Source organism: Equus caballus, chromosome 24 (assembly GCF_041296265.1).
Source record: "Equus caballus isolate H_3958 breed thoroughbred chromosome 24, TB-T2T, whole genome shotgun sequence".
NCBI classification, from domain to species: Eukaryota; Metazoa; Chordata; class Mammalia; order Perissodactyla; family Equidae; genus Equus; species Equus caballus.
The window spans coordinates 44,123,972-44,412,329 of NC_091707.1; the positions used below are offsets into that span (position 1 = coordinate 44,123,972).

Below are 288,358 nucleotides of genomic sequence, written 5' to 3' on the forward strand. Positions count from 1 at the left end.
TTCCAGTTGTGATTTTTGAACTAATTAGCTATGCTGCCTTGAGAAAGTGGTTTACCACTTGGGGACAATCAGCATCACCTGGAGAATTATTTTGGTTTTGTTCCTTTGTTTGTTTTCAAAACAGATTCCAAGACACCACGGCAGACCCACTGACTCAAACTCTCTGGGAGTTAATTCCTAGAAATCTTCATGTTTCAAAGCTCCCCGGGAGATTCTGGCTCAGCCAGAAGAGAGTTTCGCAATCACCAAAGTTTGGTTCCTGTAGAGACTTGCTGCATAGTTTGTTCTTACCTTTGAATGAATCTAGTTCCTACTGTTCTCAACCAATCATGGCCTCAGATCCTCATCTGTAAAATGAAGCTCTTCTAGTTGTACAGGACCTTGAGTTTCTCCTCTCTAGGGTAGGGGGCTTCTGTAACCTTGTTAATGCATTCCTAGAAGGAGCAGAATGACTGGGTTTTGCACCGGATATGGATTTTGAGCAATGAGACAGTAGCGTGGGGACAGGAAATACAGGAAAATATATATATATATATATACTTTGTGTGTGTGTGAGGAAGATTAGCCCTTAGCTAACATCTGTTGCCAATCTTCTCCTATTTTATATGGGATGCTGCCACAGTGTGGCTTGATGAGCAATGCTAGGTTCATGCCCAGGATCCAAACCTGCGAACTCCAGCCCGCCGAAGTGGAACGTGCAGATTTAACCACTATGCCAGCAGCTGGCAACCAGGGGAGACATTTTTAATGACTCATTCTACTGCTTCCAAATCTGAACTTTTAAAAATAAATTAACATATGCATCTGTGCCACTTATACTCACACACAGGAATAAGCCAATGGGGCCTCCATTCTGTCAGCTGGCTTGTTTCTCTCATTTATTCACCAGGGGAACCAAAGAGTTAACAGAAAATATCAGTTGCAGTTTATTCTGCCCATACTCCTATCTACAGAAATAACTCAAAGAGTTCTTTGAGACAAAACTTTCTAACAGCAATAAAATGTGTGCTTGAGCACAGTTAGATTTATGACAAATAAAATTACCGCTGATACAGTAGTGGCAGTGACGGATTCAAAGGCAGGATTTTGTTGTGGAAAGAATGAAAGCTGCGGAGTCCGCTAATCAAGAAGCCAGCTGGCATCTCCGAGCCTTCGTTTTCTTCATTTGCAACATGAAAATAGTACCTGCTGGAAGATTGCAAATTGCCTTAAAAAAATAGATGGGTGTTAATATGTATTGTTCTCTATTTTATTTCAGAAGTAAAATCCACAGCCTTCCAAATGACATGATGACAGTCTTCCATGCTCTTCATTCCGTGGCAGTCACCTCCTCTGTGTCTTCATCCTGCCTGTGCTGGAACTGCCCTTTTTGTAAAAATGTGTTCATGGATTTATTTAAGAAATATTTTTTAGCCCAAATAACTGTTCAAGTTTGCCAATTAATGTTTGTTTATAATATCTTTTATGTACTGAACAAAATAATCTCTACAAGTAGACCATGTGTGATGTCTTCCATTCTTTTTGGGATTCTTCTGATCCAACATCAGATACAGTGCTTGTTTATCTCTGTGCGCTTCAAGCTGTCACTTGGTGCTTCTGGTTGTTTTGTTAACACGTTGATCCATCTAATACCAATTTTGTTACATCATGGAAGGTCAGAATATTACCTTTTTTATTGATATCTGATATCTGATCCTGCAAATGTGAATATATATGTATACACACACATACACGCAAACATAGTCACACACACGTTCAGACTGTGCTAACTTGGAGACCCTTTGATATTGTTCTGCCGCCCAGAGTTGGATCTCAGGGTGTCTCAGCAGATTATCTTCCAATTTATTCTTTGAATTTTCGTTGCTCATAAAGGTGTGTAAACACTTTACTTCTTTCTGCGCCCATGTAATAGCTGTGGATTAGGGAGGATCTTAAAGAATATTGCCTGGTTGTTATAGGTAGAGGCATGACTGAAGGTAGTGTTTCTAAAGGAAGAGACAACACAGAAGAAGAAGTGAGAAATGAAGGACCATTGCCCTCCAAGGCCTTACGCTTAATTGAAGAAGAAGAAGCCTAAATTGAGAGAGAGGGGCACGGAAAGGAAGTCTTCAGAAGGGAGCTACAGCTTGAGTGGGCCAGTCTGGGAAGTAGGGTCTGTGTTAAATGTCAATGGTGGCCAGTGCTCTGGAATTTGAACAGAGCAGATTAAAGAATTACATATAAGACACCATTTAAACCCATAGGTAAGAATCTGCTTTAACTAGAGGTTGATCTGTGCCGTTCAAAGAGATGATAAAATGAAGTTTTTCATTGCAAACACTAATATCGTTTTTATTCTTCTGATTAAATTGTGCTTGAAATACGTTGTTTGCATTTTAGAACAATTTTTACTTCCATTAGGCATTTATGCTGCTTTTCTATTCATTTGTACTACCTTTTAGTAGGTATTTTCAGTTGTTGCATTTAAAATAATTTGGACTTGGTGCAATGAACAATACTAGAACATTTGAAATAATCGATAAACTTTTTTACTTTTTCTTTCTTTGAAAATATGTAAAAATCATGTTCTGGGATCATAGTGGCTTGATTTCAGTAAAATAAAATGTATTGTTGGAGTGTGGACTAAAATACACATATTTTTGTGCCTTTTAGGGTGCTAACCCTTCTCCAGCCCTGTGGGAGAATGAAGAAGTGGGAAGGCAGACTTATGGATATCAACAAGCACACAGTCTAAGAGAAGGGAGGCAACACATCTAAAAGAACTAAACTGGGCAAGGATGAGTTTGAATGAGTATCCACGTTAATGATACATAATCTGTATGGTATAGAATGAAAGTTCCATGGATGTTTAGAATTGAGGAGTAAAGTAAAACATTTCAGGAATGGCTTAAGATGTGAAAATCAGCGAGGTGGTGTTAGGCTCACATATGACAACGCCCCAGGGGAGCAGTTCATACGCTGTGAGGCATGACTCTCACATAACCCAGCAACAGCTGCTTATCCCCTGGGACATGAGGAATCAGAAGAACTTCATTTGAGTCCCATCTCTGCTCTTCCCCACTGCACATCCTTGTACAGGTCATTTATTTTTTCTGAAGACCTGTTTTGTCTCCTGCAAAATTGGCGCATTATCACTAATAACTAAAAGTCATTGAAAAATTAATGTATTTCACATTCCTTTTTTACTTGGGGAAAAACCCTCTCTAGATATAGATGTTATCATCAAGCTCATGAGGATATTGAGAAGATTAATGTGACAAATGTGACAAAAAACACAAAACCTTCATAAACTGGAAAGTGCTTTCTTTGTCTATAAACTGGAAATTGATCTCCTTTTTCTCTTCCTTCCTATTTTGGTTCTTTCCTTTGCCAAAATGCTACCTAGGAAAACTGTTGTTACTTCTGAGTTTTCCTCTGGCCTCTATTAATTGAAAAAAGTAGCTGCTAAAAGGCTAGGAAATTAGAAGATGCAATAATTGTGTGCTCATGAGCTTTATGTGGTGGTGATTTGAGGAAGTCTCAAGGATCCCCCAGGATTCTCTTATTAAGAGTATATCTCAAATCAGATCTGAAGCATAAGTGAGAATTAAGATGTGAAAATAATTTAGGCCTGGAATGGACACTCTTATATTCATACATCTCTCCCAGAACCAACCAGTGCATTTGCACTTAAGAATCAGAGGGTGCATTTGGTATCAATCCACTCATTTCTGCCACTCTAAATGAGAAATTGAAATAAATGCCTATGCAATTTTTACTGTTCTCGAAATAGTAGCATTTGGGCAGCAGGTTTCTTGTCATTTTTCTTATTAATGCCAATTTCTGAGATAAACCATCCTATAACATTTTTAACAGGTCAATGGCTAGAGTAATAGAGAAATTTCAACATATCAGTTTTCATTTCCTATTTGGGGCAGTGGGGGAGAGCTGAAAGTCATTCTAGCAATTCAAATTTTCTAACAAAACCCACTGATATGTAAAACTCTCATTTAACAGATCTTCTTTCGAGGGGAAAATACATTAAATGTTTTAATTCCATTTATTTACAATTATAATTTCATGTCCTAAGGAATTACGTTCAATGAACTTTTAAAATTTTTTCTCTGTATTCTATATAACTAGTTTCCAGTTACGGGCTATGCAGTAACGTGCAGCTGTGAAGACAACCAGGTAATTGCAGAGACTTGTGGAGTTGAGGGAGAGATGGAACATGTAGGTTTTTATTTTACAAACACTCCTCTCAGATGAGTGAGGAAAATCTTGGTTGAGGAAATTAACCAACAGTCTGGGACGTGACCTTTTCCAGGTCCTCAGATTAATACAAACTAGTACTTGCAAACTTGGTTTTCCTTCCCTGAAAATAAAATAAAGATGACTTTGATGCTATAAGACCCCAGAAATAAAAATGAGTAAATGGAAAAGAGATTTCATAAGAATTAAATGCAAATTATACTTTTGGTCTCTGGGCCTCCTTGAAAAATATTTTTGGAAGGGTGGAGAGGAGCAAATAGCAGGAAGGAGATGAAAGGTCCTTGGAAGGACTCCTCATAGAGAAGAAAGTGAAATAACAAAGCAATTCCAGGCACACTTTTGAACATAACAGATTAAGGTATTTTGTATAGAACTATGTTTCAACGTCTGAGCTCCGAAATAAGGGGGCCATGAAGTCAAATTGCAACTCTGCTACTTACAAGTAACTTGGGCATGTTTCTTAACTCCACTCAGCTTCAGGCTCCTAAACTGTAAAATAAGGATAATAATGGCAATAATAATAATGTCAACCATGTATAAGATGATAGACACTTCAGTGACCCCAGTAAGTGCTTACGAGTTATTTGTTGGTTGCATTTCCATTCCTCATTCTGCTAACACAACCTCTCTTCCTTTTGGGGCACCTTGCCTCATCAGTAACCCTATGAGTCAGCTGAGAATGAGATCACCTCCTGGGCTCCATGAGTGGATGTTTGAATCAAGCCTAGCCAATCAGCCAACTCCTAGGTCTATTGTTTGAATAATTAGTAAAGAGGCTCTCTCCTTCTGGGTCTTGGGTGCCAAAGACCATTAAGCCTGAAGTTTCCAGAAGCCACTTTGCTATATCATGGAGAAAGCCTCCCAACTCACCCACCCAGAGCAAAGACGAGCAGAGAGACTGCCTTGAGGAAACCAGTAAGCCCACAGATCCAGCTTTACCAGAAGTCGTTTTCACTTGTACTTGCCAGGTACTGGAAACCGTAAGTTCCCTGTTTGGTTTAAGCTAGCCTGCATTTGATTTTTGTCACTAGCAGCCCATACTCAGTCTTCATCTGTTTTTACTATTAGCCTAATGGCAAGAAATTCACATCATTAGGGATTTCAGAATGGAAACAATGAGTCAAATCTCTAAGCTACTATTAATATGTGATAGCAGCCTGGGAGAAGCATGGTTGGCAAGTCATTGGATCTGTGATATACTGGGAATCCAACACTGAAAATGGGTTTTTTCATGTCGTGCAACCCAGGAAGGAGTTTAGCTTAAGAAAACTTTGCAAGTAGAATGATTGTCATAGTTAGAATAGCTCTAGTCTGTGTCCTTATTTCCTTAGACTTGGGCACTCTTAGAGATGAGACCGACTAAGTTACTCCTCATTTTACTCCTTTACTTGCCCCTTCTGGAAAATAATAACACAAGGGCTCTGTCTAGGATACTTGCCATGTTTTCCTTCTTTCTTTTTTTAACTTTATATTATTTTTCAAGAATTCTCCATTTTCTTTAAAGACTGTAAAGTCAGTAGATTCCCCATATATCTGACAAACTTAAGGAACCAACCAAATATTTTTTCCCATATGATAAAAAATTTTACTATCCATTCCCATTTAGTTCTTTGAAAACTTTCACATATTCCTGGTTTAAAATCACAAGTTCTCAAGGGTTATTTAATCATGAAAGGAGGTTTTGCTCACTTTCATAAACTAGATAATTGTGTTTACCGAGATAGTCTTTAAAAAGAATTAAAAGTTATAAGTCCATGAAAATCTGCTTTTTAAAGAACAATGTATAATTTCTATAGTACATTGCTTAATTTTTTAAATAGACTAACAAAGGGGTAAAATGTGACTGCAGACAGAGGTGAACAGATGTTTTTGACCTTAAAATGAATAAAGGATAGTTGAGTTATTATAAAATAGAAAAAGTAAATATGTATGGCGTATTGCAATTTGTGAAATGATATACTACCTAGCACCAACTATTAGATTAGTGTCTAATTTTCATAATTACTATTTCTAAAATGCAAGATTAAAATAGGAACTTTTATGGGTTTTGCTTTGACTTCTTTTCTTTTGCGGGGTGGTGGTGGGGGAATTATGATGGTATTTTGTTTCCATCCTGCCTTTTCAACACTTACGGTTTTTATAATCACAACAAAAGTCTGAAGTATCTACACCTTCAAAAGCTACCATCTCTTCAAGGCCTGACAAGCTCAGTTTTGGGGATTCCATGACCCCACCTGGAGCAGACACTATCTAAAACTTTATGCAAACTGTTCCAAGTTGGAATACAAGTTATTTATGTATTTTCGTGCTACCCTTTTAAAGACAGAGCTTCCGAGAGTAGATAGGAGTTGTTGCTCTTTCCATGTCTGCCATTTTTGAATCAGGGTTGAGGGAAAGTTTGAAGCTTAGAGATTTGCTTACCCTAGGGCTGACACTAAGAATACAGCTGCGGGTGGCATAGTGGATGAAATATACAATTCTTAATTAACCGCTCTAGGCTTTTCTTTCCCAGATAAGCTGATTTTCCTCAATAGTGGCATTCAAGTGCATGGACTCTGGGAAAATGCTGGAGACAAAGCTGACCTTTGCTACTTCAGTGATGTGGTCCTGGCAAAAGAGTGAACTTCTGGGATTGCTTTTCAGTTACGTGAGATGTCTCAGATGTAACTGTGGAAAACCTTTACACCTTTCGAAACTTCTACCTCCCTCTCCATTCCTTTGTTCATATTAGGAGGAAGGGCTTAAATGTGCCCTGTCTGAGACAAGCAGAAGACAAAATCTGTGTTTCAGAATTCCAAGATGATTGTAACTGCAAGCAGCCTTCACCAAAAAAGTCCTCAGCAGAAACAAACTGTCAAGCCAAGACCTCAAGGGGCAAGCCCATGCCATTCTATTATGCAATTTAGAATAATAAGTCTAGAATCTTTAAGAGGTTTTTTGAAATTAATTTTTACCATTTTTTAAAGATCTGGGAAAAATAACAGTTAATGACTTTAGCTTAAACCTAACCTTCCTTTCTGAGAAAATTCCTTCTCCTTTTTTTTTTTGTAGTTAAATCACTGAGATTTGGGGGTTGTTTATTGCAGCAGCTAGTGTTACCTACTCTAACTAGTACAGCTTCAGAGTAAAGAACCAGAAGTCTACAAATAGTATTCAAATACTAGTCCAAATGACTCCAGTGAAATGTTTTATCCACTAGTCAACTCAAGGCTGGATTTATGAACAATCTAATACCTGGTTTATAGGACTCCTTGAGACTGACTATTTTATGCTGGTGACATAAATAAATAGTAGGGTGGGCTGTGTTAAAGCTAAGGGGACAGTTGCTAGAACAAATTCCTCAGTCCCAAGTAGTTAGCACAATAGTTTATTTCTCCCGTGACAGGCAGGGTTTTAATAGTTGGTGAGTGTAGGGCTGTCTCTGTTTACTCCATGCAGTTGTGGGGTTGTTCAGGAACCTAGACTGAAAGAGACTCTGTCATCTTAAACACCTGGCTTCCCAGAACATCCTGGTGTCTGCAATTCATCAGCTAACTCCTTACTCTCCTCATCTGCAAGTGGCACACATCACCTTCACTCACATTCCACTGGCATGAACCACTCATATTGCCCCACCTTGATTGAACAGGGGACTGGGAAATATAGTGTCTGTCTGGTAACAACTCTACCCCGTGTAAGAGAGCATAAATTTTTATTGGATCGCTAGCTTTTTCTGCCACAGGCTAGTAATGCATTTGGAATGTAAAGGAGAAAATAAGTTTCACGCGATCATGCAATTGGCCTGCTCTCATTCTACTGCCAGCTAAAGAAAGGGAGCTGAAGGTGGTCAGAATCTTCTGTGTGAGTTCACAGGAGTCAGCCAGGCAGGGGTAAGTGTTTCCATTTTTGTTAAGGGTCAGTGGAATCTGATGTCCTCCAGCTGACAGCAAGGGAGTGCTGCGTCACAGGCCAGTTAACTGCTGGGTTTATTCCAGAGTGTCTGGTGGGTTTCATGAAACTCACAACAAGGGCCCCAGGAACAAAGATTAGAACAAATTCTCTTACCAGAAGTTTACAGAGCAATGAATAGGCCATGAAGAGATACTCTAGGATGGCTACAAAATTACTTCCAGAAATTGTTTTGCAAGACCTACAAGAGAAAGTGGTGACATTTCATATCTCTTATGGCCAACTCACAGTCATGTGGGACTGCTTAAAATTGTCCCTTAGCCATTCTTTCCAGTAAAACACTGAAACTGACTAGAAAGACTCTCTAAGTTTTGCTCCCTTTCCTGGATGGTGCCATCTTATTTTGTTTTGTTTTAAATTGGTAATTATTCTCTCTGATACGGCAGCCTAAAACATAACCTGCTGGTGGGAAAATCATTGAAGTTAGATAAGTCCATGCATTTGAGAATCTATTTATTCATTCCTCACATATTTACTGAGCATCTACTTAATGCCAGATGCTGCATTAATATTGGGAAAATAAAGATGATAATAACAGGAAAGTAATACTAACATCAATAATGTCTAATGTTTTTGGAGGACCTACTATGTGTCAGGCACGGTGCTAAAAGTATTATAAGCATTACACATTTGATCCTTATACCTATTATGAATCCTTTGCATAACTAAGAAATCCAGATTTTAATGGGGCTAAGAGACAGATAATGACCAGAAGAGCAGGACTTGAAGTCATATCTGCTTGACTCTGAACCTCATTATCTTAACCAATATTCAATAAACCCCCACTGACAAAAGAAAGCTCAAGAAGTTGTGTGGCTTTTATCCAATACTATCTTATAGTCTAGAAGGAAAGGTGGATAAATAAGGAGATAATTAGAATAAATATTAAAAGTGCTCAAATATTACTCCTTATGTTTATCCACAAAAGATTACATTTGGAATTTGATCCCAAACATAATTAGGAAAATTATGTTAAGTTGTTATATATGTCTAGCTCCCCAGATATGCCTGCATATTCTTGATAACATCTTGGGCAGTGACTGGCACACAGTAGGCACTCAATAGATGGTGAATGATTGAATGAAAGAAGGACTGTTGGGACAACAAAGAAGAAAGTTATTCATTCTACTTGGCGGAAATCAGAGAAAGCTTCATAGTGATGACATTTGGACATATTCTTCATGGATAAGAAGTTTGTGAGACAAACTGCATTCGTATTGTTGGGGTAAGGGGGTGGATGTTGGTTAACATTTCAAGCAGAAGACCAACAGCTCACGTAAAGGATGGCACCATGGCAATGCATTGCATGCTGAGGTGACAGGAAGCAGGCCCATGTAGCTGGCTATTAACAGGAGGATCAGGATATGATGTAAGAACCATGTTAAATGCTGATAAGACTGAAATGGGAGAAAGTCATGACATAGGAGAAAGGCAGAAGAATTGCTCTTGAGGAGACTAGAAGAGACAGGATTTAGTGCACAAATACAGGTTTGTATTTGGATAAGTGCACTGCCCGTTAAGTCTAATGCAAAAGAGAAAGCAGAGTGTATACCGTAGAGGCTAGGGGCAGAGAAAGATGGTGAGGGAAGTTTGTGTAAATTGCTTCTATTTCTTCACGTTTTCTTAGTTAAGTGGAAGTAACTTAACTTTAGAAGAGGTCAAAGTGGCCAAAGCATTGGAATGAGACGATTCCTCTGACAGAAATTGTTATTGACAGCTGCTTCTGTCTTCTATTCCTCTGGTTCTTTCACAGAGTCTTAGTTTATTCATTTCCAAGTTTCATCGTCCTTCACTGTGAGCGGGTTTTGCAAGCTGATTTCAGCCACTGACTGGCATCAGGTGTGTTTAGTAACATTTGCAGGATCAGTCTAGAGAGGCTGGCCAATGCAGTGGAATCAAATTCTCAGCGGCTTAAAACAAAGTTACTTTCTCATGGGTGTCACACATCCATTATGTGTTGTCAAGGGATCTCTGCTCCTTGTGGTCAGTGAGGAGCCCAGGCAGACAGAAACACCACCATGTCACCTGCTTCCATGCTGAAGAGGAGGCAAAAAGGAACATGTCGTGTGAATCAGGCACTGGCTCTGAAAGCTTCTGCATGGAAGTGATACATGTCACAGCAAGTCACGTGGCCTTTTATTCTCCATAGCAAGTCATATGGCCTTGCCTGAGTTGAATAGGCAGGACAAGTGTAATTTTCCCACCAGAACAGAAAGCCAAATATTTGACAAATAACACAGCCTTTCACAGCTGGTGTCCTGCAGCATTATAGCAAGGTGAAAACCACATGCCTCATCCTCCAGAACCTAGCTACCAGGTGGTTTATCACGATGAAAGCAAATTTTCAACCAAATTATTCCAAATAACACTTATTAGCAAGCAAGCCCTCAAGGTCTCAAAAAGACTTTTCCTTACGAGTTTGGAAAATTTCCATTCTCTGGCTTTAGACGTTCTGACAAACAAGCACCTGGAATTCAAATTTCACTCCAAGACAGATGCTAGGATGACAAGATGACTAGAGAAATAGTCAACTCGATTGTTGGGTCAGGCTATCAAGGGAGGCTGTTGGAACCATGAAGACCTCTAGACCATAAGTGCTGCTTGAAGGGATGCGGCAGCTGGGCGACCCGATTACTTACCTTTCTTTTTCATACAAGGATGGGTAAACGACGTATAATTGTTCTAGTCAAAGTCATGTCTTTCACATCTCTTATACTTCATGGAGAAAATGATTCTTAAGAACCCATTAGCTAAATATAAGCCTTCTTCTGTAGATTTCTTTAACAATATTTGTGACCCCCACAGCAATGAAGATTCGTAATTAAGGTGCTTCAAATGCTAACTGACCACCTCCAAGAAGGAGAATCAAGTTAACTAAAGTGCACCCACATATATCCTACTCTTCATATTAAAGTATAAAGTAAAGTCCTATAAAGAAAACATAATGTTTCACCTTTAAATATTTATGCATACTTCAGATAAGAAAATATCTTCTTATAGAGGCAAAATAAATGTCCTAACGTAATGAATAATTCCTCAATATATTTCAATAACCAATCCATATTCAAATTTCTCTAACTGTCCCAAGAACGTCTTTTGTCTCGATGCTGTGCAAATCAAGAGACAAATCAAAACTCTATTTTGCATCTCACGTTTCTTCCAATGTTCTACAGTCCCTTTGGTGATGACATTCTGCCTTGATGAAGAAAGCATGATAATTGTTTTGTAGAATGCCCCATCTTCCAAATTTGCCTAAATGCTTCCTCGTGTTGTTATTGGTTTGGGTGATAGTTATCTATTGCTGCATAACAAATTATCCCAAAACTTAGCATCTTAAACAACAAACACTTATTATATCAGTGTCTCAGCTTCTAACTGAGAGTCTTGGGCTGTGGTCATCTCAAGGCTCAACTGGGGAGGATCCTCTTCCAAGGTCACTCACATGTTTGTTGGCAGGATTCAGTGCTTCCTGGGTTGTTGGGCTGAGGGTCTCAGGTTCTGGGTGTGGAAACTAGATTTTTTTTATAACCTAGTCTCAGAAGTGACAGTCCATCACCTTTGTTGAACTCTGTTCATTAGAAGGGAGTCACTAAGTCCAGTCCACTCTCAAAGGGAGGGGATGAAGCAAGAGTCAATACAAGGAGGTGGGGATATTGGGAGCTTGCTTCTGTACCCTCTGTAATTTCTGTAAAATGAAAGTTAAATATAGAAACTTACTTACTTTGATGATAAACATCTTTAATAGAAAAACATGAGAGATGTTGTTTTGTACTACGTCGTATGACACCTGGAATAAATACATAGTCATCCCGCTATTACCAAAACTAAGATTGATTGCTGGATAAAGGTAATGGCAGCTTGCTTCCATGGTAAAATTATGTCTCTCCCCTGCAACCAGAATGTGATTGGTGGACTTTATTTTGGTATAACATAACAGTCTATTCACAAAATGGTTTTAGCAATGTATGTTGGAAATCGCAAAGTACATTTTTGTTTTCCAATTCTGTTATTCATTCTGTCTTTCTATCTGGTCTTCTTATAAATAAAGCTTTCTCTCTTGACAGAGGCTATTCAGCTACCCTGAAACAGCACCTATCAGAAAGACAGGAAAACTGTTCATTTCCTTCAATTACCTCTAAACTTAGTTTTCAGAATTCAGAGTTTACTGAAGTCTAACAGCACATCACCAAGCAATTTTGTCCCATTTAAAATGTCACTGGGTCTGTTTTGTGATAGCTCTCTGGGAAAAATAATTATGTTTTATCACTTCCCTTATTTGTTTCATGTTGTTATTGAAATTCTTCTTAATATCTGTATTTCACAGTAACTTTTCTTACCAAACCCCTTACGGTCCAATATAAGAGTGCACTCAACTCATTTAATGCCGCTCTTCTGCCATGGTATTCCCAAGTTGTGTCTGAAACACTTCAATTATACCATTTATTGCATATTGAATTGATTCCCACCAGTTTATAATATCCTAGTCCTAACATTCAGTTCCAACTTACTCTATCACCCCCAGTGCCATCCTGCACATCTAGACTGGCCAACTCATGCTCTTCTGTATGACCTCAAAAATTATTTAAACAACCAGTGCTCATTAAAAGTCTGAGCACCAAGGATATAGCATACCTGCCAAGAAATCATCCTCATAAAATCTCAGGATGGTCTGTTATAAAACTGTCCTAAAATTGATACTTTCTCTTTGTTATTATGAACTGGTGTCATTTTTTCGGTGTTTGGTTAAAAAACCTAAATAATGTGATGTCCCCTCTCTAGACCACCGTACCACTTGAAATAGACTGTGGTGTGACAGGCAGGATGCGTGTGTAAGAGAATTATTACAGATTCTCCACAAGTTGGTGAATCTCTATTATTGATGCACGGGATAAGAAGGATGGAGCTTCAAAGGGGATTGAGATTTCTGGGGTGTCCTGAGCACATCATGGTCCCACTCTACTGTGCACGTTATGGTGCCATTAAATGACATCTATAAAATATGGGTTAGGTGTCTGGTTAAGTCTCCGATTGTTAGGAGACTCAGAGACCTGTAAATGAAGTGAAAGAGCCAATACCTTGCTCCTGCACTAATATTGTATAACTCCGTGAATCTTCCCTGGAGCAGTCCTATCCACGTAGGTGTTTTAATGCAGAGTGTGGCCTTTATGTCTACTGAGTCCTAAAGCTCGTATATTCTTGAAATAGTCCAGTAAAACTTTTCTCTGATGAATAAACGGTACACCTATGGTTCAATACTTCCTTCTACATTTCAGAATGGCTTTCATATCCATGTTGAGTGCCACCAGAATGATAGTGTTTTACGTTTGTCTTGATTTTTTCTCATTGGAAGTGGCATTGTCAAAGTGGGGAGTGGGGGACAATTGTCTTTCAGTGATCCTAACCTGCTGAGTGCCAGTTAGCCAAACTGCCATCACAGGCATCTTCTTCAACACAATCCCTAGAGGAATTTTCTCTTTATTCCCATTATATATATTCACATGAAATTGCCGTGATCCATTTACTAAGTCAGTCTCTAGATGAAGCATTTCTGCATCTGATGCTGACATTAAAAATGAAAGAAAAAAAAAAACCCAGCACCTTACCTTCTTCACATCTTTGCTCAATTTCATCCTCAGGGAGGCCTTTTTGGACCACTCTATCTCAAATTTCCATCCTGCACTTGTCACTCTCTAGCACTTAACACTTAAGCAGGGGGCCAGCCCTGTGGCTGAGTAGTTAAAGTTCTCATGCTTGACTTCAGTGTCCTGGAGTTCACTGGTTCAGATCCTGGGTGTGGGCCTTCACACCACTCATCAAGCCATGCTGTGGTGGCATCCCACATAGAAGAACTAGAAAGACCTACAACTGGATATACAACTATGTACTGGAACTTTGGGGAGGAAAAAAAAAAGGAGGAAGATTAGCAACAGATGTTAGCTCAGGGCCAATCTTCCTGACCAAAAACATACTTCAAAAAAACAAAAACAACCCACTTAAGCACATAGATTTCACTTGACTGTATGTATGTGTATTGTCTGTCTCTCCTACTTACTAGAATAAAACCCCCATGAGGGCAGACACTTTTGTCTTCTTCTTTTGTCCCTGCTTTGTTCCCAGTGCCTAGGAAAGCATCTGGCACATAGTTCAGCATGCAGTAATATTTGTTAGAGAAATAAAAATGATTGAATAAATAAACATGAGTATGTAATTTTACGTTTTTATCAAGGCTTAAATGGGGGAGGATCTTCTTCAAAGTTTACTCACGTGATTGTCGGCAGGATTCAGTTCCTCCTGGGTTGTTGGGCTGAGGGTCTCAGGTTGTGGGTGGCTGTTGGCAGGAGCTCTCCCTCAGTTCTTTATTGTGTAGGCTTCTTCACAGGGCAACTCACAACATGGCAGCTGTTTCCACTAGAGTGAAAGAGTGAGAGATCAATCCACAGAGGGCAAGCAAGATGGAAGCTAGATTGTTTTCAGAAATCCCCTTAATGCCGACATAGCATGGTTTCCATTTTATTGTCCCATTTATGTAATAAAGGCAGTTTCAAAAACAATACCAGAGTTGCTGAATTTCCTTTAGCATTTCTCTTAAATCATAAGGCAATTTTTACTTTTGATTTGTTAATGGTCCTGGTCATTCCACTTTTAATACAAAACTACCTTTTGATTGTCGGATGTTTTGAAGCAGGGCTAACATCCCAAATAGAACAAACCTTATGATTACAAAATGTATGAAAGTTGACTACAAAATTAATATCAGAAGCAAATGATATTTTACTGAAAAAATGACTGAAAAGCACCACATTATTACATAGGTTCATTGGATGAGATCTTATTTTTTATAAGGAACTAATTGGTAGGGTGTCCTTGGCAATTCTTTGTAACACATGGTCTTTGTCTTTTCTCTCAATGTATAGGATTTTGTCCATGAAGAACAAACAGCAAATCTAGGTGTTGTGCTTGTACAAACATCTGTGTAATTAGATGCTGTAATGTGGCTTGTTTGTGATGAATAGGGAAGGAATTAGGGTGCTGATGTCACTAACATGTGGATCTGGGTCACCACAGTGCACAGGAGATATTTATGTACACATTTTAATAACTGTTATGTAAGCAGCCCCAGTAAGAACAACCAGCCCAAGTACCCACAAACACAGGAATAGCGCCCACACAGTAAGTTTTTGCTTAGACTCATTCTTCACAAATGAAGGAGAATTTCCCAATGGGTCACAAATTGTCAATAAATGTTATTAATATCATAACTATTCTCAAAGTCACCATCCAAATTATTCTAACAAGATAATGTCAGTTTCGTCCATTCCATTCTACCTTGACGCCCATTTGTCCTTGGCTTGTTAATCTTCACCATGTGAAAGTTGTCTGGTTTCAGGTGAACCATTATTCCTGCTTCTGCCTCCACCACTACTCCAATTTCCTTAGCAAGTCTTTTGTGTGTGAGTTAGCACACCACGTGCCAGCAGAGCTAGACAGTGTTTCTGATTAGTCTTGCTCTAATGAACCCTATTTAAAATACTCTAAATAATCCTCCTACCTTTCTGGGTCAGTTAACTTTGTTGTTAGTGGATTAATTCTTCCAAATATTTCATCTTTAGCTGGGAAAAATTCCACTGGGGCATGTCAGCTGAAGACAAAATCACTTTTCTTGGCAACCTCATAGGTCTTCTGGCCATTGGTGAAATTTCATTCTATACATGTCTGGTTAGTGTTCTTTTGACCACTGCTATGGGCATCAGTATTTGTGGCAGCATGTAGTAGTCCCTTAATGGCCTCTCGTTTGAATCTCTAACATAGAGTTGAAGCATGGTGCCTATTTCCTGTTAAATTCAGGGTGCAGGAGTTTTGTTAACTCTCTTTTTAACAGACCATTTCACCTTTCCAACATCAGGGCTACTTCTTAAAGGATGTGAAAAATCCATTGACTGTCTGTGTCATTTGCCCATTCCAACATAATTTTTGTCCTACAATGAGTTCCCATGTCTGAATTCCAATGTCAGAGATTCCATATCTTGCACATGATTTTTCCAACTCTTTGGATTGTATTTTGATCAATCACAGTCAAAACACAAATGCAGCTTCCCCTCCCTCATTATCAGTCAGTGACAGTAAGAAAACATAGATTTGCTGATTTTGACAATGGTCCTGTATAACCTACCCACCACTGCTTCCCCTCTGGGAATTTGACCTTCAGATTTATTCAAAAACTCTGACTCAGTTATCACACTGGACTCTTCACCACTGCATTTTTAAAATTTCACATTCACAAGTGTAATCCCCTTTCTTGACCTCTACTCACTTAAAAAGACAATACCCCCCCAAAACAAATATACCCTTGTCCTCACATGTTTGTGAAAGGGTCTTATGATGGCACTGTCTCCAATTGTGCCAGGCAATTTTGAATAGGTTTTATGCCTCCAGAAAGTGCATTCTTTCCATTTGTTCTTTTGGAAGTGCTACACTATTTGGATGGATCATATGATCAAGTTGGTATTGATAAATTGCTTAGTGCCTTCCTTAGTTCTTTACCCAAAACTGTTTTTCTATTACTTAGAAACTTGTTCCAATTAATTGACCATATAGACAGTCTATTAGCCATCATCCAAAATCTGGAAAACTATGAACTTCTGGGAAATTTAATATCTCTGCTTGACACTGCCATCCAAAGTGCCTGGAATCTGGAATTCAGGGTATTGTACTGACTGGCCTAGTTCTTTCCTTACTTAGAACTTTCTAGTATTAGTTAAAAGCAGGGCCCTTCTGATTAATCTCCTTACTGCTGTAAGGACACTGCTTTCTGTAAGCTAGAGTTTTTGTGTTCTCTTTGTAAATTATCTCAGTGTGAATTAACAAGAATCTTTCCTTTGAGTTTTCCTCTACTAGTGTAAAGTACAGTGCATAAATAGCAGAGGACTCAGGGTTTTACTGGCTGTCTCTTAGTATAATATCAACATTTGGACAGTTTGGCCCCTTCCTGAAGGTACAATTCTATTTCAATTCATTGGGGAAAACTCTGAGCAACCTCATAGACAGTCCAGAGTTTGAACAACCCCATATTGCTACTGGAAGTTCTATTCATATGGACAGAGCACATGTTCTATTAGGCCTTGGAGTCATATGTTGGCTACACTCATCTGAAGACTTGGCTGAGACTGGAAGATTCATTTCTTTTTTTTGAGAAAGATTAGCCCTGAGCTAACATCTGCCAATCCCCCTCTTTTTGCTGAGGAAGACTGGCCCTGAGCTAACATCCGTGCCCATCTTCCTCTACTTTTTATATATGGGACGCCTGCCACAGCATGGCTTGCTGAGCAGTGCCATGTCCATACCCGGGATCTGAACTGGTGAACCCCGGGCTGCCGAAGTGGAACGTGTGCACTTAACCCCTGCACCATCGGCCGGCCCCTGGAGGATTCATTTCTAATGTGCTCACTCACGTGACTGGAACACTGATGTTGGCAAGTCGGTTCCACTTCATATGCACCTCTCCTCAGTGTTCCTTGAGTGTCCTCATGACATGACAGCTGGCTTCTCAGAGTAAGCAATCCTAGAGATCAAGGAGGAAGTTGCAATGCCTTTATGACCTATCTTTGGAAGTCACACGACTGTTCTATTGTGTTGTATTGCTCACACAGGCAAGAACTGATTCTATATGAAAGGAGGCCAGACGACAGCTTGAACGTAAGTAGATGATCATGGGCCATTTTGGAGGCTGACTGCCACATCCTTTCATTCCTTTCCCTTTAAATAGAATGTCATCAATATAAGGGGCTGCATAAAATGTCTGGGAAGATCATAATGGGCTTTACGTCTTATCAACACAATTGGACCATTGATATAACCCAGAATATCCAGGCAAAAGTGTATTGTGTTTCTTGCCAAGTGAAAGCAAATTGTGTCTTAAATTCCTTATCAGTGTTCTGATGAAAAACATAATAAAGGTGGAATTCTTCTTCTGGGAATAGCAGATTATGTAAATTTGACCAACCCATCCATGGAGAACAAGTAGAAAACCTGGAAATAAATAAAAATAAAGTATAAAATCTATAAATATGTAAATTTATATGTACATATAAGTACACACACATATACATATATATCAAGCTAAAATTACATCTATAATGTTTTATATAAAATGCCTCACGGTCAATAAAAATAGGTGGACATACGAGGAAATCAAACAATGTAACAAAGACACAAAAGAAACCACAGAAAATATAAGCAAAAACACTGATGAAAGAGATAATGTTATTTCATTTATGAATTTTATATTCACATCTATTTCTTTTTATACTGAATATTTAAGTTCCTAATTTGCATCAATCTAATAAACAATATTTTCAAAGTAACAATACCATCGTTATCACTAACACCAAGTTTACTGAAGATATTTTAAGCTTTCTTTTCAGCTCTCTTTTCCTTAGACTGTATCCCACCAGGTGTGTATAATCTTTCTATAAAGTCACTTACAATAGTCCTCTCTCTACCATACCTACTGTGAGAACAAAAACAATTCTTAAAAAATATCTAAATGGACATACTGTAAATGGACATACAGTTATTGTGAAGGTCCCTAGAAAACCTGTGGAGAGAATTCAATCACACAGTGGAGAACTAAGTCTCTTTAGAAATAAAAAGATGAAGCTCTGGGTTGACAAATATTGAGGGCAATAAGAACTGGCTACTGTTTCATGATCTGTTGTCATATACAAAACACGATCAAGGGTATTATACTACGCTCTGTTACAAGGTGAGATAGGTGTGTGATCAAGTTCCCATTAATGTCATTATTTTGAAGAGAAAAAAACACTGTAAAAGCCAAAGTATCTTATGTGGAAAATATATCTACAGAGTTCAGAGAAAGCCAGGTATTTCTTTTTCAGTATCTCAATCCCAGAAAATGAGTTAATTCTCTGGAAACAACCATAAATGTGTATCAAATTCACCTTCCTAGATTCAGCAGGTGTGATGGTTAAAAACAAATTCATGATTGTTTCAAAAATTTTCCAGTTGCTAAAGCAGCAAGATGCTGGTTGATACTCAACACCAATTTGTGATATTTTAAAAATCACAATAAACTGCATCTGTTCATGGAAAGAATTCTCTCTTACTGGTTGAACAATCAATTCTATATACAATTAGATTCACTTTTTACTCTGCAATCAATTTTCAGAGGTAGATGTTTTCTACAATTTGTTTTATTTATTTTATAATTATATAAAACACTTGCAATATACTAGTTGGCCTAGTCATTTTCTTGCTTAGGGCTTTCAATCTTATAGTTAAAAGCGTGATCCTCCCAGTGAACCTCCTTACTAGTTGTAAGAACACCACTCTCTGTAAGCCAGAGTTTTTGTGTTCCCTTTACAAATATGTTCTCACACACACACACACACACACATACATTCACAAATAAGTACATATACACACATATACATAAGCTTCGTATCCCCCCATGCTTAATTTTTATAGCTAATATTTTATCCTGGAGATCTTTTTCTATCATATGTAGACGTTGTCCTCATTCTCTTTTCAAATCAACTCTATTGGGGTATAGTTTTCATAGAATAAAATGCACTCATCTTGGGAGCACAGTTTGGTGAATTTTGACAATTAAACACTACCGCAGTAAAACATCGAACATTTTGTCAACCCCCAAAATTATCTTGTTTCCCTTTGCAGTTAATTCATATACTACCACTCGTCTGACTGTCGTCAATATGGATTAGTTTTGTCTCTTCCAGGATTTCATACAAATGGCATCAAACAATAGGAACTATTTTATCTCTGGATTCTTTTGCTCAGCATAACGTTTTTCAGATTCATCCATTTTATTTCTTGTATCAGTAGCGCATTTCCTATTTATCGCCGATGAGCATTCTGTTGTACAGATATGGCCAGTTTGTTTATCCATTCACCTGCTGATGCACATTCAGGTCATTTCTAGTTTTTGGATAGTTTATATGCTATAAAAATTAATGCTCATATATTTATGTAAAAATAAGTTTTCATTTTCCTTGTGTAAGTACTTAGGAATGAAATTGCTGAGCTAGACATCCATTTAACTTTATAAGAAATTTCCAAATTGTTTTAGAAAGAGGTTGTATTATTTTGCATTCCCACCAGCAATTATGCTCCAATCGCTCTGCATTCCTGCCAATATTTGATACTGTTAATCTTTTTAATTTGGCCATGCTACTTTGCATTAAATTTGCATTTCCCTGATGTTTAGCAATGTCAAATACCTTTTCATCTGCTTGTTAGGAATGCTTATATCTCCTTCTATAAAGTGTTTACTCAAATATTTTCCCATTTTTAATACTATTGCTTTAAGGTAAATCTTGAAATCAGAGAGAATAAGCCCTTCAATTTTGCAGATTTTTTAAAAAAAATTTGTTTTGCTAATGGAGATTCTGCACATTTCCATATAAAATTGAAAATAAGTCTGTTAATTTCTATTAAAAGAAAAAATCTGCTGGGATTTTGGTTGATTTACAGACCAATTCGAGGAGAATTGACATTTTAATCATATTCAGTCTTCCAATTCATACCTATGGAATATATCTCCATATATTTAGATCTTTCATTTCTCACAGCAAAGTTTTATAGTTTGCAGTGTAGAAGTAATAAGTTTATTAAAACATTTATCTCTTTCTCCTTTGTTTTAGGAGATTTCCACTTCTATTTATGAGCTGCAGAATGAAGAAAGCAGTTTGACAGATTCCCTTAGCTTCCAGCACGATCATATGGGTAATCAATTTCTTTTTTTTTTTTAATGTTATGATAGATTACAACCTTGTGAGATTTCAGTTGTACATTATTGTTAGTCATGTTGTAGGTACACCTCTTCCCCCTTTGTGCCCTCCCTCCACCCCCCCTTTTCCCTGGTAACCACTGATCAGATCTCTTTGTCAATATGTTGACTTCCACCTATGAGTGGAGTCATATAGAGTTCGTCTTTCTCTGACTGGCTTATTTCGCTTAACATAATACCCTCAGTCCATCCATGTTGCTGCGAATGGGCCAATTTTGTCTTTTTTATGGCTGAGTAGTATTCCATTGTGTATATATACCATATCTTCTTTATCCAATCATCAGTTTCTGGGCATGTAGGTTGGTTCCAAGTCTTGGCTATTGTAAATAATGCTGCGATGAACATAGGGATGCAATGGACTCTTGGGATTTCTGATTTCAGGTTCTTAGGATAGATACCCAGTAATGGGATGGCTGGGTCATAGGGTATTTCTATTTTTAACTTTTTGAGAAATCTCCATACTGTTTTCCATAGTGGCTGTACCAGTTTGCATTCCCACCAACAGTGTATGAGGGTTCTTTTTTCTCCACAACCTCTCCAACATTTGTCGCTCTTGGTTTTGGATGTTTTTGCCAATCTAACGGGGGTAAGGTGATATCTTAGTGTAGTTTTGATTTGTATTTCCCTGATGATTAGCGATGATGAACATCTTTTCATGTGTCTATTGGCCATATTTATATCTTCTTTTGAGAAATGCCTGTTCATGTCCTCTGCCCATTTTTTGATCGGGTTGTTTGTTTTTTTGTTGTTAAGCAGTGTGAGTTCTTTGTATATTATGGAGATTAACCCTTTGTCGGATAAGTGGCTTGTAAATATTTTTTCCCAATTAGTGAGCTATTTTTTTGTTTCAATCCTGTTTTCCCTTGCCTTAAAGAAGCTCTTTAGTCTGATGAAGTCCCATTTGTTTATTCTTTCTATTGTTTCCCTCAACTGAGGATATATAGTGTCCGAAAAGATTCTTTTGAAACTGATGTCAAAGAGTGTACTGCCTATATTCTCTTCTAGAAGACTTATTGTTTCAGGCCTAATCTTTAGGTCTTTGATCCATTTTGAGTTTATTTTGGTGTGTGGTGAAAAAGAATGGTCAATTTTCAATCTTTTGCATGTGTCTGTCCAGTTTTCCCAGCACCATTTGTTGAAGAGACTTTCTTTTCTCCATTGTAGGCCCTCAGCTCCTTTGTCAAAGATTAGCTGTCCATAGATGTGTGGTTTTATCTCTGGGCTTTCAATTCTGTTCCATTGATCTGTGGGCCTGTTTTTGTACCAGTACCATGCTGTTTTGATCACTGTAGCTTTGTAGTATGTTTGAAATCGGGGATTGTGATTCCGCCGGCTTTGTTTTTCTTGCTCAGGATTGCTTTAGCAATTCGCAGTCTTTTGTTGCCCCATATGAATTTTAGGATTCTTTGTTCAATTTCTGTGAAGAATGTTCTTGGGATTCTGATTGGGATAGCATTGAATCTGTAGATTGCTTTAGGTAGTATGGACATTTTAACTATGTTTATTCTTCCAATCCATGTGCATGGAATGTCTTTCCATCTCTTTATGTCGTCGTCAATTTCTTTCAAGAAAGTCTTGTAGTTTTCATTGTATAGATCCTTCACTTCCTTGGTTAAGTTTATCCCAAGGTATTTTATTCTTTTCGTTGCGATTGTGAATGGGATTGAGTTCTTGAGTTCTTTTTCTGATAGTTCATTGTTAGTGTATAGAAATGCTACTGATTTATGTATGTTGATTTTATACCCTGCTACTTTGCTGTAGTTATTGATTATTTCTAATAGTTTTTCTATGGATTCTTTGGGGTTTTCTATATATAAGATTATGTCGTCTGCAAACAGTGAGAGTTTTACTTCTTCATTACCTATTTGGATTCCTTTTATTTCTTTTTCCTGCCAAATTGCTCTGGCCAACACCTCCAGTACTATGTTGAATAGGAGTGGTGAAAGTGGGCACCCTTGTCTTGTTCCTGTCCTCAGAGGGATGGCTTTCAGTTTTTGTCCATTGAGTATGATGTTGGCTATGGGTTTGTCATATACGGCCTTTATTATGTTGAGGTACTTTCCTTCTATACCCATTTTATTGAGGGTTTCTATCATAAATGGGTGTTGGATCTTGTCGAATGCTCTCTCTGCATCTATTGAGATGATCATGTGGTTTTTGTTTTTCATTTTGTTGATGTAGTGTATCACGTTGATTGACTTGTGGATGTTGAACCATCCCTGTGTCCCTGGTATAAATCCCACTTGATCATGGTGTATAATCTTTTTGATGTATTGCTGTATTAGTTTGCCAGAATTTTGTTGAGGATTTTTGCATCTATGTTCATCAGTGATAGCGGCCTGTAGTTCTCCTTCTTTGTGTTGTCCTTGTCCGGTTTGGGGATCAGAGTGATGTTGGCTTCATAGAATGTGTTAGGGAGTACTCCATCTTCCTCAATTTTCTGGAATAGTTTGAGAAGAATAGGTATTAAGTCTTCTTTGAATGTTTGGTAGAATTCTCCAGAGAAGCCGTCTGGTCCTGGACTCTTGTTTTTGGGGAGGTTTTTGATTACTGTTTCTATTTCCTTACTTGTGATTGGCCTATTCAGATTCTCCATTTCTTCCTGATTCAGTTTGGGGAGGTTGTAGGAGTCTAGGAAGTTGTCCATTTCTTCCAGGTTGTTCAATTTGTTGGCATATAGTTTTTCATAGTATTCTCTTATGATCCCTTGTATTTTGTTGGTATCTGTTTTGATTTCTCCTCTCTCATTCCTAATTTTATTTATCTGAGATTTCTCTCTTCTTTTCTTGGTGAGTCTGGCTAAAGGTTTGTTGATTTTGTTAATTTTTTCGAAGAACCAACTCTGTTTCATTGATCCTTTCTACTGTCTTTTTTGTTTCAATATCGTTTATTTCTGCTCTTATTTTTATTATTTCCCTCCTTCTACTGACTCTGGGCTTTATTTTTTCTTCTTTTTCTAGTTCTGTTAAGTGTCGTTTGAGGTTGCTTATGTGAGCTTTTTCTTGTTTAGTGAGGTGAGCCTGTATTGCGATGAATTTCCCTCTTAGGACTGCTTTTGCTGCATCCCAAATGATTTGGTATGTCATGTTCTCATTTTCATTTGTCTCCAGATAATATTTGATTTCTTCTTTAATTTCTTCAATAATCCATTGTTTGTTCAGAGGTGTGTTGTTTAGTCTCCACATTTTTGCACCTTTCTCTGCTTTTTTCTTGTAGTTGATTTCTAGTTTCATAGCATTATGATCAGAAAAGATGCTTGATATTATTTCAACTCTCTTGTATTTATTGATGTTTGCTTTGTTTCCCAAAATATGGTCAATCCTTGAGAATGTTCCATGTGCACTTGAGAAGAATGTGTAACCTGCTGTTTTTGGATGAAGTGTTCTATATATATCTATTAAGTCCATCTGGTCTAATTTTTCATTTAATTCTATTATTTCCTTGTTGATTTTCTGTCTGGATGTTCTGTCCATTGGTGTTAATGGTGTGTTGAGGTCCCCTACTATTATTGTATTGTTCTTGATGTCTTCTTTTAGTTCTATTAAGAGTTGCTTTACAAATTTTGGTGCTCCTGTGTTGGGTGCGTAATCAATTTGTTTTTAATCCCCATTCAAAAAGTGTTTTCTTCCCCAAAATATTTATTCAAATATGCATTCAAGGTTATGGGATACCACCACAAATTCTCTACTTGGCAACCTACCTATTTCCAATTGAACCTTAGTTCTCGCTGTGTGAATATTACTGTTTTACCAACATATCTGATTCGACTTTTTCCACTCCTTTGTACAGCTTTAAAGAACTCTGCACTTACCAGAAAAATCATCCCATAGGTCCCCCTACCACTAAATGCTGATATTCTGAATCTCAGTGAATCTTTATAACCTTGTATGGGCAATTTTCTGGGTATGTCCTGACTAGTTTGAATGGTTTCAGTTCCCTAACTAAAATTCATCAAATCAGTAAGTTCCAGGAGCTTCCATTGTGTCTTGGAGGATCTTGTGTCAATCTTGACTCTGTTTCTCTGATTTGCGTGGGTGAGTGTGGTTTGTGGGCTTAAGCAATAACATTGCTATCTACTGAGGTGTCCTGTTCAAGCAATTTTCTTCCTGAATCCAGGATTATTTTCTGCCTTTCATATTATTTTTCAGGGCCTCATTTTCAAACTAATTCTTCTCAACTTTCTTTCGGTCAACTCATTGCCCCGTTTCTTTTGTTGGATGGCTGAGGCTAACCAAATCTCCCCAAGGATTCTAATTGCATGACTTCTGTTGCAATCATATTGTATATGTACCCCCTAAGATATTCACTGGGGCCTCATTTCAAAGCGAGATACTGCCAGAAGCAATGTGAGTTTAATTTCCTCTACTAGAAGTGATTTTCCCAGGATTCTCCCATTCCTCAAGTTCTAGGAAGGGTTTCCACCTCTTGATAAAGCCCTGCAGTCCTGGCTTGTTTCTTTAACACTTGCCTCACTTCTGCCATGTTTCCCCACCCCCTTGCCTTTAAAGCACTGGTTTTAGCTGTGGGTCAGCCCTTTCGGTCTGCCAGCACATATCCTCTTCAGGAGTGGAAATTTCTCCTTCTTTTGTGAGCTCCGTAAATAAGCTGTAAGTTCTCCTTCTTCTGAAGACTAATTACTGTCCTAATTTACCATCATCTTTGGTGTATATTCTGAGCAAGGAGCTCTTTTCCCTTCTTTTGTTTTTCTGACTATGTTCTTTCCTTGTGGTTTGTATCTCTAGTCTGGTACAAGACTTTTCTTCCTCACTCTGAAGTATCACTTCTCTGTATCGTGTGTCATCTCCTGACTAATTTCTATATTCTCCATGGGGGCATTCTCTTGGACAGTTGACATTGTTAAAAACTCTGAGCAATGGATCAACTGGTTGGGGATTAAAAGAATATCATCCTTCTAGCTGCTTATTACCTAGATTTTAAGGGAAGCTATTTTCTCCTCTTATCTTCTTTCCCTTTAGTCTATATTTGAAAACATGACAGTTCTCTTTTTCTATCCTTTTTGTCTCACATTTTAAACAAAGCCTTACCGTCAGCAGCCAAGATAATCAGTCTAAATGTCAGATCAGCTGGCTGCCTCCCACTATTCTTTTAATTTTCCCACAAAGAAGTACAACAGAACTTGTCTTAAATAACCCAAGATTTCCCCTACACAGCACACAAATCTAGGCAGAGATATAGTGACAAGCCCAGTACCCAGGCCTCCTCTCCAAAAACTCAGCTTTAACTTGTCTAGAGGATGCCTAATCACTAGTATGCTTTAAAAGTCTCATAGGTGGTTCCACCTGGAAGTGTGAAGGGACGACTTCAATAACTGCAGCGTTCAGTGGACACTAGGTCTTTGCGTTGATGCATGTCTGCCGCGAGCTCAGTAACATTTCTAGCCAAGCACAAAACACACTTCTTCTTTCTCATAACTTCTATACTGAAGTACAAACCCTTTGGTGTAAGTTTTAATAACAATATCTAAAGAGTTTAATCAATCTTTGTAGCATTGATATTTGTTTAGGGTTCTCCAAACACTAATGACCTTAAGGCACAGGTTAAGGTGTATATACATGTATACATATTCACCACGCTGTTTATCCTCAATTACAGTCATGTGCTGCATAGCAACGTTTCGGTCAAAGACAGACCATATATACGTAGGTTGTTCCCTAAGATTAGTACCATATAGCCTAGATGTGTGGTAGACTATACCATCTAGATTGGTGTAGATACACTCTATGATGTTCGCACAATGGCACAATCGCCTAACGACACATTTCTCAGAACATATCCCCGTTGTTACGTGACACACGACTGTATTTTTAAAGTAAATGAGTACACAAATGATATGACAAGAGTAAGATGATGAGACAAGCAAAGAAAGTACCTATAATACTCCTCTAATTATTTATCCTTCGTATATAATGATTGAGAAAAAGGTACTTCCATGTCTAGTCCTGACAAAAATCTAATGCTTCTATAACTTTCATATACTACAGGACCGCATAGTTGATTGAACATATTTGTTAAGGCTGTTCTTTTCAAATAACTTTATCTCTACTTTCATACTAATGCCATGTTTTTAAACATCTGTACCAGTGTCTTCTCTTACAATATATCTCTATAATTGCATTTAGCATACACACATCAGAGATTTCTAGTTTGCAAAAGCCTTTACTGAGAGGTCACTCCTGGTGAGAAAAATTTTAAGAAAAAAACCATAGGTACCAGAAATAATGTATAACTTCATACAAAATGTCATTTAGAATGATGACCTCTGCCCTTTATCCAAGGAAATACTTTAAAAAAGTCAGCTTTAACTTCCATAATAAATTTTAAAAATAGTTTAATATTTTGTACTTCTGATCCAAGGGTGTAGGGACACTTAAATGATATCTAATAACAGGAAACCAGGACGATTCTTTTTTCATTCTTTAAAAGAATGAAATGCCTTCAAATGTGTTATAATTGTACATAAATTGCAAAGTCTTTTTTTAATGATAACCTCCCATGCCCCATGGAAACCACTGTCTTAGATCCTTCACTGATTATAAAATATTTTAAGGAAAAAAGAAAATCTGGAGCAATTGAAATCTTGAGGTCTGGTATCAGATAGATAAGAGCAAGACGCGTATGTTAGTATTCACACCCACCAGCCAGAGACCACCAGGAACCCACCTGTGCTACACAGAGCTGGCTTTATTACTTGTTGTAACAAGGGAGATCATATTCCCAGGGACACAATGGGTATGCCATTAAAAAGACGTTAGGAGGGTTTGTTATAGAATTTTGGCTTGGGGTAAGTAGCTTTGGGTGGGAGTGAGGAGGTTCAAAGAAATGCTTTGCTCTAAGTCCTAATGCCTGGAAGCTGTGAATGCTAACTTATATTTATAAAAGGGCCTTTGCAGATGCGATTAAGTTAAGGATCTTGACATGAGGAGAATCTTGACATGAGGAGATTATCCTGGATTATCCGCGTGGGGCCTTAATGCAATCATGAGTGTCCTAGAAAGAGTGAGGCAGAGGGAGATTGGATGAAAGATCTAAAAGAAGAATGCAGTATGAATACGGGGACAGAGACTAGAGTGATGCAGGAATGCCAGAGGTCACCAGAAGCTGGAACAGACAAGCAACAATCCTTCTTTAAAGCCTTCAGGAAGAACATGGCCCTGCCAACACCTTGATTTCAAATGTTTGGCTTTGAGAATTGTGAGAGAATAAATTTCCGTCATTTCAAACCATCCAGTTTGCGGTAATTTGTAACTACAGCATTAGGAAATTCATGATACAGGTATCTTGATAATTTACATGTAGGAGGCAGGAGGACTGGAGTGTAACTGCACCTGCCGTTGTAAGAAGCAGCAGTTACAACTGTTAGCTGAGACAGGAGGTGTTTGGACATTTTTGTGTTTTGCATAGTATTCTTGTTTCGTCTGTGCCTTCACATGATGGAGGGATCTGGTTTTTGTCTCCCTCCATCATGGTCTCAGAGTGCCCTTGTCTGATGCTGCATTCTGTGAAATGGTTTACGTGCCACAGGAGAACACCAAGGCCCAGCTGTTCACTCCAGGCCAGTTCCCAATTGACAGCTGTCAAGACTGTGTTTTTCTTTCTCATTGCTAATTTGAAGAGTGGTTTTCATCATGCTATTCAGCCCTTCGAGACGTCGCTGTTCACTTCAATCACTCATTCGCCAAATACTTACTGATCCTAGGACAGATCCTGGGACAGAATTAGTGTCCTAGGTATTCTTATAGATTCTAGGGACACATCCCTAAGCAAAACGGACAAAAATCCTAACCCTAATTGAAGTTGCAAAGAGGGAAACAAATGAGTAAAATATATAATATGTCAGTTGGTGATAAGGATTATACAGAAAAGTGGAAGAAGAAAAGGGGCCAGAATGTGTTGGAAGGAGTGCTATTTTAGTGAAGACAGCAAGAAAGATGCTCACTGAGAAGGCAGTATTTGAGAATGAACCTGAAATAATTGTTGAAGGAAGCGAGAGGAGAGCATTGCAGGTAGAGGGAACAGCAAGGCATCAGGAGATGCTTCTATCTTCCAGCAAGGAGGCTGGAGTAGTGAATGTAAGGAATAGAGTAGAGGAGGTGAAATCAGAGGGGAAACTGGTTGTTGGGGAGACACAATGGGGGCGGCGTGTCTGGAGACCTCTGAGAGAGAAGTCACTGGGGCGAGTGCTGAGCAGAAGAGTGACATAATCTCCATCAATTTTGAAAAGAATCACTCTTCTCTACAGGAGAAAGAGACAGTACTTTAGAAGAAATAATAGACTTTCACCATTTTATAAGCCCTAATAAAATAATTCATCAGCAGATACAAACCCTCTAGGTGAAAGTCTGATGGAGAACTGGATATGTGGATGGTGTGAAAGGGTCATTACTTCCTGATCAAGAAGGGGCAAACTCAGTTTTACAACTGGATGGATCTGACTGTGCCACCTTAACCCAGGGATGGAAGGCAGTGCTGCTAATGGTGGGAAAGCCAGACGTGATGGGCCTGCTGATATGATGTAATAGGATGTATAAAACAGCACCTTGAGGGGTTCTTGCCCAATGTGTTTACCTGAATCCAAGTAAGCCTAAAGCTCTAGCTTCTAGTTTATAGGAAATGTAGGGAAACAATGTAAATGACATCACGAAGAAACAGACAAATTCAACAGGTGGAACATTTTATAAGACTACTAGTCTGATCATTTCTATAGGTCAATGGCTTTTATAAAATGATAGGGGCTGCCCTCAATTACAAAGGACTTGAGACATTAAAAACACAAAGGGTGGAGCCGGCCCCGTGGCTGAGTGGTTGAGTTCGCGTGCTCCGCTGCAGCAGCCCAGGGTTTTGTTGGTCAGAATCCTGGGTTCGACATTGCACTGCTCATCAGGCCACACTGAGGCGGCATCCCACATGCCACAGCTAGAGGGACCCAAAACTAAGAATATACAACTATGTGCCGGGGGGGCTTTGGGGAGAAAAAGGAAAAAAATAAAATCTTTTAAAAAAAACACAAAGGGTCCCTCTGGCTGTAAGTATATGATCTACGTGAGTGGCTCTCATGTTTTAATGTGTATCAGAATCACTGAGGGAACTTATTAAAAAATGTGATGTTCCAGGCTTTAATCCTAGATACTCTGACTCAGTAACAGTCAGTGGAGTGGATGCTGAAAGAGTGGTCTCCACCTTGAGAAACACTGGAAGGTGTATTTAAATTTGGAACTAATGCCCTTCTGGATATTTCTCACCGAAACTCTCAGGTCCATGTAAAGGGCTTGGTAGGATGCTCACAGCAGGATTGCCACCCTCAGCAGGAGGCCTGATGTCCACTAAGCTCTACATTCATTACCATCTTCCATCCTGGTTTCCCATCAGAACTTACGGGACTTTCAAAACACATTAATCTCTGGGCCTGTCTCAACACCAGTTATATCTGACGCTCTGGAAAGGACAACTGAGCATTTGTGGTAAAAAAAAAGATAAACTCCTCGAGTGATCCTAGTGTGCTGTTTGGGTTGGGAACTAGTTAAAATTTCTTTAAAATGCAGGTTATATATATTCAAATGATAAAAGAGCTGACCCTGAATTTTAATGGGAATTCATAGAGTTACATTAGTTAAACTGTTTCAACAAGTATGGTTCACATTTTAAAATGAATGTCCTATTTGGGGCTGGCCTGGTGGCATAGTAGTTAAGGTCACCTGCTCTGCTTTGGTGGCCCAGGGTTTGCAGGTTTGGATCCGGGGCATGGACCTATGCACTGCTCATCAAGTCATGTTGTGGTGGCATCCCACATATAAAATAGAGGAAGATTGGCACAGATGTTAGCTCAGGGCCAATCTTCCTCAAAAAAAAAGAAAGAAAGAAAGAAAGAAAGTCCTATATGATTTTCAAAGGAAAATCAAAGAGGACTTTTAAAAAGCTGTTATTAGAATAATGAGGAAAGAAAAGGAAAGGATTAAAAGTTAATTTAGTTTTGCTTTTCTGCTGATACAGAGCTAACTTGTACCAACAGTGCCTCTCCTTTTCACAAAAGAAGATGGTTTAGGTTGTCCTAACCCCTTCAGAGCATTGACCTGAGTGCTTCGTAGTGGGGACAATACAAGGCCAGAACCACCCTACTGTCCTTTCCCAGAATTAGTTGTTTTAGAAGAATAGCATATTTGGAAAGGAAAATTCAATAACAAGTGATTTACACTAACAGATGTAGCATCGGGAGTACGGAAGTTCTTGTAAACTAATAAGCTGAAGGAGAAAATCTGAGCTAAGCGTGTCAACCTGGAGCCAGTGATAGGATGGAGAATAGGATCATCAGGGAAGTGGAGTTCAACGCATCTGCCAGAAAGGACAGTGAAAACCAACCCTTTTTATCTTGAAATAACTGCTTTCCTCTATACACCGGCACAATATACAATCCTATTTTCAATAAAACTCTAATGGAGAAGATATAACATGCATTTCTTGATAAGCTCCAGCCTGTGTGGTCTTCTCTAGAAAAATTGCTGGCAATATTGATTTAATGATAATACAGGCTGCTTCATCTTTGGAGAGACAATGTGGCATAGAGCAAAGAGCCCAGCACTTAGAGTCAGACTGCCTGCATTCGAGCCGTGGCTTTGCTCCTGACTCTCCAGTGGCCTGGAACATGTCACTTAATTTTCACCTTTTTAAAAATTTGCCAGATGAAATTAATTAAGTCTATGTCAAGATTTTCTATGGGGATTTAAAAAACACTGTGATTAAAGGAGTTTTGCAAGCTATAAAATTTTAGTAGTAGTTATTATGGCTACCAGCGTATTTCTCCAGCTTTGGAATTGCAGCAAATGGAGAGATAATGGGCAGTGTAGGTGCTCAATAAATATTCACTGACTGCACAAAGCATGAATGTTTGAGCATGAGGAACAAAGAGGAAAGAAGGAAAGGAGGGAGAGAGGAAGGCAAGCAGGAAGGAGGAAGACACTTTAAATCATTTTAAATCTTTTATTTGAACAAAGACTCTTCCATCAAGAGTTACTGAACTCTTCTCTTTGTCGTGCGCAGCGCTTGGTATTATGATTGAAAAGGAGACGTGGAACAAAGAGATTCAAAATGACCATAGCCAGCACCCAGTGAAATCTCAGTTTTATTGGAGAAGGAACTTAGTGACTTAGTTTTCTATTGACATAATATGAGATTATAGGGCCATTAAATGTCTTTCAACAAGGGTAGTGGGATTAAAGTATGCATAGATGGGATGGCAACGCCAGGTCTTGACTCCTCACCACTTCCAAAATAAATCACCTTAGAAAGGCAACAATCCACTTCCCCTTTACACCAGGATCATATGGAGTCATCTATCTCAAAAAGCACAAAATAAATGGTCAGAGTAATTACATGCCATGAATTTCCAAAACCTGGTAAAAAATTCTTAAAATCTCAGGACAAACAAAATTATGTTCATAGAACACCCATTCTGCCAGAAGAAAAGCAAATGTATTATTGCTTCTAGAAAGGAAATATTCAAGCACGTCTCTAAGGTAAGATGCACAAACAATTTAGCAAAGCTGGCAGCACACCCCACTGAGGAATAAGCAGACATACCCTCTGCTTTCATCTGGCATGGAGCCTTTCCTCTCTCCTGGTGTCCTTTCTCTATGAGAGAGCATATCTAACAGCACATCTAGCCTACACTGTTAGATATGTTCCAGGCACACTACTCTGTAACAAGGTCCCATTTGAACTTTAATAACTAGATCCTTTGGATGAGGTGCAATTATATTAAACTCACATTATAGTAAACTCAATTCTATAAGAAATAATGGTGTAATGCAATGGGATTATGGAATATTTAAATTGATTAGTGGATTCCAAAGTCTTGCTTTGGTTGAGCAGGTAGGGCATTAATATATGTTGGAAAGAACAGAGAATATGGAATCAGAACACCTAAATTTAGCTGGTTGTGTCTTCTGCTGGTTTTTTTTGGCTCAAAACAATAAGCATTTATTATCTCACATGGTATCTGTGGGTTCTGAATCTGGGAGCAAATTAGCTGGGTAGTTCTGGCTCAGGAACTCTCATAAGGTTGCATTCAGGTACCAGCCAAGGCTGCAATCATCCAAAGGCTTGATTGGGGCTGGAGGATGGGTTTCCAAAGTGACTTGCTCATACACCTAGTAGGTTAGTGCTGGCTGTCTGCAGGACAGCTTGGTTCCTCTCTAAGTGGACAGAAATCTGTTTGACTGTCCTTACAAGATGGCAGCTGGCTTCCCCCAGAGCAAGTGATTCATGAGACAGTACTATGAAAGCCACAGTGTCTTTTATGAGCCAGTCTCAGAAGTTGTACACCATCATTTTTGCATTATCCCATCCGGTACACAGGTCAGCCTGTGTATTCACAGCAGAGGGAAACAACACAAGGGTGAGAATACCAAGAAAGGGGGATTGTATGAGGCTCTTCTGCTGATTGATGATATAATTAGTCTAAACAACGTCCTCTTCGTTATCTCAACATTCTCACCTGTCAATGGAATATGCCACTACTACCCCCTACTCACATTACAGAGTTGCTGTTATGCTAAATAAGAAAAAGTGTAGGGGCCGCCCCATGGTGGAGTGGTTAAGTTCTTGCGCTCTGCTTCCCGTGGCCAGAGTTTCACTGATTTGGATCTTGGGCGTGGACATGGCACCACTTGTCAGGCCATGTTGAGGCAGTGTCCCATGTGCCACAACTAGAAGGACCTACAACTAAGAATACACAACTATGTGCTGGGGGTATTTGGGGAGGAAAAAAACAAAGAAAAAATGTAAGTAACGGATCTTAAATTAATGTAAGAATAATTAATTCCTTATTACTATATTTATTATGGATTTTACATGTGATCCTTTTTATCAGTTTCCATTTGTCCTTTCAGTCTCTTGAAAATAACAAGATTATTTTGTCGCATTGGGAATCTTGATGCACCTGCACTGACTCTGGTGTTATCCGTCCTACCCATCACTGGTTTAAAGTCATCCATGTGAATTACGCCATGTGGTACCTACAGATTGCATTTCAATTACTGAAGGACTTCTATTTAACTTCACTTTTCTTAAGTCTGTTTCATACATCTTGAAGTTTCTTCTTGAACTGTTAGGATATTTCTAAGTTTTTCTATTTGCTACATTTCAATGGCCTGTCATATTTCAGCATCTTTTTCACTCTTTGCTTCAATTGTCATCTCTGAATGGGACAATTTACAAAGCATCCTCAAAATACAAAAAGAAGGACATACTCAATCACTAACATGGCTCTAACTTGTCAGACACTTGATGGAATTTGGTGGGAATACTTCTGGCTTCCAGAAAGACTTGGGTACTTCCAACTCCTCCTTCTCAGTTTTCCCTTTAAAAGGGTGGGAAAATGAAAATGAAAAGATATTAGAGTTATGTTTATAAAATAGTCAAGCTAATTTTAAAAGAGTTGGGAGAAAATGTTTCAGGAGCCTATAGAGCATTGATTTCCTAAAGAATCCTTTGATCAATACCATGCAGATGCTAAACCAATCTTGTAAATATTATGGGAAAATGTCATTATTAAGTTTTTATGATATTGTTTAGCTCAAAAAATTAGCTTTCCAATTACAAAGTCTTTTGATAACAAGTACACAAACACTTTTTCACAGAATACCAATAATATTCACCCCCTCCCTGGTCTCAAACACTACAGGTGGAATTACAGATTGGTAAAGTCTTTTAGGAGTCCATATCAGTCCATATCACCATTACAACTCTATTTAGCTTCTGCCTTGGCAATTTTACCTTACAGCTGCCTACGATGTGTATATAAAAATGTTCTTTGTATCATTTGTTGAAGTAGCAAAATGTGGGGAAAAAAATACATACTCACTAGTAAATAAGTTACAGCACAACTATTTTATGGCATGCTCCAGAGGCCTAAATATAGCGACATGAAAAGATCTCCAAGACACATGATGAAGTTATCAAAGCAAGTCCCTTAATAATAAGTCTAATGTGATCTTATTTCAGCTGTATATATTTATGTACACACACACATACTGGAAAATTAACAGAATCATTGACAGCGACAGGGGTAGAAGGAATCGGAATACATAAAGGGGAATTTTTCTGTTTTGTCCGAATCACTTCTTTATATTTTGAATCATGTACAATTAGAGAGTCTGCTTATACTACTTATGTAATATAGCACTAACATTTTATTTTATTTTTTGAGTATACTTTTTGGTGAGGAAGACTGGTCCTGAGTTAATATCTGTTGCCAATCTTCCTCTTTTTTTTTTTCTCCCCAAAGCCCCAGTACACAGTTGTGTATGCTAGTTGTAGGTCATTCTAATTCTTCTCTGTGGGATGCCGCCACAGCATGGCTTGGTGAACTTAACTACTATGCCACCAGGCCAGCTACAACACTAATACCTTCAAAATAAATATTTTACCATTCTGGAATAGGACTAGGAAAGAAAAATAAATACTAAGAACATTCTAAATCTTTCTATCTGATTTTCTTTATATGCAGTTTGGTTTCTTTTAGTTCCTGAATACACTATGCAGAACGTTTAACTCTGGTTGTATGTAGAATAATAATGCAAATATCTCAGGTATGGTCATATTTGGTCCATTCAAAAAATATTTTCGAAGTGGATATTCAAATAAGTGAAGGAATGAGTGGATGAAACCCAAGTATCTGTAACTCCAAGTGTCTACCAGCTTGTTAAGAAATCCATATCTGGGGCCAGCCCCTTGGCACAGTGGTTAAATGCGAATGTTCTGCTTCAGTGGCCCAGGGTTTGCAGGTTTGGATCCTGGGTGTGGACTTATGCACTGCTTGTCGGGCCATGCTGTGGCATGCATCCCACATAAAATAGAGGAAGATGGGCACAGATGTTAGCTCAGGGACAGTCTTCCTCAGCAAAATGAGGAGGATTGACAGCAGATGTTAGCTCAGGGCTAATCTTCCTCAAAAAAAAAAAAAAAAAAGAAATCCCTATTCTTGTAAAGATCATCCACTATCACAAATTCCAAAGTTTCTTGGAATCTCTAAGAGAAAGGATATTTTGACAACCTGAATGGCCCCAGGTTACTTTGGTTTGTATATCTTTGATGAAGTCTCATTGAATTTCATTGAGTTTGTCCCACTTCCTGTATTTGTGGCTCTCTGGTAGATCACAAGGGGGCAGATGGGCATTGCCCATGTTAATCAGCACAGTGACCAGCTGTGCCTGTCCAGGTTCTGCTGAGCAGTCACAGCCTGGTGGCTCCTCCACAGTGCCAGGCCCCCTCCTGCCATGGAGATAGAGGCTGACAACCTTCACATAGCTACCCTCTGCCCTGCCCACAGGCCGACTGTGCCCTTGGCTCTGCCAGCTTCCTCTAGATTTATGGTATCTACTGACTTGCAAATTTATTCTGACCTTCTGAAGTCCATGAGAGTGTGACACATCTGTTTTCTCAGCTCCCATTGCTTCAAGTTTCTCTCTACCTACTTCTCTATCTTAGAACTTTCCAGAAACTCAAGAAATTGATTTCCTTCTTCTACCCAGCTTTTAATATAAAATGAACTTGAGCTTCCTTTGAGTTCTCTAGCTAAAGGCTTATTTAACTTGGTATCATATCTTTGAGGTCCTTCTAAACTCCAGAAATCCACAATTGTATTGTGACTATGGCTGATTCAATTCTTGAGTGATCAAGCAAAATGAAGATGAATTTTACAGATTCTAATTAATTTCAAGTATATGGTTGATATCGACCCTGATATCAGTTTCCTCACATTAAACCCAGCATATATGGGGTTAAAACCAAAACACTCATTCCCTGCTTACTCTCTGGCTTCCTGGCTCCAGAATCCACTATCCTCCATGGAGATAGACACTGTCAAGGACAAACACCTGGATCATCTCCTCCCCACAAAGAGATACAGGCTAGTGGGAAAGCTCCTGACCAGCAAGGTCACAAGCTTCCTCCTCTCTGCAAGTGCCTCAAGGCCAAAGACAGGCTGGTGGGAAAGCTCCGACCAGCAAGGCCATATGCTCCCCCTCCCCTACCTAAAACCCCAAATAAAAACCCTTCCTTTTAGCTTTTCGGGGAGTTTGGGATTTGAGCGTTAGCTGCCCTCTCTCCTTGCTCAGCGCTGTGCAAAAATAAAATTCCTACTTTCTTCCACCACACCCAGTGTCAGAGATTGGCTTGTTGCACAACGGGTGAGTGAACTCACTTCAGGTTCGGTAACATGGTTGCTGTCTCTCCAAGCACAAATCTTATTTTCTGTTCCTAAATTATTTGTAACATTGTCAGATGGTGATGATAATAATGATGATGACGATGGTGAAGATGGTCCCTAATATTTATTGAACCCTTCCATAGGCCCATTCTTGTGCTTCCAATAGTACATCTTACTGTTAACTCCATAACAACCTACTCAGGTGGGTATTGTCAATGGCTCCATTTTACTGCCGAGAAACTAAGACTTGGTGAAATTAAACAACTTGAGGAAGCGATCTGATGTCAGAACCTGCACTCAACCACTAGTCTGTACATCTTAAGAAGGTTTTCAACTTAAATGGAAGAACATAAATGAGAATTGATTTTGTGCTTTGACGTTTTTATGAACAAAGCCATCAAATAATAAAAGATGGCATATAATGACTTATTTGTGCATGCCAACATTTGTAAATTACTTGTACTTTAGTTGCAGGAAAGAATGTCCACCTGCCTTCTTTGAATAGAAAGAAGCTATCAAAATATTTTTTCAGAGAAAAGTGGGGCAAACAGAAAACATAATTTAAAAGTCTTCCTGGAGACTGGAACAGGTGGGTAGTGACTCTCTACACCTCTGCAAGAATAAGAAGAGGGGAAATAACCATGCTCCTAGCTGTTGAAAGAGTTGCCATCTTGGAAGCTTGTCACATGCAAGCAGTATACCGTCATCCACCAGGCCTTGGTGAGGGTTTAATTATGTGGCTGCCAAGCATCATTAGTGCTCACCAGGGGGACTTACTGACAGAGAGGCCTAGGCAGTTCACTCCTTCTGCAGATTTCAGATTTTTTTTTTCATTTTTTCTTTCTCATGTTGGGACTACAATGGAACCTTCCCAGGCACTCATCTCTTAGTAACTCTTTGAACTCACAACACCAGAGAGAAATGGCTTTGACTGAACTTTCACAATGGCTAACACTGGCACCAATTAATTGGTTGTCTTGAAAAGAAAATTGGAACGGGTAGAGCCGGAGACTGGCTTACAGAGGCAGGAGTTGGAATCATTATTCTGAAATAATCTCCTCCTGCAGTTACAAACTTGTAAAGATGTTTTTTCTTTCCCAAACAGAATGCTAAGATAATAATGCTTATTTATCTATTTAATGGGGATGTTGAAAGGTTTATTTAGTTGCTGTTTGTAAAGTGTTTGGGAAATGAAAACTGCTGTAGAAGTGCTAAATATGAGTATTATCCAACCTAGCACTTTTATGCGAACATTCTGTTCTGGTTTCTTCCTCTAAGAAGTCTATTTCAGGGCAGCTTAACACCTCCACACAAAGCTCTCAGACAGGCTTCCATGCTGAGTCTGTGGAGAGGCCAAAAAGTCCCTGATCATTGCAGATAAGACACAAATTAAGCCACAGATATAACTCACAGACATTTGAAGGCATCCTCAAAATGCTTCATCATTCATAACAGAGGTCTCATTGATCAGAAAAGTACCAGTGCAAAATCAATGGAGAAGTCAAACAGAAAAATGACTGATGCCATGGCTTTGTCAGAAGAGTCACACGGTCCCGTATTAGCCATGCCATCTAGCCACAGGAGGAAGGTCTCTCCTAGACAGAAACACGAAAAATTAGTCTTCTGGGCACGGAACTCTCCACCCAGAAGTCCTCCCACTACAATTTCTAAGGGACTTCAGAAGGTCTCCATTTTTCTGACTCATACTTATTTCAAAAGTTCAACAAGTCACAAAACCAGTCCAGAGGCTAGAATGCATTTCTAAGCCATGGAAAAGTATAATTCAAGAGAATCTCCTTTGTTTGGAAATCTTTTGTATTGGCTATGCACCTGTCCCACAAATATTGACCTGGAAAATGTAATCATGGGAACAATATGAGACAATTGAAGAGTCCCACTTGGTCTTCCTCGAGTCTAATTCGTATGAGTTAGTTAGGAAGTCTGCAAGTGTTAGGAAGTTAGGAAGCTTGCAGGTGTTTTAGGGATGTTACTGGGGAATTTTTGACATTTCTGTGTAACGTGTGAAACCAGGTCCAGAGTTGCAGGAGATCAAAACGAAACAGAAAGTAAACTCCTAGCAGTTGGCTAATATTGCATCCAACTAAACAAATCGCAGATGTTCACTAGAAACTCTGGGGGTGAGGAGCTATGCGCACATAAAAGAGAATAAAAATAGCCATCAGAATTCTGAAAGAATTTTGAGTCGGTTTGTGTGGGTGGTATGCATGTGTGCTGGTGCATGAGTGGGTGTATGAGTGAGTGCAAGGTTTAACAAGGTTTCTAACAAGACCGTTTAAATTTGTTTTAGAAGAAAATATCATCCCATTGCCATCTGTGTTAAAAGTATCTATGTTTATGGCAGTAGCTTTATTTTCTGCAACTAAATGCACTTGGGCCAGTTTTATTACATAAGAGTAATGAGCATTTTAGCACGGAATTTAAGCTGGCACAGAACTTCCAGAGGGGGTTAATTAGAAACAGCTACAATGGCAAAAGGGAGATGGATGCCAAGGTTATTTGCCCTGGCCGCCTTCCAATCACTCTCCGGAGTTCTCCCTCTAAAAAGATAAGATATTATTGAAGATGAAATTATTCCCACTCCCAGCTCTCCATCCAGCTTTATATGGTGTACAACAAAAATATCCACTTTCTTGATGATATGAACTACAGAGAATAAGCAAAACATTAAATCTGTGGCAACTCAAAATTCCTATTCTCAACAATCAAAAGACATTAGTCATTCTGAGAAAAATATGGCTCTGATTTTCTGCTAGTTGTTCAGTATTAAGAAAAATTATCCGAAACTTGGAAATAGGCAAAAGGATGGCTGCATGCCTCTTAATACTATACTGGAATATGCTTTAAGAGCACACCCAAGGATTATTTCTGTCTCTAAGGGATTCGTTTGTCTGATTTATTTGCTATTAATTAGGGCCTAGAGTCTGTGAAACTGGATGCTAATCTATAGATTTTTTTCTTAGAGATGCAAATAATTTGCTTGGGTGCAGAAGATAATCCCAAATGACATAGTTTATTGCCCTGTAGGACATTAACCAGCTTTGCCTTTAACTTAGAAAATACTTTCAGTACACTTTTTCTGATAGGCTTATATATACCCTGGTTCTCAAAGAATTTTTGAATCAGTTTTCCCACTCTGCTTGCTTACTCACTAATAAGTTAAATATATTTTGGCATATATTTATTTATTATTTAGAGATTCATGTTTCTAATGTTTTGAAAATTACGCATTGACAGTTTTGGAGGATGTCCCACTGACACGCCCAAATGGACTTAACTGCCAGGGTTAGTTAAGGTGCATTTTCTGAGAAGTCCTTCTCATGGGCTGTTTCAACCTAGGAAGAGATTTTCTTGCTTGCAGCAGTGAATCCCAAAGTGGCACCAGGGCTTTATTTTTGCTGATTCTCTCTTTTTTGTTGTTGTTATCGATGCCCTCCTCCACCTTCTAATTCTGTTTGTTGTTTATTCTGGATCTTGGTCATGTCTGTTCGTCCATCCATACCTAAATGAGTTTGTTAGTCATTTTCATTTGTTCATCTATTTGTCTATCTGTGAACTGAAAGAAAATAAATTTTAAAAATACTTCATACTCACTGGAAAGCAGAATTGCCCTTTGAGATCTGGACTGTGGGGGGGTGGGTTAGATGTCTATGATTACCTCTGACCTCTTATGATGTGCAACGGAAGCTGCATGCTTTCCATGTGTCTGTGTGTCTGTAACTCAGAAAATTCCATACCTCTCCTCATATAAAATCTCCTAACCTCTGAAGAATATTAGTAAATTACATTATAAATTCTCTCAAAATAAAGGCGATCTATTCTGTTTAAGTGCTTGCATGAATCTAATACTCACAGAATCCCAAGAAAATAGGGAAACTGAAATTATAATACCTTAAATGTGCCAGAATTTTAAGGAAAAAAAAATCCTTCTTATAGAAAATAAAAGCTCAGAGCATTTTTCATAAGAATTTAAGTTAACTTAATCAAGATAAATTTTTGGACTGGTTTGTAATATTGATTTAAAAAAACTATATGTACTATCCCTTATAGAAGCATGTTTTATGTTTTATAAAATTTTTATGAGATTTTATAAGATTGGGTTTACTTTCCCATGGAAAGATTATAAATGCGAATGTCTCAAAGTTCTCGTATTTATTTAGTGCTCAGAGAAGTTAGTAGTATTTCCATTAAATACTTAAAATTAGGGAAATATAAACTTGGGTGTTTACTTAAAGTATAGTCTTGACAAACATTTTTACATTAATACTACTTAATGCTCTAAAGCGTATCTGATTAAACATTATTCCCAAGATCCTTAATTTAAACTCTTAATCCAATGTTAAATGAGTTAATTACTGGATAATCTTCGGATACCTGGATAACATGCAAGTAAGACAGAACACTGAAGCATTGCCACTATTACAATTGTGTATACAATATTGGGGTGCAGTTTTGTTTTCAAAGGGATAAAGCGAATAGTTTTGTCTTAAAGTATCAGAGTGTTCTAACATGAAATGATCATAAAGACAAGAGTATTTACAGCAAATTGCAGAAAGTTTGAATGTAGTGAATCTTATTTGTCTTGGGCAAATGATCATAAAAAAAGGAATGAAATACGTCAAAATTTTGCAAAGTCGACTCATTTTGATGTGTTTATTTATAGCTTGTTAATCCTTTACCGACAAATATTACCTTAAAGATTAGAATTTTTTCTCTACATGAAAATGACAAATTATCTTGACATATTCCGTCATCTCTAAGACATAGAAAATATTACCTTCTGTACAATGTACCCAGGTAGCAGATGGTCTCTCTCACCAGAGTCACTTTCTGTGCTACGGAAAAACTTTTATGTCCATGATCTGAAAAGAAAAAAGGAAGAAATAACAAAAGTTCCCCACTCCTAAAAGAGCTAAGTTTCCTTCTAATTGTTTCATATTCTATGTTTATTTAAAATAATGCCCTACCACTTTGATGAACTGGTAGTCAAGTTAATATTCTCAGGACCTAGGATCTTATCTTAGTGAAAAGACCAAAGATTTTTTGATAAGTCTGTTGATTTTGCCTTGTCAAGATCAGACTCTGAACTTGTTAAACACATGTGTATTAAATATCTTTTACATGTAGAATTAGATTTCAGCGGGTATGCACACAGATTTCTTCTTTTACTGTATATAAAGAGAGATGCTAAAAGTAACTTAATTTGGTTGAGGTATACATATTTCTTCATTACACCAACTATCATAAGAGTTGTATGGGAAGAGTTTCTCAGATCAAAAGAGAAGCTTAGCTTACCTCAGATTAATTTTATGTAGGTAAAATACAATCATTAGAAAAATTTCAGCAATTATACATTTTACAGATTTGTCAATCCCCTTGCTGTCCTTGGCATGTTTTTCTCCTCAGGGGAAATACTGATTCTTATAACCCAATGAAGAATTTCACTCTCCTCTGTTCTCACACTGTTGCTTACTCTAATAAATTAACCACAGCCATTTGGACCTTTCATCAACAGATGCTTGAAAGTTTTCTTATAAGCTACAGCTTTTACCAAGGAAGGATAGTCTCAATGCCTCAGTAAAAAGGACCTTCCAGGTGCTTTCAACTACTGATATTTCAAGAAATAAACTCATGGGAACAGGCTTTGAAGCTGGAGCAGGTATCACTTAGAAAACTCTCAGATTGTCCACCGGAATTAAGTCAAGATTCCCAGGAGCCTTTTTCATTCAGAAGCAAACAACTTCACGAAAGCCAACTGCTGACCCGAAAACAAAGGATCAAAATATAATTTACACAATACAGAACGAATGGGTAAGGGGAATCTACTATAGCTCTTTGTTTTAGAATATTTTGGCATTCGTTTTATGTTCTATTTTCCTATGGGTAAAAGAAGAAGCTCTTTCTCTTCTTTTGAATCTCTCTCTAATCCTTAATTTGTACATGTTCTCTTGTTCTCCTTGACCCCTAAATTTAAACACACACACACTATTCTGAGTTTCTTTACTTTTCTCAGAAATGTGGTTATTTGCCAGAATCTGACTTCCTTTTTGCCAATATATAATTGAACAAATGGATTCTACAATCAAGATTATACCTGCAGTAACATATTCGAGAATACATCTCCTTGTGATTAGATAGGACAAATCCATCATTAAGACATAGGGATTGTTGTTCACGAGTAGAACCATGCCCGCAAATCTCTCCCAGGAATCTGGAATGATATCTACTCTGTGTCTTACAGAGTCTCATATAGGCAGGCAGAACATAATCAGATTTGGCAGAATTTGAGCAGAGAGCAATTCTCCTCAATTTATAGAAACTGTAGGTACAACCTGTGGATATGAATGTTTCAGGTACGGATTTGCTTTCCTACCCTTGCAATAGAAGAACCTGCAGGAGAAATTGAAAAAAAAAAAGAAGAAGAACAGATGTTATTGAAAATGCAATCTGAGATTCCTTATGAATTGTCCAGTGACAAGTTAATTCTCCGGGCTTAGTGTTTTTTCAACCCTGTGAGCCTCTGGATTTGCTGATTGGCAAGAAAGCCTATATGGTTAATTAGCATCTCTTGCTGCATCTTTGTAAATTAATCCATCAAAACCAGAATGAGATCAGAATTTTTAGGTAATTAAAAATAAAGATATATGCACCCCTATGTTCACTGTGGCACTACTCACAATAGCCAAGACTTGGAAGCAACTCAAGTGCCCATCAGCAGATGAATTAATAAAGAAGATGTGGTGTGTATATATATAATATATATATACACAATGGAATACTACTCAACCATAAAAAAGATGAAATTGTGCCATTTGTGGCAACATGGATGGACCTTGAGGGTACTATGCTAAATGAAATGTCAGACAGAGAAACATAAATACTGTATGATTTCACTCATATGTTGAAGATAAACAAACACATAGTTAAGGAGAACAGGTTGGTGGTTTCCAGAGGGGAAGGGAATGGGGGGAGGGCAAAAATGGTAAAGGGGCACATATGTATGGTGACAGATAAAAACTAGACTATTGGTGGTGAGCACAATGAAGTCTATACAGAAACTGAAATATAATAATGTACACCTGAAATTTACACAATGTTAAAAACCAATGTGACCTCAATAATAATTTTACAAGTAATAATAATGACAGTAATCTTTCAAGATTATTTATGATCACCAGAGGAACTGTCAAAAAACATCATCCCAAACTCTAAAATAGGCAAAATAATAATAATAATGACTGTATGTTCTTTTAACATCACACCACATCATTGTTTAAGTGGCACGTCCAAGGAAAATTGAATTCTCTAGGGGATTTTACTTTTATTTAATTTGCAACTTACTCTTGATTAGGGCCTAGACTCCATCAGTTTACATGTTAACTTGTAATTTTCAATACCTTTAGAATGCAAGTAATGTCAGTCCTGTAGAAAAGATAACTCCAAACACCGTGCCCTGCAAGATTTAACCAGTTTTGTCCCTAACTTAGCCAACAAATCATCACGCCCTCCCTAATTATGATATAAACACCTGCTCTTCAAATACTCTCCAGATTTGCCATTCTTCTGTTTCTCTCATTAATGAGCCAAATTTTTGACATGTGTTCATTCTATACAAAATTCATGAGCATCATTCTATTTGAAAGTCATTCTATATGGACGTAGGCCATGACTTCTAACTTTTGAAAGCCAATCTCTATTTGCTGGGAAAAAAATTGAACAAACTGAGGTAAGCATCACTTCTCAGAACAATTCATTTCAACTTCTCACTTCCTGGAGACATACACAGGGCTTTGTTCCAGTTTAGCCAAAATAACAAATGCAAATAACTCCTAAGAATGACTTTAAATCATAATTTATCTCCAATGTCCTCATTATGTCCCTTAATTCATTACAATATGTGCATGTTTGTTTATTCTGTATAAAAATGAAATCGGGAAGACTATAGAGAAATGAAGGGCAAATCGTTGCCTTAGATGTTATATCATATAATTATTATAGAGTTACCAGTGGGTTTTGGGATTTACTCAATGAAATTTAGCACTTAGCCCAATACTCTTGCCAAGATAAATGTCAAGTCCCCATACCTCCCAGAGGAACAATGATAATTTAAATGGTCCAAATGAGACAAATCCTTGATTTAGATTATATCTTTATGACTTTCTTGACCCGCAATTTCCTTTCCCTCCTACCCATCCCACACGTTTATGTGAAAGGACCTTCAGTTGATATATATCAGGACTATGTTGATCCAGTTCAGGTTTGAAATAAAGCTGCTTCTAATAACAAGAAAAGACAGGACAAAGAGCAAATCCACTCTATTCCCCTGTGGGGGGATAACGCCGTTCAGCAGGAGGCATAAATATAATGGACTGGCTTGGCTAGCACACATTTGGCTTAATAGTGGTTTTTCTAAGTATTCACATATAAATATGATTGAAAGAAAGCCTTGACTTAGAACCAGATGCTATACTAGATGTAGGCTCAGTGATGGATCTATAACTTTTATATATTTACCTTTAAATTTTCAGTTTCAAGTAAATCTCACATCAATTCCTTTAATTATACATTTGAAGAGAACAAAAGCAACAGTAGGTGAAGAAGAGTTCCAGAAAGGGAGGAGTATCTGTGATGGTGGTGAAGGGGCTTTGTTGGCAGGTGCCAATCACTCCAGATTTAGCATAGTGGCCTCCTTGAGTTATTCACATCATTGCAGCAGAATTGGGATCAAAGAGAGGCCAGGTTAGATCTCTAGAGAGCCCCCACTCCTTTCAATTGAAGAACTAAAGCTCCCTCCCGTTCTCTCCTGTAGTGCTCACCATTCCCCTCTACACGTCCAGAGCTTCAGGAACGAGTGACTTCAGGGGCCACGTGACAAACATGCAAAGCATCTATCTACAAGGCAAGCTGGAATGGTGGGGACAGTGACTGTGTGTCAGGCCTGAAAGTTTTAGATTCAAGGACAAAACAATCACTAACTGTCTGTGGGTTATATTTGAATCTCATCCACCTCTTTGTGAGGCCTCAGCTTGCACAGAAGAGCTTAATTTCCTGATTAGTAAAGGAAAATTGTGAATTAGAACCATGTTACCCAGCAGGTCAATGAGACATTCTCATTTCACCAATGCCTGACTGAGTATTTATTGCAAAATGAAGACTGTGTCACAAAGCAGAAAATAATTAACATTTGTCTAGAGCTTAACAAGTTACAGAACAATTTATGCATCATCACATTTAATGTAATATAATCAGATTATTTTACTTTTACTGCCATTGTATTGCTTTTAACTACTTCTACTAATAGTGGAACTGCTACTGTTACTGCTACTATCACTATGATTATGACTACAACTACAGAAAGTTCCCTATGTTCATGTCATAATATAGTCCTAAGACATGTCAGAAAATGGAAGTGGAAGTTATAGGAAGGAAATAAATTTACTCAAAATGTGTGATGAACCTGCTATCATGACTCACTTTGTAGATATAATCATTGATGCTATTTATCCACCATTTATATATCAGTCTTTAATCCTGTCATTTTCCTTCAAACTGAACTTGCATCCATCCATTTTAGTCTGGTATATGTCCCATGGAGGTTAAAGAGTCACCATTTCAACCCAACTAATCCTTCTATCTGTGTCTCAGTTACATTATGTTTGAAACCAATTCTTATTTTCTTGTTATCACTTTCTTATTTAAAAAAAAGTGTTACATGCAAAACACAATAAAATGTTCAGAAAATTTCACAAACCCTACTATACGAAAAGACGGTGAAATACCCCAACTGAACACCTCAATGGCAGGCAGTACCACTGTGGGAGAGCTTGAAATATTGTTTGGTCTTCTAGTATAAGTAAGTCTGATTTGGGTTTTAGGAAAGGAGTTTAGATGTTTCCCTTGTATTATGTATAAAAATGCAAATTATGTGAAAGTCCATTGTATAAAAATCAGAGGCCACCTCATTTCCACATAAGAAATTAGTTTCAAAAAGTAGGGGTCAGTTTTCTAAGCACATGGTTTTCAGATGGTGATTTCCTGGAGTATTTTTAAGAAAATGTGGGAACTGAATTGAATTGCTACCTTTTAATTTTACCAAAAAAAGTAAATATGATACACACACACTCATACACACATACACATACAAATATAACCACCAACTGTCATTTCACCAAGGAAAGGGTGTTTTAACTCCAGAACTGTTAGGAATGGTAACTTTCAGGGGAGAATGTAGCATATAAACAAGAATACATTTGTAGTGGATTGAATTGTGTCTCAAAAAGATGTGTTCAAGTCCTAAACCCCAGAACCTCAGCATGTGACTTTATTTGGAATAAGGGTCTTATCAGATGTAATTAAAGTAAGAATCTTGAAATGAGACCATCCTGGATCAGCATGGGCCCTAAATCCAATGATAGGGTCCTTAGAAGAAACAGGAAAGGAGAAACAACAGGGAAGAAGACCATGTGAAGAAGTGGCAGAGATTGGAGTCATGAAGCCAAAAGGCAAGGAAGGCCACAGATTGTCAGTGACCACCAGAAGCTGGAAAGAGGCAGGAAGGAGACTCTCCTCAAAGCCTTAGGAGACAGCAGAGCCCCACCCACACTTTGCTTTTGGACTTCTGGCAGCTAGAATTCTGAAAGAATAAATTTTTGTTGTTTTCAGTCACCAACTTTGTGGCAATTTGTTGTGGTAGCTCTAGGAAACTAATACCACATTTAACTGTAAAACACACAAAGACACACAGGTGAACGTATACACACACTATTCTCTTCCTTTTTCCAGTTGTGCCAAGGTCAGGATCCTGTCTGGTGTCGAGAATCGCCGTTCTAATTTGTTGATGCCACACCCTGTGACCTTCCATAGTCCGCACTTCAGCATATAGCCCAGCAAAGGAGAAAGAAAAGGCTTGCAAGTTACACAAGCTTTTGTGGACATTTTCCAACTAATTGTATGTGGATAAAGGGGGAAAATCCAAAAACCTCGCCTTGTAAAATGTTTTGGGAGGGCAGGCAGCAGATGAGAACATGAGTCAGTTTACCCCAGGCTGTGCGGGAGCGTGGGAGGAAGAACAGCTTTTCTTTGTTCCCGGAGATGATCTTTCTTGATAACTGTTGTGAATCACTTTATGACTGTTTTAGAACCTTGTTAAGTTAAACGTATTGGTAAAACTTATGCTCAAGTAAACTTTGCGTTATGTAACTTCAAGCCTTTTAACAGAAAGCAGCTGTATCAGGAAGCAGCCATGAATTTGGTCTTGCATGTGTTATGGAAGCTGAGGGACTATTTGATGTAAATTAAGGATAATACAAGACATGGTCTCGAAGGGCATTGAGCCAGGGTTAACAGAGGTGGTGCAGCACCTAGGAAAGCCCCTTCTAATTGGAAGAAGACCACCACTGGGAGATTTCACACTAGCACTTACACAAACTTATTTTGATCTCTCTCTCTCTCTTCTCTACCTCCCCTCACATCCTTTTATCCCTCTCTCTGTCCTTCAAATTTATTTTTGGCTACTTCTTTAATAAAAAGATTTAGGAAGTTGTATTTCTGATGGTAACACAAAGAAAGCAACTAACACTGCTGCATTAATTTCTACACAAATGGAAGGGTGTGCGGTCCAGGGAAGGGTGTCAGCAAAAAATTGGCCAGAGATTCTTAGTTTAGAAGGTATCAGTTCTAAAGCAAAATATTCAAAGTAATTGAGTAAATGCTGGCTGACAGCAGACTCAGGAGTTAAGTTGCCTGGTTTGGAATCATGACTCTGTACTGTCCAGCTGTGTGACCTTTGGCAAGTTACATAAGTCTCCGAGCCTCGCCTGTGAACCGAGCACAATAATGGTAGCCATCTAGAAAACTGATGTGAGCATTAAATCAGTTATTACCAGTAACATACTTAGAACGGTGCCAGGCACATGGTAAGAGCTCAGTAAACGTTAGCTATTTCCAGGATCCAGACAGAACCTCAGGATTTGTCTCAGCAGTGATTATTAATAGTTTAGATTTAGAGAACAAAGCTTCCACTGAACCAGGAGGTTTATACTTTAAAAACCAGATGTGTCTGGGTATGTCACCACAGGAGCAGGAATAGAATTTCCCACCCCAAAATATGCCTCTTTGGCATAAGGACTATTTTGAGTTGATGATTATTAAGAAACAATAAACACAGGAAAAGCTCTGAAAACCTAGTAGAAGTTACTCTTTTGTGAGGGAAATTTGTGTTTATAAGAGAAATCTCCATTTGTCCGGGTGCCTCCCTCTCTGTGCCAGGAAGAGGAGGATGACTTTAAATCTCTAGAAACTCTTATCAATGGAGAAGGCAGTGACTTAAATCTGCATACCAACTTTACCTTTGTACCTTTCCTGGTCTCCTCCCGTATCTGACCCCATCCTAATAGGATGTTAAAGCTATTTTTCAGGGGTTGTGAGCCAGCAAAGAGCATGTGCAGAAGATAAAATTTTGACCTGCCAATCAAAACTCATCCTGCCAGTGCTTCTGCATACCAGCCAGTCTTCCTTAATCCCTTGAACTTTATCCCAAACCTTGGATGGGCAAGACAGATTTGAGAGCTTGCCCTCCTGTCTCCTTGCTGGTCAACCTCACAATAAAGCCTTTCTTCCTTCATAAGCTGGTGTGCCACCTTGTCAGCTTCTGTGCACATCCAGTGGTGAACCCTTAATAGGTGGATTCTTTGATGTAATTAATAGGATTTATTAACCTTATATTTGTTTTTAAAAATAATTATACTTATACAATTAAAACGTGCATAACAGAAAAGAAAGCATAGTATGTAGCCTCCCTTTTCTTCTCTTTTCTGTTAACCCACTCCAATGGAAATCTGATTTTCAGATCATGAAATATTATCAAAACCCTAGTGTGAACAGGTATCTCAGAGAGAATAAATCACTTCTTTGTGTCATTAAAGACCCCAAAACATGAGGGTAAAATTTTAATGATAGATTATGATTTGCCTGTTCAGGTGTGTGGCTAAGAAAAAGGTCAAGGTTGAATTGATAATCCTTCCATGTCCAGCATATAGAGGATTTCCGGCCATCACCTCAAGTGTCTGAGGCTGTTTGCAACCCAGCTTCCTTGGCTTAAAGTTCAATTAAAGCTCTGATTCGAACAGCCTCCCATCCTGGTCCGTGGAATACAGATGGCTTTCTCCAAGCACAGTTATGTCAGAGTGTCTGGCACCGTCTGGAAAGATCCTCTTGGGTCACGGTCATCTTTGTTACAGTTCTGTTAGTTATTTTTACTAGATTATCTCCTCTTTTGTACTTACAATTATCCCATTTCAGCTTCCAATGGACAGTAGTCTTCTTATGGAGGGTGATTCTATTCCAGCTGGTGCATTCTTGTTACAATAAACATAGCCCCAATTGGTAGATGGGGAATCCACCAGGATTACCTTATAAATGACCTTTGCCTGTCACTTGATATTCAGTAGGTGTCCTGGGTGGTAGCGATGAAACCACATGCAGGCTGAAGTGGATATTGATGCATCCAAGTCTGACCTCAATAAAAGGCGTTGAGTGAACACCACTAACTTGTAATACTTTAAGTCTGACAGGGAACTTTACGCAACATTTACAAACTTTGCCAAGTTCTGTTTAAATACATTTCTTCTAATTAAACCCTATTCAACATAGATTCTGGCACAAAGCCTTTTGAAAGAATCAGAATACAACGTGTTTCTAGCTAATAGCAGATGGACTGTAGTTTGTAACAAAAATTAATGCTGGTTTTAAGTTCTGAAGAACTTACGGTGGTTTCTCTAGAAATGTAGGTCTATTATTCCACTTGTTATCAGATGTATTTGCAGTCTATGGCTGTGGTCATTCAGCAAACTAGGGCTTACGGACCAAATTCACCCTATTGCTTTTTTTGGCAGAAAAAGTTTTGTGAAACACGGCCATGCTTATTCGTTTCCATATTATCTGAGGCTGTTTCACATTACAATGCCAGAGTCCAGTTGTTGCAACCGCGACCTGTGGCTCACAAAGCCTAAAATATTTACTAGCTGATCCCTCACAGAAAAAGCTTGCCCAGTCCCTGGGCTACAGCAAAATGCCTCACAATGGAGCAGGCAAAGACTCGCCAAAGTGTACAAGTGCTCTGAAAGTTTTCGGAAAATTGCTTTCCAAATTCTCGTGGACTTTCCTAAAGGCCATCTTTAGAAAGCCTCAGAGTTCACACTAGCCCTTCTCAGGAAGGAAGGAAGGCAGGCAAAGGAAGGCAGGAAGGCAGGAAGGCAGGAGGGATGGTGGGGGGAAGGGGTGGGGAGAAGAAAGCAAAGAAAGAAAGAAGGAAAGAAGGAAAGAAGGAAGGGAGGGAGGGAGGGAAAGCCGAGAGAGAGGGAAAGAGGAAGAAAGCACCACTTTCCTCCAAGGGGACAAAGTGAAAGCTCACTTTAATGATTTATTAAGACATTATAAAATGTCTTCCAGCCTTTTCCTGCCTTATAGCATCACTGTTAGAGGCAAAATTGCTTTCCAAATGGGCATTTTGGACTCAGCATATTCTAAACCGAGATGAATGGATAACAAGTGAGATTGCAGAAGTAATGACAATTTTTATTTTACAACTTTAATTCTTCCTTCTCCATTCCCAACAAAAACAAAACAAAATCAAAACCCATCAAAACCACAATTGTGGACTAATGCATCTCTCTTGAGGGAAACCCCTTGAGAACAAGGCACAAACCATCAATAAGAAATATTGGACTCTAAAATAAATACTCTCATGCATTTAAACATGAATAGATGTTGATTTATCCTGAGGCTACTGAAGTTTGGGTTTCAAGGACCCTCACTGGCATGGGACCCTTCTAAGGCCCTGGGAGAGGCACTAGCAATGTATTCAGAGTCATATGTTTTTGTAAAAATTATGGAAGTGAGCTATTTTAACTGCAATCTGTTCAAAACATTCTTCGTGTCCATACTGACTCGCCTTCAGTTATGCTTCTCCTTACGTGGAGTAGTGTTAGATTGGCTGTGAGCATTTTTAGGATCTATCCAAGGAGAGTTGAGCTGGGGATACATTCAGCGTGGCATTAGGGGCATGTATTTATGTGGCTGCAGTCACATCAGTGTATAGTTACATTTTTACCAGATGTGCGGTGGAGGAACAGCTTCTAAGAAATCTATTCCCAACCTCTGTACTGACTCACCTGTCATCCTGGTCTGTATGTAGGACCATGATGTGAACTTGCCCTATAGGACCTGGAAATATGTGGGTGGTGAAGGAGGAACCAGGCTTAAACTGAAAAATTAGTTTATGGAAACTTCTTCTAATCATCAGACTCGGAAAATGATAAACCAAGGACTCAGTTCTCATCCATGAGTGGCCAACATCCAAGTTCTCTCCTTTCAAGAAAATGCAGTATAAACAATCAAAAATGTAGGATTTTTCTCTTTTTTTCTTGAGAATCTGAGAAGTAGAATTCATCAGAAAGCCCGTAAGTATTAAGCCCAACCCTGAATGGTACTAGATGGGCAGATGTATCTGTTAGTGAACTCACTTGTCTTACACATCCCAACTTTCAATGAAAAAAATAAATTTTGACGAATCACACTAAAGATTGAATTGTCTTTTTATTTTCTTTATAGGAAAAATATTGCAAATTTTATTCTATGAAGAAGCCATCAGATTACAGATAATAGTTCAGAAAAAATAATTATAGAAGTATGTCAGGCAGTTATAGCTTATTAAGAAAAATATCACGGCACATACAGTAGTCCCCCCCTTGTCAACATGGTGTTGCTTTCTGCAGTTTTCGTCACCCACGATCAACCACAGTCTGAAAATACTAAAGGGAAAATTCCAGAAATAAACAATTCATAAGTTTTAAATTGAGCACCATTCTGAATAGTGTGTTGAAATCTCATGCAGTCCTGCTCCATTCTGCCCAGGAAGTGACCCATCCCTTTGTCCAGTGTATCCACGTTGCGTACACTACTTGCTCCTTAGTCGCTTAGTGGCACGCTGGGTTTTCAGATTGACTATGGTGATACCACAGTGCTTGGGTTCAACTAAACCCTTATTTTACTTAATAATGGCCCCAAAGCACAAGAGTAGTGATGCTGGCAGTTCGGATATGCCAAAGAGAAGCCACAAAGAGCTTCTTTTAAGTGAAAAGGTGAAAGTTCTCAACTTAATAAGAAAAAAACAAAATTGTATGCTGAGATTGCTAAAACCTATGGTAACTTTTGTTACAGTACATTGTTACAATTGTTCTATTTTATTATTAGTTATTGTTAATCTTTTACTGTGCCTAATTTATAAATTAAAATTTATCATGGGTATGTCTGTATAAGAAAAAACATAGTATACATAGGATTCAATACTATCTGCAGTTTCAAGCATCCACTGGGGGTCTTGGAATGGGGCCCAAATGGATAAAGGGGGACTACCGTATCTGGATTTTGTGATTTTTGTGCTATTTGTCAGCTTTTTAAAATTTATGGTTTCTTTTCTCATTCTAAATACTCACATTCATCTATAGCTATATTTGTTGTATCCTTTGTCTTTCAAAAGCCACTCACAAAGTTTATATAAACTTTAGGGTCCCTGAAACTAGGATCTACCCTAAACGTAAGCAATTCTTTTCAACGACTTCAATCCTCACCTTAGAACTTGTCATTAGCTACAAAGAAAAGCTTCTTCAAACAACCAGAGTAACACAAGTTAATAATGCTGAGTCCTAAACGTAACCAGAATGCTTTCAAGGACTGCAAAATATTTGAAATATACTATATGAAATCAATGAATAAAGACATCATTATTTCTTTCATATTTGCTGTGAGTTGCTAAAATATTTTTTACAAAACCTATTTTATCAATTGTATCATAAAATATTTATTTCCAACGCAATCTTTATTTCATCTTATAAAATGTTGAATATATATTTACCTCCTGCTAATAAAAATTAAAATTATATGCAAACCTTCAGAACAATTAATTTGACATCTTATAACTTTCATTAAATTCATAGGAAAACATTGATGGCAAGTTCTTAAAAATGTATTTATTCTTATTTTTATGCTTAATTTATATTTAATCATTCTCAGAAACTAAACACAAGTTTTTAATACATGAAGACCAAGAGTAACCAAAAATATATCTTTTTTCCTACTTGTCACTTCCTAAATAATCTTTTAGTTCCCCCCTTATTCCCTTATTATCATTTAACTAATGATAAATAGCATACTAATTTATCTTGTTTTATACCTTATAAAAAGGGATACACAAATTTTATTAAATATCCAGTATTGTATCTTAATTATATTTAATACTGCACTTTATGATTTATTTTATGATTTATTTCTGTACTTTTAAAAAATAATGCTTCTCAACAAACATTTTAATCTGCTTACTTGAAATATAAAATGAAGGCAGACTTTTTCAGACAGAAAGCAAGCCATTCTTTTGTTTTGTTTTTTTTTTACTGATTTAGTTAACAGTTTGGTTAAAAGATAGACATTTTCCATAAATAGAAAGAGCTAAATTTGAAGTCCAAGCTTTTAACAAAATTATAATCAAACTTGCAACAGGTGAGATTGTCCAGAAGCAGATGAAGTCTAGGGTGCAAAATGTTTTAATTGGAATCAATACCCATGGAGGAGAGGTTGAGGAAGTGAGATTGAGCCAAGGAAGAAGCTGACTGTGATGCAGGCCCAACATCGCCTAGGCCAACCCACGTGGGGAGTTCTGGAGCAAGAATTGCCCATCAAAATGGTTGGGCATCACATCAAAATGATGGGGCCTTAATATCCTCGCCTGACTCAGTCACCAGATTGGGCTGCCCTGAAAAGTGCGTGTCACCCAGCAAGGTGGCCCTCTGAAGCTGAGACAGACCCTGAAGGAGCTGGCAGCTGGTGGGGGTGTGCTGAGCACACTGCCACGACCGGGCAGCAAGTCCTCCCTTAAAGGGGTTCTGATCTGTGGGCCCATCTCAAAAGCACAGACAAAATTAATGCATTTTCTCAAACAGAAAAAATTGTCTTAGCAACGATGTAAAGACATAAATAATAAAATTCCACTTTATTCGTTGTGGTATGTTAGGTTAAATGAGGTGCCTCCAAGTGAAAAACTCACAGATATAATTAATAGTCACTTGATAAATCTTAAGAAAGCCTTTTTGATATAATGTAGCAGATTCTTTTAGAAGTCAAAGAGTTTCCAACTTTTTACTTTCAGCAACAGAGAACCTAATTGAGTCATTAGCTGGTAAATCACTGGAAATAAAGTTATACGGTAGAGAAAACTATGTGGCTTTGGCCTTATCACTTGGAAGAAATAAAGATTTGATGGACATTACCTTTTCCTTCCATCTACTTATTAATGGAAAAAGATTACTCAGTGATTTTTATCTGTAAAAACATGAAATAGATTTTTAAAAATGATGTGGAATTCTGTTTCATTTTAGTAGTCAAGCATATGCATCAATGAATACAGAAAATAAATTATTTTAAATTCTCACTTGTTTATTAAAATCTCCTTGTCCAACAGTCTTTTATCATTTAATATTTAAAACTTATTTACAACATTTACCATATTTATGGTATTTGGAGCAAATGTTTATTAACAATAATTGCAATGATACCTAACAGAATGCATCTTTTAAAAAATATTTAGAATCAATGGTCAGAAGAAAATTTTTTTAAGTATCTTCTAAAATGTTGGTTATACATAGTTAAAGGCTTATGTAAACTATTAAGCATGACACTACATAATTTAGAATAAAATTCCAGTGGAGATGGTAATGGAAATATAAATTGAAAGAGAAATAGTTAAGATGTAAAATTAAAGATTAAAATAAAGTTTATTCCCCTATTTTTAAAATAGATTGCTGTGGATATATAGTAATTATGATTAGGTTCCGTTAGATATACTTTAAGAAATAATATAAAAATTTCATTTAAAAATATTAATACTTATGATATGACAGAAGCCATATGATTTCTTAATATTTAAACTGGTAGTGAAAAGTTGTAGAGCTCAACTTACAAATACGAGAGTAAGTACATTAATTTTCAAAATTCTTTCAAGGGGTATTAGGAAGATCACCAGCTGACAGCTGGTGGAGTCTTCACAGCTCAAGCTCCCTCTCCTTAGACCTTCTCTACACAAGCAGATTTGATGTCCAACCATGTCCATCACTTCCTAGGTCAGGGGGGGATCCACAATGGGCAGAAAGATAGTGTGACACCTCCCCTCCCCAACACTTCAGGCTTTTTTGTTGAATCCTCATTCCCAGAGTCACAGTATAGAGGATACCAGCATAAACTCAGTCATTCATCAAGTTTATATAATACACAATAAAGAAAGAACCATCTTCTATGTACATTTAACACAAGAATGAAATTATCTGACTACCCCTATTAAGAGCTTTCAATGAACTTTCTCACTGTGAATGAAATCTGAAGTAGGAAGAATAATGGCTCCTAACCCCTGGCACCTGTGGAATATATGACACAGCAAAGGGGATTTTGCAGATGAGATTAAGATTATAGATTTTAAAACAGAGAGATCGTCCTGGATTATCAGGATGATCCAGTCTGATAACAGGAACCCTTACAAGCAGAGAACTTTCTCCAACTAGAAGCAGAAAGAGATGTGGCAGAAGGGAGAATCAGAGAGATTAAAAGTGTGGTTCTGAGATATGAGCCCATGTGCAAAGACCAGAGAGAGGCCTCTAGAAGCTAAGGGCTTGGCCTGGTTGACAGCTGGCCAGGAAAATGGGACCTCAGCCCATTACCTACAAGCAACTGAATTCTGCCATCAACCTAACAAGCTTAGAAGCGTATTCTTCCCTGAGCCTCCCCTAAGAACACAGCCATTGGACGCTTTGACACTGGTCTTGGGAGACCTGAGGCAGAGGCTTCAGCTGAGACACACTTGTGCCTGGATTTCTGACACACAGATACTGTGAGATAATAAAGGGGTCTTGCTTTAAGCTGCTAAATAGGTGCTAATTTGTTACACAGCAATAGAAAACTAATATGAAAGTCAAATTTTCTGTAGAGCTCTGCCTAACTGGGATCTCACCTACCTCTCTTATTTCACCCCCCTTGTAGCTTTGGGGCGCTCTTGTTTCCTCATTCTGGAAATTACCTTCTACAGTTCCTAGAACTCCCCAAATTCCCACTCCCCTCACCCACACACCAAGAGTGTTTACATTTACTGTTCCCGCTGGCTCTCTGGGATGCCGGCACCAACACACATTCCTATGACTCACTCCTTCTCATACTAAAGACCCCTTCTTCCCCCAGCAGGAGAGCATCCCATTCTGCCCTGTCTAAAGTGGGACAGTTCTTCTCCACTAGATTATAAACTTCTGAGAGACGGGGTTGTGCCTAGTTTGTCATAAGTGCTTAACAGAATAATTGCTATGTTATCAGTAGTCAATAAATATTTGCTCAACAAACAAATGAATAAACTATACCTATCAATGAAATGCACAACAGCTTTATCCTCTTGGGACTTTAGGAAGCATGGCTGAGGAGGGGAGCATGGCACAGCCGAAGGCCCATATTTCAGGGGCACTCTCCCCTCTCCCAGGACCATGCCTAGCCCACTCGCTTCATGTGCCAAATGTTCATCAATTGTGGAAAGCCTCTCCTATGTCACTTACTTTGTCTTCTTTAAGTCCCTCCATTAATTTCTCTCTCCCAATCATGGAATACAAGGATGTCTGTTTGTCATTTATCATTAAAAATAAAAATTCACATTTGCATAGTACTGTATAATTTACAAAGCATTTTAAGAGAAGGCTCTTAAACATTTGACAACCTATCAAAAAGTGGAGTAGAGCAGGTAAAGAACTAACCCTGTCATTCTGATGTCTGTGTTCCTTGGACTCAGCACAGGGCTAAGTACACATTAAGGCTGTATTTACCACCTGCTTCCAGAAGACTCACACATATTTATCTCCCCTCCAAACCTCACTCCAAAGCCTAGATTGTAGTTCCAGATGTTTACTTGACATTGATCTCAAAACAATTTTAACCCACGCCAAATCTGTGGCCCCTCCAGTTTTCCTTAATTGGAAAGTGGCAAGAACAGGACATATGATTTGTCACCACAACAGTCCCATAGGAAGGATGAGGCCTGGAACGTTCTAAGGGTGATACCTCGTTGAGAGTTTTGTAGAAATGAAATATAAGTAAGCACAATGGGCTTATGCATTGTCTTTTCAGAGGCTCAAGCTATGCATTTCTCATCCATCACTCTCCATCTTATTCTACCCCAAGTCCATTCTTGTGGATGTTAGTGTCTAAAATGAACCACTTGAAATCCATTCCTCTGGCTTAGGATTTGTCACCTGTTAAAGAATAAATAATTCAGGAAAAGGTGGTAATTTAGTTTTTGTTAATAATTTACTCCTTAGAATCTACTTGTTAATTATTTGTTCTATAAATTTAAATCGCTTAACTCCAAGCTAGCTCTCCCATTTGGCTATGTGATCATGGTCAAGTCCTGTAGTCATGCTAAGGATCTTAGTTTTCTCAGTTGGAAAATGGAGGTAATATTAGAACCTATAGTTTAGATTGTTGAGAAATTTACAGGAGAAAATATATTTTAAAACACTAAACAGAGGGCCTGGTAAATAGTATGACATGTCCAATTAACTCTATATTGGGCAAAATTTTTGTCTCTTTTATTAACTGTTGTTTCTCAGCAATGAACACAGTACCTGGCACATAGAAGACACTAAGAATAATACAAGAATGGGTAAATGACTGAATTATAGGATTATATAATGTTTAGACCCTGGTTTGGCAAAGAAAAAAACAATAAAGAAAAGAGTGAACATGGTTGCAACCAGAGAGTGTGTAAAAGGAGCAACGAAGAGAATCAAAAGGAGGAGGCCATAATAAACACTACCTATTTCTCGAAGATTCTAAGGACCACCTTGAGGAATGTAGTCAGAAATGCAGCCTATCTTTACTCTGAGTGGGATGTGTTTCTGTCATTTTCTTCGTGCTGGATTCTTTCTTGTTTATTTGTTTTGACATAAACAGGAGCAATTTTGCAAGATAAATATTGTGCCATACAGCCAGAAGGCTGTCAAATAAAAAAAGGCAGCTCTAAAGAATTCAGAGCCACTGATTCCGCAGCTCTGTGGAACAGGCAGCTTGATCAACACGCCCCTCTTGTCACTCTCTGCATGTCTTTCCAGTTTAGTTAAGTTGTTTACCTTAAGGGACAGGAAAAGGAAGACCATATTGTGTATTACAGGGAATGGCTAATATACTAAGCAAACAGTGACAGCCACATAGTGATCTGCTAACCACATTGTCTCAGACAGGGTTACAGGTCAATATTAGGTGTTTGTATATTGGGGAGTAGAGATGATGAAAGCGGCTTTTCACTACCACAGCTTGAAGGCATGGAGATTTTTCATGTACCACACTGGAGTCAACAAGGTTCAATGCTCCCCAAACTTTTATGGGAAACAGGAAAAAATGAGGGAGCAGGGGAAAGTACATCTAAAACTATACAGCTGCTGTTTAATGGTTTAAAACGTCTAGAAAGATCAACAGGTAGAAATTGGTTCTCAGAGTGTAGTACACAGGCTGCTAGTGTCAGAATTACTCCTTTGTTAAAATGCTGATTCCTGAGTCCTATCCCAGAAGTATTATGTTGGTATTAATGGGGGTTGAACCTTGGAAGGTATATTCTAACACCTCCCCGGGGGCTCCTTTTATACTCTAAAATTAGAGAACCACCGGTATAAAATACTTCTGACTTAAGAAAATGGAATAAGGAGAGAAGCACTATAGGATGGAGACTTCCAAATGGTCTCAGTCTACAGCACTTTAAGTGTCCCAAAACATTTGTCATGACCGAAAGAAATGCCTAACAGTTCCGCTTACTACATAGTTAGGTACAAACAACCTAATAAGTATTTACATCCTAAGAACTTAGTAGTTGTTTGATAAAGTAATAGCAAAAATTGTGAAAAAAAAAAAAAAAACCTCCACTATTTTAGACTTACCCACAATTACTAATTACAATTACTAATTACCTATTGGTCACTGCGCAGCTTTCCAACCTTGGAGTCAGAGTCAACACCACCACTCTCATTTCCTGTTACACATTAATTTTCACGCAGCACTTCCTTTTTAATCACAGCATCCACCAAGAACTCAACTTCTCAAAGAAATGATGTCGGTAAAAGGAGTTTAGCGTAGCCAATGTTGGAACTGTAAACTATCTTGAGGTGGTATTTCACACAGCATCTGACAAATGACAAGTATCACTCTTTCCCTCCAATATTTAAACTATCCCAGCAACACTCCTATGAGTTCACTGGCACCCCAGGGGACTTGATGCACAGTTTTAGAACTAACAATAAAGAAATTGATTAAGTTGAGTTTCAGTCAATGAGAAACTTTGTATGGACTTTACAAAGTGTATTGAGTATGATGCTTGACTGGCCATTTTTTAAGTCTAACTTTATAAAACCAGTAATGAGCATCAGTTGGCACGGCTCTCTGATTCCTAACGAGTCACTCTTCTTTGGAAACAGTCTCAGTCCACTGCAGTACTCCAGAGCTGCATGCTACGTGACTCTGCAACTCCAGTCACAGTTAATTGACATCTACTCAAGGTAAAGCAATCAGATTACTGCTCTTGTAAATTTGCAAATGAAAACAGAGATTGATGGCTAATGGAACTGGGTCAGCTGTTTTTCTCATTGTCACAATATGCAGGTGATTCCTTCACAGAATCAAACGATGAAAATAGGAGTGGCACCTCTCGCAGTTACATCTAACAAACCACTTGCAAAGTTCGATTTCTGAATCCTAATGTAAACTATGGACTCTGGGTGATAATGATGTGTCAATACAGGTTCATCAATTGTAACAAATGTATCACTCTGGTGGGGGATGTTGATAATGGGGGGAGGCTATGCCTATGTGAGGGTAGGGGGTATATGGTAAAGCTCTGCACTTTTCCCTCATTTTTGCTGTGAACCTATAAATGCTCAAAAATAAAGTCTATTTTTTAAAAAAAGTTTGCTTTCCATTTTCATAATCTTATTGTTGAGCAGAGAACTGTGTACTGGTTAGCAGTACCAGGGGAGGACTGTGAACACTTCTGCCCATTGCATCTTGGCATCAGAGTCACCAAGGAAGACAACACAGTCAAGCACTGGATGGAACAAGACTTTGCCTACATAGGGAAGAGACAGAAAGATCAGCTTCAGTGGTCTGCAACGGTCCCTCATGACTATTAGGTCCTCCTGGCAGCCAACACGGGGCAATTGGCTTGTGCACGCCCATCTTGTGTCACAGCAGAAGGACCCTGACTCCACCTCCTTGGAGACTGAAATATTGAAACCTGGAGGTGTGCCTGAGAGCCATTGATATAAAAGCTTAAGCAGAACAAAGGAGGACTCATTGCTCCTAAAGGAAGATATTCTGAAATTCTGAATGATATTCCCACACAAGGTACTAAGCTCAGCACAGGTTGTGCAGGCTCTCTGTCTCTTGGAAAGGAAGTGTTCCAGGCCAAAGGCTCATTCTTAAGTGGCTGAGCGGAGGTCAAAGGACTGCACACATAAAATTTCCTTTTCCAAAACTTATCTCTGCTCATTAAGAAGTGTTAGTATATACAGAAGGAATGCTTTTCTCTATGTGGCATGATAAAGATTCCACTACATAGGAAACTGGTTATTGTGTGTCCCTCTAGCCACTGTGAAATGTCAGCTGTCAACACCCCAGGAAGACCACCAAGGAAACCTATTGCGATAATCTGAGAGTTTGTATCCTCCCCAAATTCGCATTTTGGAATGCCCAAGGAGAAGGTGTTAGGAGGTGGGGCCTTTGGGAGGTGAGTATGTCATGAAAGAGGAGCCCACATGAATGGGATTAATGCCCTTATAAAAGAGACCCCATAGAGTGTCCCAACCTCTTCCACCACGTGAGGACACAATGAGAAGTGTGTGACAGAAGACAGCTGTCCCCTGACATGCTGGCACCCTGATCTTGGACTTCCAGCTCCAGTCTGTGAGAAATAAATTTCTGTTGTTTGTGACAGTTTGTTCCCGGTCTGTGGTATTTTGGTACAGCAGCCCAAAGGACTAAGACATCTGCAAATCAAGGAGAGCAAAGTTCTAAACTGACAGTAGCAAGAGAGAAAACCACCTCAACAGTCTCTACAGAGACAGGGAAGGCGGAATTTAGGGAGGGAAGGTACATAAGTTTTTTGGTTTGAGCTAAAGGGGTTTCAGGCAGGTCTCCCAAAGGGGGAAACTGGTTGGAATTCCGCAAAGTCATGACTTAGTAGTTTGAAATTGGTAGACACAGTGAGGTGAAGATTTTGAGTAATTATTGACAAGCAAATTCCTGTCTGATAAGGGAGTTCTTTGACCCAGTGAGCAAGCTATTTACTGAGATAATTTAGCTTGCAAGAATTTCCTGAAGCAATGGAGTTATTTGTTAGCATACAGCTTTATCTTCCTGGGCGAGAATTTCCTGGTAAAACATTTAAGTCTGGTTGGCACAAATATCCTCAATCCTCAGAACCAAGTTTAACAAAAAGTGTTTCACTGTGTTATGGGCTGAATTGTGTCACCTCAAAATTCATTTTGAAGCCCTAACCCCTAATATGACTGTGTGTGTAGATAGGGCTTTTATGGAGGTAATTAAGGTTAAATAAGGTCATAAGGGTGGTGCTGTCATCTGACAGGACTGGCGTTCTTATAAGAAGAGAACGAGACACCAGAGATCTCTTTCTACGAATGCACAGAGAATAGAGCACGTGAGGACATGGTCAGAGGGCCGCCATCTGCAATCCAGGAAGAGATGTCTCACCAGGAGCCAATCCTGATTGTACCTTGATCTTGGACTGTGAGAACTGTGAGAAAATAAATCTTTGTTCTTTAAACCACCCAGTCTGTGGCATTCTGTTTGGCAGCCCAAGGTGCCCATACATCTTGAGTATCAAAGCAGATAAAGAGTATGAACAGAACCCAGCATGAACTCTTATGTTAACAAGCCCTTTGTTGAAGCTGAATGAAAATTACCATTATTCTGACAGGACTACCAGGAACTCAGATTACTTAAAAAGGAACATCTGGGTTTCCTTACTAGCTAAGACTCCCAACCAGCTGAATTGCTCATCAAAAACAAAAGAAAAAAGAAAAAGGTTGAAAACAAAGGAAGCTATTAATAGGCTACAAGAATGAGAATTCTAGCCTATGTTATTTCCTTGCTTGTTATACTTATCTGATCAGACAAGTTGTCTCAAAAACTCACCTTTCCTTTGTGTGATCTTATTGCACTAATATTCTTTAACCACGGATTCCATTTCCATTGCATTAAGGATTCAGATGTGTGGCACAACTCCTTTGGAAATGCCTAGAAGTCTTCAGATGAATGAAAAGTAAGTGTAGAGACTCAAAAATTGCTGAGTATTCCCTTAGGTTTTCTGGAATGTTGTGGCATCTTGTATGACAACTGCTGTGATTTTTCCCCATGACTGGAGACTTGGCTCCAAATGGCTTCCTCTTTCAGCCTCTTCTGAACACATCGCCCAGAGTAGTCAACTCAGAACAAAGCAATAAAAGTAAACTGACTACTCCCTAGGGCACATCTTTGTAGTAGATTCCAGTAATACAGTGACAAGAACATTCTTTAAACTCTAATATCCTGCCTTTTTATGCTTTTATAGGTTCTGTTATTGATTTGTTTATATTCCATTTGCTTGTTAATGGTTTAGATACACACTGTATGGTATCTAACACACCATTATCATACTTAACTCCTTTTTTTTCTTTTATTTGTAGCAATATCCGGGATTTCTTATGAAGAATAAGATGGGAATACAAGTAGTTTATCTTCAGCAGTGATGAAGATGGATATTTATTAGAGTATATAAATGGACAGAGAGGGAAACTAAAATGCTGAGATAAACTGGGAGTTAAGCCATTGCTTCAGACAGGCTATAAAAATGTTACTAGGGATTTGCTACAGAAACAAAAGAGAACTGCTATTTCTAATTCTTTCTTGGCTTAATCATCCAAAAGTCTAATAAGCTAGGTATCTAAATGGGAGATGGATTTTACAATTTTGGAATAACGGTGTGTGTGTGTATATATATATATATATACCTTCTGTACCTCCTTTGCAACTGAAATTATGGATCTGTCATATTAATTAGACTTAGATGGACACACATTCTCACCTTCTTTAGAAACTGATTTTTTTTAAGAAACATTCACCATGGCTCCATGGTATTTTCAATTACTCAAGGATTTATAATATTAAGGGCCTAGACCATGTCTTCTTCATCGTTTTATTCCTTACTGGTCCAACCGTGACAACTTAACCAAAATTGGGGAATTCAATTGAATGCTCAGAGATGATTTCTTCTATTTGCTCAATTCTGAGATACATGTGTTCTCATATTTTAACATTTTTGACTAAATTATCTAGATTTAATTATTATAAGTTTCCCCCCCAAAGTATGTTAATGAATTAATTGCTTTTCCTGATTGATAATAGAATAGGAGAAGTATGGAATCTGGAAAGATAAAAATTCTTTCATTTCATTCTTCCAGCCATCTACTCTACAACCCATCACTTGACAATCTCAGGACCAAGTTGAGACCTTTCTCCTTCACAATCCAATAAAATTAGTATTTATCGAGCCCTTTCCACTTGCCAGACACTGTGCCAGATTTGTTCCTGATTGGAATTTTCTTTTCATCAGTTTAACTGGAATGCTTAGTTGTTTTTTGTGTTTTTTTTAAGGTAAGAAACCACTTCTCATAGGATCAGTTTCTTTTTTTAAAAAAAGAACATTCTCCAGAATTAGCAGACACTAAACTCAATGCTAGATTTCCTTGATCCTTGATTTTTGACAGTTAGTCTGGACTCTTTGATGACTCGGTCCATCCTTTTTAAAACTTGTGGTGGCGTAATGGTTAAGTCTGCACGTTCCACGTCCACTGCCTGGGGTTCACAGATTCGGATCTGGCACAGCCCTAGCATGGCTCACCAAGCCATGCTGTGGTGGCATCCCATAAAATAGAGGAAGATTGGCACAGATGTTAGCTCAACAACAGTCTTCCTCACACAAAAAAACACCCAAAACAAAACAAAACTTATGCAAAGCTCAGCCAGAAAGCACTCTGATGCTGCAGTGTTGTGAGCAGGTCTCACTATACAACGTAGGGTCAGTCACTCCTAGAGCTTGGCAAAAGTGGGAGAGGGCTCCTGCCTTGTAAGTCCAGCAGACTGCTCATCTACATCTCTGAGCTCTGGGCTTTGTGGCATCCTGCACTGCCTCAAATAGGAAGCAACTGATAGCCTTGAATCAGTTGCTCAAAATAATCTGAAACATCTGCAAAGAAACATTTTAGTATTTATGTTCCCTTGCCCACCTCCTTTAGGTTATCTATTCTCTTAGTCTTGTTGCACCTGTATGATACATTATAGGAAAAGGAGTATAAAGAGATCTGTACATCTCAAAGGGGTAGACCTGATTCCCTCACCAAGATGTGATTCCACCATGGTGTTGCACTTGTAAGTTATTGCTCCACAATCAGCCTGCTGGGGTTTGAAGCCCAGCTGCACTACTTACTAACTCTGACCTCGGCAAGCTACTCCATTATTCAACCTCTCCATATCTCAGTTTTAATATTTAGGACATCAACAATAATTCCTTTTTATAGAGTTGTAGTGAAGATTAGATAAGGTGAAGAGAAGATGGTGCAAAGTGTTTCAAAAGATGGATGCATAGCACATGCTCAATTAATGTGGTTGCTATTTTTATTGTTGTTTTAACTAATTGATCTCTTTCTGCTAAATGTCGTTGTCAGTATGTTGCTATCCCAAAGCAGCTTAAACTAAGGACAACTCAGCAAATAGGAAAGTGATTCTTTAGCTGATTGCAAGGATTAAGTTGTCACAAATCTCTTTCTTTCTCCCTCTTTCTCTCTCTCTCTCCACACACACACACACACACACACACACACACACACACACACATGCATGCACACACACACATATGCACACACACAGAAAGATAATGACAGCAACTAAATTAAAATTTCTTTTCATAATTCAATACAATTATCAAAAAGCCAACCTGACATAAATACTAAATGATATTCAAAATTTAGCTTATGACTAAGCCAGCCCTGATGGCCTAGTGGTTAAAGTACAGCACTCTAACTGCTTCGGTAGCCTGGGTTTTGTTCCTGGTCAGAGAACTACACAAATTATCTGTCAGTAGCCATGCTGTGGTGGTGGCTCACATAGAAGAACTGGAATGCATTACAACTAAAATACACAACTATGGACTGGGTCTTTGGGGAGGAAAAAACAAAAAGAGGAAGATTGACAACAGATGTTAGCTCAGGGTGAATCTTTCCCAGCAAAAATAAATAAATAAATAAATTTAGTTTACAGCATTATAATTAGTCATTTTATGAGGAGTTAACCTGCCTTTGATTTTTCCTCTGCCTGAAATTCGCTTGTTTCTACATCTATTCCTTCATCTGTTGTTTTATCCAATCACTCATTCAGATATTATTCATATATTCATTCATTTATTCATTCATTCATTTTTCATTCAAATATGTTTCCTCCATGGAAATGCTTTTACTCTTTTTTTTATTTTTAAAAATTTTATAAACATTTTCCTAGTGTTCTGTTTGTGGTCTAATATTTAGCCTTTATCATTACCAGATTTTTTTGTGCAATATCTGCATTGCAGTTTGATTTGCACACAGGGAAGTTAAAATTGTGTGTATATTTATATGTCCTAAAAGCAATGCTACTCTAACTGATGTTTCTTAACCTCAGCAGGACTGAAGACTAAAATTTTCAGGATTTTCTTTTGTACTAATTATTTTTGCTTATTAAGTGCTTCTCATTTCCCCTCTGCATGAAGTATCCTTTTGAAGATATGCTACTTCCCTCTCCTTGAGTGTGTTAGATAGCAGATTACTTGAGTTATCAGGAAGTCCTACTCAGATGTGAGTGGCTTATCCTTGGATCTACAATATAATTCCTTTCAGAAAATCTCACGAACAAGTTAGAAGGTAATATATTTTGGCTCAGCCTTAGCAAGCCTGTCATAAAATGCTGAATTGCACTAGAATGAACTTTAGGCCTCTGAACTCGTCTGTGAACACTAGGTCACCATGCAACAAGGTTATACAGAATCATTGTCTATCCATGTACTATGCATACGTGTGTTTGTGTGCACATATTTAAATTATTAAACTGAAAAAATTAGGGTGGCAAAGTCCCTCCTAATGAATAGATTTAAGCAGAGTCTGGGATATAAGTTATCATCTTTCTAAGATGTTTTGTTGTTTCAAATACTTTCAGGGATGGAAACCTAGCAGGTAGAAAATACAATAGGAACAATATCTAGATCTCAGATATGTATTAATTGTGATCAGAAAGAAGAAAATATGTTAGGTTGGAGGCAAGAAGGATCTTGACATTTGCTCAAGCTGGCATGCTAGTGGAAGGTGAGGGAGATGACAACCTCAGGCCAAGGTCAGGATGGCTCGAGATGGAGGAAGCCAATGGTATGCTTCTTCTCAGCTGCACCTCACTGTCCTAAGGAACCAGCAGTCCTGCCGAGCTAAGTGCTTTACAAAGAGCTGCCTTAGCGTTTGTTACATCCCTGAAGCACAAGTCAGAGCAAAAGAAAAGGAGTGAAACATTTTGACCTGAAAATGAATGAATCTTTAGTTTTCTTTTTTAAGAGAAGTATTGTGGTTTTCCTCATGTTCACCAAACAATCAGCTTCATTCTTGGCTTCCTGAGTAAAATGTATTTTGAGGTTGTCTTGCGTCCTACCATCACTCTTTTTGGTGAAATGTGATCATTCGTTCATTTGGACAATGTTCATTGATGCCTGACAATGTGCCAAGCATACCTCTAGATGCTGGGGATAAACAGATAAATAGGATATGGTCTCTGACTTCTAGAACCAACCTCTCAGACTTCTGAGAGTCATGTAAAAAAAAGGAAAAAAGAAAAATAAAAATAGCAATACAGCGTGATAAGTGCTGCAATTGAACTAAAGAGAAAAATGGAACTTCTAAGGAATCAATTCTTCACCAACGAGCTACTTCCCAAGAAAAAACGTTACTCTAAAGAGATATTTAAATTGCCTGACTTACTGAACAAGTTCTGGGTCCAGGGAGTATAAAACCATGTTACGTTGCTGGAAGAAACTCAAATTGTTTACTGTTAAGATGGTTTTATATTTTTTGAGATAGAAGCACCTTCCTGTTAAGGTAATGATTTCATTAGACAAAAAGCATCGTACCTACTTAAGGTTAAATTGAGTTTGTTTTCTATAATAATTCATAATTGTTAGTTATTATTTTTTCCAGCTATATGAAACTAACTCTTATGTTATCAGCTACATACAAAGGTTCTTTACCCACCACATAAGAGGGGCCAAATAAAAACTGGAACGCCAGGCTTATGACAAGGAACCATTTTTTATTTCGAGTGCTGTCAGCCAGGAAATGAGAGTTAACCCTCGAATTCATCTCATCTCCCAGAAAGATGGGAGGCAAGGAGTTTTAAAGGTAGCAAGGAATGTGGCTGCTTGTACGGAGGGGGAGCCTGTGGCCTTGCTGGTTGGTGCTTTCCCACCAGTCTGTGTTTGGCCTTGTAAGGCTGCTTGCAGGAAGGAGGATGGTGAGATAAGGCAAGCTGCATGTTGATGTCCTTGGTTGTCTGCCTCCATGGTGGATGGTGGATTCTGGTGTCAGGAAGACAAGGAGTAAGCAGGGAAAGGAGATGAGTGCTTTTGTTTTAACCCCATATATGCTAGGTTTAATGTAGGGGAACAGATATCAGGTCTGGTATCATTATGTGATTGATTCTTAAGTATTCTCTATTGGATTTTTCTCTCTTAATAACTTACTAAAAATACTGTAAAGTTATTTTCAAGTGGAGGTGGCTCTTCTACAATCCAGGGGCTGTAATTTCCAAATTCCTAAAAATGAGGATAGTGAAGAATGAGAAGACAGGTTTGACAGTGTCATCAATGCAATACAAACAGAAAAATTTTGAAATGTAAAGGTAAAAATCAGTTAAGGATATTTTTAGAAACTCATAGATTCAGTAACTTTAAAGGAAAAGCTAACATTTGTTAACATTATGAAAGCAGATTAATAATTGACATCTCAAATACTCAACCTCTGGGTACATGATCCTAGATTTAGCTGACAAAACATTGCTTGGATAGCTAATGAAGACTATGTGTTTCACTGTCCTTTTGGTTCCCTTTGTTAATCCAAAAATTTCAGACTCAGTCTATGACGGTTCTCACTGGACTAGAGTTTTGATATTATAAGTTTGAGTATCCACTTATCTTATGGTAGATTTCAGGAAGAAAGCCTTCTGACTGATGTGGATGTTTCTGCAACTTCTCTGAGTCATTAAAATTCAGAGTAAACACTAGGATGATTTATGCAAATGCAAACAAAAAAAAACATTTTCTTAATGACACCCCAAAACCTTATCCCGTTGAAATTTTGTTTAGGATTAAATAATGGGGGCTTTATTTAGATTAATTAGCAAGAAGATCACAGTAGTCAATAAGTAAACGAAAGATACCATCTGTCCCCTTTTTCCAAGTGTGTCTATGAGCTTCGCGTTGGTGTACCAGGGAACATGAGAGAACTAATTAGGCAGCAAATGCAGTCTTCGCACAGATGGCACCCATTTACTCCCTGCAAATGCGTACTAGCAAATTTACGTGCTTTTGTTTTAATCTTGTTTGCCTCCTTGAAAGTTTGGAAGGACCACTGGAGTCTGACCATCAGTTGCCTATTCAGAAAAAGTACCAAAATGTAGAAAGATAGTGTGGAGGTTAGCTTCAGAAGAAAATGCCTGGTTGGAAATCACATCATGAGAACGTCATAAAGAACTGAAATCTCACTTTGGTAAGAGTTAATCAAGTTGTTTGTTTTTATCCCAAGATTGTTGTTGTTTGTCTATGTAGGTCACAGTAATGAGAAAATTGTTTCCTAGAGCTAAATAGGAAGCTATTAAATGTTTTTAGCAGAGGAATAACATGATCTGATCTGTCTTTTTAGAAATGTGGAGAATGGACCACAGAAGATAAAGGGGGGGGGGGGGGGACAAGTCCAAATATAGTAATATTCATTCATTCAAAAAACATTTATGGAGGACCCATTATATTCTAGCCACTTTTTCCAAACTGGCTTACACCAGAGTGGTGGTGGTTGAGCTGGAGGGAACTGGAAAGATTTAAGATGTATTTTGAGACTTGACAGTCAGAATTGGAGGATGGGTTCTAATGAGAGGAAGTGAAAGAAAGAAAGGAAAAAAATAAATTACTTCTGGGTTCCTGACTTGAACAACTGGATGAATGGTACTGTCATTCTACCTATGAAAGAAATACATGGAGAGGATTAGGTTGGAGGCTGGAGCAAGGAATTAAGGACTCAGTTTTGGATATAACAATTGTGAGATGCATATCCAGCAGCTAAGTTCTGATTTAGGAGTCTAATCCCCAACCAAGAGGTGAGGGCTGGTGAAACAAAATGGGAATCATCAGCATAAAATGGGTTTTTAAAGCCACTGGACTAGAGGATATCACCTAATAACTATGTGCTATTAATTCTACCTCTGGAATGTTTGTCAAATCTCCTTCTTCTACATTTTCCTACCACCTGGTCCTTTGATGAGGGTTGGACCCTCATCAAAGCTTTCCCCTCCTACACTTCTTCCATTACTAACAGACTTTGTTGATCATTTTACTTGCCTTAAAAGCCTGAGCTGGATTGTGGCTGTCTATAGCATGAAAGGAGAACTCATTAAAATAATGTGGTTGTGTATGATTGCTCTTTTCCCTCTGCCGTGAGAATGTCATGTCCCAGACATATCACTTCTTTAGTTCAGATTCCAGAATGAAGGGGACACATGAAGCAGAGCAGTGTCTAACCCACAGCCACCCAACTTCATACAAGAATTAAAACTTCGTTGTGGTAAGACACGAAGAACTGGGGTATTGTTTGTTACTACAGCATAATCCAGCAGAGCTGCCTTTTTCCCTAGACCTTCTTGTTTGGTTGAAGTTGTGAACAAATTTTAATTTAAATTTTAATAAACATTAAAAGCACGCAACAAAAAGTCAAGAATTTGGCAGTATTAAGGGGCATGTTACTTTGATCTTAAGTGAGGAAAAAATGAAGATATCAAAATTAGTTACACAGAAAAATTTAATTTTTTGTTGAGCTCTTATAGAGCTAAATCTCCTGACTTATTTTCCTGAGGTAGGTGGATGTAACTTATGCATCGACCTTTAGCAAGCCACCACTTGAAAGAGTCTATGTGATTGCAGCATGTAAACCAAAGCCCAACAAAGAAGATAATCAAAAATCTAAAATGTTTTCCAACATCTCTGAAGCTAGGGTTTAGCTGACGATTGGATTAGATTTTTTTTGACATTTGTTGAAAAAAAAGGAGATGAGCATTTTTCAAACATCGCAGAATTTCCAGGAAATTTCCATCATTTATGTATGAAATGTGCAAAGCTTATTTATTTCATTTAGTGGAAGCCTTGTGGACATTTTTATGATTTTGAACATTCTATGGGCCTATTGATCGTTCATGTATTCATGCCACTGTTTTTGATCTGGTGAAGGCGTTCATTAAGCCAAGAACCTTCATTATCAAATAGCACTAGCTCAGTTGTTTTTTGTATGTTTATATTTAAAAATTTAGTATCAGATTACGCAAAGCATCATTCTCACAATATTTTTTTATAAGGAAAAGCAGAAATTTTCCACAATCGAGATTATTTAAAAAGATTTTGGAGACTACTACATACCCAGCCTTTTTGCTCACTCTTTTTGTTGTTCTTCGTGCCCTCGGGTAAGACCCTGTGTACAGCAGAACAGATCCCTGCCTGGTCTTTTTGCACCATCCTCTCACCTTCTGGTACTATATCAGACAATGTTCCCCTGTTACTCGTAGGGTTTTCATGGTCAATTTTTTTTCAGAAGTGGGTGACCAGGTCTTTTTTGTCTGTCTTAGTCTTGAAGTTCCACTGAAACCTATCCACCATGGGTGATGCTGATGGTATTTGAAATACCAGTGGCATAGCTTTCAGCATCCCAGCAACACAGAGCCACCACAGTAAGACAGCTTACAGATGGGTGATGTGGTTCCCTGACCAAGAATCAAACCCAGGCCACAGAGGTGAGACCACCAAATCTTAACCACTAGACCACTAAGGCTAGCTATACCCACCCTACATCAAATAAAAATGTCCTTGGTATAATTTGTCTCTATGTTTTCAAAAATTAATTATTCCTTTTAAAAAAATTCTCAAAAGATTTATTTCATTTTTTAAAATGTTGTATCTCTCTTTATCATCTCTTCATCTGTTCAATACCTGAATTCATCAGTCCATCTCAAGGAGGGTCTTTCAGGAGATAAATTCAGGTCTCTCTTCCTTCCAGGGTGGATGAGATGGTCTTGTAACTAGAACCCGAGGAGCCAGCCATGGACCCAAGTCACTATGTCCACTGCCTCAGCTTCCTCCATCACCTGTTCCATTTCCCCAATATTCAAGGGCATTTCAACTTTGATTTTGGTCAGCACTTGGATTTTTTTATTAAGAACATAACACCTCCAAAAACTTTGGCTGTCTTGGCTCAGGTCCTGCCTCACCATTGCCAAAACCCTCTCTCTGGAGCCAAGACTTGCTCTCTTCCAATTGAGTCAGCTACCATGTTCTAAACTCTGCTAATTAGTCTTTTTTGTCCATGCTGACCTCAAGAGACATGAAAAGCCAAAGCAGATTGGAAAATTGATACCACTGGTCATGTTCCTAAAAGATTTTAAAATTTTCCAACAAGCTATCAACAGGCGTCATTGTCTTCTCTTCTCTTCTGTTTCTTGTAAAGTTGTAATTATTATGGGCAGAATATAATGGCTTATAAATAATACTCATATTTCTTGATTACAGGAACTAATTTTTCTGAGATAAGCACCAAAAACAAAATAGTCTTTAATGATCCCATCAAAGAAGGAAATACATCCTTTATAATTTCCTAATGATGTTACTACCCAACATCATTAATACACCCTCAAATGAGGCATAAACGTGTTTTCAACGTCCTTCTGAAATACCATTCCTAAGACACAATGCATTAAAAAAAATCCTAAAATTCCTAGAGTAATGCTTTAAAATGTTATAGATAGTAATGTGTACTATTCAATGAAGGCCATTGACCAGTTGATTATCAAAGACTTTTTCCTTTTGATCTAATGATTGGTCAATATTTTTTCTTATTTCATTACTAGCTTGTCTCATCAGTTAATCCCTGTTATTGGAGTATGAAGAATAAATCCCATTAATTCTAGTTAGGTTTTGCAAACTGAATCATGTGTCAATCCACTTAGTAAATTCACATGAATTCCTTAAAACCCTGAAGCAATTTATAGCCTGCAGTAAAGAATTTATAATAGATTAGAATTTAGTAAGTTGCATAACTGTTTCTCAGGGAAAGTGAAGATTTTCTGAGTATTATGTTTTAAAATAAATGCTTTACACAGAGCAATTGTAATTTTTTGAATATCATAGGTAATACAAAAAAGTCTATGATAGACACTTACAACATAATGCCATTAAAACACGCTCACTAAGATGTCCTCTTGACATCTAGGATCTACTTGTAGACACACTCAGCTCCCTGGGAAAGGGATCTTCGTTGACATCACTTACCTTGGATTATTGCCGAAGTAACCTCTCACATGGCAACCCATTTCTTTGACACATCTCTCTCTATCTTCTCAACTCAAAAATTTAACATATAGCCAAACTGTGTTGTATATTTGTGAGAACTTATAACCAATTGTACTATTTCCTTGTGTTAGTTTTTCTTCAAAATCTTACAGCCAGGGAAAGAATACTAACTTGTTCTTTACTACCAGATTAAATAAGAGTAAAAAATAACCCTGAGAAGTGCGCTTCTGCCATTTTACCTATGATAGCATTTAAAAGCTGATTTATTTATCTGCCTTTTTCATATTCCAGTTTGAAATAGCCTCACATCAAAGCAGACACTGAGTTCTCATATTTAGAAACAAATAAAGAGATTAAAATGTATTCTCTGAACCCACTGAGAATTTTTTCAAAACCGAAAAAGACAATATACAGCTGCTTAAATGGAAGCTCTTCTCTCTTTCTCTACGATGGTAGCATCTATGGTTTTCTAATTTACTATTGCATTAAGCTCAGAATCTGGTACTTAGTAAGAACTCAATAAATATATGTTGCATGGATAATGACTAAATAACTAATTATAATTTGCCAATAGCTTTTTATATTAATGCATTAGCTGTATTGAGATCACGTGAGCTTTTGACTATTGCCCCCTTCACTAGACTGTAAAGAGGGCCCTTGAGTACAGGGACCATATTCTATTCTTATTTGTACTCTAGGTGCTTTGGACATAGGAAATACTCAGTAACTATTTGTTAAATGAATAGTGATTTTCAACAAACATAGCTTACCAAATGATAATAGGTATATATCAACAAATTTCACAGTAGAAAATGAGAAGAAAAGATAGCTTGTGGCATCTCACATCTTTATATGAAATCTTCGGGTGCACTTGTGTGTACGTGTGTGTATTAATCCATTTTGATGGATGAGTACATAGGCCAGCATATCTGCTAGTTTCCTCTTTGGTTCCTTTGCCAAATGAGCAAGTCGAAAGCAGAAATACTTGCCTGAACAGGTGTCATTATGATTCTGAAAATGTTAAATAAATACAACAATTTTGCTATACTATGCCATTGTATACTCTCAGAAAAAGAATCTAATAATATGTTTTCCTTGATTATAAAAGTAAGGTCTGTTTAGTGAAGAGCAAAACCAGAACATGGGTTTGTAAATTGCTATAAACTCTCTGATTCAATCTGCCAGTATCAATTAAAAATCTTAATATTATATATGCTCTTTGAAATATCAATTCTACTTACAGAATTTTCTCTTTAGAATAATCAATGATTTGTGAATGGATTTAGCTACAGACATTCTATGGTAGTATTATTATAATAATAAATATTGTGAGCAACTGAAGTACCCAACATTATTTCATGGTACAAAAAAACTAAGGTGATCCATATAATAAATAAAACTTAATTATATATAATGTTGTAAATGAATATATATTGATATGAGTACATGTTCATACATCTATAAAACTATATGTGTGGCATAATCTTTTCCCTACCAAACATATAGCAATAAAAATATCTATAAGAACATAAACAAAGTTATTAAACAGCAATTACCTCTAAGCCAGCGCTGGTGGTCTAGTGGTTAAAATTTGGCACTCTCACTGCTGAGACTCTGGTCTGTTTCCAGGTCAGGGAACCACACCACCCATCTGTCAGTTATAATACTGTGGTGGCTGAGTGTTGCTGGAATGCTGAAAAGTATGCCACCAGTGCTTCAAATACCAAGAGGGTCACCCATGGTGGACAAGCTTCAGCAGAGCTTCCAGACTCACGGACTAGGAAGAAGGACCTGGCCACCCACTTCTGAAAAACTTGGCCATGAAAACCCTGTGAATAGCAGTGGAGTATTGTCTGATACAGTGCTGGGAGGTGAGAGAATGGCGCAAAAAAATGACGGGGCAGGATTCTGCTCTGCTGGACACAGGGTCACTCGGACTTGGGATCGACTTAACAGCATTAACAACAAAAAAAGTTACCTCTGACTGATTATCTGTATCTTTTAAATATTTCCACAATTGACATTTTATTGAGTAACAAAATGTAATTATTTTAGTGATAAGATACAGTATTTTTTTAGAGCAGATTTGAAGTATCCTGAAAAATACGTAGAAGACAATAAAAAACCGTCCACAATGTAGAGATAAATACCCTAACATTTCATACACATACCTCCAATCTTTCTACTGCTAAATATATATTTTAACATAGTGAAAGTACACTGTGTCCTGGATTGTATCTGCTCTGTAAACGTTATATCTCAAAGAATGTTTGAGAGTGTAAAATGTTGTAAAAACATGATTTTTACTGACTGCATAGTATTTTATATCATTTCATGAATCTTTAAGTAATACCCTAGGGTCAGACATTTTGATTGCTTCCAGGTTTCTATTACCATAAAGAATATTCAAATGAGTTTCTTTATAGATTTTTTTTTTGCTATTTTCTCAAAATAAGTATTCAAAAGAAGTTTTGCCAGTTTAAAAAGAATAAATACAATCTAAGTCTTTAGACACATATTACCAAATCACCCAACAGAAAACTTGCAGTGCACAGCAGGAAAACATGAGTGCTTATTTCTCTACATTAAAAAACTTCCTTAAAAATATTTCTATGTAAATACACATTAGCTTGATTTACAAGAAAATATGAATTTAGTGAGCCTTCCACCAATTTCATAATCCCAGTCTGTAACGGCTGTCAAAAATTTCTCAGGCGTTTATCCAGTAATTTTCCATGTAAATGCATGCATATATTTATGTATACACAGACATGAATGTGTACATGTGTAGGTATGTATGTAAACATGCATATATGTATATACACACACATACATGTACACTATTATGTATGTCTCTGCGCATGTGTGAGAGTTCCTTTTACCAAAGGGAAGTACGTTACCTCCTATTCTGAACTTTTCTTCTGACTTAATAGTATGTGTTAACTATATTTGTAGATCAGCATATAGATCTATTTTACTCTTTTAATTTTTAATGCTACATATTATTTTTATCCTTTCATGCCGTAAAGTATTTCATGCTATGGATATATGTAATTTCTTTAACAGTCTCTTATTTATGAGCATTCCAGATGCTTCTAAAAATCATATTTTTAATATTTATAATACACAAAAAAGGAGGCCATAATTATTTTATTTGACTTGGAACTGGAATGTGTTCAATTTTATTGGTCATTTGACTTCTTTCATGTGTGTGTTAATTGCCGGTTCTTGCATATATGCATTTTTATTAGGTTATTAATCTTTTCCTTGATATTTATGCGTTCCTCCTATATTTAGAATTACTTTCTGACATGTAACTAAAATATATTTTGTCATTCTTCTTTTTGTTTTAATTTTGATACGTTTGAATTTTTATTTTGTCAAAGATAGCAATCTTTTCCACTAAAATTTTTGTCACTTTTCTTATGTATATAAAGACCTTCTCTATCCAAATTAATTTGTTATCTACATTTTCTTAAAGTTCTATTGTAAGTGATTTAAACAATTAATTAAGTTTCTTTGTAAAGCTACCTTTCTGGGCTTCCATGCCGTGATCAGGCAATAACTTGAATTGAAATAAATGGTAGATTTCTCCCTATGAAAGAGGCCGCAGAGACGGTGACATTTCTCTGCTGTGCATTGAGGAGACTTTCTCTAATCTGTTCTTCATTGCTGACGTCAAAAAAAAAAAAAAAAAAAAAGCAGCAACCGGCCCCGTGTCCAAGTGTTTAAGTTTGCACGCTCTGCCTCAGTGACCCAGGGTTCACAGGTTTGGATCCTCAACACGGACCCATGCATCACTCATCAGGCCATGCTGTGATGGCATCCCACATAGAAGAACTAGAATGACCTACAACTAGGATATACAACTACGTACTGGGGCTTTGGGGAAAGAGGAAAAAAAAAAGAGGAAGATTGGCAACAGATGTTAGGTTGGGGCCAATCTTCCTCAAAAAAAAAAAAAAAAGAAGAAGAAGAAGTAAGTTCTATTAACTCTAAAAAAAAAAGCAGATATAGTCATTGAAAGGGTCATGTAATTTTTAATGGGTTAGCCTAGAGTCATGAACAAATGCCAACTGAGGTAATTACATTCTGCTCATAGCAGTTGTGGTGTAATTTCATTTAGAATAGCATCCAATGGACTGATATCAACCTAAGGGTTTGAAACCCTCTTCGGTCACTGGAAGATAAATGAGACATGTGACTGGCGATGTGCTCAGGGGAAAATTAAGTTTTAGGCTGTTTCTGGTGGTCAAAAGTCAACGGCCTGTTTGTAAGACAGACAGATATGGGACAGTTATGAGAAAGAAGCAAAGTGGAGCAGGGAGGAAAAGGAAGTGGCAGAATGTACAAAGTATAACAGCAAGACTTTAAGGGCTATTCCAGGCCAATGTTGTTCTGACTGCTTTACATACTTTAAACCACTGAACGCCTGTAACAGCCCGTGAGTTAAATGCTGTTTTCCCCGTAATACAGATGAAGAAAAGGACTAAGCGATCAGAAAGATGAAATGATCACCCAACTCACACAGTTAGCAGTGGGCAGAGGTGGCATTTGATCCCAGGCATTGGGCTCTAGGGTCTGTCACCCTCTGCTGAGCTCTGTTGCCTCTAAATTCGCATTTTTCTTCACCATTCTGACTACCATCCTCAGAAAGAAGTTCTGGGCAGTCAGTCCATAATCTGCCAAACTGCATTTTGTTTACTATATTTCCCATCAATGATTAAATGAGTTAATATTTATAAAGAGCTTAAAACAATGCTTGGCACATAGTAAACAGCATACAAATTTTATTCATAAATCAAATAAATAAGTGCAATTATAGTTATTGAATGCTTATTATGTTGCAGGCACTCTGCCAGATGCTGGAAATATGAAGTTGAACAAAGGACATAAAATCCCTATTGCCTTCAACCCATAGTCAAGTGGGGAAAAAAACAGATATTTAAAGTAAAATTTCACAATGATTTCGTAACCCTTGTGAAAAGTGCCATATAAAGATGTACGATGTATTTTGAGGGTGTATGGCGGGAGACCTACGCAAGTTAGGATCGAGCTCACACAAGATCCTAAGGTGCTGACGATTGACTGAGAACAAAGGGACAATAAGGAGGTAGGGAAAAAGAAAGCTGAGGTGAGAGCCTTCTAGGAAGACAGAAACTCAGGTGCAAAGGCCGTGAGGCAGAAGGGAGACCAGCAAATTGGAATGTCCTGGAAGAGGGCCATCATATTCAGTTCATATGGAACAAAAACAAGGGGAGCGTCCAGGAAAACTTCAGATGGGACCTCAGCTCTCCCCAGGGCCTGCCTCTGCATGGGCCTCAGCTTTTATTTCAGCTTACGCCTCTGCAATACCCAATACTGTGAACCACTCACTCCCTTTCTCACCAGCTTTCCTTGACACTCCTCTTTCCTGGTGCTCAAGATGGAGTTCTGACCACACCTTCTCTCCCTTTACACGATGGGCAACCCAAGGTTCCAGTCTCAACCCTTTTCTCTTATGTTACATACGTTACCCAGGTGAGCTCATGCACTGGTATACCTTCACTGCCATCTGCTTCCGGAGGCCACCCAAATCTGCACATACAGTTTGATTGTCTGCACTGAATTAAAAAGCTATATATTTATATATTCAGCTCCCTAGTGTATGGTAGCACGTAAGCATCTCTTGAACATCTCCAAATCAATGTATCCAAACCTGAACTCTTTCATTCCCTGCCAGCCTTTCTCCTCTCTCCTTTTAGGTTTTTGGTAAATGGCACTACTGTTTTCCCGGTTGCCCAAGCCAAACACCTGGAAAGCGTCTCTCACTTCTCTCTCTCCTGTAGGTTTAATCAGCCACCAAATATTATTGCGTCGACTCCCTTCATATCCCCTGAATCTCCTAACTTCTTTCTATGTCCCTTACTTCAAGTTCTCCTTATTTTTCACCTTTATTGTGAATTTTCCATCTAAATGTTTTCCCTGTCATTGGCCTTGGCCCTGATTATCGCTCTCATAACACTGCCAGAATGATTTTTCAGGCCTGTAATTTGTTCGTATCCCTCCCTTTTTAAAAATCCTTTTGCGACTCCATTGCCTGTAAAATCAAATCAGAACATAAGGCTTTCACAATGCAACTTCCATGTTTAACGTTCTGTCCACATTTCTGGCCACTCTTCACCTTTATATTAACTCTCCTCTCATTCAAAAATGGTACGTTGCTTCGAGACCCAATCAAGTCTTTTGCAAACATTACCCTCTGCCCTTTCTCTCAGTATTCCCTGGATAACCCCTTCTGTCTCAGTAAAACTGCTGTGATCCAGTCCTGGAGCAGGACTTCCTTCTTCACTTGAGCCATGTACGTGTCTACTCTGACAGGAGTGCTATGATGATGCTCTGAGTCTCCAGGTTTTGATGTCAACTGTGCCCCATGTTCAACAGTCCTAAAGTGACTGTGTGTTCCCCTCTCCACGGTGTACCAACGTTGGTGATAACAGTCATCTTTGCAGAATGAATGGGAAAATCATGACCATGTTTACTTGTCATTGTGTTGCAGGATTGTTTCTCCTGGATCCTGGCTTTTCTTCCAGCCAACGGGTTCTGAATTTCAGCATGTTTTCAAAGTGAAAAATTTCCTTTTGTCTCCTTTCCTTCTGTTCTTTCTTTAGAGAGTCTTGCTATGGCTAGATTTTACTGAATCTGGATGTAAATTCAGGAAGGCCTCATGATTTTCCTCATTATGCATGGTTAATATAACATTCTGTGGTCACTCTAAGTTGCAAGATTTAGAATCTCTAGCGGAATACATAAACCACTTCTTCAAGGTTCATCCAAAGGCAACATTGAAGATTTCCATGAACTCTAAATTTGTCATATACCTACAGGTGCTTGTCACCTGCCTTTAGGGAAGGGATTCTCATTCACTTCTCTTTCTCCACATTCACTTTCTTCCTGATTTGTCACCCAATCTACGTCTAACTGTTATAACTGATCCCTCCCTGTGGGGGAATGTGGTGTAAAATGAGGAAGTGGGAGCAGGATGTTTTATTTGATTCTCATTAGTAAACCAAAATGAAACAAAACAAAACAAAACAATAACAAAATACGCCTGGTAGTTGAGAACTCTCAGGTAGCTGGTCTGGCAACCAGCTTGGGGCTGAACATAAACAATTTCACATAATATCACTATCAAAAAAAGGTGCTCCATGACTATGAGTGAAAGAGACACAAACAAGGACACCAGGCAACCACAAAAAGGATCAAATATCTCTGTTGTCTGGCTAACAGGAGGGACCATTGGTTCTTTATCAATGACAGCTCTATCCCACTTAGTTACTCCTACCTCAGTTATAAAAGCTACTCAGAGGCCATCATCAAACTTCCCCTTGCTTCCTGAAGCTCCCAATCCAGAACAAGCCCTCACTTTCTTAAGCCCTCCCCAAAGTCACCCATACAAACCTAAACCCTATCACAAGCTCGTCCCAAGTCCCTTATGTGATTGGCCCCACAGTTCTTCATGGCATAAGGTTTCCCTTACTGCAGCAAACTAGTAAATCCAGTATGTTTTGACCACAAATACATTCTTTCTTCCCTGGACTTTATTATTTGTGAGATGGTTTTGCACAGTCTGAGCTTGGCAAATATTTAGAGCTGACTCTCTCTCTTGTGAGCATGCCCATGGGTTCCTTGGAGGATTCCAAGTGGGATCTGGTCCCTCCAGCCACAACACTTGTTCCATGGGAGGTGTGTTCTGTTCCTTCATTTCCTCCACACATAGCCCACGTTTGTTCAGAGTTCTGCTTCATATAAACTCTCTCCACTGGACTCCTAGACAATCGGTCCTAGGAAAAACTTGAAAGACTCTAAGATGATGAAAGTCCAATTCACTCACACCCTCAATGCATCTCAACTCTGATCCAAGGGAAAGAGTCATGCATCCTTTCTCATACACTTTGGCAGAGCAGGCCAGTTCCAATGGGACCATAGCTCTTCCTCGCTCTTCCAGCAAGGTTGCTTACCAGCCCAAATATCTTGCAATCTGGATCTCCCTGGTGGGAGTCAGACATCATTCCTTTATGTACCCAACTTCAGGAGACTCAAAGAACAACTGTCTCCAAAGGAAACATCTCTTCCAATATTTCTCACTGTCTCTAAAATCTCTCACTCTTTTGTTGGGTTTAAGACTGTCTGCCAGTTCCTCAGAATCTGGAAATTTCTACTTATTAGTCAGTTGTGACTCTTTGGGATTTTCACATCTAGTGTATATAGTGGCTGGTGCCTTGGTCAATAGTGCCAAAATCCTGACTTTTCCTCTGACCCTCTAATCATTTTAATAGCTTCACTTTTCCACAATTTATAGAACTCAGAAATTTGAAAATTTTACTCTGAACTCCTATTTCCAATGACAGTACAAATTTTAATCTATAGGCTTTCAAGTAAGTTTACTGCCATCGGTGATTACTGTTCAGTCCAACCAAGCTTATTCCAGTCCCAGTCAGGTCCACAGATGCTATTTAAGTTTTCCTTCGCTGTACCCTCTCCCCCGTCAATCTGCTCCCCAAGGCTCTACATACCCTTTGCCCATGAGCCATCCGTGCTGAGTAGGGCGCAATCTGCTGAGAGGATAGACTGCATCTTGCTAGTGTTCTTATTGCACTTTCTTTCAGATTGTTTTCATCATTACTGGTGAACTTACAGGTGTCTTTCACAAGTAAGAAAGGCTATCCAGATGTTTTCTTTTTGTTTTATAGATTAACGTTTGACTTATTAAAGTTACCAGTTCAAATTCTTACTTCCTTATCAAGTTTTTAAGGCCAGTTCGTAAAACCCTATTCTGTTTGTAGTGCTAGCTGGTTTTAGCAATCATTTTAAAAGAAATTTTGAATAAGTTTTGGTTCCATTTGCAAACTTTTAAAATGAAGCACTTTCAAATAGTCTAACTTTTTTACTTTAATATGCTAAATTCCTCTTTAACTATTTTATGTGACTTAACAATTACAAAGCCAATCTAACTACTTAAAAAGCCTTTTGACTACCAGCATTGGTTATAAGAAATGTGTCATTTTACATACTTATTGTTTATAAGAAACAATATATTATTTTATATTGATCCTCATTATTCGTGGATGTAATATTTGCAAATTAACCTATTTATTTGTAGCTCCAAAATCAATATTTTCAGGCTGTTCAGGGTCATTCTCAGGCATGTGAAAGCACAGAGCACAGAAAAATTTTGACCACCTGCCCAGGGAGGTCAAAGAAAGCGATGCTCCTGCTGTAAGCAAGTCTCTTTTCTGCCATCTATTTGGTCCATATTTTTTCATATTTTTGTGTTTTTGTTGGTGATGTTTCATTTAAAATGATTCCCAAGCACAGTGCTGAAGTGCTGGCTAGTGTTTCTAAGTACAGGAAGCCTGTGATCTGTCTTATGGAGAAAATAGTTGTGTTGGATAAGCCTCATTCAGGCTGTTTGTTCACGGCTGTTGGCCATGCGTGAGTTCAATATTAATGAATTAATGATTAATGAATCAACAGTACATGTTAAATAAGATGTCTTTAAACAGACACACATGTTAAACGAGGTTATGTATTGATTTGTTGATGAAAATGTTGTGATCAGAGGCTGACCACCTAACCCTCTATTTCCCCTAGAAATCACAGCTCAGTATGCATGAAGTCAGTGTTCATGGTAACTTATATATAGAACATAACTACTGGGAATGTAGGAATCCACGATACCTCCAAAAAGAAAAAAACTGCCAAATAAACAATGACACGCCATTGGTTGAAAGACACATCTCGATTATAGCAATAAATGTGTCTCAAAGTATGAAAAATGTCTTAGAAGAGATAAAATAATTGATAAATATTTGATAAATAATTGATGAATTGATAAGGAATGCTTATAAATCTGTTGAGTTTAGCCTATAATTAGAGGGACCTTTAATTTTTCTTGAATTTTCCATCAGTGAGCACAAATTTAGGACTGATTTTGACTCAAAATCATAAATCTAAATCAACTTATTTAATTACACAATTTAATTTGGATATATCATACTAGGCCAAATTCTATTAAAATTATAATTACAAAAAATAACCCGTTGTGCAGCTTCTTTCACAATATACATTTTCTTTTTTTTGAGGAAGATTAGCCCTGAGCTAACATCCACTGCCAATCCTCCTCTTTTTGCTGAGGAAGATTGACCCTGAGCTAAGATCTGTTCCCATCTTCTCCCATTTTATATGTGGGACACCTGCCACAGCATGGCTTAATAAGCGGTGTGTAGGTCCATGCCCAGGATCTGAACCAGTGAGCCCCAGGCCACTGAAGCAGAGGACACAAACTCAACCTCTATGCCACTGGGCCAGCCCCAACAATACACATCTTAAAAGTCACATTTTAATTTTAACTGTGTAGCTTACAATAGAATGTGTCTTGGATTTGGTGAAATCCGGTATTGTCCCAAATGCCCGGAAGTGGCCTGTGCACCCTTGCTCGCTGATATGTTTTCACTACTCCCCAAGGGCTCAACGCTCGGTCTTTGTGGTCTTTCCTCATACCATCAGACAGAGTTAAATACTGTCTTCTTTCCCTCATCCCCACAAATCTATAACAGTTGATTCATGTCTTTAAAATCATATTAATATATAATTATTTATTTAGATAGATTTTCTTCCCACTGTGTGGAAGAGATCAATCCTTATTTTTGAACCATGAGTGTCTCACAAAGTACACCTACAAAATAAATGTTTCATACATATTTTTTTCTTCTCTTTTCTTTCCTTTTTTTTATACCTGCCATGTACCAGGCCCTGTGCTAAGCACTGAGGGCAAAATGTCAAGTGAGGTTGGCCGTGACTTCCAAGGCCTTGCCGTTTAGTCAGGTAAGCAGAGGGTGCTATGTGAGAATGTCCGAGAGGGTTCAAGTCAGATTGCGATGGTGAGACGGCGGAGTGCGGGCCAGGAGTACTGTCCAGGAGAACTCAGTTTGAAGTTTGCATGCGAGTTAAGTGGATGAAGAAGATGTCAGTAGAATGAACTCATCAATTGTGGCTGCTTGTCAAGAAAATCCCGAGTTATCAAAAATTCAATCCGACAGTTTTAAATAAAAGAGATCTATAGTCCTAAATTCATTAACAAATGCAAGATTTAATCAAACGCCAAGTCTATATTATTAGAAATATAATTTTTAAAAATTGCTATACTTGTTGAAGAAGTTGTAAAGAATAATGTCTAGGCTTTGGTTTAAATGACTCATGGAAGTAATTAATTTAAGAAAAATTCTAGAAGAGAAGCAGAGTTCCTTCACATTGTTGGTTTGACTTTGGAGGAGTGGGGAGGACGCTAGAGAGGGAAATTGAGAAGCGGGGAGCAAAAAGAGAACATAAAGCAGTTTAGGGAGCGATTCATAACTTCACCTTAAAAGAAAACGCTTTAACTTTCTATTTGGCTAAAACATCCATCAGAGCTGAAGACTGAACAGCCGCCAGGTCCTTGCCTCTGACTCTCACTATACAGGTCAAGTTGGAGGCTAAGACTCCAGAGGAGCATGGCGCGTGGGCAGAATTTGTACGGCAGTGGTACTCCCACCTCAAGAGAAGGTAGAACCTTAGCCACTTGAAATGTTGTAGGATCACCTGTGCCAACCAAGACCTGAAGACTTGTTAGGGCATTTGGGGCCAGATATGGCTCTCTAGAACACACATCCCCTAAAGCGCAATCTGTGAGAGACACACATGCAAACAATTGCAATAATGTCATAGAATCACTTCCAGGGAGCTGTGTCCAGAGTGGAGGTGGGGGAATAAGGAACATTTCACTCAGTCTGTATATGTCTGGTGTCACTTTGAATGTTCATTAGGAGAGATGATTTAGGAAATCGAGCAAGCTGACTAACAAATTTCTATTTCTTTTGTTTTTTTCCTGTAATTTTGGCTTTGTAATTGTTCTTGTTTCCTATAATATTTCTAGAGGGCACTGCTCTTCAAAATATGGTTTGGGGATTTCCGGAAGGTTCCTGAAACCTTCCCAGCAAGCCCACAGAGGGAATATAGAAGGAGTGAGCTGCACTTCAATGAGAGGAGGCCTGTTGTTATAGGTACCGTGTTTATGCTTCATTGTAACATTTCATTTCAACAAATAATGCCACGACCAGAAATATAGGAATCAAAATTTTTACAGTGTAAATTATTATGCTTGTTGATCCTTAATAATAATAAAGGGCTATGTTTTTAATATAGGAAATAACCAAGACAAATTTCATTAGGTTTAGATTTGCTTACAGTTGGTCTGTGGTGACTGCCCAACACATATTCCAAAAACTATGGAAGCCCTATATGGCCCAAGGGATTTCTATGACCAAAATGATTGATATGGACAGGCCTTAGAACGCTAGAAAAAGAGTTGAATTGATAGCAGAAAGATAAAATATATTTCACAGACATGAAAACAGAACAGCTTTGGAAAATTTTTCTCCTTTCATAACTTTTATAACAGAAGAAAAAACAGATTGACAACTTTTGTCTTCAAAGCCCTGATCCATTAATATGACTAGCTAAATATAAACATCAAACAGATAAAGATGGGGGTGGGAAGAACCATGCTACATTTGTAGAGAAATAAAAGGTTTGAGAGTTAGAACATGCCTGAATATTAAAATTTAATTTAAAGGATGGATAGAGTTAAAAAAGTGCTTTAAAAATAGTGGCCAATAAGTTAAGTTGTTAAATTTAACATTGACCCGTACTACCTCGCTCCTTCCCAGAATTGACATCCACTTTCTCTCTTTTGTGCCTCTGATTAATGCAACATTTATAATACATGGAGAAATAGTGGGTGTGCAGCACTATAATGAGCTGAGGTGCCTAAATCTTGTAAAGATTCTATAACCAGCAGCTAGAAACTAAAATTAGGATGAAATCATTTAAGTCCAAATAATGTAACTTCCCCCAACATCTGTCAAAGAGTTGGCTTTTAATCTTATGATTGGAAATGGGTATTGCTGCGTGAACAGAATTTTCCTGGTTAACTCAGTCATTGTCAATGTTAAAGTGAATTTTATGGTGATTTTATGGTAAAAGTTCGGTTAATTCTCTGAAGATTCCACCACCCAGAGGCAGAGAAGGCACCTGAAAAGCAAGATGCTTTGTTTTGCTTTGGGCCGTTTTCTTTCATCTCTGATGAGCTCTCTAAAAGGGGAGAGGCATTTCTGGCTTCTGCATGGAATGATCGAGATCTTTGCTCTGTAGTGGCTGGAGAGAGTCAGGGAGTTCTCTGAGACCCAGAGATGTTCTCATGGGGATCCTTAGCTTAATTCTTCATTGCTTATCTTTCACCTTATCCTTTTCTCTGCATTCTGCATCTCCTAAAAACCTCCTGGAAGATAAGTAGGGCCCAATTAGATGGAGGCACATTACGTTTCTTCCTAAAGTTGTGAGATTAACTACAAGATGCATAGTTAAATATGAATTTCAGGTAAAGAAGGAATAATTTTTAGCCTAAATATGTCACATGCAATATTGGAGACATAAAATTGAGAGGTATTAGTCAGTGTTCTCTAGAGAAAGAGAAGCAATAAGAGATACATATATAGAGAAAGATTTATTATAAGGTATATAGTATATATACAGAGATTTATTCTAAGATATTCTCCTTGTGATTATGGAGGCTGAGGAGTCCCACAATCTGTCGTCTGCAAGCTGGAGAGCCAGGAAACTGAGTGGTGTAGTTCGAAGGCCTGAGTCAGAGAGTTGATGGTGTAGATTCCAGTGCAGGTCCAAAGGCCCAAGAACGAGGAGCTCTAAGGGCAAGATCCGTGTTCCAGCTCAGTGGAGCAGAGAGCGTGAATCTTCCCTTCCTCCAGCTTTTTGTTCTATTCAGTGCCTCAACAGATGGGATGACGATGCCTCCCACACTGAGGAGGTCACACCACTTTACTCAATCTACCAATTCACATGCTAATCTCTAACACCCTCACAGAGAGACCCAGCAATTATTTTTAACCAGATACCTGGCCAGTCCATGATCCAATCAAGTTAACATTAACTATCACTCAGGTTGGCCTGGTGGCACAGTGGTTAAGTTTAGCATGCTCTACTGTGGCAGCCCGGGCTTCACAGGCCCAGATCCCAGGTGTGGACCTACACCACTTGTCAAACCATCCTGTGGCAGTGACAAACGTACAAAACAGAGGAAGATCAGCACAGCTGTTGGCTCAGGGCTAATCTTCCTCAAGCAAAAAAAAAAAAAATTATCATGCTATACTAAAAATTTGTTATTTTTCTGAAACTCGAATTTAACTGTGTATCCTGGGTTCTTTGTTTTGTTTTGTTTCTGTTTTTGTTGCTAAATCTGATAACTTTATGAGCTACATAGATAGTAAAGTATGTTTGTGCATTTGGTGACATGATAGTCTCTGAAGTTCACTTGTAGCATATCTGATTGCATTTCTATGGGAAATATTTTGTTTTCCCTATAAAAACAGAATGAATTCAAAGGCAAACTATAAATGATATATAATTATTGTTCATTTTTCATATTATTCATATAATTTCTCCCTCTATTAATTCAGAAAACAAGCAGTTTAATCTGTTCTGACCTCTTTAGATAATATAACTTGATATTATTGGAAATAAAACACTGGCAATGATTCACTGAAATCATAATTGATATTTGTAAATGCCTTCAAGATTCATAGCTGGAAAATATTTCAAAAACCTCCAGTATTTTCATTATAATTTTTTTATTGCCTTAGAAATATCACCTCACCTTAGCTCAGAGAAAAAGATGATTGTTTCAAGCATGGGGGCTGCAAAACTTTCTTTCTCCAATAAGAAATGCAGTTATAAATCATTCATTAAACTTTAATAAATCTCTTTTCCGAAGGTACACTCTGCTCCACTGGGTATCAAAATCTTGTAACAGCTAATTATGGAATATGAAGGTTACATATTTTTCAGCCCAATAGCTTTAAGATGCTAAACAAAAGATCAAAAGATTAGTTTTAATAAAACTCAGTAAACCAAAAAGTGGAAATAACATGTGTGAAGAGGCTTTGAAATGTCAATATGGTTTCTATATGAGGTTTTACTTCTGTTGTAAGTAAACAAGAAAGAATTTAGGCAAGACCATTTTTTACTGGCATTCACTAAATATTTCTCTTAGATTCAAATAGTAGCATAGACTATGTGTTAGTAACAGAGTTTAAAAAAATAGAACCTATTTAATGTTGCATAATTTTGTAGGTTCTTATATGATTTTCCTTATTTAAAAGTAAAATGTTTCAAGCATATGATGTTAAATATGCAAAATTTTTATTTTCCCCATAAAAACTGATATAGAAAATAAATTAGAATATTTTTGACAATAAGTCATTGTGTAGAGCAGGCAAATTCATTTATAAAAATCCAGCTGAATTTTGCTTTCAAATTATAGAACCAGAACTTAAAGAGAAAAGTGTTTTGGGTTTGAACTTAAATAGACTAGCCGCAAATAACCATAATTCTCTATAAATGGACTAACATGCTGAGTACAGCTTTATGCCATGCTGGTCCTAGCTCCACGAAAGAGGGCTAAGGTACACTTATCCAGTGGCAGGTCACACTTCAGAGCCTACTGGGTTCTTCCTGACACAATACACATGCCTCCAGCTGGGCCAAGAACAATCTGGAAACAGGCAGAATGTACAAATTACGGGGAAGAGCCGCCACTCTCCTAACTATAGCCAATCAATGAAAAATAAACACAGGTAGGAGAAATGAACTCCTTCCTATTACAAGCTGAATTTATCGCCTTGTCTCTGTTGTTTTGTGGAGGAAATCATCACCTCGGAGCCTTCAGCATTGTCTCCTTACCTCAGCTCTTAGAACGTGGCAGTGCAAAAATGTCCACGCCTACTGGAGAAAGTGAACAGAGCGAAGGAGGAGAGGATGCAGGTCTGCTGGTGTGTAGTGTGAGATAGAGACCAGGTTACACGTTCAAAATGGTTCTCACTCTTTTACACTCTCTTCCTCTTAATGGTCCTTTGAGTAATACGCCTTTAAGTAAGTCTACTCTCAGTATCATCCAAAACCAAAACGGTAAGATAGCTGAGAAAACACTTAAGCCACTGAAATCAGTGTTAAAAATTCATTTAAAATGTATCTGATATTTTTAAATGAATACGGTATTACGACATCGCATTGAAATTATATGTTTAATTTTCCAAAACCACAAAATGACTTACCAGAGGTCAATACACTTTTTCTCTTTTAATAAAATTGTGTTGATAAGTTTTTAGGAAAGATGTTGCTTGTTCTCTATTTCTCTTCCTGTAGATTATATAGAAATGAATAATAAAAATAGAATGACTTTGACTTTAGCTAAAATTCCTTTTGCTAATTAAAATGTAAAAATGTACATACATATAATTTAAGGCTTTGTGAAACTGATCCTTCTAAAAGCTAAAAAGGCCACAATAATTCAATGTAAACATGTAGTAACAATAATGTCAAATTCAGCTAACAATACTGTATTGTACACTTAAAATTTGCTAAGAAGGCAGATCTTAACGTTAAGTGTTCTTATGACAAAATAACCCACAGTTTCATACTCTGCTCATCCCCAATGACCGCACACAAATTCTTTCTTTTCCCTGAAGCTTTCCACTTTTTCCTCAGAGCACGTTGCTCATACTATATTTTAACTTATGCTATTGGTGTCCGGGAGAAAGCTTATATTGTACTCATCTTTCTATGACCTGTGGTCCCATTTCACAATACTCTGTGCACAGTACAGGCTAAAATGGTAAACCTTTGGCATCCATCTAATTTAGTCAGATGAGAGATGAAAGGGAGGGGCTTAACACAAAAAAAATATCAAAAAGAAAAAGACAAACTGTGTATGTGCAAAGAAATTATGGCAACAAATTTTTCTCTTCTTTGACCTTGAGAGCAAAAATCCCCGGGATATTCCCAAAGAGAAAATCAATAGAGCTTCCTCTTCAGAGATGCCGTGTGGCTGTGCCCCAAGTGGACACTTCAAGGGCAAACCCACTTTTGTAGCTCAGTGGGGTCTACATCCTAGTACTTAGTTCTAAGTACTCACTGATAACAGATATGGGAATCAGTCCTACTGAGCTTTTATCACAGCAAAGCTGTAGGTGTTTACCAGACAAGTATTCCCATGAAATGAAAGCAACTTATAAAAAATAATGGGTATTGAAGAAGTTTCACAACTCAAAGGACATCACGTTATTAAGTTTCACTTAAACTTCTCTTAAGATCGTTTTACAGTCACTTAGACGTCTCAAGTACCCTAGCCACCATCTGGTAATAAAAATGATTTTTGAAAATTTAAATGTCAAATTGCAATGTCATCTTAAACTGGTTAAGAACAAGCATTGGTGCAAAAATGGCTTTTAAAGTTAGAATGACCTCAATATGTGACTTTAAGTAAATCTGATAACCTCACTGAGACTCTGTTTTATCAACTGCAGAATGGAAAAATTAATACCTACATCCTAGGCTTATGTTTATTATTGAATTATATAGCTTCAATGTAAATATTTAAATTATTAATTATATTTATTATTAAGAAGATATATTTCGAATATACTTTGTATGTTGTATTTTAGGAGATAATCCTAAAGCAATTATTTTACAGGAAAGTGAAAGTATCTTTATTACCACATTCAGAAAATACAAATTGTGCTGCTGTTATAGGTAATCGTTGCAATATATTATCATAAACGTTCAAACAAATGCCTTAAACGCCCTAAATTTCCATTTGTGGTCCATCTCTGGAGAGCTGAGTCTTCATACACTACTGAAGTTGAAAAGAAATTTTCAGATGAAAGAGGTTTTATACTGACTGAGAAAATGGATGGCTGGCTTTTCAAAAACAAACCAAAAACAGATTTTCTGTATTCCAGCCTCTGAGTAAATGGTTTAACTGTTGAGCTGCTCAGTTCAAAGATAATTAAAAGTTATCTCCTTTCTGCCAATTTCCAAATTGGAAAACATACGTGGCAATACTTAGTAATAAGAGCTATGTCGAAGGTTTTAAAAAATAGAATACAGAAAGTCAGCTGGATTTTATGTGTCAGAATAAAGTTTTGATGTCATAAAGTGCACTGATACTTGCCTTTACTTCAGCAGGATGGGAAACTGCTTTTGAGAGAGAGAGCATGAAAGAGAAAGAGAAGCAGATACAACAGGAAATCAGGGTCAGAAAAAAAGAGGTATGAAAAAGAAATTGAAAAAAAATTTACCGTAGTATCAAAATTTGGGAGTTTTTTTTTCAAAGTTGATAGTAACTCAATATAATTCTCAGGAATGAAGTTGAGTAACATCATTCGTTCATCCATCCATTCATTCATTGTTGTCACCAACAAATGCCCAATGTCTTCTTTGTGACAGGCACTCTGCTAGGCCTTGAAGATATAGGGTCTAAGAGAGATGAGATGGATGAGAGCACATTAGACCATATGGCCAAGCACCCCTGCAGATGAATGCACACTGAGTTTATGAGTTCATAGGAGAGAGATATCTGCTTGGGCAAGCCAGATGGTTTTAAGTCAAGTTCATGTAAAAGACCAGGGTAAACATAGGATGCTAATTCCCTTCCATATCCTGTAGCTATTAACCTAACAAGAACATTCAACCATGATTAAAGCTTTTCCACTGGCCACATTTTCTCCTTATGCCCTCTTGCAAAAATTGAGGAGATAGATGACCAATTATATCATCAAATCCACGACCACCATCCCACCTAATCCATGAAAGATGGGGCTCTAGAGTGCTTTCTAATCTGTTTTCATGGAGTCTTAATAGTTCAGAGGATGGGTTTCCACCACTTCCTTTGCATGATAAGTCCAAGGAATAATAAATTTTTAAGTCAGGAAGTTGATCCAGACATAAATCTTCATTAGGCTTTCTTTGCTTTACATGAACTTGTGAACATATGAATAATGCATTTATTTGCCTAGGGATACATATGTCACAAGTCACTATTCTTTTGATTGGAATAATGCTAGTCTACTTTCTTGCCAGGCTTAAGGAGAATCAAATAGCAGATACTGTAGATACTGTTAGTCCCACCTACAGATATTTCACAGTTAAGACCCATTTATCCTGGAGACCATAAATATGCAAATCTGCTAACTCCGTAGGAATCTACCTAGACACATTAGAACAGTATCTGTAAGGCATAGAGCCTGACAACCATAAACCTTCAGATTGAAGAGAATGTGCTCTTGTGAATCATTTCTATGATTATATTACCCTATAATATCTTTTTATTAGCTTCTGAATCTGATATTTTCAAGTAGCATTCATTAATTCTATGGATATGTATTGAATATAAATAGTCTCCTTCCTCATGAAACTTACAATATAGAAAGAGAGAGATGTTAGTCAAAGATTCACATAAATATATGTAAAATTACAACCATAGTGAGTGTTTCAAAAAGAGAGTAAGTGGTGCTAAGAGAGGGTATAGTATAATAGGGAGGAACTCGTTTAGTGCAGGATCTCTCAAGAGGGTTTCTAAGGGAAGTGATGTAAGGGTAAATAGGAGTTAATAAAGGGAATAGAGAAAAGGGATGAGCATGCCAATCAGAGAGATCAGCACATATAAAGGCCTTGTGGGTAGAGAGAGGGAGGCACAATCGTGAAACCTATAGAAAGTCAGTGTGTCTGAGGTGCAGAGAGTATGGTGTTAGATTAGAGATTGTGTAGCCCCCACACCATGTGAGTGTTTTAGAAGGGGAGATGACACGATCAGATTTGCATTTTAAAGAGGTTATCTAGCTGTAGTGCAAAAAAAGATTTTGAGTGGTGAGGTGTGAATTCTAATATGAAAAAGTTTAGGATGTTATTGCAATAGTTCAGGCGAGTGATGACAGTAACTTGGACTAATTTAGTGACCCTGAAAAATAACAATAACAAGAATTACAGCAAACATTTACTGAACGCTTACTTTGTAGTAGGGAGAGAAATGAGATGCTTCAAGAGTTTTTTTAGAAGATAAGATTGACAGATTTACTGATAGATTGCAAATGGGTGTCTAAAGAGAGGAAGGTGTTCAGAACACAGCTAATCATCTGATTTGTAGGCTTGTAGAACGATGGTGTCATTTATTGACCAGGAACTAGTATGATGAGTCTTCTGTCCACGTACATAATAATAATTCTTAACATCAAACAAATTATGTTTTGAAAAATGCCAATAGAATGGTCCAGTGATTTGTCATTACATCAACAGCAAAGCCTCACTCTGTTTGGTGAACTTAAAGAGTGAGTGGCAATAATAGGATGTGGAATTTCTAGGCAGCTGTCATTCAACACTTTCCAAATTTTCATTAGTGTTAATCATATTTTTCATCCTTCTCCAACAGTAATGATTTATATAAGTCACACATCTTTTCTCAGACTTCTCATACGCTATCAACATGGTAAATATTTTTTTAAGTTCTAAGTAAGTGATTTTTCTAGAGTTTATAAATGTAGGAACTTAAAATCTCTCTTTGACTAAGAACAAATAAATCATGATTCTTTCCATGAGTTTTACTCATAAGTATAGTGCCTACATTATTCTAGGTGCTATGCTAGAAGTCCAGGGAAATAAGATATTTGATACACCAAACTGGCATGCTAGACTTTCCCTGTTGGGTAGACAGTGTGCATGGAGTTAAAGAAGAACATAGGTTGTGGAGTCTGACTGTCCTGGGTAGAAATCTGTGTGTCAGTGGGGTAGTTATTTACGTTCATGTCAAAAGTTTCTCATCTGGGAAATGGGAATGGGAGGCACCACTATCAGCAAGTAGAAACCCTACTTCTCAGGAACGCCTGCAATAACAATGCACAATGCTCAAGACAGTGTCCACGCAGAAAATGTAAGTTGCAGTCATTATGATGTAAGTGCCAGAAAGTAAATGATTAAGCAGTAAGAAAGAAGTATGTCAAAGAGAAAAATGAGTGGGGGGATAAATTTGTCACACAGAAGGTTCTGGAAAGGTTGAGAGAGGAAGCATATCTTACTCATAACTCTATTTCCAGAGGGGTAGCAGATACAGAATAACTACTTATTAAATTGAAACCTCATACCTCAATATGCGGCAGACATTCATATTAAAAACTTCAACATGAGCATTGTTTTGTCCCTACAGTTGGACAGTCTGGAAAATATAACCTGTACATAAGCAGCAAAGCAAGGAAAGTTCTTTCATATGCTGTTGGTTAGGCCAGTAAATACAAGCTGCCGTGCTTTCATTTCCATTCACACTTCTGGGGTTTCCAAAGCATCATAAGAAAGTTTACCAGGGTCAATTTAACTGGTACCAACCTCCCCACTTGTAGCCATCTATAGAGAGGAACTGATGACTATTCCAAGAGAAACTGCACATTTCAGGGTATAAATACCAAGAGCAGAAATCAAAAACTGGTGTCCACTTAATCAATTGTCAATTTCATCTGAGGGTCTTCACATTAAAAGTCTGGATTTTTGACTTCTTTTGAAAAAGAAGGATCTAGTAACATTGGGACTGAATTTCATATTTCCCCCATCACCTGGGACTGAAGGCTGGCCACTAACCCTTTTAGAAAGGCATGCACTCTCCAGAGTTCCTCAGATAGTACCTTCCAGTTTCACTTATCCCATCGCCTGATTGATTGCCGTAGGTATTTGAGATGGAGATTGCAGACTCAAACATCACTGATGTGGATCACACATCACGAGAATGAAGACAAGTAACATACACTGGAGTAATGCTTCCTTACAGAGGTCACAAAATGCCAGAAATAAAGATCAACAGTTTGAGATACAAGATATAAGGTTAAGCACTGAAATACAACATGAACTTGATGATCTAAGGTTCCCTCTAGATTTAAAATTCTATAATTTTACACTATGGGGGAAGGAGCAGTGCTTCTATTTAATGAGGTAAGTTTTAAAAATTAGTAAAACATGTTTTCTTAAATATATGCCATCTTCCATTTACTGTGTCACCAACAATTTGTATTGCTTACTCAATATTACGAGACTAATTTACAGATTTGAAATGCAGACAAGTGCACACAATGGTTTTGTGAGATTTTATGCTTCCTTTAGTGGTAAAATAGAATAATATGTGTATCTCCATTTCACTTACCTAAGAGGAAGTTCCTCATAATCATTTCTTTATATACAGAAGGGAAGATACTGCCGATGAATTTGCAAATTGCACTGTTGAGCTCTTGTGGAGAGAGGCATTACGATCTAATGAATACCATTCAGAAAATATTATTCAGAATCTGATGCTTTCCTTACTGAAATCACAGTGTTGGAGAATAACTATTCAAAAACAATTCTTGGCTTGTATTGTGTCAGGTGTAACCTTGACTTTTAAAACCATTGCTCAATCAATGCGATTTTTTAAACCTTTCATGTGACAGCTATGTGGAAAGAGGTTTGATTCTTAACTTTTAAAATGTTGCATTTTAAAATTCAACCCGTAAGAGTAAGTTTTTATGGTAAAACTAAGGCAGTCACAAAAAGGTAAATGCCGTATGATTCCACTTATATAAGGTACTCAGAGTAGTCAAAATCATAGAGACAGAAAGTGGAATTGTGGTTGCCAGGGGCTGGGAGAAGGGTGGAAGGGGGAGCTCTTGTTTAATGGGTTTAATGGGATGTTTTATTTTATAACAGTGGTTCCTCATCCTTTCATCCTTTACTATGCATAGCTCTCATGCCACAAAGCCCAAGACTTTATTTCAAGAATTGTGATAACATAATTTATCTGTTAGCCAATCAGTAATATCAAACTCGGTTTTTATAATGCAAGTGAAAGCAGAAAATAAAAATAAGAAATAAAAATGTTTTAAAAGACTCTATAGCCTAATAAAAAGAAAAGTTGATAATGACATTGTCCCTCTAACACACCACTCTTCCCACCCCAGTCCTAAATCTATCTTAAAAGACTTTTGGGGAGTCTGCAGATCTCTGATGGGGAACCACTTCTTTAGCCAATTACAGAAGTTTCAAATGTGTGGGCAAATACACTTAGGCACACTAGGAATTAGTTTTTAAATTACACTTTGTATATTAGTGTCATCTTTCCGAGGTGTATCAAACTGACCTCAGAGTGACAACCACTAAGAATCAGAAGTGGAGCTTAAATGTTTACAATACTCAACATTTCTGTGAAACTGTTGACTTACTCTGCATCGCTAGATCAAAGATAATCATTTAAACTAATGCCAGTTATATATTCAAGCAAATAGTCTGCCCAGGATAGATAATATGCCTCCATGGACAGTAGGTGAGCTATCAACTTCCAAAGGAAAATAATCTTATGGCTACATTTTCAAGAGAATAATTCAGAAAGGTCCTCCAATGCAACCTTTATGTCCTAAATGGTCTTGGTTTATCCGAAAGTTGTTCTCAGGGCACATTGCTTGCCTTGCTAATTCCTGTGGCAACATTGCCAATGCATATTTGACTTGTAGCGAAAAGATTCAGGGGAAATTCAATTTCTATTGCTTACATTTGGGTAAAATTGTATTTTGACTCTCAGCCTGCAAGAAGCTAAATTAGATGTCCCTTGCAACTAATGTTTGAGCTTCACACATCTGTTTAAAAAATTCAGTGTGGAATACAATTAGAACAAAACAGGCTATATAAAAACAAATAAACACTCTTTGCAGGTGTTAGCCAAGTATCTAAATTCACTCACATATAATTTCTTGGGAGGGATATAAGTTAAACCCCTAAAATTGTTATTCTTTCTGAAATGATTTAAACTCTACACAATAGGCAGGAACACTTTTCTAATGCTTCACCATTTGGGCAAGTGTCTGGTACTAATTTTCAAATGAAGTAGTCCAATTCAGAGCACTTAAACCTGAAATTTATCTATTGTAATGTGGTATATGTTTCACATTTTTGCACAGCTTTCTGCACTAGGTTTCCTTATAGTCCAGAGATAATCTGGAGCTCTCCCATTAGTCATTCTCTAATTCTCCTAGGCTTTGGTGATGACTTCCATCAACTTCCCTGTAAAAATGAGAGCCTGGATCCCTGGACGTGAATCTATGTTGATGTTCTCCTCAAGTGTTGGGTATTCTCACCACACAAGGCTTATGGTGCCACAGAGGACAGAAGAGTCTTTAAGCAGCTTATATTTCCCCTGAGATTCTGGTTAAAAATATCTGCTGAACAGCTGGGTATATTCTAATTCATTTATTGAACCAAGGGGCATTTATCCATTTATGCAGTCATTGATTCTATCACTGAATACGGGCTTATAAGGAATAGATATCAAAGAAGGAAATGGGACCCATGTTCATATTCTTTCTCTATTTAAGATCCTTGCCCGTAACTCATGGCCATTGTAGCCATTTCTAGAAAAATAAAGTAACAGGATGAAGTAGGCTGACAAGACTAGGTGTCCGTATTTTTCCTCCAAGGCAGAACGGAGATAGCTTGAAGCTGCAAAAATGGAGCAATCATATCCTTCTCCCATTTCAGCCTAAATGTGAATTTCAGGAAGATTCATGTTTGAAATGTTTTTCTTTATATCTTTCTGGGCTTGCTCCAGCACTCTGTTTCTGCTGGGGTTAGTGTACCGACGACAAAGGAAGTTGTCATCTATCTCGCCAAACCCTTTGAAACAGGAGAAATGTGTTACAGTCAACAAAACATGAGCACAAGATAACAACCTGCTAAGATTCTTTGTTTTTTAATGTTTTCTCCGGCAACCACAGCATGCAGAATTGCAAATGAAATTTATGTAGAATAAGCTTTTACTCAAGAAATGCACTTCTGGAGAGATAATTGCTCTCCATTGCATAAGCAAATTACACCGTCTGTTTATAGGAAGTTACACCTTCAGCAAGGGATGTACGCATCTTCGTTGGAGCGTTCACTACTGAGTCTTAGAAAAGATATACAATAGTCTTGATGTAATACCTGGAGTGGTGTCGAGCTAGACTACAGTCCTTTTTCAAAACCTTGGGGCCAGTTGTGTTTTAGTTTTTTGCTTGTTTGTATTTTGCCACTGTTGTTTCGGAATTTAAAACGACAACGGTATGTGGCTTGTGCAGCATATTACATAACATTTGCAGCAGGCACTGGGGCAAAACCACATGAATAAACACATTGCTATTTCTGCAGGTTTGGGTACGAATAGTCACACCAAGTAGGACAAGTAAGGTCTCTAAGTAGCTTTATGTGTTTTGTCATAAAATTAGTCAAGAAAAAAGTAAATACTTTTTCTGAGATTGGTGGATTTGGAATGACGGATGAGGAAGGATTTTGGATTTGTGATATTAGCAACAGTATAGTAACTACTAGTCTTATTTTTAAACACTTGCTCCATGCCAGGCAGTTATGGCAAACACTTTGTGTGCACGATCAATAATTCTTATAAAATTTTGCGTGATTGGTATACTGCCCATCTACAAATGAGAAAACTAAGAATCAGACAGGTCGAGTTACTGACCCAAAGTCAGCTGGATCGTGATTCAAATCAAACCTGGTTCCTCATTACAGTGCCTCCCTTTACTACCGTGTTTTATACATCTCCTAGGTGCTACCACGTCCTCCCAGACACAACCATGACATGCACTGAGTGCCAAGGAGTAGGCTGGTAGTAACTCTTTCCAAAAAGTTCCCAAGAACATCACCTGGCACATAATATCACTCAAACTTATTGGATGAATGAATGAATTGGTTAACCTTATTTTAAAATTCAATATTAAATCATGATGCTACCTTTAAGTAGTTTTCATGCATTAATGAGCTTATCACCAATTCTGCCCACCCAAGCAAGCAAAGCCCCTGCCCCAAGTCCCACGTCTCAGGGGACCCCATGCTTCAGACTGCTGCCTCAGAACTTCCCATGTCCCACTCCTGAGCTTGGGAGCCACTGAGGCAACCAGCCACCAATGTTTGAAATTTGTGAACCATTATGGAATGGTTCTAACCATTATGAAATTTTAAGTTATTTTTATTCAAATCGTATTCTATTTGTTTCTATTATGAACTTGGCCAAGGACAAGAAATATGAGGAACTTTCATGTGCAAAAACAAATTAATGGAAACTATTAAAAGAAAATCATTTTGCAAATGTGTTTCAAGATCATCTTCATCATCTCTATATTCAAAAGACTGAAATTCTTATCCAGCAAAGCAAGATGTTTCCAGTACTTGACTAAATTTTTTTAAAAAATTTTCTATATGCCTTCCACTTTCTAGGTTCTGTGGCTATAGCAGTGAACAAAATATATTAAAGCCTTACTTTTATGGAGCTGGGATTCCAGTGTAGGAAGACAACCATAGCAAATAAGTAAGTAGATAAAATTTCAGGTAGTGATTAAGTGTTGGAAAAAAAAAAAAAAAGAAAGGGGATCCTCTTTCATACTCTGTAGTCAGGGAAGGCCTAAAGGATAAGACCTAATAGAGACCTGGAAAAGTAGAAGAGTAAGCTATGCAGATGTCTGAAGAAAGAGTGTTCTTGGCAGAGGAAATAGCATGTGCAAAGGTCCTGAGGTGGGAGTGTACCTGATGGAACATTTGATGCTATCTCTCTTTTAGCTATTGTGTTTTTAATTTCTTTTAGGGGAGGTTATGTTTAAGAAAGGAGAAAGGACAGCATGTTGAATTCAGATTTGAATGGTTCGGTAGAAGGATGACGAAGTAGGAGAGAGAGGACCACAGCAAAGAGAGATGCTTTCAAGGAAACGAGACAGGATCTGATGCACAAATGGAGGGTTAACTTTGGTTGGAGGACTGATCGCTCATTACCTGTAAAAGGAAGGAAGGCAGAATATGTGGATACAGATCAGGGTAAGGTGATAGATTTGGTGATAAGTATATGTGATAGATTGTGTGATAAGTATATGTGAAACTCTCTTCTGATGCATTTTATTCCCTCAGTAAAATAAGAAGCAGGCTTATTAATTGCATGCAATGAAAGGGATTATCAAACTGGAGATTTGTGAGGAATGGTGTGAAATGGTTGTCTGAGAGAATGCAACCGCTAGGTTTGATGTTAGGTCATTGTAATGTATTCATAGGTTATTTAGTATTTATCCTGCTCGAAATGGGAATACTTGCATCGCTCTTCAATTTTGAAAATACACAGTTTTTGTATTATCAAATATTGCTTCTCCTCCATTGTGTCTACCATTCTTATTCTAGAACTCCAATTAGACACAAGTTAGAGCTTCTCAGTTCCTTTCTACTCTTCACACATTTAAGTTTTGTCTGTCTCTTGCCTACATTCTGGATGAATTTTTTAGCAATAGCTGTCAATTCACTAATTCTCCATCTATATGAAAGTGACAGATTATGCGAGTATTGAGATTTTTTAATAATTTCAATGACTCTCTATATTTCAAGTTTTATAAGTTTTTCCTAACTATCTTTCCAGTTTTCTATTTGCTTGAATTAGCTTCATAATTTCTTGTTACTTTTATGACTGTCATTTCTCCATTTGTTTCCTTGAGCATCCCGGCCGTGTTTGCCAAATGGCTACATTAAGTTAATCTCATTAGGAGTAAATTCATATTCTGATTGTGGATCTATTTTTCGTTTTATGTTGCTGTTCTTGGCATTGTTACTTTGCATTGGATTTTCATTGTGCGATTTATTTATTTATTCATTTTTCTCTCCTCCCTCCTAATTAGAAGCTCCCACGTTTGGACCTAGATCTTATGAAGACATGGTAAAGCTCCTACCTCAGAAATATCAGGGTCCCAGGATGCAACAGACAAACCAGGAGTAGCCTGACTCAAGGCCCAGCTACGACTGTGTCTCTGCCTCCCGACATCTTAGTTAGAGCTTCCGCTAGAGCTGTAGCCCTAAGCAATGGGCATCCAGTTCCTCCTTCAGTGTTCTTTCTTGGCAGAGGTGCAAAGTGTCCCACATCATCTTTTAGATTCAGGTGAGAAGCCTGGTTCTGGCCCCAGCCCAAGAAGAACATTTTAAATTATCTTTAATGCACAGGCGCTGATCTCCTGTCACCACCACCTGCATCCAATGGCAGGAAACAGTTGGCCCGGGACTCCTACCACCAGCCTTTCACATTCCTGTTCTTTGCCTGGACCAGAGTGCTTATCATGTTTTCAAGTCTCCCTGTGTGTTTTTCATCTCTCTTTATATTTTCCTTTTGATTCTCCGTACTTAAAGTAGACAGGCATATCAAATTGTGAACTCACTTCGCCAACTTGACCTGAAGTCGATTTTTCTAATATGCTGCACAGTTATCAGAATAGAAAAATGATGAGAAAACAAGCCCTTACCAGAATGTTTCCTCAAAAAACAAAAGAGCTTCAGGAAAACACGTCTGGGCCAATTCCTACACCTTTCACATCTCCCAGTCTTTGCTGATTTTGCCTGTCTGTGCAGTTTGTAAACGATGTTGTTCATTTATCCATTCATTTATTCATGAAAAAAGTAATTACTGAGAACCTATTACCTGTGCTTGGCTAGGTGCTCATGATGAGGCAGTGCACAAAGGAACAGACTTCCTGCCCTCAACTAGAACAGATGCATGGCCACACAGGGGTCAGGTCACAAGGGAACAGCATAATAATTATCACAGTCATGGTATTAAAGTGATAGCTAGCATTTATATTTTAGTTATTATATTCTGGGCTCATTACACACACACACACGCATATACACATTTACACACACGTAACGGTCCATACAACTCCATGATTAAAGTACTCTTATTATCCCCATTTTATGAATTATGAATGCGGGTCAGAGAGGTTAGAGAACTTGTCTAAGGTCATGCAGCTAAAAATGGTAGAGCAGGGACATAATCTGAAGCAGACAGACTTTGGATTTCACGGTGCTAACCCCTCCTCTCTGCCTCTGCATTTTTGAGCATCCTGTTCTAAACATGTCTGTGGATGCACCGTCTGCCCAGAAGTGTGCTGGGTATAAACATTCAGGGTTAATATGATACTGAGCTGGTCCTCAAGGAGCTGTTCATCTTCTGTCTATTCCTCTGAATTAGTTCTCTATTGTTACTGTACAAATTACCACAATTTAGCAGCTTAAAACAACACAAGTGCGTTATTGTACAGTTCCGTAGGTCAGAAGTCCTGTAGGCTTAGCTGGTTTCTAGGCTCCAAGACTCTCAGGATGTCAGAAGGCTGGGATCTTATCAAGAGGCTCTGGGAAGAATCTGCTTCCAAGCACATTTAGGTTCTTGCCAGAATTCAATTCCATGTGGTTGTAGGACTGAGGTCCCCATTTCCCTGCTGACTGTTGGTCAGGGGTCATCCTCAGCATCACCATCAGAGGCTGCCCACATTTCTTCTTCTTTCATTTTTCAAAGTCAGTAACAATGAGCTAACCTTTCTCATTCTTGAAACCTCTCCCCTTTTGCCTCATCTTTCCTCTGCCTCCCTCTTTTGCCACGTCTTAGCTTCTTCTGCCTTCTCTTCCTTGATTACAATGAGACAACCTTGATAATCAAAGATAATCCCCCTATTTTAAGGTCAACTGATTAGTAATTAGTGACCTTAATTCCATCTTCAAAGTCCCTTCAGAGCAACTAGATTAGAATTTGACTGAATAATCAAGGGACAGGCATTTTAGGGGAACATTTTTTAAATTCTGCATACCATACCCTCACTTTGAGAACTGTCAATGTGTACCAATATCTTCTCTAGTGATACCATCCAGCACCCAGCAGAAGCAAACATGGCTACCCTTCCAGAGCATGAAGCACCAAAGACCTAAGGTAGAATTGTGGGCAACTGAATAACAAGGAAGAGTCACAGATGCCCCACGAAACTGTCAAGCAGCATCAATACAACTGAGGCAGAACTGGGGGAGGTGAGAGGATACAGAGACTTTTAAAGCAGAGAGATCAAAGACACAGCTCAATGGAATCCACCATTTTGCCCCAGGCTGATCACAATCAGGGCCTGTCTATCAACCACTCCCAGACTTTCTGAGGAAACTGGGCTGTGTGACTGTTTCTCTTCTGCACCCCATGTAATTGTTCTTCAGAATTTTTAAAGATTGAAGAATGTACATATGATTGTAGTCATTCTTATTCAGTCAGTACTTTAGTGTAGATAAATGATGAAGGGATGAATAGATAATCAGAGAGAGGAAGAGAGAGAGGATGCTCTTACCACCATGCCTTTCCTACTTCCCTGCACCACGTTCCACAACAATTTCTGCTGCCACTATCATAAGACTTTTTTTTAATAACTTGTTCAACAGCCACCTTCCATTCCAGATGACCAGATCTGTGAGATGAGCGTTATCATCCACCTTGCTCACTTCTGTACTTGCTGTTCATTGTCCAACACATTGTAAGCTCTCATCAAATATTTGCCAAATAAAATGAATTTTGGTAGCATGTTTCATAAATCAAAACTCCAACAAGAAGCACTTCAGCTTCCTAAGTCTTCCTCTGGCCTCCACGTCAAGAACACTTGAAGCTATAGGAGTTTGTAGACAGTGTCTGAACCCTCAGGAGTGAATCCCTGGTCCTCTCCAAATCAGACTCGGTTGGTGCTCCTCCTTCTTTTATTTTTCTCATGAGGAGGATTGGCCCCGAGCTAACATCTGTGCCAATCTTCCTGTATTTTGTATATGGGATGCTGCCACAGCTTGGCTTGATGAGCAGTGTGTAAGTCCATGCCCAGGATCCAAAACTGAGAACCTGGGCTGCCAAAGCTGAGCACATGAACTTAACCACTAGGCCACTGGGCAGGCCCTGTGCCTCCCTCTTAGAGTCAGGAAGTGGCAAGTATCTTCTTACTTTGACAGGAGGGGAAGAGTCATGGGAACTTGAATAAAGACTAGTGGTTGCAAAAAGGAGTTCAGGGACCTATGGAAGATGTTTATTTGGCTTGAACAGTTTTGTTTTGTTTTGCTTTGTTTTAAACTGACTAACTTTAGATTCTAATGCATTTTCAAATATGCCCCACTCCCCAGCACTCTCTATTACTTAGAGCAGCCCAATTTCACTTATTTTTGCTACATGCCTGGTCCCTACAGGCATTTATGTTTCTTTCTTCACAGCTGCACACGCCACCGACCCTAGTAGATGTAAACCCACCCACCAAGTTCACATGAGGAAGAGGGGGCCCTATTGCCCCTAGCTTTGGCTTGCCACCCCGCTGGCTGTCCTAACCCTGAGACACCTTTGGGTCAATTAATCGTACCAAGAGGCACGTCCTCAGGTTATCTTTCTCCTGAGTTTTCATTTCCTCTCTGCTCCTGCTCTTGTTCATTCTTTCAAGCACTAGTTTTTGACACCTCGTCTTTGCCTTCTCATCACCATCACAACTTGCTGGGACACAGGTATGACTTGGTCCAACTAGTTGCTTCGCATAAAAAGGAGTCGCGATCTCCTTCCCCTCATTCTGAGAAGGCTGAGGTTTTTGGCTTGATGCCATTAGCATTCATTGTGTTAGAAAAGAAAAGCAGAACGGAACAGATCTGCCATTTGTTTGTTTCTCTGTATTTGTTTGTTTTTGGTTGCTTTTGATCCATACTTCCACGGTCTTGTTCATGTTCCGTATTAACCATCCTCACAATAACCATTCTGGGGTACAGAATACTCTTCCCCATAAGTGGAATGACCAGATGTCCTACTTGCATGGGACCATTCCTGTCCATGCCTGTTGTCCATTTGTAGCATCTTCTTTTACTCTCAAAAGTGTCAGTGTTTGAGCAATAAATTACATGGTTACTACCATCCATTAACCAAGTCAGTGAAATATCCCTGTTAAGAATGCCAAAATGCCAGGCCCCTCCTTGCTCACTGTGATTTTCAGTATTATATTGTGAGAAACAAAAAGAAGCTACACTTTTCTAGATCTTGCCTCCCATCTACCATGACTTATTTCGTTCTTCTTTACAAAACTCTCAAACATAGCTCCTGTCTCTTCTCACCTGCTCCTTCTATGCTATTTGTTCCCCTATAATTTTCTCCATTGTATCTTGATGGCCTGTCCCTTTTCAGACTCTTAAATTCCCCTGCCATATGTATATTGATATTTCATTATTTTCTCTACACATTGGGATTACGGGTTTCTCTTTCATCTCAGTTTCGAATTAATATACCCTTCAGAAGGCTTCAGAGAAGCTGAACTCCTGTGAGCCTCATTTCTGAGTCCATTAGAACTTATTCGCTGACCCCTTGTGTTGGTCAAACTCTGCTTTTCATGGTTATTTTATCCTTTCAGTTCTGGCCCTTCCCTTCTCCATTCCTAGGCTGATAAACTCCATGATTTTGAGATCAATTGCACTTCAATTACCTCAGCTTTTAGTGTCAGACTTTAAATGGTCGTACCCCACACTTCTTGTCTCTCTTCTGTTCAAATTTTGCCTCTGGCTGACTTTGTGCTTATCTCACTTGCTTCTAATTCAGTTCAATTTTATTTCCAAAGGATAGCTAGATAATGCTTTAATTTTGATAAATATACCTATACCCGTGAACGTTCTGTGGAGGTGGGAGAGAAAAATCTATGGATAATTGTGCCTTCAACAGAATTCTGCTATGGGAGCAAGTAATCAGGAGCCCAATCGTAGGTCACTGTGGTAGGCATGACACGTATTCAAAGGGACATCACCCACCAGTTTCCTGGGCACAGAGAACATCCCTCAGCCTCTCCCATTGTTCTCAAGGTAAACAATCCAATGGTCAGTCAGGGAAACCCATTCCTGAGACTGCCCTTATGTTATGTGAGTGGTGTGCAGATCGGCAGTTGTGCTGGCATTATTGCTTCCTGCCCAGTGTAGATCTGCAGACACGTATGTTTAGCTACATGGGTCCCTCCCAGGGACTACAAACCATCAACAGAGAGGCAGCCACCTCTAAAATATACCCTTTCTATCATGCTCAACGCTCAGGGTACCAGCTTTCTTGTCACCCTTTTCTTATAACAGATTAAAATCCAGCAGTGTTCAAAATTACCCTGAATGAGAACCATTGTTCTATAGTAGTTGTTTTCAATTCTCTTTTTGTTTATATTTGTTTAAACAATCAACACCCACCCCTACCCTACTTGGATCTGTCAGGATCCAAATAGGAAACCAAACATCACTACAGGTATTTCAAACAGAAAGGATTAAATATAGGTATTGGTCACAGCTATGGGCTGGAGGAGCAAAACAGGAAAACACCTTATTGAGAGCCCAGGATCCATGTCTGCTGAGGGGCTTTCCATGGGAGGACATGAGCCACCTGAGTAGGATCCCAGGAGCCTGTGTAATCAAACCACTGCTACTGTCACCTTCACCGTGATCCTCTCAGTGATGCTGTCACCTTCACTGCTGCTGGAGACACGGCCAGACCCAGAAAGAAGAGAGTAGCTTCTCTCCCTTGTCTTCTGTGCTCCCTCCATTGAAGAGCGTCCACTGTCAGAGCCCATCCTGAAGCCAGTTGGCAAAGGAGTCTGGATAATTTAATATGTGGAGTCCTGGGGCCTTATAATGTAGAGTAACGTGAGTTCAAATGCAGCTGTAAATGAACAGTCAATGACTTGTACAAACTCTGTCTCTGTCCCCATCCCCATTTTTTCAGTTTTGTTTTGTTTAAGAAATGTGGTGTGGAATCCTGATATATAATAGCAGGGAAAGTAAAGCACCTCTGGCAGAATGAGTTTGGGGGCACCTGGAGCTGAACGCATGCCATCTCACCCTCCCTTTCTGCGATGGTCTGTAGGGTACTATTTGAGCCCCAGGATCAGCAGAACCCAGTTTGAAAATCCATCTCTAAAGGTTTTGTTTTTTTCACGTCGTGAGCAGAGGACTTTGTGGTTGGTTCTCTAAAGGCAAAGAAGACATATGGACAGTTTTCCTTATATAAATGAAGATTTATTATAAGGATATAAGAGATTAAGAGAAACTCCTTGGCTTCTATCACAGTGTGTGGTATGTAGCAGACATTCAACAAATATGTTTGAACAACTGGAGGTCATTCTTTTCTAAGATATGTGGTCACTCTGGTCTCAGATGTTCTAATATTGGAGTGCACCGCTGGCCTCAGAGAGAATGAGAACAACAGCTCAATGCAGTTTCCTGTGCAGGTTGGCAAGAGTCCCTTACTTTCTCAAAAGGAGGTTATAAGGGGTTGGGTTGTTCCCATACTGTGTTGTTCTCTTGTTGCATGGAGAGTGCCAAACCTGAACATCATTCTCTTTCTACTCCAGGCCATTTTTGGTTTCCGCTAACTCAGGCAATGGCCTTAGGGTAAATCAGTACAGCTCAGGATTGCATGACTCAATTTTTCTAACACTGCATAGCAAAAGCTATAGCAACAGGACGCAGAAAGATCCACTTAGGTCAGGGGAGCAGGAGCTTGGCAGACCTTTAGATCATCATGGACTCTTTTCCATGTAAGGACGGGCAGTTGTATAGGTCATTAACCTGGTGACAGGGCACCAGTTTGCTGTCATGATTTCAAGCCACAGCTCAAATACTTCCTTTTTTATGCTTTTCTGGAGCTATAAACCTGGAATAACTGTCCCTCCCCCATGCTCCTGTAGCACCTGGGCCAGACCTTTCTCATGTCACATGTATTGTGTTGAGATTATTTGTCTTGCTGTTTGTCTCTCTAACTAGGCCATCAATTCATTGACAGGAGGAAACATCTTATTCAGTATTGTATCCCTGGGGTGGAGTCCGTGTCTGGCTGGCTCCTCTTGAACCAAAATAAGCCTCTGGCCTTAAATTAGTCACCTCCCAATAGCAATTTTTCTCTACTTCTGTAGTAGTAGAATGTCAGCAGGGCACATTACTGCCCAAAGAAAGATTGAATTTCCCAGCCTTTCGGTCATCTAACTGCAGCCATGAGGCTAAGGTAATGCCCATGCAATATGAGTGCGAGCAGTGTGCTCCATTCTGCGGGTATTGCTTTTAAAAGGATAGAGTGTGAGCTCCATTGGTTGTTTTCCTCACTACTGCTGGCTGGGGGATGGTGAGGCCAGGGCAGTTAACTTGGATCCCCTCACGCAGGGGAAGTCATGTATCAAGGAGGGCAGAGCTGGTACCCGCTCTGCCCTGGCCACTTTCCTCTGATTTCCATGTGAAGGAGACACATACTCCAATATTTTTTTAATCCACTGTATATTGAGTCTCTTTGTTAGTTTACACGCTAGCTAATACAACACTCTAGGTCCAAATTCTGAATATAAGGAGTGTCAACCAGGAGTTCAACAGGAAAGAAATGACGCATACAAAAATTAGGATAACCAAGGAAGGTTTGTTTACAAATGGTTATTATAAAGGTGTGGTTGTAGGGGAAATCAAAGGGATAGTGCAGTACCCCAGATCTAATAGTATCTGAGCTGTTAGCACTTCTAGGTCCTAAGAGCTGAGTTAAGGGAGTAGTTATTCAGCTCTTGATGGACGGAGAGATGGTTATGAAGAGTTGGAATTCTTAAGGGGAGCAGTGTCCTTCAGTCAAGGGACCACCCAGTTCAACACTCTGACCTCACTCTCCTCCCTCACTGCTCTCTCCCCCAAGGCTGACCTTTGAAGAATGGGAATACAATAGGAAGTTGAGCACCCAGGAACCCTACTGATGTCATCCATAAGGCCAGCCTCTTGGGGCACTGAGCAGCCTACAGAGGGATGAAGAATGATTGTGAAGGAGTACACAGAAGATACTCAGCTTAAAGAGTAGGTCTGCTAAAGACATGCAGAAAATATAGGCACAGAAAGAATAGCATTATATTCTGCTTTTATGGCCTTATCTATGTTTATTTATTTATTTAGTTTTGGTGAGGAAGATTGTCTCTGAGCTAACACCTGTAGCCAATCTTCCTCTTTTTGCTTGAGGAAGATTGTTGTTGAGCTAACATCTGTGTCAATATTCCTCTATTTTGTATATGGGATGCCACCACAGCATGGCTTGATGAGTGATGTGTAGGTCCGTGGCCAGAATCTGAACCTGTGAACCCCAGGCCACCAAAGCAGAGTCAGTGAACTTAACCCCTATGCCACCAGGCAGGCCCCAGACCTTACCTATGTTTAAATGTGGATTTTTAAATTAATTTCTAAGAAGCTGCCTAATTAGGAACTCAGTGGGATTTACTTCCTCCCTTATTGCTGATAATGTGATGACAGATTCAATAAACAACTCAACAAACATTCCTTAGACATCAACTGTGTATCAGGCATGGTGCTAGGTGGTGGAGACTAGAGTCTGGGGACTGATCTCTGAGGAGCTGATGGACTAAGCATATTTTTCATTTAATCTTTTCCAGCACTTCAACTCAGGGTATCCTTAGTTTCTTGCACCATCTTTTAAACAATTTTCTTGAGAGTTATGAAGCATGATAATGACAGCTGTCCACATGTTTATTAAACTCATATTTAATAAATACAGGTCTATCAAGAGAAAAGTTAGTGTCTGGCAATGGTACACTGAAAATAATCAGCAAAGAACCATGATTACTGCAGCAGAGGCTTCAGAAACTAAAAGCACTCTGTCACATTATGATGGAAACTGTATCAGCCAGAGTTCTTAGAGGCAAGCAACAGAAACAAAATGTAACTATCTTAACCAAAAAGAGGCCTTACTGGAGAGATATCAGGAGTACAGTTGATGGAGTCTGAAGGGTCATGCATAAACTAAATGGGAAGAATCTAAATACAGTAATTAGAGAGAGACTCAACTGCTATAATAAAGAGATGCCCAAATATTTTGGATGATGTTTGCTGGACTTTACTTTTTTCTTACATAAAAGTCAAGCTAGTCCATAGAGGAGGGTCAGCTCTCTCTACAAAGTCAATCGGGGTCAAGGTCCCTTCTATTTTGTTGGTCTACCATCCCTAAGTTGCCCTTTTTTGCAAGGTCAGAGTTTCATTGATACAATGACCTCATTTAAACCTGCAGAAGTGAAGAAAGAAAGGAGAGTCAGAGCAAGGAAATGATCCAGTGCCTGAAACCATCACTTCTGCTTACATCCCATTATTCAAAACTTAGTCATTTGGCCACACCTAGTTACAAGAAAGGACGGAAATTTGAGTCTGTAATTGTCAGTCATATGCCCAGCTTAAACTTTACCAAAATGTATAAGAGGAGAATGGATACACTGGGACTGTCAGCCGTCTGAGCCATATCAAGGGAATTCCAAAGGATTAGCCAAGTAGTAGCCACAGCAAACATCATTCTGTAGAAATAGTCTGATCTGTGTGCCTCCTTGGCCACTCCAGTGAGACTTACCTCTTACTACCCCTGTACACTTACATCATCCATTAAAGTTTCCGAATCTCAGGAAAAGTGACTTATTGACCTACCAAAATCAGCAAGTGTCCACCCAAAGATACACTGAGGCAGGAAGAAAGGGAATGAATCCCTTTCAAATTCCATAGCAGGATGCAGCCTTAACACCCCTGAAATGAACATGATGAGGAATTCTGCAAATTGGAAGCCTAGAAGAGGGTACTTGATATTAGAAACTGAAATCTGCTATAAAATATATCATTATAAAGAAGTTCTTACCTTTAAAATTATTCTATAAAGATTTTCTTTCATTCACTTCATTTGTCTATTAGTTCTAGTTCCACGTATTATAAACTCTGTGAGTTATGGGTGGCACGGTGCTGAGAATGTCATTATAAATTCTTAATCAAAATTCTTGATCCCTATCAAATGAAAAAAAGTCATGATTTTGGTGAGTTATGGAGTATTCTCATTGATCTAATAGCTTCAAGCTAATGTCACAGAAATAACCCCCAGGTACAGTTCCATAAGAGTGGAAAGAGTATGACTTTGGAGTCAGGCAAACCTGAATTTAATATGTGTAGTGTATTTTGGCCAAATAAGTTTACCTCGTTGAATTTTATTTTCTCATGTATACAACAGGCATAATAGTCTTACCCTATCGGGCTATTTTAAAAGCCAAATTAGAGCATAAATAAGTACTGCTTAGCATGTGGTAGGTACTCAGCAATTATCAGTTTCGTTCCCTACCACTTCCATCCCCCAGATATGCTTCATTTAGTTGCCAAGATAATGCGATGTCTGCTGTAGGGGATACAACATATATTCCAGTTAAAAGGCATCGTTTCTGGCCAGAAAACATGTGGCCCACACACATGAATAACTTGAATTGCATAGGCAGTTTTTCTAATGAGTACTTCTCCCTCATCCGAATTATAGCTTAAGCCTGTCTGGAATTCTAAACAGTTAACAGTGTGAAATCTGACTGATTTAGAGAGGTGGATCAGAGAATGCTGCAAAGATCATCTATCTGATTGGTATCCCAGCATAATTTCAAAAAGATAAAAATATGACTTATGCAAACATAGAATGACCAAGTGCCTGATGTTTTCTTCAGCTCATTAATTAAAGACAGAACCAGTAAAATGATAAATGTAGTTCAAAGCATCTTAGGAATGGTGATGTATATAAGTGAGTCAATCAAAGAAAAACTGAAATTAATTTGGTAATAGATAGAAAATTGATTAATGCCCTACAGAGCAATAAAACTGTAACCTTTGAGATTATCTCTTTTGTTGGAAGACATCCTCAAGTCAACATGTAACTTCTTAGTGTCTGGACCCTAACCAAATAAATAGCAAAGTCAAACAAATATACAGTCTCCTGGATAATTAAATAAACCTTGTATGACCCTGTTAAACAACATCCCAATATAACATTGAAAGAACATGGAATCATCCTTTTGGCTTTATTTTCAAGTTTTAGGTAATATTTTTCTTATCAAATACAAGCTCATTGTTAACTGACTATAGCACCTAAATATAGGTACTGATTAACAGCCTTATTTGGGTTATTCAAAAAGAATCAACTGCACACGTCACCGTTTCCAACTTTGAAGCTAACTGATGCAACAATAGTCAAAACATCACATTCACCACGCAAATCATTTTTCTAAGGGATGCAACAACTCCCTCTTTCTCTTCCACTCCGTTTCTTGACCATAATTTCACAATTCCCTAACAACAAAATGACATATGTGAAACATATTTTTTCAACAGTAACAGAAATTAACTTTCTACAAGTTATTATTATTGAATGACCCCAAGAAGTTATGTGCAAGAAGACTCCCTTTTGCCCTATCTACCTACAGAAACCATTGCGAAAGAAGGTAGATATATTTTAAAGTTCACATTCTCTTTAGTAAACTAGGAATTCTGATTTTAAATGACAATCAAACTGCCTGGTAGCTCCAGGGCTGGCCTGAGGCAAAACTGTAAAATTTGCAAAGTGTGATTTTTGTTTTCTTTCGTCCTCTTCCTGGATCTTCTCTACTTTTTTCTGCCCATCTGTCCATGACAATATTCACTTATCTTGGCTATTCAATCTAATCTCCCATGATACCCTGCTCCAGACTGCCCTTTCTAGCAAATGCCTCAGACGTGGGAATTTTTCCATTTCAGAGAATAAGAAAGTCCTATGCCCCTGTATATTCATTGTACATGCACAAATCCTTCTAGAAATGATTTCTGCTATATGTAAGAAACTGCTTGTTTCTGATATATCAATTTTCTCCTCATCTCATATAATAGTATGTGTGGGTATTTTGTGTAAGTAATTTACCTAGCATCTGATGGTGAAGGGTAATCAATAACATGGCTTTGTGGAGGCAGGCTTCCTCAGGGGTCCTCTAAAACCAAACCTGTAGCAGCATGATTGGGTGGCCTATATTGACCGACCCTGACTGCCCATGTTCAGACTAATGCTGCCTTCACCCTCATTAATGAAGTCTTTATTATGCTATGAGTCTGATGTTAGGTCAAATATCTCTTTTTTCTTTCATCTTCTCAGAAATTGAAGAGTCTGGATATATAGAAAGGTCTTTTTATTAAGAGAAATGACATGAAAAGGTAATTTAAGAATGACCCATATCTTGGGAACTATATAAGGCAAAATTCTCGCTTCATCTCATGAATAATGTACCTAGCACAGACTCATGCATATGTGGGTGTCTGATGTTTGTTGTTTTCTCATTTTGAAATCTTCCGTATTTCTTTTTAAAGATTAGTACCTGAACTAACATCTGTTGCCAATCTTATTTCCTCTTCTTCTTCTTTTTCTTTTCCCCAATGCCCCCCAGTACATAGTTGTATATTCTAGTTTTAGGTCCTTCTGGTTGTGGCATGTGGGACGCTACCTCAGCATGGCTTGATGAGTAGTGCTAGGTCTGCACCCAGGATCTGAACTGGTGAAACCCTGGGCCACTGAAGCAGAGTGAGCGAACTTAACCATTAGGCCACAGGGCTGGCCCCCATATATTTTATTTGTATCAAATAGAAGCAAAATTCTGCTTAAGTAAACTCATTTCTATAGCATGGGCATAAGTTATTTCAAATAAGAAAATATTCATTGAACATCTACTATATAAGGCACTCTAGGTATTGCAAAGAATACAAATATCACATAATATATCAGAGGTTTCTAAACTTTCTTGGTTCACAGCATCCTTAGTGTCTCATTAGGTTTTTTCATAGCACTCACTTAGTGAAAAGAAATATCTAAGTATTTCATTTCTTAAACAATTAGGTCCTATCAACTTACTAACTATTTGTAAGAAGTTGATAGCCATTTGGAAAATAATACACAAAAATTGGAAGAAAACATAATATTTTTTTATTTTACTCTTATTTATTAATGGGATGTATACGCCTGTTGAACACAGCACAAATTCTCAAATGCTGGGATCAGATTGGACATTGCTATTCTCATTTCTTGCCCTACATTAATTTTTTGCATTTGTTATGACAGCAAAATCCAACTTGGCAAAATGTGACATCATGAATGGGAATATAGTATGATCTAATATTGAAACGGTGAACTACCTCAAGCTTGTGGTTTGTGCAGCGACTGACAGATGTCAACTGTCACTGCTTCCCTCGAGAGTCTAAAATAGCCAGCAGCACCCCTGTAAATTCACTGTCGGACCCCAGAGTGCAACAGTGCACAGTTTGGGAACCATATCAACATACATTACTATTACTATTCTCAAAGAATTTACAATTTATTAGGTATTAATATCCTCAATAACTATCATGAAAATAGAAAATACATTTCTAAAGATTAGCACTTGGAAAGATCAAGCCTGGCTTTAAAAAAAAAAAAAGAAAGATGAATTTTAAGAATAACCTCGAGGTTTGGGTAGTATTTTGACATGTAAAGACAGAGACTGGAGGAATCATGATGTCAGAGCTACAGGTCCTTCTGAATATTTTGATGCAGGTTATGAACAAGATGCTGTGGATGAAAAGATAAGTAAAACACAGCCACCATTCTCAGGGTTGTTCACTCATCTTTTAGTAAAGGAGGTATAGCAAATTACCTAATCTCGTGGGAAATAGATGGCGTGAAGGATGGGGAGTGGGAAGGAGTGATCCAATCTAAGATCTGAGATTATGGATCCAGCAAGTGTAATGCCAGTATAAGAAATAATCCAGCTCTCTCACTATCATTACTAACAAACTAGTAGGAAATATCAACTACTTCTCTTGTTACTTATGTGACCGTAAAAAATTATCCAGAGCAGAATTCATTTCCTCTAACGTGGACCTATCAGATTAACGAGCAAAATTTCCAAATCAGATAAGCAAAACATCCTGAAATTGAAGAGACAAATCCTTGCTCCATTTTTATTCATTTCCCAAATGAATCAAATTTCCCAAACTATTGCTCTCTACCTTTTGCCAAACCACAATTAAATTTATAAGTTCTGGCATACTAAAAAATATTAATAATTTTACCTAGACCTTTAAAAGTGCTTGTGTAACACTAGCACAATTTATAATTTAGCAGCTACTGGCTGATATGGTTTTAAACTTAAATAGAAATTATTAAATTCATATGTCTAAACCCACACAGCCTAGAAACATACACTTACTGAGCAAGAAATTAAAGCAGTCCACAAAATATTATAACACTTCATTAAAAATAGTCCCCCTTAAGGTGTTATTATCCATTTATCAACTAAATTGTAATCTACAATAAGTACGACAAATATTTTAGTATGGCTGCCTTAAATTAGGATGAAGTTCTTGATGGATTAAAGACTTCCAAAATAAATGATAGCTCATCAGCTGTGACTTGAGAACCTCTATCATGTTTTCTGGCCAGTAAGTACACTGTTTGTCCTCAGCTGGGTCCCCAAAGGTCTGCCATTGTGGCCATTTTCTCAGGTTAAATCATTAGATATCTTTCAAAATGAAAATGTTAACTTGGTTGGAGGTAATACATGTGAACACTTTTAATACATTTCCTGACATATAGAAAGCATTCAATAAATGCTTGTTATTACTTTTTAATGAATACATTAACACTCAATCTATGAGTAAGGAGTCATTTGTCAAATTAACTGTCACTTAGCAAAGTGGAATCAGAGAGAACAGGACAAGGAGAGAGAAATTTGATTGGGGATGGGGAAAACAGAAAGAGTCTGTTCCAAACTGAACACTGACCCAGAGACACTCACAGACGGCTTACTGCGACTTTAATATTGATGGGTTTTTTTAAAGATTTTTTTTTCCTTTTTCTCCCCAAAGCCCCCCGGTACATAGTTGTATATTCTTTGCTGTGGGTCCTTCTAGTTGTGGCGTGTGGGACGTTGCCTCAGCGTGGTTTGATGAGCAGTGCCGTGTCCGCGCCCAGGATTCGAACCAATGAAACACTGGGTCGCCTGCAGCAGAGCGCGCGAACTTAACCACTCCGCCACGGGGCCAGCCCCTAATATTGATGTTTTTAAAGAGAAGAGAAGGATATTGCAGACATGCTTTACCTTCTTCAGATTTTTTCTTTGGGGCAGCCATAAGGATAATTTTTATCCTTCATGCTCTCTTCTTTGCACCATTCTAGTACTGGTAATCTGCTCTTAGCTGCTGGCTAGGTGTTACAAAGAGTGGCAGTTGGAAGGCATTGTTAAAATTGAAAGAAAACATAAGAATCACGCTACGAAATGGTGAATTCCACTTCTCCACTGGATCGTCGATGGTGGATTTAAGGGTTTCAAAATGTCACCTTGAGAGGCTGGACAGGAAGTCTTGTGTATATTTGTCTCTGTCTTTGTTTTCATTCAATATGGCTGCCTGAACTTCCATTAACTCTTGCTCAGGCAACATTTTCTGGGGGAAGTTCATAATTCCTCTTCAGCTGCGATCTCTTCCATAGCTCGCATTTCCTCACCCCCAACTGTCAGGGCCATCTGTGCTCTCTCTTCCCCAGGAAGGCCCCTTGTGCCAAGTCTTTCTCCCACTCTCATGCCTCCCTCCACGGAAAGAACATACAGATATAACTCTGAATTGGCAGGGAATTTTAAAACACTAGAGTTCGTAATAACGCTAGATAATATGTTCCAAATACGGTTTATTTCAAATTACATAGAGCCAGAAGAATTAGCGATGAGTCATATAATACAGAACCACAAGTTTCACCAGGTCAAATTCCCTGCAGACCCAACACTACAGAGACAAACTTTATAACAACGAATGATGTTGTCACCCCGGGGAATATTACAGTATTCTTCCTATTAAGTTCAAGTAAACAAATCCTTTTCCAAAGGGCTCAGCTCACTGATTTTAGGAATTTTACACTCATAGGAGATATGTCCACCTACCACTGAAAAGATTATCTGCTGGATGTCCAGAACTGTCATGTGTTCTCCTCTTTCTCCCCAAATCCATCCCACTTGGTTTATCACACATACAATGCACATGTGTGTGAGTGGGTATGGGTAACACATTAAGTTTGATAACTTTACTTAGAAACTGAATATCTCACCTAGAAATTTTATTCTTCTCAAGAACTACACAGAGTTACAGAAGTATAAAGGAAAGGGAACAATTCCAAATCAGGGACCTCCTTTAGAGATTCTCAATGGTGACTGCACATTGGAATCATCTGAGAAACTTTAAAAAATGCAAATACTTGGGTCCCTCTCTGAGAGAGTCCAGTATAACTGGATAAGAGTGGGCCCTGATCACATGGACTTTCACAAGCTCCTTGGTGCTTCTGATATGTCACCAAGGTTGAGAGCCACTGCTTCAGAAGGAAGGACTGCTGCCACATGCTTCACTTCCAGAGGTGGACGCTGATACATATCAGGCCACCACTGGCATGTTACATATTATGAACACATATGAGCAGTGAGGACGTATACCTACTATGGGCCAGCAGCCATGCTAAGTATGTTGTATTGCCTCATTTCATTCTCAAGACAACCCTATAAAGACTATATTAAATTACTGTTTTTCAGATAGCGAAACTAATATGTTCCTCTCAAGATGATGAACTAGCAAGAACTGCTGGTTTCTCCCTTCAAAATACGCCTGGAGAAACTACTGAAGCAAGAGAGAAGCGTGAATCTGAAGAATGAACAATAGCAAAACTGTGAGAATCTCTTGGGGAATCTGAAGGTTCTTGCGAGTTGGAGGATACCTGTGAAAGACAAGCTGGGAGGGGCTATGCTGGGGTCTGGAGCAGAGAGCAGACAGAGGGAGCAGAGGAACGAGAGTCTGAAGAAGGTTCAGTTCTGCTCTTTCTCTTCACCAAACCTTCACCCCCTCACCCACACTCAGGAAGGGAAAATCATTGGCTACACCATCACCTCAAGGATTAAGGGACACCAGAGTCCACAGAGCAACAGCAGAGTAGAAGAAAGGCCCTGTTGGGATGGTGTGTTAATAAAATGGATCTTGGTGGCCAGTCACCCTCTCAGCCTTGTGTTTCTTCACCTCCAAACTTCCAGAGTTACAGGAAGGGATACTGTACCTTCCAAAGCCGAATCTCTTTTAGAGTTTAGATGTGCATTCTTGACCCAAGCAGATGGCCAGTGGTCTTACAGCAAATGGGTGTTGTCAAGAGTGGCCAATGATGACCAAGGCTCAGACCACTTTCTTTCCTTAAACCAAGAGTTCTGAACCTGAAATTCAGAGCATTTCCTTCAGTGACATATATGGAAAACCACAGTAGTATCAGCAGTATCTGTGACTTTGTTGCCAATTTAATCTCAGATATTTTCTTATCAAATTACAGTTGTTACAGATATTCTGAAATAGCCTTTATATTCATCATTCCTTCAAAATTATGACAATTATTTATTAGGCGTGATTCTAAATTTTGTTATTTAATATAGTAACAAAAACATGTAGATAATTATAAACACAATATGTTTCACTGTTTTTATAACTTAATTTCTATATGATTGGTTTCCTTTGTAATCACATAAATTTTATTTTATGCATTTAAAAATGACATCCTGACAAGGGTTCTATAGGCTTTCCCAAGCTGCCAACGGGGTCCATGGACCAGGGAGGATTAGGAGTCCTGCCTTAATCTCACCAGAAGGAATCCAGAAGGGGCTTGGGGTCTTCTGTAACGCGCAATAGCCGACTATGGCAGAGTGGTGAACTGACGTTCAGCATTTGTCCATACCTCCTCCTAGTTTGCTTTCCTCTACTGCAGAGGCTGTAATGCTATGAACCTATATTACCAAGACTTCAAGAGAAAACTTGCTAGGTCATAGCATACATGTGTGCATGCATATGTGTATACTTCTATATCCTCTATAATCTGTATCTTTATCCCTCTGCTGATGCATGTGTGGGCATGCATACACACACATACACACTCACACACAAATATATCTATACATGTACACATACTCACACACACATGTACATTACTCTCCAGAGGAGGCATGCCCATCTACCCTCTCACACGTAGTGCATGAGGGTTCTATATCCCTATCACTTGGAGGCAATCTAGATGCCCATTCCTGGAGGAATGGAGGGGTAAAATATAGTGGAGATATGCAATGGAATAAAATGTAGACTTATATATACATAAAAAACATAGAACTTTTAACACATAATGTTGAGTGGAAAAGATAAAAAATAAGATCTATTGTATAATATAATTTATGTAAATTAGAACTATGTGCAAAGAAAGTAACAATACATGTTTTATAAGAACATATACAAATATAAGGATACAATCAAACACATTAAAAGGTTCACCTATGGGAAGCAAGAGTAACAGGACTGAGTAAGAAGGATAAAAATGAAATGAATAAATACAATGAGAGGAAACTTGCATGGACCAATGACAGTAATGTCCTTTGAACTGAAGAGAATGATTAACTCAACTCTCTGTACCTAAGTGTCTATCTCCACAAAAAAGAAATAAACTAACTCAAACAGTAGGTAATTCCCCTAAATTTATACAGATAATCCATGATGGGGATAAGTTTCAAAGACAGACCTTCCTTCTCAAATTATGGCTAGTGAGAGGGCAAGGAAACATACATGGCGCTACATATGTTTATATTTATTCTCTCAATTTGGTCGTTGAATCTATTGCCTGAGATATATGTAAGTGTACCTATTTTCTAGTCGAGAACACTGAGATTCATAGACACCACAGAACAAGTCACAGAGCCGGGAATTCAAGTCAGGTTTTCCCAACTTCAAAGCTCATGGTTTCCGATGCACAGTATGGGCTCAATGAATTCCGTCACTGCCGCATTCGCTGTTTAGTTTCGTTAGCATTTTATATAAGGTGTGACTTTCCAAGTAGCCACACTGATAATTAAGTCTCTGCAGACCCATAGAGTTAACATCAGACAATAGTTCCCTGTTTTCTCCTTCCAAAATGTTCACCAGTAGCAAGCTTTTATTGTACTCCATCTTAGAAGTGAACTGCCAAGTATGGTTGAAGAAACATTCCTTTTAACTGCTCTGGTATGTTCCTACATTTTGTATGGCTGTTAACATCAAAGAGCGGTCAGCTGCTGTTAGGGGAACACTCAGGGAAGAATTTGGGGGCTCTGAGACAGAAGCATTCATTTCTATAAATGTGAAGTAAAAGTCAGTCTTTTCATTACACAAAAAAGTAAAAGATCAGAAGTGATTCAGAGACCTCAGATGGATTGTGAGGGGAGAAACAAGGAACGAGAGAAAATGAGAGGGAAGAAAAAAATTGCTTAGTATTTTTTTTAAAAAAAATTAAAAATTCTCATCTGAGAAATTAAACGATAGAGACCTGATGGCAGAGATTTCAAAAATAATGAGCCATCTTCTGAACTAATTGGTCTGCATAATGCGACTCTCTGAGAGCACAAGTGATTTCATTTGTTTGCAGAACATACATATGCTGTTATTCCTGGAAGGTTTGAGAGACTTCTAGAAAGGGACCAAAAATCACCTGGGAAAGTTAATGTCATCTCTTTTCTGATTAATGTGAATGATGAAAGCAGTTTCCAAATCTTGAAGGAATTAGAATAGCTTCCAGTGAGCCAGAAACAGCTGTCTTCCTCTGACGTTTAAGGAAAATAGATCCAGAAGGACACGATTCTACTGTCACCTTGCAAAGGATCTTCAGGGCAATCAATATTATTGCACTTAGGAGAGAAACCAGAATGACGTGATTTTGCCAGTCTTTTTTGCTTTATCCTTCCTGGCACCTTCTGACTACCACTGCCCCAGCCTTCCTCCTCCAGCCAAGGCTCCAGAGTTTTGTTGTAAGCGCAAAACAGGTTGAATTTGTCCAGTTTTAAAAGGAAGGTTACATTTCCAGTTCCCAAGTGATATTTCTTCCCTTCTTGAAAGAAAAGAAGCTTTGAATTAACACATGGAAAGAGTCAAGTAGCCAAATCTAGGGCATTGCAGGCTTGTTCTCGGCTTCCCCACTGCCTCCCTCAATGATATTCTCACCAATGGTCAATCCCACACTTTGGTTAAACTCCTAGGAGAATTGAAACTAAAGTTATTGAAATAATTAACTCCATAAATACTTAGTGATCAGTTATTACATCTGAGGCATACTGATAGATTCTTGGAATACCAAGAACAATAGCTATAGACATAGTTCTTGTCCTAATTGAGACTGCCGTCTAGCAGAAAAACAAATAATTACACAATTAAATTTTTAATGAAAATTTTAATGTGTCTACTTTGTGCCAGTACTCTATGCTAAGTACTCAAGACTATTTCCTCTACTTTGTGCCAGTACTCTATGCTAAGTACTCAAGACTATTTCCTCTACTGCTCATAACAGCCCTTTGGAATAGATAGTATTTATCCACTTTACAAATATAAAAAACTAAGACTCAGGAATAATGTCATTTTTCCAAGATCATAAAATCGGCAAACAAAGGAGTCTGAATTCCTACAGATCTGCCTGATTCCAAAGCCCTTTTTTTGTTTTTTCAAGCACAGTTGGTCGTCTCCATGGATATGGATCTTCATGCATTCCAGCACCTATATTTTGGTTTGTTGAATTTAAGTCAATAAGGATTTATCCTGTAGAATGCCCCTTTACTTTTACTGGATCCAGACATTCCTAACACTGTCTTAAAACTAATATCTGAAACTGCAAATTCTGATGACAATGGTAATTAATCATCTCTTAGGCTGTCTTTTCATGGTCCACCTCTAGGGGTTTTTAGGGTACCATTTGTGCCTGACATAGAGTAGAAGATTCTCTTCCTTCATCCTAGAGATTAAAACAAGACTGACCAATTGCAGTGTTGCATTATATCCTTGGATATTATTTTATTTCCTAAGGAGAAATGATAATCTACTAAATGAAGATATTTTAAAGAGTTTATTTTGATCTAATAGTTAAAACCTGGTAATATGGTTCATTTATAAATCAACTGTTATTGCTTGCAGAAAACCCAAACATAAGTCTAAGGATGCTCTACCATGATCTCATCTAAGCCATTCCAACAAGTAAAGAAAAAATACTGGTCCTTTTTCATCTGGCATAGGCAATATAAAGTTGAAAAAGAATAATGTTCCAGGGATTCAAATAAACATACTTTCCTGTATCTACCCTACAAATGCAAAGTTCTCTCCAGGCTTTGAACTTAATCCAGCAGTGGGCAGGCCCACCCACTGTTTTCTCTCTTTGTTGACCTAGGTGAGATGATTCATGCATTGATCAAGAAAGAAACAACCATCCATCAAGGTAAGAGCCTTTGGCTGCACCAAACATCAGCAAATCCAGCCAGCATGCTGCCTACATTAAAGTACTCTAGCACATTAATTTCAAACCTGCACCCTGTAGATATATTTGGAGCAGTCTTGAGCTACTGATCTACAGACAAATAAATCACATTTAATAGGTCCTGTGCAACAGCTAATATTATCACCATATATAATCCATGTAAATCATCGTCTTGGAGAAAACGTTTTAAACATCTGAACCTTAGGGGAGAAACACACACACACACACACAAACACACATAATATTAGTGCTAGAAGTAGTATCAATACAGAAAACTGTATAATTGGGAGCATCACTCACATGTTTATTGAAAAAACAATCATAGACTATTAACATTGGAAAAGAACTCAGAGCTTGTTTTTGCTTGCTTCCTACCCAATTCAGGATCCTCCTCTACAGTATTAAAACCCAAAGGTCACTTGGTGTCTGGTTTAACTTTCCAGGAATGGCAATGAACCTGTGTTACAAGGCAGTCCATTTTATTTTTTAATGTCTCATTGTCAGAAATTTCTTCTACCTAATAACCCCAAACTCATGTTTCTCTATTGTCTATTGGCCTTGATTAACCCATTAAGTTTATACAGAGGGAAATCTAACACCTCTCTCATGTGAAACGTGATCACAATCATTACTTCAGCAATTTCTAGGATTTTTTCCAAGGTATTCCTGAAGGTCACTATTGCCGCCAATTCTATTTGCCTTACTCCCAAATCTGCGGTTTCTAACAGACTTCCTATTGCCCCAAAAATGTAGCTTCTCTTTTTTCACATTATCACCCAGTTTACATAGGTTTCAATTTAGCTTTGTTAAGATGCTCACCTTCCACAGCTGCATGAATTCAGATCACTCTGATGAGCAAACTGCTTTTCAACTATTCATTTCAAAAAATTTTTAGACTTACAAAAGAGTTGCACAAATAGTACAAACAATCACACTTTTCATCCAGATTCCTAAAATTTTCACATCTAACGTAACTGCAGTATAATTTTCAAGATCAGGAAATCATCATTGATATCCTATTACTATCTAATCTACAAACCTTTTTTTTTTTCCAATTTCATCTGTCACCCTATTGTCCATTTCTGATTCAGGATCCAATCCAGGATCATCCATCAAATGAAGAATATTAACGTTCACCAAAAGCCCAGAGCAAGTGGAAATAATTTTCTACATCCCTCCCCATAATTTTCCTCTTTACCCTACTCCAAAATGAAAAGAATTCTCCAGCAGAAGTTTCATTTAAGTAAAACATTACTCTGATAATAGGAAAGAGAAATTGGTTCAGAGCAACAGGCAAAGCCAAGGTGGTAACCATGATAAGCAGCTTTTACATAAGAAGAAATCAAAGACTATTTTATGTGAACAAAGTCACTATCCCCCATTGCTCCTGGAACTAATTCACAAAGAGGCTGTGATGTTATCATGGCTGTACAGAAGAGCAAGGGAATTTCAAAGAAACTCAAGGCATTAATTAAAGCAACTAAAACTTCCCTCTTCTACCATAATTAAAGAGGAAAGAGCAGCCTTCTCTCTTAGTGTGTGTCCGTCCTTGGGCAACTCTTTCACCGAAACCTACTAAAGGACCAGTGTTCCTGTCGCTTGGGTAAGTCGTGTGCACAGGTATTTAACTCAGTGCATGTGTTCAGAAAGAAAATGTAGAACGTTGATCTTCATGCAGTTTCCAACCACTTACTATTCCTATTTCCTTCAAAAATATTTCTAATTAAAAATTCATGCACACACACACACACACACACACACACACACACACATGAATTCACACACACTAACATCCTAAAGGTCCCACGTGTACTTTGTGGGCTAAGTTTCACTACACAGAAAGGGGATAATTAGGAAGAGCTGAAAGCAGAAAATGGTAAGTCAACTAGTGATTTCATTGAAGAAATTAGAAACAGCCTTTCACTAGCTGGAGGAAAATAGTTGATTTCCGTTCCATAGCCTACTCTTAATCTTGCAGATGAAAGGAACTATATGCGAGAGATAGAGACATACAAACATAATTACAAGATTTTGTGCTAAATGCAGAGATAGAGGTGAGTCCTTGTTTGTAGAAGATAGAGCCTTGTAAAGGGAGAAGGAGCTATAGAGGAGAGCGGGTAGTAAGCATCCATTATGAGGGACGCAGTTCTGTGGCAGCCCCATTAACTAGAGGAAAGAGTGACTAAGTACAACTTCGCTAATGGATATTAATGACCTATATTCAACTTCTTCTTTGTTTTACTGTGAATGACTCTCTTCTCCTATCAAAGGCCAGTGTTCCCTCTTGTGCAGATTCCGTCCCTCCCACTTCCTCAAGGATACTGCCTCACCAACTATTCCTTCTCTTTCCTGAATCAACAATCTTTCTGTGATACTGGCTCATTCTCATTAGCATCCAATCAAGCTGTTATTTTCCCATCTCAATAATAATAATAATAATAGTAATAACCTCTCCTGATTCTGCAGTTTCTTTCATTTACTTCTCAATATTTTTGTTCTTCTTCCCTGAAAAACTCCTCAAAAGAATCATCCATACTTGCTTTCTTCAATTTTTCTCCTCCTCTTCTTTCTTAATCACACTCCAATCAGGCCACCAGCTGCCAAGATTATCAATGACCTACACGTTGTTCAACCCACTGGTCAATTTTAAGCGATACACCAGTAACTAGAACAATGCCTGGCACGTAGTAGGTGCTCAAGCATATTTGTGAAATACATAAATAAATGAATGTAGCTAACACATAGTCAAGAAGATCTTTTTAAACTGTACAACATAGGGTTGTACACTCAGGGTAAAAATTAAGGAGAATATTTGCAAAAAGTCCGTTCAAAAATGCTTAATGCATGAATCAAAAATTTTACCAACCAATCAACTTTTAGACATGTTGGCATAAAATATGAGTCATGCAACAAGTACTCAATGAAGTGGAAAGAAAACATCTTTTACATTCAAAGAAAATCCATTTAAACAGCATAAAGAAAAACTGCTATTTTGGACACCTAAGTTATTACAAACTCATCTTTGGTATTTTTAGGTCCAGGTCAAAGAACATTCAAGAATCCCAGAGCCATAGAAGAATGCAATTGAGAAATAAAGGACAATTAAAGGGTGAGAAAGGGGGTTCTAAGAAGCTTGGTCAATAACCATAAAAACAACAACAATAAATAATACAACTAATGTCTACTGAGCATTTAACTATTGTCAGGTACTACTGTAAGCAATCATATTCGTGACCTGATTCAGTCCTCTCACAGTCCTTTGAAGCAGTTACAATTATTTTCCCCAATTTTGTGATAAGCAAACTGAAGCCCAGAAGTTGAAGTAACTTGTCCAAGGCCATACAGGACGTATGCAGCTACTATGAGATGGGGCCCGGATTCAATCCCAAAAAGTCTAAGGACAGTCAGGTGAGGGCATTACTATAGAGCTCAGAGTCCACCAAATGCCAGAGCATTCCATATAACTCTCCCAAAGGCAGGTCTCAGGAAAGTCGCTCAGACTTTCTCTTTGATGAGGCCAATTTCCCCCTTGGTCAACTGATTGAGTTAGCATCATGACATATAAGTGGCACTTAAAATAAGATGTGATTCACATTATTTATGGCCCTCATCTAAATCAGGACCTGGTCTCCAAAAATGAGAGGCTATGTCGTTATCCCACACTATAAAAGACTCCTCTAGTAATTCATCCAAAAACAATTAATTAAACAAAACCAGCTAAAGCTTTCAACCTCCGCAAATTAAATTAATTCATAATTAATAAGATAACAGCAATCCACTAGGCTATAATCATTTAAACCAGTAAAGCAGGGTAATAATAAAGTAATCAATTTCATCTCTTATAGCAAAGAGGCTTTAACACATAGTTTATTTATGTGAAAGAAACATGGTCAGTAACCTGTAGGGAGTGAACGTAAGAAATGAACGAATCAAAGGGATGCTGTGGAGAGAAATTTTTTTGTTTTAAAATCAAAAGGAGTCTTTCTTTAGATGGAATTGACATCCCCATTCTTTAATGTGTGAATATAGATAAATGACGAATAACCTACTACTGATAATCACCATCTGTGTTACAGAACACAATTATGGAATTTCTATAGCATAGGATTTAGTGGAGGCATAATCTGTATGGCTATGAAAGTATAATTTTTGGAAGAGCTAATATTCTGCAAATAAATAACTATATAATTATACATGAAACTATTGCACTTAAGATCACAACAGTGATAAGACCCCATTAAAAAGGAATTCATAGAAACAGAGAATAGAATGGTAGTTATCAGAGTCTAGGTGGTGGGGGAAACGAGGGATGTTGGTCAAAAAGCACAAACTTCCATTTAGAAAATGACTAAGTTCTGAGAATCTAATGCACAGCATTGAGGTTATAGATAACAGTACTGTACTATATATTTGAAAGTTGCTTAAAGGGTAGATCTTAAATGTTCTCACCACACACACAAAAATATGGCAAGTATGTGACATGACGGAAGTGTTAGTTAACTCTCTGGTGGTAATCATACAGTAATATGTATGTATCAAATCAACACGTTGGACACCTTAATGTTACAAAATGTTATATGTCAATTATATCTCAATAAAGTTGGAAAAGTAAAAGAGTCCATGAAAGAAGAAATTTCAGAAGTAAAAACTAAATATGCCTTAAGCACAGGAACAGTTGAGCCAGATTTGAGGGAGGTACAGGCCAGTTCAACAGAGAGTCACATACTGCCTCAGGATTCTGGAACTTTTTTCTAGGGGAAGTTGAAAGCAGATGTTGCTACAAGGATAATGCTATCAGAAAGAATTGGCCAAAATAATCCTAGTGAAAGATAATATTTTTGGTCATGGGAAGAAACTGTTTAAGTTGTCAGACCAAGTGTCTACAACCACGTCTCACCACGCATGATCGAATGTTTGGTTAGTGCTATGAACCAGAAAGTCAGAAACATCAATGCCCTCTTTTGCCAAACTATATATTCTTTCCCACTCATATACATATGTGTGGAAGCTGTGGCCTTTCACTGATACTGCCTGAGTATAGGTCTGCTCAGAGAGCATTCAAGGCCATTTTCTTTCTGTTGTTAGAGTTTGTCATCACCAGATGAATGAATTGTTATGTTGGTTGTGTTCTATGGAATAAATACTTAGTATGTTAATAAACTGACTAGCGTGTTTTCAACTCAGTTTATTGAAATTCGGTGTTGCAAATGGTGCCCAGAAAAGTTTCCTCAATGCTCTTCCCCCATTCCCTAGCCCCACATTAAAAAACAAAAAAAACTAATAAAAATTTTTGTTTTATGTTGAAGCAGGAAAAAAATTTTCTTCTTTGTATAATCGCTATCTTAGGTTATGGTTTACATATCATAAATTTCACTTAATGTAAGTAGTTATCTTATTTCTAATAAACTTATACAGTTGTGTAACCATCAATGAAATCCAATTTTAAAATATTTTTACAAGCGCCTAAATTTCCTTGTGTCTATTTTGAGTCAATTCCCCTTCTTTTCCAAGCTCCGGAAACTCACTGATGTGTTTACAGTCTTTATAGATTTACTTCTTCTAGCTGTTTCTTACAAACTAAATCATTACATATGTGATCTTTCATGTTGGCTTATTTCACTTAGCATAACATTTCTGAAATTCCTTCATTCTGTAGCATGTATCAGTAGTTCATTTCTATTATCACCGAATGGTATTCTATTGCATAAATACACTACAGTTTATCCATTGATTGGCATTTAGACTATTTCCGGTGTAAAGCTAGTATGAATACTACTGCTAGGAACATTTGCATACCAGTCTTTGTGAATTCATATGCTTTAGTTTTTTCTGGGTGGATACCAAGGAGTGGAATTCTTGGATTTTATGGCAAATATACATTCAACTTTTTAAGAAACTGCCAAATGTCTATCCCAAGTGGTTGACCCATTTTATTTTCCCCACAGCAATGAATGATGGTTCCAATTTCTCTGAATATGCACCAAAATTTGATTATTTTCAGTCTTTTGAAAGACATCATCATACCCATTGGAGAGAATATGTAGGTAGATCGCATAGTAGTTTTAATTTTCATTTCCCCAATGTCTAATGATGTTCAGCATCTTTTCATGTGCTTATTAATAATTTTTATATCTTTTTATCATCTTTGATGAAGTGTCTATTCAAATATTTTGCCCAATTTTAAATGGCTGTTTGTCTTCCTATCAGCAAGTTGTAAGAATTCTTTATATATTCAAAATACAAATTATTTTTCAGATATGCAATGTTTAAATATTTTCTCCCCATCCATGGCTTGTCTTTTATTTTCTTCATGGTGTTGTTTGAAGAGAAAAGATTTTAATTTTGGTGATGAAGTCAAATTTATCAAATTCTATTTCATGGTGTTCTAAGAATTTGTGCCTAACACAAGATCAGAAATATATTATCCTATGTTTTATTCAAGACATTTCCTAGTTATAGCTCTTATATTTAGATTTGCATTCTATTTTGAGTTCATCTTTAATAGGGTGTGATTTACAGACAGAGCTTCTAGTTTTGCATATGGATATCCAGTTGTTCCGGCACTATTTGCTAAAAAGACTATCATTTATCCATTGAAGTTTCTTTGAGCCTTTGTTGAAAATCAATTGACTGTAGGTTCCACTGATCTACATGCCTATGATTTCTCCAATACCATGGTATTGGAGTGGCTTTATAAAAGGTCTAGAAACCAGGTAACATAAGTCTTTACATTTCCACTGCACATGCACACAAATTTCCCATCAGCCAAGGCTGTGTGAGGAGTTTGTCTAGCTAGACCTTCTATGGCTCTCTCAGCTCCTGGATCTCTGTTAAATTTGTGGTTGGTCCACACCCCTAACTGGGTCTGCAACCTCAGGCTAACAGAGCTGTATGTTTTCCCAATTTGTTTTCTACCAAGTTTGCTGTTTTTTTCCCCAACAATGCCAGTGGGCATGGATTTTTTCATTCTCCACTCCAAATAAACTCTGGCCCCAATGCAGCAAAACTTCTTGTTTCCACAGTCAAACCCATCCTGATAAAACTACTTTGCAAACTGAATCGAAAGGTTGAGGAACCTGACTAGCTCCAGGCAACAAGGCTGTAGACTCCTACACTTCTTACTTTAAGATCTAATAGCAGCTTTTCATAAATAAATACTTCCAAATTTGTTGTTTGACTAAATTGATTTCCAGAGCACTCAAATTGATACTTTTTGTGATTTTTTTTTCTGGTTTTATACTTATTTTTTTTGTAGAGAAGTTTCACTGAACTCTTCACATTGCCACGGCTGGAAGATCCATCCAAAGAAAAATATATTTAAGATGCATTTTTAAAAACTGAGCCCTCTATCTAGAGGGTCTAAGGTAGCTGAACAGGGTTCCTAGGATCCATTCTTGTTTTGTATTCGAGAGACAAGCTTCATTCTCTGCAAGCAAGCTTTGCTCATGCTGTAGCAAAGTTAAGCCTTCTCTATAAAATCAACACAGTTCTTCATTCAAAAATATAAACAGATAACCAAATATCACCAGATACTTGAATTTTGAACAAGCAGCATTATAAATAGAACGGACAAATTTATTTTTAAAAGTAGAAAACCTGAACGACTTGCCTCAGTAGAAAAAAAACATGTTTAGATATGTTCTATTCATATCCCCAGAGAGATCTGAGAAGATATCACATCCATGAAACAGGTTGGTATGAAAAAGGAGCAAATGGGGATAAAAACCTCTTATTGGTGAAATTATAACTAGATGGAACAGAAAAAAATTAGAACATGGAGAAAAGGGATAAAGAGAGGGGTAACATGACAGAAGGGCAAGGGATTTAGAAGACCAATGCCCATCCAGTAAAATTTCAAGAAGAGAGAAGAAAAGAAACGAGGAAGAGACAAATAATCAAAGAAATAATAGAAGACATTTTCCAGAGTTGAAGAAAGAGGTCTACATGTTGAAAAGGTCCACAGGATCTCAATAAAATAAATGAAAAAAGCTCCATGAATTATAGGACATTGATAAAACAGTACAACACCAGAGGAGAAAATATCCTTAAGATTTCCAAAGCTAGGAGAAGGTAAGTTATCTATCTCTACAAGAGGAAGAAGTAGATTAATATCTGCTTTCTCACCAGTAGTAGAAGACCAGATGTTGCCTTTAAATTTCTAATGGAAGTTAACTTAGAATTTTAAACCTAATCGAGCCTCAGAAAGAGTAAAAGCAAAAGAAAGACATTTCTGAACATCCAAGTGCGGAAATTCTCCTTCTGCACGTACACACAGCCTGAGCTAAAAGGTTTGGAGAGATGACTGTTTACACATCCTCGCTGTTTGCACACCTAAAAGATGAAATTAGGAAGGTCAGCACTCAGAAGAAAATACGTATTTGTGTCCAACTTTTCATTTTATGCATCAGGCAAATCAGTCTGTATTTCCCACAGCCAGTTCTTCTCCGATAATAAGAAGGAAAACATGCAAAGATTTCATAAAACTAGTATTTGGGAATACTGATGGGTTTTGTTTTCTTTTAAATTTTGTTTCAGATAGTCAACCAGGAACGCAAATTCTGTTTCCAAGCAGAAACTAAAAAGTCACTTATAAAGTGAATGAATTATAAAGCTACATTTCATTTGGCCACTCTCAAAGCTGTTTGAGATAATCCTAACAGAGACATAAAATATCTATGAAAATAGGAATACAATGCCCCCCCAAATTTCTTTTTTTGAGGAAGATTAGCCCTGAACTAACATCCTCTGCCAATCCTCCTCTTTTTGCTAAATAAGATTGGCCCTGAGTTAAAATCTGTGCCCATCTATCTCTACTTTATATGTGGGATGCCTGCCACAGTATGGTTTGACAAGCGGTGCATAGGTCCTCACCCAGGATTCAAACCGGTGAACCCAGGGCAGCTGAAGCAGAGCACATGATCTTAACTTCTACGCCACTGGGCCAGCGAGCATGCCCCCCACACACACACCCAGTTTTTAAAGCATCCTATTGATAAGCCATAGCCTTTGACTAATTAGGAGATAAATCAATGTTAACTTTATTTTTTCAACTTTAGTTTCTTGAGTACTTCTAAATGTGTACAGAAATATCACCTTCATATCTGAGAGGATTATTTTTTATATCATCTATAAAAGAAATGCATTTGTAAACTTAAGTTGTTTCGCCACTTTTCAGTTACTAGAAACTTATAAAAGGTAATTTTTTTAGAAATTCAAGCACAAAAAGAAAAGGCTATCCATCAGCCTGAAGAAATAGGTTGACCCTTGTCAACCTTGGATCCCCAAGAAACGTGTCACATTCTCATTCTGATAAAAAGTTAACACCTGATTTAAGAACGTTTAAGTCCTGAAGGTGTATAGTCAATTTTTAATAAAAGTTGAATTAAGTTTCGTCCACAAGCATCACTCAGGCTGGCATCCTCCATGAGATATACGTACATAAAATGTTCTTTGTATTCAAGGGGAAAGGAAATGGAAATCCATTAGGATTTACCTAGAGAGAGTATACAAGGACTTGTTTCACGTATCCTTGTTTAATCCCTGTAATAGCTATATGAGCTAAGTGTTACTAGTCTTTGTGTTATTAATCAGGGTTCTCCAGAGAAACAGAACCAATAGGATGTCTATTTCTGTGTATACACAGAAAGTGAGTTATTTTAGGAAATTGGTCCCATAATTGTGGAGGCTTGGTGAGTGCAAAATCTGATGGGGGAGGCCGGCAGGCTGGAGACTCGGGAAAGAGTTGCAGTTCAAGTCCAAAGGCAATCACACTGGAGACCAGGAAAGAGCCAATGTTGCAGTTGAAGTCCAAAGACCGTCTGCTGCCGAGCTCCCTCTTGCTTGGGGGAGATCAGTCTTTTGTCTAATCAGACTTTCAAACTGCTTGGATGAGACCTACCGACATTATGGACAGCAATGTACTTTATTCAAAGTCCACCAACTTAAATGTTAATCTCATTCAAAAAACCCTCACAGAAACATCCACAATCATGTTTGACCACATATCTGGGCACCCTGGCCCAGCCAAGTTGACACATAAAATTAATTATCACAGTTCTATTTTACAGAAAAGGAGATTGAAGATCAGAGACTTTAAATAGTGTTTTAAATAACCATGAGTAACAAGCAGAGAGATCTGTAATTCACAGCACAGCCCTGTTTCACTGTATTGTAAGTCAGTCTTGCCCTCCTTCTCTATTAGGTTACCAGCTATATGAGGACAGGATCCACATCTGTCTTTCTCATCATCATATTACTATGGCCCAATATAGAGGCTGGCTCAGAGTAACCACTAAATAAATGTTTGTACAATGAATGAGTCACTGGGAGACAACTTAAGGTTCAAACTGAGATTCAATGTATGAACCATGTATCTTAAATATCACCTATGTTGGTAGATCAAACACTGTGCAGTGGATTAAATCACTGAATACTTCTAGAATTAATTTGTAAACTGGAAAATTCTGCATAAATTGAATTGCTTTGTTTGTTGGTTTTTTGTCCATCCATCTGTCTTCTTTGGAAAGCTTTTGCTGACTGTTGACTACAAATCAGAAGAACCCTTAAGTGCCCTTCTCTTTATGCTCTCTCTATCCCCACCCAACCATCACCCTGAAGGTAACCACTCTCCTGATTTTAACACCATAATATGGCTTTGTCTGTATTTGAACTTTGTATAAATGGAACCAAAAAGTGTATATGGTTTCTTTCCCTCAACATTATGTTTGTGAAAATTATCTTTGCTGTTTGTAGCAGTAGATTGTGGAAGTATTGTAGTGATTGCTGTGTAGGCTTCCACAACTTGGATATACCACAATTTATTTATCCATTCGACTGCAGATAAACATTTGAGTTATTTCCAGTTTTCTGCTATTGTAAAGAATGTTACTATGAGCCGTCTTGGTCTAACTTTTGTGAACATACGTATGCATTTCTGTTTGTACATTCATATATGTGGAACTTCAGGATCATAGGGTATGCATGTGACCAGCTTCAGTGTATAGAGCTAAAAAGTTATCCAAAGTGATTGGCACTAATTTTTACTCACACCAGCCATGTACAAGAATTTCAGGTGCTCTATGTATTTGTCAACACTCAGTATTGTCAGACTTTTCAATTTAGCTATTTTATTTGGTGCAGAGTGATATCTAATTATGGTTTTGGTTTTTATTTCCTCTATGATAAATGATGTTGAAAACATTTTCATATGTTTATTGGCCATTTGGATATCCCCTTTTGGAGGTTATTTGTCCTTTTTTATTGACTTATTGAAACGCTTTATATAGTCTAACAAATATTTATGTAGTCCTAGGCCATGGATATATTTGCCTATGTTATTTTCTAGAAGGTTTATTGTATTACATTTCATATTTTGATCTATAATCTACTTGGAATTGATTCTGTATATGATTTCCCTTTTATTCATCTTCATGTATATTTATATGAAAGCATCTAGCAGAAAGCCTGGCACAATAAATAAGTCATAATTGTGAAATAAATGTAAGAAACCTATGTTAGTATAACTCAAAGTCTATGAGGGTGGATGGAACAAATATGGAAATAAACCACGAATACGCAAAAGAAAATAATAATCCTCTGCATTTTTCCTTATTATAAGAGGAGAAACATCACTCACCAACTGAACAGTAAAAGGAAAATTAATTTATGATGACAAAAAATTACATTATATAATTTTGATGTGATATCATAATTTATCCAAATCCCAAACCTGTAGGAAGACAATTATTACCTATCAATGTATTCTCAATCAACTTACTTAATCAGTCAACTTAGAGAGTGGACACAATGCCTGGGAATCTGCCTTTTTGCTTTTATCTCTTTTTCTTTGACTACCATTTGTATTTTTCATGACAAAAGTCATACAGAGCATTGCCAATTCTTAATATGTCATAAAAATACAGTTTCTAGGTTCAGTAAAATGTTCCTTCTAGGAAAGTCTCAGTTGCAAATTACCAAAAAAAAGAAGCAATTTAATATTTAACTGCAGTAAAACAAAGGGAGCTTAGCTTTGAAAATATAATCAAACAGCTTTATCATATACAGAGAAGCCTATTTCAAAAATAAACTGGATTCTTAGTAAAAGATGTAATACAAAGAGTAGAACTCTTTTCCTTAAAAAGAAAGAAAGAGAAAAGCTTCCAATTAGCAGACTAAACTGTGAAGCCGGCAAAAGAAAACAAACTCAGCATTTAGCCTTCTGGGAAAAGCAATTTCAAACAAACAAGAAAGTTTAGAAAGAAGATGTATTTAGCCTTTGCCTTCTAAATAATGCCTTGGCATTACACTGCATTTAGTTCTCACTGTAAAAACTTATCTAGCCCAAGTTAATTACATTTCCAATGATAGCTGTGAGAGCAATTGCCAAGATTTACTACATAAATGACATATAAATTTAGTTGCAGAATAATTAAGTCAGAATTTGAGTCCATGCATTAAGCAATGGAAGCCTAATTACATTCCTATGGACGCTTAAAACTTCACTTGCAATTCTTTAAAAATCGGTTCAACACAGTCTGAAAGACTGCATTCACTTTCATTTATAACTTCTTTCTTCTTTCGATTATGATAGGAAAAAAAACCCTATAATTTGGGTAGTGCTTTATAGGCCATATCACATTTTTAAAAATATAGTTAGATGTCTTTGTACATTTCATGCTAATGGTGGTTCCACGGGGTGGCCTTAGAGAATGGGGTGGGAGCAAGAGGCTTTGGCCTCCCAGTGAACTCTATCAGTGGCTCCTCCTCTGCCTTCCCAAAAAGCCTTTTATTTAAAAAATATGTACTTGTCATGATAATGCACCTTGAAGACAGTATCATGAATTTCTAACCAGATTTCTGCTCCTAAATTCTTCCTACATAAACGGATATTCAGGAGCCACCTCTGGAGTTAAGATCCCAATAAAGTCCATGACCTTGTGTTTCCTCACTCATCTACTGATAGGTTTGACCCTATTTATTTATTTTTTTAATTTTACATTTGTTCATGTTATCATTATTATTATTGCTATTTTCCGGATAGCAAGACCTACTTTATATTCATCATTTTGATTCAGGAACTAGTAACTAAACAGGTGACATTCTCTTATCTGTGGTATTCCATCTTTTATAGCTCCCTGGTCCCACAAGATAGAACAAGAAACACAGGTTCCTCATCCAGAGGAGAAAATTTTACAGTGTACATTGATTGCTATCGGTTAGTAACCAATTGTTCTTTCATCCTGGAGAAAAAATCTGCAGCTATTTAATTAGTGTACAACAAGATTGATTAAGCAATGCAGTATCAATTAACACATTTAATGTGGAGGAAGATCATATCTAGCACTTAATTGATATCCTGTTATTCTTAAAAGTTGTATGATGTATAGGAATAAGACTAGGTAATAATTTACTTTTTTATTCTTCTCACTTGACTACCTAATAGCTAAGTTTTCTATCTATTCTCACTGTGAAGTCTCGTTTACTGCTTCTCCTAGCAACCGATTTATATTTAACCAGGTACAAGATCAGACTTATAGAGCGAAAAAATTAATGGTGATATCTGAATCACTAGGTAGGAAGGCAGAAAGCTCAAGATTGTATTTATATGCTTGTTACATATAGAACTGAATGATTGGTTGAGATTAAAATTACTATGCTTTTGCTATTGAGAGTTGAGCTAATCCTTTTATCCGCGCAGGATTCTTGTTATTTTAAGAGTGGTCCTCAATCCAGCAGTATAGAAATTGCCTCAGAGCTTCTTACAACTGTGAACTCTCAGGCCCGGCCCCAGACATACTAAAATATGAACTTTGACAAGATCCCCAGGCAACTCAAATGTCCATTAAATTCTGAGAAGCACTCAACTCTCTGTGTTGTTTTCAATGCCTTACTGATGGGTCTTTCACCATTACCTCAGGAGGCAGAAAAGCAAATTGCTTGCTAGTCACTTCCCTATCAGTACACAGTCCACTCTGTTCTTAGCTTTGAATCCCCAAAATACAATATTATTCCCCCACAATTTAGTCATCAAAATGTGATTTTTTTTCTTTGTTTTGACATTTTCTTTGTATAATTGAAATAATAGACGTTGGAGATATGACTAATTCTGGGACTAAAAGTCAATGTTTGCTCCTTTTCCTTCTATTTTAAAATCTCGACAAAGACACTGGATGATTCATTTCACTTTAATTCCATAAACACTTTGAGGCGCCTACTCTGGACCGGACCCTGCTCTCGGGGCTGGAGATCCTGCCCTGTGGAATTTGTGGTCTACCGTGGAAAGCAGCCTCACCAACAAAGCGTCAGGATTCAACTCGAGTAATTTGCCTGAGAAGGAGCAGAAAGGCCTTGCAGAAAAAGTGCTATCTGAGCTAGAATTCTAGAGATGAGTATGAGTTTGGATAAGTTGAGAGGGCATTTCAGGCAGAAAGCACAGAAGCATGAAACAGCTGGGGATGTTTTGGAAATTTCGCTTGTTATTGGATTAGGGAAAGCTTTAGCAAGAGAGAGAGGCAAGATCATGACCATGAAGTGGAGATCCTGTTGATGAAAGGTTGGATGCTTTTTAGAAATCTCTGTAAAATTTTTAATTTTTTCCAATGTAGAGAAAACTATAGCATAGAATCAAATTCTAAGCTCTTTATAAATGATTCAGAAAGTCTTCTCTTCTTCATTCTCGGAAATATCCACGAACTCTTACCATTATTTGCAACCTTGGAAAAGTAGCTTCTCACGTTTTAACAACCTAGGATTCTTTTTATTATGAAAATGTGCTACATAAGCCTCCTGTTTGTAAAGATTTTTGTCTACCAAAAGTATTGAACTCATTAAGGATAGCCTTCATGATCAAATGACGGATATTTGCTTTGTTTGCATAAGAATTGGAAATATGTAAAATAACAGCCACCTTTAAAGACTTCCAGGGCAGGTCGGAAGCACTGAGCCTATCTAGTGCAGTCCTCATTTGGGTATAGCATGCTCCCTCCAGGCCCCTGAGCAGGGAAGAGCTTCCCTCCTTCCCAGCTCCCTCATCTCTCTTTACTGATGCCTTTATCAGTTCTTCTAAGGTTGCTTGAACCAGAGCATGTCCAGCGGAAGGGGCCCAAGAAGAAAGACTGTAGCCTAATAAAGTGGAAAGAAGTCGTGCAAGCAGAGAGATTCAATGAGCGTATTAGTACCGATAATTTTTTTTTTTTTTCTGGTCATTCTCCTCCCACAATCCTCTAAGCTGCGAGATGGTTTTAACCAGTGTGTGGCCAATAAATGTACTAAGTCCCTCAGGCCCTACATCCTAGGAGAACATAGAGGCTGAGACAGAAGGAGAGCAGTCTTGGGTCTGGAAGAGAGATGAAACAGAGGGATGCCAGAGATGCCTCCCTACGTGTGCGAGGGAATGAGTCTGAGCCATAAACCGGGGGGCCATGGGTACCACACAGCACTGGGCTAAAACAAGAAATGAGCCCTCCTACAGGCTAAAATCATACAGTCCAGTTAAACAATCTTCAGTCTCGCTTGGAGTTTAAGAAGGGGAATTTTAGGACAACTAAAGAGAGGCACTCTTCTTACACAGCAGGAAAGAATTTTTTGGATTGTTAGACCCAAAAGGCAGCCCAGGCTAAGAATATAAATAGGCTCAAGGTTTATGATAAAGCTAGTAGGACTCATCTATTTGCATCTTGCCTCACAATCAAAATGCTTTCGTGTTCTTTGTCTCACTTAGATTCTGACTCACACACTCTCTAGAAGATGGATATTCTTATCTTCATTGTGCAGATGAGGAAACTTAAACTCAAAAAGGGTAAAGAACTTGCCCAAGGTCACATATCTTTTAGGTGACAAAGTCAAATAAAAACTGGAGTTATTGGGGCCAGCCTGGTGGCACAGCAGTTAAGTTCGCACGTTCTGCTTTGGCAGCCTGGGGTTCGCCGGTTCAGATCCTGGGTGGAGACCTACACACCACTTGTCAAGCCATGCTGTGGCAGGTATCCCACATAAAATAGAGGAAGATGGGCACGGATGTTATCTCAGGGCCAGTCTTCCTCAGACAAAAGAGGAGGATTGGCGGCAGATGTTAGCTCAGGGCTAATCTTCCTCAAAAACAAACAAACAAACAAAAAACTCACTACCACTAACCAATTAGGCATGTTGAAAGAAGTGGGCGGGGAGCAGTCCATCACAGATCACAGAGATGGGGAGTGAACAGAGACTTTCTCCTTCCACTTCTATGGTTAGTTTAGGGGAAGATGACCAAGCTTCCAGCTGGCTCAGGGCAGACCACTAGCGTCCTGGGAGATCTTCATAAGGGTTTCATTGAAAAAGAACTCCATATCAATGATAATAATAATTTTAAGAAATTAAAATGATGTATTTATTAAATAACTCCCTGAAACTTTAATGTGCAAAATACATTATCTCCAAGAGGCTGGATTTATCACAATCAGCAGTTTCCAAACATTTTATTTTCATGAAAGGCTATAAATATCTCACCAAAACTATGAAAACAAAGGCATGGTGATCTGGCAGAATAATAAATCTGAGCATATGTGGCATGAGGCTAAAGACAGAAGTGCAACCCTGATTCAGGGACATGGCCTTCTCCGCCAGGGACCGTGCAGGCTTGCAGAAGCAGCACCCGCCAGAATGGCTCTTGGAAACAAACTTCGCCCAGGATCTTATTTCTCTTTCTCTCCAGCCCATGGCCACCAGAGTACTCACCTTGTGTCAGGCATCACACCTTTGCCTTTCAGCCAAATTGCAAATTTTCCAAGGTGAGAGACTGTAGTCCCATCTACTTTTATTCCACACACATACAGTTCATGAAGAAAGAAAGCATTTCACATTTCTTGTACAACTACTACCGTCTGTGCCTCTGTGCAGAGTCCTCCCCTACAAACAGGAATTCCAAAGTCAATGAATGAATGAATGAACGAATGGCATTGTGGTTCCATAAGATGCAAAATGAAATCCTTGATCATTTGTGATCAGTCTAAGAATGCTAAGCTAATTTTTCTTTTTATTTAAAGGGGTGGAAAAGTGGCCAATGATAAGAAAGTCTTCCCAACAATTGCTGGCAATTTCAATTTTTGGATTTAGTCACTACTACTGTATATAGCGTGTCCCTTTACGATTCAACTTCAGTTTAATTTATAGTTACATTTTTTTGTTCATGAACACTGAATAACAACCATAGAGCAAGGACAGTACAGAAAAGCAGCACTTCAAGGCTCTGAAGGAGCTCCACGTTAGTGGTGACAAGTCATTTACCATTAGACCAAATGCTTTAAGAATGGACTGTGGAATGTGCATTACTTGAACTAACAGCAATGAGAACAACAGCAATTATTACTGCAATAGTCACCATTTTTGAGGACCTATCACATCCCAGGCACTATTCTAGGAAATACATAAATTCATTTCATCTTCACATCAACTCTGATGAATTAGCTATTCATCCCTTTATGGAGTGAAGGAAACCAAAGATCATAGTGGTTGGGAAATTTTCCCAAGGTCACACAGCCAGTCAGTGCAGTCCACAGGCTGATGCAGTCAAAAAGCTAAATACTGGAGAACAAAAGGAACCCATTACAGAGTTGGGGAAAATGGGTCTGCCTTGAGTCGATACCAACTGCTCTCAGTTTCTCCATCTGCAACACAAAGAAGTTTACAGCAGAATGAGATCCTTCAAGACCTAAAAATCAAGCAGATCCAGACCAAGGGGTCAGGGCTAAAAGACTGAAGGTGTATGGGCCACCCTAGTGTTGAGAAATTCTGATGGGAAAAATGCAAATTTCCTCTGGGTCTTCATTTTTTTTTTTTTTTTTTTTAAGATTATTGTACTTTGAGGAGGCAGAGTTTTGTTTTCTAAGAGGTTTTTTTTTTTTTTTTTCAAATAAAAACAAATGAAATGTCTATTGTAACAGGTGGTCTTTTGTAGCAAAAGCACCCAAACAGAAGTAGCAACGGCTGTGGAGAAGGGTGTTTCAAGCCACATATTAAAATGAAGCATCATTTGTTTTTATAAAAAGATGTTTATTTTGTGATAATGGATACAATTAATAGCAACATATGCTGCAGGGTGCCTACCCACCAGTAATTAATGTAGCATTAATCTAGACACTTTGAAGAAAATGTAATAAATTTGCAAAAACAACATAGCTTCTGCAGACTCCTCTCAAACATAAACTAGTTCTGTTTAATTAACGGAGTTTCAGTCTGATTTCCGTGTCTCATAGCACATGCAAGTTCTTCAGCCTGAACCTGATCCTAATAACAATGATGAAGAAAAGCTCTTTATGCTTCTAATTGAACATTTTAGGCATTTCAAACAGAGATCTGGGGGGGGTGAGCAATAACTATTTAACTTATGAACAGCTGTGAGCTGACACCATTAATGTTCATCTACCTTCATTTACACTTGCAGCAATATGGCTGTTTTCAGCAAAATTTAAATTAAAGATGACTGGACTTAAATATGAACATAAAGAGTGCATGAAAAATGATACCGTAGCTGGTGACAAAAGGCACATCGCAACTGGACTAATCGGGCTTTAAAAGTGTAACTCTGTAACTCCGAGGCAGTGGGGCAGAGGAGAGCTAAATCGGGGACCAGTGGCAACCCAGTTTCCCTGTCAGAACCCAGGACTGGAACTTGGCCTAATACCTTTTGGTTTTAACACCCAAAGTGATGGACACCTTTCAGAATGGCTAATATTAACAAGACAAGACATAACAAGTGTTGGAGAGGATGTGGAGAAAAGGGACCCTCATACACTGCTGGTGGAAATGCAAACTGGTACAGCCAATATGGAAAACAGTATGGAGATTCCTCAAAAATTAAAAATAGAAATACCATACCATCCAGGTCTTCCACTTCTGGGTATTTATCCAAAGAACATGAAAACACTAATTCAAAAAGATATACGTGCTCCTATATTTATCACAGCATTATTCACGATAGCCAAGACTTAGAAGCAATCCAAATGCCCATCAACAGATGAATGGATAAAGAAGATGCAGTATATGTATACAATGGAATACTACTCAGCCATAAAAAAGACAAAATTGTCCCATTTGCAACAACATGGATGGACCTTGAGGGTATTATGCTAAGCAAAATAAGTCAGGCAGAGAAAGACAAATACAGTATGATTTCACTCATATGTGGAAGATAAACAAATAAATAGATAAGTAGAACAGATTGGTGATTACCAGGGAGGAAGGGGGTGGTGGGAGGGCAAAAGAGGTAAAGGGGCACATATATATGGTGATGGAGAAAAACTAGACTATTGGTGGTGAAATGATGCAGTCTATCCAGAAGCTGAAATGTAGTAATATATGCCTGAAATTCACACAATTTTAAATCAATGTTGCCTCAATAAAATATTTTTTTTAAAAGTGATACCTCTCCTCTCTGTCCTTTTGCATTTGAGTATGTTTATTAATTATACCTGAAACAAACCTTTCCCTCCCCTCACCCCTAAGCCAGGACATTGTTCCCAGATTGGACTCAGCAGGGCAAACTTCAGGATTAAGGAGCCCACATGACTTGGCATTTACCCAAGTCTCTTGGATCCTGTTGAACTCCATATGCCTCGGAATATGCAAAGGGGACAACAAGGTGTGGCAAGCACTGGATTCTGAGCCAGGAAACCAGGGATCCTTTCTTATTCTGACCCAGATGCCAGTTTCTTTGGGTGTGTCAGCTCCCTCTCTGCAAAAAACCATGGCTTTATCATCTGCAAAAGAGTAAGGTCAATCGCAAGTTCTCAAAGTTTTACTTCTAAGATAAGAAACATTCCATCCCTTGAAATTCTAGCAGTAAATGGCTCACCTTGTGTTGCCCACTCTTAGTTTTAGATCTTGACTCAACAAGGCTTAATGAACAGGGTGCTGAACAAGGAGAGAGAAAATCTGTTCTCTAGTCCTTTGATACTCAAAGTGCATCTCAGAGCAGAAGCAGTGACATCACCTGGGAGTATGTTAGAATACAGAGTCCCACCACTGATGTCACCAACTACCACCACCACTGACACCATCACCAACCCTAAATCAGAATCTGCCAGATCCCCAGGCAATTCCAGTGCACATCAAAATCTGAGCAACACTGTGCTCATCCCAGCCCTGCCCCTGGCTAACTAGCAATCTGGAAGTTATACAAACCTTCAAAGTGCCATTCTTATTTTTAGAGATGAACCCTCATCCTCTGCGTTGCCAACCAGACTTTATTTTAATGAAATAATGTATATGAAAGCCCTGGGAAAACTGCGAAGAGCTAGGCTGATGCAGAATATTATTGAATTTTTCAACAGAAAATGAACTATTATATTTGAGGAGATTATTTCTGAGATTCAGGTATGAGTTTACCAGCTGTAAAGAGGTCCCATAACCCTAGAACTGACACCTTCAACTACTCCAAAGTTTGAAAAAACACCTATAAATAAGCTCACTCTCCCCCAATTCTTACACCAGTCTGGATTTCCCCTCTCCTGGGTTCCAGATTGTACATTAGACTGCCTGTTGGGCATCCATCAGGTTTTCCCACAAACTCCTCAAATTCCACACATCTGCCTCGGACCCTGTCCTCGTCAAGCCTAAATCTGCTCCAGCCTCCTGCCTCAAGAAACGGCCCACCTTCTACCCACTTGCTCAAGTCAAAAACCTGAGGTCATCCTTCACCCCTCTCCTTCCGCCCCCCACATGCATCCAATCGTATTTTCTTTTGGTTTACCTCCTAAAATTGCTTGAATCCCTCCACTTGTCTTTGTCCTCCTTGCTACCATCCTAGCCTGCAAGTTACTGTCTTCTCATTGCAAGAGAGCCTGGGATGGCCTGCTCCTCGGGTGTGCCAGCTTTTGGATGGCCCATAAGCTGGCATGATCATTCTCAAGCATGGATCTGACACTGCTACTGCTCTGCTAGAGCCCCATCTATGGCTCCTCGTTACCTGAACAAGACCCAGACTCCTTCACGTGGCATACAAGGACATTTCATACCCTGGCTTGGACCTAACGTTCCCCCTCATGTTTTTTTTACTCCCCCATCCTGCCTTGTATTAGAACAAAACAGAATCACTTGCAGTTTGATGGAACAAACACGGCTCCCTCTTCCCTCCGCGTCCCTCCTAGGCTGCTCCCATGGCTGGCATCCTCTCCTCCCAATCTTCGCCTGGCCCAATACTGCATGCCCTTCAGAATTCAGCTCAAGCTCCCCTCTTATAAGACCCCTCCTCTACCTCATCCAACCTATTTTTGATACATTTTCTTTCTGATCACAGCCCTGCATGCTCACTTTACCCAACATCAGGAGACAGAGAGAAAAGGTCAAAAGCATAGGCTATGGGGCCAGACCGCCTGCCTCCAAGCATTGGCTCCACCCTTCACCCACTATGCGAACTCAAGCAAGTTCTATAACTGCTTGGTGCCTCAGTTTCCCCATCTGTAAATGGAGAGAAATGATAACAGTGTCCTCTTCAGAGAGTGATTGTGAGGATTGAACGAAGTCATACATGTAGCAAGCACTCAATATATTATCCACTTTATTAAACTTTTCTCTCTTTTTTTATTGGTTTTCTTCCTCATGAAAGCGCAAGCTCTTTGAGATCTGGAGTTTGAGTAGAGGGAGAGACCGGAGCCAAATGGCCTGGTTTTCAATTCTACTCTGGAACTACTAGCTCCATGACAGGGACATGTTTCTTAACCTCTCTGAGTCTGTTTCCTTAATGCACATAATGGTGCAGAAATAGCACCTACCCCATGGAGTTGTGAGAATAATTTAAGCAAAGCCCTTAAACCCTCACCTGGACTTTAGTAAGGGCTTCATGGAGAAATATTAGCTGTTAGTATTGCTTTGATTATTCTTGGTAATTTTTTATTGCTTTTTGCTTTATATGCTCAACGCCTAATAAATAACCTAATAAATGCTCGATAAATGCCTACTACGTGGATGTGAAGGAATGAATGAATTAGCCAATCCAAGGATTAAATCTAAAATTGACTCAGCTTTGGGAAATTCAACTTCCTCTCTTCCTCAGTCCAATTTGCAGCAGACAGGAGGCAATTTCTGACTAAAATCATATTCCCTGCTTCGATCCACAGTGAGACTGACAGCATTTGTCCCTCAGGAATCAGACGTGAAGATAAAATAACTGATTCCTGGATCCTTGGACATGGCCAGCTCCTGTGGGGCCAAGGCCGACATGTTATCTCCAATCTCCAGAGAGACTCCATGCCCTACACTATTTTTTTTTTTTTTAAAAAGCATCTGTAAACTAGATTATGTCAAAGTTGCATCCACGAAGCTATACAGTCTGACTTGTGAAAATAAACTCAAGGAAGCCTTGGTAATCTATCCTGGAAAGCTATGAGAATGGATTTCTCTTTACACGGACATAGTGCTCTTTATCCACCTGGTGCAGCATCCAATTCCAAATCGACTCAGTGCTGCGTACCTCCAAAGGTCTGGGAATTTGTGAAAACATTGCTGTGTGTTTGTGTGTGTGTATGTGTGTGTCTGTGCGTGTTGTGAGAATAGGGAGGGAGGACAGTCAATGGACAGCTCTCCTCTCAGTGGGATGTGTGTTTTCTTCTTTATGTTTTCCTGTACTTGATTTGTTTCCTGCAATGTAAATACATCAAATAAGCAGGGAACACTTTCAGTTCCACTAGTGCACCAAGCTCTTTCTCACTTTTTGGCCTCCGTGAATGATACGATGCTGTCTGGAAAATTCTCACCAGCCCCCACTACCTAGGGGCAGCCTCCCCAACCCTTCCTCCTCTGGCTTAACCCTTTTGTGTCTACTACAGTACTGCATCACATCCTCCATTTACCTTCATGAATGGCTCCCAATTTACCTGTAATTGTCATTGTTGTTATTGCTGTGGTTGGATACGAGGTAGCTGTTCTCCTCCTTGGACTATAAGCTCTGAGAAGCCAGGAGCCCCTGTCTGTTCCAGCACGTAGCACAGGCCCTGGCACGCATCACACGTGTGAACGAACAATCACATCCCTGTATCTGCTGCCTGTAACCTAAAGAACACAGAGGCAGGGCACGGACGACTGCTCATCTGCCTGCTACAGACATTGTTGGTATGGCCATCAGGACAGAGGAAGCTCCTAGGCCTGAGTGGAGCCAGACAAATTTTTATGGAGGAGACCCCAGAGAAAGCAGGACTTTAAATGGGCCTAGGGATTCAACTGATTTTAAGCCACCAAAATTGGAGTTTGGTGGGAGTTGACCAGTGAGGGGTAGAGTAGATTTTGCAGTGCCCCACTCACAGTTCATTTGTGTCACTACAGTGCACGCTGCCCAACTTGCACCCGTCCCAGCACCTGCCTGGTTTTGCCTGAGGGCTCTCTCTGGATGCCAGCTCTGCCTATATACACAAGACAGAAGGATGGGGAATTGATTCCCAGCCTTCAACCAGTGGCTGATGGGAGTTGGTGTGGAAATACTCCAGCTCCCTTGACCTTCAGTGGGACAGCGCTGAGAGGTGTGTTTTCTGCTGGCCCTCAGGCTGGCTCAGCAAGGCTAAACAACAGAGTGTTGCTCTGCACCGACACTAAGGAAGGGCCTGTGCCTTCTCTAGGCCAGGCATTGGTGCCAGCTGCTGCAGGTATAGGAAAGTATAAGATGCAGGCATTGCTGCCAAAGAACCCGAAGTCTGTTGACATGACAGACACATCATAAGATCATTATAAATGTAATACAGGGTAGAAAGGGCAATGACAGAGATGTACCCAGAAGGCTTGAACTCCCAGTGGGTCGCAGGAAGAAGAGGATGCTGCATACCTCACCAGCTGGCACACTAGGGTCCCCAAGCTGACAGTGAGCACTTTACACCTGGCATCCTCATTCGTAACTACACAAATTGCTTAGTACCAGTACCCCCTGCACAGAGCCTGGGATCTGGAAAGAGTGAGATGGGGTTGGCATTCTAAGATGCTTGCTGAGGATTTGAAAAATTTCTAGTTGTAAAACCCCACAAAGCTCCCTGGGGCATGAGAAGTTCTTTTCAGGAGCAGAGAACCAGGCAATTTTGTATAATACAATGTAAAATATCCACCGTAGCTCCCTCGTCTGCCCCGTGGAGACAGCTGGCATGATGCTTTCTCAGAATCAAGGCATTTGACTCATCTTGAAATTGCACTTGTATGATCAAAAATCTTGAGAGTATATAAAAGGTTTTTGTGGTTCAAAAATTCAATGACAAAATCTAATTTGAGGTTGAGCGAATTAAATTTCTATTGAGTCATTTTGAAAAAATGAAATGTTATTGTAACTTACAGCTACACACAGCGTAAACTCCATATAAATGTAATCCAAAGGGAGGTTTTTTATGATTCAAACGTCATGAAGTGCTTCCAAAGTTCTCTTGACATGCTGTAATTATTTCAAGATTTCATTAAATGTCTGGGCTCCAATTTGCATTCTCCCTTTATAGCATTTGTCACAAAATTTGAAAGGAGGCTAAGGACATAAACTGGAATGGGGCACGGGAGCTGGATCTGTTTTCTAGGGCTGCTATAACAAAGGACCACAAACTCAGTGGCTTAAACAAGAGAAATGTATTTTCTTACAGCTGGGAGGCTGGAAGTCTGAGACTGTGTCGGCAGAGTTGGCTCCTTCTGAGGGTTATGAGGAAGAATCGGTCCCATGCCTCTCCCTTCATTTCTAGTGTTTTGCTGGAAATCCTTGGCATTTCTTGGTGTGTAGAAGCGTCACCCAGATCTCTGTCTTCATGTTCACGTGGCATTCTCCCTGAGTGTGTGTCTGTCTCCAAATTTCCCGTTTCATAAATTCACCAGTCATACGGACTAGAGCCCACCCTAAGACCTCATTTTAACTTAATTACTTCTGTAAAGCCCCTATCTCCAAGTCAGCTTACTCTCAGGTATTAGAGTTAGGACTTAAACATGTGAATTTTGAGGAGACACAATTCAACCTATGACAGGAGCAAAAGTTTACTGAGAATCTCTTTCATACCAGCCTGGTTGTAGTTACATTACTCACTTTATCTTTGTGACACTCTTTGAAATACATTTCATTATTACCATTTTGCAGTTTGATTCCTTCATTCCTTCAGCAAATATTTTTTGAGTGTCTGTTATATGCCAGAAACGCTGTGGATGAGAAACACGGGTCTTTATGGTTTGCAATAGATTTTCATCTTTGTTCCATATTCCGTAATGTACACTCTTATTAGTTAAAATAAAAAGAAAAAGGTCAAATGCAAATTTAAGAGGAACATAAAACTTTTCTCAAGATTAACATCACCAAATACATAAGTTGCTATATCAAATCAAATATTTATATGGCACCTTTAAGGCTTCTTGTGCTATAAAACACAATGCTAATAGGAGAAGATGTAGCAATTATTAAACCTGATTTGACTTTTCATTTATTAGAAGTAAAAATTATGCTCAAAATATGTTAATTGGAGAAGAATGCTTGCAAAAAGTCATTCTGATATTTTTATTTAGAAATAAAACATGGACATTATCTATATGGTTCTTGAGTTTTTTAGCATGAAATTTAATAATTTCAAAAATCAGTTGATAAAAGTAATTTGGGTCTTTTTTGATGCTGAAAAATATAGCTCTACTTTAACCAATATTTTAACATACATTAATTCCCAACATGAAATAAAATGAATGTCATTTCAAAATTGATTCATTGACAAATCATTTGTCTACAAACTTAATGAGCACTAACAAAAACTGCATATGTTATTTGTTACATGGCAAAATGTGTTCAAGTTTTATAATTTAATATATAATAATTTATAATTTAATAATTATATATAATAAAGGTTTTTTTAATGAACTGTATAATGCTATTAACATACTGAGTCTAAATAATTTTTTTTTTCTTGAAGAAGATTAGCCCTGAGCTAACTGCTGCCAATCCTCTTCTTTTTGCTGAGGAAGACTGGCCCTGAGCTAACATCCATGCCCATCTTCCTCTACTTTATTTATGGGATGCCTACCACAGCATGGCGTGCCAAGCAGTGCCCTGTCTGTACCCCAGATCTGAACCTGCAAACCCTGGGCAGGCAAAGCAGAACATGCACACTTAACCGCTGTGCCACTGGGCTGGCCCTAAATAAATATTTTTAGCTAAAATTCCTTCATGATAAATCATCTGAAAATATAGGGAAAAAACTAGTGGGTAAGGGAGGGATTCAAGGGTTTTTATATTACACTGAAAGGTGTTAGTAAGTCAAAAATAGTCTTGAAAATATAAAGGAATGAAATATCATTTTCTAAATGCTCACTGGACAAGCCAACGTCCCTTTCAAGTCTTCCCAAGCTTTGCATTCCCTACAGGTGAAACGCAACCTCCTTGGCGAGATGAAGGAGCAAGGTATTGGTGATCTTGCTCAGTTTGCTCCATCTCTCACTCGTCTCCCACCACACACACTCACACACAAGTGCACACACACACTGCCCTCCTGTTATCAACCTATTTCTACTCTTTGGACTGAGCACACGGATGTTTTTCACACCTCTGTGTTTCTGGGCAAAGCGCTCCCTCTGTCTGAAAACCCTCAGGTTTCTCATCTGCCTGCGCAATCCCCCAAGCTTGACCCCTTCTGTTAGGCCTTTATACCTTCCCCCTCCCAAACCCTAGGAAGTTAATCCTTTCCTCCTCCTTCTCTGAGCAACTGTGCCCGGGCCTGTAAAGGAGTCTATGGATGCAATTGCCCTCTACGGCGATGGGTCACTGCCTAGCTCTCCCTAAGGTCTGCGACTCCTGGAGGGCAGGAACTAAAGCCATTTTCTAGCAGATGCTTATATGATTGAATGAATGGATGGATGCATAAATAACCAAGTAAGCAAGCCTCAGGTCCCTCAGCTGGAAGTTAGGAATCTCTTCTCTCCAAGAGAGTGTGCTGTGCTGAGGATGGGGGTGGAGTGTATACATAGGAATGAGACATTTCTGTTACAAAAGAGTTCTCATCAAGCAATGATTATCTGATATACCTGACTACTGATGTCTGATCAGAATATTTTTGTAAGAAAATTTTTGTTTGCCCCAGACTTTATTCCAACCAAGAAATGCTTTGAAATTCTCACAGTGTAACTGCTTCCCATGCAATCATCCACAATCGTTTTCTTGAGCAACCGTTATGAGCCCCTCAGTATCTGGGGTGTTGGGGATTCAGTGCTCCCTGCCTCACAGAGATTGTGGTCCAGAATGAGGTAAAAAGAAACAAGTCCTTACTCACAGGTTTGTGTCTTTGACTTCAGTTCCCAAAGTATAGTTTTTCTTTCTTTCTTGGTTTTGTTAAGTTTTCTAATTGGGACCTAATTATCAGTAATGAATTGTGTGGTAGATGATTTGTAGTATATTACGAACATCAGTTGTTGTGTGATAAATCTCAAAAATTTCAGTTTTTACTGACCAAATACATGGTTATGAAATAATCTTTATTCTCATCCACATTTGAGTTTATTTAGAGAATGACACCAACAAAATTCCCAATTAAAAAAATAAAATGGGACATTTAAACAGCTGATAAAGTAAAATATGCTTTTTGAATTTCTTTTCATTGGTTTTTTATTGGTTTGTCCCATAGAAAGGTTAGTAGTATGAAATAGACTATATATTTTTAAAATCTCCTCTATAGGCTATATCACAGATTAGACCAGCCCAGACCCAGTGTCTGTGGTAGCATTTTATGTAGACATTTAATAGAAATGGCTGAATTTCAAGGCTGATGAGTTTTTCATTTTTTTTCTAATGAGCAAGATGTGCTTAACATTTCACTGCACTATGCCCAGAGTTTTATAAAAATCTGATTAAATGATTCAGTTACAGTGACATAGACTAAAGGGTCAGACCAAAATCTTTGGAATCTGCCTCCAACTCACTAATAAGAGACTCGGCAGATTGTTTCGGCTAAATGTAAAGCCATTTGAATTCTCAGCAAGGATTTTAAATCTGTATTTGACGTTATAGACCACATGTCTAATAATTAGACATGTGCTAAAATCCTAGGATTTTGTTTCACCAACTGGAGAGATGATTTTTACATAATAACAGTTTTAGTCTCTCTGAATGAAAGGACTGATCTATTGAATGCCTGGAGGGTAGAGATAAAATGTGCAGGGGAGGGGCAACAAAAATTCCCACATAAATCCATATTTAGATTGGATTTAGAAACAAGCTTCAAATTTTCTATCCTCCTATAACTGTCTATTGTTACATATATTAGAATCAGTGTCTTACCATGTCTTTAAAATGAAAAAAAAAAACAGGGAGCAAGGGTGATATTTCATTTTTCAAAGATTGGCTATTTTTCAATAGCCTTAAATAGTTATCTAATGGGTGAGATTATTTCCAGGGCTAAGGGGTAAGCTATTGACAAAAATAATGAAGAGTTTGTGGTCATTACAGGGGCCTGTGTTAGTATACACTTCTTTTTCCTTCCCCTGAAATATGTTGTGCAATTATTTATACAGAAAGTGAAAGAAATGGTTATTAAGCCTTTATTAAAGAGACTGGGGACAGGTTATTCTCCCACTAAAACGTTTAATGGTTTTTAAACCAAACAACCTTTAAAGTGTGGTGACAAATTGGTAGACTAATGAGACTCAGTAAGATGACTTATAGGCTAGTAACAAATGGTGTGTCCCTCCAGCCTCAAATGAATAGCTCTTTAGATGTAAACACCTTTCATCCTGAGAAATTCATTTTAAGTTGAGACTTCTATGCACACATTCTGTGACTGATTGAGTTCCTATTATACGCCCAGCATGGTTACTAAGCAGGGAAAGAACGAATTATGTACTTGTCTGTATTCTCTAGACCTTGTTTGGGAGATAAAACACCATTTGTGGAATAAGTGAGGGCATGCAAACTGTGTGATAAGACAAGACTTGTCATCAGAGCAGAGGAATTAACAGTGAAGAGGAATTGTTGGTGAGAGCCTAGTGAGAAGAATGATTTTTGAGCCTGAAATGGAAAGATGGGTAAAATCTTGGAGAAAATTAAGTGGATATTCCAGATGGGGAAAGCACTGAAAAAGGCCTGCACTCTGAACAAGTTCAGTGTGTTGGATGGAGCCAAAAAGGAGGAGAAGATAATTCACACAGGGGAGTAGAGTGTGGTACAGCTGAATAGGTTCAACGACATCAAGTTAAAGAGGAATTTGAATGACAAGCTAATTTCTAATTGGGTTTTTCTTTTTTAGCTTATATTATAAAATTTTCTAGGAAATAAAAAGCACACTGATTCCATGATTAATCTATATAACCATGAACAAGTGCTTCAGCATGTCCTTAGTATGCCTCCATGTTTATCATATACACATTGATCTACTGGCCTAAAGGCCTTTCGATATATCTATCTTCTACAAAAGTCTACGAGCCTAAAATTCAAAGAGCCCTATCAATACAACATGATAGTAAAAGGACATACTGAGCCTAATCGATGCAGATGCTCACAGATAAACTTGATCTGGAAGAAGTCACACACCATAAAAAAGGATGGAACTATGGGGGTTATCCATAAGTTTTCTCCCCTTCCGTGGCTCCACGGCTCTCTCTCTCACTGTTCACCAAATACATGCTCATGTTCTATGCCAGGAACCATGCTAGTCACTTGATGTGAATTCAATGCTACGTTCATTTTCAACATAAGTAAACCAAGGCTCAGAGAGAGTAACGCTGAAGTCGTGCAACTAGAGAAGGGTCAACACAGCATTCAAACACAAACCAATTCCATTTGAAAGCCTACTTATTGCATGTCTTTAAAGTTCCTTTAGTGAAGATCAGCAGCAGTAAACCTCTCATTTATTTTTTTAAATCTAAAAATTCCCATATTTGCCCTTGTTCTTGACAGACGTTCCCACAATTCTAGTTTGACAGCTATTTTTCCTTAGAATTGTGAAGCAGTCACATTCTTCTGGTTTTCGTTGTTGCTGTTGAAGAGGTTGTTATCCATGGAATTTTCTGTAGGTCTTTTTCTCATAATAGTCTCTTTCAAGCTTTCTGAAATTTTGCTGCACTGTGTGGACATGGATTTCTTTTTCTTTCTTCTGTGTTTTTAACGTCATGTTTCTGAATCATTAACTCTTCAATCATTACCACTTATGCATAGTTCCAATTTTCACATTCTGGAAATCTGATTTGAAGTATTGTAGACTTTCTCATGACTCTTATCCTCTTTTTCTTACTTTTGCATTTCCTAGTCTTCCTGTGGTGCATTCTGGATAATTTCTTTAAACACTATACCCACTTGATCTGTATCTACACTGCTTCATTCATTCATTGAGTTTTACACTTTAACAATTATATTTGTGATGTCTAAAATTATAATTAATTCTTTTGCAAACTTCCTTTGTAATTTTTGATAGATTTTGGTCACTTGTGTATTTTTTTCTTTCTTTTTTTTTTTTAAAGATTTTATTTTTTCCTTTTTCTCTCCAAAGCCCCCTGGTACATAGTTGTATATTCTTCGTTGTGGGTCCTTCTAGTTGTGGCATGTGGGATGCTTCCTCAGCGTGGTTTAGATGAGCAGTGCCATGTCCACGCCCAGGATTCGAACCAACGAAACACTGGGCCGCCTGCAGCAGAGTGCGTGAACTTAACCATCCAGCCATGGGGCCAGCCCCTGGTCACTTGTGTATTTCTTTAAATGTATTACATTTAAATTCATTTATTTAAATTTTAAAATGTCATGGTTTTACAGATTTCATGCACAGTTATTTCATATATCTGAAGACTTTGGAAGTTGAAACACACTTTTTTTACTTCTGTTGTGTAGCACCCAAGGTGGCTTGTTTCCTTATGTGTTTGGTAAATTTTTTTCTTTTTTTTTAAGATTGGCACCTGAGCTAACAACTGTTGCCAATCTTTTGTTTGTTTGTTTGTTTGGCTTTTTCTCCCCAAATCCCCCCAGTACATAGGTGTATATTTTAGTGGTGGGTTCTTCTAGTTATGGAAAGTAGGATGCCACCTCAACATGGCCTGATGAGTGGTACCATGTCTACCCCCAGGATCGGAACCAGTGAAACCCTGGGCCACCGAAGTGGGGAGTGCGAACTTCACCACTCGGCCACAGGGTCGGCCCCTGTTTGGTAAATTTTTTTTTTTTTTTTTTTTTTTATTAATGTTATGATAGATTACAACCTTGTGAGATTTCAGTTGTACATTTTTGTTAGTCATGTTGTGGGTACACCACTTCCCCCTCCGTACCCTCCCCCCACCCCCTCTTTTCCCTGGTAACCACCAATCAGATCTCCTTCTCAATATACTAATTTCCACCTATGAGTGGAGTCATATAGAGTTCGTCTTTCTCTGACTGACTTATTTCGCTTAACATAATACCCTCGAGGTCCATCCACATTGTTGTGAATGGGCCAATTTCGTCTTTTTTTATGGCTGAGTAGTATTCCATTGTGTATATATACCACATCTTCTTTATCCAATCATTAGTTTCTGGGCATGTAGGCTGGTTCCACGTCTTGGCTATTGTAAATAATGCTGCAATGAACATAGGGGTGCAACGGACTCTTGAGATATCTGATATCAGGTTCTTAGGATAGATACCGAGTAATGGGATGGCTGGGTCATAGGGTATTTCTATTTTTAACTTTTTGAGAAATCTCCATACTGTTTTCCATAGTGGCTGTACCAGTTTGCATTCCCACCAACAGTGTATGAGGGTTCCTCTTTCTCCACAACCTCTCCAACATTTGTCGTTCTTGGTTTTGGATGTTTTTGCCAATCTAACGGGGGTAAGGTGATATCTTAGTGTAGTTTTGATTTGCATTTCCCTGATGATTAGCGATGATGAACATCTTTTCATGTGTCTATTGGCCATATTCATATCTTCTTTTGAGAAATGTCTGTTCATGTCCTCTGCCCATTTTTTGATCGGGTTGTTTGTTTTTTTGTTGTTAAGCAGTGTGAGTTCTTTGTATATTATGGAGATTAACCCTTTGTCGGATAAGTGGCTTGTAAATATTTTTTCCCAATTAGTGAGCTGTTTTTTTGTTTCAATCCTGTTTTCCCTTGCCTTGAAGAAGCTCTTTAGTCTGATGAAGTCCCATTTGTTTATTCTTTCTATTGTTTCCCTCAACTGAGGAGTTGCAGTGTCCGAAAAGATTCTTTTGAAACTGATGTCAAAGAGTGTACTGCCTATATTCTCTTCCAAAAGACTTATTGTCTCAGGCCTAATCTTTAGGTCTTTGATCCATTTTGAGTTTATTTTGGTGTGTGGTGAAAAAGAATGGTCAATTTTCAATCTTTTGCATGTGGCTGTCCAGTTTTCCCAGCACCATTTGTTGAAGAGACTTTCTTTTCTCCATTGTAGGCCCTCTGCTCCTTTGTCGAAGATTAGCTGTCCATAGATGTGTGGTTTTATCTCTGGGCTTTCAATTCTGTTCCATTGATCTGTGGACCTGTTTTTGTACCAGTACCATGCTGTTTTGATCACTGTAGCTTTGTAGTATGTTTTGAAATCGGGGATTGTGATTCCGCCGGCTTTGTTTTTCTTGCTCAGGATTGCTTTAGCAGTTCGCGGTCTTTTGTTGCCCCATATGAATTTTAGGATTGTTTGTTCAATTTCTGTGAAGAATGTTCTTGGGATTCTGATTGGGATAGCATTGAATCTGTATATTGCTTTAGGTAGTATGGACATTTTAACTATGTTTATTCTTCCAATCCATGTGCAAGGGACGTCTTTCCATCTCTTTATGTCATCGCCTATTTCTTTCAAGAGAGTCTTGTAGTTTTCATTGTATAGATCCTTCACTTCCTTGGTTAAGTTTATCCCAAGGTATTTTATTCTTTTCGTTGCGATTGTGAATGGGATAGAGTGCTTGAGTTCTTTTTCTATTAGTTTATTGTTAGTGTATAGAAATGCTACTGATTTATGCACGTTAATTTTATACCCTGCTACTTTGCTGTAGTTGTTGATTATTTCTAATAGTTTTTCTGTGGATTCTTTGGGGTTTTCTATGTATAAGATCATGTCGTCTGCAAACAACGAGAGTTTCACTTCTTCGTTACCTATTTGGATTCCTTTTATTTCTTTTTCCTGCCGAATTGCTCTGGCCAGCACCTCCAGAACTATGTTGAATAGGAGTGGTGAAAGTGGGCACCCTTGTCTTGTTCCTGTCCTCAGAGGGATGGCTTTCAGCTTTTGTCCATTGAGTATGATGTTGGCTGTGGGTCTATCATATATGGCCTTTATTATGTTGAGGTACCTTCCATCTATACCCATTTTACTGAGGGTTTTTATCATAAATGGGTGTTGGATCTTGTCGAATGCTTTCTCTGCATCTATTGAGATGATCATGTGGTTTTTGGTTTTCATTTTGTTAATGTAGTGTATCACGTTGATTGACTTGCGGATGTTGAACCATCCCTGTGTCCCTGGTATAAATCCCACTTGATCATGGTGTATAATCCTTTTGATGTATTGCTGTAATCGGTTTGCCAAAATTTTGTTGAGGATTTTTGCATCTATGTTCATCAGTGATATCGGCCTGTAGTTCTCCTTCTTTGTGTTGTCCTTGTCAGGTTTGGGGATCAGAGTGATGTTGGCTTCATAGAATGTGTTAGGGAGTTCTCCATCTTTCTCAATTTTCTGGAACAGTTTGAGGAGAATAGGTATTAAGTCTTCTTTGAATGTTTGGTAGAATTCTCCGGAGAAGCCGTCTGGTCCTGGACTCTTGTTTTTGGGGAGGTTTTTGATTACCGTTTCTATTTCCTTACTTGTGATTGGTCTATTCAGATTCTCCATTTCTTCCTGATTCAGTTTGGGGAGATTGTAGGAGTCTAGGAATTTGTCCATTTCTTCCAGGTTGTTCAATTTGTTGGCATATAGTTTTTCATAGTATTCTCTTATGATCTCTTGTATTTCATTGGTATCTGTTGTGATTTCTCCTCTGTCATTCCTGATTTTATTAATTTGCGATTTCTCTCTTCTTTTCTTGGTGAGTCTGGCTAGGGGTTTGTCAATTTTGTTAATTCTTTCGAAGAACCAACTCTTTGTTTCATTGATCCTTTCTATTGTCTTTTTTGTTTCAATATCGTTTATTTCTGCTCTTATTTTTATTATTTCCCTCCTTCTACTGACTCTGGGCCTTGTTTGTTCTTCTTTTTCTAGTTCTGTTAGGTGTCGTTTGAGGTTGCTTACGTGAGCTTTTTCTTGTTTAGTGAGGTGAGCCTGTATTGCGATGAATTTCCCTCTTAGGACTGCTTTTGCTGCATCCCAAATGATTTGGTATGTCGTGTTCTCATTTTCATTTGTCTCCAGATAATATTTGATTTCTTCTTTAATTTCTTCAATGATCCATTGTTTGTTGAGAAGCGTGTTGTTTAGTCTCCACATTTTTGCACCTTTCTCTGCTTTTTTCTTGTAGTTGATTTCTAGTTTAATAGCGTTATGATCAGAAAAGATGCTTGATATTATTTCAACTCTCTTGTATTTATTGATGTTTGCTTTGGTTCCCAAAATATGGTCAATCCTTGAGAATGTTCCATGTGCACTTGAGAAGAATGTGTAACCTGCTGTTTTTGGATGAAGTGTTCTATATATATCTATTAAGTCCATCTGGTCTAATTTTTCATTTAATTCTATTATTTCCTTGTTGATTTTCTGTCTGGATGTTCTGTCCCTTGGTGTTAATGGTGTGTTGAAGTCCCCTACTATTATTGTATTGTTGTTGATGTCTTCTTTTAGTTCTATTAAGAGTTGCTTTACAAATTTTGGTGCTCCTGTGTTGGGTGCGTATATATTTATAAGTGTTATGTCTTCTTGGTGGAGAGTCCCTTTTATCATTATATACTGTCCCTCTTTGTCTTTCTTTATCTGTTTTGCTTTGAAATCTACCTTGTCTGATATTAGTATAGCGACACCTGCTTTCTTTTGTTCATTATTAGCTTGGAGTATTGTTCTCCATCCCTTCACTCTGAGTCTGTGTTTGTCTTTGGGGCTGAGGTGTGTTTCCTGGAGGCAGCATATTGTTGGATCTTGTTCTTTGATCCATCCTGCCACTCTGTGTCTTTTGATTGGGGAGTTCAATCCGTTTACATTTAGAGTGATTATTGAGACGTGGGGGCCTACCACTACCATTTTGTGTCTTGTTTTCCGGTTTTCTTCAGTTTCCTTTGTTTCTCGTCCCATGGTTTAATCTGTTCTGATGTAGAGCTGCTACTCTCTGTTGTTGTCCTTCTACTTATCTCCTCTGCTCTTGGTTTTGTAGCCCCTTTCCTTTTTTGGATTTTTCAGGAATGAGGGTTTTCCTGAGGATTTCCTGAAGAGGAGGTTTTGTGGCAATGAACTCCCTTAATTTTTGTTTATCTGGGAAAGTTTTTATTTCTCCATCGTATTTGAAGGATATTTTCGCTGGGTAGAGAATTCTCGGCTGTAGGTTTTTGTCCTTCAGATTTTTGAATATATCATTCCACTCTCTTCTAGCCTGTAAAGTTTCTGCTGAGAAATCTGCTGATAGCCTGATGGGGGTTCCTTTGTAGGTTAGTTTCTTTTGCCTGGCTGTCCTTAATATTTTCTCCTTGTCGTTGACTTTTGCTAGCTTCACTACTATATGCCGTGGAGTTGGTCTTCTTGCATTGATAAAGTTTGGAGATCTATTGGCTTCTGTCACCTGAAGATCCATCTCCCTCACCAGATTTGGGAAGTTCTCAGCCATTATTTCTTTGAATAGGTTTTCTGCCCCTTTCTCCTTCTCTTCTCCCTCTGGTATACCTATAATCCTTACGTTGCATCTCCTAATTGTGTCTGATAATTCTCGGAGAGTTTCTTCATTTCTTTTAAGTCTTGCTTCTCTCTCCTCCTCTGCCTGCAACAATTCTATATTGCCATCTTCCAAATTGCTAATTCTTTCCTCCATATTATCGGCCCTACTGTTCAGAGCATCTAGATTTTTCTTAATCTCCTCTATTGTGTTCTTCATTTCCAGTATTTCTGTTTGGTTCTTCTTTATCGTATCAAACTCTTTTGTGACATAGCTCCTGAACTCGTTGAGTTGTCGGTCAGAATTCTCTCTTAACTCAGTGAGTATTTTAATGATGGCTGTTTTGAAGTCATCATCATTTAGGTTATATATCTCATTTTCTTTGGGATTGATTTCTGTGTATTTGTTACTTTCTTTCTGTTCTGGAGATTTAATGTATTTTTTCATATTGCTTGATGATGTTGATTTGTGCCTCCGCATGGAGATAGAGTTTAGTTGCTCCTTTCACTTGTTTCAGCTGCTGCGGTGGGGGGAGCAGCTGTTTATACTTCACCAACCAGGAACCCTGTCCGTAGTTGCTAACTGGGCCTGGGCCCCTCTTCGTAGCCACAGTGGCCCTTTGGATTCCCTTCTCTGCCGTGGGGGCCGTCACGGGGGGCTTCAGGCTGCAGGTGCCTACTGTTGTTGCCCACCTAGATGCGCTCTCTCCTTGGGGTCTGCAACGGTGTTATGGGCTTTTCCAGCGGCCAGGGGTGGGATCACTTTTATTTGTCGCTCGGTTGCTGTCGGCACCCACCAAATCTCACTTGTCCTCTATGGGTCGCAGGAGAGCTATTGGCATCTTCTACAGTCTGTGGTTAGTACACCTAGCTATGCTGCTTTTGCCCTGGGGTCTTCCAGCCTTGTGGCTGGCGGCTGGGTGCCTTCTACTGATGCTGTGCAGAGGCTTTCCCTAAGGCTTCTGTGAGCCTGTAGGGTTTTCCCCTAGGCTACTAAGCTGGGTCTCTGGAACTCTCTCCAGCCCCAGTCCTCTCCGAGATCTCCGGCAATCCCTAGCCTCACCGGGTGGGCAACGGCAGCTGGGGGTCGCCCCGCCCTCTGGGCTTCTCTCCGGGCCTCTGCCGGGAGCTCTGAATGCTCAGCGTGGCCCCTCTGCTACCGGCAGACAGAGAGTTTTGTCTGCTGCCTGGCGGAGCTCCGGCGCTTCCCCTCCGGGTCGCCGGACCCGCCTTTGAAAGTTCCCCCGCCCCGGTCCTCTCCAAGATCTCCGACAATCCCTAGTCCCACGGGGCGGGCAACGGCAGCTGGGGGTCGCCCCGCCCTCTGGGCTTCTCTCCGGGCCTCTGCCGGGAGCCCTGAGTGCTCAGCGTGGCCCCTCTGCTACCGGGAGACAGAGAGTTTTGTCTGCTGCCTGGGGGAGCTCCGGCACTTCCCCTCCGGGTCGCCGATCCGGCCTTTGAAAGTTCCCCCGCCCCGGTCCTCTCCGAGATCTCCGGCAATCCCTAGTCCCCCGGGGCGGGCAACGGCAGCTGGGGGTCGCCCCGCCCTCTGGGCTTCTCTCCGGGCCTCTGCCGGGAGCCCTGAGTGCTCAGCGTGGCCCCTCTGCTACCGGCAGACAGAGAGTTTTGTCTGCTGCCTGGCGGAGCTCCGGCGCTTCCCCACCGGGTCGCCGGACCCGCCTTTGAAAGTTCCCCCGCCCCGGTCCTCTCCGAGATCTCCGGCAATCCCTAGTCCCCCGGGGCGGGCATCTCTCTGGGACCCTCCGGGCGCCCCGAGCACCAGGCCGGGTCTCCCCGCCAATGGCGGGGAGAGACTCTCCCCGCGGGCTCAGGTGTGCAACTCCAAAGTTTCCCTCTGCGTTTAGGAGTAATTGCGGGGGGTTTAAGTAGGGTTCTGGTCACCTGTTTCCACCGTCGCTCCTCTGTTGTGTTCTCGCTCCTGCCCTAGATGTGTGTGGATCCTCTGGGGGCGTCCGTTGGAAGAAAGCCGCTTGCGGGTACTAGGCTGCCCGTCGGGGTCGGAGAGTTTTCACCTATTTCCACATCCTCCCGGAGGAAAGTCCGTCCGCCTTCCGATGTATAGTCGCGTGGGTGTCTCCCCCTGTTTGGTAAATTTTAATAGTAGGTTCATAATATATTGAACATAACTTATGGAAATATGTAGATTCCAACTGGGGATTCTCACCTCTAGAAATGGTGATATTTTCGTCTGCCAAAGGTCAAATAGTGTTGATTGACCTGGGCCATGTTAGCTTCTTAGATACTCCTAGCTTCATTTAGATATGTCAGATTGAGTTTCTTTACCAGGTCTCAGATCCAAGACTTACTTATTTGATCTTGATTACAGAAGTGATATTCCTCTGTTCCACAGCCCGGTGGTGTTCATTTACTGTCTTTTCCTCTTAGAATTGCCTTCCACCACTTTTCCCCTCTTACACTTACCTTCTTGGAGACATCATTGACTCCCTCATCCTCCACATTTGGTCAGCTGCCAACCATCATCAATATTTCCTTCTTAGTAAGTTTTTCACTCGTCTTTTCCTTCTAGAAGCTGTGCACCTCTTGCCACCCATGTTTTCTTCCATAATACCCTGAGCTTCCTCAATGGAAAAGTTTTCCAGTTGATTTCCTTTATGTCACTTATTCCTCTCTTTATCATCACTAACACAGCACTACCAGATCACACTTCCCCAAGCACCTATTTGTAAATTTATTGCTTAAAAGCTTTGAATTTATCACCATTAACTACAGCAGCCTCAGCAGAGTTTTATTGGAACATAGCCTTAACTATTCACTTACCTATTGTCTATGGCTGCTTTAACACTACAACAGCAGAGCTGAGTGGTTGCAATAGAGATTGCATGGCCTTCAAAATCTAAAATATTTACTCTACTTTAAGGAAAAAGTTTTCTGATCACTGAACAACAGAATGAAATCCAAATTCTTATCTTACTATTCAAGGGTCCCAAGTATTTTTTCAATCATCTTTCCCAAAATTTTCCTAAAAGAAACAACAGCTCAGTCAAATTATTTCTTTAACTAGGCACACACAATTCTAGGTTTTCTATGTGGAATTCTTTCTCATCCATCTTCCATCCTATATATTTATTTAAGATTTGTTGCCTCCTCCAGGACCCTACTTACATTTTCTCCCTCAATGCTTTTTCCCAACCATTTCAGCCCACATTGAAACTCATAAACTATTGTCCGAGAATATTAGTCTATACTGACATTTTCCTTTTGAGGTATATTTCTATTTCTCCAACAAGACTGTAGTCTATAATCTTAAGTCCTTTGAATGTTCAGCACCTAGGACAATGCCTCGAACATGGCAAGGTAGACATGCAGGGGGTGAAGGGAAGAGATAGAGCTGAGTTTAACGCCATTTCTATCACTTGCTGGCTTGAGCAAGGCTCTTAGCCCAACTCAGTCTCAGTTTCTGAACCTGTAAAATACATAAAAAATCATATTGCTTTGGTCCTCAGTTCTTCTTCCCTTCTCATCACACTAGCTTCACTTTACTTATTCAATGCCTGTCAACCACATAAGATAGTAAGCTCAATGAAGGAGGAACCACAACTGACTTGTTCACTGAAGTATCCTCAACTCTTGGCATAGGACATGGAAGCATTTGTTCAGTGAATGAATTAGAGTGTCCATCTTAAAAAGTTTTCAGCCAATACTTGTTCTCTTTCATTTTTCCCTTTTATTTCCTATACGTTATATGATAGGAACTCAATAACCATGGTGATTTCGGGCTTATTAGGATGCACAGAAACAACTGACACACAATTGATTTGTTAGGAAACAAATTAATAAAAATATAAGCTAAAGAGAGTTGAATGCATTACATTTGTGAAGATCACATACTTACTTTGGAGACTACAGAAGACAGAGTAGTCTTATTTATAAAGGTAATTTTTTAAAGTGCTCATACTCAGGATGTCATGAAAAGCTGCATATTTGACCTTAAATAATAACTGGAATTTCATAAATTCTTGATATTTCAGGAGAAAAAATTCACAACTCCAAAGTAATGCCTAGAGCTTTCCAATAAAGTTTCCTTGGGCTATTTTCATGCAGCTATTCTTTTTTGGTGCTTGATTGTTCTACACTAAAAAAAGACATGAGAAGGTTTTCTATACTCACTTTCCTTTTGTACTGTTTCTATCAGATATTTGAGTGGAAAATGCAAATTATAATAGTAGGTAGGAAGGCAGCCATGCTCATCACTATACAACTAAAAATGAACTATCCTAAAAAGAAATTAAGCAAACAATCCAATTCGCAATAGCATCAGAAGAATAAAATACTTAAGAATAAATTTAACCACAGAGGTGGAAGATCTGTACACTGAAAACTGTAAATTTATGAAAGAAATTGAAGAAGACACAAATAAATGGAAATCTCATGCTCATGGACTGGTTAATATTGTTAAAATGCCCATAGTATCCAAAGCAATCTATAAATTCAATGCAACCCCTACCAAATTCCAATGGCATTTTTCACAGAAACACAAAAAACAATCCTAAAATTCATGTGGAGCCAGAAAAGACCCTGAATAGCCAAAGCTTTTTTGAGAAAGAAGAACAAGGTTGGAGGCACCACACTTCCTGATTACAAATTATATTACAAAGCTATAGTAATCAAAACAGTATAATACTGGCATAAAAACAGACTCATAGACCAATGGAACAGAATAGAGAGTCCAGAAATAAACCAGTACGTCTATGGCCAACTAATCTTCAATGTGCCAGGAATACACAATGGGGAAACGATAATCTCAATAAACGGTTTTGGGAAAACTGGATATTCACATGTGAAATAATGAAATTAGACCCTTGTCTTACACCATACACAAATATCAACTCATGATGAATTAAAAACTTAAAAGTAAGCCCTTAAACCATAAAACTTAGAGGAAAACATAGGGAAAAAATTTCCCTATGTTTGGGAGATTTGGTCTTGGCAAAAATGTTTTGGATATGACACCAAAAGCACCAGTAACAAAAGCAAAAATATTCCAATGGGAACTAAAAACTAAAAAGCTTCTGAACAGTGGAACCAACCAACAAAATGAAAAGGTAAACTATAGAATGGTAGAAAATATTTGCAAGCCACATATCTGATAAGAGGTTAATATCAAAAATATATAAGGAACTCATACAACTCAATAGTAAAAAAAAAACAAAACACAATGAGACATCGTCTTACAACTGTTAGGATAGCTATTATTTTTAAAAAAAGATAACAAGCATTGGCAAGGATGTGGAGAATAGTGAGCCCTGGTACACTGTTGGTGAGAATGTAAATCAGTACAACCATTATGGAAAACAGTATTGAGGTTCCTCAAAAATTTAAAAATAAAACTACCGTATAATCCAACAACCCCACTTCTGGTTATCTATCCAAAGGAATCAAAGTCAAGATCTTGAAGAGATATCTGTACTCTCAAATTTACCGCAGCATTTTTCACAATAGCCAAGATATGAAAACAACTCAAATGTCCATCCGCAGATGAATGGATAAAGAAAATGTGGAGGCAGAGCAGTATCAGCAACGTGGCAGAGTGAGCTGGTCCCTTTATCTTTCCCCCTTTGAACTACAACTAAATAGATGTTCATTGTTCAACAGAGGATGCCCACACAACGCAATAGGGTGCCTGAGAGACCCACCCAGCTGTACAGCTGAAGGTGGATGGCCTGGGACCCCAGGAAGTAGTGGAGATAGGTGAGTACTCCCCTACCCACATGCAGCCCTGTGCATACGTGAATGCTTTCCTGGCCTGCAGGAGTGCCCATAGTGCTACTGCAGGCCCACAAGTGGGAACATACCTCAGCACGACTTCAAGAAGAAGCAGCGGCAACCCTAGACCCATGTGTGAAGGCTTTCCCGGCCAGCAGGAGCACCCACTGTACCCTCACAACTTTCAGAAGATGGGGTAGGATCATAAACACAGCTCCTGCTTCCCCCTAGCAGTAGCAGATAGAATGTATGAAATGATACTACCACAAATACTCTGGCAAAAGATACAAACAACAACAAAAACCTAACTGTGTGAGGTGGTGGATTCGTTAATTAGCTTCATTCTAGAGATTATTTCACAATGTATACATATAGCAAATCATCAAGCTATACACCCTAAATATATACAAACAAACAAATCAATAGTAGGCAGGGCTTTAGTAGAAGTGACTGGTTAAGAGGTTCAGTTCAACATTAAAGAAACATCACACCAGAGGTCAAAATTCAGAGGGCTCACGTGCGGCTACAGGATGGTGAGTGAGGCACTTAACCTCTCAGAATTCTTCACCTAACAAAACCAGGTGGATTGTTTTGTACGATCTCGGAGGCTCCATCTAGCGCCAGGCAAATTCATGAGTCTTTACAAACTCCGGAGGCAATTTGGATTCAAGAGTTACGTTAGCCTTATTTTGCCTTCAAAACCACTGTACCTCTTTTTCCTTCCCCAAGAAGTCAGGAAATATTTGTCAGTAGAGAAAATCCAAGAGTACAATGACTTGCTGCCAGACAGTTTATTGAAGATGGAAAATACCGAACACGCAGGGGCATCAAGAAAATCAATGCATGACACTTCTAAGGGTTTTAGGAGCAATCTTTCTCCTATATTTAAGTAAAAGAATTTGTAAAATATCTGTGTGCTAATAATATTGAACAATAAAGCAAATTCCCCTTTAAGTGATATTTTTTCCCTCATTTTCTGTGTGTTTTTATGGTCAATCAATCTCCTATGAACATTTTATCCAATGACAGATTCTTCCCCTGATTCTTTTGTCAGCAACTTATTCCAAATTTCCAGATTTTCAATGCATTGTGGCCGCAGCTGCCTTTTGTGTCTCTTTTCCTCATTCCAAGCTTTGGCATTATTTAAAGTGAACTAAATAATATTACTCATGAATGCCTATAGCTACCCCCGCCCCTCTTCCCCACACTTCACAGGATGATATTGGAGCCGGGATGGGGAAGTCAGGTGGAGCACAAAACAATTTATTATACTTTATAATTCCTCAAAGAGCATTTTATCTCTGCTTTCCTCCCACACGTATTGTATACACACCACTGCCCTGTGGGTCACTTCAGACACCCGAAGCCGAGTCAGACAAAACATATATTCCCCATAAATTATCTCTGTAAACCTGTGAATCAGATAGCACAAAGGCAAAGGGCACATCCAACGAAAAGGCTGAGCCCTGTGATTAATGAATTGGAGAAACCAGAGGCAAATAAAGTAGACAATTTTAATGAGCCTCTGACCCACCTCTAAGATGTGTGAGGAAGGAGCAGGCAGGGTTTGAAGGAAAGCAGGAGCAAGATATAAGGGAAAAGAAGGCATTTTAAGGATCCAGCGCTCAGCAAGGTGTAGATAATCAGAAGTAAAATTGACTTTATCTTTGAAGCCATAGATTATAGAGGTTCTAACCCAAATGTCCACTCATCACCAGATTTAATATGCCATTGTTTCGCCACATCCAATCATGGCCCTCTTGTCTCATCTGCTGGTTACCTCCTCCATCTTTCCTGCCAGTGGCCACCACCACTCCACTAGGTACCACTGCCCAGTGGAGCTCTTCCACGCCACCCAGTAGGACTTGGCATCTTCCTGCCAGTGACTGCCACTGGCACACTGGTCTTGCAACCCCCTGATGGTGGCTGCTGCTATCCACCACTCATTAATTCATCCATTCAACCAATATTTAGTGCCTACTGTGTTCCAGTCACTGTCTTGATACTTAGAATACAGTGAATGAGTCAGATTGCTTTTAACTTCTAATAAGGCAAGAAGAATTTAAAAGCAAACAAAAAGTAAGCAAGGTCATTTCCATAACTGTTAAGTATGAGAACAAAAATAAAACACCATAATGTGATGGCCATACATGACTGAGCAACAACACAGAAAGAGGTTGGATCCTGACACCATGGTACACTGAACCAGCTTACCCACCATGACCTCCTTTCATTGAATTTCAATATGGCTGCTCCCGCTCTAGTCCATGAATCCCATTCTAGTCAGCAGAAAAGAGCTCAGGGAAAGAAAAAACACATGGCCACTACCTTTAAAGACTCATCTCCAAAGGTGCACTTCTCCTTATAGTCTACCATCCAGAACTTAGTCACATGGCCACATGTAACTGCAAGGGAGGCTGAGAAATGTAGTCTCTATTCCAGTAGGTCAAGTACCTAACCAAGAATTTGGAGTTCAATCACTCTAGAGGAAAGGGGTTAGCAGTTTGGAACAAGTAGCCATTTGACCACACTTAAATTTATTATCCTCATTTAACAAATGAGAAAACCACATCAGAGAGAGAGAGAGATGGCTTGCTCAAAGTTACATAGTCACCAGGCAGCAGAGCCAGGATTTGAAACTAAGGAATCTGGATCTCTCCTTGGCATATTGGGATAAATGTGGTTACATAAATGAGGAGAAAAGAAAAAGGGAGGAGGGGAGTGCATTAGGAAAGAAGAGAGGAGAACCAGTGGTGACTTACTTAATTTGTGTATCTTCCATTTAGGAGGAATATGTTAATGTTTAACGAAGAAACGTCTAACTCCTCAGGTTGAAAGTCATGTAACCCTCTTCTTTGAAGAGTTGCCTACCTCAGAAAGACCACACTGGTGGACAAGATTCAGGCTTATAACAGTGATAGAATGCAATCTTGAAAGTCACTTGGGTACAGAAAGAGGATGGAATGTGGGGAGTGGCAATTTAGCACTGCTGATTATCCAATTCTCCTTGGCATTAAAAATGAGAAAACTAACTCCTGGTTGGCCCCTGAGCTATGTGGGTCTCACCTGCTTTCTCAGGGTACTAAGCAGCAAAGAGAAAAGCAGACGGAACCCAGCAGCAAGGATTCTAAATGCTCACAACCACTAATAATCTTCCAAATTACACTTATATTTTGGAGAAAGGAGAAAGCTCAAGAGGCTCCTTATTCAAGAATGTTTATCAGTTTTTACCCTTTGATAAGAGCAAGGCTTGGCATTTTCAAGAACTCAAGTATATCAAGATGTTCAATCAAGGATGTTGGACTGTATCTCCCAAGGGGTCTAGAGAGAGATGGAAGGAGGCAGAAGTGGGGAACTCAGACTCTGAGGTGGTATGAATGTGAAGGTTATGGGAAAGAGGCCCACGGAGAGCAGTCACAATGTAACCTCTCATTTGTCCCTTTACCGCGCAAGGCTCCTACATAGGTACAAAATTAAGGAAGTGCTCTCAGTGATTTCTCCTGGATGCTAGCAAGGGCCTGAGGCAGGAGTTGACAGGACCTAAATAATCCCCAAGAATACAGGGGAGCCACGAGGAGGTGAACTCAGGAATTTGCACAGATTCATGGGAAGTCCTGGTCTTGCAACATTGGCATAGTTTCAAACCAAAGGTTTCTAAACCCCTGAGGGATAGAAAAATACCCAAGTGAATTGTGGGTTTCATCAGAAAGCAAGCACGAGGTCTACACTGATAGTAAACTCAGGTACTTTGGCACTTGGGAATACTATGAGTTAGTTGAGCAAATTAGTGATTGCTAGAAACTATGTTTATTAATGAAGAGAAGGTATAAGAGGAAGAAGTAAGTAGGTGAAGAAGGAAGAAAACGAAAATTGTTTACCACCAATATGCCAAGCTGTGTGTATCCTATATTTTCTCTCATTTAATTCTCACAATAACCCCTCTGAGGTAGTTTTTGTCTCAATGCAGAAATGTTGAAACTGAAACTCAAAGTAGAAAAGTGTCTTGCCAGGTGTCACTTCGTTTGGGATGGAGGAGTGGCTTGAAGAAGAGTAAATTTTGGCCTTTGGCTCAAGGTTCCAAGAGATCCTTGGAAACTCTCGCTCACTTTGCAAAGCCCTTGGCCGTCACCGGAGGTCAGACATTCATCCTACATGACCAAGTCTCCATAATGGCGCCATAAATCAGAGCAAGAGGATCCAGCTAACTCATAAATTGTCCTGCTTCCAGCCAGCTCAAGAAGATTCAATCTTCTGGCACTAAAAAATTGAAGAAGGTGTTCAAACTCAATTGAGACTTACCAGATTGTCTTCACCTGGTTCTTTCTAAAAGAAATCAAATGTCAAGGCAAAGCAAAGCATTTAGAGCAGTGGCAGCATTGAGGCATCAAATCATCCGCGGAGTTCTTTCAGAACACACAAGTTCAGACTTCCCGTCTGGAAATTCTGATTCATTAGGCTTGGGTCGGGCTAGGAAATCTGCATTTCTAAAAAGCTTCACAAGGGAAGTGTCATACACTTCTTTGTTATTCCAATATAGACAACACAGTTGAGCCCTACTGTATTAATACAAACTAAATGGCAGGGAAAGGCATCTGAATTAATGAGGGATCAGTTTAAAATATTTGTAATAAAATTTAGCTCCACTACCAGGGAGATTGGTAAGAATGGGGTCTCTGATGCAAGATTACATCTCTAACTCCAAAAGCCCAGAGGGAGTTTTGAGAGCAATCCCCATGTAAGTAATAACTCCCGGAAACCAGTAGTGCACATTGTAAGACTATCTCAGGAGAGAGAATGTTGGCAAATGTGATTCCCTCCCTTGCTGATGGCTGCCAGGCCCTTTGGTAATTCACAGTCCTGGTGCCTTGGGCCAGTACTCCTTCCATTGTGGCTCTTCACTTGGAGCAGCCTCTGGAGTTCCTGGCGGCACAAAGACAACCTCTCCCCAGATGTGTAGTTAATGATGCTTTTCAGCTGGCTGGTTCTCTACTCCCACTGCCCAGCCCGATTTATGCATCCTCTTAAACTTGCAAGCTAGCGCATCATCAAACACATCTTACATGGTAATTTGATGCCAAACTTTTCCCAAATATATCCCAAAACTCTGTAAAAGCATATAATGGAAACATCAACAGGGTATGTATTATTATTATTATTATTATTATTAATCGAGTGTTTACTGTTCATCAGGCAATTTAAGTGCTTTATGTCTAGTAACTCATTTAATCTTTCCAATAAACCTATGAGGTAAATGTTATTACTAGACGAAACCAAAGCACAGAGAGGTTGAGTAAGATGATCACAAAGCTACAAAGTGTCATAGGTGGGATTTGAACTCAGCCAGTCTGACTCAAGATGGCATACTCATGCTCTTAACCACTACAAGATGCCACCTCACTTTGTTCTTCCTTTACCAGTTTTTCCTTCACTCTGCGTTCCTCATTTTAACCTATCTCTTAAGCTTCTATTCAAATTACTAAAATCCCCCTTGTGTCCCATTTTGCATCGACTACCCCACCTGCCATTGGCAGATCCTTCAGGACCATCTTTCCATTCCTCATAAAGCTGACGATGGGATAACCAACAGTTACCTTAGAAAATGCACAGATACAGATCCAGTGTGAACATATCAGTATATTTACATAAAAGAGCTCCCGTATCCACTCTTGGCCTATCCTTGGTAGTGTGTACATGTCTGTTCGTTTTTCTCTAAATATAACAAACATTTTACTGTAGAATAGTGGTTGAGTAGAAAAATGTGATAGGGTCAAACCAGCTGGGTTTGAACACCAGCTCCAACAATTAATAGCTGTCTGAGACAGCCACTAGCTATGGCAAGTCATTTAACCTCTTGAGATTTCTATTTCCTTCTCTGGAACAACCATAATGAGCACTACTGTGGCTAGGCACCATCCTTAGTACCTTTCAGGAGTTAACTCATTTTACCTGCTGTTATAATTAATTGAGTAGGCACTTTGTAGAGTGTCTGTTACACAGTGAGCACTCAATTGAACACACAATAAGTGTCTCATATGTGTGTGTATGTAAGTGTACACACACACAAGCAGTATATAATTTTAAACTCAATACAATTGTTGAGAGGTATCTGCCTTTCTTTCATGAACCTGGCATTTTCAATTGGAACCTAAGTTTTAACTCTAGCACTGGTAAGAGAAGAGAATGGCCTGAGGGTCTCTCTCAGGCGGAGACATGAAAAAAGGCAAAGAGAGTTAGGAATTCTCTAGTTGTCTTGGATGAACTGGTACCGCTCATTCCCTCTCCAAGAACTGAGTGAATAGAGGTTAGTGGCGGTATTGAAGGCCAGTGCTAATTTAGAAAAAGACAAGAATCAGTAAGACTAAAACTCAAAGCACAAAATTTAAGACAATATTTATGGTTCTTAGAAATGTTCTTTCTGATCAGGTGAGACCACATGCAAAGCGGAGCAGGTACTGGATTTGCCAGGGAGGTAGAGGGACCCAAATCTTGCTCCACAGGGTGGGAGGAGAGCTGTGGCTGTGCCTGCTGGAGAGGATCCCAGCTTCTTTGCCTTCATTCATTGCTTGCACCAACTTCAAGCCAACGCGTCACTTTACATCTGGGGAATTGATCCTTCTCTCCCCATTCATCATTCCATTTCATCTTGCATTTTAGATAAGATATTACTTTTTTAGAGCCAAACTATTGTCCCTTAAAGGATTCCGACACATCGTTAATGTGTAAGCAAATAATCATCCTTCCATCTTGCATCTTGTTTGCTTAGCAAGTTTGGATTAGAGTACAAAGAAAAACTTTCTCAGGTCTTTACCTTGATTATTGCAAACATAAACTATTCATGATAGAGTAAATAATCTTAAATGCATTTAGCACAGCCATGGAAATTACAAATCCATGAGGCACACTCCTAAAGATAACTTTCCTACAGGTTATCAGCAAGCTCTGGGATAGAGCTACTTCACAAGTTCTTTTCTTTCTCATAGAGGAGAAACTGCATGAGGTTCATGATCACATGATCAAAGGGTCAACTGGTTCTTCTTTGAGATAACAGACATATTTCAAATATATTACTCTACTCTGTACAGTCTATCTCATCAGTTTATAATGTGGAGGAAAATCCAACTTGTCATATCAGAGGGGAATCTGGACCATTACTGGCTCACTTGAAGGATGCCCTCCCCATACCAACCTAGACCTGCCCCCACCTTAAGAGAGGTTGCATGCTCAGAATTGGCATCAAGAAAAAAAGAAAGATGAGGAAGAAGAGGGTAGAAAGGAAAAAAGAAGTAGAAGAGGAAAGAGATGAAGCAGAAGACGAAAAAAAAATGAGGAGGAGGAAGAGGAAGAAGGAAAAGAATTTACTTTTACAAATGCTCAGCAGTGAAGACCTGACATCAACTCTCCATTTTGAATTATCATCTTGGAATACACAATTACTTTATCTGCTTAAAAACTGTTGGAGAAACTATAGAAGTAAGCAAATAACTCTCTACTTCATTTAAGTGTTAAGAGAGATGGCCATTGTCGGGGAAGTTGACAGCATTAACAATTTAAAGCATTTTTCTGACAATGCATTTCAGGACCAGTTACTCTATGATATGACACTACTGATTGGAACTTGTCAGTTTGATGGCAAACCATTTTTTCCCTTTGCATTTTTGCTTTCTTGACAGATAGAATCTAGTTCTGGAGCTTCTGTAAACAAGGTAATGCCTGAGCTGAGCACTGTCTCCTTGCCGTTAACACCACGCTTGTTTGACTGTGGGCTTTTCTCTTCTTATTTTAAAGGATGAGCTCTCTGAGACAACATGCTTTAAAAATGACTGACAACATACATTGAAAAGAAACATTAACAACCAGACTCTTTCCTTACAGGGAATGAGATAAAACATAAATATCGCCTAACTAGACTTTCCATGTTTGTTTTCCAAGAACATCTTTCCTGCTTTAACATATGTGAAAGGAGAATAGAAATTTTGGATAATACTGCATTTTTATTATATGTAATAAATACATAAATGTAAATACATATATATGCTTCTATATAGACACATATATTTATATACACATATGTACCTGAATATGTAAGTCTGTGTGTGTTACATGTGTGTGCATATATACACATATATCACTAGAAACATGACCCAAGTTATTCATTATTTAGAGTGTTTTCTAAAGGTGAAATACATCTCTTTACAGAATCAGAATTATTGTCTTCCTTCTCATCTTCATTTGATTTTTAATCTTTATATATATAAAGAGATTTCTATACATAAAGAGGTTTACTATAAGGAGTTGGCTCAGGCAATTGTGCAGGCTGACAAGACCCAAGATCTGCAGGGTGAGTCAGCAAGCTGGAGACGCAGGAGAATCGATGCTGTGGTTCCAGTCTGAACCCGAAGGCCTGAGAGCCAAAGGAGCTGGCGGTGTAGTCCAACCAGCAGGCTGGCAGCTTCAGACTCAGGAAGAGCTGATGTTTCAGCCTTCGTCCAAAGGCAGGAAAAAGTTTATGTCCCAGATTGAAGGCAGTCAGCCAAGAGGAATTCTCCCTAGCTCTAGGGAGGGTCAGTCTTTCATTCTATTCAAGCCTTCAGCTGAGGCCACCTATTTAACTGGTAATCTCATCTGAAAACACCCTTACAGAAACACCCAAAATAACGTTTGACCAAACATCTGGGCACCCAGTCGCCCAGTCAAGTCGACACCTAATATTAACTGTCACATTCCTAAATCAATTCTTAATGTGTAATACAGAAACTAATAAGAATATCCATATCATAAAATTGCTGTGCAGGTTAAATTTTAAAATGAATGTAAAGCAGTCAGCAAAATGCCTGTATCGTGGGAGGATCCCAATAATTGTAGGTTAGAGTCATAGCCAAGAGGAGTGATTTTCACAGTGGGCCTTGAGATCGACCCTCCCGGGAGAGAATCTTGATTCTGTTCCCTGCTGCCTATGTGATTCAGAGTGAGTAACTATATCTATCTACTCCAGACTCAGTTTCCTCAACTGCAATATACAATGATAACACCCTCCTTACAGGGTAGTACCATGAGGATTAACTAAACTGATGCTTCTCCATCAGTTTAGCACAATGCTGCCGCATATCAAACAATCAGATATTGGGTAATCTTGTTATCACAAAAGCAAACATACTTCTACAAAGAGACTTTAATTTCCTCCTTTTTTAAACTTCAAAATAAATCAGGAAGACCAGTACTATTATCATCACTATTTTACGGAAGAGAAAACTGATAATGAGAGCAACTGAATGCCTTCCTGGGGATCATTCAGTGAGTGGAATTTCTCCCACATCTCTCTGAAAGCTATTTTTATTCCCCCAGCACAATGATTTCTTCCCAGGATGATCAGGAATATTCAGAACAGCTACGAGTCCTAAGCATCTCGTTTTGGGAAATCTGGGTATTTACTCAGGGCTATTGACTAAAAAATAATATGCTGTATAACTCTAGATTAGGGGATATATGGTAGAGATGCTGTGGATTATAACACTCTTCCCATCCCTTACATTTCACTGACACACAGATACCTCTTGGCAAAGGGAGCCCTTTTTCATGGCATATTATTTACCACTGACTATGTTAGGCACTCTCCTAAGTCCTTTACGTATATTATCTTGTTTAGTCCTCATAGCATACTGTGATTTAGGAACTGTCATTATTCCCACTTTAAAAATGGGGAAATGAGGCTTAAAAGGTTTGTCTGAGATCACAAGTGGTAAATATAAAAACGGCACCCAGTCATGCTGTCTCCAGAATGCTCTTCCCCAGCAGCCAATTCATTTATTCAATTCATTCAACACATATTTAGTGCGCACTCACTATGTTGCAGCATCCGGCCAGGAGGTGGGCATACAGGGGAGGACGGAAGAAGCAATGTCCTAGCGTGGAGCTTACGCTGTAGTGCATGCTTCTCAACAGGGGTGAGGTTGAAAATTAGTTCTTAGGGGCAAAAAAATTTGCTCCTTTTATGAAAACAGCACAGATATACAGTACATAAACATAAACAGATAGGTAGTATATTCATGGTGGCAAATGATTAGGGGAAAAGTGTCTACAAAGGCTGCTTAGGGGGTGATGATAAAAGGTGAGAAACATTGCTCTAATGTGAGATACATATACAGTCTTCCCTTGACATACTTGGGGATTGGTTCCAGGACCCCCATGGATACCAAATCTGCACATGCTCAATATAAAATAAAACGGTGTGGTATTTGCATATAACCTAGGCACATCCTCCCTTATACTTTAAATAATCTCTTGATTACTTATAATACCTAATAAATGTAAATGTTGTGCAAGTAGTTGTTACCCTGAATTATTTAGGGCATAACAACCAGGAAAAAAAGTCTGTACATGTACAATACAGATGCAATCATCATAGGCCTTTTGGTTCACAGTCGGTTGAAGTGGATGCAGAGCCCCTGGATATGAAGGGCTAACTGTGTTGAACAAATAATTGCACAAAGAAATATATGACTATGAACTGTCACATATACTATGAAGCAGAAGCAAATGGTGTTATAAAAGTAAATTTTTTTTAAAAAAGGAATCTTTTTGCATTCAGAAGGTCAGAGGAAGTGTCGCTGCATAAATGACATTAAGTTGAAACCTGAAAGATGAAAGAGAGTTAGCTAGAAGAGTTTCCTGGGGTGGGAAGAACACATGTGAAGTCTCTGAGGTGTGTATCAGTCAGAGTTCTCCAGAGAAACAGAACTAATAGCATGTGTGTGTTGTATATACATGTGGATGGATGGAAGGATGGATGGGTGGATACATATATACACACATATATGTATATATACATGTATCTCTATAGCAATAGATATAGAAATATATACACATATGTATGTGTACATTTATATATGCATTGAGAGAGAGAGAAATATTAAGGAATTGGCTCACGCAATTGTGGAGGCTTAGTGAGTCTAAAATCTGCAGGGGAGGCCAGCAGGCTGGAAACCCAGGAAAGAGTTAATGTTGCAGCTCAAGTCTGAGGGCAGAGGGCTGGCAGAATTGGCAGAATTCCTTTTTGGTCAGGGCAGGTCAGACTTTGTTCTCTCATGGCCTTTGACTGCTTGGACAAGGCCCACCCACATTATGGAGGGCAATCTGCTTTACTCATTGTCCACCAATTTAAATGTTAATCTCATTCAAAGAAAACCCCCACAGGTCCAGAATAACATTTGACCAAATATCTAGGCACCAAGGCCCAGCCAAGTTGACACATAAAATTAACCTTCACATTTAGTCTCAGCATTTTGAAGGACAGAAAGAAAACAATTTGGTTGGAGAACGAGCGAGGAGGAATGGATGCAGTGTGAGGATGTTAAGGTGGCAGAGGCAGATGGTGCAGGGCTTTGTAGGTTTTGTAGGCACAATGAGGGTTAGGACCATATCCTACGAGTGACGGAAAGCCACTGAAGAATTACATGGAGGGGAGTGGCCTGCTTCACTTTGTTGTCCCTGTAGCTGATTAAGAACTATTGATGGCAGATGGTAAGAGTAGCTGCGGGAGAGTAGTTTGAAAGCTGCCAGAGCAGGATTTGTGATGGCTTGGACGAGAATAGTGGACTTGAGGTGGAGAGAAATGCTTGGATTCCATACACATTTGGGGGAGACACTTGATGGGATCTGTTGATAGATTGGCTTTGTGGATGAGAAAGAAAAAGAATCAAAGTTTATTCCCGTATTACTGGAGTTCCTCAAGAACCCACTCAAAAATCACTCTCCCAGTAAAGCTTTCCTTGACTTTATCAACACTTAATTTGTGCATCTATTGCACTAGTTTGTATTTTTATACTTCTCTCTCATGTCTGTTAACACTGACACAGATTCTCATTAACTAGAAAGCAGACAGAATTAGGAATCCTATTTCCATCTTCAACTTTTTACAGAGACCTACAGCTTTTAGCTTGCCATCACTGAGCTTCAGTGTCTTCTTTCATTGGAAAATTTAGTAAGTGTTCTGTGCACTTTTTGTGGTCGCTATATCACATAAGACAATATGCATGTGAAATATACAAATAAAGGTACCACTGTGTACACGTAATCGATATTTTATCATTTTAAAAATAAACCAACAAGATTAAGGATATATAAGTCTTTCATTTCCACTTATTACACAGATAAGCCATTAATTTCACACTTCACAAAGAGCATCCTTACAGTGTATAAAAGACATTGACGAAATGAGGATCTGAGTCACTTGGGATTTTCAAAGAAATGAAATGCACATAAACATAAAAAGGAAGAAAAGCCAGAAAATATGGTCAAATAGTTCTGTTCATTAGGAACTGTTTCGTTTCTGTCCAAATCAGGAAAAACACTCTAAAAACAGTTAAATAGTAGACATGTCTGTTCCTATATATATTATGTTCTCAACGCATTTTGTCTTGTTTGATCACGATGTGGGTGAAAGTAAACAGATTTCTATTTTAAATTTTGAAAGTTAGAAAGATCAAATAATCTTTCAAAAGAATAGATGCTCACCAGAGTCACAACTCATAATGAACATCACTAATTCTCTATCTTAAAATTTGACAATGACCACTATCCATTAGAAAGTTTGAAAAAATACAATTGCCTCTAGGTTATTTGAAAGTTAGAGTACAAAAATGACTTAGCATGAGAATTGAACGCTGAGGATGAAATGTAAGATCATTCGGTTTCTTCACATCTTTGCTTTTATCGATTAATAAGGATCATCTAAAGTGAGCATTTCTACAAATTCCCATTATGGCCATGAATATGTATTCTGGATTGTGCCTCTATGCATATAGCCGTTGTATGTTTGCATAACCTACTACTGATTTAGCATTTGCTTAGAAGTTAGCAGTAAAGTACTGCACCGTCATAGGCTAAAGAAAATCGATACATAATCCCAAAAGAAAAATATCTATTTTAATCCCTAAAAGTGATATTTTGTCTATAAAATGTATTTATGTTAGGAATCTAAAACTTGAGATGAGTCTGTCTCTTCAATGCTTTCTGAAAATTAAATATATTAAATTCTTACTCATGTTCCTCAACACACACGCATGCACACATACAGATGCACATACAACATACAGATGCACATTCAAACAGTTGACAAATAAAAGGGACAAGTCACCGAAATAATCACATAAGAAAGATCATTTCTAAAGCCCTGAAGATGTGCACTGTCACTATACAGCTTTATGACTTGCTAAAATAATTCTAAATTCACCAAGTAAACAAGGTACACCCATGATCAGTGTTTAGAATAGTTCTTAGAATTCAAAACTTTCCTAGACATAAAATAATTCACAGATCCCTTTGTTGCTCAAATCATTCTGCTGTTGGTCAAATCAGTCATATAATCAATTGGATCATTCCATCAATGGGTGACTTGAATAATATTTTTCACCTGCCTACCATCCAACTGAAGAAAGCAGTTACAGATGTAAGATCAAGTCGAAGAGAAGGTCTTCCTATTCCTGGTGTTCCTCTAAGATACAGCCCATGTTTTTCTGCCATTTTTAAAAATGCATTTAACAAAGCAGGTTACGTAGAAAATAACTCTGTCATCAATAGGAAGCCCAAACTATTTCTAGGCTCTTAAAATAAGGCACTCAGAATCCTACAAGGACCTGGGGCAGGACAGGGTCATGGGGAGTTTGAAACCTGGTTGGAATAAACAATGACCCAACTATATTTTTCTGACAAATCCTAAAATCTCACAATAGACAATTGTGCAATGGCCAAGGGCATATTCTCCTCAAGTTCTAGTTCCCTTGACACTCTCTGTTTCAATCAAAAATGTGCACGTGTGGGAAAGAGCATGTGGTTTACTATCTTTGGGGGAGGTCAAGAACTGTGACCAGGTCATCATGTGCCTTCACAGCTAATCTCAAAACAACAGCCCTGCGGCTTTCCAAACACCCAGTAGAAATTATACCTTGTACCAAGTTAGAGTTATATCCTGTCTGATGATAACAAAAAAAAAAATACATATATACACTTAAAAAAATACCCTGAGCCATCTAGAAGAAAATTTTTAAAAGCTTAAAATGTTTTAGAAATGAGATGTTTGGTCAGTTATTTATCAACGCACTTCATTTCACTTCCAGAAGATCTGTCTTCTCTTTTCATTCTTTGGAACCACCGTGCTGAAAGGTTTGAAGACAGTAATTGATTAGAAATCCTGAATGCCGTTATCAACTCAAGATTTTTCTTCCAATTTTAGCTTTGAAAGCCAGAATCAAACTTGCACTGAGCAGCGAAATTAACTAATCCTTCTATATTCTCCTTAAGTGCAATTATAGCACTAACACGGAAGAAAATCTTTCTGATCATTTCCTGCAGCACAGTTTTAACACTGCCTATAATAGACATTGTGTTTTTTTAAGTTACAGAAGTATCTAGGAAATGAAAATATTTTTGTGTGTTTCTTCTTTGTGGGGAGAGGGGAACCAACATTGCTATCATTTTGTTTGCAAAATACTAATTTTGCGTAGTGATCTGGAAAGTCAGTCAACAACAAAATATATGAAAATTAATTAAAGATGATTGAAATCACATCCAGTGGGAAACAAGACTGGACAGCCATGGTGCAAGGTAAACTTGCCTCTCATTCTCTGTGAACTTTGCAAACAGCTAATTAATCTCAAACCAACTTTTAATGGAGAACTGTGAAAACTAAAACAGAGAAGGGTCTAAATCCATAGGCAGGTGAAAATATAGAGTGTGTATTTTATTATTTTACTTTTATCTGCAAACACATTTGTGTACATATACACAGAAATATTCTGGATATAGTTTTGTTCATTCATTCATTCTGTAAATATCTATTGAATCTTTGTTAAAGGTTAACACTGTAGTGTCAAGGAGCCATTGGAACAAAAGTGCTGCCTAATAAAATACACAAAATGTAGTGATTTAAAACAATATTCATTTACTATTCTACCTCACATGTCTGTAGCTCACTGCGGGGTCTACTGACCTAGGCTGGCCAAGCTGCTCTCAATTGCTTGGCTCATGTGTCCGCAGGCTGGTTTTTCTCACCTGCTCATGTGTAGGTAAGTTGGAGGCTCGTGACAACACAAAGCTACAAAAAGGAAAGTAAAAAGGTGCAAAGGCCTTTGAGGCCTCTACTCAGAACCGGCACGCCATCACCTCTGCCTCAGTCTATTGGCTGCAAATCCCATGATGCAGGAAAATAAATGCTACCCATCTGGTGAGAGGAACAGCAAAAGGTGTGAACACAGAGATGGAGAAGAATTGGGGCCATGGGGGGATCTATCACAACTCCTAATATTCTCTTGGATGTAGAAGTCCTCGCTAGTGACCTAAAAAAGCATAATAAGCTGGAGAGAATAATACTTTCATATATTTATTTAAAAATCCAATTATCAAAAAATGCATTTCTTGATCCAACACATCTGATAAATCCTCTTGTGTTTATGGGTGGAAAGAGATTCCTCCTGGTGCACAATATCAGGAGAGAAAGGGATCATTTCCCCTTCTTATCCTATCCGTGAACAGCAGAGTGGTACAAAACAGGGTGTTCGGAAACAGGCAAAATTTGTGCTCAGGGACACCTCCCCCACCTCTCACTCATCGTTTACATCCATTCAGGCTGATTGACATATTTGCTGAACTTCTGTCACTGTTGTTGCCTCTAAATTTGCAAAAAATTTGATTCCACACAGCGAAGTCCCATGGAGTGACTGCAAAGATTTGTATCCATTTTAAGAACTTGACAGCTGAAATAACAGAATGTAAATCCAAATTTTTCTAGCATGAAACCCATGACACTTTAAGCCCTCATTCCTCTCCTTCTGCTTAAGCTAAACTCCATGAGGGAAAACCCCTGGGGATCACCAGTCCTTGACTTATTTGCCTTAGATCCCAAAGTGCCAGATGCCACCCAGGATACCGCATTCAGCTGCTGCCATAAAGCCTTGCTTTGTGCCGACTCAATTTCAAATGAGCCATGAAGTATTACATTCTCAAGAAGCGGAAGAACTTTGACTGACTCTTGGACGGCACCCCAGCTGAAGTTCTGGAAGAAACAGCAGAAGAGGTCATAATGGATTCAGGGCTGTGTTTATAACTCGGAAAACAAGTGTCACTCTGTGTTTGGAGAATTATTCCAGAATACAAAAGCTGAATGTTAAGGTGTTGAAGAGTGAGAGGTTGTCATAAGAATAGGCAAGTTAGTTGCTGACCAGAATGAAAAGAAGTTGTGATGAATTGATACAAAGCCCCATGCTGCACCATGGGTAGTGTTGTTTAATCGATGATTGAATGTTCAGTTGTGAGGCTACCAAAAATGGGTTTCCTGTTCGGTATTTCTTTACATCTTTCTAGCATTGTGTGTTTGGCGTGTGTTTAATATCTAAATTTAAAGAAGCACATGACTCAATTCACAGTGGAAAATGCTTACCAGCTGGCTCTAGCAATCAAATGCAAATATGAAAATTCAGCTCAGCACACTTCTGATATTATAATTGGCGTGTGTGGAAAATGATTTCTAATGTGAAGTTATCATCTGCAGCTCCAACAGAAACTACTTAATAGACTTTTAATAGAGTGTCTGAGACCCAGATCATGAAAAGCAAGCATGCCATGCAATTCGTTCTCTAACTTTCCATTGGCAGTGTGAGACTTTCCGAAAAAAAAGATTCAGAGCGGGTTTTCTATAGAGTACATTTATGGATTGGAGGAAAACTCTCACAGGCGACGGCTTTCATTAATCATTCTCCTCAGTAGAGAGGCAGGGTTCACTAGATAGAAAGAGCTAGAGGGAATCTTGTAAAGAGATAAGACTCTACGAAGTGGACTAGTGTAGAAAACCCTTTAACAGCAAAAATGTGTATTGAGTAAATGTTTCTGCATTCTGCTAGGAAGCAAGGAGCAATGCAAACGTCAATGAAAACTTGGACCCTAGAATTAGGAAATGAGAAAATGCAAGGAAAAAAAGAAATTGTCTCCACTAAAAGATGGTTCTCATTGCAAGTCTCTTTCTCAAAATGACAAAATTAATACTTTATGTCCAAATCATCATTGTTGGTTGGACTATGAATTCATATAATCTCAAGACTCCCTTTTATGTCTCTGGCCAGTAGACTAATGCTCCGCCAACTCCAAAGAGGTTCATGTCCTAGTCCCTGGAATTTGTGAATATGTCACCTTATTTGGCAAAGGGACACTGTACATGTGATTAGAGTTAAGTACCTCAAGATGGGAAGATTATCTTGGTTTATGTGGGTGGGCCCAATCTAATGATATGAGCCTTTTAAAGGAGAGAAGCTTTCCTAGCTCAAGAAATGCCATGTTACTGGCCTTGCAGATTGTTTTAGTCTGCTATGACCGCCATAACGAAATACCACTGACTGGGTGGCTTAAACAACAAAAATTTATTTTCTCAGGTTCTGGAGGCTGGAAGTCCAAGACCAAGGTAGCAGCAGGTTTGGTTTCTCCTGGGATCTCTCTCCTTGACCTGCTGACAGACACCTCCTTTCTATGTCCTCATATGGACTTTTTTCTGTTCACTCACACCCTTGGTGTCTCCTCCTCTTCTTATAAGGACATCAGTCTTACTGGATTAGGACCCCAAAATACTGGCCTCATTTTAATGTAATCACCTTTTTAAAGACCTTATCTCCAAAGGCGGTTACATTTAAAGGTATTGAGGGTTGGGGCTTCTACATATGAATTTGGGGGAACACAATTCAGCCCATAACAAAGATGAAAGACAGGGTTCATGAGCCAAGAAATGCAAGTGGCCTCTAGCAGCTGGAAAAGGCAAGGAAATGGATTCTGCCCACGAGCCTCAGGAAGGAATGCCAGCCTAGTGACACATTGGTCTGAGCCCACTTCTAATCTCCAGAACTACAAGATAATAAATTCATATTGTTTGAAGCCACTAAATTTGTTGTTCTTTGTTATGACAACAACAGGAAGCTAAATGCAATGTGCAAATGTTAACCAACAAATAGATATATATTGTGTCCCTACTATATACATCCATTGCTATATCATGGACAATAGCCTACAGTCAAGGGGCTTGTGACATTTTATTATTCCTGCATAACAAAGCATCCCAAAGTACAGTGGTTTAAAATCGCAATCATCTATTATGTGTCACATGTCTTCAGTAAGCTAGAGTTAGGCTGCTCAAGGCCAAGGCTGGCCAGGTACCCCCACAGCAGGCTTTTGGGGCTGGGGAAACTCTCTTTCTCCTTGTCAATCTGTGAGTTACCTGGGGTGGCTTTGCTCCACATATGTCTCATTCATCTATGACCAACGGGCTGCCAGAATATGTTCTTATAGCAACGACAGAGCCTCAAGAGAACAAGTCTTTATGTTTCTTAAAGCCTAGTCACCTAGTCTCAGACTGACATACTGTCACTTCCAACCACATGCCTTTAGCCAAAGCAAGTCACGTGGCCAAGCACAGAATCAAAGGGAAGAGAAACATACTCTGCCCACCATGAGGTCATGCAAGAGTGTGGGTGCAGGGAGAAGTGAAGATTCCGTGTTGTAAGGCAATCTACCACAGGGCTGACAGTTCAATTGCAGAGAGACAACTAACAAATATAAGACAATAAATGTGAATGTGTAGTGTAGAAGGTGGAAGTATTGATGTACTGGTAAGTGTAAGCCAAAATACAAAGAAGATTATAGTAGTTAATATATTGTCATGTCTTTTGCATATGTCTAAAATTTATTTGCTCTGTCTTGCATATATATGAAAAATAAGTCTTTCATTTAACCATGTTCAGAACTCTTCCTCAAAAAAATGGGGAAGTGGGGCTAGCCCAGTGGTGTAGCAGTTAAGTTTGCACACTTCACTTCGGTGGCTGGGGTTTGCCAGTTCAGATGTGGGGCGCAGACCTACACACTGCTTATCAAGCCATGCTGTGGCAGGCATCCCACATATAAAGCAGAGGAAGGTGGGCAGGGATGTTAGCTCAGGGCTAATCTTCCTCAAAAAGAAAAGAAAGGGGAAGATAATGAAGAATTTAGTGGCTCCAAATTGAAATTGAGTTGAATACCCATTTCAGAAGAGATTCCAAATATTCTTTAAAACCACAAAAAAATAATCAAAGTAACTGAGGGTCAGCTGAATAGAAGAGAATAAGCTTAGAAAATTCTAACAATTAAATTGCCTTCTGTAGTAGACAGCAAAATTTCCACAAAATTTTCCCATCCCTCTTTGTATGCTCCTTTGCAATGTAACTCTGCAGCTCCTTCAATCCAGAAATAGAGTCTATTTCCCCACCCCAACAATCTGGGCTTGACTACAGGATTTTCCTGAGCCACTGGGACATTAGAAAATGTGAAGCAAGCTGAAGCTGTGAAAGTTCTTACACACTAGGCCTCTTCTTTTCTGGCTGAGACGCCTTCCACCACTTTGTGCACAAGCCTGGGCTGTCCTCCTAGAGGCTTGGAAACCTTGTGGAGAGATGTCTCAGCCATTCCACATGACCGATTTTCCCATCTGAGGCCACAGACACACGTCTGAGGCCATCCTAGACCACTGAGCCCCAGCCAAGCTGGTCCAAACCAGAGGAACCAACAGAGCAACCCAAAGAAGCGTGAGAAATAATAAATGTTTGTTCCTTTAAGCCATTAAATGTTGGGACGTTTTGTTACTCAGAAATAGCTTACCGACAAACCTCCTTGGCAAGTGAGGTCGTGTTGCTGGCAAGTGAAAAAAGAGCTGAGACTCAAACCCAAAACATTCTATGCCTGGCTCATTTCCAAGTCCCCACTCTGGGTGCTGAGAGCCCACAACAGGTGGCATAACTCACGTGAGCAGTTCTGTAATACATATGCATACCATGCGTTGTCTGTGATAACACTGACAATGATAATAATACTAATAATATGTATTGTGCTCTTGTTATGTGTCTGGAAGAGTGCTAATGATGTGCCTGAATTATTTCATTTAATCCTCACCACATACCTATGTGGTAGGTCTTCTTCACATACCCATTTTACAGATGAGGAAATTCTCAGAGGTTAGAAATTTATGTGATATCACCCATCCAACCATCTGACACTTGAGCACACTCTTAACCAATATCCTTCACTGAATAAACAATGCCTTGTGCATAGATATACTACTATTTTTCAAATGCGTGTAGGTTTTATGGTGATGCATAAAATACAAAGGCACTTAGTGGTGTTCTTGATTATAAAATAACATTTAAATGTTATTTTATTTTTAAGTTAAAATGACACTCTTATATTCAAATAACTTGTAGGTGAATTTATCTAATTTTCTTATATCAATACACAGAGCCAGATAACTAACATTCATTAGTTCATGTATTTATATATTTATCCAACAGAGAATTACTAGTTCTTTCCTATGCAAAATTATCTTTATAGGAGTAGATTTTTTGATAATCTCAAAGTACATAAGTCAGTTGAACACTACAAATATAAATACCTTTACAATAATGTCTAGTATTTAATGAGCACTTCCTGTGTATTGACTGCTGAACACATGAATAGGTTATGCACAATGCTGAGCACTTTACATGTATTGTCACATTTGTACCTCCAAACAACTCAGGAGGTACTGTTGACAGACCCCTTTACCAGAGAGAAAACAAAGTCACCAAAAAGTTAAGTAAAATACTCATGGTCACACATTTCATAAAAGATGGAGCTGGGAGATAAGCCCAGCAATCTGGTGCCATGTTACTGACCCCAATATGCCTTTCAAGTATCGCTGCTGCTTTGAACACCAACTGCAGTCCATCCAAGCCTAGATTAGCCTTCAGATTTGCTAGTAGAATCTTGTTAGAAAAATGCATTATTTGACCTTTTTACATTTATTTATGAAAAATGATAATTACTTAAAAATTCTAAGTATTTTATCATGAGAAGTCTTTTCTTTTGGTAAGGAAGACTGTCCCTGAGCTAACATCTTCCTCTATTTTTTGTATGTGGGATGCCTCCACAGCATGACTTGATGAGCAGTGTATAGGTCTGCAGCCGAGATCTGGGCCCATGAAACCCAGGCCACCAAAGCAGAGTATGCAAACTTGACCACCACACCACTGGGCTGGCCCCTATCATGAGAAGTCTTACAGGCATTTCATCATGTATTAAATCTTCCCTTTGGTTTTCAAACCCGTGTATCAATTTGACTCTTCTAGATATTTGTAGCTAGATTGGGATTCCAAATCCAGTGCCTTCGAAGAGTGCCAGAGCTAGGCTGCTTTGTTCTTCTACACATACATTCACCTCCTATCTCCATTTTCTGGCTGAATTTTGTTTGTTAAATAATTCAAGACCAGGCCAGCCCTGATGGCCTAGCAGTTAAAGTTCAACACGCTCCACTTCGGTGGCCCAAGTTCTGTTCCCGGGCGCAGAACCACACCACTCATCTGTCAGTAGCCATGCTGTGGCAGCGGCTCACATAGAAGAACTAGATGGACTCACAGCTAGAATATACAACTACATACTGGGTTTTTGGGAGGAATAAAAAGAGAGAGGAAGATTGGCAACAGATGTTAACTCAGTGCAAATCTTTCCCAGCAAAAAGAAGAGTGAAGCTGTATGTTTCAAAAAAAAATTCAAGACCTCTTTAAAGTTTTTTCAGGAATTCCCACCTCCAGCAATTTTTTCTTTTTTAGGATATGCCTTTTGGTGTGGATGATTGGTCCTGAGCTAACATCTATTGCCAATCTTCTTTTTTCTTTTCTTCCCAAAGCCCCAGTACAAAGTTGTATATCCTAGTCATATGTCCTTCTAGTTCTTTTATGTGGGACACCACCTCAGCATGGCTTGATGAGTGGTGTGTAGGTCCACGCCCAGGATCCAAACTGGTGAACCCCAGGCTGCTGAAGCAGAGCCCACAAACTTAACCACTCAGCCACAGGGCTGGCCCCTGCAGCAATTCTAACTCTTCATTCAACTTGTTGCCTGAACAACAAGTGGAGAGAATGGAAGGGGGCCAATTCAGTTTAGATGATTTCTATCAATTTTATTAGCACATCACTAGCCTTTCCGTTTTAATATCATTAACCTTATACTAATTACATCACTTGTATTTTTTAAAGCCACATTATTAATTCTAATATGCTATTCCCAGCCAGGGGTAAAAGCATTATAGGTAATGGGGGCAAATGAAAACATCTCAAGAGCAAAATCTTATTTGCATATAGTGTTGGAATTGAGTGGATGAAATTTATCTCCCTATTCCAGATGTTTTCAAAATAGCTTTTCTTTCCAAATGTGTTCTCCACACAGTCTTCTTCCTGATTTGATCAGAATGATGGACTACAGATTATAAAATTGATGGATGTCTCTCTTTTTCCATTCTCTCACCAGAGGAACTGGCCAAACATGACAGTTTTGAGAAATTGATATATTTTATTGTTCAGATAAAAAGGGGATCTTCTTGTCAAATTCTTTTGCAAAAGGAATTCCTTCCAGAATGAGATCATTGTCCATATTTATCTTAATCAGTCCTCTACCTTAGCAGGTAAATCCGACAGTATATCAACTATAATGACAGGATTCCATAGCCCTCAATGTGTCCTCCTACTACAAAGAGCTTGGGAAAATAACGATCTAGGATATATGGCACCTCAGGGATCCTGTAGACCAAGTGTTACAGCAGACTCCATGGGCATCATTCATTTTATTAAAAACTCATTGCACTCAACACAGAGTGAACTCTATCCTTTTGCTTAGACACAGCCTTAAGGTCTCCTTTTCCCAGGAAATGAATGTTTTGCTAACCCTCAAATTCCTTCAAATAAATCTACTCCTCTCCTTTTCTCTTCGTAGTCTTTCAAAGTGTGGAAAGAAGAAAGAAAGAAAGGAAGAGAGAAAGAGAGAAAGAGACAGAGAGAGAGTGAGAGAGAGAGAAAAAGAGAGGAAGAGAGGAAGAGAGAAAGAGAGAAAGAAGGAAAGAAGAAAGGAAGGGAGAAAGGAAGGACACACTCTATTTTTTTATTCTACTCCAAACCTCCTGGTTTGTGTCTTCATTATTCAGATAAACTTTACTTTCAAGTGTCACCAATAGCAAATATAATAGTCTTTTCTGTAGCAAATGCTCCTCCCTTCATATAGATTACAAACACCAACAGGACCAGCGGGGGCATGCATGAGAGCAGCAGTCTGCAAAAAAGCCCAGACTCCACCTAAAGGGACTGCCAGTCCTCAGTCCCAGCCTGTGTTGCTAGGTGGGCACTGGAGCCATGTATGCAAAATAAATATTGACTTTTATAGAAAAGATTCTGATTTTTTTTTTGACATCTGCTTTAAAATTTTCTGTAAGCCAGGAACATATCCCCAAACTGCCTATGTTCTAAATGTGCTGCCTGTGTGTGACTTGTAAGTCTGATTTTCTAATTACCTCTCCTCACCCTAGTGGATTGTATTCTCTCCTCCTGAATTCTCATGGCACTTTGTCTCTCTCTTTTCGTGTTTCTCATATTTTGCTTTATTGTTGCAATGAATTTACTCTTTATCAGCTCAACTCTATATTAGTAAGTAAACACTAGGCCAGTAACTGGCATAAGCATCAAGGATACTTATTATGCATCATAACAGATGTTCTATTGTAGGATACCTCCAGTTGGGTTATTTGAACAACTTAAAGGCAGCATCAAGAACCCAGGTTCTCCCCACCTTTTTGCTATCTTGTTGGCTTGTCTAAGGGCAAGCTCTCCTCTAGGGAGCAAGTGAATATAACATTTCCAGCCATCAAATCTAAAAATGAAAATATTCTGCATTTCTGTGTCTCTTTATATCAATGAAGAATTCTTTTCTATAAGCCCCTGCTGCCAACTACCCCTTATGTCTCCCCAGCCAGTACTGAATCACATTACCCCCCACAAACCTATCACTGGTTTGCCTTGATGGGTTTAGTCTAATGGGATCTTACCCAAGTCACGTAATGGAGGAGGAGCCATCAGAACAAAATGAGGTCTCTTCCAGCAGAGAAGAATGGAGTAATGCTCACTTGGTCTTTAACCAACAGCATCTGTGAGAATCTCCTACCAGACTGTAAATTTCTTAGGAATGAGGATTATATTCCTGAGTGCAACAGCCAAAGACAGTGCTGGTGGGGACTTGAAGTAATGCAGTAAGAGTGGAGACTATGAAAAAATGCACTGATCTTGCACTTTAGCACAGAGCTTGATATCCAGTAAGGACTAAATAAATATTTGATTGACCAAACAGATCTGAGAAGTCTCTTAACAGAGGTATATCCAGGGCACTATGTGAGAAAAAAGGCTAGAAGGAGTAACTTTGCCTGGGAGGGTCAGATAAGTCTTTGCCACAGAATTAATACATCAAGAGCTACAGTTATCCTGTTATTAACTGAAATCTACCAGTCTTTATTATGTGAATCTATTAGTCTTTCACCACCATTGCTAGGTGGTATGACCAACAAGCATGTCAAGTCTACTGCAGGTCACAGTCAGAATTTACTAGTTTTCTGTCGATCTTCACTGCCCACAAAATTGGAACTTATCTCTTTGTCTAAAAATAGCTTGATAGTTACTAACAAGAAAATAAGGACACATCCTATCTATGTTCCAAATATTAAGGTCTTGAGATCTTTGCATTATTACAAAGAGGTAAACCAATAAGACTGTAATATTCTTACTATATCCTCAATACCTGTCCCGCACATCTCTGAGTAGTAACATCTTTGAGATGCAGGTATTTTTTGGTCTTCAGAGAGCAGAGATTTTTCACTCCTTGCCTTACACTCTCCATTTTCCCACAGATTGATATGAATAAAGATTGCCACTCCACTCCAGCCTTGCATTTTTCTTCTGAATGATACTAGGATTGGGTAATCAGATCAATTTATTGTTAATCTGAAGGAATTTTCTTTCCAATGAGACTTGCCAGACACATTTCTGTCCTTCGAAATCACTGTAATTGACCCAGCAGAGGGAAAATGAAGAACAGCACCTGTCTGCTCAGGCAATCAGTGACAAGATGGGAAGCCCTGACAAGAGAAGTCCTTGTTCCTCGTCTCTCATGCAGTACTCACACTGTGACGGATGTGAGTGGAGTCTCAGAAGCCTTCTTAACTAGAGTCCTAGCTAATAACACTGTCCCCATGAAACAGCACATGGATAACCAGTAAGGAGGAAAGGCATAGCGCGCAAAGAAAAACCAATCCTTGGCCTTTGGTCCCAGCTGAGCAGCTCGCTGGCAGCCAGCTAACTGACATCCTTGGGAGGGAGTACTTTTTGGACTTTCCAGCATCCCAGGGCACTAGCTGATGCTGCTTGAAGCAGAGGAAGTGCCTGGTCACCCACAGAATCATGAGAAATAAGATATTCTTGTTGTTTTAAGCCAATATGTTTTGGGGTAATTTGTTACAGAGCAGTAGGTGGCTGAAACATAGAGGTCCTATGAGAGGAACCATAAGACTATGAGAGGCTGATATCAAGACAGCAACTGGTCCTGAGGGCTGCCTTGGTTTTCAAAGATCTTCCTTTTCTAGTTCCAAGATTTGTTTAGCCTCATAGTAAACCCCATTTTTGTCCAAGTAGGGTGGCAGCTGCTCAGATCTCCCTGATCAAAGGGCTTGGACGTGGGAGCAGAGGTGAGACTACACATGGGGATAAAGTGACTCTAATATAGTGAGGAAGACAGACAGTGATAGACACTGCCTCTCCAGGAGGAATATAGCTGCAGGGAGGACAAGTGACCCATGAATAGCAACACAGCCTCTGTCTGTCAGTACCGGGGCCCAAACCCTGACTTTCCCCAGCCCCAGCCTCTCTGTGGGGAACGACATGTGCATGTTGAGCTTGAGCAACAAGAAAAAAGGATGAGAAGCAGGAAAAGGAAAGGAAAGAGGGAGAATTGAAACATCCCAGAGCCACCCTTCCCAGCCTTGGCTTTCTTTATGTGTGTGGATTACAATTCAGTTTGACAAGTTAGAGTGAGTTTTAGCAGGTTAGAGTCCAAGTGCAGTAAGTGGGAGGAGAAGACAGACTGAGCAGGTATGGATGTGACAGAAGCACCAGCTTGTGGCCTTACTCTACCCATCCAACAGTTATTGGATGGACAGTGTGACTCGACAAGAAGCAAAGATCCACATGGATTGATGGAGCTGTTGGCAGGTAAAGAGAGATCTAATTCAGGGATTGGATTGAACGATAAGTCTCATAGTAATTAGGATGGGCCAGATTATATTGCAGTGACAAACAAATCAAAAATCTCTTGGCTTACGATGGAAAAGTTTACTTCATACTCACACTATGTCCATCAGGGTCATCAATGGAGCTCTTCTCATCCCAGCCACTCAAGGACCCAAGCCTTGGGAAGATCCATCCTGATGTGGCTCCGTGATTGCAGAGGCAGGGGAAAATGGCCACCACGAGGTTAGAGGCCTGCCTGAGAGTGACACAACACTTTTACTTACATTACACTGGCCAAAGTAAATCACATGGCTACGCATGTGCTCTGTAAGATAAGGCTATATAATCCTCCTGTAGGGAGGGGCTTCAACATGGGTTAAGGATACAAGCCTGCCACAAGGCCTAGGCTTTAAGAAAGGACCAAAGCAAGATTCCAGACATCAGGAAGCTCACAGGCTGAGCACCTTGCCAAGGGAAGGATTTGAGCACGGAGATAGGTCAGACACATGTGGCTGAGTCTCCAGGGGAAGAGCCACAGAAAACAGGTGAAAGTAAGTTCATGAAGCCAGTGATAAAAATAAACAGCAGTGATAATAGTAACAGCAGCTACCATCTATTGAGCCCTACTTTTTTGAACAAGACACTTTACACACATTATTTCATCCTCATCATACATCAGACATCCATCACTTTATCCTTTTAAGAATTCTATGAGGTTAGTCTTTCTGCCTCTATATTACAGATGGGAGACTGGGGTCAGAAAGATTATAGCACTTGACCAGAGTCATAACATTAGAAAATGGCAGAGCCAGGATTTGAACCCAGCTCTCGTTGCCTCCACAGCCCATGATCTTTCTTTTCTTCCCACAGTACTATGCTACCTCCCTTGGCACAATTGCAGATTAGGACCAGCAACAAGATACGTGTATTCTGACCTGCCAAGTCAGTGGCCTGAAATCTTCTAAAGAGATGTTGAAATTAGCAACTCAAATGTATTGTGAGTATTGTTGCAAGGGGGGTGGGAGGAGGAAGGTGGGAGGGCACAGAGTAGCAGGTTATAATAAAGTTTATTCTTCCAAATTAAACCACACCACCTATTCCTTACATAAACATCAAGAAGCTAATGCTGCAGAAATCAGCATCTAAAGAGTTATTTGTTGCAAGCCAAGGTCAAACTTTTCTCTTTCATGCCTTATGGTGAGTCCAGTGAGCCTTATAACAAAAACAAATCCCCAAGTCAGAGTGCACTGCTGAGGAGCAGCTGTGGAGGCTTCTGTCATACGCAGATTATTATATTCACTGACTTCACAGATGAGCTGAGGGGATTTCACTTTGCTAGACTATTTAAGATTCACTCAGAGCATCATTTCTGCTGAACTGCACACCCGTAATGAAGGCAGTCACTGTTCTCCATGTCTCCTCCGTGTCTGCTTGCGTTTGTTTGCTTAATGGAAGCCTCTTGCCTTATAGAGTTCAAATTAAAATGCAATTTGTCATCAAGCATTAAAAATACTCCAACTACAAGACATAGTAGTTAAAACTGGAGATCATCCAGGGGCTTCTGTTTCCCTGGCTAAAGAAATAAGGCTCCTCAGAGTACACACACATCACTTTGGCCCATGCCTCAGGCTTTCTCAGAGCACATCTGAATTGTGTGCTTTTTAGTGTATAATACAAGTCATATAGTTGGAAGAAGACTTTGGTCAGCTCTTGAGATATATCTCTCTGGGAAATCAAGGAACTCTCAAAAAATGCATCATCTCACTGAATGACCCAGAGACATTCAGCAGCATTAAACAAACATTTATTGAGTTCCTACTCTGTACCAGAAATTGTGCTCAACAATAAAAAAACAAAGGTAGGCAAGACATCATGTCTGTTTTCAAAGATTCTATCTGGAGAGGGTTGTAGACAAACAAACACTGTGCCACAGGAACAGTACAATGTGCCAGAGAAACGCTATGGAAACACTAATGTCTGTGGCTTACTTTTTTCCTTCTGTAAAAGTCATAAGCCAAATTAACATGACTGCTTTCAAATAAGTCAAGGTGGATTTTTGATTACATGATTCCAAATAACAAGATGTCTACATTCAATGAATGAAGGAATAATCTGATCATTGTGTAGATTGTATTGCTGTATCAGACACACTCTTTAGATGCTGTTAAATGTTTGCCTAAGAATGAATTAATTAAAATACATAGTATATCAGTATCAGCTCAGAAATATAGAGAGCTGGAAAGAGAATCCAAATTTATAACACCAGACAAACTGCAAATTACCAACTTTTCTTGGATCCATCAGAAAGTTTAGGTTGTGGGGAAAATAGACAACTTGACGTCTAGCGAGAGATTGGCGTCTGCAGGGAGAAACAAGAACCAAGGATTTATTTACTTGGGGCAGAGGCTTCGGGACACCAGATAAACTGGTATAAACGATACAGTTAAAATTTTTTAATGAATTGCTAAAAGTGTAACAAATTACAATTAATTAATTGTACCAAAACGAGAGCATAAAGCCCCTAAGAGCCACAGATGTCTAAGAGGATTCGCATCTTGTGCACACTTTCCTTCCATGAATCCCACAGCAGCTCACGGGGAAAATTGGAGAGAATCCTGAGAAACCTTCTCAGATAGTGCTGTTCTGGGAAGCAGAACAGCAGACACTACTGAAATTCTGCCCAGACCCATCTTCACTATCTTCCCTAAAGAACAAAACCCCTAATTTGCATGGGAAGGGTAACTAAGGATAGCTGTTACCTTAGGACGCTGGTGGAAACATTGCAATTGGGTGAATAGAAGTGCCAATCAAAGCTCTTCCCCTGGGGGAGGGATGGGAATACTAGCTAGGTGCGCACACTACAATGGAGAGTGTGCAAGAGCATACACCTGAGAGCCAGGGGTGAAGTGCCTGTGTACGATTGAGGCTTCCTAAGTGTCAGAGAACTCCCCACTCCACCTTACTCCACCATCAGGCTAGCAATCTCAAGTAAAGGTAACAGGAGAATACAGCTGGAGAGATAAAAGACAAATTCTCTTCGGGGCAAACACAGAGGAAAAACCCAAACCCAGGGAAAGTAGAAATTGAAAAAATGACCTGGAATCAACCTTCACCCTTATGTAAGATGTTGCTAGAGGAATTTGATGCCTGTGGTGTACTCAGGCTAACCATAGCAACAACAAACCTCAAACTCAGCTCAACTCCTGTCTAGATTGACTCACCCCTGCCCCAACTCTAAAGGCATGCCATCTCTAAACAAAAATTCTACCTTACTATCAACTCTCTGATGTAAAACATCTGGCTTTCAACAAAAACATTCTGACACACAAAAAGGCAAGAGGAAACACACTGTGAAGAGATAAGCAATCACTGGAACCAGACAACTATGCTGGAACTATTGGACAGGGCATTTAAAATAGCTATTATTAATATACTAAAGATCATAACATGAAAAATAAACAACATGCAAGGTCAAATGGGTAATTTCAGTAGAGAGATCGAATTTATAATAAAGAATTGAATGTGAGTGCTAAAATTGAAAAACATTGTAAACAGGGATGAAGAATGCCTTCTATGGGTTCCTCTCAGTAGACTGAACATGGCCAAGAAAAGAAGAAAGAAACTTGGAGATAAGTCAATAGAAATTACCCAAACTGAAATACAAAGGGGAAAAGAGTTAAAATAAAAACAGTACAGAACCATTGTTGAGAACTGTAGGAAGACATCAAATGGCCTAAAATATACATGACTTGAATCACAGAAGAGGAAAAGAGATATAGATAAGTATAAGAATATTTTGCCAAGAATTTTCCAAAATTAATGACAGGTGCCAAACCCCAAATCCAAGAAGCTCAGAGAACACCAAACAGGAAAAAAAATTTAACCTAGGTGTATCATATTCAAATTGCTATAAATCAAAAATTGAAAGGCATCCAAAGAAAAGAGATACATTGCCTATGGAAGAGCAAAAAGAAATGTTACAGGAACCTTCTCACCAGAAACCATACAAGCAAAAAGACAATGGACTGGCATCTTTAAATCTTTGAAAAAATCAAAAAACCTATCAACATAGAATTCTACATTGAGTGACAATATCTTTTAATATAAGGGACAAAGGAAGATTTTCTCAGACAAATAAAAACTGAGAGAATTTATTGTCGACAGACCTATTCTAAAGAAATAGTAAAAGAACCTATTCAGACAGAAGGAATATATCAACCAGAAACTGGAATCTATGTAAAGTAATTAGTAATGTTGGAAACGGAAAAAAATGAAGGCAAAAATGAAAGTTTTTAATCATCATCATTGTTATTTTTCTGCTGAGGAAGATTCTCCATGAGCTAACATCTGTTGTCAATATTCCTCTATTTTGTGTGGGATGACCCCATAGCACAGCTGATAAGAGGTGTAGGTCTGCGCCTGGGATCTGAACTCATGAACCCGGGCAGCTGAAGTGGAGTGGACCAAACTTAGCAACTACTCCATGGGGCCGGCCCCTGTCATTATTTTTAATCATTCTAAAAGATAACTGTCTAAGGCAAAAATAGTAGCAATGTTCTACATGTTTATAGCACATGTAAAAGTCAAATATATGGCAACAAATAGCACAAAGGTTGGGAGGCAGGAGGATGGGAAGTAGGCATATTTATAATCCTAAACAGGCTACCATGCACGCCCCCAACAAGATTCTATGCCCTTATCCTCAAAACATGTGAATATGATGAAATATCAATCCTACGACTACACAAGTTACCTTAAATGGCACAGTTGACCTTAATCAGCCTATGCTGATTATCCAGGTGGGGATGATCTAATCACATAAGCCCTTAAAGCAGAGAGCTTTCTCAGGCTGGTAGTGGAAGGAAGTCAAAAAACATTTGAAGCATGAGGAAGACTCAACATGTCATTGTTCCTTTGAAGATGGAGATGACCTGTGGGAAGGAATGCTTGTGGTCTTAAAGAGTTGAGGACAGGGAGCAAGAAAACAAGGATGGAAATCTAACCTGAAGTGAGTTTGCTCACCTATAGTACACCAAGCCTATCTCTGACACTGGGTGTAGTGGAAGAAAGTAGGAATTTTATTATTGCACAGCGCTGAGCAAAGTGAAAGGGCAGCTAATGCTGAAATCTGTAACTCCCTGAAAAGCCAAAAATAAGGAATTTTATTTGGGGTTTTAGGTAGGGGAGAAGGAGCATATAGCCTCGCTGGTTGGAGCTTTTCCACTAGCCTATGTTTGGCCTTGAGACTACTTTCAGAGTGGAGGGAGCCCGTGACCTTGCTGGTCAGCAGCTTTCCCACTAGCCTGTAGCTCCTTGGTGGGGAGGAGAAAGAGGATGAGACAACAAATCCAGGTGGTTGTCCTTGGCTATTTGTTTCCATGGAGGATAGTGGATTCTGGAGCCTGGAAGCCAGGGAGTAAGCAGGGAATGAGTGCTTTGGTTTTAACCCCATATATGCTGGGTTTAATGTAGGGAAACCGATATCAGGGCTGGTATCAGGACCTCAGATTCATAGCCACAAGGAACTGGGCTCTACCAACCCAAATGATCTTGGAAGTAGATTCTTTCCCAGAGCCTTTATGTAAGTGAGCATAAATGAGGCCATCTTTTTATGCTAAATGGCCCCAGCCCCTCCTCTATGTGACTACCTGCTGCTCTGCACACACTCTAAAAAACTCACATGCTCTCCTGATGTATGGCTTCCACTTACGTATGTACTCCCCAATAGCCTGATAAATTAAAACTTTGTTCTATGAGTTTCTCTCCAGAACAGGCTGACGACAGGTGGGAAACACACCTACAAGGTATCCATCACAGCTGACAGAGGAATGAAACAATAAAAGACCCTGGAGTCCATCATACCTGAAAACTCCCCCCTTACTGCCCATTTTCCCTACCTCAGGATTCTATAATTTTTGGAAGATTTTTCTTTTGAGACATTAGTCTGCCATCTTCCTGATTATGCCGGCTAATCAAATTAAAACTTTCTTTCTCCATCTCTAACTCATTGTGATTAATTGGCTCAGATTGCGGTGAGCAGAGCAAGCCCATTGCTTGGTATCATCCAGATGGGAGCCCAGCCCAGGCAAGACCTGTAAAAAATTCCAAGCCACAGAGGGCATTGCTGCAGCAAGCTAGAAACAGCAATAAGGAAGTACACGTGTGTTAGCAAAGGGTCCTATCTAACTTCATCCCACCACAAACAACATGTGAGAACAACACAAATGCACATCCTTCAAGTACATCCCTTCTCACTGTACAGCTCCCTCCCTATTTCCTATAAACAATAGAGTCTCTGTCCTAATAAAGGTGTTCCCACACTCAAAATGGCAGGGCTGATGAAGAGGCAAACCATGGAGTTTTTTCTTTTTCTTTTGACTGTGGAGTTTTTAATGGAAAAGAAATTTCTAATCAATAAATGATTTTGGAAACTCATTCCAGTGTTGATAAAGGTAAAATTTCCTTCCAAGTGTGTCGAATCTCGGTGCAGCCAACACGTGCTACTGCTTACTAAGCTGCCTAAATTCTCCCCCAAAGAGATCAGTGTATAGTTTTTGGAGGGCACACAATTCAGTGCTACCTTAATTTTATCTCCTAAAAAATGTAGCTGATGCTATTTCCAAGCCAAGTAGTGAGTATGTGGTACTAAGGACCACAGTGAACTTAACTACAGTCATGCATCAATTAACAACAGGGATATGTTCTGAGAAGTGCATCCTTAGGTGATTTCATTGTTCAAACATCACAGGGTTATGGTATAGCCTACCACACACCTAGGCTATGTGGTATTAATCTTATGGGACCACCATCCCAAAGTCGGCTTATCGTTGACCAAAATGTCCTTATGTGGTACATGACTGGATTCAAAGACAATGTCCTATATGATACTTTAATGATGGACATGTGACCTTATGCATTTTTCAAAACCAATAGAATATGAAAGACAAAGAGTGAAACCTAATATAAGCTGTGGGTTTTTAGTTAGTAATAATTAACTCATTGATTGTTACAAATGTACCACATTAATCCAAAATGTTATGAATAGGGGAAGCAGAAGAGGAGGAAGACTTGCTGCCCATTTTTATATAAACTAAAACTGCTCTAAAAAATGTCTACTAATTTTTTTAAATGTCCAGATTAAGATAAGATAATACCTTCTTCCTCTTTTCTGATCCATTAAAGCTCCCCTCTCCCTACACACACACACACACACACACACACACACACACACACACACACAGAGGCAGAAAACCATTAAGTACAGTGCAATCATTGGCTTCTATAAGACTGCCCTACATTGCTGGTTGGATGACACATAGATTGACAACCAGACACCTCTTTGGAAGCAATGAAGAATGATACTGGGGTTTTCTGGTTCTGAGGACAAGAACACCAATAGTCAACACTCTCCTCATATTTTCAGTGGCTTCAACATTGTGGCAGGGAAGCAGCCAGCTAATTAAGAGATTAAAAAGGAAGTAAGTATTATCAAGAAATATTAACTGGCAAAAAGCATTGAGTAAATCAGAGAATACCACTGACATGAAATTATTTTCTATTAGTTCCATTTCCAAAATTCCCTAATCTAAAAAGAAAACTATTAAATGTAAAATTTGCCTTTATCCTAGGAAAAAAATTTTAGCCACTTTCCTTTCCAGAAGATGAGAGAAACTCACCAGGCATAGTGAAAAAAATCAACAAATCACAAGAAGGCGACCATTTTGAGTTTTCAGTGCAAATATTTTCTTTCACGAAAAATTGCCTCCAAGAAGAAAAGAAAAATTCTCAGAGGAAAATTTCTGATTTGTTTTCCAAACGAATTTCAAGAGAAAGTTGCTTATTTGAAGTAGGGACAAGATTTGGTTCTTGAAAGACAAGACTAGCAAAATTTCAAATGCTTTGGGAGCAACAAACAGTAGATCATATGATGCAGAAAACCAAATATATGGTTTACAACATCAACTCAAAAAATCCTTCAAGAACACAAAGACAAAGGGAAAAATGAGAGTGAGAAAAAGCTAAGAGAATGATGAAGGTTCAGTCCATGAGATCTAAAACACGTAAAACTGGAGTTCCCGAAGAAGATTACAAAGCAAAGAGAGAATATACAATAAACAAATAATGTCAGAATATTTGCTTAGCAGAAGTAGAAATTTTCAGATTCAAAGAGCCCAATGGGATCCCAGCAAAATCAAAGAAAATGTGCATATGTATTAACAAATTAATGTTTTAATTTCTAAGAGAAATATAATATTTTATGAGCAGTCAGGGAGACAGGTAAAAAGAAGAAACAAAGAAACAAAGAAAATAGTTACTGACAAAGAAAAAAAACTTGTTTTTGCATCAAAACTGCAATAACATTGAATGTCCTTGTATTTTAGTTTAAAAACTGGCTATTCTAGGTTAGATTTGGCCAGAAAACTTATTTTGTACAAAAATTCCAAGCTCTTTGAAAAATTGAAAGGTCTGACAAAACAAACCTTCATTCCCTTTGACAACACTGGCAAAATGGAGACTGAAAAACGAAAAACAGCCATCTACAAATTATACTTAATTCTCCTCATAATGTTGTCAAGGGTCAATCACATTTTGAGGTATCCGAAGAGAATGCACCTATCTCTAGAAGAAGCTGTGGAGGACAGTTTTAACAAGGATTTGGAGTCATAAAACTGACTCAAGTCCAAACTTTGCCTTCTCTGTGCCCACCGGTTATGTGATTTCAGGCGAATTACTTCTCCATTTGAAGACTTTGATTTCTTCTAACATGACATGGGCAGAAGGACATATTCAGTGGCCCATGTCATGCCCGAATGGATGCACTGCTGTTAGGATGCATTAAGACAAGAAAAACTGATGACATACGCAAAAAGGTGACAGGAGATTAGAAGGATCATTTCTAATGGAATCTGAGGGTTAATCACAGAAACCAGACATGGAAAAGAGTCACAAGATATTCTCCTAAATACTGATATAAGAAGAATCACGATATTGTCCCCAAGTATTCATTAACTTGATCAAAAAATGTTAATACGGGGCCGGCCCCATGGCACAGAGGTTAAGTTCACACGTTCCGCTTCTCGGTGGCCTGGGGTTCGCTGGTTCGGATCCCAGGTGCGGACATGGCACCGCTTGCCATGCCATGCTGTGGTAGGCATCCCACATATAAAGTAGAGGAAGATGGGCACAATGCTATCTTGGGGCCAGGCTTCCTCAGCAAAAAGAGGAGGACTGGCAGTAGTTAGCTCAAAAAGTAGTTACTAGTTCCTCAAAAAAAAAAAAAAGTTAATATGCTCATGACATGCATAAAAGTAATCTCGGCTCTGCAGAGTTTTTGAAAAAATGTTGAAGGATGTGACCATTGCCTTTTGAGGTCTTATAAATTCTAGTGAAAGATAAGACATACATCAATGAATAGATAAATACAAGGATATTTATGGAAGACATAAATGAAAAGACTGAATAGTAAGTGCTGTAGGAATTGAGAAGAAGACAACCTCTAGCCTGAAGCATTTCAGAAAGAGGTAGGGCTTTAGTTGGATCCTGGAGGACAGGTAAGTGAATCAGGGACTGATTAAATGTTTATCAACCATTTACTCTTCTCTCTATGCAAAAAGATAGATGACATTTCTCAGCCTCTCTTGCAGCTAGATGTGGCCATGTGATTGAGCTTTGACCAATGAGATGCAGGTAGAAGTGGTGTACTCGCCTCCATACCTGGCCCATAAAACATCCTGCATATTACTCCATATTCTGGCTTTTCCTTCATTGAAAGCTCAGAATAATGGGTCTATTGAATAACTATGAAGCCCCCAAGGATAGAAAAGCTACTATATGGAATGACTGGCCCTCAAATGACTGCCTGGGAAAGACTGCCCCCCTATTCTAGCCCTCAAAGGAATAAGAGGTGAAAGATAGGCTCATTTTGTTAAGCCCCTGAGATTCAGGGTTGTTTTTTATGAAGATTTGAATAATATCATACTTTGGATAATATAATGCTATTTAGTGGAGTAGGGCAAAAAGGAAAACAGAGGAATAATCAGAGCCTAGAATGTTCTATACCTGTGCTTCTCAAATAGTAATCTTGCATATGAATATTCATGGGGTTTTGATAAAATGTAGATTCCAACTCAGCAGGTCCAAATAGGACCTGAGATTCTGCACTATCAAGCTCCCAGGTGATGCTGATGCTGCTGGTCCACAGACCACATTTTGAGTAGCAAAGACCTCCAGAAAGCGAAATTGCAAGAATAGCCACCTCCTCAGTAAGCCATTTTAGGGCCACATGTGAATGTGTGCTTCATTTTGGAACTGAGCTCTATATATTTTAGTTATGTCAGCAATGATGCAAACGTCAACGAAGGTTGTTGAATGATGAAATAACACACTGTGTGCCCACTAATTAAATGAACTTGGACACAGAAAGTTTCTTTTTAAAAACCAGAATCATGATTAGAAATAATTACCACTTTTCACTCTTGTTTATGCTAACAGAACATTTCAGGAGCCTCATTTTGCAGTACCCCAACCAGATAAGTACCTGCATTAAGGTGCATAAAATAAGCCTGCAAAACTTCTGAAGTTGGCTCATCTTTAAGAAAGAAAAGAAAGTTCAACTAGACACTGAAGTGTTTTCCATTATTAAGCTACTTTGACGAAAGATGGGGTGAGAACCCACACACCACTATAAACGTTCAGAGTGACAAGGAAATTAAGTTGCCTTTTACACTTAACTTCCTATTATTGCTTTTCCATTTCTACTTAATCATTACGTCTTTTCCTAAATGAGTAGGAGGAAAAAGTAAAAATAAAAAGACAGAGAAAATCTCCGTTCCAGTCATTTCTAGGAAACGGGGTATAACAGTTTTAAATTTGCATTGTAATTACGTATAAAAGGAAATTTAATTCATTTGCCTCTCATAACTCATTTTTCAGATATAATTAAAATGACCCCAGGAAGAAGGTCAAAATAGCACAGTCAATTTGTACAGAACAGATTCTAGACTTTTCAGTGCTCGCTTCTTATCAGTTTTGGTTTGTGAGAATCAGAAAGAATGTTCCTGCCATTCTCTTCAAAATAAGCATGGTTTAAGTATGCTTTTCTTTTTTACTGAAGTAATCTGGTCAAAAAAACTTGCCATTCATGTGAACGGAGGTTCTTGCCCCTCAAAGTAGGAAGAGCCTTGTGTCACCATTCCCATGGGAGGGGAGAGGCTGAGACTCTAAAATGCCCCCATGCATTTGCAGACCGCACTTGGAATGCCTGAATTCTACAGACATTTATTTCCTGCTTCCTGGGGGAATTACAAGCCCCCTTTGGAAATTTAACCTGATCAGTAATTTCCACCTTGTGAATGAATTTAACAGGTACATTTTCAGAACTGGCATTGGTCAAGCAAAAATCACATGAATGCTGAAATTCTGGACCCTGGAGAGAAGGGACAAGACAACAGAAAGGGAAGTCGGGGGGTATCTGAGGTGACCTGAGCCACTCCTTACTTTCACCCAGGTCTCTCCCTAATGAATCCATATCCTGGAGGTGGGGATGATCAAGAGTAAGTTGCGATATATGGAGTTGACAAGCTGGTAAATCTGTAATTTCTCACAGGGTCACATCAACAGTATGACTTCAAAACTGCACTGGAAGCTTCAGGAATCTCTGAAAATGGTGGAATCTCATTTCCAAGATGGCAACACAGCCAGAAAAAGTGGAGGTTCTCTGTTGCTGTAGCCACGTGGCTCAGGAATGTCCCCATGACTGGGGCCCAAAAGCACTCTAGTATTCTCTTGTGATTTTCCAGATGCTCCTGCAATTAGCTGTGGTCTCCAGGGTAGGGGGCGTGGCGGCACCTGGCTTGCATCTTCTCACATTAGTCTTTCAAAGGAAAACTCTCCAGAGGGAACATCAAAGGAAAACAGAGTTGGTGATAATTCACTAAGTTCAGCCCAGGGCCACAGAAGTAGAAGCCTCCACTTTCCTGAGGTTCGATATCCCAGGGGGGCAAGACAGGAGCCACACAAGTTACTGGAATCCCCTAGATCTTGCCAGAAGGTGCACCATCCTCAATTCCAGCCAGTGCCGGGTCCCTAAGAGAATCCTCTAATCCAAAGGGCAGCATGAGGACGTAAGTTAGTAATCATTGTTCCATCCTCATAGCCAATAACACCTTATTTGGAAAAGCTTTCTACTCTAGCCACCACCAAAGAGGAAGTGATACAACCTAAGAAACTAAAATGACTGCTCTCTGGTTTTAGAAAAATAAACATTTCTTCTGAAAAAATTCCTTGTCATGGCACATGAGACTGTTCTCTCCATCTTCTGGTATCCTATGTCTGGTTACACCGAAATACTTTGATTTTCCTAATTTTGCCCTATTCTTCCATGTTTCCTACTGTACTCCTTTTCTAAAATGTCTTTACCTTTTAAGAATAGGCCCATTTCTCATTCATCCACCAATGAACAAATTTTATAGACATATTGCATGCACATCTTAATACCCAATAAATTACTCAGTACTGAATACTCAAAGCACTGGAAATTCAAAGCCAAATAAAACCTTCTGTAAGTGAATATTTATTGTAGGACTATGTGCCAGGCACAGTCTCTGCCCCAAAAGGACTTAGAGCTGTCAATGCCCTCTAGGCAAAGACCACCAGGAACACACCTATAGGAAACGCTGGGTTTACAACTCGTTGCAACAACAGAGTCTGCATACATGGGACAGGAGCATCTCAGTTAAAGGGTGGTAAGGAGTACTTACCACTGGATTTGAGCTTTTATTAGGTTTTTTGGGGACAGTTCAAGGAAGTGGGGCTTTGTTCTGGGCTGAATATTGTCAGAAAATGGGGATAATTAATCCTATTATTTAGTATTTTAATAATTCTTATCTAGAAAGCAGGAGGAAGAAAGCAAAGAGAAAGCTATATTTGTGTTTTGTTGTTGTTTTGTTTTTTTTTTTTTTTGAAAAAAAGCAGTGGTCACACATACTAGCCAAGATAGGGGGATGTTTGGTCATTTCTGTAGCTTGGACAATGTCCTTATTTTTGTCTGACTATAGACATGATTATAGAGTGGCCCTGTTTCTGCCTTGATTTATCACAGTCTTAGTGGCCTTGACTGATGCTGGTGTTCTGTGAGATTATGTTCAATAGGAGAAGACCAGGGCCACACTGTGACTCCAGGTCAGCTCTTAACAACACAAAGGCCCAGCTGAGAATGCCAGGCCACTTCCTTGTTATTCAGCTGCCAGACCAGAAAGACACTTTTGCTAGAAGCTTCCATAGCACCTGAGGTGGAAGCTGTGACCCATACTCATATCTCCCTTCATAAATGAAGGACAGATTACCCCAGCTGCTTGTGCTGCTGCTAGCAAACTGCCTCTAGCTGGTGGCCCTCTTCAGGGATTGCCGCAGCTAAAGGCAGTGGCCTTGTCCATGGTCATGCCCACTTCATGGGGAGGCCCACATCAAATCACTGGTTACTGTGGTTGTACAAAGTCCCTGCACTCTTGCCCTAATTTGGACCAGTTCTGAAGGATCATCCCATCATCAGACTACACCATCGGGTCACCTGAGGTTTCCACTGAGAGTTGATTGCAACTCAACTTTACTCTCTGCCCATTCCTGCTTCCATCCCTTCCCATCCACAGGTGTTGAGCCCAAAATTCCTCTCTAAACCTCCTGCATGCTAATCTCCATCTCAGAGTCAGCCTCCTGGCAAACCTAGCCCACAATAACACCTCATACACATTCTTATCACTATCCTTGTAATTCTGTGGTGTAGACATATTACTAGGTGTGAAATCCCTAGCACCTAAGAGGGCATCTGATTCCTAGTGGTTCTCAGTGTATTATCAATGGGCAAAAACCCAAGGAAAGCAACTGGAAAGATGTGCATTCAACACCATGCCATGTAAGGAAGGAAAACGGGGATGAACAGGCAGGAAAAGGAAGACTTTGGAAGGGTCATTATGGTAGACAGAATAATGCCCCCCTCCAAAAAAAAGATTCATGTCCTAATCTCCAGAACCTGTGAATACGTTAGATTACATGTTGCAAAGAGGAAATAAGTTTGCAAATAGAATAAATTCACTAGTCAACTGAGTTTAAGGTAGGGAGATTATACTGGATTATCCAAGTTGATCCAGTGTAATCACAAGGGTCCTTACACGTGGAAGAGGCGGGCAGAGGAACAGAGAAAGAGATGTGCCGATAGAAACAGGATCAGAAAGAGGGCACACTGGTGGCTTTGAAGATGGAGAAATGGTACTTGGAGCCAAGGAATGTGGTGGGCTCTAGCAACTCTCAGAGGCAAGGAAATGGATTCTGTCCTAAAACTTTCATAAAGGAAAGCAGCCCTGCCGCGTGCAGAAAGGATTTTAGCCCAATGAGACTCATGTTGGACTTCTAATCTGTAGGATGATAAGACAATAAATTTGTGTTTCTTTAATCCAGTAAATTTGTGATAATTTGTTACGGAAGAAATAGAAAAAAATAGGGGTAGGATGGATAGTTACAAATACTTGGAGCAATGATTGCTTCAGAATTTTTAAAGACATGGCCTTAAGGGGCTGTGGTCTGATGGAGGAGACTTCTCCAGAAGCAGGATTTGCAAACTGATTGTTCTCACCGAGTCTGTGTGTTCATTTGAGATATCTTGAAATTGCTTTTGCACAGCAAGCCCACCTATATTTAAACCAAGAACGGACATTCATTTGCAATATGCAGGGTTTGGATGGTAGTAACGGGGAGGCTGAAGCTCTTTTCCAAGCAACACTTAATGTCTTCACTCATTGTATTGCCCGCCTAACTGGAAGGAGGATTAGAAGGGTTCTGTGTTATTATAAGAGATTATATACAAATGGTGCTTTGTAGTTTACAAAACATCTTCCCATCTGTGCGGCTCTGAAGGACAGAACTTGGACACGAAGGTGAAAGTCATAAGGTTGCAGATTACAGATCAATGTATCTGTATAAAAAAGAACTCACAATTAGCCTTTTCCCCAAATGAGGGAGCTATTTTTTGAGAGAGTATGTTACACATTCAAGGACAGGTTGATATCTAGTTGAGGGAGGTGAAGGAGGGCATGAGATAAGAAATTGAACAAAGTTAATCCCAGGGAGTTTCTTCCAATTTTGATATTGTATGGTCAGAATTTTTTTAATATCTAAGACAACCCTAAGATGCTTTTCAGAGCCCCATCTGTCATATTCCATGAAGCAAAATAGAACATTCATGCATTCCTAAAAGAGTGCTTTTATAGGATTCCAAGAACGCTGCCAGTTAGTTAAACAAAGCAAAACTCACTTGTAGCATTTTAATGTTTCCCAAAAGTGGTGTTTATCTTTAACTTTCACATCTAATATAAACACCAGAAGTCAAACGGCAATAAAGATCCCTTTAACGGGAAGTGTCAGCAAACACTCATTGCCATACACTTTATTCACTGGAGCCCAGCTTTTTCTCCTTTTAAATTAGGTGTCCTAGTTACTATTCAGTCTTACTGCAAATTATAAAATGTATAAAATGCAATTTATAGTGCCAGTAAATGTAAAAGAGCATCTGGTCAACCCTGAAAGAATTTGGGAAGCAACATAGTACTGTGAGAAGGCATTTGAATTTAGAAAACCAGGTTTTGTATCTCAGTTTCATCATGGCTGTTACAACAGGCAAGTTGCATCATCTTTCTTGATCTCAATTTTCTCCTCTGGAGAATGGATTTAAAATATGTCACACCCTTCTTCTCTCATAGAGTCCTGAGCCTCAAAGGACATCATGGGTATGAAAGTGTTTTCAATGCAAAGGTGGCTCCTGATAACCACTTACTGGAATTCCTATACAGATTGTAAAATATTCCTGTTTAACGCCCCTCAAGACTAACTAAGCGAGAGCTTCTGTTCCCTGTTAACACCATTATATAGGCTCTGTGGCTCACTAGTGCTTTGGCGGTTTGCAAAATGTGATTGCAATGCTTCAGCTCTGGGGAGAGAAAGAGGCTTGCCGCTTGTTTCATCAACTGAAAGCTTGCTCATCAGATACTAAATATCGTAAATAAAAATGCATGCACAAACTCGTGAAGAAACATTTCTCTATAAAATTGCTAATGAATTTAATCGTTTATGCTCCTTATAGTTTACAAGATTTCCAGAGTGAATCAGGGGAAATAGGAATATTCTAGAGAATATAAAAGCAGAATGAGGGCCAGAAACAGCCAGCTGTCAGGTGGTCACTCATAAATGGTAAAAGTAAGATGACTCCTGCATTCACAATAAAGTGAAAAGTCAGAACATCCTTTAAATATTTTTATCCTACAATACAGATAGATTTACCTTGAAAAACAAAATGTTTAAATCTTACAAATAAGTCTAAGTCCCTTTGAGGGCCATCCTCAATCTTTGCTGTTCCCTCAATCCTTTCGTGTTTTTTTAATATAACTTCTACACACAAAGAAACAATGATTTTCTTTTTCAAGGAAGGATTCACCCCGAGCTAACATCTGCTCCCAGTCTTCCTCTTTTTTTTTCTCCCCAAAGCCCCAGCACATGGTTGTATGTCCTAGCTGTAGGTCATTCTAGTTCTTCTACGTGAGCTGCTGTCACAGCATGGCAACTGACAGACGGGTGGCGTGCTTCTGCAACCAGGAAACAAACCCGGGCTGCTGAAGCTATGAAAGCACCAAACTTTAACCACTAGGCCCTCAGAGCTGGCTCATGTAATTTCCAAGTTTTATTCAGTAAGCAGGCATCACTTTTATAAACAGAGAAAAAATAAATAAGTTAATTCAAAAAGTGCCATTCTCACTTTGCTCACCTTAGTCACCTCACTGTCTTTGGGCCTATTAAATACCTCCCGGTCGCCATGTGCTTCCTTCTCTGCTGTGTCCTTCCACGTCTATAGCTGCATTTCACCCCTGGGGTTCTAGCCTGCAGCTTCTCCAGGTCTTTATTCTGACTCCCCAGGACATTGCTGTCTTTACTGTCCTAGGTCAGCGTGCCTCCCAGTATGCCCAGCTTCCAGACCTTGCCTTGTAGTAGACCCTCAAGGGTGCCCCAAGCCCAGAAAAGACCCCCCGCCTTTCAGGCTTCCCCAGCCCAAATAGTCAAGAGGCTCTGCCCTGGATTTGGCCAAGCATTGGAGAACACATCTGTAGGAACAAAGTAAGCTTTGCTTTTCCACTCCTCCCCTAAGTATTTACCTAAGGATGGACAACTAGGATTCTCTCTTACCTACTGTATTAAATTGCAAAATTTGATCCAGCAAACTCTCTGTAGGGAACACATTCAATTTAAGTACAAAGCAGCAGGTATAACGTGTAGGGGAACAAATTGAACATATAAAGTCCCAACTCCAGAGAAGGAGATACGAAATTTCATACATCATCACTCCCGTGAGAGTTTCTGTGAGTGCAGCAGCCAACAGAAGAGCAGAAAGAATAAATTTTAAAAAAACACACACAACTCATCCATATCTTTCCTATGTCTCTAAGGTGAGTTTAAAATGCTATTCCCACCTTACTAAAATTTGTTTTAATGGAGTATATGGTTACTAATAAGCATTTTTATTTTCACACACAGGTAGTGATAGTAGTTTTGTACTTTATTTCTGTTTTAGAGACATGGTCTGGCCTTTGGTAAATCTTGATACTTGAAATTACAACCCAAAGGCAAAATTGAAATATTTGGCAGCACTGAAAGAAACCACTTTCTTCAACACATAAACACTCGTAAAGTGTTGTGCTTGCCGTTAATCTCGGTGACACGAATATTTTGGCGGAAAGACATACATCACAGAATCGCTATATCGCTGGTCATTCTGTATCTGAGAAAATGTGTGAGGGAGGTTTTCATGTCCTCCCCAATCATTTCTACATTAGAGAGCATAAATTCTGCTAATCTCCATTCTTCAGAACATCACCCATCTCAAATAATCCTTCTGGAAGCAGATTTTTTTTTAAGTGAAATAAAAAGCCTACAGAAAATTCCAGTAAAATAAATGAGATGGTTATAAGGAGACTTGAGTACAAACAGTAAACTCCTACACTCTCACGGTAAATCTGATGCTTTCAAAAGAGCCACCAACAGCTGGGGTATTCTCATTTAGAATAACGTTTATAAATGATTTTATCTAGTTTTATTGGTCATGCATGCACAGCAATCTGTTAGCTTTTAACCAGGTTAGACACCCTCACAGCTGGAGAGGACCCTCAAATCACCAGAGAACCAAGAAAAGGAGCAAGCCAGAAAAAATCTTCGATGCTTCCTTTCCCCTTGCTGGTCTCTAACATAGCGTGGTAAGAAGCAGCCTTGTGGAGTAGGAGCTGCTGTTGGGACTCCCCGCAGAGTGCTCAATGGCAGTAGCTCCATCAAGTATCTCCTGGGGGATCATTTCAGCTCTGGGGCTCTTTCACTCAGCTCTGCCTTCACTGAGTCTCTGCTCCATCCTGTCATCAGTTCCCTGCCCATCATTCCTAAGAGGATCTCCTCAATGGAATTTTCAATATTAAACAGTGTGGTCGGGCAATCAAAAGAAGAAAACTTCTCCTTTAAGAGAAAAACAACAGCAGTAAACTTTATTTTCACAGCACCAACCAATGCCTGCCTTCCCCTGCTTATTGTTTTCAAAATTTCATCCTACCTTTGTAATTCTACATTTTTCTTCAACTCCATTTTCCTTGAAGTCTACTCCTAGAAATGTACAACCCAAGTATAATCCAGATGCTCCACGAGAGTTTGAATGTGCCTACCTTCTCCCATTCCCACCCAGCAAAATCTCTCATAACACACAGAAAATGGGGCTGCTCTTGGCATGGTGTGATAACCAAAGAAGATACAAGTTGGACATATATAAAGAGCACTAAGAAGCAATTTAAACCTTGAGTGAAGTCCTGAAGAGTGGAAAACACGGTTTACGTTTTTATGACACACATAGGGAAATGTCCTAAACATTCTCCCTGAGCATCTATTTCTCCAAAATCTTCCCAGCAGCTGCTCGACAATCTCTCCCCCAGAGATTTATTGTTCCAGATTTGGTTTGTTCCCCTTCGTAATGTAGATAAATCTAGTCTTTCTTGGCCACTTCTGATGCTTCAGCTTTAAATGTCTACCCTGCTCAACCAAAAGGAACCATGGCCAGACAGTGGCTGAGCATCAGAGGACTCAACCTCATTAAGAAGCAGAGGAGCAGGAGGTTTGAATAGTTATGTATCAATAGTGGATAGTGTTGTCCTTGTTACAAGTAGATAAGAGAGGCCCAACTAATTTCCAACCTATCCTAATTTTTCTTAATGTCCTCCCTACCTCCTTCTTTGTCTTCCTCCCTTCCCTTCCTTTCCTCCTTCCTCTCCTCCTCCTCTCCTCCTCCCTCCCCTCCTCCCACCCTCCCTCTCTCCCATCTTCTTTCCTTCCTCCTTCCTTCCCTCCTCCCTCCCTCTTTTCCTTCCATCCTTCTTTCTTTTCACCCTCTAACTCAAAAGTCATCAAGTATTACTGCTGGAAGACTCCTTAATATCTCCTGGCACAACACCTCATTTTATTAAAGATGGACCTGAGGCCCAAGGAGGCTGTCCACGGTCTGCCAGCCAGTCATCTCTGGCAGAGCAGGGACTGGAGACCGGCGCTGTGTCTCCAGGTCTCGTGCTCAGTCCGTTTCCTTAGACCATTGCCTTAAAAAAAGAAATGGCAGCAAAACAGGTTTGTGTCAGGAATTATTTGCAATCTAAGTTCTCAGGGAAAACTTGGGATTTATAGACATTCAGCCCTTTGTCCTAAACCTTCTACAACTATATTACCATATAATGAAAATCAAGTTCAGAACCACAGCCCTCAGGTGCTATAAATTTCCAAGGACAAAACAAAGATCCAGCTGTGGTTCTGATAACGCCCTTGCTTTTTAAAAGGGTCTCAATGTTGGTTGAAATAAATGTTGGCTTAAATCTCTGTAATCTGGAAAAGTCAACTAATCGAAATATCCTTTTCCTAAGTATTCTGGTTTGGCAAGGGTTTTCAGGTAATGGCACTATAATCCCTTTATGAAATAGTTCTCCTTCCCACAACCACTGCCCAGCTTTACGAAGAAGCCATACTTGCCTGACCCATGCAAGACCAGGATGGCCCCCATCCCTCTGAGCCACTTCACTTGCTTAGTTACCAAGTATTCAACAGCCTGCAGCATTAGGACCTCAAATAGGATGAGAATGGACATAACCACAGTCCCAGCTCCCTCCACCTCTCTCTAGCATTCAGGAAAGTCTCCACAGCATCACCTTCAAGGACAAAAATAACTCGTCCTTATCAAAGCCACCTTCATTCTCTGCAGCCTCCATTCTCTGCAGCCTCCATTCTCTGCAGCCTCCAATGCACAAGTTGGTCTACTTCAGAATCCATCTGGTACTGGAATGAGTGGCCATTTTGAAATCAAAGCCTGAATGTCAGACATTGATTTCTTTAAAAGCTTCAAGAGAATTATTTTTGGACAAAGAGAGGGAAGGGTCAAAGAATATGAAAGGGATGAGAGTGTATGTGAATTATTAAAAATTGACCTTTGAGTGATTCTGCAATTGTTATCTCAGGGCAAGTTTCAGGGTTTCCTGGAGTGTAACAGGCCTTTTGGTCCCCATTTCTGAAAGACCTGGTGCAGGTGGAATTTCAGGCAACACTGGCAGCAGACAGGAGGGCTCCCTGTCCTGCGAACACAACAGCCCCAGGCATGGGGGCTACTTGGTTAGTTCAACTAAAGCACTTTCCTCCGTCTGGGTCTGCAACAAGGGAGGGCTGGGTCACACTTCTTCTCTGAGTGTGTGGATCCTCTCTGTGTGCCTCAGTTTCCTCACTGTAAAATAGGGATATAATGATAAAATCTACCACAAAGAGTTACTGTGAGGATTCAATGTGGCCCCTAGTAAGTGCTATAAAAGTGCGAGTAATTATATCTATTATTATCTGCCCTCAATTATTAACATCACTGCTATGTGCTGCTCTGAACAGAGCTTTCATTCCCACGTTTGTGAGGAGCTTCAAGAAAGTTCCAGAAAACAAGTGAAGTCTTATTTCTTTCTGAAGACTCTCTCTCTCTCCCCCTCTCCTTCTCCCTTTCTCTCTGTCTCCCTCTTTCCATCTCTCCCTCCCTTTCTCTTTCTCTCTCCCTTTCTCTCCTATTTTTCTCCTCCTTTTCAGCAGATTTAGGTGAAATGACTTCCCGTTTCTTCAATGCTGTGATCTCTTAACAACTTCATTCTACACACATGAATACCCTGCCTACCCTTTCCATATCAACATCCTGGGCAAGGTCTAATCCCTTGAAGGTGCCAGGATAACACCGCCCCTGTAGGTCATGCTGGAATTCAATGCAGTGGGAAGGCCAAAGGAAGGAAGCCAAGGTCTGAGAAACGCGGCTTATGTCCCTGAGGCTCTTGGTCAGAATCCTTTCTCTCACCGTGGATGATTTCAACTGATACCAAGAAAGGCTTCCTAGTTGATAAAGGAAACAATACATACGAATACAACAGAATACTAGGTGGCCATAAGAAGCATGCTGTAAAATAAAATTGGTTGACAAATGAGTTGATGCATACTAATATTATAGAGATTCTGTCCATGGTAGGCAAATATACACAAATACGCAAGTAGAAAAGCACTGGATTCACCAAAATAGAAACATGGATATCTCTGAATAATGAAATCAAGAGTGCATTTATGCATTTCTTAAATTTTCTATATTAAGAATTCTGAAATTTAAAAAAACTTGAAGCCATGTAGCATCTCCTTTCACTATTTTGAAGCACACACACAAACGTGGTCAATGAGATGCCACCAAATTGAGGGTACAGGCACGTTCCATGTTTCTCAGTTTTCTCTGTTGAGTGAGGATAGGCCCAGCCTAATCTGCCTCCTGAGATCAACAATAAGCTGAAGGAAGCAGGATCCAATCAGGAGAGACAAAGGTTAACTTGCCAAACTGGAGCAAATGCCCAAACCGTCCCCCCATCCTCCCGGGATAATGCTGCAGGTTGTATCACAAGTGGAGAACATCAAGCTCTCCCAAGGCAGCTCCCATGGCTAGCTCCAGGTCACCAAAATTTGGATTTACAATGCCATTTTAAATTCTAAGAAATGAGGAGGTGGTCTTTGACTTTTTCATCAAGGGAATTCAAATCTAGTCCCTCCATGCAAAGTAAGACCAGTGGTCACTGGCAAATCTGAGAGCAGAAGTCTTGTTTGGTTTAGGATCCTTCAGAACTGAGGCAGTCAGGCACACGCCTAAAGGTAAATATTAGGAAGTAAGTTCATGAAGGCGTTTGAACAAACTGAAAAGAAAGCGAGGACCTCGGAGTAGCAGTCATCCTACTGGAAGGTCTTTGCTTGAAGAAGGACACACGCTGGGTGACAGCATCAGCTTTGGGGTCAGACGATCCAAGGTTTGAGTCCCCACGATCTCCATTTACTGGAAATGGAGACTTCTGGTAAATTTATCTGCTATATACAATGGAACTTTAATGGTAACTATCTCATTAAAATTGCTGAGAAGGTAAAAGAAAACATTCTATATGAAAGTGCTTAATAACATGACTAGTGGAGTCAGTGGTTCATACATGGTTACCGATATACCCCTGTAAACTAGTGCTGCTAGTACTTTAGGAAAGTACTACTGCCTGAATTAGGCATCAGATTAGGCATTGTTTAGAACATACAAAAAGGGATAAGATATGGTTTCAACCGAAAGAATATCATCCTTCAATTCGGTAGTCTCTTCTCTCCCCTCCTCTCCTCTCCTCCTCTCTTTCTCTGTCTCTTTTCTTCTCTCTCTGTCTCTGTCTCTCTGCCTCTCTTTCTCTATAAATTGCAAATACCAGTGGGTCACCCAGGGTGGACAGGTTTCAGCGGAGCTCCCAGACTAAGACAGACTAGGAAGAAGGACCTGGCCACCCACTTCCAAAAAAACCTGGCCGGGAAAACCCTACGAATGGCAGTAGCACTGTCTGACAGAGTGCCGGAAGGTGAGAGGATGGGGCAAAAAGACCAGGTAGGGTTCTGTTCTGCTAGACACAGGGTCTCTAGAGGTCAGAATCCACTCAAAAGCACTAACAACAACATACACACACATATATTACGTTATATACACACGTGTGTGTGTTGAAAAACAAAAGATAACATTTCAAAATATAGAGAAGCAGATAGAAAAAGCTCTGGGGAAAAGAAAGGGGTTAAATTCTTCTCCAAAAGCTGAACAAAGTAAACCAAAAAATAGAGGAAGGGATTAGCACTATTTCCCTAGCCATGTTTGACCATTGTCTCTCCTTCCTGCTTCTCAGCTCCCAGTTTTTCTCATATCCACATCAAGCAGTCAAATGACAGATCAGGGGAAAAACCTTACCAAATTTGGTTTCTCACCCTCCATGCTTGAGCCCTAAGGAAATATTTGGACTCTGCCCGTGCAAACAAAGAAGCAAACCAAGAGAAGTCCAAGTGCAGTTTGGAGGAATCAAAAGGAAGATCTGGATAGAACTGTCAACGTCAGGGGATGAATAAAATTTTTAAATGAAGGAGAGGAGACATGCAAAAATAGTCCACAAGGACAACAACAAAAAGAAAGAAAGAAAAAGAGCATACAGATGGCAATAAAGAAAGCAAACTTGGGAAGACTTACCTCCAGGAAAGAAAAGAAATATTTCAGCAACAACGTTTCATATTCTTGAGGAAATTAAAGAAACAGGTACTGCCTACGTTCAGATGAAAGAGGAAATAACAAAACAGCTTTTAATGGAAAGGGAGATGAAATTAAAACAGAACAGCACCAGCAAAAAGCTGAATGAGCACTGTAGGATGAAGAATGGTGCTGGCTTAAAAAAAATCATGCACAATAAAAAACAAAATGGAAAAATTCAAAGCACGCAGAAGAAGATAATCTACATGAGGCACCCACAGCAGGGCCCCAGTATGTAGCTATTCTGCCTTGAAGAGAAAGAGAACAGAGCAGCTAGTGCACACACAATGTTCAAAGATACAAGGGAAGAGAATGTTCCCGAACTGAAATAACTTATGAATGCAGATTTAAAAGGATCATCATATACTACCTAACATTTATAAACATAAAAAATTTACCTTTATTCTAGAAAAGGTTATTGAATTTCAAAAGTAGCCCCAGATTTCTTCAAACGAATGTAGATGCCAGAAAACTACGGAGCGGGTCTATTAAATTCTGGAAAAATAAAGGGACATATGACCCAAGGACTTTCCCCAATTTAGGTTTCATTCTTTGTAACAACAACAGAAAGAAGTTCTCAAATATGCAGGGATTTAGGAAGCTTAATTAGTATATATCCTCCTTTAAAATATCATAACATCATAACCCTGATAAGACGAAAATCAAAATAAATGTCACAAATAGATAAATTTCTAATGGAATGACTTTTAACTATTTCAGCAGAAAATTTAGTTTAGATTGCTATTTTGACTATAGTTATAAGACTGAATGTAAATGTTTAAATTCTTGAAAAAAGAAGCATTTTATTATAGTTTTATATTATAGTATTGTGTTATAGTTTATGATTGCACTTTAGTTTTATTATAGTATTTATTATACTATTATAGTTTATTGTAGTTCATTATAAGTATTTATTATTTTAATTATAATGAACTATAATAAAACTGTTGAGTTTACCAATAAAAAACAGAAAGTAGAAAGGGGTAGAAGGTACATTGTGAGTCACTGAAAGTGAACGAATTTCCTCATCTCTCATGGGAGGAGTCAATAGTCACCTATAATTTCAGAAACTGAAATACCGCCTAACATTTTCATGAAATATTCAAGTCAATGACACAAAGAACAAAAAATTTGACTATGTGTTCTAAATTACTAGGAGGAAAAAGTTACTGAAAAATAAGGTCCAGCAAATGTAAAAAAGAATATAATCATCAAAGAAGCAAATATATGAGGTTGTCTGGAGATTTTCCTGTTTCAAAGTGACTGAAGTGGAGGAGAAGGAGGAAGAGCAAGGTCTCCACTCCACGATAAAAAGTCATCAAGTAATGCTTTAAATATAAAATCAGGAAATAGTGATTTAAGGGGCTGGCCTGGAGGTGCAGCAGTTATGTTCACACACTCCGTTTCACTGGTCTAGGGTTTACCAGTTCGGATCCCAGGCATGGACCACCGTGCTGCTTATCAAGCCATGCTGTGGCAGGCGTCCCACATATAAAGTAGAGGAAGATGGGCACAGATGTTAGCTCAGGGCCAATCTTCCTCAAGAAAATAAATAAATAAGTAAATAAAAGAAAAAAGAAATAGTGATTTAAGTATATTATTTCACAACATAGAAGTAAACATAAGAAAAACTAGTGGAAAGGACTAAAAAGGATTACATGTGGTAAGTGACAATGGAGGGAGAATGGGTGCAGAGAAACCAGGAGACTGGTTTTTGTTGTTGTTGTTGTTTTGTTTGTTTTAATAAGCTTTTTAGAACTATTTATTTTTGTGAATGTATTACTTGGATTTTTTTTTTAATTTAAAGAGGAAAAATGAATATATGCAGGTAAATTCAAACAAAAAAAGTGTTGTATAATTACGCCTAATAAAATTGAATTCAAGATAAAGAGCATTAACTGAGGCAAAGAAAATCATAATTTTCAAGAAAAAGAGAGAGAGAAAAGTAGATTTGAAATATTTGTCAGGGGCACAAGAAAACAAGATGGACAAGCCCCGCCAGGAGTACATGATACAAACCAGGGTGGGACAGGTGCACGATAAGCCAGTAGAAAGAAGTATGAAGTCCAGAGATCAACTCAGATACAAGCGACATCTTAAACCATTGGAATAACGATGGACTTTATAAATAAATGGTGCTGGGACAACTGTGTAGTCTCTGAGCAAAAGATCCATACCTCACACTATACAGAAGAATAAACTCCAAATGGATAAGTGGATCAGGGATCTAAATGCAAGGAGGAGGAGGAGGAAAAAGAAGAAACAGTACTAGTCTCACAGAAAAACATGAGTGAATTCCCCTTAAACCTCAATGTAGAGAAAGTCTTCCTAACTATGACTCAGAATCCAGAGGTACGAAAAGAAGATTGATAAATAGGCTTGCAGAAAATTTTTTAAATTTTTGCATAGAGAAATAAACCACCAAAAACAAAGTCAAAAGACAATTGATCCACTGGAGGAAAACATTTATAAAAGATACCACAAACAAAGGATTAATATTCCAAATATTCTCCAATATTCCCCAAAAAATGAGGAGTCAGGAATGAGCAGTGGGCATGAAGAGGTAGTGACATTCACTGAGCTTATGTTTTTGCACAGCTCTTACTCTTAAAACCATGTTTCCCATACCAATTAAAATCAATCAATCAATCAAACCAGGATGTAGGGAATCCAAAATGGAAACTAATAAGCGAAACTGTATGTACTGGAAATGAATAACCTAACCTCACTGAAGGAGGCGGGGAAGGAAAGAGCTAACCAAAGTAACTGTGAAAAACAGTAATTTGACTTTATACTGTAAAGCTAAAGACAAATGGCACTGTACATAATAATTATATTTTAATTTTTCACAAGGGATTGGGTTGGCAATTGTAAAAACACATTGTGTATAGACTAGGATTGAGCAAATAAGTAAAGATATTATGGGCAATCAGAATCTGTTTTTCATAAAGCTGGGTGGGGGCAAAATCTGGTTTTTCCTTTATCAGAAGAAAAACTTACAAATAAAGAGGGAAGGTCAAAATAAAGTCGGTGGAGCAGATTGAATCAGAGTTATCAGTTTGAACTCATGGTTTAGACAGATGGATGATAGACGAAAGAGAGATGATAGATAGACAAATAGATCAATAGATTGGTAGATATATAGATAATAAAAATAGATGATGATGATGATGATAGATAAGCTAGACAGAAATACAGATGTGCGTGTGTTATATTTTCTATTACTGTCCACCAAAAGATCCTAGAAATGATGGCATCTAGGGTCCGTGAGCACACCCAGGATCCAGGTTTTACTTTCTAACACCATTCTTAAATAAAAGGAACCAAGTCTCCTTGGGAAATTGGTTGATACCAGGGCTAGGGCAAGCAAATTACAGAATAAGCACTGGAACATTTTGTGGTGCAAGAAAGTAAGAAAATGCTCAAATAATGATGAGGAGAGTGAAAACACAAGAGCCAACTTGAAGGAACCCCTGAATGCCCAAATCTGGAACAATTTGAGCATCAAAATAAATAGTGATAGTGATGGATTCTTACCCAGAGAATAAAAATAAATATTCATGAGTCCATAGCTGTATAAATAAGTACGTGAACAGATAAATAAATGGGGGGCATGGGGCAGCTCTCCTTACAATAGAACTGTAATTAATGAATGGAGAAAGAATGGTGGGAACAGAAAATCTCCATTAGGCGAACAACACAGTAATAACGTTACAGAGAAGAATCAACAAAGGATGCTAAAACTAGTGGATGAAAGTATGATGAGAAATAGGATCTTTGCATAGTGCCCAGTTATCTCCCCATAAGTTACTTATTAATTACAAAAGGAAAAATTTTTTTTTTTATAATAGTGGAGAAACCTGGCAGAGACCATAACAATCAAGTGATCACAGTACAGTCATGTGCCACATAATGACGTTTCTGTCAATGAAGCACTGCGTATACGAGGTCCCATAAGATTAGTACTATACGGCCCAGGTGTGTAGTAGGCTATACCATCTAGGTTTGTGTAAGTACACTCTATGATGTTTGCACAATGACAAAATCACCTGGGGATGCATTTCTTAGACTGTATCCCCATCATTAAACTACACATGACTGTAATGTCACCACCAGTAATAAGACATGACATCATGTACCTCTGATGTTATACACTGAGAAGGGCACATCACTTCTGTGCAGTTCTTGCCCAAAATACATAATCTCAATTATCATGAGGAAACATCAGACAAATACAAATTGAAAGAAATACTAGGAAACAATGGCCTTTCTTTTTTAAAAGTCTCAAGGTCATGAAAGACAGAGAATACCTGAGAAATAGTTGTGGATTATAGGAAACACATGACAACTAAATGCAATGTGGAATCCTGGACCAGAAAAGGGGCATTTGTAGAGAGACTGGTGAAATAAATAAGGTCTATAGGTTAGTTAATAGCGTCATAAGTGTTAATTTACTGATGCCAAGGATTGTAGAATGGTTATGTCACTTGTCAACATTAAGGAATGCAGGTAAAGGGTATACAGGAACTCTCTGTACTATTTCTGTGATTTTTGTATAAGTTTAAACTTATTTCTAAAAGACAAGAGGACAAATGGAATGTTTAAAATTGCCATGAAATAAAGTAAAAAATAGATTTATTACTATATCTCAATCTAATAACAAGGGACTATATTTTACTATTACACTCAGCGAGAATTAAACATGAAGATGATGGGCCTCCAGGCAGGGAAGACAGAAACATACACACCTCTGCCTAGAAACACAAAGAAATGTCAAAGAGCCATCAGTCCATTTACAAAGCAGACCTAAGCTCAGCCACGGAATAACTAATATGTTTAGGGTACAGGAAAGGAGAAGCGCAATTACTTAAATGTGGAAGTGGTTGGTTTTACTTATCTTCATTAAAAACAAGTGATTTTATGCTGTCAAGAAACAGAGACACAACTTTTGTTTTACCACATACATCCATGAATGCTTGACTTTCCATCATATTTCCACTATATTTTGCCCCTCGAGGAAATGAGAACAGTAAACGCTCTCCACACACACTATTTCCCCCCACTACCATCAGCACCTTTGAGCATGAGTGAGGAAAAAATGTAGTTCTATAAAACCTGATTCTCAAGTGAATGATTATCTTACAAAACTGAGGGAACAGAGTGAGACAGCTCCCCAAAAGATTCACGACAAGTTCAATCCATATTGATTGTTGTGAGTTGTTTCATTTTCTGGAAATAACCACAGTGATGGAATATTTCTGTTCTGTTAATTGTCGACGTTGGACTGACCTGGTTGGGTGAATTCCAAATTATTTTATTCTTCTTCCAAATTTTAATGTGGAAATTTCAAACACAGACAAGTGAACAAATTTTACAGTAAACACCACTTAGATTTGACCATTATTTTATCATACTTGTTTATTATTCATCTATCCATTTACTCTAACTTCTGTCCATCCATCAATCCATCTTATTTTTTGATGCATTTCAAAGTAAATAGCAAAATCCATGCATTTTCCCCTAAAACCTCAGCATGCATCTCATTAACTAGCACATTCCAACAGACATACCCTGATTTCTGGATCTAATGGTTACAATGTAGTTCACAGCTATTGGATTCTATCCTCACCTCTGCTTCTGACCTTGAGTGGAAAGGAAGCTTGGTGTGCAAAGCTGGACCTATCAGGAGTCCTGACATCTCAGTGGAGGTCCCCATCTACTGTGCCAGGAAGGCCCTTGACTTACAGTCATTTAGAGTCACTAATGCTGCATGAATCCATTCTCCTACCTGCTCTCGGGTAGGTCGAGAGAACAGGGTGATGATGACTTCTTCACGGGCATGGACAGTGCTCAGTACATAGGAGGAGCTGAGCACAAAATTAAATATTGACAGTACATAGCAGCTAAGGGAGAACACTGAGTCCATAATAGTCTATTCAAATTTTTGTATGTACATGACTTCTTCTGGGGAGAGTTTCAGAGCTTACATATTTTCAAAGAAATCAGTAACTCTAAAAATTATTGAGGGTCACTGGTCCAACACCTCCCTCCTTCCAGACATTGTGCATTAGCAATCTCAGATTACGTTATCTCTTTGGCCTGCCACATCCCACTGTTGACTTATATTTAGCTTAATTCAACCAAAACCCCAATTTATTTTCCCCACATTACGCTTTTAGTGTAGATCATTTTTGTTTATTTGTCTATCCTAGTGATTAGTGAGTAACTTTGTCCATTAAGCCGAGTTGGATGTGTCATTAACCAGAGAAAAAGAGAAAACAGGTAGTGAAAAGTCAATAGTTGGAAATATTTATGACATCCCTCAGAGTGTGAACAAAAGAAAGATAGTTCTGGCATTTTGACTCTAGCCTTAACCCTATGACTCATTATTTGGAAGACTTTGGTAAGTTACATCTTCCAGCTACCTTTCTGTGCAGAAAAATCCACCAGGAAGTAGTAGGTCCAGAAAAGCATCTTGGATTCCTCCAGCCCCCACTGCTACAGCTGCTGTGACGCTGAATCCTGCACTGCTTCTTCCACACTGTCTGAATCTCCCGCAGAACCTGGCACAATACTGTGCCCAGAGCAGAGGCTCAGTAAGCCCTTATTTTACTGGAACATTCAAATGAAGAGCCAGTTTGACCTTCCCCTTTATTGCAATAATACGAGCCTCCTTAAGAACCAACATTTTGGGTACAGCAAGACCCTAAAACTTCTGATTCCCATATGCTTGCCAAGTTAAAGTGATCATTGGGTTTAAAGTTAACTAAATCATATTTTCTAATTTTGCTACTTCAAACCAGCCTCCCTTACTTTCCAGACGGAATATCACATTTAGGAAGGGGGTTCTTTAAAGACTGTAATTCTTTCTCACCTCAGTTCTACCGTTAAGAACCTATATCATCTTTAGTGAGCCAGGTCTCCTTATCTGAGAAATGCAATTTGGGAGTGGCCGCCTGCTGCTGAAGTACTGTGGAGACACCCATTGGGAACCTGCTTCTGAGCTTAGAAGGAAACAGGACTAGGAGTGATTACAAAATCTGTCCTAGACCAGGCATCTAAAGAAATCCTAATCCCAAATTCTTTGACAGACCCCAGTCACAAAGAACAATAATTATTTTTGTAATGCCAATGTTTATTGAGTGACTATTGAATGCCAGCATCTTTGTGCTTAGTGCTCACAACTCTATGAGTTAAGGACTATGATTATCCCCATTTTACTGATGAGAACACTGAGGCTGAGAGAGGTTTTACAACTAAAACTCCCTGAATGGTAACCCAACTAAACTCAATCTGGAACCAGAGTCCTGATCCCTCATCAGAGTACCTTCCACAAACAACGAAAGGGCTCATCCCTCTCAAGTGGTGGAGTGGATAGAGGAGGTAACCTTGGTGAGCTGAAGTCATCCACAAGGAGCAGCCTCTCTAGGAGCAGATCCTATTTAAGAGCAGTTCTCTGCTGCTCTCTAGTGGCCACTGAACACACTGTATTTGCTGGAATGTAGAGGGCCCCCATTGCCTGGGGTGGTTGGTAGATGCACAAAGCTGTTAACTATACACATACCAAAATAAGATACAAGAAATCATTTCTTCTGTCCCTCTTATAACTATCAAGTAATTCCATATTTGGGTTTTTGTTGCTGTTGTTTTAGGAAAAGCAGTTGTTTGAGGAGCTCAGAACCTTGCTCCTTCCACATCCATTTGACTTGATTCAACACATTCAGGTAACTAAAACCTTCTTGTACTGTCACTTTCAATTTCTTATTAGTCTGGACTTCAAGTTTAACCTTGGTCTATCACTTCCCTCGTTCTCCCTTGGCCCACTCACATGCTGATTTGCATACCTGCAATCTCTCAAGTTATTTTTTCAATAGTGGTATTAGACCATATCCAATAGGACCACATAATCCCCCTGTTCTGATTTAAAAACAAAAGAACACAGAAGTATTTGATAATAATGATTATCTTTCATCTCTTCCAAAAAGTCCAAAAATTCTGCAGCATTCAAGGAAATAAAAGGAACTAGGAAGACTAGAATAGTGACCTACAGTAAGTGACAAGAGGTATTAAATTGATGGATGGGTACTGGAAAAGATGGGTCACTTTCAACTCTATTCAAAAGTAGATGTAAGAAAATGTATCATCTATAATTTACTTCTTGCTCCTGGATGGGTAGTAATTTTTTTCCAACTAATGAGTAATAGGCTCCCTGATGGTAAATATTAACCCATTATTATAATCATTAAATAAACATATTTCAGCTTTTATGAGACCTTTGAATATTTATTATAGTCCTGTTAAAAATCCTCTATTTACCCCCCAAAACACCTCAGAGATATTTGTGCTTTCCTCTAAAACAGAGGCATCTCACGTACTTTATCAACACCTCTCCTTGGGGTTCTTTAACTTCTGCTTTTTACTGTCTCCCTGGAAATAACCATGTTGTCTCTGTGTAGAACTGTTTTCAGTAAGAGAGGAAGCAAGAAAAATTTCCCCAATTTTCTGTGGACGGAGGGATGAAGCAGAATCCAGAGTGGGATTAGAATTCTCAAATGTTCAGAGTATGAATGAGAGGATTTTTGCAGCTGCCCAGTATCAGCCAGGGCAGTTAAAGAAAAAATTGCTGTGTAAAGAAGACATAATAGTCAGTAAACAAGCAGCCATAGCCAACTCAGAAACCTGACATGGTGATTTTTAAAGTTCTGGAGAGTTCTGAGGTCCTAACAAAATCCATCTTCTTGCTACACGCTGGTTCTTGAACTTATATCAGAGCATGACTACGCCTTTTCTAACCCAAGACCTCTTAGGATAAACAGATCTCAAGGCCTCCTGTAACATTATTTAAGAGTTCAAATTTAAAAATTTACCTAAAAACAATGACCCAGCTCTGTAATAAATAAGTCCTAATCAATATCCAAGACTCTTACTCTCTGAGGTTGGTCCTCCCCAAAATAGACTCTGAAGCAGAGATTTACATATGAGAAGTGTATTGGAGGGTATTTCAGGATCACCCATTGGGCATGTTGCAGGAGGGGCAGAGAAAAAAGCAAGACAAAGCAAAGAGAGAAGTTGAACTGCGATGCAGGTTCATCAAAGGCCTCCATCGATTCCACAGGGAGAGCTGGAGCTGAGATGGCTCTTCAGAGTTCTACTGAATCGTGGCAAGAAGCCTGGGCCTTTGTGTCCTGGCATCAAAAGTCACTGGACAAAGGCTATGCTTGGGGAAGGGGCATGACCTTGGGCAGGCAGCTCCTGTAAGTCAACAAGTCCTAGGAGGGACACAGCTGTGAGCTGTCTGTAATTAACACTCCCAGTAGTTGAGGTGAAAAGTGTCCTCTCCTAAAGGGAGTCCCTGGGCTGGGTTCCAGAGCATCTACTGCACTCACCCATCAGGTTAGTATCCCCTCCCTGTCTTGTGGCAGGAAACAAAAGGGACCAGGTAGCAGCTCTCCAACTGTAGGCCTGTAACTGTCATTATTGCCTGCCTATCGTCTGAAGTCTCAAAGCACAAAGGGAGGTTCCCTAACCAGACTCACTCAGCACTCCAGAGGAGGAGTTAGGACTGGCACTGAGGTCACCAAATCCTCTTCCCATTCTCTAAGCAGAAGGTGAAAAACCAGCCCTTCTTAGTCGATGGCTTTGGCTTATCAATAAATCCCAGTGAATGCCCATTGATCCAACACCTCTGAGAAGGTTTGCAATTAAAGGAAGCCGCTTTATCTTCTGTGACCACTCTCCCACCACAATTCTTCCCTGGACTCAACATTCTGGAACTAAGAGTGACTTCTGTAAGCATATAGATTCACTCATGTAACCTTAAGTCTTAAATGTTCTAGAAGATTCATGGCAAAAGGGCAGCTCTGCAGATTAGGCTCCTCTGGTAGAGTTCATGGCTGCTATCATATAGATGCTGGAAAAGGCTTACACTCTTCATAGCTTAATCTCCTACCCTGTGCACTGAGGGCTTGTCATGGGCTCTTAGAGCAGAGGGTTCGAGAGCGAGAGCCTATTCTCCTACTATGAGTGGGTTGGTGCAGATCTGTTTGTATTCTGTAAACCACCTTATCTCTTTGGCTGCTTCACACAAAGGCAACTCATGGAAACATAACTCAGCTTTCATTTTCCACCTCATCTCTTAACCCCTCTCAATTCTATTGTGCTTATCACTTCATCAGAAATGCTCAGTCTGATTGGCTGACAAAAATTGTATTTACGATCTCCTCCAAGAAGCGTCTTTCCACATATGAATAATAAACCAACAGGCAAACTTGGCAGTTTTTTGTGAAAATGGGAAATTTGTGAGCCAGTTAATAGGATTTTAATCGACCAGGGCTTGCTTTGCATGCCATGCATTTGCTGAGATTTCGCCCCATCATTTTGACCCTCAGCTAAAATTTTCTATTCAGAAAAACACAGAAAGAGCTTTCTCTAACCTGCAACAGGGAGCAGAAAATCTGGAATTCTCTTTACACTTCTCATGGAGTTGTGATGGATCCCTGACTTAAAGCCTAGGAACCAAATTTATTTAAAACTCATCAGTGGCAAGAGAAAACAATGCTTTCTCCCTTTCACCACCCCATGCTGATTATTGGCCCCACTTTGTTTTTAGGCAGAGGACCTGTGGAAAGAGTCAGAACAATTTGCTTCTTGGTTCAAGTTCAGGCTTTGCTGAGAGAGACAGAAAATCATTACCAGCTGAAAAAAAAAAAAAAATCAGTTATTTATAGAAAATGATTAGAAGCCCTTTACCCTGGTCCCATGGTCAGCTGTCCACAGTCCCCAAATCACCCTCACAATTTACAGTTTCGTGGGCAGAGAGTATTAAACCATCAGAACAAGGCTTTCACCCTGTCACAGTGGAGGTGAATGCGAAAGCTTAGAGTTCAGTGTGACTGAGGAAAAGACCTTGCGGATTGAGAGGGCACGCAGGAGGGATTCAACGTTGATGCTCCTTCCCCAGAAGGAACTTAATCTTCTCTGGAAGAGAGTGTTAGATGCAGAGGTGCCACATGGATGCCATTTTGACATTATTAAAGAGGGCAATGGATTCTGGGACATTAGTCTTTTCTATCCTCGGTTGGCACATATAGATACACTTCTTCCCTTTGTCCCAAGTATAATCTTCCAGTAATGCTGGTCTTTGCATCCCCACACACAAGCTTTCCCATTCCCACTTCCCACCCACGCATCTTTGGCAATTCAAATTCCATCCACGCCCAGTTCAAATCTCACCTTGTCCTTCACTGCCTAGAGCACTGTGATCTTTCGCTTCTCTGATTTCCCACAAGAGTTTTCGGGTTTGCACAGAAGTTGACACTTAGGTGCGTCCTGCTATGTGTATGTTGTTTCCTTGTCATCTTGGCACCCATTGCTTGGTTGTCTAGCGCTCTGGCCTTATGGACATGAACTGAGTTCCATCTCCACCTCAGTTGCGCTTGCCTTGCTCTACTGGCTCTCCTTTGCTCTCAGGCTCTCCAGGCCACTGCTTTCTGTTACCTCATGGAATCTGTTCTCTGCCATTCCTCTGTGTGTGTTTTGGCTTCCGCCATATTCTACTGTGCTGGCTGCTTTGCAGGTTTCATATTCACACTTGCAAAGAGAAAAAATGTATTAGGGCCAGCCAGTCATTTCCCCCCAGAGAGCCCACGTTGGCCACAGCTCTCACACCAGCTCGCACTTAGACTACACCGGCCCCCATTGCACTTGTCTTCCTTCCAGTTAGCCATGACCCGGAAGCCAGGGTTGTGTGGTACCAAGAACAGTGACCTATGTGTAAGGCAGCACTCAGACAGGGTGTACTGATGGTAAGTACTGGTCACCTCTGGAAAACAAACTCCCTAAAGTCATGTCCACAGTTCCTGCCCCTTCTGTTTGCCCTCAGTGTCCCCAACATGGTGTATGGAAATACATATTAAGTCGTTTTCTTTTTTTAACTTTACCTGCCATTCACTTTGTGTCAGAGAACTCAAGACCTACCTGCATCCCTGGTAAAGTTAAATATCTGTCACTTTTTATAATAATGTTATATCTCAACATTTCTCTATTCTATCGTTTGCCCCATTCATTTCTGAAACTAAAGGCTTTGCCTCATTCAAAATTTAACTCAAATTGAATGTCTTTAGGATACTTTTCCTGGTTAAATATTCTTGGTCAGCCATGTAGACAAAAGCATGTTTGGCAAAGGCAAAATATTTTTGAGTCCTTGTGTAACTTCTGGAGTGCCTGGTGAAGGGGCTGCCACATCAAAGGGGCCAAAATGGTTGTCAAATTGCATTAAATTCTATAACAATTATGAAACCTTAGCATAAGAAAGAACCATAGATGCTGTATAGTTCAATCTTTAATTCAGCATCATGCCTGAAAAATAGTCATTTAGGCTCAAAAAGGACAATTCTGTGATGAGAAGAGCAACTCCCAGAAGAAAGTCTTTGTATAGATGGAAGCAAAATCCATCTTCCTGTAACATCCACTCATTTGTCTTAATTCTAAATAAGGTTCAACACGGAGAAAGCCTAATTTTATTTTCCACAGAAAAGTCTGTTAAATATTTAAAGAGAGCAATTGAGCATTTCCCAAGTGCGTTTTCCAGCCGAACTGTGCAAAATTAGCTAACTCAGAGATTTTATTTTTTGGTTTGGTTTGGTTTTAATGTAACAAAGTATCATCAATTACAATAGCAATATCAATGGGAAACCCTCAATCATTCCATTCATTCCTCATGGGACAGAGTTTTAAAATTTTTATTGTCCATAGCATCCTCCTCTGGATGTGCCTTGCAAAACTCCAAGAGCTAAACATAAATCCCCATATTCAATAAGACTATGTAATAAGTCCGTGATCTCATGATTCAAACAAAATAATGAATGAAGTTCATGTTCAATCGACATCAGCATTGCCTCCCCCCAGATCACCTGCCATGGCTGAGTCATGTTGTATCTGCCATGTTCATCACTGAATTCCCCATTTCTAGCAGCTTCATATTCCTCATAGCAACCAGCTTGATGAGTGGCACTTAGTGGCTGTCAAGCAAAAAGATCTGCTTACTGAATGACTCACAGCCAGTTCTGCGCCTTAGCCCCATGTCACAGGATGCTCTTTAAGCCTAGGATGCTTCATCCTCTGTTACTTTGGCTAACTTTAACCGTATTAAATTCCATCCTGTTAGATTTAGTTCACGATGCCAGTCTCTCGAAATACTTTTGAACCACGCATCAGTCACCTAAAGTTTTAGCTCTTCCTTCTAACATTCTATCAGTTACGTATTTGGTAACTGTGCCTGATGTGTCTTTAATGAAGCCACCAAATTAAATATTAAACACGACAGACAGAGCCAACAACAAAGTTCTCTGGCATACCCCTGGAATCCACTCTCCAGGCCACCATGATCCATTGATCAAATTCTCCTAGTAAAGTTCCTGAATCGACACAAATCTATCAGACTCAACATCCAGCCTACATTTTTCCTTTTCCAGAAAAGAACATAAAATAATTTGTCAAATGCTTTCCTGAAGTGTAGGTATTGTGGGATAGATTAGCTTACGCTCTCTCGCAAGTTCCTTTGTCAGAATTTCTCTATGGAGATGTAAAGATTGTTTCACCTGAAAGGCCTTCCCCATCTCGACAAGCCCAAGATAAATCATATCCACACGGAACCTCGTATATACAGGGTGATTCTACCAGCACTGCATTGACCTCTTACCGAATGCCTGCCAAATATAAAGGACTCCGCCAGTGAGGGATGTGCAGTATCTTGTGGAATGATCTTCATCACAACCTCATTCATGGGGTATTGGTATCTGCATTTTAGAGCTGAGGAAATCGAGGCTCAGAAATGCTTGGTAATTTTCCTAACTTCTTATATGTAACAGTACCTGTTCTCTTGTAACTTATGTTATCACCGGGGGCGGCCACATAATTTGTGGAGTCCCGTGAAAAATTAAAATGCAGGGCCCCTTGTTAGACATTGAATGTTTGTGTCCCTCCTAAAATCATATGTTGAAATCCCAGCCCCTGAGGTGATGGTGTTAGGAGGCAGGGCCTTTGGGAAGTGATTAGCTCATAAGGGCAGAGCCCTCATGAATGGGATTAATGCCCTTATATAGGAGACCCCAGAGAGCTCCCTTATCCCTTCTGCCATGTGAGGACACAGCAGGAAGATGGCAGTCTATAAACCAGGAAGAGAGCCCTCACCGGACATGAAATCTGCCAGCGTCTTGATCCCAGACTTCCCAGCCTCCAAAATTGAGAAAGAAATTTATGCTGATTTTAAGCCACTCAGTCTCTGGTATTCTATTATAGCCCCCCAAATGGACTAAGAGACCCTTTGTTCAAAAAAACAGGAAAAAAAGTGAGTGCTGTGAAATGTACTAAAATATAAAGCTTTTTCCTTTCTTCCGCAGTCTTTCACTCAGCCGGTCATGGTGCTTTTTGTTTGCCATTTAATGTCACTCTCAGTAAAGGAAAATGAGAAATTTAAATTATTAGCATGAATTTTACATTGCATCTTTACATTATGCAATGCCAGTGTTAAATGCAAATACACTGTCTACCTTTGGCTTACTGATGAGTGAGGAAGGACTGAAAGGAAAAGGAACCATGAGTTGTCTGTCTTTCCCTTTCCTTCTATGTCATCATTCCCAGGTAAGTCACTGGCTAACACAGGGAAGAAACATGAGTGAGAAAGGATACAATATGTTTCTTTGATCCTTGCGTTTCTTAGAACACCGTTGCCTTCTTTCTGCCTTCAAAGCAATTTCTGGTTCAAACACAGTGCATGGCCACTCTCGGCTGTTAGCGCCCCCACTTACTCAGTTGTTGATACAACACAATTAAGCTGTACTCATTTTGAGTCTTGCTAAACTCGCGCACATGGGGGGTTGGCTGGAATTCTGCATTCATAAGCCATCACAAACACTGTAGGCAAGTAGGGTGATAAGGAACAACAAACAGATCTTGCCCATATTGCCTCTGCTCATGCACGTGCTCCATTGTCTCAGATTTCACATATAAAATGCAAGTTTAAAGATAAAATTATTAAGACTTTCAAGACAGCAATAGCAGAGCATTGAACTAAATGCTGGGCCCCTCTGATTGCAAGGCCCTGTGCGATTGCACAGGTCAATCACCCATGAAGCTGACCCTGGTTGTCACCACCGATCACTGGACCCCTGCTCACCTCTGAGACCTCTCCTGCCCTTCATTCCCTTGCTCAGCACCCTCCAGACTCATTGGCCATTTTTCTTTAAAAAATTTCAAGCAATTTCATGCTTCAGTTTCCTTGCACTTGCTGTTCCCTCTGCTTGGAAAGCCTTTTCCCACCATGTCCACATGCTCCACTCCTTCTCATCATCCAGGCATCAGCTCCAATGTCAACTCTTCAGGCTTTCCCTGAGTGCCCTATCCAACGCTCCCCCATCACTCTGTCATAGTGATCCATTTTTCTTCTTTGTGCCACATCTAGCTATTGGAATGCATTTCATGTATGCATTTAGTTGTTCCCTGCCTGACTCTTCCACTAGGATGTTGGCTGAAGGAGAACCATGCCATTGTCTGATACGTTCACTGCTGGATCCAGCTCCTGAAACCTTCCATGGCACAGAATAGGTACTCAGTGCATATTTGTGGAATGCAAGCCCAAACTGATGAATTGCTGTGCCTATGCTGGACCACACCTATGGTCCCCTCCCAATAAATCTTAAATTATAAATGTGCATAAGATGATGCATGTAGTAGAACTCAAGGTCCCCGAAAAGAGAATCATGCAAAGAAATTAGCTATGACAGTGATGATAAGATAAATTACTTAAAAAAAGATAATATGTGGAAATGGCCACATGCTCCCCTCCAGCCCTGCTCACTTCCCTTTTCCTTTTCTTGCAGTAAAACCATAATATTGAGCTAGTAACAGCCCAGCTGTTGCCATGACAACAGACTTTGCGACACAAACTTTCAGCCGAGATGAAACCACATGATGGAGAAAGAATTATTTGGCCAAGGCCTATCGGAAATAATTATAAAGATGACAGAGGAAAGAATTAGCCAAGTAAATTGGTTTTGAACAAGTGCATCTTCTTAGGCAGATAAGAAAAAAGAAGATAAAGCTGAATCACACCTGAGAATATATATCTGTGGTGGAAAGTCACACAGAGTCAAAAAAGAATGTTTTTCCCATTTTCTAAGGAAATAAAGTTAAGTATAAGCTGATCTGCAAGAAATAGCACCCTACAGACACTTTGGTCACTTCTAATTCAGGTTGAAACTGAACTGACTTGGCTTTGCTGCATTTTAATATGTTTTTATGCAATTGAAGGGTTCGTGAAAAATTGTGGTTCATGAAAAATCAAATATCTAAAAATCAAATTGAAATTCAAGTGCACTGGCTGGCTTGGTTTTTAAAGGAAATTTGGAAAAATCATTCTGTAAAGCAAATAATCCCTTTGTTACAGGACTAGACATTCCTTCATGTATAGATCTTGGAAGTTTTTGTATGATAAATATTTTTAAAGACAAATTCTCCTGGTGAGCAAGCTAGCATGCTTTAACTGGCTATTTTCAAATGGCACCATCTTTCTGGGTCTCAGTTTGTCTGCATGAAAATGGAAAAATGTTTGCAAGCCACCAACCTCACCATCTGAATGTCTTTGTTTTTTTATTATATAAATTTCAGGTGTACATCATTATATTTCAACTTCTGTATATACTACATTGTATTCATCATCCAAAGTCTAGTTTCCACCAATCACTGTACAAATGTCCCCCCTTACCACTTTCACTCTCCCCACCCGTCCTTCCCCTCTGACAACCACCAATATGTTCCATGTGTTTATTTATTGTTTTTTGTCTGTTTTTTGTTTTTCTAGCTTCCACAAATGAGTGAAATCATACAGTATCTGTCTTTCTCCATCTGACCTATTTCACTTACCATAATACCCTCAAGGTCCATCCATGTTGTCATAAATGGCAAGATTTCATTTTTTATGGCTGAGTAGTATTCCATAATATATGTATAATAAAAAATATATATACCACATTTTCTTTTTCCATTCATTGGTGGAGATTCCTCAATAAAAATAAAAATAGAACCACCATATGATCCAGCTATTCCACTTCTTGGTATTTATCCAAAGAACACAAAAACACTAAATCTAAAAGATATATGCACCCTGTGTTCATTGAAGCATTATAGAAAATAGCCAAGACAAGAACATCTTCGTTTTTTAAAGTTTTCTTAATTCATTTCTTAAAAAGCACACACAAACCAAATACCTTGAAACAAACAAACCAAACCAGCTGTTGCTTTTCTCTTACGTGTTTCTCCTCCCTTGCATTTCTTCTTTATCACTGTCAAATGTAAACCTCAACTTTGTGATTCTTGGAACATGTAGGGCTTTTGATTTCTGCTGTTCAGGGATTCTGTTGCCTTGCTTCAACCTGGGGATCAGAGATCAACAATAAAAATCTTATTTAAACTAAGATGAAGTCTTTTCTAGGCATCATTTCAGGATTTTTAGAGGAATGAGATTATAGAAATCCAACAAATATATAACCACCTGAAGCATCTGGATTAATAAGTCAGTCCCTTTGGACAAGACTTCAATTAAAGAAGGATCAACTCGAACATTGGTGTATCCAAACAGTGACTTGTTTGTTCTTTTACCTGCTCCCAGGAGGGGTCATTGCTTAGCTCAGTAGAAGAACAATTACAAATACCTGTATGTATTTATATTATGTTAAGTTGATTTTCCAAATTCTTCAAAGATAGTGCAGGGTGATTCCCACTTTCACGGAAAATTCAAAGTTTATCTGTGTACATCTCCCATTTTTCTATAACTCTTTCCTTCCTACCTTATCCTCATACTTCTGTACCAGTCATCTGCAAGGTACATCCTAAAACCCAACTCTGTTCCAATCCAATAGCTACTTCTTTGTTTTTAGTAGTTTGCTTGGCACCAAGGACAAAAGAGAGTTACAGAGCAACTGCCTTCCAGAAGCTTACAGTCTAATTGGAAAAAGGAGTCAGGCTCAGGAAATAATTAAACAATGGTGGCTAGATATGAAGATGGTGGAATAGGTTGTGATTCAGAAATCTGAACTTTGGAAATGATGGAGTTGAGAGCAGTGGAGAGGCCTAGGAGGTGGAAGAACCTGAGTTGGATCTTGAAGATTGAGAAGTATGTGGCCATTCAGAGAGGCATGGGAAAAGTATCCTAGATTAAGAGACTCTTAAGAGGAAAGATCCAGTTCGATTCACCACCCACCTTCTCAAGCTATTGCTGAAGATCCTACAGAATACCTAGCATTAGTAAGTTCTCATCGGGTCTAGTCTAGTCTAGTCTTCCGATATCCCACCTTTGTCCAGCCCCCCTTCCCCAGAGCATCTTCCACCCTGCCTCATAATGATCATGAAACAAAGCTACAGCCATGTCCTTTCCACACCCAAAACTCTTCAGAGGTTCCAATATCTAAAAAGAATTGAACAACTCCGGAAGACTGACTTATAACCCATAGCAAAATGTTTACCTTCCTTTTCTGTCACCTACTCTTGCTCTTCCTCCATATCTCACATGGCAGAGCACAGGAGATGGCCATCATGTCCTTTTTCTCTTCCCAAATTGCCAAATGCTTTCTCAAACTTTCAGTCCTTCTGGCATCCTGCCTCTTCCTCCCATCTGTCTGCAGATATAATTTTCCTCTCAGGAGGAGATCTCTGCCCTTCCCAGTCTAATGTAGATGGTCTTCCAGACCTTTCCAAACTGCCTTCTCCATCCATTATCCTGATTTGCAAAACCAAAGCAGGCAAGAGGATCCAAAGTTTCGCTTGGGCATGGGTGAGGAGAAAGGCTACAAAAACACTTTAAATTTTTCCTGCTAAATACATCATCTCATTAAATACCCTCAAGGGCCTTTTGATGTGGACTCATTCATTACAGATAAGGACAGGGCCATAGGCCCAATTAAGAAAGGAAGTAGGGTTTGTTATCCAGGTCTGTTGGACTCTAAAGCTGAGGGTCCCATCCACACAGCGCCCTGTCTCCTTTTGCGCCTTGTGTAAAATAGGTGTTTAAAAATGTTTCAAGAACAAATGCTAAACAGAGGCTTGGTAGTTCCAAAATTACCGAGTAGCACATGCACTCAACAGTTAAGTGGATTTTTCTGCACAACCGTGAGGTTGTCAGACAAGCAGAGAGGAAGCTCAGGAGTCCTGCCTTTGCAGCTTCCTCAGACAATTTGAACAGCTTTAGAAACTTTTCACTTAAGGAAATTAGAGGCTTAATACCAACAACATTGAATGTTTCTCAGGAGCTTGTCTCCCTAGGATCTGTAGCAGCTGTGTGCAAATTAATCAGTAATTTGCAGGCTACATAGAGCTGAGATTGGGGAAACAGCTGGGCATATTTATGAAAGTTTGTCAGGGATGTACCAGCATGTTTGGAGGTAGCTTCTTCGTTAAGTGTCATTTTGCTGGCAAAGAGAAGGAGGAAGTGCGACAGATCCCGCTGGTGTCTAGAGAATTAATGAAAGCCTGGCAGAAATCTGAAGCTGAATATCTCTTCTCATTCTAATTTAGGCGGAGATTTACTTGAGAGGATCTGGGGAGCCAAACTGAATCAGGCATAGTGCTGATCAGTGACTCGTCTGATAACTACAGTGGCATTCAATTTTCAATAAGCGCTGCCAGCTCCCCTGTGGAAGAGCTGTGGCATCCAGCCGAGGGTCTGATTTGAAGCTCCACGGCCAAGCCAGCCCCATCTCTGCCTGTCCCTCTTGTGGTGGCCCATGCCTTTGCCTCTCTCTTCTAGGCCCCACCCAAATTTAGAGAAAGGAGAAAAGAAAACACACCAGTGAATCCACAGTGGATCTAAGTGAGTCTAACATGTTATGACTCACTTTTTTTTAATCTTTAAATACATATAGAGAAACCACAGACTATGGAAAGACATCAACACACACATCAAGAAAAGGGAACAAACTCTTCTGAAAAAAACTAATTGACCAGCAGGGATAACATACTTTTGGAGACCAAACGTTTTGTTTTAAGCTCGTTTGCTCAGTTAATTTGACCTGTTTGTGTGTCTTGGTCATGACAACACCCTGGATGTTTCCAGAGACCTTCCCATTTCCTAACTAGATACCTTGTGGAGCTTGAATCAGCTCACATGTATGGAATATTTCCTAATATTTGGTTAGAACCCAACTGCAGGGCCCTGTAAATTGTTTTACAGTTATTTTGAACTCAACATTTTGCACGTATCAATTATTGAACCTTCCAGTTTTAGGATCCAGTGGGATGTTAGAAAGTAACTAGCCCAGACCCAGGTGAAGAAACCTAAAGCATGGAAGGTGGAGAACCTTCCAGGGTCTCAATGCTAGGTAAGAGAAAGCTGCAGATAGAATTTGAGCTCCTCCAATCCAAGGTCTAAGACTGACAAGAACTCCTTTACAATAGGGGAAGTTGAAGAAGAGATTAATTAGTCAATTACCTGAACTAGAGGGAGATTAAGGCCTATAAATAGAGTTGCCAGGTTAACTACAGGATACCCAGTGAATTTGAATGTCAGCTATACAATGCATAATTTTTGAGTATAAGTATATCCCATGCACTACTTGAAATACACGCAAAAATTATACATTGTTTATCTGACATTGACATTTAACTGTGCATCCTATTTTTTATGTTTCAAATTTGGCAGTTCTACCTGTAAAGAAGGAAAATCGAAAATATTTGGCATCATGCTAAGTATAACCACAGTGGAGGGCCCCTCTGTGTTCCCGCACATAGCCTAGATCTTCCACACAGTTCTATGCATGTCCTCACCTCTGCCCCCCAACCAGAATTTATCCTAGCACCACATCTAGGGCTCTGGCACTATGTCTTTCTGTTTCTCAATTTCCTATCAGAGATGTTGTCCAAACTTAGGTTTGACATTAGTATCATACAAACATTTACCAGAGTTCATTGGGGTATTGCTTATGTAATGTTGGGTTTAAATGTGTTGTGCAACTACTATTTTTTCTAATCATACTCAAGTGTGTATACAGATATTTTTAATGCATTTCTATATCAGTTAGGAATGCACTCAGCTGCAACTGAAAGATAATCCATCTTAAACAAATAGTGGTTTACTTTCTCACATGATGAGAAGTTTAGAGACAGAAGAGTGTTGATGGCATTGATTCAGTGGTGCAACAACATTAAGGCCAACACTTCCACTGTCCTCTGGATCTTTCTTTTGTGATAGCAAGATGGCTGCTGCAGCTCCAACCATCATATTTACATTCCAGCAGGAAGAAGGAGAAGGAAAGATGTCAGTTCTGTTTGTCCTTTGGTTTTGGAAAGCAAAAGCTTCTCTAGAAACTATTTGGCCAGAACTAGTCACATGGATACTCCTAAGTACAAGGGAACAAGAAAGGAAACAGTAGGATTTCATGAAAGATCAATCATGATCCACCACCTGAGGCTGGGCATATTACCACCTAAACAAAATCGAGATCATCTTTATAGGAAAGGAGGCAAAATGAATACAGAGTAGGTCACCAAGAGAGTCTGCCACAATTCTTTATCTTTAAATATAATTTCATCTTCATCCTATTGAGGATCTTTGTTCCCCTTACAATCCAGGATTTCACTTAAACTTAAACACTGTAAATGATGCCAATCATGGAAAGAACATTTCCTTATATTTGGGGGAGACCCAGTGCCTAGCACAGTATATAACCTACAAGTACTGAAGAAGTATTTCTTGCAGACTGACTGAGAGGATGAATGAAAAAATGTGACCAAGATAAATAACAAAAGAGGAGTTTTAGTGTCATGACCTCCATTGCTGACCATAGTCCCCCAAAGGTAATTTTTTTAATTAAAAAAGGCTTTATTTGGTTTTAATTTATAACTAAGTCATAGAGAAGTACTGTGTTACTACTAATAATACCATAGTATTACAGTAACACAGAAAACATGCTCGCTATGAATATGGGGGTACACTCCGGGAAAGTCTCCCCTCACCTCCCCCAGCCTGTTCCTGCCCCACAGCTAACAGTGTCTACTGTCTGGGCATCACCACAGTTCTGTGCACATCCTTCCCATCTTTTTCCTGCATGCATCATTTATCTGTGGACCAAACACACACATTTCTCTTATGGGTTTGTTTTGACTGTATACAAATTCACATAAATGCAAATCACACCAGACGTACTGCTGTTGGCTTTTTGTTTCGTTTTGTTTTGTTTTGTTTTACTAACAAGTCCTATAATTCTTTCCAGAGAGTACACTGATATCCTCGTTTTGCTTTAGACATTCCTAGTAGGAATGCGTCACATATATCTAGCACCTTAGAGTTTGTAAAGTCCTTTCACATTATTACTTCATCTGATCTTCACTACATGGATCATCTTCCGTATATTTCATAGATAACAAATCAAAAGGTCAAGAAAGGTTTTCAAAGTCAGAAGTAAGACCCAGGTCCAACCACTCCAATCCCAGTGTCCTATTCCAGCAATGTGTCTGCCCGCAAACACAGACTAAATTTGCCTGATGACCACTTGACCCATGTCCATTATTAGAACATTATTGCTTAGACAAAGTTCTTTAATCTTTAATACCCATGACTCCCAAAATGTATAACCTCCTGATCCAAGTTAACAGAAAGAGAGAAGAGAGAAGAGAAAAGGTCTCAGGAGAAAGGAAAGAGAGAAGGGAGGAGGTGTCTACCAACAGGCTTAGGGGGATTTAAAACCCTCAGGGACTATTTCTGGTGATTTTTTCACATGCAACATGGTAAAAAGGAGTTGTAAACAAATGTGCACAGGTTCTAAGAGAGCTGGGGTGCAGTCCTTGGAGTCAGCACAGAAAACTCAACGCTTGAATCTGGCTGTGGTCGCAGTACACACACTTCTGTGGAGAGCAAAGCTGCTCCCTCTCCTTCTGCCTCCAGTTCCTAACACAGCATCATGTTAACACAGAGCCAGACCCCCGGTGAAAGCTGCTGATATGCTCAGCCAGCAGATTTGGATTTCCTCAAATACTTTAAAAGGCACTGTCACGTGTGCTTCCAAACATCATAAAAACAACTTGGAATGCCTCTTCTAAGGGATATAAGAGGAAATCAATACATTCTGATTTTCTCCTCTGTTAAACTCTCAATGACTGAGACAGTAGTGTAGCTGGGGAGAGTTTAGTAGCTCAAGAACCACATACTAAATTCTCTTCTTCAGGACGATCGGGCTTTATTTAGGTGCCTAGTGGTAGAGCTTTAGGGCTTTAATGGGTTCAAAAACGCACCAGTAATCAGCAAAAATAAATAGAGCCCTCATGTAAGTATGAAGATAATTATTTGTGGAACCATCTGGCATAATAGCTTCCCTCATAGCACAGTAACTAAATGCTACAACACTATTAAAGTTAATAAACAAGAGAGATTGTTAAGTGAAATGGTGCCATGAAATTGGTGAGCAAGGATTTCAGAGGCACTATGAATATTTCTCAGCTAGAAGACAGACCGTGTTATAAGTAAGATGGAGAGATACGCTCAGGGACTGGGTTATCCTTGAGCCCTCTCTTTCCTTCCTCTGCACATCCAATCCACAGTCAAATCCCATTGAGTCAATTGCCAAAATTCATCCAGGATCCATCTACTCCTCTCCATCTCCACAGCCATGACCACAGCCCCTGCCAACATCATCTAAGATCTGGACCTAGCGAGTCCCAGGCTGGTCTCCCTCCTTCTGCTCACTTTCAATATACTCTTTGTAAAGCAGAAGTCATCTCATATAAAGGTAAATTGTGCTACTCACTGACTTAAAACCTTCCAATGGCTTCCCATCTACGTTGATATCCTTGGGCCACAGTAACAAAGCACCACAAACTGAATGGCTTAAAAAGACATAAATTTATTGTCTCACAGTTCTAGAGGCTAGAAGTCTGAAGTCAAGGCATCAGCAGGGGCATGTTCCCTTTGAAATCTGTAGAGGAATCCTTCCTTGCCTCTTCCAGCTTCTGAGGTTGCTGGAAGTTTTTGGCCTTCCTAGGCCTGTAGATGCATCACTCCAATCCTCCATCTTCACATAGCATACTCCTCCTGTTTTCACTCCTCTTCCCTCTATGCATGCTTGTCTCTGTGTCCAAATTTCCCCTTTTTTGTAAGGACATAAGTCATTTTGGTTTAGGGCCTACCTAATATCCTCATTTTAACTTGATTACATCTTTAGAGACTCTATTTTCAAATAAGGTCACATTCTGAGATGCTGGGAGTTAGGACTTCAACATACTTTTTGAGGGGACACAACTTAACCCATGATACCCACCCAGAGCAAACTCCAAGAGCCTTGTTTGGTTGACAAGTCCCAGCAGGATCCAACCCTGCCCGCCTCTTGGACATCACCTCACTACACCCTGGCCCCACTGGCCTCTTTGAGATCCCTCCGGCGTGTCAGGCTCTTTTCTGCCTTTGTCTATGTGCCCCCTCCCCATGAAAGGCCTTTCCCCTGGGCCTGTCCATGGCTGGCCACTTCTTACGATAATAAGGCGGTCCTTCATTTATCACCTCCTCAGCAGAGGCACATACAGATTTTGTGAAGCTGATACATCTTAGGGGAGCCCCTTTAAGAAGCAGAGTACACAACCGCACATTAAAACTGGTCTAAGACCTTGGAAGGAGCCCAAGCAACACCTTGATCCAAAGAAATCCCCACCACTTACTCTCTACAGTTACCATGTTTTATCTCCTCTTTATCACACTTACAACTTGTCACAGCACTTATTATGATCTGAAATTATCTTAAAATATATTTACTTTTTATATATTGTCTCCTCATTTTATACATATTGATTTTTACCAGTAAAGGCATAGCTGGCACTCAGTGAATATTCAGTGAAGTCAGAAATGCATGAATTAATGATGATAATAGCACCGATGACTATCAATCACAGAGTGCTTACTTTGTTCCAGGTACACCGTATTATTATGCCCCATCTTACAGGTGCGCCCGGCTGGCTGCCGGTAAATGGCAAAGCCAGGAATTTGGAGCCAGCACTTTGGATCCGGACTTCATGCTCCTAACCCTGCACTATACTATCAGAGATAAAGAAAGCATGTTTGACTGACTCCATGTTCATCACTATGCCCTAGAAACAACAGACAGGAGATTCTCACTTCCCAGGGATAAGGATTTGCCAGAAAAGAGTGAACTAACTTACCCTTCACACCATTTCCATGGAAAAGAGAAGAATCACGCAAAATCTTTTGTCCCAGGATGTCTGTGGAGCAATGAAGGTCTTCCATGAAACCCAATTGCACAGGATCATTCATACCACATTGCCAGACTTTTTCCTGCTTAAGACTTCAATGTATGGTGAATGCGGAAAAATACCAGTGATCAACTTTAAGTCAAGTCCACAAGCCAATAAGTCTCCCGAGGGTTCAGAGTTATGGAAGTCTGTGTTGTCACGATTTATATGCCTCTCTTTCTGAGTGGATATGTGTGCACACACATAAAATGATAGTAGCTGGTACAGCTTATTCTTCAGGTGTGCTCAACTCCACTGACCCACTGAATTCCATTCACATCACTTCTTATCCATTGAGTTTTACAAGAGGGAAAATCTTCAGTTCTCAAATTAAAAAAAAATACAGACTTTGCATTCTTTTCAGCTTAAACTCTTCTTGACTTCTCACTGATAAATCTGACAACTTCTGCCTGTTTAGGCTCTTGCTATCATAAATAAAGCAAAAGGAGAAGTCTACAGAGGTCTCTAGCCTTTTCTGAAGCATAGCAGGAGCAGACAATCAACTTTATGGGAAATGAGTAGATGAGATAACAGGGCAAAGTTGATGGGAGGAAAAGGGAAAGTGCATATTTTTAAGCAAAACTCCCCTGTATAAAGAAAACTTCCCTGCTTGCTTGGGTCTGCTCTGTTTTTTAATCTTTCTTTAGTCCATGATAACAACCTAGGATCTCAAATAGCCAGAATGGAGCACTCTCTCCCACCACCATCCGGGCCAAAGGATGAATTTTATTCTCAGCATAATCACACTGCCAGAAGTGATATTAGAAAGATGAAGTGAAAAGCATGAGACCCAGTCCAGCTCAGTTGTATATTTCCTGACATTGCTGATGAGAAAAAAGCACCATTGACCAATAAGAAATAGCTGGCTTTTATTTAACTATAGGAGCAGGAAGAGGGAGAAAGACAACATAAGTGCTTCTTCTGTTAGAATTCCCTCCATTAGCTGAGATTTTTGTTATCTACCAACCACATTGTAGGAATATATACTTGCTACCCACATTTATACTCTGAATTTAGAATATATCATCAGAGAAGGTACAGAAAGGGAAAAGAAAATTCTCTTTTCAAATTGTTGTAATAAGTTCCTGGTGATAAAGAAGGTTTTGCCTCATGTAGTAGATTATTTCTCATGGTTGGAATAGAATGGCGCTTAAGGACACAGGATTTACTCATTTACCTTAGGCTTGAGCTTTCATTAGCTCACTGGAACCACAGCTGAGACCTGTGGACAGTCCACACTCAGCAACTTGTTCTTGCCTGGCCAGAATCTACAGTTACAAGCAAGTCCCCAGTCTGGGTTTGGAATACATTAAACCTACATGGACACACACCATGGACCTTAGTTACTGGTGTTGCCACGAATTCAACAGAAAACTTTCTATTCGGAGACCAGGACAGGGACACTACAAAGTGACTCCATAGTAGGGTCATTTGCTCTGTCCCCCACACCATGGCACAGACTGTGCCACCTCAACAGGTGTTGATGGACAGTGGCAAACACAATGTCTCCCTTTCAGATGGAGGCAGCCCTCTCTCTCCACTATTGATGGAACTTTACAGTGCAGCGGTTTCCATAAATTTGGGATTTCAGGGTCTTTCTGCCCAGGCTTCAGTTGTGTCCCTAAACTGGTCAATCCACCCCTGGAGCCATCAGGCCAACAATGCTGTCCCCAGACACTCTGACGGTACGTCTTCTACCAAGTCATGTCGCTGCCTGTTAAGCACCAAAGCAAAACAGAAAATGGTGTTTTGATTAGCAGTATTTTTCTTTAAGCTCTCCAGTTCACAGTTGATGGAACCATTCTCTCTTCTAAAAAGTAATCTCCTTGGAAGCAGGGGCTCTTGTCTTGTCTTTCTATTTCCAAACTCTAACAAGCAAGACTTCAAGAAATGCTTGCCCCTTCATTCGTTCAAACAACATTCCTTGAACTCCTATTATTTCCTAGGATACAACAGTGGTCAAAACAGATAAAAATCTTGCTCTCCTAGAATTTAGGAACCAATCTCACTATCAACTGAAGATTTATATAAACCAGTCATTATAACCTGTCTTAAGAATTATGAAATACACAGGATGGTGAATGAATTATTCGATAAAGTTGCAAACTCTTACTTTCAAGAGCTGACCTGCCAGTCCAGGGTGTGGATTGAGATCTCAAACAGAAGGAGGGTTTATGTTTTTACATCTTTAGTACTTCATTTCCAAGGCACCAGAATACACATGGACAGTCCTCTTACTAAATTAAATGCACAGGCACTTGCTCCAAAACTCTCCCAAAGATGAACAATGCTCTAAGACCTCGTTGATGTGATTCTTTGCACATATGAAGGGAGAATAAGGATTAAATTTCCTACCAATCCATTTTCTTTCTGGTAAATCTATATCTTGAAAAAGCTTCCACCAATACAACTTTTTTGCCAAACAGCAAAGAATGAAATATACTTTGGGGTCGTTTAATATGAAACGGGTATTTTCAAATGCCTTTACACATGTTGAAAGTTTAAAAAGTTGTTTGTTAACTACTTTAGTTATAATTCATTTAAAAATCCCATTATGTTTGGTTACACAAGAGTGACTTTAATACACTTAAAAATGCAGTACTCCTTAGCTGTGACATATTTATAGTCTGAACATTAAAAGGTTTATAAAATAAGGCTGTATTTTCTCAGTGTCAAACATCTCTCAATGAAGACGATTATTCAGTCTGCCTATTTGTAATTAGGTATGAAATAATTTATGATTATGAAGATAAGTGAGTAAAAATTTTTAGAATAACTACATATTGTATTTTATTATTAAAAGATTTTCATAATCTTTCCAGGGTTTGAGGAGTCATAAATTGCCCAGATCTGATTTCCATGGGATTTCTCTTGGAATTAATAAACATATGGATCTAATCTAAGGATATGTGTCAAAAATAATGAAGGGAATGGCTTCACACAAAGCTGAAAATGAAATGGGATTGACATAAGCTGACTTCGGTTTGGACAACTACAACAACGAGCTCCCTATAGTCAATCCATAAAGACAGAGTCTGGCGGTTCTAAGGGAGAAAGAACATTCCATTGGGATCAGAAATACAGCCTAGGTTCAGATACCCCAGTGCTGGAGAGCTTTGCCTTTGCCACACTTCCTTCTTCTTGACAGGAACCAAAAACACTCTCAACACGTCATTCCCACATGGTATCTATGGCTTCCTGGGATAGGCAGTCGGTTAAAAGGAATGGATAGAGCAAAGTCAGTCTTTGTCCTCACTGCCTCTGCCAACAGAATGATCAAACGTATGAGACATCAACCTAGTTCACTTCTTTTCTCTTCCATTCAAAAGGAGTATTGAGAATATGGGGCTGCTATTGGTTTCATTCAAATTTTATTCTGTCCAACATATTTATCCTAATAACTTCCAATTAATATCCATTTCTTCTTGTAAAACCCGAGCTGGGATTGCCTAGATTTTGGTAATATTTTGTGGTTCCTGAAGCTGTAAAAATGTTCTGTGTAAAATACCTTGTCTTTTCAAAGTTGAAGTGAATTTAAGAAAATTTTGTAAAATGATTTTTGTGATGCCCCCAGAAATTCTTGCAATTGCCAATAATTAGCCAAAGAATGAGGATTAGAACACAAAGTTAGACATAATACAAAACATTCCCTGATTGTCGGACCATCCTGGAAAGAGCCTTTATGGAACCCAAATAGAAAAGTTGCTAAGCCAATTACTTGTGAGTTAATCTGAACTTGCTACACGGAAGTAGCTTCTGAACAAATGATTTCTGCCAAATAACATTCAGTGCGCACTCACAGAGCGCTTGGCCTGAGGCCACAGGTGGAGACTTCAAATGCAAAGGTGTAGTTGCTAAACAGCAAATCTATTCAGTTGTCAGAGCAGAGCTGCCCACCTCTACCGCTTTCTTCCACAAGCGACCTCTGACACTTTCAATTATGGAAGCTCACCAAGAAATGCATGCTGGAATCAACTGTCTGATTACAACAAATCTGACCCTAACTAAAACCCCAAAAAAGTTTGAAATTAAGCTACCAGAACTAAAAGGATGCATTCTGAAATGCTTTGCACTGCTTTTTTTTTTTTTTTTTTAAAGACTGTGTAGACCATGCTATCAACCAGGTGCACTAAGCTAAATCTAAAAGGGGTCGTAAAACAGTAGGTGACTTCAGGCTACATCTAGCTGTCAATCTGTACTATATGGTAGAAAGCAAAAGCCTTCCTGGCCTGAACAACTCCAAGAGACCATTTGGTATCACTCTAATTCATTCTTTTATTGATCTCTCTTCCATTAGGCAATGCACAAAATACAACCTTCCATGTCATGGTGCAGAACCGACCTATAAAAACAAGCATCTAGGGCCTCGATGCAGTTCTCCCAAATAGAGGTGGCTTGCACACGTCCAACACACAATCATGACTAGTGAATGAATGAAGTGTTATTGTCATTCTCAGTTTCTTTGCTCAAAATCCCTCCCTTTTAAGGATACCATGCAAAAGCAAGACATCAGAGATGTGGGGGAACCAGACAGATCCTGAGATAGAAGAAACTCGAGTCCATCATCTAGTCCAACTCGCCCTGCTAAACAGTAAACCCATTGACAAAGACATTCCTCAGGATTTGTTTGAACATTTCTAAAGAAAGAACACTTACTTCTTTGAAGAAGTATTGTTTTTTTGAATAGATTTGTTGAATTTCTTTGTCAAACAGCTCTAATTATTTTAAAGCACCTTCTTATATCGAGCCTGAACACCAGCAATTTCTAACCATGGCTCTCATAATGACCCCTTAAAACAGATTATGTCAACTCCTCTCCACAGGCCTTCAAATATTTATTAAATCTTCCCCAAATTTCTCTTTCTCTGAGCAAAATCATCCCATTTCCTTCAACCATTCATTTGACCAGTCAATGTGGTTTCCACACCCTTCATTATCCTGGTCACCATCCAGATAGTTAATGACGGTCTCAAAATGCAGTACCCAAAAGCGAAATCCACACTTTACACATATTCCTATGGTATCATGGTCATTGGCAGGGATTTCTTCACGCAGGGTTAATGTTATGAAACACCTTTTAAATTAGCCAAAGCAGGGGTCTACATTTTCTGCTTGCTTTATGCTTTCTACTTAATTTACAGAGTGGGCCACCAGCCATTAGGGAGGTGTGCAGAATGGGATTGTTGCCAGTAATTGACCATTCCCTGGTTCAGGAGATACATAAAACTCTAATGGAACCATTTTTTTAAAACCCACAGGATATATAACAAGCACAATAAAATGATGCATCTGGAATACCTGCTGTCCTTTTTTTAAGAAAAAAAAGATACATAATGAAAATATCCATCTTCATTTTATCTCACATGATGATGTACAAAGTAACTACCTTAAAATGAGATTCTTATGTTAGGTATTAAGAGAACATATATAGCCTTGAATTCTCACACACTCCCAGAGCATGCTAACTGCCGAAATATCTCATTCACGCCTCAGTGTCATCGAGCCAGATGACTTTGGCCATTGTAATACCAGCTTCCATAGCAACCTATTGTCCTTGCACACTTATTTGTTGAATAGTATGCCTGCACGTGAAGCTGTGCCAGACCTAGAAAAATAAGTGTTCAGTCACCAAGCAGCTTCAGTAATGAGATAAGACAAGGCCCTTGAAGTTGAAGTGGTTTGAACCCACATCTGGAGGAATCCACCAGCAAGACTTCTATGTACAAAAATAAGAGGAGGAGAACTTGGCTGGGGCAATATGAACTCAAAGGTGCTACAAAACTCCTGGGTTAATTGCAGCTTAGGAATGGAATCAGGTTATGCTGATGGAAGACGTTAGGACTGAGGATTATCAAGGCTGAGGCTAGCCAAGAAATAACAATAATAGCCATGACAATAGTTATAGCTATTGATGATAATAATAAGTTATAGATAATATAACTAGTTATAAATATAACTAACATCATTGACAATCTGCTATGTTTCAGCTCCTCTGTCGTGCACTTTACAGCCATCGGTCCATTATAAGTTTGCAGAAAGGATGTCGAAAAAAAATTCATCTTTGGAAACTTTTTAAAAGCTACTTGGTATTTTTGATAACCCAAGATCTTCTTTATGATTACTTGTGAACTGCGTAGAGTTTATAAAGTTGGTTGTAGTGACACATGTTACCATATGTCCCTGGACTCAATGGCCTCACATGCTGTGCTTTTTGAACTTCTGGTTCTCCTTTGTATTTGTTCTGTCTTCCCCAAAGAGGTCATTTCTCTGCACTCATGGACTTTCGACCTCTGGTAGTCCATTTCTTCCCATTACTTCTGTCGTAAGGACACAGAAGCCAGATAACCAAGGCTAATAGAATTATAAAGCAAAGGGGAAGCCCCTGAAAAACCCTCTCCATTGAGTAAGCACGTGAGTGCTAATATCCAAACTTGTTAATATCTGTTTTCAGAGCCCGGGTGCCTCTTTCTTCTTCTTCAGGACATGTTCTCATTGAGTAGAGCCACAAGCCAGGAGATCTGTGGACGCATGAGTGTTGCTCATTTTCTATATAATAGCACTGCTTGTTCTTAATGACAGCCTCATTACTTCAGATGTAGCAATCTTGTTAAATAATTCCCTTTAAGTGAATTAAGAGATTTCTTTTGATGGAAAGAGTTGGACTCTTACCCACCCTCACCTCTATGAAAAAATCCATCTGTATTGTTAAGGATAGCGTTTCTCAAATTCTTCTGACACTGAGATACTTTTTTAATTAGAATTTTTGGATGCAATGATAAATTGGCGCTTATAAAATATAACGTGCACTTAGATTAAACAGCAAAAATGTCTTTTAATTTCATTATGAAATAAATTAGAAAAAGTCAATCATTTTAAAATACAACAAACATAGGTTGAAACTATAAGACAAGCTACTACCTTGAATAAATGATATGCATAGTTTAACTGGCAGTTGCTAAATTTTGCTTATGCGGCAATGAATTGCTGAAACATCTTGCATAAATCCATCGGGTAATTTCTCAGGCAACTCTTTTCTGAGTCTGACATGCCATTGTTTAATTAAAGTTTGTAGTAAAAAAAAAGAACAATCACACACAAGTGTGTAGCAAAGGTTGCTACTTGCTTCTCCGTGGTGGACATACCCTAGGATGATTCCCCAGGGAGTCACTCCATGTATAATCCCTCCCCTTGAGTGTGGACAGGACCTGTGACTTGCTTCTAACCAACAGAACATGGCAAGGAGAAAGGGATTGTGCAGATGTTATTAGGTCCATCAAAGTCCAATCGGTTGACTTTGGGTTAATCATAGGGGAGATTTCCTGGGTGGGCCTGCACTAATCAGATGAGCCCTTCAAAAGAGGGTCCAGATCTTCCCTAAAATTAGAGAGTCAAATCAACAGAGACTCTTTCTCTATTGCCAGCTTGAAGAGCAAGTGGCCATGAATCTATATCCACAAGGAAATGAATTCTAACAATACCCTGAGAGAGATTTGAAGCACATCCTTTGCTAGTCGAGACTCCAGATGAGAATGAAGCCCAGCTGATACCTTGATTTCAGTCTTGTGAGACACTGGGCAGAGAACCCGGCTAAACCATACCTGGACATCTGACCCACAGAAACTGTGCAATAATAAACGGCTGTTGTTTTAGGCCACTAAATTTGTGGTTATTTGTTATACAGCAATAGAAAAGGAATGTATTGCTTAATAGTGTTTTCCTTTTTGCAGCACGGTTTGAATTTCTAGCTGAGAATATTTTGCTGTGCAGCAAAAAACTACGTTTCACAGATTTATCTGAAGTGCGATGTGGACATCAGTTAATTTGGTATGTGACTGAGTCCTGGTCAGTGAGACTTAAGTGTAAACGTTGTTAGGATATTCCAGAAGCCTTTTTAAGTAAGATTATGCACTTTTCTTCTACCCTTCATTCTGCTGCATGAAATAAGATTGCAATGGCTGGATCCCCAGCAGCCATCTTAAACCATGATAATGGGAACTTCATGCTAGGTGGAGAAATGAGCTGACAGAAGTCATAGGTGGTTTCATGGAGCTCCCATACTACGTTTCTTTTACTTAAAGGAGAAACAAACTTCTATTTAAGCCATTGTTCTGGGAATCTGCATTACTCATGGCAGAATCTAATTCTAAAATATTTACATATACATATATGAAACAAATTTATATAAATATAAAATAATGATGTATTTAGTTTCAACTATTAGCAGCATCTTATAGAGAACTAGTAAATGTTTCATGGTGGTCCATGGTGGCTGACATGGACTAATATTGTTGATAAAAATGAGACCCTTCATTAAGATGCAACCTAGAGTCAAATATATAAAAGAGGTTCTACGTGAAAATACACAGGTTGGCCCACACCTCCATAATACTAAAACACCCAATTCTGCCCATAATTGAAAATAGTTATTAGAAAATGGTAGTGCATATGGATGGTTTAATTCAGCTGTTTTGTGAATATAATAGGGCAATCTTAGGCATATAGAGACTGCGTGACCACAAATGTATGTGATTCTGGGGCTCTAGCAAGGCCCCAATGTCCAAATCCATCATCACATACCTACATATCAGGCTGGCTGAGGCCTGAAAGTTTACCCATCAGACTCCCATCCCTGCATTGTAAAGTCTCTGCTCCTTGTGAATTGCAAATCTCCATGGCAAAGGCACCTCTGTGAGTGTGCATGCTCTATATAAAAGGGAACAGCTGAATTAGGGAGGGGAGAAAGACACAGTAGTGCTTGGCAGGGAAGCTCAAGCTCCAGGGCACACGGTAGCCAGCAGAGAGGGGAATGTAGGGTCCTCAGAGATAAGTAGCACCAACTTCACACTTGTCACTAAGGCATGAATCCTTTCAGCAAATCATCAATTTATAAGTCCCAGATACTGAAGATACAATGGTGAACAAAACAGACCCATCTCCACAATAATTTTAGCTACATCAGAGAGAGACACCACCCACAATTTGTAGGGTTACACCCCTTAGATTTATCGACTTTGAGAGCAAGATGCAACTGCATGCCTCTTTAGATTTCAAAAATCTAAATTTCAAAAGGACATCCTCAAATTGTTGGTCTAGTGACCAGTTAACTCAGCCAAATTTTCCACACCATTTTATAAATCTGAGTAGGTACACTCTTAAAGTATAAATAATATAAAGTATATTAATACTAGTGAGGGACTTGCTAAAGTTGTCCTCACGTGCCAGAAAAAGTGGCTCTTTCTGGCTCTTGACCAAGCCTAAAAAAGTTTACCCTGACAGTATTTGGGGAAATTATTACACTTGCTTATATTGAAAAAGACCATTCAACCATAAATGTTACATTACTATAAGATGCTATAATGTTCTGCAACGCAATCTACGGCACGTTCCTACGTGGATGGTAGCATATTTCATGATTATACACAGACACGACAGAGATGAGCATTTATATGCTAATCACTGCAATATGGGCAGCTACAGCCTTACACTATAAGCCATGAAGCTTTTAATCAGAAAAAGCCACGGGGCCACAATATATCACTGAAAAGTGTGTTTGGTTGACTAAAATGTTCAGAAAAGTGTTTTTTCTTGCACATGGTTTAAGGAGTAGCAGAAGTGCTCTTCGTACCTTCACATCCAAAAACAAAACAAGAGAGTGGGTAGTAAAAAAATAAATGTACAGACAAAGGGGAACCAGTAATTTCTTATTTGCCCCCGTAGGCCTATCATGCTGGCCAGGAAACACAGAGTTCCAGGTGTAAGGGGGACATATATTACTAGAGAGACTATACAGACAGACCAAGGTGAGTAGAAGAAAAATTACTATTGTGGGACAAAAAGAAATCTTGGTCTAGGATAGGGTGTTCAATTGTATAGGACAGAAGAGGAAATAGTTTCTTATGATACCAATAATTGTTTATAAAAACTCTGGTGACATCAATAGTTGTTAATAATAATTCTTATGGCTAATATTTATTGAATATGTGTCATGTGGGCTAGTCATCCTGCTAAGTGCTTTGCATATGTTTTTCATTTAATTCTCGTACACATAATACCTCTTCAGTGTTACTACTGACCCATTTTTATAACTGGGTAAACTAAGGCTTAAAGAGATATAGTAATTCCCCCAAATCACTAAGTGGCAGATTTGAGTGCTGGACCCATTTCTGTCTGATTTCAATGCCCATGGACTTGTTTCACGAAGGTGGAGAGAAGGACATTCCCTCCCAGGGGGCCACAGACCATAGTGAAGGGCAGCCACCCTGTGGGTCCAGACTGGTCACCAGGGGATGAGAGCAGCACCTGCTGGAACAGTGATTTGAGGGATGTGACTGCCTCAAATGGCTGTGGCTGGTGAACCTCAAAAGCAGATCAGAGTGGAAGAGAATAAGGCAACATGTTCTGAGAAGCTCCTGGGAAACACGGCGATTGGCAGGTGGGTGGATGAGGGAGTCGGGGGAGAGGGGTCCCTGAGGTCCTGCAGCTGTGCAGTGGGGGCTAACAGGCTGGCAAAGTTGAGAGCTTGTAGCCTCGTATCTAGCAATATCGGGGCATTCGCTTTATACCTATCATGTGATTCAATAAAACTATAGGGAGCTTTGGCTGTATGCCTGTGGTCTTCATGGTGAAGGGATAGCTAAAGCACTTTTTTATTCCCACCCTCTAGGAGATTCCAGTCTGGAGATAGATAAGGAGATAGATGATTGATTGATAGAGAGATAGATCGATCAATGCAATATTATGTATACATATCTATCTTGATACAAGATTGACAGTGATGTCTGACAACAGAGGCATAACCACAGTAAAGATTCATTTGCATCTGCAGCAATCCACTCGAGAGACATTGCCAAAAGTGGAGATGACTATGTACATCATTTTGGAAATTAGGGGGAAAATGTGCTATCAAAAGAAGTGGTATTTCATTTTTACTCCTGTGTTAAAGCTCTTCAATTAGGGGTTTTCCTCTTATTTTCATCTGTTGTATGTTTTGCCTTCTGACCTTTAATACCAGGCAGGGGAAGAGGCTGCTTTCTGGCAGGAAAGGGGTAAGTGCTGGCAGACCTATAATCTGCTTTTTTAATTAGGGTCGGCCAAATATCCTTCTGCTTAAATTAGCCGCAGATTAGTTAAAACCCTAAAGTGATACTGAAATTAACAGAGGGGAGAGGGAGAGAGCAAGAGAGGCAAGAATACTCTGGCTAGGAAGATTCTTTGATTAAATACATTATGACTCATTTAATTTGATTCAGAACTGACATTTCAACAAAGTTAGTCCTATAGGTCACGGGCTATCCTTTACCTTGAAATAAGATCAGTTCTGCAAGGAACGCTATCATTCATATATCTCACTAAACAAATCAATTGCATTGATTGTGCAAAAAGACGTAAGTTGCTTTTGACATGCAAAGATAGGAGAGAAGGTCTGAAAGGCAAACCATTTCATCCAAACTAAGGTTTTTGCATAATTTATGTTTGGTGACATACTTCACCAGAAGGACAGCTTCAGAGACTGCGTTTTCAGGAATTATTCTTTAAAGATAAGTTTAGTTTTATGAAATTGTCCAAAATATTTGTGGGAAATCAGTTTCCGGGACTCAGGAACACTAGAACGGGATCTGGCCCAGGGCCTCTGGCACCAGCCCTGCTTTCTCTACCCATGGAGGATGGGACCTTCCACATTTGGATTTCGGTTCCAAAATCAGAAGAGCTCATAATCTTAAAAAATGCCTTAACTCAGAAATGTGCAATATTTTAGTGTAAATTCTTCCCAAATGGTGATGTATACCTAGAATATGACCAGGCAGTAACCAGCACAGCAAGAATGGATTTTCCAGAATGAGGAGACTCAATCACGCATGTCCTGTGTCATGTCAGCAGCTGCAATGAGCCCGCGGTGATGTTGTTTGATGCTCAACCTGACACTTGTGGCCCCTCACTCTGGGCAGAAGGCCTTTTAGAATGGGTGGGCTCTTGGCCCTTTATTAAGCACTCCCCAGAGCTCTCTGAAAATACTGCTGCTTTCAGACAGCAGTCCAAGCTTCTATGTATTGCTTGCTTCCCCTGCTCCTCAATCTAGTGATGACTTCACTTCTCTAATCTCTGGTTCCGTAAGTGGAGAATTCGGGAAGGAATGACCACCTGGTACTAGAAGACCACGTTGGATTTATAAAACTGGGTGATACCAGTGGCAGCTTGGCCAATCTTCATATCTGAGTAGAGCCTTCTCAACGACTGTGTTCATATTGCTCTCTCCTCTTTAATTCCATTGGGTCCTTTCTTGGTGGTTTCAATATAAGAGACTTTTCATGTATCCCTCTTCTATTTGGTCTACTGGACTTGGCACCCCCATATGCTAGGTATCAGAGGTTGCAAACTGGAAGCCTGCAGTAGGATCTTCTAGAAAGTTTAGTTTGGTCTACACAATGTTTTCTAAAAATGTAACTTAGATGCCAACATTTTTTAAATTAGGAAGGTTTCACATAGATAACTGATTTGTGAAATTACTCATGCATCAGCAACACTGGGCTTGAATTCTCGTTGTTTATCTTGCATTGTTTAGCTTTAATCAGCTGGAACCTAAAAGAAGCTGCCTTCTTTAGGCGGGGCATGCACCTTCTAGTTTACCAAAGCGCGCTCCTGACCCAGGAGACTCAGTCAGTTATGTTACCTGCTGGGCCCTGTAGGCAGCTGGGTTTGCAGACCCCGGACATAAATAAAATGGTGGACTCCAAATGTACGTAACACAAACTGGCATAACTGAGGGTGTCCACCAAGAGTCCAGATGTCAATTCCAGTACCTACGAGGGTTAAGTCAGGAGAAGAGTCCAAGAAGTAAGGTTCTGGAGGAGATCCAACGTTGCTACAGAGAATGAAGTAGGAACGAGGAAGCCTGGAATAGTCCCATGAGGAAGTTGTCCAGTTGCCCAGGCAGCCTTTTGTATGATCCCCAAGATACTGTGAATAAATTCCCAGTACCACTTAGCCATGCCAATCATCTGCTAATTAATACCATGGTCTTGTACTATGAACTTTTCCATATAGAGATCTTATTATCCCAATAAGTTCATAAGCAGTGTTGTGTGTGTGCATGTGTATGTGTGTGAGAGGGACGGTATGCTAAAAGATCATAAATACTGCCAACAACTAACCCCCCCCCCAAAAAAAGTTGGGGAAGTTTAATAAAAATTCAAGAAGCCAATTTCCAGACCCACTTAGTGATAGGATCTCAACACACACACACACACCCCAAACTATTCCTCAGAATCATTTCCCCATCAGGAATCTGGAGAACAAATTTAACTCTGCATTATAATAGAGTGATTTCTTAATGAAAAGAGAAAAAAAGTATCTCATCAATGACATGGAAATTCCAGGTCACGGCAGCATATTCTGTGACCCTCTTGACTGCTTTGTGATCTTCTGGGTTAGTTTTCCAGCATTTCTCACTTGAGGGGTTGGTGGAGTGGAAAAGGAGTCAGGCTGAATAAATTCATAAGGCAGAGGAAAAAGTCACATGGGCCTGAAGTTACTTCGCTGCTAATAATGTCCTGAATAATAGAGAAAGACAGACATCGATTTGTTCTTGTACCAACTCAGAAAATGGCCAATCAACAAGGAAAGCGGCGATATTCCCTCTGCTCCTCCTTGAGGGTGAGAGCCCAAGCCACTCCTCATAACCAACACTGACGCTGCAGGAAAATAGCCGCTGTGGTCAGGAATACTCCTCTGCCAGTGCCCTGGGGAAGGCATGGCCTATCCTGCCCTTCCAGCACCTCCTCAGCCCAAATTAGTCAATCTGGGCCTGGAATGGACAGTGGGAAATTTTGTTCCAGGCCCAACTACCTTATTATACAAAGAAAGTAAGCCATAGGCGGTTGGCAGATAAAATAATGTTAATAATTAAGGCTCGTACAACTCTTTGCGCACATTAACTAATGACGCCTTACAATGCCCCGGAGGCAAATAAAGTAGTTATAACCTCCACTTTATTATTCATCATTTATCCCAGAGATACTTAGTAAGCACTTATTATGTAGCTGGTACTGTGGGTCAGGAAGATACAAGGATGAATAAGGCCTGACGTGGCTTGAAGTACTTCACAATCGAATGGGAGAGGAGGGGACAGGACTCACCCTGGAGCACTGACTCCTAGAGGGGCAAGGTGCATGCTCAACCTCCTGTGTGTGACACTCCCTTCCCCCCAACCCATACCCATACACACCAGGTCTCTAAGCACTACTGAGAACTTGACCTTATATAAAGTTGGGAAGGAAGGAGAAACCGTCTCCTGACACGTCTTCCCTCCTTGGACTTGAACTCATTCTCTGAAGCTCAGCTCACATGAAACCTCCTGCACTACCCGTCAGCTCAGGTCAGATTTTAGCTCTTCTGTCCTCTCCTTTCACTCAGATCACTGATAATGGGGTGCCCGTTTCCCCACTGGACTGCATGGCAGAAGTGGACTATTTGTTTTTGAATTCCCAACAGTAAAGAGTACTTGGCACAGAATAAACTGCTGAATAAACGTTTGCTAAGTTGAAGGGCCTTTGAGGCCTTTCCAAGCTTGGGGAATGGCAGATGCACCTGGGTTGGTCTGAGCAACCTCGGGGGTAGGCAGGTTGGATTTCATGGAGGGGTGAACGGCCCCTGTCTCCTTAAAAATTACCACTTTCCCCACCTTTGAAGGCCTGGAATCTCTCTAATAGGGTGTAATGCTTTTGGTAAATATTCCCAGAGGATTTTTGGAGTAAATGCCAATAGGTGAGGACACACAAGTGTAAGTGAACGTGCTCAGATCATTTCTTAGAGCTGATCTGAATAGAAGAGGGATTAGAAAAGAGGATTCTAAGTATTAAATGAAGCCAGACATAAATGCAAGGCAGGCACGTGGGGTTGTGACTACCAGAAGCCAGGAGTAAGGGCCTCAGGAGAGCCCCCTGGCTAGAGAACCTCGTAGAGACCTCATCCAGGCCGGCCAAGAGACCCTCAATCAGGTCACTGGGGAATGGACCTTGCTCTGTGGAATGGTAACGTCTAAACTTGACCTCTCCTTCTCTGCAATAAATATTCCCTGGACACTTACTTTAAGCCAGGCAGTGCTCTGAATGTTTTTACGTGCGTCAAGCCACCTCCCACGGACCCAAAGAGGGAAGAGGAGTTTATCTAGGGATGGGGACTCGATATTTCCCACGCTCAGCTGCATGCTGTTCTCTACACAGTTTCCTTTGCGTGGACCACTCTTTCTTGCCCCTTCATTACCCGTACTCCTCTATTATCCTGTTGACTGATACCTGTCCTCTAAAGCTCTGCTCAGGCAGAGTGAGGACTCTCCTCTATGTTCCTCTTAGACCACTGAGCACGTCTCTCTACCATTGATCATCCCAAATGACATCACAGTGATGCAGCTGTATCTCTCTTGAACACTAGACTTCTTGAAGTCTGCATCTCATTCACAACATAGCGCTCGGCACTTGGTAAATATTCAAGAATCTTGCTGAATAACACACTATACTTGAATGGTTGGCAGGACTTCAGGGGAAGATGTGCAACAGGCAGATGGTATGCAAAATTCAAGTTTAGCACTGGAAATCAAGTTTGGGGAGTCATCAGGACTGAGTTGATGGTTGAATTTTAAAGGGATGGTGAAATTACAAAAGGAGCTAGGAAAGATCTACGAGAGGAAAGGAAACCAACCATGGCAGTGACTAACCAGTAGGAGAAAAAACAAAAGATTGCAGTGTCTTGGAAAGACAGAGAGGAAAAGGCTCCAAGATGGAATGTGTGACCCAACATAGCGACATTCTGCAAAGAGGCTGGGTAAGGTGGGAACTTTTTTGCACAAACTAGATTGTAGGGCACTAAGAGACAAAGTAGAGAAATGGCAGTTGTGGGCTATTCTTCCAAGGAGTATGGTAAAGTCAAGGACAGCTATCAGAGGAAACAAAGGAAAAGTAAGGGTAATTTTGGAGCAGATATTTTTTGGATGAGCATATTTGTAAGTTGAAGAGGATAAGATAAAGGTGATGGAGAAATTAACAAAACAGAAGAAAGAAATGATGGTTGGTCCAAGGTCTCAGAGGAGGTGGAAAGAAGTAAAATCCAGCGTTGAGGGTTGATGCTGAATGGAGTTGGGAGATCTCTTACTCTGGGACAGAGGCTACAAACATTTTTGAGCAGAAGGAAGTGACTCTACTTGAGGAGAGGCAGTATGCTCAGCAGTTAAAGCATAGATTCTTGGCTTCAAATCTCAACTCTGCCACTGACCAGCTGTGAGGTCCTGAGTAAGTGTCTTTGTGTATGACTTTCATCATATGTAAAATGAGGGTCATAGTAGTACCTACCTCGTTAGGTTATCATGGCAATTAATATGGCAACTACTCTTTCCCCTACCAAGATAAACTGGCTACCCAAGGTAAACTACTCAAAGAAGAAAATGGGCAGGTTTGAGGATCAAGGTTGCAGAGAGATAAAGGTCTGCTGGAGGGAAGAAGTCAGGCAATCCCAGACGACAGTGGTGAAATAGAGAGACACAGCTGTGAGTCCTAAATGCACCCAATGGGCCTGGACAGGTGGTGTGGTAGACAGAATATTGTCCCCCACCCTCCCAGGGATTTCCACATCCTAATCCTTGGACCCCGTAAATATGTTACCTTAGTAGCAAAAGGGATGTGGTAGATGCGATAAGTTAAGGATCTTGAGATGGGGAGATTATCCTGGATCATCTAGTAGGGTCAGATGTAATCATAAAGGTGAAGTGCGAGGGTCAGAGTGAGAGAAGGACATGTGATGAAGGAAGCAGAGGTTGGAGTGATGCTCTTTGAAGACGGAGAAAGGTGCCATGAGTCAAGGAATGCAGGTGGCTTCCGCTAGAAGCTGACAAAGGCAAGGGAACAGGTTCTTCCCTAGAGTCTCCAGAAGGAGTGGAGCCCTGACCACACCTTGATTTTAGCCTCAGAAGACTCATTTTGGAGTTCTAACCTGCAGAGATGTAAGAATACATTTGTGTTGTTTTAAGCCACTAAGTCTAGAAATTTGTTGCAGCAGCCACAGGAAACTAATAGAGGTAGGGAACCCAAGGAACTGGCATGGAGTTAAGCCAGGAAGCGTAAGGCTGAGGAATTGACCTTTGTGTATATCAAGACCTATATTATTACGTCACTTTGTTAATTTCTGGTACTATGTCTCCCTTTAAAGCCAGATGGTGAGATTGAAGGTAAATGGAACAACTCCTAAGGAAATAAACTTTGAAATTCAAGGCAAACAGTAACAGGCATTTTCCACTCAGTTTACTTAAGCAGAACCCAGCCACTTGTCAGTGAGGCGGGATATTGTAATTAAATGGTAAATTAAACGGTGGCATTGCTTTATTCCTGAAAGCTTGATAAAGCCATGCTTATCTCACTGCTAAATATACCAAAGAGCTACAGAGGATAAAAATTTGGCTCAATCTCCCAACCAGAAGATTGGCAGCAAAGGCAGATGCTACAATGTAGATTTTATAGGACATACATAAATATGAGACAGTTCAGAGTCTGAAATGTCAAAAGTTCTGAAAAATCTGCCAAGTAGTCTTAGCAACCCTATAGAAAGTAACAATGATCCTTGAGCAACACATTCCTGAAGAACTCTCTCTCCTGCATTTCCCTCTTGTCTTGCTCTCCAGAACCTACCACCCCTTGCCATGTATTGTGTTAACGGATCAAGGAACGAAAGGGAGATCAGCAGTTATCCCCTTGAGGTTCCCTGGTCCTCATGAGTAACCTTGTAAAAGTCGGAGGGACTTGACACAAGCAGAATTTTTCAGAGGATTTTACTGAAGGCCTGGGTCTATGTAAATATGGTGTTTTGTGAGCCATGAGGGAGTCTGGCAGTCCTCACTAAACGACCTTTGTTGAATCACATATTTCCATTGGTTAATAAAAGCCAATGATCGTAGGTAGGAGAGTAAGCAAGAAGGACTAACTTTTCCTCTCTCACGTTACAGAGCAGGGAGCCACAGCCACAGCTCCCATGCTCTGGCTTCCAAGGCAGTGCTTTTAGATTCTGGAAATTGGAGCTCACTGGGGTGAGACAGAAGTGGTTCAAGAATGGCGTCATTTGTTGTTCCCCATAAATATGGCAGTGGGGAGCAATGTTGAGTCAGAAGGTGTTTTTGAAAATAGTAAGGGATCCAAACACAGTTAATAGGCCTGCCCATCCACCATCAATTCATCAACCCACTGCTCTGTGATCTAACTTGACTCATCCACGTATCATACAGACAGTGATTAAGAGCACAGCCTTTGGAGCCAATTGTATTTGAGTTTAAATCCTGACTCTGTCACTTTACTAGTGCTTTGACCATGGATAAATCGCTTAATTTCTCTGTGTCTTCATTTCTGATTCTGTAAAATGGGGACAAGAATGCTCATTTAGCAGAGTTGTTGTTAGGATTTGAAATAACAAATCTAAAGTACTTATCCATACTTGGCATTAAATAAATGTTGGGTATTATTATTACTATTACTGTCTTCATCTTTCATGATACTTTTAAGTATGAGCACATCCATATATTTGGAACTTAATATAATCACTAATAATGTGTAAGTATATGTTTAACCAAGATAAAATAGAATTAAAGAAATACTTATACACTTATTTGAGATTAATGAAATCACATAATTTCTCTGGAGGGAATGAGTCACAGTATTTCTCCTTTGGTAATGTATTATTAATGATGATCTCCTTGAGATACATTAATGGTGGATGCAGGACAGAGAGAGAACGAGAATTTACCCAGTGTTGGCGCTTCAATTAATCAGCTTCTGTTTCTGTAAATAGCCCTAAGTGAAAGAATCAAACTATTACGTTCTGTAGATGAATAATGAGCAAATGCTCAGAAACTCATCTGTCATGGTCTAGTTTTGCCACCTGACAAGAATAATGAAGGTAGCATATTCTGAATTCATAAAAAGTCTGGGTTGTGGTTTACATAAAGTCCACAATTAATTAGGGTGGAACCGGCAAAGAGATTGAATGCCTCCCCGGCTTAGCAGTGGGTGGAAGCCTTTATCATCTGTCCTCCACAGATGTAAGAGGTGAAAGCCACGCACAGAGAGGTTTTCAAGTAGAGGCTAGTTGCACAGCTCTGACTTGGAATGGGGACTTCTCACCAGGAGTAGACGGTGCCTCAGAGAATTCTGTGCTTGTTATTGACCATGCCAAAGATACTGCAGAAAAGACAGGGTTTAAGAATCACAGGGGTTTCTTTTGTAGTTGCAAGTAAGTAGGAAACCTAACCTCTAAATATTTTATATATCGGCATTGTATAAGACACAAGTATACCAGATTTATTCCAATTCTATAAGGAAATTTGGGGGGGGTAACAAAACGGAAGCACTGTTCTTTTTATTGCAGTTGTATTGAAAGGGATGGTAATGGGGTTTTCTGTGGGCAAATAGAGTTTTGTTTATTTAAATGCAGAATACCATGTACTAGAATCCAAAAGGATTTCTTACCTACCTTAAAACAAAAGGTATAAAATCACACAGCTAAAAAGAAATAATTTGGTATTTGTGAGCATTGATGTGGAGCAAGCCACAAAAACAATAAATGTACGTGTAAATGAAGCTCCAGACTGTATAGTTTTTCTGCAAAAACTAAGGTCACCCTGTATTTCAGTGACTACCAGGAGCTAAAAAGCAGCCCACGGTATAACGCAGGTTGAGCTAATTCTCATAGAATAAATGCAGACAAAGTCAATAGATCAGGAAAAATTGGTACAAAGGAAATAGCAAAGCCCGATAAATTTGAGTGACTTCCTATACAGACAGCCACAGTACTTACAAAATGCCAGTTGTGGCTGTGACACTAAGAGTGGCCACACTCTGCCGCCAGGGGACACTCTGGCAATATTGTCCCCCAGCCTAATAAATTCCACTCGTCAGTTGATTTTCTATTAACTTGTCCTTATTTCTTTTCTCCAAATGCACTTTGAAAGGTTGAGAATATTTAAATGTGTTTTAGAGGCAGGCAAGTAATTAAATAACTTAGGAAACAATTCTGGTGTGAGTTTTGATTCTTGGAAATTCAATGGAAATAAAGGGAACAGATACAAATGTCCTTCTGCCATTGGGTGTGTGATGATTTGTCTTTACAGGGATTCAACTTTGGCAATAGGTTGACTACGGTGATCTGAGTGGATTTTTCTGGAACTCATTTTCCATAAGATTCTGCAGCAGCCCTACCAGCAGCAGAACATGAAAGTATTAAAGAAAAAAAAAGGAAAACACTTTTTATTGCATGTTTCTTTATCACACAGGCATCAACATGAAGCATGCTATACTTCATGTCCTATGTCCTGCAAAGTATTTATTAGAGTTTTGAGAAATGTGCTTTCTCTCTCCCTCTCCCACCGCCCTCCTGACTTTTCCATGAAGGAGCCAAAGAACTCTTGTTAAGCTCTCTCACTCTGATTAGCATCGGTTGCCACATGGCACAGCCCCAGGTAGCATCTATGTGAATGATGCCCCTGGAGTTCTGTGGCAGGGAGCTACCATTTGACATCAAAGACCTTTGGGAAAATCCAAATGACAGTGCAGAGCCACCTTATTCTGCCCAGGTTTGACTTCTATGGGTATATAAGGAAGCCCTATCTCTTTTTTCTTAAACCATCTGTGACCCTCAATTTAGCAGACTTTGCTTTTGTAAACTAAAACGAAACATTTTTAAATGATATCTGATTCTCATTGCCACTCAAAATTCAGAAACTAAGACTTTCACCAAGTCTCTCTGCTTTTCATGGCAATACAATTATTTGAATAAGTCCAATAGGAATCCATCCTTCTTTTTACCTTTTATAATTGAACAAATAGATTGTGCAACTAGGCCTTACCTAGAGAGTCATATTTGTGAGTGATGTTTTTTGAACCAGGTGTAACAAGCTCGTTTTTCTTTTTGCTGAGGAAGATTTGCCCTGAGCTAACATCCATTGCCAATCTTCCTCCTTTTTCTTTTTTATGTGAACCACCACCATGGCATGGCAGCTAACAGATGAATGGTATAGGTCATTGCCCAGGAACTGAACCAGGTCACCAAAGTGGAGCGCCCCGAACTTAACCACCAGGCTATCAGGGCTGGCCTACAAGCCCGTATTAAGGAACAAGAATTGACTTCCTATGTGGAGCCAATATGCATAGTCGTCCCAAGAAAACTGACTCAGAACCTGCTTAGAGGGGCCCAGTCCCAAGGGTGGTGAGGAAGAGCAATTCCAGGCAAGCCAGGGACCTTACCAAATTTGGGACAGTTCAAAGAGAATTCATCAGCTTTATAGTAACTGCACGCAAAATCTAGTGTAGTGTCTCAGACTTGGCTTCCTAGTCTCTGGATAGAAGACCAAATAATAGGGGTCTTATTGGTCCAACCTGAAATTCCTTATGGAAATTTCCAGGCAGAGTTAATTCTCAGGCATTAGTAGATGCTCAATACTGTGATGCTCTGGATTTGCAAAGCAAACTCGAGGAGGCCTAGATGGTTCATTAACACTCTTGCTGTATCTTTGTAAATAATCAGGCCAAACATAAGAGACCAGCCTCTCTGCGTGATCAAGAATGATCTTTGAAGATTATTTATGATCTCTGGTGATGGAAGAGAGGCTCTCAGCAAAAATATCCCAAACTCGGAAATAAGCAAAAGAGATTACCGACCATTTTTTCAGTGCAGTCTCAGGCTTAACTTTCATTGACTGGGTTACTTTATAGGTCTGCTGGGCGAGAAGTTTACTTGTACATTTTTGCTGATAGAGATGCAAATGATTTCTGGCCAGTGAGACAGAAAACTTCTGGTTCTGTTAATTGTCCCATGAGATAATAATCAGTTTTGTCTCTACTTCAGCAATTTTGTCCCAATTTTATACACATATTAAGATATATATATGACTTCTCAAACACCCTTTGGAACACTTTTAGCGTCTCATTGGTTCACTCATTAATTTAAATCTTTGACGTGTGTCTGTTCTATATTTGCATAAGAATCATGCTTTTATCCTTTTGAAAACTATATCTCAACATCTAAATACATTTCAAGTTGAATTTCACTGAACATCAGTCTATAAACTGTAGAAGGAATCTGGGCCGTCGATAGGAGGACTTAGATTTGAATCCTGGCAACAGCAATACTTTTATTTTTTAATACTCTTTTTTTAGAAGAATTTTAGATGTACAGAAAAGTTGCAAACTAGTACAGAAAGTTTCTCTATACTCCACATACAATGTTTCCTAGAGTTAATTCCACAGTACATTTGCTACAGCTAAGGAACTGACATAGGTCTCTTACCATTAACTGAACTCCACACTTTGTTCAGACTTCATCATTCTTCTCCCATTGTCCTTTTTCTGTTCCAGGATTCCACCCAGGATACTCCATTACATTTAGTCATCACGTCTCCCTAGCCTCCGCCAGTCTGTGACAGTTTCTCAGACTTTCCTTGTTTTTGATGACCTTCACAGTTTTGAGGAATACTCATCAGGTATTTTGCAGAACGCCTCTTAATTTGAGTGCATTTGATATTTTTCTCACGATTAGACTAGAATTCTGGGGTTTGAGATGGATGACAGCAGAAGTGAAGTGCCATTCTCATCACATCCTATAAAGGGTTCATGTTGTCCACATGACCTATCAGTCACGATGTTAAAACCTTGATCTACTGGCTGAGACAGTGTTTGTCAGATTTCTCCATTGTGCTGTTGCTTTCCCAACTCTGGCTCTGGAAACCAGCCCTTCAGCACAGCCCACAGGTGATGGGGGAGACGGAAGATTTAGCGGCACTCCCCGTAGAGGAAAGCATCTACAAACATTATTTGGGATTCGTCTGTACAGGTGATTTGTTTCTCCTCCCTCATTTATTTATTTATTCAATCATTTATTTATATCAGTATGGACCCACGGATATTTATTTTGCACTTTGGGTTAAATCCAATGCTACATTATTTATTTCATTGCTCAAATTGTCCCACTTTTGCCCATTGGGAGCTCTTTCAGATTGGCAACTGTGTCCCTTTGACATGCCCCCATCTTTTGTTTTTTCAGTGCAGCAAATTTTAGCTCTGAACCTCAGGTTTCTCATCAGCAGAAATGTGATAGTAAAGCTGATCTTTCAATACGGTTATGAGGAATTAGAACAAACAAGAATGATAGCAATAATAGCTCTATCCTCTGAGTGCTTAACATGTACTAGGCACTATTCTGAGCACTTAACAATATTAACTCATTTGAAAGAATTAGTGTCTATCAAGCTGGGACTCAGTGTCTGACACTGAACATATTTTCAGAAAATGACACTTCACATCAGGATTGACCCAGATTCCAACTGGGTAGCTTTCAGTGCAGCACATACAGGTACCGTCATTGGTGGTTCATCCCAGGTGGCCAACTATAAATGACACCGTGAAATCAAGAGTCTCTGTCCTTCACTCTTTCTGATTATTCAGCCTCTACTCAGAGGTGTGCCCTCTCATTGACAGTTTCATTAGCTGGGATGTCATTATTGGTGTAGTCAGCATGCTCCAGGCACCAAAGCAACTAACCTTGGCAACCTTGAAGCTTTGGTCCTTATTAAGCATTTCGTGTTTGACTGCTAGTTCAGCCTGGAGCCCACAGCATTTGGAAATAGACCCCAATGTCTAAGTGGACTGGACTGAGTTAGGCAGCTTCTTCCTCCATCTTCTCCAAGACTTTAATTTTTGAGAGATATTTTTCTTTGAGACTTTTTATGAGGGAATTTTTTTATATTAGATGTTTAACAGCCAGAAATAGTATAAAAAAGAAACCTTCTTCTCAACATGAAAACTTCACTGAATGGTGAAGGTGTTTCTATCTATCTGGAGCAAACGTTCATTAATATCATCCATCATCTTTATAAGGGATAGAATTAGAAGAGTCAACCTCGTAGGTGTAGCCACAGCTTCAGTATTTAAGTACCAAAAATGGACAAGGCTGTTTATACCACCTAGTGTCTGAGGTGAATAAAATGAAAAATGAACAGGTCTGCTAAGCCCCACAAAATTCACCTAAAGCAACATGTGCTTTTGACAGAAAACTTAAAAGCAATGTACAGAAAGAGATAAAATTAAATTATTTGCTGTATTCCAATACCGAAGCAATGGCAAGGAGGCTGCCAAATAAGAAATGCCAGAGGCTCCCTTTGCTCAGGTGAAGTCTGCAAAATTACACAGGAGATTTCAAAAGAAAACTCAAAGGTAACATGCAGACCAAAAATGATTTATTCTTTTCAATAAGCCTTTTGGAGGCAAGGAAATAGGATTCAGGCCTGGCTTGGCACAAGAGTCGAAGAAAACTCACACCTTAGGTCTGCAAAATGAGGAAGATAATTATGTGAGAAGGAGAAACTGAGAAGGCATTGAAGACTTAGAGAGACAGGAAAACACAGAGAGACTCTTTAGAATGTTTCCTTCCCCCTTTTTCCATCCTCACCTCTGCTGCTGGCTGCTACCTGCCCTGCCTGGGGCAACACATGCACCTGTATCAACAGGTCTGTTATAAAGTAACAGACGAACTAGTGTTGGCATCTCTTTCTGCTACCACATTCTGAGAAAAGAGAGCCCAGCAGCGAGTTTCCAGAACCCATCAGAGGAGGATTGTGCTGAGTCATTCCAGAGCAGCTAGGAGGGGATGGAGAAAGGAGGTGTTTTCATAAGAGAGGGGGAAGCTTGCAGACCAGTGGGAGGGTCGGAGCATCAAACAGTAGGTCTGGGGATGAGGGTTTCTATGACAGCAGAGAGCTAGGCACGTGTTATGATAGCCCTCACGGAAGAAGCATTGGGATGCTCACAGGGGCTGGGATGGAAGAGTGGAAACACTTGTGCAAATCTGTAGAGCAGGGTATCTCTGCATGGGCCTCACTCTGAACAACAGCAGCCAGAAATATAAGAAGCAATAGCAAAGATGAAGAGCAACCTAGACAAAGGATCCAGCGATTCTTCTCTTCTCAACACCTCATAAGCCTGAGATGATTATAGGTCCCACAGAGAAAGAGAGGAATTCCAATAATGACTGAGATTGAACTTCCCACCAGCCAAGTGGTAAGGAGCCAAGAGCAGAATGAAATTGATTCGGAAAAATAACAAATGTGACATTTCTGGCACTTTGGAGTTATGGACTAAAAAATCATAAGATGATTTTTGTATACAACACACAATTCCTCACTGGAATTATACAATACAGAATTCCTCATTTTCCTGGAAGCAGCCAGTAGGAAAACAGGGGAAGGAGAAGAGGGGCTCGTGACTCATTCATAGCTCCATCCTCCTGCCTTGCTCCCTTGTGGTCCAAGGATACTTGGGAGGTGCAGTTGAGTTGATAGAAGCAACTCAACTATCTTCCCGATGAGAATGTGCTCCCAGCATCAGCCTTTAATGGCCAATCCCAATGCTAAAATACAGACTAATGATGCTCATTCAGACACTCACTTATGGTGTATCTCCTATGTGCTAGATGCTGTACTAGATAGCGATGTTAGACAAGCTCTCCCTAAGTGGCCAGTCCAGTAAGGGAGGCAGATATTCAAACAATGAGCTCTACTCCAACCATAATGTACTAACCGGGCAATGGCAGCTCTGTATGCTGGGGGGAGCTCAGGTTTCCAGAGTCTGACAGACTCTTCCACCTACCGGTTCTGCACCTTGATCAAGTCTTTTAACTTCTCTGGACCTTAATTTCTGCATCTGTAAAATAATAACAATGCTCACCTTGTATGGTTGTTGTGATGATTAAATAACAATAAAGTGATAGCTAACACTTATTGAATGATCATTAGGCACAGTTCTTAGAATTATACATTTCTGTAATGCATTTAAAATACATAATATCCTATGAGGTACTTATTACTATTATACTCACTATACAGATGAGGAAACTGAGGCACACAGAGGTTAAGTAATTTGTCCAAGGTCAAACATTTGGTAAATAATAGAGTCATGAATGTTCAAGACGTAATGTACTGTGAAAAATTAATTGAAACAAATAGTAAGTGGTTTTATAGACATGCAAACAAAATTTAGTAGTAAACCAAAGAAAAGGGTAATTAGTCTACTAGCTGACTAGGAAGGGGATAGCATTTGAACTGAGTCTTGAAGGGTGAGTTGGAGTTTTCCAAATGAAGATAAAGAAAAAAACAAATTTTAAACAGAGATAGGAGTATTTGCCAGTCAAGAGGTATGAAATAGCCTGAAATGGAGTTGCAGATGGGGAGAACAAGCCCAGTGGGGCTGGGCTTTTTGGGATAAAAAGGGAGAAGTGGAGAGCCAGAATTTTTTAGCCTAAGTCAGTCTTGTCTTACATATACAACCTAGGCTCTGAATGCACAGTGAGTTCTCATATCATCCTCCAGGCAATGGGAGGCCACTGGAGTCTTTGAGCAAAGGAGAGACATGAGTATACTGCTTTTTAGGTGGACAACTAAGAAGAGGGGGCAGGACAGGCAGAGGTAAGGAGACACCAGCAGTGACAGCAAGACCAGTGAGGAGATTGTTGCGGTAATCAAGGTGGGTATGATGATGTTTTCAACGAATGCAGCAACACGGTGAATGCGAAAGAAACAAAGGAATAACGAGATCTTATTGAGGTAGAAATGGAAACAAATTGGATGCATCTATTTCTTTATTCAACAAATATTAGATGAGAATTGCTAAATGCCAGGTACTATGGCTAGACCAAGGAAGAGCATAGGAACCAATGATGCTGGTGATGGAGAAAAGAATATAGCCTTCCACAAGGCAGACTATGCAAAAGCTTTTAACACAGAACGTAAAAATTGAAAGGAAGCAGAGTTGGGAATGGAAGAGCTTGTTTGGGAACATGTTTGACATGTCAGGTTGAGCCAAGACTGGAAATAAGAATATCAAAATGAGAAAATAGTTCAAACCTAATAATATAAATTCAAAGCATTTTCTCAAAGAGTATATCATTTGACTTGAACATCTATTCAGTAGTTTGCGTTGGGCCAAGACTTGTTATCTCCATTTCACAGGGTGTATAACTTTCATGGCGATGTGTCATCTTGCCAATGGACATCCTTCTTGCAAAGGCAGGATCCACGAGGTTCAGCATGGAGTGAGGCTACCACAAAGATCCCTCTGTCAGGGAGAACTCAAATCTCGTGTTTCATCCTCCTTCAACCCTCAGCATTCATGATAACCCTGGAGTAAACACATCTCAAATGGATCCCCACGTATAACAATTTTTCTTCTAAATTTAACAATTTATTGCTTTGACTATGGGTTTTGACATTTTAGGCTTGTTTACTGGGCTTCCCTGACCTCTCTCTATATAACTTGAGCTATTATTATTACAAGGGCGTTCTCTGATAAAATACACTGTAAATCTCGCTCTCCAGAATGCTGCAATGGAATCTGAGCCTGGTAAAGAGCAGTCGACAGATTTCCCAGGAAATCAAATGCCATTTACACTGAGAGCTGAGAAGGATGTTTGAAACTGACTCCTCCTCACCGTGCCGACCCAGTGGTTTACTTCACTTGTAAATGTATTTCCCTGTCAAATATTCCCAGAATCAACTCAGCTGGTAGATGATGCATCCGTGAAAATGTTTGCTCACCCAAACTCTTTGCTGAGAGCTACAAATATACTTGTCAGCATCTTGTCACACATCGGGTCCCAGCGTAGATGCCTTCAATCACACAACAAACATGCATAAAGCACCCACTACTTTCATAGCACTCCTCTATGTGTTGGCAGGAATAGTAACAACCATCTCTAATATTTATTGAGCACATGCTTCTAGGCACCAATCACTGGGCTACATGATTACTTGCATTATTCCCTTTAATCTTCACAATATCTTTTAGTCTCTTTTTTTCCAGTGTTTAATAGTTTCATGTCTATATCCCCTTTGCACAATATATGCTATACGCTAAGTACTTGATAAATGATTTTGGAATATATAGAGAAAATGGAAGAATGAAGAGGATAGAGGATGAGTCTCTTTTGCAACAGAATATTTGTTGTTCGATAGCATCTATTAGTCTGCAGCCCAGAAGGAAGCTTGCGATCAGGCTGTAAATACAAAACAAGCACAACAGCAAAAGCCCTTACAAAGCAATACAATATATAAATGAGTGTAGACGGCAAAGGACGAACAAGTTATTCACACGCCCAGGAAACCAGGAGGGAAGAAGATCCTGATAAGGACAACCAGGAAAAGTTGAATGAAGGAGAGATTCAAAAGCAGCCAGATTTGTACAAAGCCTCAAGGAAGTGGGAAAAATTACCAGTGACCACAGTTGTCTTGTTTCTTGGCTAATGCTTACATCTTTGTGCCAGCATGTGCCCTGGAGATCAATAACTCCTTAACTGTTGTTCTCACGTAATTGAAAAACTATAGGGGAACTTTTGGCCCACCTTTAAGGACGAGTCATGACTTGACAGCTGTATAGAGAGAGGACTTGAATTTCCTCCAAAAATGCTAGTGCTGACACCCAGCTGCCCAGAATAAGCCTTTCAGTAAAAACTCAATAACCTCTTTGCTATACTTCATGAAAGAGGAAAAGTGAACACTTTTTGTGACAGTTACTTAACCTCTTCAAGCTAGAGTTGCCTCATCAGTAAAACAGGAATGTCCTCTGTCTCTCGGAGGGGTTGTGAGGAGAAAGTAAAATAACCAAAGCTTCATAGCTTCCAGGTAGGGAGTATTCCTGATTCTATATTATCAGTTTCTGGAGAAATTTAAACTTATTTTTGAGATTAAAACATGGGACTCTGTCCGATTCTATGAGTTATAAGAATCAATATCAGGATTTCTCAACCTTGGCACTATTGACACTGTAGACCAGAGAGTTTTCTGTCGTGGGAGCTGTCCTGTGCACAGTAGGATTGTTACCAGCATCCCTGGCCTCTACCCACTAGAGGCCAGTAGCACTCCTTCAGTCATGACAATCCAACATCACCAGACATTTCCAGATGTCCCTAGGGGGCAAAGTTCAGTCGAGAACCACTAAACTATGTTATTATAAAGTGAGATATGTGTTACTCAACCCTTTTTCTAGCTTTCACTACAAATGGTAAAATAGAGCATTTTGTAAAATCTCAATAAATAGAAGCTAAATGTACAAATGAATAATGGATGAATCATTGAATGAATGATTAGAGGAAAGAATGAATGAATGGGTGAATTAATAACTTAGGGACCTAAGACACTTTGAAATCTAAACAAACTGAAAGTAAACTTAGGACATCGTCCCACACTCCATGCTAGATGATAAGGAAAATAAACACAGTCACTATCCCCAAGGAAAGATCTAAAATGCAGTGGGAGACAGAGGCATGTCCAGGACAGCCAAAAGCTAAGTCTAACTGTGATGACACAGGATAATAATTAATCTAATTAGACTCTATGCTCTTGTCAACATAGACACTATATAGCATTAATCTTTGTCACCTAAATAGTAACTGGCACCTAATAATGCCTTATTTCTGATAAAGAAACATCAAGGAAGTTGTCCAGGAGGTTCATTTGAAGAGGGTGAGGCCAAAAGAGTGTCCCAGGCAACGAGAACAGCACTCACAAATGAGGAGGGAACACACAGACTTAACTTTGGCTGCATAATCCCATGCAGTCTGTAGCCCAGACATCTACAAAATCATAAAGCTAGCAGTTATCATTAAAAAAGGATACACTCTGTCTTCATATTTATTTAATGCTCATTAATATTTAATTCAGCCTATAGAAGATAATCAATACAATTTTGTTGACCAACAAAAAAAAATGGATACATTGAAACCACAGGCCTCTAGCATAAGGTATTCTGCTCAAAGTATAGAGGAGACGTTTAGCTCTGCAGATATTAAACTGGCGGTACTTCCTACCCATAAAAGGTAATAAAGGCTAAAACAATAAATGATGTTCATCAGTTCAAGAATGGTACAGCCATTGGCAGCATGATAGACGAGATCACTCTGAGCAAGATTTGAACCTCACTCTGCTGCTTAAAGAGCATGTGACTGACCATGGGCAAGTCATTCTGTCCTTCCAGGATGTTCTTTCTTTATCTATCAATGAGAGTAATTGCATCTTCCTTAAAGATTGCTTTGAGAATTGTGGTGACCATTTATTATTTTGTGCATTCAATTCCATACCTCTTTTGGAGAACAAATTCCCTTTTCCACTCCAAATGGAAGTTCTCATTCTCCTGGCTCTCCACCAGCCTCACTGGGCATCATCTTCAGTCTAGGGATGTAGATATAACCCAAGCCAGGCCCCAGTAACTTTCAAACAAGAAGTGAGAGTGTACATTTTGTAACTGTAAAGATGTGTCCCAGCAATGTTAACAAGACTCCAAGACATAGACATTATTATGATGATTATTTATGAATACTGACTATAGCATTCATATATTTATGCACTTAACAAATATTTATTGAGCACCAACTCAGTGTCTGGCATTATGTCATGCATTTTATACACACTTGCATTAACTCCCAAGATAGCCCCAAGAGTTAGGAATTACTAACATCTCTACTTTACAAATGAGGAAATTGAGACAGAAAGGTTGATTAATTTTCCTGACTTCATCCAGTTCCCAAGTTTTAGAGCTGAGATTCAAGCTTACATTTTTATGTGTATATTATTATTATTGCTGAACTCTTTCAGAATAAGGTGTGCATATCATCCCCATTTACTCCTAAATACTTCAGTGTGTATTTTCTAAGAACAAGGACATTCTCTTACGTACCCACAGTGTACTTCACGATTTTTCACATTGACACAATGCTGTTATATAAAAATAGTTCGTATTCTAATTTCACCAACTGTCCCCATAATATCTTTTTTGGAAATTTTTTTTTGATCCGGAATTCAATGCAAGATCAAATACTACATTTAATTGTCATGTCTTTTGGTCTCCTTTAGACAGGGAATGTTCTTAAATGGGTACATTTTTTGGACCCAGGGCTAACGAACATGACGCATCTAGTCTCCAGCCATGGCTGTAGCCCCTACACTCTCAGCATGGTCCTCATCTTCCTCTTCTAATGGAAAGGAAAATCTATAATCTCTCTTAAAAGCAGGACTTCATTGCTTCTTAGAAGTTACTGCCCCTGAGCAAGGGGGTGGCCACATGAGGAGGCAGCAGCCATGAGAGCTGGGAGATTGGGTACCTACAGGGGGACTGAGAAAATAAATAAACACACTGAGAATAATTGGAAGCAGGTTGTCACTGTCAGAGAAAAGAGCTACAAATATAAAAAGGAAAAAACGAGAATGAATCTTTTGGGATCTTTCGGACTAAACACAAATTGAAGGTGTTGGTGTGAACTACTCATGGTGTGATGACAGATAGATGATAAATCGATCGATAGATAGATAGATAGATAGAAGCAGCAGGTTGGGGGGGGGGGTGTTTCCCACTGTGTCTGCTGCTAGAGACTAGAAGCAATGACACCTTGGCAGCAATACGCACACTATGTACCCAGATCATGGTTTCTAAATATCCTTCTCAACTAAAAGAAACCGTGCTTTCTTGGAGAAATGGCTGATTCTAGGGCTGGGGCAGGGAAAGTACAAGATGAGCCTAGAACATCTAGTTGTCCAGAAAGTAAGGAAGTGCTCACAAAACGGTGTCAAAGAAACACAGAAGTCAGCTTGTAAAGGCTCCCATAGCCAGTCTGAGACATTTTGAGATAAAAGATAAGAAATTAAAGTAACCATATATCACACATGAAGTAAAATAGGATTCCATGTGTCCCTACTGATATAAATAAATGAGGGGAAGAAGTGCTTTCTTACAGTCGTTTAGTAAATATAAACAGATTAGACAAAACACTGTTTAGCATCCATAATAACAGTAATTGATTCAGGCAAGAATCATTCAATGGATGCTAAAACTAGAAAATAAATATTTAGTAGGAAAAAAGGATATCTATATCTCAAAGTACGTCCTCGAAAAATACTTATTAAACATAAAGGGAAAAAATAGTAGCTTTATAGTGGGGAGACCTAACAGAAGCCAACTTCACCAAGTGACCAAAGTTAACATCACCAGTTAAGAAACAAAATGGGATTGTATTCCACATGACAGGGAGCTCTGAGAGAATACAGTGGCAAAAGTGTAGATCTGAATTTAATCATGAGGAAATATCAGGTAATGTCAAATTGAGGAACATTCTACAAAATACTGTATTCTTAAAAAATGAGAATTTCAGGAAGACAATAAAAGATTGAGGAACTCTTCTAACCTGAAGGAGACCAAAGAGACATGAAAACTAAATTGGATCCTTTTGTTACAAAGGACTTTGTTGGGACAACTGGTAAAATTTGGATAAGGTCTATAGATAAGAGTTGTAATATATCAATATTAATTTTCAGAATTTGTTGTCTATACTATGATTGTGAAGTGATGTCTTCATTTATAGGAAATATACACAGAAGTTTTATGATTAACAGGGCACCATGTCTGTAACTTACTTTCCAGCAGTCCAGAAAAAAAGATAATTGTGCATGTGTGTGTGCGTTTAGAGAGAATGAAGGAGAGAGAGAGAGAAAGAGAGATTGACAAAACAAATGTTATAAAATTTTAACGATAATTGGGGAATCTGAATCCAGGATATGCAAGAATAATCTTGCAAACTTTTCACAAAGTTTTAACTATTTCAAATTTTTAAAAAATTGGCATTACTATTAAATCTAAGATGGTGGCATATTTTCTGAGATAGGCTACTCTATAAAGGATTTCATGGTTCTTACTACAGGCATCATGTTTCTGTCTGAATTATGCAAAATGTTTAGAATATCTCAAGCAAATACATTCAAGGCAGAGAGCATATTCACTTTCAAGGATTCCTTATTTAAAGACATGAGGGTTACAAAAAGAACTCTAAAGGACACTGCAAAAGACAGAGGTGTGTTAAAGTGGTCTAGCTATCCACAATATTTTTAAGCATAATAGTTGAGAGAAAAAAAGGATGTAAATTGTGTCACTTGATCTAGGATATCATTCAAAAAACTAAGTATTTTATTGCAGAGATGATGGGAAAGTAGAAAATGCGATAAAGACATATTTGTAGTTATCTCTTCTCCAGAAACTTGCCAACTGACAAAAGCCATCTGGGAATCCTAGAAAGGAGGACATGTCCTCCAAATAAAGCAAGGTTTCCCAGCTTCAGCATTACTCACATTTTGGACTGGATAAGTCTTTGTTCTGGGCTGCTGTCCTGTGCACTGCAGAATGTTTAGCAGCACCCCTGGCCTCTACTGGTAGCACTAGATGCCAATTGCCCCCCTTAAGTCTTGCTGATCACAAGATATGTTCAGATATTGCCAAAGGGGCCTTAGATGAGGGAGCTCAAAATCCTCCCTGGTTAAGAACCACTGGAATAAACCAACAAAGTTTTGTCCAATGCCTGGGAAGTAACACTCTCACCACCTCAACTCCCTAGGAGATTTGCCCATTCTCACCTTCTAGAATGCTCTCCCATGTGCTCCTAGAACATTTTAGGTATAATATAGAAAAAAACCATTTAACCCAGAGAAAGAAAAGCTAAGAGATTTTGGCAGAGCTTCAGCTGAAGTTGCTGCTAATAGCGTCTTCTTATCAGCATTGGAACTATGAGATAAGGAAAAGGCCATAAATAATAATAATCACGACCTGCATTTGTAAAGCATTAGACATCTTAAAAATGATTTCCTGTCCACTGCACCTCAAATTCTCTTAGGTACTTTATGAAAGAGGCTATTATTCCCTCTATTTTGCAGATGAGGAGATAAGGCTCCCCGAATTTGAAATCACGTGGCTGATAAGAAACGAAACGAGGACTTGATCCAGATTTTTGACTCCAAGTTCAGTGCTCTTTCCACAGAGCTGCCGTGTGAGGCCAAAACGAGTTATTATTTTTGTAGTTGGGGAGGAAAATCTTAAACCAGTTCACTGAATTAGTCTTGACAGAAAGCCTGAAAGTTCATGCTCTAGGACATTAGTAATGCAGGCCGATTGCTTCCCTCCTCAGAAAGAGGTGACCTCGCAGAAATCAGCGGTGCTGCCTTCGAGGGGCTCCCAGAGACCATCACCTTAGATAATGCACATCCTCCCCCGCCCCCCGACACACACACAACCACAGGATCCCTTTCAGTCCTCATACCCAATGCTGTTTTTCCTCTCATTTTATCAGAAAAGCCTATAGTTGAAAACGGGGAGTTGGGGGTAAGTGAGTTCTAAAAGCCAGTGAGTGCCAACAGCAAGGATTAAATTATGTGCCCTCACCTCCATTTATGATTTTTCCCCCTCCTTTGGTTTACCTCTGTTGGATTTCTTAAGGCTGCCCTGTAAAAATAAGTTGTCAGCACTTGAGTTTGTGTGATGCTAAACTTACACCCTTAGCTCTCTGGTTACCGGTAATATAACGGGAAAAGATATATACATAGACGGGTATGTGTTTTGAGTTTGCTGAAGTGTGACAGAGGTTCTGTAATGTTTGGACGGGAGCCTTATTCCTGTCTGCATGGTTTATTCCTGCTTTTCGGTGGTATTTAGAAGTTCTGTTTGTCTAAGGGTTTGATCCTCATGCAGCGGTGTTTGAGTCTGACTGGCGGAGCTATCACTGCCTGTCAGAGCTCCTCCCTCACTCCCCCTGCCCTCAGATAAATCAAGTGATTTGATAAGCAAACGGGGTGTGAACTGAGTCCCCCGCCCACAAACGTCCTGGTGACAAATGGCAGCAGTTTTCTCCAATTTAGACAGTAGGGTGAGGGCAGTAAGAATGGATTTGGCACAAACACACAGAATTTGGGAATGCTAAATGACCACCAGATTCTCATCCTGGTGGAATCATAGGGACTTTTTTTTTCAGGCTTTTGGAAAAATATTTGATGAGCCAAAAGAAACCCATTTAACAAAACAGAATGCAATTCAATAGTTATTCAAAGTGAGCTTGGCCAATATAACATATAGAATAACTGGCTAAACCAAATCATAACATTGATGGAGATAATGTTTACTATGAACCATAGATTACTAAGTCAGCAACATAGCACTGCAAAGAAAAACATCTACTATGACCTTGTTCTGAATAATTAGAAATATAAAATCCACTATTTGTCAAAATTATAGTAACTAGTTCTTACTAGGAATTGCATTCTCTCTCTTTGATAACAGGCACTGTCCAAAAGGGGGAACATGTGATCCAACCTTGGCCAACGAGAGGTTCCATATCCTTAGCTAGAACGATTGGTTCAAGAGTGAGCACACGACTTAAGCTCAGCCAATCAGAGTTCCTCCTCCAAATTAATTGAATCAAATCTAATGGGAAAGATCCCTAAAGTCTTCAGCCCTAGAAACAGGAGAGCGGGAGCTACTAACAAAAATGTTTTTCAACTAGGAAAAGCCTCTCAGCAATCCGCCACAGTCTTCCTTCAATTCTATGAGTTTCTATAATATCCTTCTACTAAATCTTTCAATTATGTATTTTGCCTAAGCTAGTCTAAAGTTGGTTTCTGTCACATGCTTCCAACATGCTTGTTATATGCCGACCCTTAAATTGCTACTCTTACTACATTTAACTGTAGTTACCCCCCTATTGAGGTGTCTAAATGTCAGTTTTGCATCTATTATAAACCAGGGAATGATGAAGAGACTCTGAAAGGGATGGTGAACAAGATTACACAGCTGGGCATAAGTCAGTGAGGGAGTGACAGCCTTTACTTTATAAAATAGAAAACTGAGAGATGCAAGATTATTTTCTTGGGACTTGGAAGATATGGAATAACTGCTTTCTTCCTTATAAAAGTTTAAAGGAAGCAAGATTTTCAGAGATAAATACCTATTATATACCTACAGGGGGTAGGGTGGTCTAAAGCATGTCTTCAGATCAGCTCAAGGAATATCTGAGCTCAGTGATGATCTGGCTCTGTGCCAGATCCAGTGCTAGCTATTGGTGCACACACAGAGAGGCAGACATTGTGCCTGCTCTTGGGCTTCACCATCTAGGTCTTGGAGCCACAAAATAATTCAGAATATTCTTTCCATGGCCAAGAAAGATCATTTGAAAGAAAGACTGAAGGGCTGAAGGGGTTTTACATAAACAAAAACTAAGAATGTACTAGAAAGCCTACCATTTGCCAGGCTCAGAGTGGTCCAAAATATGTAAATACTGACCAAAAAGGATCATCTCTTAGAAACAGAGATTAGTCTGAATTAGACACAGACGCTGCAAACCAAGAAAGCAGAGGGCTTGTAAACTGGCCAATAGAGGTGCATAGACATCTGGCAACAAGCCTGTTTCTATCTCAGAAAAAACATGGGAACTAGATCCATGTAACATGTGGGCCCACTTGCTTCCTCCAAACCAGCACAAGCATAACAGTGTAAGTGCCCTGGAGAAGAAAGTGGTTCCTGAAAGAGACACGGTACACTTGAGAACTAAATATTTTGTGTTAAATGCTGAGATCATAACACCCAGAGGGAGACCTCTGCTCAGTGTGGAACTGAGTACCCTCCTGTATTGGGGGATCCCCAAGAGCACCTTTGGTTTCAATGGTTCACTAGAGCGACTCACAGAACTCAGAAAAGCTGATGCATTCACAGTTTATTACAACAGAAGGATGCGGATTCGAAGCAGCACAGGGAAAAGGGGCAGAGAGTGGAATCCAGGACAGACCAAGGAAACGGTCCGCTACAAGGGACAGTCACCAGATGCAAGCGAGGGGAGAATCAGTCCTCTAGATCTTGAACAAACAATGCAATCGGAGGGAGGAAGCAGAACAAACACATAAAAAATAATTAAAGAGATAAAGAGGGTAGTAGAAGCCAGATAGAAAGAATTGAAAGATATAAAAATTGCATGAATTTTGACTAAAATCAACGACCCAAAATAATTACTTTGAAATTGTAAAGTCAAGGGACAGGTTAAATAGCACGTGAGACAGCTGAGCTGGACTGTGTACATTTTACCCTCAACAACTGTTTTTAATCACCCCTGCTTTATAAACACAGTCTTAGATGCATAAGGTTGCATTCACCTTTATTGACCCTTGGCTTCTCAATTATTCGATTCATCTGCCTCGTTTGCAGTTTCTATCCTAGCTCTCTCTGTTCACCTCTTGTGCAGACAAGCTCTGGAACAACGCCTCGGGCCCTTTCTGGGGAAGTCTGAGAAGGAATGAGCCATGAATGGAGCAGTCCTAAATAGCCAGTGCTCGGTAAGACCCAGGAAGAGAAGCAGAGAACTGTTGAGGAAGGAGCCCACTGGGGAAATTACGCAGCCTCCAAGTGTTCCAGAGACAGGTCTGTCCCTCTGGAGAATTTGCCTGGAAGTGCATTCGCAGAATGTCAGATTCCCTGGTATTCACAAGTAAGTAGAAAAACACCTTCCCAGAGCAGCCAGGATGGTTTTCTGCTCCACTGGGCAGCCTCCACCTGTGCAAATCACCCTGAGATGACTGTTGTCTGAAAACTGCCTTATCTTATTGCCTTGTTCCAAGGGTGAACACCAAGATGCTCACATCCTACTTGATGATATTACCAAACCACTAACTTTATGCCAGGGTGAGAATGCAGTACTGAAATTGTCCAGATTGTCAAACCTCTAACTAACTCATCCCGTGTGGGCCTTTTCATTCCCACCTAACTGTTAAATGCTGGCTTTAAAAAAAAAAAAAAAAAAAGCTTGTGTCCAAGAAATTCATTGCATACAAATTTCTATTTCTCTACCCACTCCTCCTACCCTGTCAACCAACCACCGCCTTCCCTCCTCTCCACCACTCCCTCTGAAATCATTTCCATTTATATTAGCCTCTCCTAAGCCTTCCTTTTTAGGAGTACATAAATTTGAGAGCTTAACTAAATTGAATATGTCCCTTTAAATAAAGTCATCTCACCCTGTAAAAGTCAGCACAGAGACCTCCATGTCTGGCTCTCACCTCGAGGGTTAAAGTGCTGGCTATTCAGCGGGGCTTCGCGGAGGCTTCCCCTGGAAGGCGAGCTCTGGAAGGTATTTTGGCGTGCTACATGCAAACGCAGCAGCCAACGGATCTCATCATTTCTAAATGTCAGCCTTAGTATAATCCCTCTGACCCGTTCCAAAGCTTATAGGTCACAGAACATTTTATCTGGCAGTGTCTCTTATATATTTTTTTTCAGGTTTAAAGTGTTATCCATTTTCCCTTCCATCCTCCTCTGAAGGAGACCTGGCTCTTCTATACATATGGTGAGCAAGGCATCAAGGAATTCAAGCAAATGATAAAAATATGTCTGCTGGGAAATAAATTTCTTTTTCTGAAATCAATCATGTGCTATTCACACAAGCAGAAGAAATAGCCTGTCATACCTCTTATCTCACTGCCTCACTCCACTCAGGCGGCCCGTGCAAACACTTAAAGGCCAGAGGCTTTCTCTCTCGGTCCTCTTTCTCCCACAGCAGAAGGGAAGGGAGGCTGAGATATGTGGACAGACAGGTCGACGGGCGTGACTAGCCTGAAATGATTGGCTGGCTGTCATAGAAGCAGATAGCTGGATGTGTCCATTATCCCGTGCAGATAGTGTGCATAGCCATCAGCACCGTGGGAGGAAGAGGCGTCCTCTTCCCTGCAGCTCAGAATAGAAATGGGAGTCTGTATTATCCCCACCTCCCCATAGGGCCTCATTTTGATGTTGGTGCCCATGGCTTCTGGCTTTGTGGAGAACAAGGGTATTGCTGTAAATGGCACTTTCAAAACCTGTTTTAAAACAGAGTGATTTGGCCAAGCCGTGGTTCTTAACCACATCATGGAAAGGGGAGTCTTGACCATAAATCCCCGTTGCCGTATTGAGCATATTGAGCCTAGGGGCAAAGCTGCTCTGCCCTTGACTCTCTGGGTGACCCTGGGGAAATCCCGGAGCCTCTCCAGCCTCAGAGATCATTCAGGGCTGTTGCTTGGATTAAATAAAATGTGCATGTAAGCACTTCATCCAGCTTTTAGCACATGCTAGGGAGTGCTATAGTGTTAGGCGGGGAAAGGCAGTGAATCTGACAATCATTAGAGTTGCTTCAAGAAAGCTGTTTCCAACCACTCAAACAGCACATTCAAAATTGGGGGGTAGTTACTTGGTGCCAACTTGTGCCTGTCTCCGAGGACCTCCTAATATTTTAGAGGCCAAACTTGCTTTCTTTGGGCGGTAGTGAAAGGGACAAATGGGGAGACCAAAGCAGAGTAGAGTACATTGTTGTTGACTTCAGTGGTCATACTATGGACGACCAAAGCTTCAGGGTTGCCGAGAGCCGGAGATAACTTTTTATCTGAAATTACTTAGAAAAAATATTTTTTGACTAATTTTGCCCTTTTTTAATGCCTAAGACTCCTATTGATTTCTAGGAAAACAATATTTGCTTAAAGATAAAGAAAAGCATGGTGGGGGAAAAAACTGAACAAAAGCTGCTCTTAGCTGTACTCACACAATGACTACTGACCATCTTATTTTTAAGGTATAAAATGAGAGATATTTAAAGCTAAAACGGAGGGACTGGCTCCATGGCCGAGTGGTTAGGTTCACACATTCCACTTCAGCGGCCCAGAGTTCATCACTTGAGATCCTGAACACGGCCCTACACACCACTCGTCAAGCCATGCAGTGGTGGCATCCCATATAGAAGTGCTGGAATGACCTAAAACTGTGCACTGGGGCTTTGGGAAGGAAAATAAAAGGAAGAAGATTGGCAACAGATGTTAGATCAGGGCCAATCTTCCTTAAATAAAAGCTAAAAAGAATAAAATAGATCCTGAAAAAAGAGTACTACTCATTTTGCCTTGTATTATATGATCAATTAAAATTAAGAATAACTGCTGTTTATCGAGTGCCTATTACAAGCTGGGGATTATGCCAGATTCTGATCTATTATCTAGAATCCTCACATAACCCTACAAAGTAGGTAGTTTGTTGCCCACGTTAGAGACAGAGAAACTCAGAGAGGTTGCATGATTTTCCCAAAGTCACACAGCTGGTCAGTGACATGGCCAAGGCTTGAATCCAGGTCTATCAGACCTTGAGTCCATTCTCTCTCTCTCTATTTTCACCTTTATGTCCCCTAAGGAACAACCATTTAAGACGTCTTAGGAACTGAGATAGAATTTTAATACCTTGCAGGCTTGTACCAATGCAAAACAAAACATGGAGATGTTCTATAAAGGCAAACTTTCGCTCAATCATGCAGGTCAGCGTGACTGTGTAGACCTGGATGTTCACATCTGAACCCAGAGTAATGAAGCTCCAGGCCCAAACTGTGTGATTACAAATCTGGAGAAGACCCTGAAGGCCTAACTTGAGGGCGCTGGTTATAATCGTCGGGTGACCCTTCCCAGGTGGCTCAGCCGGGAGTGAGCTGGAGAGCAGGTGGGGACTCCGAATCTAGTGCTGCCAGGAGTTTGCTCTCCCCAAAATCTACCCGCTACTAAAGCACATCTTATTCTATGCTGCCTCTCGTTGTCTGAATGATCTTTCATTCATTTCAAAAGAGTATTTTTATAAACTCTTCATCCATTTAAGAGCTTTTTCATCCCCAGCCCCTTTAGGAGTCTTTTTGCTTGAACGCGACCCTGCTGTCCTCTGATTTCAGCTCCAACCAGTCTCTTAGGTGCCCCCAGATATCGCTTGCTCCACAGTTTGCATCCGTCCCCTTCCCCAAAGCCCAGGAACACTGGACAAACAGAACGTCACCAGCCAGGCACCTCTATTTTGAATCACATCCTTCCCCACTCTTTAAGTGTGCTTAAGCTGAGGTTTCCTGGGCAGCTTGTGGGAGCCCGCAGAACAACGCACACAAAACCCTCCAAAGTCAGTGCCATTTTCCCCACTTCGCATCCATGAAGACACTCACCCTTGAGAGGTTGCGTAGCTTGTCCAAGGTCACGTAGCTCATAGAAGGCTGAGCTGGGGATTAAACTATGATCTAAACCGTGATCTTTTAACTGTGTTGTGCAGCTGTGAGTAGAGAAATAATGACTATTAAGTACTTAGAACAAAGAAGAGACTAAGCACACGTTGGTTGCCTTAATGAGCTGTAACAAGGACATCCTACGATCATCCATTTGTTTTCTAGGAACAGAAGTAAAAGGTCAGAGGGAAACAAAAATCCTCAGGGGTCAGACTTCTGGAAAAAAAAAAAATTCCAGGCTCTGCACCACCTCACTGGTGAGCTGCATGAGTCTGGAAAAGTTGGTTACTAAAAAATCATTGTTTACTATTCATTGATATGGCTCTCCCCACCAGAATATAAGTCCCCATCAAATAGGCATTCGGTCTGTTCTTTTCTTTCCACCCAGAACAAAGCCTCGCCCCGATTTGGTATTTAATAAGCAGTCATTGCCTGAGTGCAGACTTCTTTTCTGCCACTTTACTCCCAAGGTAATCATGTCAAATGTGTTCGTTTTACAGTCCTTTCCTGCATTGCACCCCACTCCCTCATCAATCAGTCATCATCATCATTGTCAACATGAGCTCCATCAAGAGTTTCTGGGTCTCTCAGTAACAGAAGGGTTTTTGTGACTAGCTAGTCACATGTCTGGTGAGATGCATAGTTATAGTAATAAAAATACCAATAATATCTAACACTTCCTGAGAGCTTACTCTAAACCAGGCACCATGTAAGAGCTAAGGCAGGTCATTCTCACCACAAGAATCCCCATCTTACAGATGATACAATTAAGGCTTAGAGAGCATTGGTCCCTTGCCTGGGGTCACACAGTGAAGAGCCAGCAATTGTATCTGAAACTGATTGATTCTAGAGCCCTTCTCCACCATTAGACTACAGAGCTTGACAGAATGAGGATGAAAATGTAAATCTTTTATACAAAAGACTCTGCTCTTTCCAAGACCTTGCCTTGAATCGTATGTCATGCTCTAAATCCATGGATGAGATCGCAGGATTTAATGCAATTCCCGTGGCTCTGAGACCAAAGGCATTTCGCCTCTTCGCAAAATGTGTAGACAGAGAAAGTGCCTATAACATAGCTGACTGTTTGCATTCAGGCAGTGCTGAAAACCTGGAGACGGCGATAGTTCAGAGGCAGAGCACGTGAGAGCGGGGCTGTCCTCTTCAGCTGGCAGGTGCGTGGTGGCAGCTGCAGTGGTTCCTGAGGAGGAGTCAGAGGTCACAGCCCTCTTTTCAATTAGAGGACTCCTGGCCTGCCAGCTCTCAGTACCACTGCCGTTCAGACAGACGGTGCCTGTGTGTGGGCAGGATCCTCGAGCATCCCCACCAGGCACCCCTCTCAACTGCTCCATGTGAGGCCAGAGAATAACAACCCCCAGGCATCCTGTCACCTCAACAGGGCTCAGGATGGGCCACTGGACAGCTGGCACAGTCTGTTTTGTGTAACATTCAGGAAAAGGCAGCAGAATCTCTGAACCTACTATTAATGTCTCCTTAGTTGCAATCTGAGGAAGAGATCTCAGCTGCTCGGATCTTCATTTCATAAGACACAGTGTTCTGTTGTACTGGTTAGGATACCATTGCAGCTGCTGAAACAGAGGCCGAGATAAGTGACTTTAATAGGGTGGTTTATTTTTCTCACGTGAAAGTCCATAAAGAGCTGTTCAGGGCTATATAGGGCTCCCCACTGTCAGGGGACCAGGCACCTTACATCTGGTGCTTTGGCATTTTCATCATGAAGATTCTTTTTGCTCAAGCTCCAAGATAGCTGCTCTAGCTCCTTCCATTATATTCATATTCCAGCCACAGAAATGGAGAGGAGGGGAAAGTTGAAAGGGACAACATGTCTATTCCTTTTAAGGCCTCAATGAGAAGCAGCACCCAGATCTCCCACTCATACACCATTGAGCAGAACTCAGTCAAGCAGCCAACCAAGCCACATGGGAGGTTCCGAAATGTAGTCTTTAGCTAAAAAGCCGTGCACTGTGGTAAATCTTAGGAATTTTATTACTAAAGAAACAGGTGGGAAATAGATATTGGAGGAAACTCTGATACAATTTTCCCTTTTTACCAACCAAATGTTTATGCATACCCTTCTTCCCAGGCATGGAACAGCCTCCCATCATCTCCAAGAGAGGCAAGCTGAAGTTGCGCCCAGTTCCTGCATGCAGCTCAACTTTAGTAACTCTGGGTATCGCACAACTCTCTCCATTAGGTCTGTTCTGGATGCCCACAGTCTGAGCTATCTACAAGTCATTGTCCCTAAAGGACCGTGGTGGAGTGGACTCAGGACAACTGCAATGAAATCTCTCATTCAGAAAAGGGATGAATGAAAACCCTAGCAGGTCCTTGTCTGCAGCGAGTTTCACATCCTGCTGGGCGGTGAAACAAGTTCCTTGGATCAGCTATCTGGCAGCTCCTGGATTTCTGGGAGAAACACACTTGTCCATTATCCTCCGTGGCCTCATGTGAATGGGTACCAGAGAGTATTTCTCTCTGGAGGGCTGCAGAGGTTAGCTGTCTATTTCCTAGTGGTACATATAAGAAAATCTGGCCTTATTTGGGGGGCTGAAAAATCACAGACTTTCACAACCAGGCTTGCAATTTCTTTGGAAATACTACTTCCTTAAAAATTTCAAGATGTGTTTGCTTCCAGACACTTCCAAGCGTAAGTAACCACAACCAGAAGTCTCACTGAGAGCTACTGTCGTGTGTATAAAAACTCTGGTGTTTATTTATTGGCCTCTGTGCTCTACCCAATCTCCCAATGGGCAGACAGTGCCGGTAATCTGATTTTGCAGCTGGATGACTCCCATTGTCTGACCAATAGCGCTTATGGAGACACCTGAGAAAGGCTTGGGGCACCATGTCATCTCCTGTTATGGCTATTTCTCCATCCACTCAAGTTCATCTCTTTGGTGGCCCTGCAAATAGTGGGAAGAATCACTCAACACACACAAACATATTGAATTTTTCCAACTAGTTCCTCTGGACTCATGTGTTCTGTTGGCATGACGTCAGCTGTCTGAGATGTTACAGGTGATGGTTTTGCCAAACGCTTTTCCACGCCACACCAATTAGCACCAACATTCTGACCTGCAGTACCCGTGACTTTGCCACCCACTGCCAACTGTGAAGTAAATGCCTCATATTTTATGTCTTATTGTGGTCGCATCCCACATCTAAATCCCAGATTCTGCGTGAGTGAGCATACCAGTTCAGCTGCTCTAGCAAGAGCTAGAATAACAGTGGACTACACAAAATGGTTTGGTTTTCTTTCGGGACAGTCTGAGCATGCCTAGACTGGGGCTGCCAGAGGAGCTCTGCGTTGTCAGGACCCCAGGCTATTTTTGTCTACCTGCCTCGCAGCCTCAATGGGCTGTTCCCACCTAGTTGTCTAATGTTGCGGCTCCAGCTGCTGCTGTATTCCAACCACCACAAAGGAGCAAGGCCATGGAGGGGACATGACCTTTATTTCGGGGTATAACATGAAATTAGCATGCCTCACTTCTTCTCATACCCCATTAAGCCAGAAGTAAGCCACGTGGCCACCCCAGTTTTGAGGGAGGCTAGGAAAAACCAGTTTTTAGTTAGATAAGTATGTAATCCAGGGTTCTATTACTAAAATAAGAGGACAAATGATACTGGACACAGGAAATTAGGGACAACCCATAGTCTCTGCAACTAGCCTGGACAGTCTGTTTTTAGGTCTAATTGCTGCTAAAACTGGGTAAAGGTCAAGAAAGCTTTTGATTCAGCTATGCTGCTACATGCCTGGGAGCTGAGACAAGAAGGCAGAGCAAGATGGCGCTGGTGAATCAGTATTTGCAACTCATCGTTTTTTTCTCTCCATGAAAGTCATTTGAAAATGAGTTGAACTCCACACAGAGAAAGCTCAAAATTCACAGCCAAAATAAGACAAAATTTCTTGGAAACACATTGATTCTCCAACATTAACAAATCTTGAAAGTAGAGATGTCAATTCTGGGATAGTGACAGGCTGAAGGTGTACTCAGTGTGTTAAAAAGAAAAAAAAAGGGACAAGGCAAATTCTGCTTCAATAAAAGTGAACGTATCTTTATCAGAGTTGACAGAGATCATTAAAAAGTGAAAGCAAGAACCCAATATATTGATGAGATCTCTAGAACTGGGCCTTACAACCACAGGCCATATTCAGCAGAGTATGTTTTTCCTATCTCATGCCGAGAAATCCAATCTCATATAAGTTTGTGTTTGTTCACAGTGATAGATAAGCCTCCCAAAGTATGGTTTAAATCAATATTCTATTCCCCAAGTTAACTGAAACTGTGGGTTCGTTTAATGAATAGATATACATGCAACTTTAGAAACACACAGCTATAATAAAAAAATGGGGAGAGGGTACCCAGAGCAGAACCTTACTTAGCAGGATGCACTTGATTGGGTTTCCAATACTGAAATAAATAACATACGAACATATCCCACATTTCCTAGTGAAATATCTTACATCGTCTGTTACCAGGCTGGCTTCATAAGTTAGTATGGAAACAGGAGATCTGAGGAGATTAAAAAGAAATTGATTCACACAATAACAATAATAGCTAACATTTATTGAGAGTATATATAGCATATATATATATATGCTTTGAAACTCAGTTGATATTTTTAATATTCCTAATAGTGAAGTACTATTATTTTTCCCATTTACCTTTTTTTTATGCTGAGGATGATTGTCCCTGAGCTAACATCTGTGCCAGTCTTCCACTATTTTATATGTGGGTTGCTGGCACAGAATGGCTGATGAGCGTAGGTCCACATCCAAGATCTGAACCCTTGAACCTGGGACACCAAAGCAGAACGTGCCAAAGTTTAACCACTATGCCACAGGGCCAGCCTCATCCTCTTTTACAAATTTTAAAAAAGAAAAAGGCACAGAGAGGCTAAGTAACTTTCCCAAGTCACACAGCTGTTAAGTGGTGGAAGCAGGCTTCAGATCTGATCAGTTCAAGAGATCTTGAACACTTTACTACCCGACAGGTAGAATCTGGGTCCTAATAGAACTTAGTGTTTGATTACTTGGATTGGTGGTAGATTAGAACAAATCAGTACGTAAGTATTTAGGGGCTTCTATGTGCTAGATACTGCAAAGACTCTTTTACCCTGGTGAGTCCACTATGCCCATCCTCCCTCACCATTCTAAGAACTTCTGTCCTAAAAGTGTAACCTGGTAGAAAATGACAACTTTCAAATAAATTGTCTCGAGGCAGCTGTGAAGCCTCTTCTCGTCCAAATATTCCATTTCTCAAAACCCTAAAATACAATTACGAATGATTATCAATTACGGCTACAGTAATTTCCCAAAACACTGTTGGCATGCAGCTCACTCACTTGAAGTGTTCACACGCATCCTTGGGGGCGGGGGTGGGAGGAAACAATTACTAAACAACTTCCAGTAATAGTCATACTATTGGTTTCTGTAATTTAAACTACTGAGTCATATCCAAACCTCAAATGAGCTCAAGATCCTAGATATAAGATGTGGTGATAACAGACGAGAGCACAGGTCGGCAAACTGTCACAGTAAAGGACCAAACAGCAGTTCTGCCATTGTGACACAAAAGCAGCCATAGACCAGTGTAAAGTGATTGGGCATAGCTGTGTTCTAATAAAACTTTATTTTAAAAAAAGAAGCATCAGACCAGCTTTGGCCCACAGGCCAAGAGTTTGCAGGCCCCTGGACAAGAGATTGACCAGAACTCTTCAAAGGCACAAAATGTCCCACAATCTTTATGTTGAAAAATTTGCTTATGAATGTCCAAAGGAGGTGTCTTTATTATTTCTGGTGTTGTCCTAACTTCCAACATTACTTCCTATTTTCCTCTGAGTGTACTCACCCTCATCAGAAGAATCCAGTTTTGGGTTCAGAAAATGCATTTATCATACCATCAATAAGTGATGTGATGCAGAGGAAATTATTGCTAGAACATGCAATCCATCCAAAAAATAAAACAAGCAGCCACCATGTGCAAGGTGATCAAAGACTTTATCTGGCTACTTTGCTTCCAGTTCCCATGCCCAGCCAAGAGGTGGTAAGAGTATCTGACTCATCTAAACATGGTATATTGTTAGAATTTGTGTTTGGCTCATAGGAAGAGAATCAATTAAGAGAACTGAGCTCCACCATCTTTAGGGCATGGATTCCATCCCCAGGGACACAAGATGGACACAAGCCATAATTCCAGGTAAGAAGAAAAGGAAGAGCAGGAGTGAAAAGAGGTCCCCTCCCAGCTGTGTGAGCCCCTTTCAAGAGCTGGCTTGGAAGTCCATGTAACGCCCTCCACTTACAGCTCATTCTTCCCCTTTTGGCAAGGGAGACTGGTAACTACAGTCCTTTAACTGGGCTCACTGCCTCACCAAATAAAATCAGTATCTTCTAAGGAAGAGTGGAGAGTAGTCATGGGATAGGCAGCCAGCCATCTCTGCCATTAAGTTTGACATGAAGATTAGTTCTTTTCTCTCTCTTTTTTCATGTCCTATTTATTCCCAGAAGCTAAAGTCTATTGAGTAAAACAAAACTCCTCTTTCTGTTTAGCATGAGTACAACTACTCTATTTCGACCAGTCCTATTTCAGTCTTATTTACTCTTACAAACGACAAATGGGAACTTCCTCCCAGGAGAGAATGACCAAGCCAGTTGGAGGTGGGACTCGTTGACTTTTGGTAAAAATATTCTTCAGGTGTTAATTAGTTTTCATCCCCATTCCTCCCCCTCCCCTGCCATGAGATTCTTTCTCTGCCTTGTCTGCCTGCTCTCTGCCCTGAAAACAGACTTCTGTGCATCGCGTGACTGCCAGTTCTCTTTGCTCGCTGACTTCTGGTTGGGTTTGGCCAATGCGCTGTCTAAGCAAGAGACTGCAGGGCAGGAGAAAGGAGAGGTTGGCCATAGATACTCCTTGTCCCATCCTTTCTTGCTTAGGTGAGGTTCAATAGTGGCTGCATCTATGACAACAGCTTCTGTGGGCAGCTGGCTTCCTTAGACTCTGTTTCCTCTGATAGTCCTTTGAGACCTGGGGTGCTAAGAGCTCCCTGATATTGCTGGTCACTGGGTGCCTCAATATCTTCTGATGGTTCCTAAACCCTGCCCACCCCCATAAATATTCTTTTCAGTGTAAAGTCTCTTCACAACTGTCCTTTTCCTGCGAGAATCCTGACTGATACATCTTGCACGTGACTTGTGAACCCATCCTCCCAAAGATGGAGGAAACTTGACCTGAAGATGGGAAAACTTGGGATTGCACCTCCAGTATTCAAAATAGTCAAGATATAGTGCAAAGTACAGAGATAACGGAAAGCGAGAGGGCGTCCTCTATATTCACAATGGTAAAGCCATGGCACAAACTACAGAGATAATCAGTGACTGCACTTGCCCCATCTGCCACCCCTACACTGACACCTGGCACACTTCACCTCATTCCTCCAGGCCAAGTCTAACTCATTTCATCTTTGAAGCCTTTGCTCACCACCAATTCCCATCCTCAGGTGCTCTTTTCCGTGCCTTATAAATCATTTACTCATATTAGATTGTAATTATCCATTGACATATTTAGCTTCTGCCTAGAGTGTTTGATTCTGAGAGCTAGGAATACTGCATTGCACCCTTGCATTCACAGCACCTACACCAGCATCTGACACTCTTCTCACTGAGAACATTAAGAAGCAGCACCATGGTGAGTTGCAAGAGTGAGCTAGAGGAAAAACAACAATGACACCAAAACAGCCATCTTAAAAAGTGTATGTTAAGTTGAATAACAAAAAGATTCTGAATCTGAGTCATGAGGAGGATGTCGGGACCAGTAGCAGATTGGGGAGTCCAGAAAGGAACAGATAATAAGGGAGGAAAGTCTGACTTGTTGATTTTGTGCAACATAGGGCAGTCAGACACAATGTGCAGG

At 39.4% G+C, this 288,358-nt stretch overlaps 2 long non-coding RNA genes across 3 annotated transcripts; both read right to left on the reverse strand.

Moving 5' to 3' along the window:
* Positions 1-38,090: 38,090 nt before the first annotated feature.
* On the reverse strand, positions 38,091-43,655 carry LOC138920515 (uncharacterized). 2 transcript variants are annotated; one of them, XR_011431825.1, is made up of 4 exons: positions 43,360-43,655; positions 42,043-42,127; positions 40,768-40,821; positions 38,091-38,842 (listed from the first exon to the last, which is right to left on the reverse strand). It is a non-coding gene; the product is annotated as an uncharacterized lncRNA (long non-coding RNA). The 2 variants fall into 2 exon arrangements; XR_011431824.1 differs by lacking the exon at positions 38,091-38,842 and having other exon boundaries at positions 40,665-40,821.
* Positions 43,656-85,160: 41,505 nt separating this feature from the next.
* LOC111770374 (uncharacterized) lies at positions 85,161-214,405 on the reverse strand. The gene is made up of 8 exons (XR_002803614.2): positions 214,191-214,405; positions 190,670-190,808; positions 118,733-118,883; positions 111,482-111,624; positions 92,277-92,454; positions 90,252-90,336; positions 88,796-89,004; positions 85,161-87,403 (listed from the first exon to the last, which is right to left on the reverse strand). It is a non-coding gene; the product is annotated as an uncharacterized lncRNA (long non-coding RNA).
* Between the last annotated feature and the right edge of the window lie 73,953 nt (positions 214,406-288,358).